The 288358-nt window shown below is 38.9% G+C and overlaps 3 protein-coding genes, 1 long non-coding RNA gene and 2 pseudogenes across 8 annotated transcripts; 3 read left to right on the top strand and 3 right to left on the bottom strand.

Moving 5' to 3' along the window:
* Positions 1-24476: 24476 nt before the first annotated feature.
* LOC113254937 (60S ribosomal protein L7-like) lies at positions 24477-25598 on the top strand (annotated as a pseudogene).
* Positions 25599-77566: 51968 nt separating this feature from the next.
* MIER3 (MIER family member 3) lies at positions 77567-107213 on the top strand. The gene is made up of 13 exons (XM_026498938.4): positions 77567-77638; positions 79085-79109; positions 82149-82294; positions 89618-89752; positions 90943-91063; positions 92026-92111; positions 92308-92380; positions 94572-94723; positions 97000-97081; positions 98699-98793; positions 102755-102882; positions 102964-103106; positions 103212-107213. Exons 1-13 carry the CDS (start codon positions 77630-77632, stop codon positions 103667-103669), a joined length of 1653 nt encoding a protein of 550 aa, XP_026354723.1. The 5' UTR covers positions 77567-77629; the 3' UTR covers positions 103670-107213.
* A 3268-nt stretch (positions 107214-110481) lies between these two features.
* Positions 110482-117820, bottom strand: SETD9 (SET domain containing 9). Of its 2 annotated transcripts, XM_026498940.4 has the most exons (6): positions 117723-117820; positions 115924-116291; positions 114590-114713; positions 114176-114291; positions 113183-113288; positions 110488-110978 (listed from the first exon to the last, which is right to left on the bottom strand). In XM_026498940.4, the coding sequence occupies exons 1-6, from the start codon at positions 117818-117820 to the stop codon at positions 110891-110893; spliced, it is 900 nt and encodes a 299-aa protein (XP_026354725.1). In that variant the 3' UTR covers positions 110488-110890. The 2 variants fall into 2 exon arrangements, with proteins under 2 accessions (XP_026354726.1, XP_026354725.1); XM_026498941.4 differs by lacking the exon at positions 113183-113288 and having other exon boundaries at positions 110482-110978.
* Positions 117821-117908: 88 nt separating this feature from the next.
* Positions 117909-183927, top strand: LOC113255321 (uncharacterized). 2 transcript variants are annotated; one of them, XR_003316248.4, is made up of 5 exons: positions 117909-118035; positions 153833-153931; positions 158695-158856; positions 181496-181587; positions 183565-183927. It is a non-coding gene; the product is annotated as an uncharacterized LOC113255321 (long non-coding RNA). The 2 variants fall into 2 exon arrangements; XR_008957457.1 differs by lacking the exon at positions 158695-158856.
* MAP3K1 (mitogen-activated protein kinase kinase kinase 1) lies at positions 155945-229174 on the bottom strand. Of its 3 annotated transcripts, none has more exons than XM_026498939.4 (20): positions 228670-229174; positions 188325-188475; positions 185306-185506; positions 181362-181562; positions 180854-180970; positions 180337-180485; positions 175032-175153; positions 174340-174421; positions 174051-174234; positions 171849-172127; positions 168358-168479; positions 166688-166779; positions 166178-166367; positions 164586-165867; positions 164071-164223; positions 163182-163344; positions 161793-161924; positions 160759-160901; positions 159904-160035; positions 155945-158594 (listed from the first exon to the last, which is right to left on the bottom strand). In XM_026498939.4, exons 1-20 carry the CDS (start codon positions 229149-229151, stop codon positions 158445-158447), a joined length of 4527 nt encoding a protein of 1508 aa, XP_026354724.1. In that variant the 5' UTR covers positions 229152-229174; the 3' UTR covers positions 155945-158444. The 3 variants fall into 3 exon arrangements, with proteins under 3 accessions (XP_026354724.1, XP_044240114.1, XP_044240115.1); XM_044384179.3 differs by lacking the exon at positions 228670-229174 and adding an exon at positions 228319-228612; XM_044384180.3 differs by lacking the exon at positions 228670-229174 and adding an exon at positions 227602-227957.
* Positions 229175-256075: 26901 nt separating this feature from the next.
* LOC113254901 (dual specificity protein phosphatase 5-like) lies at positions 256076-257029 on the bottom strand (annotated as a pseudogene).
* Between the last annotated feature and the right edge of the window lie 31329 nt (positions 257030-288358).

Genomic DNA, 288358 nt, shown 5'->3' with positions numbered 1-288358 from the left:
CAGCCTCTACTCTATCTGTTGCATTCTGGCACGTGTTCGCCTGTTCTCTGAGTATTTCCCACCCCACCTACAACCCCATACCCCACCCCACCCACAAAAAATCCTCCCCCCAGAGGCTTCTTGTCATTCTAAATTAGGAAAGAGCAATTGAAAGGTCCTGGACGTAAATCTCTCATTAATTCAGAAGAGAACAAAGTGAAAACGACAATAATTAATAAGGAAGATGAATAGTTTATCATAATGAGTCAAGAAATCAGGACATTTATTGCAGGTTTATTTTGTGCTTAGCTTGGAGTTTAAGTGTATCGGCTTTGCCACTCAGCAGTCCAAAGACCAAATCTGCCACTTCATAGCTGCATGAGCAGGGCGAATATTACTTTACCTCACGAAACTTGAGATTGTTGTCTTAAAATTAAGATAATACCTCCTACTGCATAGAGTTGCTGTGAAGATTAAATGAGACGTTTCTCGTAAAGTATAAAGTACTTAGAATAATCAGTGCTCCATTCCGGCTGGCTGTGATTACCATTCTTCTCCTTCCTCTGCCCTGAAGCATTGTTCTCACAGGCTCCTCTTTCCTCATTCGAGAATGAAGAGAAATCCATCCACATCTAGTGCTTGCCAAGGCATGTGATGGATCCACCTTATTCCAACTCAGGGTTGTGTGCTTCTCTTCCTAGCCTGTGGTTCAGTGATGTTGACGGCTGAGATGCAGTGTGAACACCATGGAAATTTGCACATACTTACAGAATGGGGGAGGGATGGTGGTGGTAGTGGTGGGGTAGTCAGAGTCTATTCACCGGCATACTACTGCCCTTGGGTTTCAGCGTGCGTGTTCCCTTCGCAGGTCCATAGCTGAACTGCCGGGCAGCTCCTAGCCCATTCCCAGCCTCTTGCGAGTTTTCATCTAGTGAGACTCCCCTGGCCTGAGAATGTGTCTTTTCCTGCCCCCAATCTCTATCACCCTCTGACTGGTGGGCTCTGTGAAAAATTATGATTGCCAGACCTTCTATTTTCATAGCTTTCCCTGTCTTGGTGTCTCTACTGTGTTTACACATGAGACGATGACACCTCCAGGATTGCCCCAGTTCCTGCTTAGTTTTTATCATGGAATTCGAATGTTTATTTTTATTTATTTTGGGGGGGGGGCGGCAAAAGCAAGGTTTATTGAGAGTACAAAGCTCCCAAAGGGGGGGGAGCCCAAGAGGGTTGCCCAGAATTTGAATGTTTTTAGAAACAGAAGGAAGGGAGGACAGGAGAGAAGGCTTCATCAAACCACGTGGCAGAAGACTGCCTGTGGTCTTTTATTTCTTCACTCAGGACAAGAGGAAGGGTTTTACTGCCTGAGTTCTGGCCCACGAGTGCTGCTATTTTCCGCAGTGGCATAGGAGAAGGGAGCAATTGATTAAACTTTTCCCGTTTCCATCTGACTTACACTTGGTGGAGTTTTCCCCTTGCTTCCGCCCATAGGTTAATTATCAGTTTTTTCTTTTGATCTTGGTATTCATTTTCTTTCTTCTTAAGTATTTCATTTGGAAGTTGAAAACGTTATGCCAGGATCTGCTAGTTAAATGCCATTTTGTATTGGAAATGATCCTAACAGAAACTCAGTTTTACTTACAAGCTTTATTTCTGTTCCTTTTTCATGCCCCACCCAAAAACTGTTATTAAATAGGATTATTTTATATTATATTTCCTTATAGAAAGTATAGACGGCAAGGACAGAATCCAATTTAACCTAGAGTTTCTAGAAAGTTATTGGAATGTACGATGTGCCCTAAATAAAAAGATTCCTCCGATATGCAAAAATTAATTAATAGAAATATGAACTCTGCCTGGAAGGAGAGCTGAGAGCTAGGGAATACTCAGATCTATTATAATTATGTTTTCAAAAATTACCTTTTTAATCAGAATAGATAAAATCTATTTCCAAATTGAAATGTAATACCCCCCAACCCCAAAAACTAATGGACTTAGGTCAGGCAAGAAATAAAATCAAGTATTTATTGGCTACCATCTACTAAAATAATTCCTGGCAGAGAAATATATTATCAAAAGCTATGCCATAAAGACCTGTATTTTAGGAACACCTTAGGAATGAATATTACACAAGTGATAGTGAACTTTTCCTCAGTAAGAACTGGTGATTAAATAGTGAACAGAGAAGGTAACCTTATTTAAGGGCTGGTCTTGTGTTATGAAGTTCTGGGAACTACGTACGGGTACTGGGAAACAATAGGAGTGAGATTCAACCCTTCTCCCTGAATTTCTCAGTGTTGGGCAGTCTAGGAAGTTCAGTTATGTCAGTTTGGTTTACTTTACTGTCATGCTGCCAGATTGTGATTAGCTGTCAAGAGTAAACTCCCTCCCCAGAGTGAGTCACCAAGTTGTACTGTGCCTGTAGGAGTAATACCTTCCCTGAGACAAGGGAAGAGCCAGGTGAGTGTGAATGCTGGGCTTTGTTAAACAAAACGGAATCCTTTTATATGGCAGTAGGCTCCAGCTTGGGTTCATCAGGAGCCTGGCATGCCAAAGTAAACTCATTTTCTTCCTTACAGGAGATTGGTAGAAGAGAGGGAAGCTATTGATAGTTATTTCTTGGTTTAATGAGACATGTGACAAAGACAATCACGATATTCATCTGGATGAGTCTAGGAAATGTGATGTGGAAAAATAATACAATGGATTATGTGGGTTCAATTCTTAGCTAATTATTAACCGTGGTCAAATATCTCTGATTAATCAACCCTTGTTGGCTTGAACAGGTTTGGGGTTTTTTTGGTAGTTTTATGAGGATTCATGAAATAGTCATATTTCTATTATCCACCTTCATGAAGACATAGAAGAGATGCTTACCAAATAGACGGATGACTAAAAGCTGGAGGAATGGATTACAGGTTGAATAGTAGAATCAAGACCTCCACAGACTACATGATAGAGTCTTACAAGATAGAATTTGTTCTGGATTAATAAATCTACTTAAATTGTAAAGGTCAGCAGGTTCTTTTCTATGCTAGGTCTCCTTTGACTTAGAACCTGCTTTAAAAAAGCGAAGGTTGGGGCGCCTGGGTGGCTCAGTCATTAAGCGTTTTCCTTTGGGTCAGGGCATGATCTTGGCGTTCTGGGATCGAGCCCCGCATTGGGCTCCCTGCTTGCTGGGAGCCTGCCTCTTCCTCTCCCACTCCCCCTGCTTGTGTTCTCTCTCTCGCTGGCTGTCTCTCTGTCTGTCAAATAAATAAATAAAATCTTAAAAAAAAAAAAAAAGTGAAGGTTTTTGTTCTTTTTTTTTAAAGATTTTATTTTTAAGTAATCTCCACACCCAGCATGGGGCTTGAACTCACAACCCCATGATCAAGAGTCACGTGCTTCACCAACTGAGCCAGCCAGGTGCCCCAAAGCAAAGGGTTTTGCTGATTTTAAGTTTGTGTTACTTAATAGTTTACCAATAGTAGAAAGTAAGTGCAAGATTAGGTTCTATTAATAAAAGAACAGCAAAAGAAGAGCCCAGTATTTTCTGTAATGATCAGACCACAATCATTCATGATTATTTATTACCATGGATCAGGACATCAATCTAGAAGTTACTGGAATTCAAAGATGGATCAGTCTGGGTTACTTGAGGATGTTTATTCAGAGGATAAGTCTTTACTTCATAAGCATAGCAGAAGGTAGGAATTGAGGTAGAGAAGCACAGGTAAAGTCATGTGTAAATTTGGAGGAGCCAGGGATTACTTCTTGGAGTAGGGATCAAGAAATGCTCCTTGAGCAGAGGGAATAGTTGGAACAAGGTCAAATCTCTTGTTTTGTGTGTGAGTTTTGTAGGGATCTTGGTGTCTGTGGCCAGCAGATATTTGACTCATGGCTGCAGAAGACCAACTTGAAGTGTCAGATGCAAAACAAACCTAATTTGAAATCCCAGGTACAGAAATGGTATAGAAAGTTAAGTCTGATGAATTTTGTCAAGAGTAAAATTGTGAAAGAAGATGGGAAAGGTAAATTGGAGCCAGGTAATTGTGCTTTATTAATATCAGTGGGAAAGGACTTAAGGTTTTCAAAGAGGTCCTTCTCTCTCAAACAAGGGTTACAGTTCCCAGCTTTGCCTCTGTTCTCTGACCATCACAGTCTTAACCCTGGATTATTCTTCTCCAACTCATGCCCCTGGGGATCTGATGTCTCCTGCTATACAGAGCTATGTACCACTCTGATTTCCCTTATCTCTGCTTTTTTTTTTCAAGATTTTATTTATTTTCTTGAGAGAGAGAGAGAGCAAGTGAGAGAGCACAAGCGGCAGGGGGAGGGAGGAGCAGAGCAAGAAGGAGAGAGACAAGCAGACTCCCTACTGAGCAGGGAACCCGATGACATGGGGCTCGATCCTAGGACCCCAGGATCATAACCTGAGTTGAAGGCACACACTGAACTGACTGAGCCACCCAGGCACCCCTCCCTTATCTCTGCTTTTGCATCACACCTATACTCTCTCAAAAACCCAATCCCAATCCATTTACTCTTGTTAATACTTGTAACAACTACACCTTATGCAGAAGGTCTCACATGCCAAGCAAAGGTGTTTGCATTTTACAGAATATACACAGAAATGGCACAACCACAGAAGTGATTTGAACAATGTATCAGCCACGAAGGGTAGATAGAGTGGAAAGAAGATTAAGGCAGAGAAAGAGGTAATGAAGGTCAGATTTAGGATTATACTTAGGGAAATATGGAGGAGAGAGAACTTGTATAAGATACACATAGTCCCATCTAAAGCTAGATATCACTGGGGAAACACTGTATACACTCTTGCTCTTCACAACAAATTAACTCTATGAGATTTTAACCTACATAAGCACTTGGTGGAAAACAATTAGAAGATTCAAAAGGGAAAAGGAAGAGGCACAATTGCCCTTCTTTCCAGATGTTATGATAGTCTACCTGAAAAAAAAAAACCCTCCAAAATTGAAAGTAAAGTGACACGGTTCAATCTAACTGTGTATCAGATTGGTGATAAAAAATATTTCAATTGTCTTTATAAGATAGGACTCTGCCTGTATAGTCTTAGAGCGATATAAGAGTTAAAAATAAAAAAAGGCAAATCCTGCCCTTTACCTAGTAGCAACTTTGGCATTGAGACCATAATTTTGAAACTATTTCATCTACATCATAGCATAAAAAAATAAATAATTATCTTCACATGATTAGGGACCAGTATTTTTGGCACAAGAGAAGGGATACAAATACAAGAATCAAAGAAATTGAAAGAAGCTTATGGTTATTCAAGGAAAACTAGGAAGGGAACTTCATCAATTTGGTAAGGAGCACACCCAAAACACCAATAATAACAACAGTTAATGTCACCTGAATGGTGAACTATTGAATGCTTCTCCACTAAGTTGGGAACAAGGCAATTGTATCTATTCTTATCACTTCTATTCACATTGTACTGAGGAACCTAGCCAGTGCAATAATACAATAAAAGGAAATAAAAGGCATACAATTGGAAAAGAAGAAATAAAACTCATTTTATTCATAAGTGATTTGATTTTATAGTTAGAAAATCCAGTTCAGTCTACAGTTAAGTTTCTAGAATAGTAAGTTGAACTTAGCAATGGTATGTAGATACAAGATCAATAGGAAATATATTTTACGTATTAGCAACAATCAACTAGAAAATAAAAATGTTAAAACTGCATTTATAAGAGCACAGAATGGCATCAGATTCTCCAGAATGAATTCAAAGATATGTAAGACTTCTACAATGAGAACTACAAAATATTGCCAAAAGAAGTGAAAGACTTAATTAAATGGAGAGATATATATCATTTCAGGAATTGGAAGACTTGATATTGCTAAGATGTTTAGTTTCCCCAAAATGATCTATAAATTTAATGTAATTTCATAAAAATCTTAGCAGATTTTTAAAAATTGAAACTCATGAGCTGATTTAAAAAAATTATGTGGAAAAAATTAAAAGGTCTGTGATAGTCAATCTTGAGGAAGAATGGATTTGAAGGACTTTTTTACCAGATGTCAAGAATTAATCTAAAGCAGTCTAAAAGAGTAATTAAGACACTTTGCTATTGGCATAAGGACAGACAAATAGATCAATGAGTCCAGAAATAGACCTATGCTTATATGGTTACTTCATGTACAACAAAGCCACCAATGCAATTCATTGGGAAAAGGATGACTTTTTTCAATGAATGGTATTGGAACAATTTAATATTGACATGAAATAAAAAGACCGTAGTAATATGCTTCATCTTATAACATGCACAAATAATAATTTGAGATTAAATCATAGATTTAAATGTCAAAGATTAAACTATTGTACTTACAGAAAAACACATAAGACAATATAATTATGGAATTAAGGTAGGTAAAAACATTCATAACTAGGACACAAATGTATTAACCATTTAAAAAGTTCACAAATCAGACTTCATCAAAATTAAAAACTTCTGTTTGTTCATCAAGAGAACCATTAAGAGAACAAAATAAAATCATTTATCTACAAAGAGAGTTGTACTACAATATTTATAGCAGTTTTACTCATAGTAGCCCAAAATAGAAAGGTCCCAAGTGTCCATCAACAGACCGAATGGATGAATAAACTGTGTGTGTATGGATGGTCTCTGGACAATCCTTTAAACTTTTCTATACTTTTGAGTTTTTTTCATAATAAGATTTTGGGCAGGAAAGTACAGGAAAGAAAGAAACACAGTGGAGTGCTAAACTTGCTGTTTAATTATCCCTGGGTATTTAGATTTGGAATGAATTTATGAACTTTCATTTCTGTTTTATGTTTTATATAGCATATATGGGTGTTTTTACATTTCACGTATGTATTTTAATAAATCATGAATCTTATTTTGTCAATATGGTGTAAAAGAAAAAAGAAGCATATGTACATTCTATTACTGCAGCTGCACCTATGATAGATCCTATGCCAACATGATGTTTTCAATGAGATTTTTAGAGGGATACGGAATTGTCTGACTTTTTCACAATTACTCTTTTAGTGCCAATCACCAAATAAGATAATTGTTTTAAAAACATGGAAAATACAGAAATAACTATAGTCAGCAGTTATATGGATATCCTTCTTCTCTATTTAAGTTGGAAAAATGTTTTAAATATTTTATTTATTTATTTATTTATTTATTTATTTATTTATTTGAGAGAGAGAGAGAGATAGCAAGAGAAAGCATGAGTAGGGTGTGGGGGGAGAGGGAGAAGCAGGCTCCCCGCTGAGCAGAGAGCCCAATGGGGAGCTTGATCCCAAGACCCTGGGATCATGTCGTGAGCTAAAGGCAGATGCTTAACAGACTGAGCCACCCAGGCGTCCCAAGATAGCACCAAGCTTTAAGCCTGAGTGAGCACATGTACATGGCATGGACCATTGCCCACAATGCTAACTTTACCCGCAGGTTCCTCTGAGGAGTTCCTTCCCTGAACCTTCACAGAGGGGAGCAGCCCCCCCCGGGGGGGGGGCAGTGCTCTTGATTCGGGTCTGCAATAAGTTGTCTCAGAGAGATTGCAGTGATTTCTGTGGACCAATCAGAATCTCTATTGTGGGGAATTTGGCAAGTTTCAAGAGGTAGCTGAGCAGTTGGAAAATTGTAGAAGCCAAACACACAGAAAGAAACAATATGCAGATGCCATGAGAGAGTGGAAGCTATGAGTAAGCCAAAGCCATCAGTGAGCAGAAAGAATGAGCACGAGAAAGGATAGCGGGTAGTTGGTTGACAGGAGAGGGAAGAAGCAGAAACGAATCTGAGCTCTGTTGATAATACTTATGTAATGCTTACTGCTTGCCCAGCGATGTCCTGTGTTTCACATACACGAACTCATCTAATCCTCAGTTTAAGGTAGATGGTTTTATTATCCTCAGTTTTACCGATGAGGAAACTGAGGCAGAAAAGCAGTAAGAGTCTTGACGGTGTGGTTCGAGGAGCTCTGCTTTTAGCCACGAGGCTGTGCTGCCCAACTACATGGCCCAGCAGGAGACGGCCCCTGCGCTGCACAGGCAAGTCCGTGCTGGGCGGCACAGGGGTCAGGCCCAGCTCAAAGGCTGGTCCTGTTTTTCCCCTTGATATCTTCTTATGCAACTTGTCCCGGGTTTTGTTTTGTTTTTAAAGATTTTATTTATTTGCTTGAGAGAGAGAGAGCACAGAAGGAGAGGGAGAAGCAGGCTCCCCGCTGAACAGGGAGCCCAATGCAGGGCTCAATTCCACAGGACCTGAGCCGAAGGCAGATGCTTAACTGACTGAGCCAACCAGGCGCCCCTGTTGGTGCTTTGTTTTGTTTTATTTTGTTTTGTTTTTAAATGAAGTCTGGCTCTATTCCTGACAAGGACAGAGGAGAAAGAATGGCCACCAGGAGACGAAGAGGAGTAGTGAGTTGAAACTTTACAAGTAAGCCTGGACCTCATCAGAAAGGGCCTTTAAGCCATGTTACAGTGTTAGAACTTTTCCCCAAAGCAAGGAGTATCATTGAGGTTGTTGTAAGCAGGGAAGGTGGAGCAGGGAAGGTGGGGGGAGGATTGTGATGAGATCCACATGTTTGTTTGTTTGTTTTTAAATAATCTCTCTGCCCAACGTGGGTCTCTAACTCAAAACCCCAAGATCAAGAATCACATGTTTTACTTACTGAGCCAGCCAGGCACCCACTTTTAGAATGATTATCCTGGCTGACATTGTGGAGGAGTGAGATAAGAGGCAGTGTGAGTGGTGGGAGGCCAAAGCAGTCTTGGGTGAGCAGTGATGATAGCCTGAGTTAGGGAGGTGGGCAGTGGGGATAAAGAGGTGTGGACAAGTCTGAGAGATATTTAAGTGGGAGATTTCAAGATGAGGGAAGGAAAAGTCAATAATGATAACCCATGGAACTGGGTCAATGTTGCCATTTACTGAAACAGACAACAGTAGGAAAGAGTCCATTAGGTAGGATCAGCTTCATAGGTGTGTAACCTGTGCTGTCACACAGAGCCCTGTGCTCAGAAGGGCCCCATGATTGCCTTGATGCTCAGCTAATGCTGCTCCTGATTATCTTTTTGAAGACTTTTTGTTTATTTTCGGGGTGTGTGTGTAAGCACAAGCAGGGGGAGGAGCAGAGAGAGAGAAGCAAACTCCCCACTGAACAGGAAGCCTGACTCAGAGCTCGATCCCAGGACTGGGAGATAATGACCTGAGCTGAAGGCAGATGCTTAAATGACTGAGCCACCCAGGCACCTCTGCTCCTACTAATTTTTTTTTTTTTAAGATTTTATTTATTTATTCGACAGAGATAGAGACAGCCAGCGAGAGGGAACACAAGCAGGGGGAGTGGGAGAGGAAGAAGCAGGCTCATAGCGGAGGAGCCTGATGTGGGGCTCGATCCCACAACGCTGGGTCACGCCCTGAGCCGAAGGCAGACGCTTAACCGCTGTGCCACCCAGGCGCCCCTGCTCCTACTAATTTTTGAACGAGGAACTCCACACTTTGGTTTTGTACTAGGCCGCACAAAATATGTAATTTGTTCAGCCATCAAACCTTTGGAAATGCAGCAATGGAGCTCAGAGAAATAAATGTTTGAGTAGTGCTCCCCAAAGTGTGTTTCCCAAGTGTGCTAATAGGTGTGCGTGTGGGAAAACATAGGGTCCATAAAATAGGGCTTCATGGCCAAGTAAATTGAGGAAATACCAGGTTAAACAAGTAAAATCATTTTTTTAAAGTACAGACTATCCCAGACTTATTAATATGCTAACTATGGTATAATACAGAATATCTGGTCTTCGTCCCCAGTCCTGGTGCAGAGCTTCATCAACCTTTGGAATTTCCTGACTTGTAGGAGTATCTTGGTTATGCTAATGACATAATGGGGGAGGGGGGGATGGTACCCAGCTGGCCTCAGGATGGGGGCGGAATGATCATCAGAAAGACCAAGCATGTTATTAGAGAGCTGGAAATTTCAGGCATCTGACCTCCGAGGAGGGGAGAGGGGGCTAGAGATTAAGTTCGATCACATGGCCACTGCTTTAAGCCATCACGCCTATGTAATGAAACCCCAGCAACAACTGGGAGGGTCAGTAGAGCCTCCTGGTCCGTGAACACACTAATGTACTGTAAGGAGAGGGCATGGAAGTGCCTCACCCACCCACCCTCTACCTTACCCTGTGTGTCTCTTCCGTTTGGCTCTTCCTGAGTTATATCTTTGATAATAAAATTATAATCATAAGCATAGCATGCTTAGTGAGTTCTGTGAGTTGTTCTAGCAAATTATTGAAACTGAAGGGATCGTGGGAACTCCTAAGTTTATAGTCAGTCAGAAGTGCATGTAGTCCCTGAGATTTGCCCCTGGTGTCTGAAGGGGAGACAGTCTTGAGGAGGACTTTAAATTGTGGGGTCTTTACTAACTCCAGCTCATTAGTATTGGATTGGATTCTAACTGTGGGACACTCAATTGGTGTCAGAATAGTTGAGCTGTAGTAGATACTTCATTATGCCACCCAGCCCAGGTTCCCCCTTTAGAACCAAAGTACTCATTCTCCCAGCTGAGGGATCAGAACAGCTGAGTGCTGATGGCTCACAGCTCTGTCCCTCCCTGAGAGATGTCCTGGCAGAAGAGAGATGAATTGGCCATGGTTATGCCCTTCATCCTTGGCACAGCCTGCATCCAATGACTAGAGAAGCCTGGCTCCTCTTGCCCCAATGCTTAACAACTCTGACCGGGTATCCCAGCTCCAAAACTCCCTGTGGCAGCAGCCATGGGCTCGATGGCCAGTCCATGGTAGTGAAACTTCTCCTTCTGCCCAGTTTTCCTTCCCTCAGTCCCTTATAGGTGGTGTTTCCAAAGGCAACCCAAGTACACTACCTGCACACAAATCTCCATTTCAATCTGTTTCCTAGGGAACTGGATCCAGGATAGAGCCACTGTGAACCTCTGAAAAGGAAATCGAGTATGTAGCCTTTTACCACATTTATTTGACAGTGGAATCCTTTTCCTAGAGCGTCACATGGAGTGGGAGTGCTCCTGACTGACTGGCTTTCAGACGTGTGGGGCTGGCACTGATTGATTGGCTTGCAGAAGTCCATTCTCTGAGGCAAGCTGTCCTTGATTGATTAAATATGTTGAAATCTGATAATGGTGGCTACACTTTCTATGGCTACAGAAAAATTGTTTCCCCCTGCCCCCAGGAGTGTGGAAACTAATTTTTATAATTTCAAGGAGATACTCTTTTTATTATCATTGAACAGAGTAAGAAACCTCAAAAGAGAAGATTAAGTAACCTGTCCAAGGTCAAAAGTAGCAGGGACAAGATTCACATTTACAGATTTTAAAACTTGCTACAAAGCTACAAGTAATCAAGACAGTATGGTACTAGCCAAGGATAAACATACAGGGCAGTGTAACAGAATGCAGAGTCCAGAAATATACCCTTTACATCTGTGATCAATTGATTTTTGACAGGGCGTCAAAACAATTCATTGGGGGAAAAGAATGGTCTTTCCAATAAATGGTGAAACAGCTGGATAGCCACATGCAAAAGAATGAACTTGCTGTCATACCATACAAAAAATTAACTCAAAATGGATCATAGACCCAAATGTAAAAGCTAAAACTATACGATTTTTAGAAGAAAACTTAGGGGGGCGCCTGGGTGGCACAGTTGGTTAAGCGTCTGACTCTTGGTTTTGGATCAGGTCATGACCTCAGGGTCCTGGGATTGAGCCCCACATCAGGCTCTGGGTTCAGTGTGGAGTCTGCTCGAGACTTTTTCTCCCTCTCCTTTGGCCCCTCCCACTTGTGCCATCCTCTCTCTCTCTCTCTCTCAAATAAATAAATAAGTCTTTTTAAAAACAAGAAGAAAACTTAGGGATCAATTTTCATGGATTTAGAATAGGCAAAGCCTTCTGAGATGTAACACCAAACACATGCAACAAAAGAAAAAAGATTCAGTTGGACTAAATTGGATTTCATCCAAATTAATAGCTTTTGTGCTGAGAATAATACCATCAAGAAAGTGAAAAGACAACCCACAGAATGGGGGAAAAATAGTTGTAAATCATATATTTGATAAGGAACTTGAATCCAGAATGTATAAAGAACTCTTACAATTCAAATATGAGAAGGCAAATGACCCCATTTTTTTTTTAAAGATTTTATTTTATTTATTTGACGGAGAGAGAGACAGCCAGCAAGAGAGGGAACACAGGAAGGGGGAGTGGGAGAGGAAGAAGCAGGCTCCCGGCAGAGGAGCCTGATGTGGGGCTCGATCCCAGGACTCTGGGATCACGCCCTGAGCCAAAGGCAGACGCTTAACGACTGAGCCACCCAGGCACCCTGGCAAATGACCCCATTAAAACATAGACAAAGGACTCAAATAGGCATGTCTCTAAAGAAGATGTACATGACTAGTGAGCACGTGGAAAGATGCTAAGCATCATTAGCCTTCAGGGGAGGATCCAATGAAAGCAGAGGCAAATCCACACGGGAGAGGTTACAATGGATGAGGCCAAGTTTTGACAGAAAGAAGGAATTCAAACCCAGGACACAGCTGGGGGATTTGTTTTTGGGAAATAGGCAGGATATTTCTTTAAAACAATAAGACAAAAGGCAATCCAGTATGCAAACACGTTTGCAGGTGATGAAAGAAAACCTGATGGACTCCTCTTCCCAGGGTTCCTGGCTTCAGAAAAAATCATGAAGCAAGGTGATCCAAAAGAAGTGAGAAGTTGAATACTTCATTTAGCTCTGAATAATGAAGATTTTAATGAGTTCAAAAGTTTTAGTGGAATATATAGAATTCTTTTTTTTAACCTTCTAATTAAAAAGTTATATAGTCCCTTTATAGAAAATTTTAAGGCAATTAAAGAAGAAAAAAATACTTGTGATCTTATGACCCTAATATAACCACCATTAGCATTTTGATGAATTTTCTTCTGGTCTTTTTAATGCATTAAAACAAAATTTCAACTGCTCAAAGTGTACAAGTGATTAGTATCTTGAGGTTTTGGTTTTTGGTTTTTGGTTTTTCTTTTCTTTTCTTTTCTTTTTTTAAAGATTTTATTTATTTGACAGAGAAACAGCCAGTGAGAGAGGGAACACAAGCAGGGGGAGTGGGAGAGGAAGAAGCAGGCTCCCAGCGGAGGAGCCTGATGTGGGGCTCGATCCCAGGACTCTGGGATCACGCCCTGAGCTGAAGGCAGACGCTTAACGACTGCGCTACCCAGGCGCCCCTTGGTTTTTCTTTTCTTATGAGTCTCCCCACCCCTTCCTCCTGCCCTGTGACCCCATGATGGTATCTAGCCTTAATATAGCAGCCATTTTTAGGGGCTGCATAAACTTGATAAATAAATTTATTATAATTAAATAGTAAGCTCTCACCAGTTGAACTTCATTACAATTTTCTAATATTACAGTAACTCCAGAAAAAAATATTTTTATACCTAGTCTGGATTATTTCTCTAGAATAAACTAACAAATAGAATTGCTTGGTCAGGAACTACACATAATTTTATACCGTATGATATACAGTGTTGATTCAAGCACACACTTGGGAAACTGTTTCACCTCAGCAATAATTAAAATGAAAACAAGGTATCATTTTTGGCCTACCATCAGTTTGGCCTGCCACATTAGCGCCCAAAATTAATAAATGAAAACATTTACATTAGTCAGTTGCTATGAAGTTTTTTATAAAGCAATTTGACAGAAAATATCAATGATCATAAACATTTTTACACCCTGGTTGTAACATATTTTAAGGACATTGCCAAATTAGAGCATTTTTGCAGAGGTATTAGAGATTTCCAATTTTGGGAAGAGGTGGTCTGCTCAAAATTTCAAAAATAAGGAGAATGAGCAGTTGGGTATGACCACCATAGATTTAGCAAACAGGACATTACATTACAAATTCTGTTTTAATTACTCATTAGAAACAATTAAATGAGCAAGAAACATATTCTTATCAAATATACAACTTGAATAAATAGATGCAATTTCTGCAACTCCAAATTTTGTAACAAATGGAGATTTTTATTATTGATTAAAAAACTGAAAATACAGTGGACTCCATTTGTACTCTTGCTCCAGTCTCTGCAGATGTCAGGGGTGGGCCTGTGAGGGCAGAGAGGGTGTATTGAAAGGAAAATGTTAGCCAACAGGTCAACATTTCAGTAGGGGCGGTCTGTTTTTTTAATTTTACTGAGCTCTACTTTTGTATTTTTCATTTCTAAATCAAATATAACAATATTCAAGGAACATAAAACTTAAATATATTTACAAAAATATAAATTAATATAAATTTTAAAATTAAAATGTATTTTTTATGTATTTTATACAAAATTACTATAAGCATAAAAATGATAGTTTATGTGTCAGCTTGGCTAGCCTATACTACTCAGTTACTCAATCACACTAATGCTGCTGTGGAGGTATTTTGTAGATGTAATTAACATCTATCATCAGTTGACTTTAAGTAAAGATTACCTTCCACAATGTGAGTGGGTCTCATCCAATTAGTTGAAAGGCCTTCAGAGCAAAAGCTAAGGTTTCCCCGACAAGAAAAAATTCTGCCTCAAGAACACAGCATCAGTTCTTGCCCACCAGCTTCCAGCCTTGCTGGTCTGTCCTATAGATTTCAGACTTGCCAGCCTCAATAAGCTCCCAATCCAATTCATTGAAATAAGTCTCTCTCTCTCTCTCTCTCTAATCCTAATACATTATGTTTTAAAGATAAGATATTTTTCCTTCTAAAATATTCAAGATTATTTATGAAAATTAAAATGGCCAACATACATCATAATTCATTAATATAAAAATTAAAACTCAAAGTATTTAAATAAAATTATACTTCAGTTTTTGAAAGTTTATTTAAATTCTAGCACTCAATGTCCATCCAATTGCCCTGTAAAGAATTGTTATGCTTCATTCAGATCTATTGTGTCGGTTCGGGCCAGTTAGGAAAAGAGAAATCACATCAGTTGATTTAACAGCAAATATTTAAGGAATTGGTCAAACCAGTATCAGAGGACAAAAACACTGAAAAGGGGTCAGAAAGGTAACCTTGAAGGTAGTATCAGTAGAAGATACCATGCCTAGGGGTGGGAGAATGAGGAAGAAACGAGAAGTTTGGAGAAAGGTGGAACTGGGGTGGAGACTTTTGGACAGGGAGAACTGCCTGGCTAAGTGGATGCTGTGATTGTGGTTGTGGGACCACCGCATAAAGGTGGACACAAACCAGGTATCACTGCCGAGCTGACGGGCTGGTGTGGAGGTGATGCTAACAGGGACATCAGCAAACAAGAAGGATGAGCAAGGGGCGCCTGGGTGGCACAGCGGTTAAGCGTCTGCCTTCGGCTCAGGGCGTGATCCCGGCGATCTGGGATCGAGCCCCACATCAGGCTCTTCTGCTATGAGCCTGCTTCTTCCTCTCCCACTCCCCCTGCTTGTGTTCCCTCTCTCGCTGGCTCTCTCTATCTCTGTCGAATAAATAAATAAAATCTTTAAAAAAAAAAAAAAAGAAGGATGAGCAAGCCGCCCCCCCCCCCCCCCGCCCAGTGTTCCCTGTTGGCAGAAAATAGAAGTGTAGTTTGCAGAGAACCAGTAACCGCCTCAGAACAAAATACAGAAGGTGGTTTAGTATCTGAGAGACAATACAAATTTAAGAGTACAACAACTTGTGTGATGTTGTAAATGTTCCTCTGCTACCATATGCAACTGTTGTGAATACAACATCAATTTGTCACTTCCTCCAGAGCCTTCAATTGGAACACAAAGAAAAACAAGAACGCTTGGCACTATAGGGAAATACTTCACTGTGAAAGAATCTGTTGCCTTCCTGCTTTCTGAGAAGAATTTGACAAGTTAACAAATTTGTCTTTTTCTAACCTAAGCACTTCTGCTTCTCAAATCTGCCCTGAACTCCAAAAGGGTGTTGGCCTCCAATATTGGCAATGGAACAACCCACAAATTTCCATGGCATTTTGACACAGTTGCCTTTTGTTCTGAGGATAATAGGGCAAGCCATGTGAAGAAGGGTTCCCCTGGGGTCTGAACAGGAGCAGATGTTTAGGGTTACAAGTTGTGCTGAGCCAGGGCTGATGGTAGGATCTCAAGTGGTAGACATGCTCTCTAATGTGTGTGTGTGTGTGTGTGTGTGTGTGTGTGTGTGTGTGTTACACAGAGTTTGTGGTATGCAGGGCAAGTCAAGAGCCTCAAGTCCAAGGCAGAAGTTCTCCTTTTCTGGATCTAAGAGTAGTACTGCTCAAGTGTAGCCTGGCAGTGTGGGGGAATTAAAGCCTCATAGGGAGAAATTTTGACCAATGAAAGATGGGAACCTATGGATAAATTCTTTCCTTTCTCCCCCTTCTTTTCCCAAGATGATGCTGAGATGTCATTGGTGTGGTTTCTCAGGGGCACAATCTCATGGTTTTGAGTTATCAATTATTGGTGGCCAGCTTGCTAGATCCTCTTCATGGTGGTTCTTTCTCTTTCCTGCCTCACTGTCTTTGAGTCTCACTCCTGCCTGGGGCTGAGTTCCCTGGTAAAACACCCACACATAAACCTGTGGCTTCAGGGTCTTTTTTTCTGGGAACCTTGGCTAGGACACTGTCAGGACTCCTAGCATGAGAGCCATAATTGGAGAGTATTTGTATTCTGGTAAAGAAGAATGAGATGAGTTCTCTCAAGGAGAGCCGGGTTTGGGGTGAGGCCTTGACTCCCAGGGTAGACTCGTGCAGGCTGGCCTCAACAAGAAGCGTCTCCTCTGTCCTCCAGAAGCTTCTCTTCCTCCCATTCATCTGGCCTTGCTGGTGGAGGTTAGAGCCTATCAATCTGTCACTCCTGCATTTGGAGTCCCAGTCAGTTGGATGTAGCTGTAAGAAACCAATACAGCAGAAGCTTTCATAGCAGCTGGGCAGGGTCCAGGAACTCCAAAATATAGAGGTTTGACTAAATTGTGTTGGAGTATGTGGACTTGCACTGTTACTGACATTTTTCTCAATGCTTTTGTATAAGTAGACAAACAAGTTCACCATTGTTTTCCAGCAAAAAATGATTTTCCTATCGTTAGATTTCAAATGCAGAGAACCAAGTTAATCATTCTCAGTGTGTGGCTCACTGTTACTGTTGGTTCCGGGATGTCTTTTAGACATGAATGCTTAGCCTTCTTTTAAATGTCGTTTTATTTTATTATTTTGTTCCTTTTCAAGTTTTTTATTTAAATTCTACTTAGTTAACATATAGTGTAATATTGGTTCCAGGAGTAGAATTTAGTGATTCATCACTTACATAATAATACCTAGTGCTCATCTCAAGGGCCCTCCCTAACCCCCATCACCCATTTAGCCCATCCCCTGCCCACCTTCCCTCTAGCAACCCTCAGTTCATTCTCTATAGTCAAGAGTCAAAACACTTTTTTATTTACCAGTTACTTTCTTTTAGGGGCACCTGGGTGGCTCAGTGGGTTAAGCGTTGGACTCATGATTTCTGCTCAGCTCATGATCTCATGGGTCATGAGATGGAGCCCCATGTGGGGCTCTGTGCTCAGTGGGGAGTCTGCTGGAGATTCTCTCCCTTCTGTCCCTCCCCCTGCTCACTCTCTCTCTCTCTAAAAAAAAAAAAAAAGGTAATTTCTTTTAAGAATAGAAAATTTAGGAATTTTAGTAAAATAGAAAAAAATCCAGGATGCCTGGGTGGGTCAGTTGGTTAAGCATCTGCCTTTGGCTCAGGTCACTATCCCAGGGTCCTGGGATAGAATCCCAATTCAGGCTCCTTGCTCACTGAGGAGCCTGCTTCTCCCTCTGCCTGCCTATCCCCCTGCTTGTGATCTCTCTCTCTCTCTTTGACAAATAAAATCTTAAAAAAAAAAAAAAGAAAAATATCCATAACCGTACACCTAAATGGTACCATTGTTAACATTTTAATAAATGTTCTCAACCTTTCTCTATGCATTTTATGTTTTAGGATATATTGTGAATGTACCTTTAAATTTTCTATCATGCTTTTTTACTCAAGGTTATACCATGATCATTTTGCAATGCCATTAAAAAGTTTTTGTAAAATGGTAAGATGGGAATAGCAACTTGATTTCAGTGACAAAAGTAATACATGCTTATTGCAAAAGATGTTGCTAGTATAGGAAAACATAAGGAGTAAAATAAAAATCACCTGTAATTACATGTCCTAAATATGTACCACTAATATGCTAGTACATCCTTGTGGTGGATTGTATGCAAAATTGCCACAATGATCCCTTTTCCTATATCCACATCGCTTTGCAATATGGCTTGGCAGCACCTTAAATCAAGAGGTAGAATCTTTTTTCCCTGCCCTTGAATATGAGGTGGTCCTATGATTTACTTTGGCCATAAAATGCAACAGCATTAATATGCCAGTTCTCAGCTCAGGATTCACTCTTGATTTCAGAACCCTGGGAGGCAATATGATCAACCCCAGGTTAGTTTCCTTGGAATGAGAGACCAGCAAGAGCAGAGATGAACTGTCACAGCGGAGACTGTGCTAAACCAGCTAGAACCAGCAAATAGGCTGCTGACCACAGATGCATGATGAAACTCAAGGCCAGAAGAGCTGCTCAAATGAACCCAGCCTAGATTTGTTGCCCTACAAAATAATGAACTAGAGAAATGGTTGTTTTAAGCCACTAAGTTTTAGAATGGTTTGTTATGCAGCAAAAGTTAATAATACGATCTTTCCAGACTTCTGTTCTATGCTTCACACACAGACTTTTTTTTAAAAATTGAACTCAGGTTTTAGTCTATGCATTATTTTGTAATCTGCTTGATTTTCAGCGTATATATTTTATATATATAGCATGATATATGATATATATAAACTATACAGGTACCCAAAGCTATGTTCATGTTAATATTATGATATATCAATACCATAATTTATTTCAGTAATTCCCTAGTGGTGAACACTCATTTTTCTACTGTAGAAAAGCCCTCGGCACCTGGATGACTCAGTAGGTAAAGTGTCTGCCTTCGGCTCAGGTCATGATCCAAGGGTCCTGGGATGGAGTCCCGCATAGGGCTCCCTGCTCAGCAGGGAGTCTGCTTTTCCCTTTCCCTCACACACTCTCTCTCAATCTTATTTCAAGTAAATAAAAAAAAATTTTTTTAAAGCCCTCAGTAACATCCTGTAGTTGTATTTTGCAAATTGGCACTACTATTTCCTTGGATTAAATTTTTTAGAAATACTATTCTTATTATTTTTAAAGATTTTATTTTTAAGCTATCTCTATACCCAATGTGGGGCTCAAACTCACAACCCTGAGTTCAAGAGTCGCGCTCTATATACAGAGCCAGCCAGGTACCTCTAGAAATATTGTGGGGTCAGAGGCCATGTGTCTATTTAAGGATGTTAACACAGGTTGCTACAGTGTCCTCTAGAAAGGTGATGCCATATTGCCGATTCTGTTCTTTATCGTCTTCATTATGGATTTCAGAGTCATTTCACCCCACTCCCTTTTCTTTTCATTCCATTGTCTTTCCATCTTAATCCATCCTATGCTTTTCTGAATCTGTTTCGAAGAGGTCAGTTATTTTGCATTCTTTTGAGGAGGTAAAACTTCCCAAACTTCTTGGTTTTCTTCTCTGATTCCTGTGGATTATCTTTATCAGAGGATGATGCCCCTTTCTCTTGTTTGGGTATTTTTCCATGGGCTTTATTTTATTATTTATTATGCTTGATATCCTCTGGGGAAATTAGATTAATCCAGAGATCTCACTTGGGTGTGTCCTTTGCCTTCGTGCTGCTCTCTCTTCACTTAGGGGATGGTAGGGTCCACAAGTCAGCTGCTTTGACCCAGTTCAAGGAGTCTTCCTCCAACGTCTCTGCTAGAAAGTGGCAGGATCTTCTATTTGTTGACCCTCTCACCCTCTGATTATATGTGGTTCTTCAAAGATTATCATCTCAAGCACACACTTCTCAAAGGCTCCTGCTTTCTCTCTGCCTTCACCTCTAGGATTCTCCTTGAGGGGCAGTCACATCACAGCTTAGTTGAGCTTTGTGTGTAATGGCTCTCTAGTTACTAATTAGATCATCATATAAAGACATTTGCATTGGATTGCCTGGGTGGCTCAGTCAGTTAAGCTGACTCTTGGTTCCAGCAAGGGTCATGATCTTAGGGTCATAGGATCCAGCCCCACATTGGGCTTTGTGCTGGGCATGGAGCCTGCTTGGGATTCTCTCTCTCCCTATCCCTGTGCCCCTGCCTACACCGCCCCCCCACCCCGCCCCGCCCCGCCCATACGCACACGGGCTCTCTCAAAATGAAGTAAAATAAAACAAAACAAAATAAAATAAAATAAATAAAATAAAATAAAATAAAATAAAATAAAATCATTTGCATTAAAAAGTGACTGAAATGATGCCCCTCTATCTAGGGTTCAGCGTCCGCTGGGACTTGGCACCCCATATGTGCTTGCCCTCCAGCATCACTCCCTGTTCTAAGCACTTGGCCAGCATTTCCTTCAGTCCTCCAAAAAAACTTCACAAGACAACTAGGAGTCAGATTTTCTTGCCCCTGAACTTCATAGGGAAACAGAGGCATGGAGGGACATGGTGATTCATCTGCCTAGCTGGTGGGCATCTATAGTTCCCTTGCTTCCCCTCCAGTGCTTTCTACCGTGGCATAAGCTGCCAGTTTGCCCGTCTCTTGAGGTTAGTTGGGTTGTTGTGGAAGGTCAATTTAGATGAGTCATTCAAATATTTGAAGTGCCCTGAACATAGGCTTCCCTGCTGAGTGTTTAAGGTGTGGTGCAGAATAAAACTGCACACACCTAGCCTGCCCCCGAAGCCCTGTGTCATGTGTTTATCATCCAGGCTCCATAAGTCTTAATCCACTTCATCCTCAATAACAGCTTAGTCAGTATGAAGTGCTTCTAATAATAGCAGCAGGTGAACATACACAATACCTGTGATCTTGAAGGTGCTTTAGAAAACTATGCGCTGCTGTTTTTGTGTCTGTCTGGTCAGAACTTTAACATTGCATCTGGAGCTTTATTCACATGGTGACGTAGATGGAAATATTTAGTAACTGGGAAATCATGGGGTTATACCTAAGAGGTCCAGTAGAGAGTTTAACTAGTCCCAGCTAACCACATTAGACACATCACCTGCCATGAACTTGCATTTCTAGGAGCATGGAAACCAGGCAGTACTAAGCATGTTTTAAAAATCTTTTGGTTTCCAGGGAATTTAGAACACTAATGGTCCAGCAGGTGCAGAGGGAAGCCAGCTGTGAAAGGGTTAATAGGTCAGGTGACCTAAGGGCTAATATTAGAAACTCAGGAAGTGATCAGTTGTTGCACTTACAGAAATGGGAGCTGGTAGGAAAAAGAAAGAAGGAAAGAGTGAGAGGCAGGGAGACGACAGAGAGAAAAAAATCTCATTGTTCGTGTTTCAGGAAAAAGGCCATTTAAAGTATTGATTGAAGAGATCCTGAGGCTGGTGCATTCCCAGGGGGTGAGGAGAGTAAGCCAGACAATTTGCTGGCAAAAGAAAATGTGGCTACACTGATGTGGGATCCAGGAGGACCGGGAGGCGCGTTAGCCCTTCTCCTCATTCTGCAGATGAGATGTGGTCCTTTGCCCAGAGCCATCTTTCAAGTATGAAAGGCTGAGACAGACGCAGTGGGGATTGGACAAGAAGGATGATGGCAGGGAGAGAAGAAGAGAGAATCTGATATGGATTAGTTTCTTCAAGTTCCTGCAACGGAAATATACATATCAAAAATATAAACATATACAACATTTAAACATCTGTGACCCTTCCAGGAGAAAATTCCGATTCCATGATTTCACTCCATGAATAAATCCACTTTGTCATTTATTTTGATAAATAAAATGTTATTCATGGACTCAAGTCTATTTAGAAACCTTTTACTATTTTACAATCTCATTGATTTGAAGACAACATAAAACCTGTTCTCTGCAGAAGCTTCTCATTTTGATCTCCACATTACAATTCAGTTACTAGTCAGTCATACAAAGAGGAAAAATCTTTTGAGAATGGGCCTAAAGGTAGAAAACCATCGTAACGTTTAATATACCAGTCATACTTCTGGAGGGGAATATACTCAGCATTGAAAGAATAGCAGTGGGTAGGGCAGTTTCGGGTTACACTTCCTTCTTCTTCAGCCATAATTTTTGAGGAGTGCCATGCTAAGTCATAAAATCAGAATTACACACTAAATTGTACTCACGGGCTTGGGTATGATTACAGAGGTTTCTGGAGTGACTAAATATTTTCATTAACTTTAAGTGGCTAAATTGTGTATTTCTTTTTTTTCCTTCGAATTTATATTATGAAAATTTTCAAACATCAGAAAAGTTGAAGGGATACTTCAATAAATGCACATATACTTCATTCTTAGATTCAGTAATAGTTAATATTTTGCTACATTTGCTTTTTCTTTCTCTGGACATTATACATATTTATAATATTTGAAATTAAGTTGTAGTTATCATGGTATTTTACTCTTAATACCTCACCAAGCTTGACACTTTGTCATGCTATTAGAAAGTGAGAATTTTTGAATGGGTAAAGCCAAGTTTTGTTTAGAAAAGGTGGGCAAGATGAATTGTCAGCATAACTTCTGGTAATGGAGGTTTCTAGCACTTAGCTAAATCTCACATTGATTTTCTGATACATGGTGCCATTTTATGAAGCATGCATAATAAACTCCATCTTGATAGTTCTGGTTTCAGTGATTTCAAAAGAGACAAAGCAAACCCATTTTAATTCTGTACTTTTGTGTTCATTTTCTTCATTGTTTCCTTCAATGAACACATCTTTGTTACAATGTTCTCTTGCATATACTAGAAGACAGAACTTGCTTTTTTTCCTTCCAGTGTAGGAAGTATGAGAGTTATTTTATAATACGTATTTGGGTGTGCTAAAGAGAGAGTCAAGGTCTCTTTAAGAGTTCTCTTTAACGGGGTTAAGATCTCCTTTAAGTTAAGATCTTTCCTTGTTTTGCCTGTGACTTGACTCCTCTTCCAAGGTGGAAGATGTTAAACATCACATGAACACTTGCTGGTGATTATGAGACATTACTGTATATGCTACATCACAATAACACTTACCTTCTGCAGAAAAATAATTGTATTCCTTTAATGTACTCATAACATCTCTGCAATTTTTAACTGCTGTTTTGTTCCCAGTCCATCTTGTACACGAATGCAGATCTTTGTACTGGTTAATCAGTGGCTAGATTCTAGAATATAGAAATTATTCATTAGAAAGCTATTGGTGTCCTGTTTTTGTTTTAGAACACACCAGAGAATTTAATTCAAAGTTCTAAAAAAGAGTTCTAAAAAATTTTTGACAGACAGCTGGGATATGAACGTAATGAACCTGACGTAAACGACACTCGAATATGTCAAAGTACTCTGGCACTTTTCCTTCTTTTTATCCACCTCCTCTCTGTCACAGCAGGTCAACGTGTGGCACCCATGACAAAGCCTCAACAATAGTGGTCTAAAATTGGACAAAAGCCATTGTAATTGGATCATAATGATCTATAAAACAGAGGGAGAGCCAGCTGTTTCAGGTAAAAAGTAGTTAAGCTGTGTATCAAGCCCCCAGGAACCCTGGCTCTGCATTGTGCATCTTGCTGCAATTCACACAGACATTCTAATCCAGTGGTTCTCAAAGTTCAGGGTTTCCGAGGATGACGGAGTGCCTGTAAACATGCTGATTCCCTGATCCTGCTCTTAGAGGCTCTGATTTGGCAGCTCAGGTGTGGAGCCCAGGAATCTACATTCTGTTCGGTTCCCCACATGGCTTATGATGCAGACCGTGATAGAACATGCTTTGACTTCTATTGTTACTAGCACCTAAGATGCCAAGAGAGTGGGTCACTGCTAAGCCCGATCCATTATACGTAAGCTAACTTAATACTTGTCTTTGCTGGTTGACCAGTGCTAATGGTCCTCATTGCATCCAGATCAGTCACTGCTCAGAAGGAACAAAGGACGGGTATGCTGTAAATAACAATCCTTGTGTGGGCTGACTCTGAAAAAGAGACTTTGTTCCCCTGTCAGCTCTGAAACAAACATATATGACAGGACACCTGTCCAGTAGTATTTAAACAATACTGTGTCTGTGTCTGTGCGTGCGTGCGTGCATGCGTGTGTGCGTGTGCGCGCACACATGCATGGGCATAGCTATTGGACCCAAGGTTAGTATTTCAAGGGTCTACCCCACACTTCTGATAAAGTTCTGCTGTAATGCGACATAGGTACTCGTAAAAATCACCATGCTATGCACAACAGTGCAAGAAAAACCACAGGGCTTGTGGGGAAAGATGGGATCAGAGAGACAACACTCCAAAACTTTATCAGTGACACATAAAGAAAAAGGTATAGGAACCTAATAAAAATGCCAGCACAGTTTCACACATGTTAAATGGTTAAGAAATTCGTAAGTAGCCTCATAACTCAAGAAATTCATAAGCAGTGAGAAAAAAGGGTCTAGAAGAGGAGAAAAAGAAGGTTCCCGCTGTGCCAGAAACCATTAAGACAAAGAAAAAGAATATTGCAGAGCTGAAGATCAAGCACCTGAGAAATTTGCCAAAAAGATGCCTCAAAAGGCAAGGAGGAAGCTTATCTATGAAAAAGCCATGCACCATATTAGGGAAAATTGGCAGATGTACAGAAGTAATATTTGAATTGTGAGGATGGCAAGAAAAGTGAGCAACTTCTTTTTTTTTTTTTTTTAAGGATTTTATTTATGGGGCACCTGGGTGGCTCAGTCAGTTAAGTGTCTGCCTTCGGCTCAGGTCATGATCTCAGGGTCCTGGGATCAAGTCCCACTGCTCAGCCTGCTTCTCCCTCTGCTCCTCCCCGTTTGTGCTTTCTCTCTAGCTCGCTTTCTCTCAAATAAATAAATAAAATCTTAAAATAAATAGAAGATTTTATTTATTTATTTGAGAAAGAGAGCATAAGCAGGGGGAGAGACAGAGGGAGAGGGAGAAGCAGACTCCCCGCTGAGCAGTGGGGCTCAATCTCAGGATTCTGGGATTATGACCAGAGCTGAAGGCAGACGCTTAACCAACTGAGCCACCCGGAGCCCTGAAAAGTGAGTAACTTCTATGTAACTGTGGAACCCAAATGGGCATTTGTTCTCAGGATCAGAGGTAACAATGGTGTGAGCCCAAAGTTCCAGAAGCTGTTGACAGTTCCTCACCTGTGTCAGTTATTCATGGCAGCCCTGTGAAGATCAGAAAGGCTTCCGTTAACATGTTGAGGATGGTGGAGCCCTACACTGCATGGGGTACCCAAGCCTGAAATCAGTAAATGAATTGATCTACCAGCGTGGTCATGGCAAAATCAACAAAAAAGTCAATTGTCCTGACAGACAACACTTTGATTGCTCCAACTCTTGGTAAATAGGGCATCATCTGCATGGAGGATCTTACTCATGTGATCTGAATTGCTGGAAAATGCTTCAGAGAGGGAAACAACTTCCTGTGGCCCTTCAAATTATCTTCTCCACGAGGGAGAATGAAGAAAAAGATCATGGATTTTGTAGAAGGTGGAGACGCTGGCAGCAGGGAAGACCAGATCAATAGTCTTGATAGAAGGTTGAACTAACGTGTCTGCCATGACTATAATCTGGTCAGTTAGTAAACAGTGACCACTTTCAAGTTGGAAAAAAAAAAAAAGGAAATTCACAACACAATAAACATGGCACTTTGCCTTAAAAAGACTTTAAATTTGAGGACATAGTGTTGAAAGGGTTGCAGCTTGTGATTCACTGCCAAGTGGTGGGAAGGTAGGTTATCTAAACTCAGAGGAAAGATTCTAACAGCAGATGTGGATGGGCACGACATAACACCTTCAGTGAACTGAGCTAGGTGGTGGGTATTTGAGGGGTGTGTGTGCACACACATGTGCATTTCAGGTATCCCAGGCCCCTGGGTTCAGCTGAGTGCTGTGTTCTGCTTTCATCCAGTTTCTCACTCATAAGAGCTCACCTCACACAGCAAAGGTAAATGTGTACCTATGTGTACTCATATTGTTTCCTAATATATCAATCACGTTGGACCAAATTTGTGTTTTTAAGACAAGTATTATTGAACTGACTCTGCCTGTAAGGAATTCACCTCAGAAGTAATAGTTTCAAGTTGCCTAGACTCTGAGGGTAGCCAGGAGGGCATTACTGACCTACAAGGAGTGATGTCTGTCTAAGAGGGTTTAGGGACTGAAAGTACGAAGGCAGAGGTTCTCATAGATATTATCTCATAGATATTATCTCAAAGATTCTCATAGATATTATCTCTGAGTCTGATAGGTGTTATCTTTTTCCATATTTTCTTAGACTAACCTAGATTAACAATTATCCAAGGGTTTAGGATATCTAGGTACAGAAAAACAACATTAGGCTTCAGAGGACTCGTATTTTATGCTTGGCTCTGCAAGCTATGTGACTTTATGCAAGGCCCTTTATTTCTCTTGGATTCATTTCCTCATCTGAAAAATACAAAAACTTAACTGCATGTTCTTTCTCTAAGATCCTTCCTGGCTCCAATATCTTTTGACTCTGAGGCCTTCTATGTTGATTAAATGTAGAGAAAATGAACACTTTTTCACCTCTTCAAAATTTTCCACAGGGCTCAGCAATATATTTTTTTTCCTCATCGCAGGTTGTCTTCCTTGGTCATTTCCCAAAGTGAAAATTCCAAATTGTTATGCCCCTCAATCTCTGCCTCCACCAACAGATGGAATTCACTGAGGCAGATCAAGTCTGAGCTTATAAAATTCCTTTATTTATTTTGTTAACAGCTTTATTGAAGTAAAATTGACATACAATAAACTGTATATATTTAAAGTATACAATTTGATAAGTTTTGACATAGGCATACACCCATGAAACCACCCCCACCAAGATAAGGAATATACCCAACACCCCCAAATGTTTGCTCATGCCCCTTTGTAATTAATTCCTTTCTCTCCTGTTCCCCCTCATTCTTTCTTTCCATGAGCAGGCAACCACTGATCTGCTCTCTGTCATTATAGACTAGTTTGTAATTTCTAGAATGGTATGTAAATGAAATCATACAGTATGTACTATTGTTTTGTCTGGCTTCTTTCACTCGGCGTAATTATTTTGAGATCTATCCATGTTCCTTTTGTTAATAAAAAGGAACAACGAAAGGAGGGAGGTAATAGTCTATCACATGGATACACCACAATTTGTTTATACATTTACTTGTTGAGGGACATTTGAGTTGTTTCCAGGGTTATAGCCATTACAAATAAAATTGCTATAAATATTTTTTTACAAGTCTTTGTATGGACATATGCTTTCATTTCTCTCATGTAAATACATAGACGTCAAAAGGCTGGATCATATATGGTAAATGAACATCTCACTTATTTAGAAACTACTCGACTGTTTTCTGAAGCAATTGTACCATTTACATTCCCATCAGCACTGTATGAATATTCCAAATTTTCCATATCCTTGCCAAAACTTAGTACGGTCAGTATATTAAATTTTTGTTATCTAATAGGTTCGTAGTGATCTCTCATTGTGGTTTTAATTTGCGTTTCCCCAATGACTAACAATGTTAAGTATCTTTTCATATGTTTATTTTCCATCTGTATATCTTCTTTGGGGAATGTGTGTTCAAACATTTTGCCCATTTTAAAAAATTGGGTGGTTCTCTGTTGATTGAGTTTGCTTTAAATTGTGATAAAATACATTTCATATAAAATTTACCATCTTAACTGCTTTTATGTGTAAAATTCAATGGCGTTATGTATTGTTGTGTTACTTTCACCACTGTCCTTTGCCAGAACTCTTTCATCTTGATACACTGGAACTCTGTATCTATTAAACAAAAACTGTTTATTTTCCCTCACCCCCAGCTGTGGCAACCACCATTCTACATTCTGTCCCTATGAATTTGACTGCTCTCAGGTATCTCATTATCAGTGGAATCATGTGGTCTTTGTTTGTGACTGGCTTATTTCATTTAGCATAATTTCCTCAAGATGCACCCAAACTGTCAGGATTTCTTTCCTTTTTAAGGCCAAATATTTCTTTGTGTGTACATAACACGTTTGTTTTTTTTTAATCCATTCCTCCATAAATGGACATGGGTTGCTTTCACCTTTCCGATTTTTGTGACTAATGCTGCAGTGAACAAGAGTGCATAAATATCTGAGTCCCTGCTTTTATTTTATTTTATTTATTTATCTTTGAGAGAAAGAGAGAGAGCACAAGCACAAGCAGGGGGAGGGGTAGAGGGAGAAGCAGACTCCCCACTGAGCAGGGAGCCCGACATAGGACTTGATCCCAGGACCCCAAGATCATGACCTGAGCTGAAGGCAGATGTTTTTTAACTGACCGAGCCACCCAGGTGTCCCTGAGTCCCTGCTTTTAAATCTCGTTACTGAGTTTTGAGAGTTCTTTATACATAGTCAACATAAGACATTTATCAGGAATATGGTTCACAAACATTTTCTCCCAGTCTGTGGCTTTTCTTTCTTTCTTTTTCTTTTATTACAAGATTTTAAGTAATCTCCACACCTAATGTGGGGGTTGAACTCACAACCCTGAGATCAAGAGTTGTACGCTCCCCCAAATGAGCCAGCCAGGTGCCCCATCTGGGGCTTTTCATCCTCGTTTTCTGAAAAATGTCTTTTGAAGACCAGAAATTTTTAATTTTGGTTAAATACAATTCATACTTTTTTTTTCTTCTTGGCTTTATATCTAAGAAATTTTGCTTCACCTGAAGTCACAACAATTTGGGAATTTCTCCTGTTTTGTTATTATGTAAGTTTCATAGTTTTAGGTTTTACAATTCTATCTATAATCCATTTTGAGTTAATTTTTTAACGACACAAGATATGCATCAGAATTCATTTTGGAGTATATGAATATCCATTTGCTCCAGCATTACTTGTGAAAAAAACTATCTTTTCTCCACTGCATTAGTTCTGCACCTCTGTCAAAAATCAGCTGTTCATATATGTGTAGGCTTCTTTGGGGACTTTCGAGTTTGATTCATTGATCTATTTGTCTCTCTTGATGCCACACTATCTTGGTTATTGTAGCTTTATAATAAGTCTTGACATAAGGTAGTGTTAGTCTTCCAATTTTGCTTTTCTTTTTTCTTTTTTTTTTTAATATTATTTATTTATTTATTTATTTGACAGAGATAGACAGCCAGCGAGAGAGGGAACATAAGCAGGGGGAGTGGGAGAGGAAGAAGCAGGCTCCCAGCGGAGGAGCCCGATGCGGGACTCGATCCCGAAACACCGGGATCACGCCCTGAGCCGAAGGCAGACGCCTAACGACTGCGCTACCTAGGCGTCCCAGCTTTTCTTTTTTCAAAGACATCATGACAATTTAAGTCCTTTGCACTGCCATATGAATTTTAGAATTCACTTATCTATTTCTACAAAAAGTCCTGCTGGGGTCTTTATTGGGATTGTGTTGAAGCTGTAGATGAGTTTGAGTGAATTGACCTCTTCACAACACTGAGTGTTCCATGAACACTACGTCTCTTCCATTTATTAAGGTCTTCCTTAACTTTTCTCAGCAATAGTTTGTAGTTTTCAGTGTGTGTATCTTGCATATCTGTTGTCAGATTTAACCCTACTATTTCATATATATTTTTTAAAGCTCTATTTATTTATTTTAGAGAAAGAGAGAGGGAGAAAGAGTGGGGGAGAGGCAGAGGGAGAAAGAGAGAATCCCAAGCAGACTCCAAACTGAGTATGGAGCCCAATGCAGAGCTCAATTCCACGACCCTGAGATCATGACCTGAGCCAAAAGCAAGAGTAGGACACTTAACTGACTGAACCACTGAGGCACCCCAGTATTTCATGTTCTTGATGCTATTTTAAACGTCATTTTAATTTCAATTTCCAATTGTTCATTGATAGTATATAGAAATACAGTTTTTATATATTGACCTTGAATCCTGCAACATTGCTAAACTCTTCTATTAATTCCAGTAGCTTTTAAGCACATTCCATCTCTTTTTCTGTATAGATAATCATATCTTCTATAAATGAAGACAGTTTTAGTTCTTTCTTCCTAATCTGGCTGCTATCTGTTTACATATTATTTTAGCCTTCTTGCACTTGTTAGGCCCACCAATATAATGTTGAATACAAATGGCAGAAGTGCATGTTCTCATCCTATTCCTGAATTTATGAGGAATGAACATTTAATTTCCACCATTAAATATGATGTTAGCCATAGGGGTTTGTTTGTTTGTTTGTTTGTTTGTTTGTTTGGGTTTTTTTGCAGATACACTTTATCAGACTAAGTAAGTTCCCTTCTATTCCCAGTTTTCTCAGAGTTTTGTTTGTTAGTTTATTAGGGAACAGGTTTTTTTCTGCATGTATTTACATGATTGCACAGGGTCGTTGTTGTTTTATTTTTTTAGCTAAAAAAAAAAGTTATGGTGAATGATGTTGATTGATATTTCAATAGTAGGCTTATCTTGTACTCTCTGTAGTCTTCACGTACCAGGTAATGTGGAATACGTGAGGATAAACCCCATGAAATCTCATAATGTTTTATCATTTTTATGTATTGTTGGGTACGATTTACACTTATGATTTTATTTGGAATACTTGCATGTGTGTTCATGATGAGTATTGGTCTGTGGTTTTCTTTTCTTTTCTGTCTGGTTTTGGTATGCTGTCCTCATAGAATGAATTGGAACGTATTCCATCTGCTTCAATTTACCAGAAGAGTTTGTACATAATTGGTATTATTTCTCCCTTAAATATTTGGAGGAACTTGGTAAAGCCACTGGCTCTGGAGTTTTCTTTGGAGGAGGGAGGTTAACTACAAATTCAATTTCTTTATTAGATATAAAGCTATTCAAGTTATCTATTTCTTCTTGAGTGAGCTTTCATAATTTGCAGAATCTGTCCCCTTTCTCATCTAAGTTGTTGAATTTATTAGCACAAAGTTATTCATAATACTCTCTTCTTCTTAACATTAGTTGTATTTGTAGGGATATCACTTCTCTTGTTCCTGATATTGGTAATTTGTGTCTTCTTTTTCTTTTTCTGATCAGTCTGGCTAAAGGTTTATCAGTTTTAATGATTTTAAAGAACCACTTTTAGTTTCATTATTTTTTGCTATTTTTCTATTTTCTATTTCATTGCTTTCTACTCAGATTTTTATCACTTGCTTTCTTCTGCCACTTCGAATTTGCTTCTTTTTTCCTAGTTTCATAAGGCAAAAGTTAGGCGTTTATTCCTCTAAATTTCCTTTAAGTTGTATTTTAAGGGTTGTGTTAGAGTCCTGTTGACTTTGTAACAAATTTCCCCAAACTTAATGGCTTAAAACATTACGAAATTGTCCTTTTACAATTTTGAAGGTGAAAGTGCAAATTCAGATTTATTGAGCTAAAGTCAAGGTGTTGACAGGGCTGGTTCCTTCTGGAATCTTTGAGGTGAGACCATGTGTCTTTGTCCTTTTCAGCTTTTTTTTTTTTTTTTAAAGAAATCTCTACACCCAGTGTGGGACTCAAACTCACAACTCTGAGGTCAAGAATTACATGCTCCACCGACTGAGCCAGCCAGGTTCCCCTTTTCCAGTTTGCCCTCTCCTCAGATTCTGACCCCTCCTCGGTTCTTGTGTAAGGATTACTGTGATTGCATTGGCCTACTCTGATAATTCAGGATAATCTCTCCATCTCAAGGTTCTTAATTTACCACATCTGCAAAGTCCCTTTGGTGTTATAAGGTAACATTCACAGGTTCTAGAGATTGGGATGTAGACATTTTGGAGGGCCATTTTTTTTCTACTACTCAGGCATCCCATACAGTTTGATACGTTGTGTTTTCATTTGTACCAAGTTTAAAATATTTTTTAATTTTAATTTTGATTATTTTTCTTTGTCCCCTTTGTTGTTTAAAAGTGTGCTAGTTTCCAATTACAGTTGACCCTTAACAACAGAAGTTTGAACTGAGCAGGTCACTTATACACAGATTTTTAAAAATAATTTCAGTACAGTACTCCAAGTGTATTTTCTCTTTCTTACAGTTTTCTTAATAACATTTTCTTTTCTCTAGCTTATTTTATTATAAGAATACAGTACATAATGCATATAATATGCAAAATATGTGTTAATTGACTGTTTATGCTATTGGTAAGGTTTCCAGTCAATGGTAGGCTATTAGAAATTAAGTTTTGGGGGAGTCAAAAGTTACATGTGGATTTTTGACTGCCTAGCGGGTCAATGTCGCTACCAAATTATCCAAGGACCAATTGTATATGGAGACTTCCCAAAGATCTTTCTGTTATTGGTTATTAATGAAAATAAATTAAATTAAAACTTTCACAGTGTTCAGAAAATATACTTTTTATTACTTAAATCATTTAAAATTTATCAAGACTTTTTTTATGATTCAAAATATGATGTATTTTGGTATATTTTGAGTATGCATTTGTGTATGCATTTCTGCTCTTTAGGGTTGGAGTGTTCGATAAACATTGAATAGATCATGTTGGTTGGACATAGTGTTCAAGTCTTCTCTATAGACTTATTGACTTTTTGTTTATGTGTTCTATTAATTATTGAGACAGGGTTATCGAAATCTCTGACTATAATTATGGATTTATCTACTGTTCCTTGCAATTCCGTCAGTTTTTGCTTTATGTTTATTTGAAGCTCTGTTACTGCATAAACATTGAAGACTGTTGTGTCTTTGTGGTAGGTTGACTTTTATCATTATGAATTGACTTTCTGTGTCTCTGGAAAGATTCTTTGCTTTGAAACCTATTGTGTCTGATATTAATACAGGCTCCCCAGCTTTATTTTGTTTAGTGTTAGTCTGGTATATCTTTTCCTGTCCTCTTTCTTTTAGCTTTCTGTGTCTTTGTAGTTAATGTGCATTTCTTAGAGGCACTATATAGAGAACCTTGCTTTTATAACCAGTTAGACAATTTCTGCCTTAAAAAAAAAAACTACTAGAATTTCTCTTTTGAGCTTTTTAAGTTTACAGAAAAATTGAGTGAAAACTATAGAGGGTTCCCATAGATCCCTTCACTCCTGCATCCCAGTTTCCCTATGATTAACATCTTGCATTAGTGTAGTATATTTGTTACAATTTTTCTTACTCTGCTGTGGCTTCCATAACAAAATGCTGTGGACTGGGTGGCTTAAACAACAGAAATTTATTTTTCACAGTTCTGAAAACTGAGAAGTCCAAGACCAAGGACCCAGTCTATTCAGTCTCTGATGAGGGCTCTCTCCCTGGCTTGCAGATGTTGCCTTCTTGCCTTTCTGGGTGCAGTCACACACATGGAGACAGACAGAGACAGGTATTACCTTCTCTTCCTCCCCTTATAAGGTCACAGTTCTATTGAATTACAGTTCCACCCATATGACCTCATTTAACCTTAATTAGCTCTTAAGACCCTATCTCCAGATACAGTCACTCTGGATTAGCACTTCAACAAAGGAATTAGGCGGGGGACAGAATCATTCCATAATACAACTGATGAGCCAAAATTGAAACATTATCATCTCTGTCTTTTAATTAAGGTGTTTAAACCATTTACAGTTGTGATTATTGTTATAGTTAGATTTAAATTTATCATCTTGCTCATCATTTTATATTTGTCCTGTATGTCTTTTGTTTCCTCTTTGCTCTTTTATCTGAATAAGGCTTTTTTTAAGCCTAAAAGAATTTCCTGGATTTTGCCCTGTTTTCAGTGACCGGACTTGGGGCTGGAATGTTACCCTCTATCTCCAGTCCATTCCTCATCTCAGTGACCCGCTCTTCTCCCTCCAGCTCACGAAGGTGATGGTTCAATATGCCTTCTATTGGCTCTAAAAGTGACAGAAATAGGACAAGAATAATGCAAACATTTTGGAAGTCAATTTAAGGATTTTTTTTAAGAACTTAGTTCTACCTACTTATCCACCTTAATTTCCCATAGCTTTCTTCAGATACTGTCCCTATTTTATCTTCAACCTTACATGCAATGGTGCTCATAGCCTAATTAGTTTATCTTCAGGTTCTGCTTCCTCCTACCATACATTGGATCATGCCTTTCCCTTTAAATACAATTCTTTTTCCTCTCTTCTTTGTATGATGAAATCTTATGGACCTTTAAGGACTCAGTTCACACTTTGTTAGTTCCTTGTGAGACCTGACCTGGACCCCTGCTCCCCTCAAGATGGAAAAGATACCCTCAACTGGGTTCTCAGAGACGTTTGTTGCTGTGTCTGTTACAGTACCTTCCACGTTATATATAGTCAGTTCTCTATGTATATGTTTCCCCCACCAGGTGCCAAAATCTTGAGGCTCTAGAGCCCATATATTATTTTAAAGTATCTTTCAGACTTGTTTTTTTTTTTTTGAAGATTTATTTATTTTAGAGAGCTCGAGAGGGAGTGGGGGAAGGGCAGAGGGAGAGAGAATCTCAAGCAGACTCCCTGCTGAGTGTGGAGCCCCACATGGGGCTTGATCCCATGATCCCGAGACCATGACCCAAGCTGAAACCAAGAGTCTGGTGCTCAACTGACTGAGCGACCCAGGCGCCCCTCTTTCAGACTGTTCTTATATACATCAGGGTTCTTAGTTGTAACCAACAGAAATGGATTCAGGTTTTGTTTGTTTGTTTTTTACTTTCCTTCCCTAACCCCCAGATTTATTGTGGTATAACTGACAAACAAAATTTTAATGTATTTGAAGTGTACAGCATGATGTTTTGATATATGTGATTCTCACAATCAAGTTACGTAACACATCTCTCCCATCACATAGTTAGCTTTTTGGTGTGTGATGAGAATATTTAAGGTCTCTTCATGGTTCTATACCTCATACTTAGATTTCAAGAGTGGTCCCACTATTCTTAGAACTGATCAGAGTAGCTGTCTCTGATTAAATTGTACAATTTGGTTTATGATGAACACTTTCCTTTTCCTTTCAAGAGTCTGGGATCTGCATATGAGATAGGCAGAGGATGCCTTCCTGACCAAGTGCCTAATTAACATCCCAGACTCTGAGTCTCTAATGAGCTTCCCTGGTAGACAACATTTCACATGTTGTAACAAATCCTTGCTGGGGGAATTAAATGTATCCTACGTGACTTCTCTGGGAGCAGACTCTTGGAGAATTGTAACTAGTTTTCTCTGAATTTTGCCCATGTGCTTTTTCTCTTTGCCAATTATACTTTGGATTTTTCAGTGTAATAAATCCTAGCCATGAATATGAGTACATGCTAAATCCTGTGTGTCCTCCTAGCAAATCACTGAATCTGGGCATGATGTTGGGGACTCTCAACATGGAAGAAATCTCTTCAAGACAGTTTTATGATGCCTCTTCGAGTGCCTTCTGGAAAAGTTTCTAGGTTGATCTTTTGGCTTGGTGTTCACACTTCCACAGAGTAGTCTGAATTTTTAGCCTCCCACACTCGTGACACATATTTGGGGTCCTGATTTCTGATCGAAGCCACTTTCTCTTAGTGGATAAATAGCTTCATTGACCCTTTCCTGGACAGCAGTTAACGTCCTTGCATTTCTTCATCATGAGCAGAGCAGCCTTTTGAGCCTGGTTTTTGTGGGAAACCCAAATCCTCACCTTTTATCTCAATGAAACCACTAATATCACAGTCCTTGGCCTCTGAAGCTAATATTGATTTATCATTATTTTCTCAAGAGGTTTGGCTCCAACTGCTGTTTCGGGCCCCTACACCTGGGAATTTCCTTTACTTACTTTCAAGTTTAGCTATGTATTAAAAATTTTTTGTTCAACTTTTTTTTTCTTTTTTTTCTTTTTTACCGGTGATATTATTGTTTGAGGGTGATCCTTTTTTTCAGCTCAATCCAACCTATTGCCTAGGAATTGGATCTACATTTTTCTCACCTGAGTCTTCTTTAGCGTGCAACCCAGAAAAGTATGCAGAAAAGGTGAACCAATCTTGCATGTCTGAATAAATGGGTTGTACAGAACTTTGTTAATTCCCTCATGCCCAGTTTGGCTTCTCCACAGATTAATGTCCACAATCATAACATCTTTGGTCATACCAGGTCTTCTTGTTCATGACCTAACAGGAAATGAGAAAAATGAATGTAAAAATCAAGAAATTTCCCAGTTCGTGGGCATTGTCTTAGCTGGTCAAGATTATAGATACTGATGAGTAAATATGCCTGAGAAGTAATAATGCTTCCAACCCCCAAGGGCACAGCAGAAACAAAATCTAGCTGTGAGCATTTCACATGAAGTATCATCTCACCGAGTCTATCCTGACTCTCCCATTGCCACTGAAGGAAGCAAAGAGGGCTCTTGAAGGGGTGGGCCATGGGTTACTGTCACTTAATGTGGGCCTCTCACACTACATTGTGTGGACAATGCAGATTCTGCTTTAGAATGACAGGAATCCAAAGAATCTTGTCTGGGATCATCCACGGTGATAATATTTCTGATTAGCTCTGTCCAGACTAGGCTACTATGCAGAAAATAACTGTTGGTTTTTCCAAATTCTAGATGCATAAAAGTGACACAAGTGTAATGATTGCCAGAACTCTGGAGAAGAAAGAGCTGGAATACATAAAACTGACATAATGAGTAAAAGGAAGAGTGAAGCAAGTTGGAGACAAACAGTAGAGGTATATACTAAAAGTCTGGAGGCCAAGAGGTGAGTTGGGATTGGGACCCCTGTTAGACAAATCTCAGACTACACTGTGTGCATCTCCTTTGTGGTAACTGTTTCCACCACAGCAGGGCAATCATCTGTACAACATTTGTTACTTATTTCCTTTACTGAACAATAAATTCTATGAGGAGACAGACTATATCTTACTTACCCCAAGACCTACAGTGCAAGACATGTAACTATTTGTTGAATAAATTAGTGAAGTGATCATCCTATGTGGAGGCTTTTTTCACAATCCTTTCCTGAATCTGAATTGAATTCTGGATGGAATCCCCAAACTCAATGATCACTTCACAGTTCCATCAATAAAACCCCTCCCCACACTTATTTCACCTCTATGTTTATGTAGCTCTGATTGGCTGCAAAGTCAAAGCAAAGGAGTTAAGCCCTCTGTTTTGTTTTTCTATTTTCATTTTGGCTTGGCTTGGTTTTGTAACTTCCAAACAAAAGGGACAGGAAACATTCAAGATACAGAGAAAAATGAAAGCAAACGCTACTGTATTTATAATTTCACAGCACTGGCTGTCTGACATGAGGTAACCATAGAAAAATTGAAAACTTAGTCCTTCCTCCTTTTTTTCTTTTTTTTTTTTTTGACTTTTTAAAAATTTAAATTCAATTAATTAACATATAATGTATTGTTTATTTCAGGGGTATGGTTCTGTGATTCTTCAGTCTTATACAATACACAGCGCTCACCACAACACATACCCTCCCCAATGTCCATCACCCAGCCACTCCATCCCCCCACCCCCTCTTCCCCCCAGCAACCCTCAGTTCTCTTATGGTTTGTCTCCCTCTCTGATTTTGTCTTGTTTTATTTTTCCTTCTCTTCACCTGTGATCCTCTGTTTTGTTTCTTAAATTCCACATATGAGTGAGATCATATGATAATTGTCTTTCTCTGATTGATTTATTTTGCTTAGCATAATACCCTCTAGTTCCACCGCATTGTTGCAAATGGTTAAGATTCCATTTTTTGATGGCTGCATACTATTCCTTTGTGTATGTGTACCACATTGTCTTTATCTATTCATCTGTCGGACATCTGGGGTGTTTCCATAGTTTGGCTATTGTGGACATTGCTGCTATAAACATTGGGGTGCAGGTGCCCCTTTGGATCACTACATTTGTATCTTTGGGATAAATACCTACTAGTGCAATTGCTGGGTCGAAGGGTATCTCTATTTCCAACTTTTTGAGGAATCTCCAAGCTGTTTTCCAGAGTGGCTGCACCAGCTTGCATTCCCACCTTTTTAACCACACAACATTGTACCAATCAATCACTCCAAGCCTTCAGACTTTGACCTGAGAGGTAAAGGAGCAACCTTTTCTTTGTGTTTAACCACTTAAATAATAGATACTTGGTTTTTGTAATTTTCTATCTAAAATTCACTGCCACATATTTACAATGAAGTATTTATCTCCTGGCTACCATCAACAGTAATTATCTTTAAGTAATATTGCTGTAAGTTAATAGACATTCTTAATTTTAACTTTTGAGGGCAGGGTGTGATCTATCTATGTAAAACATAGTTTCATTGGTATTCAATTCAGTGTTAGGGTAAGCAACATTTGTAGTTGAGGGGATTTAGTGTGGTCATCCATTCCTTTTAAAGAATCATGGTCTATAAATCTGAAAAACAGACTACTTTTTGGGATACCAGAATTTGTGGCAAGCTCTGCCTCTAATTGGAAGCATCATTCAGAATTAATGTACTTTATAAATCCAGCTAGAAAAATTTCCAAGATGGGTTTTGTTTATATATTTATTGAATATCTACTATGAATCAGGTACTATTCTCTATATAATAGGTGATGCAAAGATTGTTATCTATTACTATAAATACCATGTATGCCAAAAATCTATATCAGAGTCATAATATGATGTGTAAAAAGAGAAATGTGTCAGAGAAAGCTGAGAAGTAATTAAGGAAAACTTGGGATGGAGGTGACCTGAAAAATGAAGAGTATTTCGGCAGATAAAGATGGGAGCAGAGCCAAGAGGCATATCAGCAGAGCCGTGGAATGATCAAGGCAGTTCAGTGGGACTGCCATGTTGGGTACACAGAAGGGAGAGGAAGACATGTCTGGAAAAATGGGATAGGGCCAGAGAACTTGGGGAATTGAATGCTAGTCTAAGGAATCTGAACTTAATTTTCCATAGATAATAATTAGCCATTGAGTAATTTTGAACATGAAACAAACAGGAAAGCTTTGAGCAGAGCAATAACACAATTAATATTCCATATTTAAGTAATTGCTACCCAAATCAGGGGATCTTTAAAATCACCTTGGGGATTACATTTTAAAATACAAATTTATAGGCTACACTTCTGGAGATCCTGAATCATTAGGACCTTTCATTCTGATTCATCCTGTCCTCAGGAGGGACAGCTTCCCTAGTGATGTGGACAACAGTGACACCTCTCAGGATTCAATGTAGCTGAGCCATTGGCAGCATTCAGTTTATAGCAGTGGTAGCTGCAGCAGCAATAGCACCCAACCAGGCTGGCATGACCTTGGCAGTGGGCCTACCTGCGTGTCCCACCTTAGTTTACGTTCCTCTTCTGAGCTAGATTCTTCAAGTTTCCTGGTGATTTCCTATTATGCTTAATTACCCCAAATCTTCATTGTGTGAAACCAAGTCCTCTGGCCAGTACAAAAACCAAGTGGAGTTTTCAGGAATGTTCAGTCCCTGTTCATTCTTCACTACCTGCCTCTAACAGAGAGAAGAAAACATACAGTTTATCTCTTTGTTCCCTGGGAGAAAGTTTAATGGCTTGATAGAAGAATCTACACTTGGCCTTGAAATATGCTGGAAAAGGTCTTCAAGTGCTAGGATGTAAAGGTATATCCACTCCCCTTTTTCCAAAGCCATTGCTTCGCTCCCCTGACTTGACATAGATTTATTTGGCATGAATTACTTACCTAGTCAATCAGAATTCCTCTCAACTTTCTAATGCTTTGGTATTCTAAAGTCTTGATTCTTTAGTCCCCAACTTTCTCTCTGAATTTGATTCCTCAGATTTCAGAAGAGTTGCAGCTGTGATCCTGCCAAGACATTTTGGTAGGCAAGCAGCTGTCTAGTGCAGGTTTTAATTCTTTCTATCTGGTACCAGAGGTGACTTGTGTGTCTTTTTTAAATCCCTGTTTGCCTTAAATAGATTTTAGGAGGAAATGCTATCCCTTAGCTTGGCTGTGAACCTTTACCCCAAGACAAGAGTGTGTGATTACACGGAGTCCAAAGCTTTTGTTTTGACAGGGCACTTTCTTCTCATTCTTTTTTTTTTTTTTAAGATTTTATTTATTTATTTGACAGAGAGAGAGACAGCCAGCGAGAGAGGGAACACAGGCAGGGGGAGTGGGAGAGGAAGAAGCAGGCTCATAGCGGAAGAGCCTGATGTGGGGCTCGATACCCATAACGCCGGGATCACACCCTGAGCCGAAGGCAGACGCTTAACCGCTGTGCCACCCAGGCGCCCCACTTTCTTCTCATTCTTTACCATTCGCAGGACACAGAACTGTAACAGTAGGAGTTTTATTTTAAAATCAGAACATCTGTACTTTTCAAAAGACCTTCATTTTGTCCCTCAGACTCTCAACGCCATGTTTTTCCTCCATGTGAAACTGAATGGGTCACCAGGTACAGTCTGGAGAGGTGAGCAAAGATGAAGGTGTTAGGCACACAGGAAGCAGGAGGATGTGTGTTCCAAGAGGAAGGATGTCCTATGAAATAGCAGGAGCCAGACTTCCTGGGAAGATGTTTGCCTCGCAAAGCTCAAGGACTTTTCCATCCTACCACTGATACTGCATGGTCACTTAGAGGTGACCTTGGAATATTAATTTAGATTGATAGGGAAAGATGCCAAATTTCACCTAAAGAAGTGTTTTAGTGCATATCAGAATTATCTCATTGCTAGAAATATAGATTTCTAGGCACCACACTAGACCTGCAGAGTAGGAGTATTTAATATCTAGGTAAATGTGTGAACACGTAGGTGTGTATGTATGTGGGTTGAAGGTAGGGAGCTTGGTCATATTTTTAAATTAGTAAAATGACTTTAATAAGGGCATAACAGGTAAATCCAAAGTAACTAATGATCAATTTTGGTAAATTATGCCAATATTGAACAATTGCTGAATTTTAACTAACATTTTTCCATTATTAAATTAAACTTTTTATTTTGAGATAATTAGAGATTTATATGCAGTTGTAAGAAATAATGCAGAGATTCCATAATCCTTTCACCCACTAATCCCTACTGGTAATATTTTACAAAACTATAGAACAGTATCACAACCAGGATATGGACATTGATACAGTTGAGACAGAACAGAACATTTCTATAACCACAAAGATCTCTCATGTTGCTCTCTTGCAGCCAGACTGACCTCTTCCCGGCTACCCTGTTCCTTGACTCCTGCCTACCACTGTTCTCTGTTTCTCTAATTAGTCTTTCAACAATGTTAGTTAAACAGAAGTGTATATTCTGTAACCTTTTGGATTGTTTTATTCACTCAGCATAATTTCCTGGAAATTTATACAAGTTGTGTGCATCACTGGTTTTTTCCTTTTGTTGCTGAGTGGTATTTTAGGATATGGATGTACCACAGTTTGTTTAACGATTTACTCTTTGAAGGACATCTGAACTGTTTCCAGTTTGGGGCTATTATGAGTAAAACTACTGTAAACATTTGTGTACACATTTTATGTGAACATAATTTTTCATTTCTCTGGTGTACATACCCAGGAGTACAACTGCTGGGTAGCATGGTGGTTGCATGTTTCATTTTTATTTTATTTTTTTTTAAAAATTATTTATTTGTTTGTTTGTTTGTTTGTTTATTTATTTATTTTAGAGAAAGAGGGACAGAGAAAGACAGCCCACACATGCACGCATGAGCAGAGGTGGGGGCGTTGAGGGGGTGGAGGGAGGAGCAGAGGGAGAGGAACAAGCAGATTCCATGCTGAGGGAAGAACTGGGCGGGGGGGAGTAATCCCCCCACTCCAGGTTAGGACCCAAGCTAAACCAACAGTTGGTCACCCAACCGCTGAGCCACCCAGGTGCCCCATCATGTTTCATTTTTAAAGAAACTGCCAGACTCTTTACAGATTGGTTGTACCATTTCACATTTCCCACCAGTGTTGTATGGGTGATTGGGTTTCTTCACATCCTTGACAACATTTGGTATTGTTAGTGTTTCGGATTTTAGCTGTGTATAGTGATATTTCATTGTGGTTTTAATTTGCATTTCTCTAATGGCTAATGATGTTGAACATCTTTTCTTGTGCTTATTTTCCATCTGTGTATTTTCCTCAGGGAAATGTCTCTTCATGTCTTTTGCTCATTTTTTAATTGGATTGTTTGTTTTTCCCTGTTGAGTTTTGAGAGTTCCTTATATATTCTAGATATTATTCATTTGTCAGGTTTGCAAATATTTTCCCTTACTCCACAAAACCCGAAAACTGTGCAAATAGAATCAGTCTAGTGCTTTTCTAGTTACATTAGGATCAAAAACTTGTTCTCTGTAAAAGAGCCCATTCCTGTGATCTCTACCTGACCGCTTCGGTTCTGGTGACTAGAGAGACCTGAGTGCCCCTAGAGGCCATGCCTGGTAACATCAAGCAGCTCTCAGGCCTGGCAAAGGTTTAAGTTCAGGTGGCCCTGAGGAAGTTATATTGGTGAGAGCTTTGCAGGGTTGGAATCAGGGACAACAGCAGTGGTTGGCCCATTCCTACTTGGAGATGTGTTTCCCTTTCGGTCCTTGGAGATTTTAAGGAAAAAAAGGGGTATAGAAAGAGAAAGATAGGGGCACATGGCCAGCTCAGTTGGTAGAATATGTGACTCTTGATCTCAGGGATGTGAGTTCGAGCCCCACACTGGGCATGGAGCCTACTTAAAAATAAATAGGAGCACCTGGGTAGCTCAATCAATTGAGCATGATTCTTGATCTCAGCTCAGGTCTTGATCTCAGAGTTGTGGGTTCAAGCCCCGCATTAGTCCCCATGCTGGACATGGAGTCTTCTTAAAAAAATAAATTAAGTTCAATAGAATATTTTTTTAAAAAGAAAGAGAGAAAAATAGAGATATTTTTTCTCTTTGCTCCTCAGGGGCTGACACTTGGGATAGGGTTACAAACATCCAGTGAGTGTTAGGAATATCCAGGGATCCAAAGAATATCAGGCTTGGTGACTTCCTTGCCCAGGTACTTTCTTGGGCTGGGATCCTTTCCTCATGCCTGAGAAAGATTGTGGGATGAGGAGGGTGATTGGAAGAAGCTGTGGCTCACTGGGAACAGAATCAGGGAGTAAGGCCACCCTCACTCTCCTACCTCCCTCTAATGGCCTTCCAGAGCTTCTCAGTGGTCAAATAACAACTGAAAGCCAGTAAGCATGGGAGCCACAAAAAACAGCCACAGAAGTTAGCCTCTGCACAAAGAGCAGGGCAGAGGAGAGTATAAATAAGAGGGGCAAATGGAAGACAGGTGACACACCTGCTTACCTTTATCATCTCTCTCTATTGCCCTCCTATTTCTAACACACACTACAACCCAGCAACTCTAACAGTTTTCCACTGTGGATCATTGCCCACTGTGCTGTGGAGCTTTGTACATGCAGTTCCTGTCTAAAACATCCTTTCCTTTACCTACCATCATCCTTCCAATATCAGTTTAGACATTATTTCCTATAGGAAGCCCTTCTTGGTCCCCAAGGCTAGGCTGGATACCCCTCCTCTGTGTTCCACAATAATCACGGTTAACATATTTAAGTTTATATAGTGGCAGACACTGTTCTAAGTAAGACTTCACATGTGTTAACACATTTATTATTTGAGGTCTTTTCAGAAAAGTACTATCATTATACCCAATTTACAGACAAGAAAACTGAGGCACACCTCAGGTCACTGATCAAGGTCATCCAAGTAATGAGTGATGGGGCCTACATTTGAGTTCAGGCAGACAGGAGCTGCCCATGCTCTTAACTACTGTGCTAAACTGCTCTGAGTTCCAAACTGCATTTATCTCTAGACCATTTACAATGCCTTGTACATGGAAGGTACTCAGTAAATACTAGAGAATTTAATTAGTTAGTTACTTAGTCTGTGTAGGACAGGACTCCTAAGTCAATTTTTTTTAGAACATCCGGGTGAGAAGGATTTGTTACCTAGCTTTTGCTTTGTCCCTAGCAAAAGCTTACACAAAATTGTGTTTTAATGCCCGAGATCTGGATAAGAACTTCTGATATACCAGAATTTATTATCTTGGTTGCTCTTGGGGGAGTTCATGTGTCCATATGATGGAGGATCTTACAGTATGATTTCTGCAAAAACCATTAATGGTATCCACTTCAGCAATTATATTTATCATTTCCCACCTGGGGATTCAAGCCCTAGCCTTTGCTCACATGGATGTGCAGTAACTTATGGATCTGCTGCTGTGTCTGACGCCACAGTTTCTGCAAAAACCATTAGTGGTGTCTGCCTCAGCAATGAGGTACAGGAATTGGCTCATGGAAGAAATCAAAGAAAAGAGGAAGGTAGCTATGTGGATGAGTTGTGGGAAAATGGTCTAATATACAGGAAGGAAACAGCTCTAAGGGGGAAACAATGAAGATGGCATATCAGATTCAATTAGATGAAGTGTTAAGCAGAGATCTTGTAAAAGTGAAGAGAATTCGAAAAACTGGAATTGTAGGGTATACTTCCAGATGACAAGCACCATGTTTTAGATAATGATGCACTGATCATAGCAATGCAGAGGAATGTTTTTCAGTTTACAAATGAGAAAACTGGAGGTTAAGTACTTGCCCAAGGTTATCCAGAAATAGGCCATGGTAAAATTCAAAGCCTGTGCTCTTTCTACTGTTCATAGCCCGCAAGGTACTTAGCTGAGAACTCCAATGTGCGAAGTGCTGGGGATTTTCCAGTGAAGAAGGCACATTCATAGTCTGAAGGATCACATTAATCTCTGTGAAACATGCAATGGTAGGATGTGATGGGATTGCGATGGCATCTAACTCAGCTTGGTGGAAGTGGAAAGAGACGTTGACTTTAAGGAAGGTGTACAAAGGAAGTGAATTCAAATGGAGCCTTGAGAGACTGGGGGAGTTAACAAGGAAAGAAAGCAGGTAGTATATTCCAGGAAGAAGTCAGAGCTGATACAAACGCCTAGAGATCTCCCAGAACTGCATGTAGCTCAGCAGGAGGTAGGATGCTGACTAGAGTTAAGACAGGGGCTAATAAACAAGGATTCAAATGTGTATGGCCTTGTGTAATACATAATGGATTCTGGACTTTATTTTGTGAGCCATAAGGAGACAATAGAGTGATCGTGCCCAATGTGTGTTATGGAGGGATCACTTGGCTGTGGTGTAAAGAATGAATTGGAGGGGACAAGAATGGGGGCAAGAATGATAGCTTGAAATTACATAGTGACACTAGGGAAGAGAGAGATATTCGGGAAATATCAAGAGGGCAGAATCAACAGGACTTGGTGACTAAGAGGTGGTGAGGAGTAAGGGAAGGAGGAGTCAATCATGATGCCATGGCTTTTGGTTTGGACCATTGAAAGAGGAAAGTTATTGGCATTCACTGAAGTAGGGAATGCAGGAAAAGGAACAGGCTTGGGGCAGATTATATTGACTTTAATTTGGAACATCCAAATGGAAAGGCCCAGTAGGCTGTTGATTATATGGATCTGGACCTCAGGGTGAAAACCCAGACTGACTCGAGCAATTCAAGCCATCGACATGAAGATCTTTGTTTCCAAACTTGGCTAGGAATCAGAATTGCCTATGGAGCTTTTTGCAAAGAACATGTCTGATTTCATCTAAGACTAACTAAATCAAAATTCTCAGAAGGCAAGATCTAGATACATTTGTATTTAAAGAGCTCCATCAGGATTCTGGCAGGTGGCCCTGCCAAGGTTGAAATTTACTGACATGGATTATAGCCATGAAAGTGCACTGCTCAGACCTCCTTCAAGAGAACCTGCTGTGGAGAAGCACACTTCACTGACAGACCCAGTTGACCACCCTTCCCCCCCCCGCCTTTGAATCTTACACTGGGTTCACACCAAGGCCACACTTCCCAGCTAGCTACAGGACTACTTAATAGGCAACTTTGGTTCCAGGATTCCCCGTGGGCCTGAATGAAACTGTCTTAGAACTCCATGGCATTCTGAGACCCTTCTGACTGATCTTTTCTTCACCCACTTCTTTTGCAAGTGTCAAAATGGCATCATGATCTAACTGCTTTTCCCAACCTACTTCTGCTCCCTCCTCTTTGTCCTTCACAGATGTTTCCCCCAATAAATCTCTTGCACAGGTAATCACATCTTGATGGATGCTTCTTGGAAAACCCAAACTGTAGGCTTAGAATGATGACTGTAGGCTTAGAAATAGCAGAGATCATCCAGCAGAGAAGAGAAGAGGACCCAAACAGATTTCTGAGCATCACCTACATTCATAGGCTAGGCAGAGGAAAAGGTGCCTAGAGAAAGAGACTGATATGAAGTGGCCAAAGAAGCAGAATGGAAACCAAGAGACCATGGCTTCATAGAAGAGCAGGAAAAAGATCTTCAAAAGGATGACATGGTTAATATAGTCAAATGCTACAGACCTCTAATACAGACTTGCAAGTGTCCACTGGATTTGGCAATATGGATTGGACCTCTCAGTGAGAGTCACCTCATTGGATTGAAAAGCCAAGATTGCAGAAGCCAAGGAGTAAATGACAGGTGAGGAAGAGGAGATATTGAGCAGACACTTCTTTGAAGAAACTAATCTATGGAAGGGAGAGCCTGGGTGGATGTGGAGTTGAAAATGGGTTTATTTTTTTTTAAGATGGGAAATACTATGGCCTGTTTAAATGCTTTCAGAAAGAAGGTAGTGTGAGGGCAAGAATGAAGATACAATACTGAGAGGTGGTAGAACCAAATGAGATCAGATTAGAGGTAGAGAGAATAGATTTAGATAAAAGGCAGGCCATCTTTTCCAGTTTGGCAATGGGGAAATGAAGAAGGAGGAAGTACAGAAAAAAGTAAATTTGTGCTTTGAATAGAACAAAGTTGAGGGGGTTCCTAAATGATGAATTCCACTTTCCCTGCAGTGAAGTCTCCTACAGAGAGTGAGAAGTGATGGGCTATATGTTGACAAAAGGAGAGAAAAGTTTTAAAAGATTTCTGTAGAGAGTGGGAATAAAGAGCTACACAGACAACAGAAGGGTTGCCATACAACCCCTGAGGACCTGTTTGGAGTACATGAATTTGTAGTGGCCTGACTATATGAGTTTGTATAGTTGGGGTTTTCTTTTTTTCCCCCATCATGCCCAGCAGATAAGTGTGGGGCACAAAGGCAGGTGGTTGCATTTTCCAGTGATGGAGTTTTGCTGGGCATATGTGATGGAAGGATCAAAGAGGAAGGCAGTAGAGGAAACTGGATGGAGACCAGTAGAAGTGATGTGTTATGGGATCTGGATTAGATATAAAAGGAAATGCAGAGAGGATGAAGAAACAAGAGTCAAAAACAGACAGTGGGAATTTCAGAATGAGAAAGGAAGGACAAAATAATATGGGGAAAAGTCTAGGAGAGAAGAGATGACAAAAAAGTTTACATGGAAGTGAACCATGTTATACTAAAAGTCGGGTATCTGGAAGACTTAGTCCCCACAGTGGCTTTATGAATAGGAGGGACTTGGTTTTCTGTACAAAGTCAGGCGTGGTGCAGGTTGATTATAGTTTCAAGGGAATTCTTATTTAGAGGACCCCATGAGCAATAACAGTAACATAGTTTCATTTTAAGATGCTGTGAATCATGAGACCAAGCAATGAGTAACAGCTTTTAAGGGGGATATAAGGAAAGAATCTATTAATCACATATCCTGATTTCAGAAACATTATAGTCTAAAACATGCGTGCCTTAGAGTTGAGAAAATATGAAAGCTGGTTCTGTATAACTTTGTCACGTTCTTGGTTGGTAGAGATGGGAGACACAGGTTTCAATGGAACATACTTTGTTTCTTAAATTGAAGAAGGTGTTGAGAGATGACCATTCAAAGAAAATAAGAGGAAAAGAGATGAAAGTGAAGTCTGCATGATGTTAGCCAGAATTTCCTGTCACTGATCATTCTAGTTTGGGCTGCTTTTTATAATCACAATACCGTTTTTATACAAAAACTTGGTATCTCCTCCTAAGAGATTCTAAAACATGGAGGATTTTCAGTCCTTTGAAATGGGTTTTCTGGCTTAAGCCAAAATCTTGATAATCTCTTAAATTCTGTATCAAAGTTGACAGGTCCATCATATTTCTTCTTTAATTCTTGTTTTTCTCTTCATCCAGCCAGTTGGGGCCCAGGACAAAGTTTTTTTGTAAATAAGTCTTCATTTAGTGTTTCTCTGAAGCTTGCTTCTTTAAATCCTAAAGTAAGAAATTAACCTAAGAAATTTCCTGTTTTTCTCTGCTTTGCTATTTACATATCAAAATGAGCATAATGCTGGAGTGATTTGCATGCTCTAAGAGGCAAAACCAAACCCCTACTTGGTGTAATTTACTCAAATACCAGATTCTCCTGGGGAAACTGGGCTCTCTTTATAACTTGATTCAAATAACTACTCTGATTCTCAATAGCTTTTATGAAATTACCATGTAGAGCCTAAATTGGTGCAGCTGAATTAAATAAATATCAGAGCTTAACATTCTTAATCGCAAACCTTCAATTTAACCAACCGTTTATTATAATCAAAAAGCAATCAATATGTTGATTGTGGTGACATGCAAAATGGAGATAGAATTATTAGTAATTACCCTATATTTGTAGTTCAGTGTGATGGAGAAATAACTGGAAGGAAATTTTAAAGCACACTACAGTTAAAGGACTGGTTGCTATGTTTTGGAGCAGCATGCTATATTGATTGTAGTCTTTAAATAAATTGAATAACATAGGTTGCTGTCAAACATGTGAATTATTCATGAAACAGAGTTTGGGAACACTAAAGCAGATACAGTTTATGAATATTCAAATGTGTTAATGTATAAATGACTGACCCAGCATTCACCAATTTTGCATAAAGGAAAGGTCTCAAAAACAAACTAGAAATCTCTTAGGCAAACTCACTGTCTTGGGTCACTTACTTGAAACATAATCAGCCAGTGTGAGAGATGGGTAATGAAGCCTGAACCCCAGGTTGGAGAGGCATTGGGTCAAGGAGGGAGGCATTGGGGTCTTCTTTGATTGGGAACACTTGGTGACATTAAAATTTTTGCAGATTCCAGCAACCGTGGAGTTTCTATGATCACATTTCTGGTGTGACTCTTAGATCCCTTCCTATCAATACTTGGACCTATATAGTAACACATCTTTGGTTTGCTTTTTCAGTCCTATTTATGAGAAGATGCAAGAAAATTACAGAGCATTCCATTTCTGAGAAATCCTAAATGACTGTTTTCTTTCTCCTGAATAAGTCTCCACAGTTCCCCCATAAGTTTTATATTTTAATATTTATGAAATCTCATTAGGAACAAAATCCTTATTTCCTAAAAACTCTGGATGTCATTGAGTCTTGGGAAGATATATTTTAGTAAATGGTAAAATAGCGAGTTTGTCTGAGGTTATCAGACCATGCAGAGTCTCGTAGGGAAGCAGTGGTTTGTGACTAATTAGGGTAACCAACTGACACAGGTTGCCTGGGACTCAGGGGATTCCCAGGATGTGGGACCTTCAATTTTAAAACATGGTGCATTCTCAGGCAAACTGGGATGAGTTGGTCACTCTACCAACCATACCAATTTGACTGGAGGAATCTCCTGAGAGGTGGGACTTCCAGTGTTAATACCAGGAAAGCTTTTGGACAATTGGCCACCCTACCCAAACCCCAAAGTGAAATGGACAGATTTGGAGGCATCTACTAAGTTGATAAAGTTTATAAAAGACTAATTTATAAAATTGAAAGCTAACTTTCTAATTTACAAAAAGATTAGAAATTTTCCTGTGAGTAGAACTGTATGCATACCATTGAGGATATCCTGTCCCATCATTGACATGCCTAAATTTTTAAATAGAACATTTCAAATGTATGAATCAAAGCCAAAGGAGGGAAATTCTGGAATATGAATTCCAAAATGTTATTGCATATCAGAATCACCTTAGCAGCTTTGTAAGAATATGGGTCCTTGAACCCTACTCCTTAGAGGTGTTCTTTTAGGAAGGGTTAGAATGGGGTTTGGGAACTAGAGTTTTATAAGCTCACAGATAACACCAGCCAAGTTTAGGAACAACTGATTGGGCAACCAATCAGGGCAACATTTCATTCAGGCCAACGTGGGACTTGATGAATTATTCCTGCCCTGCCATAGGGCATCTCTTCAGAAACCATGATTTTCATGCCCTGTGTGATGCAGTGAGCTCTCTAACTCTCAGCTTCTGGTCACAGAAACCATTGGTCACTTTTTTTTTTTTTAATTTGGGGGGGGGGAATGAGCAGGGGAGAGGGGCAGAGGGAAAGGAAGAAGTAGACTCCCCACTAAGTAGGGAGCCTGACGTGGGCTCCATCCCAGAACCCTGAGATCATGACCTGAGCCGAAGGCAGACGCTTAACTGACTGAGCCATCCAGGCGCCCCAGTATTGGTCACTTCTGACTCTGACACTTAGAAACTGAAAACTTAAAACAGGTCATTTGCACTCCCGGACCATCTGTTTCCTCATTTGTTGGAAGGATATAACAACAGAAGCTGTTTCATAGAGTTGTTATGGGATTAAATGATACAATGTGCAGGAAATATTTAGAAGCATGAGAGCCACAGGGTTCAATGAATATGATTTAACATCTCTCCCTGAATGGTGATGCAGAAACCACCAAACTCTTCCTCTTTTCTAGTTCTCTCTTTTTCTGAATTCTCCGAAGATCATTTTCTATGAACACACTCTTTCTTCAGATAGAGTGCTTCACCTTGTTAGGTTTCAGGTTGAAATATTTGACTACATTAACATTTGATTGTACCACAATTTCAGATCTGTTGGTACGATCATGTTTCTGAAGGGTGGACCCAAGTAAACCCAACTTGTTCTGGGCGTTATCAGATCCTCAGTCACCTGCATCTAGCCAATCTATTATATCTCTGTCAGGGATTGCATGAAACATTCCATTCTGGCATCGTGATCATGAGTTGGTAGTTGAAAAGCATAAGTTCTGCAATAGAGGGCATTACTGTCCACCTCGTTTTCTCCTGTTCATTGCTTAGATGGGTGGGAATTTGATATATTTCATGAGTTTGGGTTGGCTTCAGCTAGGTTAATTTTCACTTCTTCATTTTCTACTTCTTGGAAGGATGCCTCACTCTAACCTTCATGTACCAAGTAGAGTTACCATGTGGAAGTCGTGCCCATCTTGGTGATGGTAGTGTGGCTGCAACTGGCTGGTTGATTACCAAATTATTTCCTTTTTTCTTCCAGTCATGTAACTAGATGTTTCTCAGTCTTCCTCACCGTTAGACAGTAATAGGACTGAGTTCTGGACAATGGAATTGGGTGGTATTATGTGTTATATCTGGAACTAGCTAGGAAAACCTCCTGAGCAGCCCTACAAATTCTTTCTTCCCTCCCTGCATTTATAAAAACTAACCTCTCATTGAATTTAGTCACTGAGATATAGGGCTTATCTGTTTCATCCTGTTAGCCCATCCTGATTTTCAAGTAGGAAGGAGGGCTTTCGGGAATGTATAATGACAAACATCTGGCAAATAGCATTTTTGGCCTCTGACATTGTTATTCTTTTCTGTAAGATGGGTTTTTAAAAATAAAGTTATGTAAGTCTTTGCATATTTATGCTAGAAAACTTAGAAAGAAGGAAGAAAGTGAACATAACCCATAATTATACCATATATTCTTCTGGACTATTTTCTCTGTATATAAATTTTTTTTTCTCAAAATAAGTTCATCTGTCCTTAGTATTTTACAACTGTTTCCATTATTCAATGTCTAACATAAACATTGTTACATTTCAATCATCTTTTTTATTAAAGATTTTATTTATTTATTTGAGACAGAGAGCATGAGCTGGGGGGGGGTGTAGGGAGTGGCAGAGGAGAGGGAAGAGCAGACTCCCTGCTGAGCAGAGAGCTGGACAATGGGCTGAATCTCAGGACCCCGAGATCATGACCTGAGCCAAAGGCAGATGTGTAACTGACTAAGCCACCCAGGTGCCCTTCAATCATCATTTTTAATGGCAGTATCATGGTCTATTTAGTGACATGTCGTTGAGCATTAAAATTGCTCTCAATTTTTTCCCTATAAGACAAATCCTGCCATGAATATCTTTGTATATTAATCTTTGCTCATATCTTTATTTTCTTAACATAAATTCATTAAAGTGGAATTGCTAATTCAACATTTCATTCTTACAACTAGAGCAGGGTTGCCTGATTTCATTGGCCTTGACCAAACCACAGCCATATTTTAATGTCATAGATTATAAGTGTGACCAAGGGAGGGTTTGCCAACTTTAACTGTTATATCATGAGCTATAGAAGAAAATGTCTCATTATTTAGAATTACAATCTCTCACCACAAAATATTTTTAGAGAGAGTTTATTACATTGGAAATTCCTTGGAAAATTAGATGTGAGCTGATCCTGGAGTAGGACAGGCATCTTGCCGTTCTTCCACATATTCCTATGTCAAGGTCTGCATGGAAGGATGCAGTAAAATACATATTAACCTAAGACATATGGGCTTATATTAACCTAAGTGTTGCATTTAACATCTGTGGAAACCATTCTGGTCAAGAAACTTTTTATTTTCAAATTTGCTTAAGTACTTATATGATTTTTTAAAAACTTCCTTAAAATTTGATTATTTTAACTACTAACACCAGAGTTAAATGAAAATATGAGGGATGATTTTATCTTAGGATGAACTCATAGAATGTATATATTGCAAGTCTTGCCATCTGAAGGTTTTTAAATCTTACGTGACTGGTGGATTGCAAGACCCATTCTCTCAGGGCAAACAAGGCAATAGAACACATTTTTTAATTTCAGAAAGGAGTCCATGGTGACTTCTCTGCTCTCAATGACACTGTGCAATGGTGCAGGCCACCCACAGTTGCAAAGACTATTATCTTGCATCTGCAGATGACTTTGTGTGGCATTGTCAAATGATCCTCTTTGGAGGGTAAGTGACCTCGCTCTTAATGCCCTTTAACAGCTGGCTTCAAAGATGAAGAACAGTGCAAGTGGTTGAAGGCACAGATAACACGAGTTGTGGGCTCAATTGTTGGCATATGCAAGAGATATTTTTGGAAGTATAGAGGCTCAGAGCATGCTGCCCTAAACATTTTTAATCAGGATCACACACATTTTTAAAATATTTTATATGGCAATACTTGATTTTGGTTTAAGCTGTTTGGATGGATGGATAATATCTGAAGACAAATGATGGAACTTCTTTATGGAGCCCATTTTCATAAAGTGCTCCTGCTACCAAAAGGACTGGGCCATTTGCTTGACACAGTTGCACTCCCTCCCCATCAGTGTTTCCTGCTGGCTGCCCAAACACCAAAGCACAGCCCAAGAGGATGATTGTGCCTCATCAGTACCTTCTCCAGGTGGTGTCCCAGTGGTCCCATGGACAATGTCATTCTTGGTGGTGGTGTTTTTGTTTAAAATAACATTCTGCTCTCTGGCAACTTAAAGCCAAGTAGATTTATGTATAGATCCTTGGAGTGCAAAGTATTGAAAAGAATTTCACCTGTAAGCAGGGGCTGTGGTCTTTATGTTGGCCTTTGCACAATGAAAAAGATGTAGCTGTTTCAGTGTTGAATGATTTCTTGGCTCTTCACAGTAGAAATACGTAGCCTTTCCTCTGAAATCAAGAGCCGTGTTCTTGACACTTTGCCGTTGCTTCAGGAAAAGACATTTCAATGGTGATGAGGGTTTTCATGATAGAGATCATATGTCTTGAAATGGAATCTCATCTAAGTCATTCCCAATTAATGAACATCTCTTTCAGACTCTTCTTTGAAGCACCGAATTGGCCTGTGACACTGGTTCCTTCTCTCTCGCTAAAGGACAGACTTCCCTGATAAACCATGCCCATCTGCTGTACTTTGTAGGCTTAGAGTTGTAGGACAAAGCTTAGTTGGCAGGGCGGCTTTGCAGACTGTGGGGGGAAAGAACCTGAAGATAGGACAGATCTATGACCCCCACATCCCACATTTGGTGTGTGATCCTAGTATGCCTTTTTTCCCTCTCAGTCAGACCATCTGACCAGTTTTCTCAAACCAATGCTTTGCCTTTTGCAGAAAACAGTTTGTTTGCTGATTAATTTACATTTTTATACTAACTACTTTGAATACTCTTGTAATTTTAGTAGCTGTGCTAAGTATTTAAATGTGTGATATTGGATAAGTCACTTCACCACTCTGGACCTTATTTCTGTCATTAAATAAGATGTTTGGCTGAACTTTAAGGTCTCTCCAAACTCCAAATTCTGTGGTTATAAAAACAGCTAAATTGGCTTATTCATCCATTTATTCAGGAACTACATATTGAGCTGAGACTAAGTGGTAGGCATTGTATTGGATGCAAACAACTTCAGATCTAGTTCCTTGCCCTCTATCCAGTAGCTGTTGTCTCAGGCAGGGAATAACAGAATCAGGGCTAGGACTCCTGGGGCGTGTGAAGTTTGACAAAGCTCCCCAGGTGATGCTGGTACTCACCCCCTCTATCAGTTGAGAATTCGATATTCACTCTGAAAAGGTCAGCCACAATAGGTCATTAGGACACATTATTCCCCTATGGATTGGCTAGATAAAATCTAGCTGGAGGTCACCTCACTCTGTATAGCCTCAATTTCACCATCCATCATGTAGCACATGTGTAGAATATCAGTGTAGCCAATGCAAGGTAGCTAGTCTTTCAGAGGCACAGGATTGTTTTTGCATTAAAGCGTTACTTATATGACTTGTGAGTCATTCTGTTTCTCTCATATTGTCAGGGAGTTAACATAAGGGACTGCTAGAGAAAGGACTGGGTGAGTGGTGAGTCCTTTAATTTGGGCCCCTCTGCTCCACACCCATGATTGGATGGGGGGAGGGGAGAGTTGAACATGACAGCTGCCAGCTATGAGGGTGCACCTGCCACACATGTCTGTCGCCATCCTAAGGGTGAGGGTTTCCGAGGCACTTTGGGCTTGTCAATCTCCTGTAGTTTATCACCAATCCCTCTGTAAAGGCCTGAGTAGCCCTCCGTGTACTGATTACACCCATCAACTCTTTGATCTTTTCCCTCTGCATACACACATCTGTGTAATGATGGTTGCTCATTGCCATTTTCCTATCATCATCATTCATTCATTTATCAGTCCATTGATTCTTTGATTCATTCACTGAGTTATTCATTTGGCCATTCCTTTATTCGTTTCTCTGTAGATCAGCATTGAAAAGATCTATACACAGGGTGACTCAATCCTACCACAAAGTGCTTCGGAGAACACCTGCATTCTCTATGCAACTTCCTTTTCGGTGTTCTTCCATCTCAGACCTCACTTAGAGCTGGTACCTTTCCCTCCCTCCTTCTGTTCATCTCATTCTCTCTCTATTTAGACATCTCTGATGGGTGTTTTCAAGGAGATTGCTCACATGTTTAGGAGGTCAGGGCTGGCTGTGTAGAAAGAGCTCCATGGGCTGGTGCAGGTGCAAGGTGGCACCAGGGAGTGAAAGAAGTCAACTATAACAATCAACTGCAAAAACTGCTGTAAATATTTAAAATCTGAACTAAGAGAGTTTTCCCAAGTTTTCCTTTCTCTCTTTAATAATAGCTCTGTGGCATGACCTGTGAGTCTACTCCAGAGCAGCCTATGGGAAGGGAATGTTCTGGAGCCCAGAGACTCCAGTGTGCCTGTTACTGTGCTCACAATGGGGCAACAGAAACCATCAGAGATCCCACAGCCTCCTGACAGTTGTTAACCCCACATCTCCTTTTGTCCAGTCTGCAGCCTGGTTTCTTCATGTCCCTCTCCCCACTGTGCAGCCTTTCTACTGCAGCTGAGCTACAGCCGACCCACATAGAGATCCCTCAGCAGCACCTACCTGGTTCCTGAATTCTCCATTTACTTTCACAGGCTCCATTTCTTGAATGTGGGCTTCTGGATATGAGCCCATTGTCAATAAGCTGGCTGATGTCCCATCTCGTAGGACAGGAGACTTCCTTGACCATGCCAGTCCAACTCCCAGGGATCAGAATCAAAGATAACCCCAGGGCTGACAGACTGCTGGCTTGGGGTCTTGAACTTTTAATGGTGATCCACTTTGAATGCTCCTTTCCTGTGCTTTACACACCTGCTGGGCTCCTGTTCTCTCTCAGCCGCCTGCTCAGGCTGTCTGCAGTTGTGCTTGCCTGCCCCGCGCAAAACTGGAATTCACTGCAGCTGCAGCTGCTTCGTTCCCTTTCCCTCCCTTGTATTTGACCCCTGGGGACCTACTGAGCTGCTTCCAAGGCTTGCTGCCTCTCCCCCTTCCATCCATCCGTGAGTATTGCCAGGCCTGGCTGAATCCCACGGATTGACACAGGCGACAGTCATGCGTGAACTAAAGGTTATGGCATTTGCTGTTGCATAGATCCATGCCACCAAAAGAAGAGCCAAAACTTGAATGAGCAGAGAATTTTCAGGACCATATGCAAAACTTCTCTCTGTGAAATGTCTCCAAGCAAAGAAAAGACAACTAGTTGTGTACTTTGATGATTTCCTAGTTTTGCATTCTGGAATGTGAGCATAAAAATGTCTTTAGGATATGTGCTGTGCAGCTCCCTTTTATGCCAACCCTGTTTATAATGTGATTATTTTATATTACTTTATCAAAATCATTTTCATGTGTCTTCAAAGAACCTTCTTAGTAGCAGGGTATCCTAGTAGAAAGAGTACTGGCCTGTGTTCTTTTTTTTTTTTTTTTAAAGATTTTATTTATTTATTTGACAGAGATAGAGACAGCCAGTGAGAGAGGGAACACAAGCAGGGGGAGTGGGAGAGGAAGAAGCAGGCTCCCAGCAGAGGAGCCCGATGTGGGGCTCGATCCCATAACGCCGGGATCACGCCCTGAGCCGAAGGCAGGCGCTTAACCGCTGTGCCACCCAGGCGCCCCTGGCCTGTGTTCTGGTCCAGTCTCTCTGGAACATACTAGCTATTTGTGTTTTGTTCCATTTTGTTTTTACTGAAGTGTAATTGAAATACAATATGCTATTAGTTTCAGATGTACATCATGGTGAGCCTATGTTTTTATACATTATAAAATGATCCCCGTAAGTCTAGTTACTATCTGTCACTATACAAATCATGACAGTATTATTGACCATATTCCCTATGCTGTACATAACATCCCCATGACTTAATTATTTCACAGCTGGAAGTTTGTACCTCTTAATCCTCTTCACCTATTTCACCCACTCAACCCCTCCTCCCTCTGGTAACCAACAGTTTGTTTCCTGTATCTATGAGTCTGTTTCTGTTTTGTTTTCTTTGTTCATCTGTTTTGTTTTTAGATTCCACATATGAGTGAAATCATATGGTATTTGTCTTTCTCTGACTGACTTATTTCACTTAGCATAATACCTTCTAAGTCCACCCATGTTGTTGCAAATGGCAAGATTTCGTTTTTTTAAAATGGCTGGAGACTATATATATATATATATATATATCTCACCTCTTCTTTATTCATCGTGGATGGACACTTAAGTTGTATAAGTGGTTTGAATTAATTTTCTGGGAAAGGGGTCTGTGCCCCCTTTGAAGTCTTGGAGCCCCACTGTAAGGGTGTGCCCTCATTCATCTCAAAAGGCTTTTACCCATTTGGTCAGTTTGCATGAATGTGCCAACACATACTTATTGAATACTTACTATGGACCGTGAGGTGTGTTGGGTGCTAGAGGCACAATCATGAATGAACACCTATGTGGTTCCTGTTCTCTTGAGGGGTCCTCCACCTAGGCGCTTTTGACATTTTGCTTTGATACTGTCCTGGGCACTGTAGCATGTTTATCAGCATATCTGGCCTCTACCCACTAGATACTAGTACCACCTCTCCAGTTGAGACATCCAAAAATGCCTCCAGCCATTGCCAAATGTTTTTTAGGGGAGAGGGGGATGAGGAAGGGGCAGATTATCCAGGGCTGAGAACCACTGGTCTAGAATTATTAATGATTAACAATTACTGAGCTCTTACTAGGTGCCAGGTGCAGTGTTCAACACAACTAGCCAAAAGGTAGATAACAGTGGAAATTTGTAAGCAGACCCTACTTAAACATCTATCACAAGGATATTTACTAAATGTAAGAACGCATGCATACATAACAGTAACAGTGTGGAAGCGTATACATCCAAACCAAAAGGTGTTCATCATGCCCATTAGAAAGGTTGCTTGGCTAGGTTATGGGAGGAAAAAGGAATAAACATAAAGGAACATACCAAAAAAGGCCTTACATGGAATCAATGAAGATAAGGTCTCAAACTATGAGTAACTCAGCTTCCTGACTATGAAGACCTAAATAAACAGATCAATGTAGTGCCCACCACGTGCCCTCTAAAAAAATCCTGAACACAGAAGCAGCCTCTTTGGAGTTCTTGAATAACAAGTATAGAAGCAGTCTTCTGTTTTAAAAACGGTAGGCACTGGGCCCCCCTGGTCCTTTAAATTCAGCTCAACCTATCTTTGCCCTTGTGTTGCTGCAAATATAGACCACCAGCAACAGCAACTCCCAGCACTAGCCTCGGAGCAGCCTCAGGCCACCCTCCTGCCTACTCTTTCTCTCAGCCTTCCCTTCTGGCCAGCTCCTGGGCTTTCCACCTCTGCCCTGGTCCCATGGTTCTTTTTTTCCCCCTCTTAAATAACTTTATTGAAATGTAATCCAACTGCCATACAATTCACCCATTCAAAATGTACAAATTCACTGGCTTTTAGTATATTCACAGAATTGGGCAGCCATCACCACAATCAATTTTAGAATATTTTTATCACCCCAAAAAGAAACATGGCAACCCCCAGTCTTTCTATGTGCCACCTACCTCTTCACCCCCTCCCCTGCTCCAGGCAACCACTATTCAACGTTCTGTATGGATAGATTTGCCTATCCTGGACATTTCATACAAATGGAATTATGCAATATGTGCTCTTCAATGACTGGCTTTTTCCACTTAGCATCATGTTTTCAAGATTCATCCACGTTATAGTGGGTTTCAGTGCTTCATTCCTTTCTATTGCAAAATTATATTCTGTCATGTGAATATACCGCATTTTATTTGTTTTTTTCTTCAGTTGATGAACACTGGGTTGTTTCCAGTTTGGGCAATTATGTATAATGCCGCTATGATGTTTGTGTATAAATTGTTGTATTGACAAACGTTTTCATTTCTCTTGGGTATACATCTAGGAGTGGAATTGCTGGGTCAGGTGGTAACTCTCTATTCAATGTGTTGAGGAACTGCCAGACTGGTTTTTTTCCGAAGCAGCTGCAACATTTTACATTCACAGCGGCAGTGTATGAGGGTTCCAGTTTTCCACATCTCTGTCAATACTTGCTATCATATCTGTCTTTTTTTAAAAGTTTTTAATTTATTTATTCAAGAGAGAGGGAGACACAGATAGCAACAGAGAGCACAAGCAGAGGGAGAGGGAGAAGCAGGCTCCCCACCAAGCAGCGAGCCTGACACAGGGCTCCATCCCAGGACCCTGGGATCATGACCTGAGCCGAAGGCAGATGCTTAATCAACTGAGCCACCCAGGCACCCTCATCTCTACCTTTTTGATTATGGTTCCCTCATTCTCACTATTGGCTCCTGGCTCCTGTTTGGCTCACTGACCTTCTGTGTCCTGCATTTCCTTGATCTCAGGGATTTTCTGGGTTTCCTGTGAAAGATGTTCTCCACCATACTGGCAGAGTTAGCCCTTGACTTCCACCACTAAGGAAAAAAGGCTTGCAGATGTTGAGGTTCTCAGATGCTACCCCCAAAATAAAAGAGTATAGAAAGAGAAAGTTTGAATGTGACTGACAGTATGCTTCTCTTTCTTTCGTACTCCAGTGACTGGGCTGACCAGCTGAGGGGCCAAGGAGGGGCTGACCTGGGGACAGCAATCATTTTGGAATTCCAGCCGGAGTGTGCCAAGGATAATGGCATGGCCAGCGCAATTAACAGTTTAGAGGTAATCTCTCATTTCCTTTGTTCTTTTTACCTTCTGCGAAGGGAAAGATAAGTGAGAGGAGTCTCTGCATTAGGTGTAGTAATACTACATAACTGCTTTTGCCGACAGTAACTTACAATTGATAATGTTGATCATTTCTCTTATCAGTGACTTCTCTTTCATGGCTGGTTTATTTAGAAACAACTGTTGGCATTTGTACCATTTCTATGTGTTCCAGGCTGAAGAGTCTTAGTTCAGGGTAAGACAGATTTCAGTATTATCACAGCTAAAGGAGAAGTGCTGTCTTCACAAAGAGAAAAGCCATCAGAAAAGTCATGGACTGTGTTGCTGTTTAACCCCTTTTTCTTAGGCCAGGATAACTTAACTAGAGTTTTCTGACTTGGAAAATTGACTTGGGTTTGGATTTGCCAAGCATACTTGAATTTTACCTTAGGAAACCAGACTCTGAGTACACTTATTTCAGTATCAATTCTATACACAGCAGAAGCGTTTACTTAACAACCATTTAGATTCAGGAGTAGATTAAATCCATTAACTGGGCCAGTGTTTTCTCCTTCACTGTGGTTATTAACCAAATTGCTAGCATTAGTTGTAACACAGATAACCATGTTTAAAGATAACCTAGACCTACTCTTTTAGCATTTTTATTTTAATAGGCATGATTAGGAAATACATTCTCAACCTTTATAGTTATACAGAATTCAAGTATAAACTTTTATTTTATTTTATCTGTTTAAGGGAGAAAGAGAGAGAATGTACGGTGGGGAGGGGCAGAGGCAGAGGGAGAGAGAGAATCTCAAGCAGGCTCTATGCTGAGTGCAGAGCCCATTGCGGGGCTCGATCTCACGACTCCGAGATCATGAACTGAGCTGAAATCAAGAGTCAGATGCTTAACTGACTGAGCCACCCTGGTGCCCCTCAAATATAAACTTTTAAACATCAACTCTCTTGAGATAATTCACTTACATCTAAGTTCACCCATTTTAAGGGTACTGATCAATGAGTTATACATTTTTGTAACCACTACCATGCACAAAATACAGAGCATCTCCATCACCCTTTCCTCCTGTCCTTTGCTGTCAATTCCCACCCACTTTCTGGCCCCAGGCAAACACTAATATACTTTCTGTCACTAGATTGTTTCTGCCATTTTGTGAATTTTATATAAATGGAACCAGAGTGTTTTTGAGATTCATCCATGCTGTTGCATGTATCAGTTGTTCATGCCTTTTTACCGATCAATATTTCTCAGTGTATGGAGGCACCAAAATGATAAATTAAAGTTTAACTTAGGAATGAAAGGTTGAAAAGACATTGGAAATCACCATATTACCAGAATATGATAATCTCAATATATGCAGAAAAGGTACTTGACAAAATTCGGTACCCATTCATGATGAATACTCTCAGCAGACTAGTAATAGAAGGGAAATAGCCTAACTTGATAAAGGACGTAAATAGGAAACATGATACTTAATGGCTTTATTAGTTATCTATTGCTGTGTAAAAAATTATCCCCAAACTTAGCAGCTTAAGCAATAAACACTTATCATCTTACTATTTCTGAGGGCTAGGGTTTTGAGAGCAAGTAGAGTGGTTCTCACTGAGGTTCTTTCATGAGGTTGCATTCAAGATATCAGCCGGGACTATAGTCATTTGAAGCCTTGATTAGGGCTGAAAGATTTGCTTCCAAGATAGCTCATTCACAAAATTGTTGGGACAAGGCTTCAGGTCGTTACTCATTATTTGATGGAAGCCTTAGGTCCTCACCGTATGGATCTCTTCCTAAGTCTTCTTGTGTGTTTCCATGGCTTGACAAATGGCTTCTCCCAGGGTAAGTATCCAAGAAAAACAGAAAGCAAGAAGGAAGCCACAATGCCATTTATGACCTGATCTTTTGGAAGTCACAGTCCTTTCCACCAGAATCTATTCATTAGAAGCAAGTCACTAACTACTGCTCCCATTCAGGGGGAGGGGGAAAGACTCCACTCTCTGAGGGGAGGAGTATAAAAGAAATTGTGACTATATTTCAAAACCACCGCAAATGTAAAAGATGAAATGCTTTGCCCCAGAAATATCAGGAAGAAGGAAGAATAAATACTGTCAACATTTTTATTCAACATTGTCCTGGAGGTCCTAGCCATCGCAATACAGCAAGTAAAAGAACGAGAAATATGGATCAGAAAGGCAGAAGTAAAACTATCTTTATTTGCAGACGACCTATTTGCAAACATAGAAAAATTTAAGGAATCTACACAAAAGCTACTAAAATATAAATAAATTTTGTGAAGTTGTATGATACAAGATCAATACACAAATATAATCAAATTTTTATATACTAGCAACAATCAATGGTAAAATGAAAAATTTAATGCCATTTAAAATAGTATCAAAAATACATAAAATATTTATGGGGCGCCTGGGTGGCACAGCGGTTGAGCGTCTGCCTTCGGCTCAGGGCGTGATCCTGGCATTGTGGGATCGAGCCCCACAGCAGGCTCCTCCGCTATGAACCTGCTTCTTCCTCTCCCACTCCCCCTACTTGTGTTCCCTCTCTCGCTGGCTGTCTCTATCTCTGTCGAATAAATAAATAAATAAATCTTTTAAAAAAATACATAAAATATTTAAAGGTAAGTTTAGTAAAAGGTGTGCAAGACCTGTGCATTGAAAACTATAAAACATTGCTAGGAGAAAGTAAATAAGACCTAAATAAATAGAGTGATATGTCAAGACCATGGTTTGGAAGACTTGCTGTTGCTCAGATGTCATTTCTCTCCAAATTGATCTATAGATTCAACACAATCTCAAGTAAAATATTAGCAGGCATTTTATAGAAATGAATGAACTGATTCTAAAATTCATATGGAAATAAGGAATATTGAATAGCCAAAATAATTTTGAAAAAGAACAAAGATGAAGGGTTACACTGTCTGATTTCAAGATTTATTAGAAATATTATAAGTCATCAAGAATTGTCTTCTGACAGACATATAGAATAATGAAACAAAACATGGAGCCTACTAATAGGCATTACATATATATAATTTTTCATATATATATGTGAATGAAAAAATAGATTTTTTGACATATATGTGAACCATCAAAAATCTGTCTATCTATATCTATATCTATATCCGGTTGATTTTTGACAAAGGTGCCAAGTTATTTCAATGGGGGAAAGCTTTTCAACAAATGGTGTTGGGACAACTGTGTATCTATATTGAAAAAAAAGAACCTTGACCCTTAGCTCACACCATATATAAAAATTAACTCAAAATCGGTCTTAGACCTAAATGTTAAAGTTAAGACCATAAAATATTTTGAAAAAAAAGATACTGGAGAAAATCTTGGAAAACTTTGAGAAGACAAAAATTACAGAGGCTACAACAAGTACCAACCATAAGAGAAAAAAAATGGATACATTGGACTTCATCAAAATTAAAATCTGTTCTTCTTTTTTTTTTAAAGATTGTATTTATTTATTTATTTGATAAAGAGAGGGAGCACAAGAAGGCAGAGTGGCAGGCAGAGGGAGAGGGAGAAACAGGCTCCCAGCTGAGCAGGGATGTGGGGCTCAATCCCAGGACCCTGGAGTTATGACCTGAGCTGAAGGCAGATGCTTAACTGACTCAGCCACCCAGGCGCCCCTCTTCTGTTCTTCAAGTATAAATGCAACCAAGAGAATGGCAGGGATCGGGGTGGAGAAGAAGGTATGCACATCAGATCCTCCGTTGGTGAAGGGCAGTGGCCAAGTAAATGACAGTGACCAGGAATGAAGACATTATAATGAATATTAGGATTCTCAGAGGTTGGAGCATCCTGGCTTCCTATCAGAGGATCAAGGACATGGACCTCACTTCCTGACCCTAAGTCTGTGCAGTCTGAAAAGGTGGTGTCCTGGGTGGGCAGGGCAGGGAGGATCAAGGAGCGGAGCAGACCTCAGTGAAGGCAGGCAGTGGAGAGAAATGCCCAGGGAAGTGGTTCAGGATGTAAGGGGTGCGTGGATACAGAGTAAGACTTCTGGGAATTTGGTGTAAGAGTTTGGGAGGATTAAAGAGGGCATGTGTTGGGATGAGCACTGGGTGTTATAGGCAACTAATGGATTGTTGAACACTACAACAAAAACTTATGATGTACTATATGCTGCCTAACTGAACATAATAAAAATTAATTAATTAGTTAATTAATTAATTTAAAAAAGGAGTTTGAGAGGAAAGTGAGACATGTTAGGAAGGAGAGGTTCTGAGGATAGATGACAGGAAAGACATGTTTTGGACCACGGCTTTAGGAAAATTGAGTCATCTCAGTCTCCTACAGCAGTGGTCTTCAAATGTTTTGCTTGAATAGTCTCACAAAAGAATTTTGAGGACCGCTTTTACTTTTCTTGTTGTTGTTTTTATTAAAATACAACTTTTCTAAGAGACACAAATCTTAAGTGTCCCGGCCTAGTTTACTTTTCCATATTTATACACACTCACATTATCACCACAAAGATGGAGATGTACAACATTTCCAGCACTTAGCAGGCTCCCTCCTACTTTCTTCTTAGTGGTACCTGCCCTCTCCCTCCTGAAGGTAACCACTATTCTGACTTATATCACCATCCTCTCACATTTTTAAGTTAATGTGAAATTTTTTCTATTATAAATCTAAGGAATTGCAAAGGATGTCATTTCTGGCATATTATATAGTGTAGCTTGGCCCGTAGACTAACCAGTTTCCTTTATGGAGATGTCTACTGTGTAATCTAAATGGCAAAGCCAGTCCTCATTGTTAAACCAATTAGCCAGATTGAATTTGCTGTCAGAGTTGGACTTCATTCATTAATTACGTGTCCTATCAAATTAATGTGTTCCTATGTCTTCCTGTCATGGATTTATCTTACTTTTGAATTCTAATTCTAAAACATATAGATGGGTGCATAAAACTCAGAGACGTGCCAGATGATTGTTACCTGCGTGAAACAAGGCACTGATGCTTTCATATTCTTATGAAGCTCTTTTGTTTTGCCCTCGGGGACTGCCTCACCACTTCTCCACAAAGGAGAGAGGCACGCATTTTCAAACTGTCCTTTCTTAGGTACCTCCTAAGTTTTTAGACGGGGGCATGCAGATTTGGGATTCGGGAGAAGAGTCACCAAGAAAGGGAGGTTGGAAAGGAGAACTGGCTGGCTGTTGCAGACCAAAGTTAGGAAAGTAGAGTACAAATGGAAATTGAAGATATATAACCAGCCCACCTCAAACAGTCCATGCCTGCTCACCGCAGGGAAGGCCACATGCACTGTTAGGGCGCGGTTTCTCCCTCGAAGCACTCTTGACATGTTGGATCATTTCATTCTTTGTTATGAGGGGCTGTCCTGTGCATTGTAGGATATTCAGCAACATCCTTAACCTCTACTCACCAAATCCTAGTAGCAATCCCCTCCCTTGCATTGTGACAACCGAAAAGGTTTTCAGACGTTGGCACATGTCCCCCTGGGGAGTAAAATACCCCTGGTTGAGAACCACTGTCTTAGGGTCCTCCTGTTTGAGGACTGCAGTCCTGGAAGATCGTAGCTTCACAGAATTCATCTGCAACCTGGAAACCAGAGTCATAGTGGGGACCCAGGTTTCCTTCTCTTTTTAGTCTGCAGAAGTAGAACTTGAATCTCCTTTCCACTAGGCTAGATGGTGCAGGAGCAGGGAGCCCAGGAGTATGAGTCAAGTGGTCCTTCTTGCAGGGAGGAGCAGAGGGAGTGGGCAATGGTTTTCAGCCTTGCTTCTAGCCATCAGCGCTGAGGAGAGGGTGAGAACCTTCTGTAAATGTAGTTTGATGACAGCATCAGAGATGTTCCTTAGAGACCCCAAGAAATAATTGAACAAGGCTTTAAAGGGCGAGGGATCTTTTAAGAACAGAAAAGGACAAATGTTAGAAAATTTCCTTTTGACTTTTACAACATATCAATCAACATACTGCTTCCTTCACTGAGAATATCTTACTGTGAAAAAATGTCAACTGAATTTAGTGCTTAATGACTTTAGTGTATAGTGACATCGTTTATTCACATTGTGGCTCCAGTTCTTTAACTTGTCAGGACAGAGTCCACACTTTGCATAGAGGGTTGGAAGCAAGTGTCTTTAGAGGGTCATGAAATCAATTCAAGACTTGCAAACTTTGTTTTAAAAAAATCTAATGAAATGGAAAAATATCAGAGCATATGCTATTTAGAATAAGTATAATTTTATGAATCTTTTGTTTCAGTTGTATATGTGTATATATACATGCACACATGTACTGAGTCACAATGTCAAAAGTATAACACAGGTATAGCATAGTGGACATTGGAATAAAACAGATCTGAGTTTAAAGGTTACTGGCATGTGTTATACTTTTTTCTCCCAAGGTACACTTCCCTACCCCATAAAGTTATTGACCTCTAACAATTTCTTCAAGTTAAACTACTTTGTTTTCTGGGCCAGTCCTGAGCCTGTGCCATTAATTCCCTTGAAGTCCTCCATATGGCAGGGGCAGCAATTCCTACAGGCTCCATTTCCCAGGCTCCTGTGTCAGCTGGCTTCCTCTTGGGTTCAGGTAACGGGAGGCACTAGCAGAAAATCACAGAGAGGAAGAGAGAAGCCAGGATACTTGTCCCTCTTTCTCTCTCTGGTTACATGCCCAGTACAGCTCTAGCTAGGCAAGCACACCATAGTTCCAGCCTCCCCCACTTCCTGGCCCCTGAGCTGTGGTAACATTGATTGTTCTCTGTCTTTCAGTTTAGGAGTGGTAGCACTTTCTGCTTTTGCAAATCTCCGGATAACTTGACAGTCCTCTGTTTGGAATCTCAGGACTCATTTCCTCTATTTTATTTTTTATTTTTATTTATTTATTTGAATTTCCTCTCTTTTAAATCTTAGAACAGTTTCTGTTTTTCTCTTTGGAATTGACTGATATACTTTCTAATCTTGTATTTCATTAAGACTGATAGTGAGTTTTCTGAACTCAACATATATAATGCAGGACCATGTTATTGGTTAACTGATACTGCACTCAGAATCAGCCTCAAGATTCCTTGTCAATGTTTGTCTCTAATTACCAGGATTTTTTTTGGGGGGGGGTGTCTCATTTTCCATTTGTCTAGTGTGCCAGTGCTCTAGCCCAGGTTCCCTAGAAAACAGAGCCTGAGGCAAGGATTAAATGATGATGTATTTGGGAATAATTGGATGATGCAAAGCTGTGTCAACAAGAGTGAAGAAGAAGGGAAGTTATGCAGGGAAGGACAGCAAGCAGTGTAAGGTGGTGCATAATTATGTTGGTCATTGTTTCATTGCAAAGTCACAGAAGGCCCAGCAGGTCAGTAAGCAGGTGCATCTAGTCAACCACACTGGACATCTCAGGACAGGTTGCTTGGAGAGCCAGTACCCCAGAGTCATCCATCCAAGGGAAGGAAGAGAGGAAATTAAACTGCCTGACACCCTTCAGTCTCCCGTGTCTACATTCATCAAAATTTGTTTCATATAGAGTCAAAACTTTCATGTTTCTGCCTTACATCATCCAGCCCCTCTAGTAGTTACTAAAGAAACCAGATTCCAGGCTCTGAAGCTGGTGTATTGTCTGAGTACAGAAATGGCAGAAGACAGATACCAGCATGCAGTTCCCTATACAGAGTTGATCATCCATGGCAGAAGCTGTGAGTCTGAGAGGCAGATTGGGTGGAAAGAATCTGAGGGGGGGGGGCACATGTTATGGCTTGAATTGTGTTGCCCCAATTCATATGTTGGAGTTCTAATTCTGCAGTATCTCACAATGTGACTGTATTTGAGATTGGGCCTTTAAAGATGTGATTAAGTTAAAATGAAGCCATTAGGGTAGGCCCTAATCCCATCTGATTGATGTCCTTATAAGAGGACTTTTGGATACACAAAGAGACACCAAGGATAAGTGCACACAGAGGAAAGGCCATGTGAGGACATAATAGGAAAGTGGCCATCTAAAAGCCAAGGAAAAAGGCTTCAAGAGAAACTAGACCTGCTGACACCTTGGTCTTGAACTTCCACTCTCCAGAACTGTGAGAAAATAAATTTCTGCTGGTGAGGTCACCCAGTCTTTGGTACTTTGTTATGACAGCCCTAGTAGACTCATACAGCAAATAAATGCTTCTGATATAACCAGTTCCAGAAAGTCTTTCTTTCTACGTCTAAAAGTTCTGCCAAAGAATAGACTTGTTCTTGGGGCGCCTGGGTGGCTCAGTCGGTTAAGCGTCCCAGTCTTGATTTTGGCTTAGGTTGTGATATCAGGGTCGTGAGATCGTGCCCCATGTCAGCTCAGCCTGTGTGCTTAGCGAGGAGTTTGCTTGACAATCTCTTTCTCCCTCTGCCCCCCCACCACGTGCTTGTGCACTCTCTTCTTCTCTCTCTCTAAAATAAACAAATAAATTAAATAATAATAAAAAAAAGAATAGACTTATCCTTGCACAACTTTGACATGGTCATTTTGGCTAGAAATCCACTCAGTGGAGGGGAGGACTCATTTGTGTGTAAAGGTAAGTGTTAGGGTATAAATATTTCAAAAGCTGAAATACAAGTTGGTGAGTGAGGAGAGCTGCTTTGCGTTGTAGTTTTGTAGTGAGTCCCCTTATAGATCCCAGCACAGTGAGCTCAACATGTCCTTTCCTCTCCCAGATGGAAGGCCAGGTAGAGCTGAGGTGGCTTGTGTGGATGAGGAAAACTTGCAGTTATGGGTGAGTGGAGGTTCCAGAGGGAACACAGAGGGTGAAAGCCAAAGAAGCATGTTCCAGTGAGTCATACAAGTAAGGGGGCCCTGAGGGACATTACTCTGTGCTGTGACATCATGGGGAGGTAGGTGTCTGAAGTGGGGGAGGGAGATGGACCACAACAAGTCAGAACAGGTGAGCACTAGGGCTGCCTGAATGCACAGTGAAGTCAGAGGGCCCACGGGACTTCCTGGTACGTGCATTGCATGGGTGGGCCAAATTCAACTGAAGGCCAGGCACGCAAGTGATTTGTAAATGGATTAATAAGTGAATGCTGCCTCTAAAACACCCTTCCAAATGATGCATTAGGACACATTGCCAGTTATCATCATATTGTATACCGTGGGTCGCTTGGAAGTTGAACTAGATCCTGATTCATTCATTTATTCAACACATATTTACTATGTGTGCACTGTGTGCCAAGCAGTGTGCTAGGCCAAGTGTATGCAAAGAGGGACTCAGTTGGACATGGTCTGTGCTCCCTCGGCTTACTATCTTTTAAGCACTATATATCTCAGATTATTTTACCTAACTGAATGATCACTACAATAAGTTGGTATGATACACATTTTTTCTTTTATCCAGTTTCATGGGTTAATCCCAAAGAGGTCCCTTAGTTTAGCATGTTTTTTCCTCCAAGAGAGTTTGCTTAGTCTCATCCATAATTACCAAGATTTCAACTCAATGCTTTTTTTTTTTTTTTTTAAATAGTAGTTCTTGGTTTCCTCATTGACATCTTGATATGAAGAAAAGAGCTCAGGCAGATTTGTGCCCAAATTTAACTCTGTCATTTGCAAGCTAGGTAAGTTTTCATTTCTGTTAGCTTCTTTATCTATAATATAGAGACAATACCCACCTCCAAGGTGGCTGAGAGGATTATATGAAATAATATGCACTTAAAAGGTACTCAATAAATGCTTATAATGTGGAATCACACTGCATTTACATTTAGTTTGTGCAAACTAAATGAAGAAAAAGGAAGATAAAAAGCTATTTAAATGGCATACTTTTTGATATTCCTGAAACACTTCATAATAATTTATTTATTTATTTATTTAAAGATTTTATTTATTTTGAATTAATCTCTACACCCAACATGGGGCTCAGACTCATAACCCAAGATCAAGAGTCGTGTGCTCCACTGACTGAGCCAGTCAGGCACCCACATAATAATGATTTTAAATTTTATTTATTTATTTACTTTTTTTTTTTTAAAGAGAGAATGAGCACAGCGGGGAGGGGAAAAGGGAGAGGGAGAGAATCTCAAGCAGACTCCCTGCTCAGCTTGGAGCCTGACAACTTGGGGCTTGATCTCACGACCCTGAGATCATGATCTGAGTGGAAACCAAGAGTTGGATGCTTAACTGACTGAGCCACCTGCCCCTATAATTTTTTTTTAAACTAAACTAAGAAAAGAAAGCATTAAGAAACTACCACATTGGTGGGTAGTAAGAAGGGCACGTATTGCATGGTGCACTGGGTGTTATACGCAACTAATGAATCATGGAACTTTACATCAAAAACCAGGGATGTACTGTATGGTGACTAACATAATATAATAAAAAAATTATTATAATAAAAAAAAGAAACTACCACATTGAAAGTAGACATAAAGCCTCTCAAAAAGGCCAACGGAGTCAATTTTCCTTCAGTATATGGTATCTCTTTAGTTGAACACCAGATGAAGGAGTTGGCTTATATTTATAGGCTATGCTGTACCCCCCCACCACCAAGTTGTACCTTTAAATACCAGAATTGTACTCAGTACAGCAAGATGCTCACATTGTGAGAAGCCAACCAAGAGTATAGAAGATGCAAGTCATTCATCTCAAGCTAACCCCAGAATATATTCATTGGGGGGGATGGAGAGCAAAGTCACTGGCATTCCTTAAATTGTGCATTCTTTCTTCAAAATAACTTATAAGTCTAGTTCTGCTAATACCCTGGGAGATGATAATGATCTTCCATCGAGAGAAGATCCTATTACTTAGTGTTGAAATTCTGAAATTGTCAAGTTAAGCTTTTTCAAAACTCTTTGTGGTTTCTATTCTAATACAGCACAACATAGAATTATGAAGCACTTGTCAGTACTTAAACAGTTGTTTTGTTCAACCTGTTTTCTGTTTTGGTCAATTCATCTAGAGAAGTGAATTTTTTTTCACAGTTAGAGTTACTAAGATATAAGAAGAAATCTTCACAGTGTATTTTTAGAAATACACATTAAAATGAAGGATATATAATAAGCTAATAGAACTTACTCGATGCATGTTAAATCTTTCTGTCTTACATATATTTTTAGGTTAAGCATGGTGTGAAGAATGGTATATTTTGGTCTTTGTTGGGATTTTTTGATATCAGACAGTATGTTGTGGAGTGTAGGTAGTGAGAGGCATTTTCATTTAATGACTTTCTTTCTTTTCTCTCCTGACCATTGTAAAAAAATGCACTGCTCTTGAAGGAGGGTTCTGGAAAGAGCAAAATAAAGAAGCCAGCATTGAAAGGCAATAGTAAACACTATTTAAACAAGTATTTTCAACTAGTTTCAGTACACATTGTAGGCCATGTCTCTGAGAGGAAACTGAAATTTTTTATTTCCACATTTCTATTAAACACTAGATAAAACTCACAAATAAAAATCCTTATGTAACTGCATCTTATGATATTTTCCCACTTCCTATTAAAAATAAAAAGAAAGCCTAACTCCTGGACTGATTATTTTTAGCAGCACATATTTTTCTCTATCATCAAATATTAAATTTGAACACAAATGAAATTACTGAAGTATTTCTGATGTTTTACTCATAATTCTTTTATTTCCAAAGCAAATACCAAAGTTCAATACATACATGTACACATTAGCCAAAGGATTACTGTGCCTTTTACCACATCCCTTGCAATATAAATAACTTATCAATTTTAGTTTCACATTACATTGAATGAAAATAAATGAAGTAATGAGGAACTACATATTGATTACTCTTGTTTTTATGACTTATGATACAATGAATAAATTCTATTAGATATTACATCATTTTAATCTTGAATTGCCTGCTTTTAGTAATCTATTTTATAGTAACATGTTTTGTGATTTATTTCCCAATGGTTTTTAATATGCCTCAAAATAAGATTTAACATGCTCATTAGAATTGGAAAATGAGGGGCGCCTGGGTGGCACAGCGGTTAAGCGTCTGTCTTCGGCTCAGGGCATGATCCCGGCGTTATGGGATCGAGCCCCACATCAGGCTCCTCCGCTAAGAGCCTGCTTCTTCCTCTCCCATCCCCCTGCTTGTGTTCCCTCTCTCGCTGGCTGTCTCTATCTCTGTCACATAAATAAATAAAATCTTAAAAAAAAAAAAAAGAATTGGAAAATGAAGTCAGACTTTTTCGGAAAGAAAGCAAATCTGACCCGGCAGTTTGGTTTGACTAGTCTTTGCTAGTTGGGTTGTCTGGCAAATATTTTCCACAAACTGAATGGGCTGACATGGTTTTGACAAAAAATTTATTTAAAATGTGTGACAAGATAAAAAGGATTTTATTTTAAAATATTATATTGACAAAAAAGTGTTGAAATTAAGAATGTTTCCATTTTCCCTCCCTTTCCTGAGTGTGTTGGCTTAAACATGTGCCTCTAAGAGAAAAAAAAAAAGTAACCAGTACAATCAATCATTTGCTAAGTCTTGGCAAAGTCCTTTTTGGTACATCAAGATCGAAGTGAATTATATTGAAGGACCGTAAGTACTGGGTAACAAATCCTTTTGCAACCAGGTAGCCTTTAATTCTTCACTTTCAGCAAAATTGAAGACAATCAAAATAACAGTATAAGATTATTAACAGTAATGTTTGATGGAAGATCACAACGTGATATATTACTAAGGGTTCAAAGAATTCAGTGATGGTTTAAAAACAAAACCTTTATTGTATGAATATGGTTTCTCAGAGTTTACTTCTATTTACATAAAGAATAAGAATGGAACCAATGTTAAACTCGTTCTCATTCTAGTATTCTGTAAAATTTATCCATAGGTACATGGACTAATTTTTTTAAGGTCCCATTCATCTTATTAAGAGATTGATTTCGGTGTAATTTTGATTTTTGTTCAATAAGCTTTAATCAAAATTTGTAAGACATGTATATTGTTTTGATCAATTGTGAATTAATAATAGACTAAAAATAATAATTGGACTGATAACAATCTTAATAATTGGACTGAAATAGAATGGGAATATGAATTCAGAGAGAAAAAGGAATTATAAAATTTCCAACTGTTAAAGTAGAAATATATTCTCTATAAAAAAAGAATGATGGGCATATCAAATTGCTATGGTATTTAGATTCCATTGCATACATGTTATTTTATTTTTTAAAAGATTTATTTATTTGAGGAAGGGAGGGGCAGAGGGAGAAAGAGAGAGAATCCCAAGCAGACTCTGCACCACTCCAGGCTTGATCCCATGACCCCGAGATCACGACCTGAGCTGAAACCAAGAGTCAGATGCTCAACCAATTACACCATCCAGGCGCCCCCCCCCCCCCACTGCATACATTTTGAAGTGTTAAATAAAGGCTTTATTTTTAAATGACCACCATTACAATACATTGGGAAGTATATCTTTGCAACTCTTTAAACTTATAATGGAAAAATTAGATGTTAACTTGGATATGTGCAAAGGAGTATAAATATTCACAATTCTTTTGAGAATATCCCTTAAACTTAAAGTCACTGAGTTGAAGATCTAATTGAATCACCTTCAAAGGTGTGTTAGCCTGATGCATCCATCATATTTTAGGGATGGCCTTGACTCATGAGTCAGATAGATTCTCATGTTTGTGGACCAGGTTCTTTTCTTCTTTATAATGAACTGAGGATTTACTCTCTTTTCATCTCTGTGAATACTCTTTTTTTTTTTTCTTCCTGAAGAGCATCTCCCTTCCATTAACAATCTTTGCTTAGTCAAAACATATTATAATGAATTGGCCTTTTCAGAGACTAGTCATTCATTCCAACAAAAAAATATTTGAGTATCTCACAGGAGAAGTGGACATATTTAGAAAAAATGGAAGTAGTTTGATCCAATGGAGAGCTAAATTGTTGGCATCACAGTCTTATCTGAAACCCTTTTGAGAAGTAATGTTAATTGGATATTCTAGGTTAGGGTCTGCAAACTAGAAACTCACAGCATGATTTACTTAATGTGACTTATTTGGCCTACACTGTGTTTAAAAATTTAATCAATTGCCAAGTTTTAAAAAACAGATTTCATAAAAATTCAGCTTTCTAGTTGTTTTTGGAAAATTGGAATGTCTGGAAGCAGTGGGCCCACATCCTTACAAGGCAAGAGCCAGTTTGAGACTAAGTTGGTGACTGCCCTATTTAGGCAGGATTCTTATCTATTGGTTTGCTATTGCCCCCATTTTTGCCTTCATATTAGCCTTCTTCACCCATTCATTATGCCTGCCTAACTACCATAGACATTAACATTGGATAGCCTAGTATTTTCCCTTGGGTTAGATGGAATCTGTAGAAAGCTAAATATTTGCCTCGCATTACTGTGGCCCTATTAAAACTGCTTTCAGTAGGTCATACAGCCATATAATACTCTCAATTTTCAGGGATGGCCACTAAAAGAAACAGTGTTGTAAAACCTGCTAATGCCTTTGAGGATCTGGTAGAGGGTATTTCCCTCTACATTACTGCGTTACTATGTAGCTCTGCAGGATATTTCTTTTAAAGTGTCCTGAAAACTTTTGTTGCCAATGAAGTATTTGTATATTTCTCTTCAAAGACAATGAGAATCAAACAACTAATTGCAATTATTTATTTATTTGCTTTTTCTTCAGAAAGCTGCAAGCCAAATTTATGGTTTAAATCTCATATTGTGTTACATCTCATTACCTGAATATTCTTGTTCTTTTTCTCTGGTGTTAACCTCTTGGTCCTCATTTTTTATATTTACATTTTCTTATTTTATTTTACCTATTTTTTGTAAAACGTCTCAAAGTACACATTTATAAACTTTTCTTATTTCTTTTAAAAAATTTTTTTTATGAATGAGAGAGTGCACAAATTGGGGGAGGACCCGAGGGTGAGGGAGAGGAGAATCTCAAGCAGACTCCCCACTGAGCAATCAAGGAGCCCCACCACGGGTTGGGGGTGGGGGAAAGGGAGGCGTGATCTCACAACCGTGAGATCATCACCTAAGCCGAAAGCAAGGTTGGATGCTCCCTGAGCAGGCTGATTTATTTCATTTCTAAAGATGGCTGGAGGATCTATTAACATTTTGGTTCTCCTTAAAGGATTACCATGGTTTCAGTTTTGAGTTTTCCTTCCTCTTGTTCCCATCCCCCACACACCAGAATACAGTTACACTATAAGCTTTTGAGAGACAAGGAATCTTATGGTGATACTATAGTGCCCAGTGTCCAGCATAGGACTTGTTCTCTGTATAATGCCGTGTGTTGTATAGTGACAGAATAATAAAAACAACAGTAAAAAGCAATTTTTTATGCCACTCCCTGGAGCAAGGAGACTTCTAGTCTGTAACAACTCTGGAAGTCTTGTCGTCAAAAAGAATGAAAGATCCATGTACATAGGTAGACTTTATACACTTTATCATAAAAGGAATGTATTATGTAAGACTGGGCAGTAAACTTTTTCTCTAGTGATTAGAAGATGAGAAAATAGCCCTGATTCCTTAAACTGAAAATTTATTTAGCTTCGCGATTTTTCTATGAATCCTTATTTAATACCCTGGACACAGACTATATAAACTACGAAAATATAAGCAGTCAAAATTACAAGTGCCTATATGGAATCTTTATAGTTTATTTAAAAAAAAAGAATCTGCAGGAAGTCTACTCAGTTCATGCAAGTGCATGAGTCTCTATACTTCTCGGACATGGCAAAATGGAATCTCAGACTACATTTATAGTTTGGATTAGCCAAGGGTTGCTATGAAGAAAACATTTTTCCTAGTGTTAAGTACAAGGCAGGCTGTTGGAGACACTTTCTTCATGATTCAGATCCGTGAGTTGATCTGTGGTGGCTCATGCTGTAGTCAAGCAGATCAGGGCACTGTTTAATGGCTCTGTCCACAGGGCATGCTCACTGCAACATTTCTAAAGTTAATCACTTGCACTTAATTTCAAGCTTTTTTTTTTTTTTTAATACTTTGAAAACTCTAAACGCCGCATTGAGGACAGTGCATACAACGGGTGCCAAGCCTCTGGTTTCAAAGTTCAGGTTTGGCTGGACGAAAGGTCGAAAGATATCTTTCACAGCAGGGAAAGTGTAATTTTCCATGTCTTTACGATGTTTTGAAATGGTTGAAGAGATTTTTCCCTAAAATTTCCATAAATAAATACCATTTACCAGTGGAGTAACTTTAATTTTTAAGATGCCTTGGCAAAAATGTTGAAAGTAACTCTTTCCCCTCCTATCCATAATCCAGTCCTCAGCCTCAGCCTCTGTATGTTCTCTTGGAGGAGAGAATCAAATGTGACCCCAGCATAAAAGCAGACGTGCTATGTGTGGACTAAAAGTGTGGCAAGTTTTAGCTTCTAGAAAGGTTCCCAACTTGTAAGCAAAAACCTCAACTCTATCATTTAATGTAATAGGTTTTAGCAACAATTGGGAGAAGAACTCTGATGTCTGAGATCACTCTCCTCTGCAAGTCTCTGTAGGGTCTGGCCATACTTTTCTGAGTATTTCCATCTGCCTTATCATCCATGGGCCTTACAGGAGACTTTTCTGTTCCACGTTTTTTAACTTTCTTTTCCGTACATATTATTTCCGGCTTCCTGCCTCAAGACAACCTATGCCCAGTCGACTACATAATGACTTGAACTTGCAGGACTTACTTCTGTAGGCTACCCATGACTTGTTAGTGTATTTCTGTGTATGCGTTGCTTAAAGTTGTTCAGCATGGATATGGATCTGCCAGGAGTTAGAGACCTCTCCCACTGAAGAGCAAATGGTCAGAAGGCACGTTTAACAGTAGGTTTATCTGTTAAGCCTTGTCCTCCCTTCTCCACCCATCCACTTGACCACAGCACTAGTTTTCTTTTTGCCTCTAAGCAAATGTTTGGCCTTTTGGGGCGGAGGTAGAGTTTTTGAGGCTCAATTCAGGGCCTCTGATATACTATTTTGCTCTTCCACAGGTCTATCAAGTGTGTACCCCCGGGCATCCTCCGGACTCTTTAGTAATTAACAACCCCTACGACTGTTCTAATTTTGGGGGTACATGCACAGTTTATATTTTACGAATGTCTTGTCTGAATTGTGCGAGTCTCTTCAAATTCTTTCCCTTGTTGATCTTTGGCCCGTTCTTCTGTACTGTCACTATCTTCCAAAGCCTGCGTGGCAAATGACCACTTCCACCGGCCACTCCAAGAGCCAGGATATGCCGGTCTGCACCCCACATTCCTCAGGTCTCTTGGGGAAACCGCAAAGTGCCTGGTCGCCGTCCTCTCATTCTGGACTGATCCTGCCGTCCATCCGTCGCTTCTATTTTCCGGGGATTTCTCTTGTCCATCAGTCTACTGCATCGATCCCCTCCGTTCTTTTCACTTGGGGAAGTCTGTCGAGTTGTCCCTCCACGTCTCCTGCCCGCCTCCCCCACGTCCTACCGGACTAGAGTGTCCGTCCGTCGATTCTCCGCTGCCCGGCCGGCTCTTCGGCCTCTACTGCCTGGACGTGGGTCCGTCCCATGCCCGAGTTTCCATTCATCCCCCACTTGCCTCCAATTCGGCAGAACTTTCCTCCAGCAGAGTGGGGAAGAGCGGGCGAGGGCCCGTGCGCATCGGGCCGTCCGCAGCGGGCGCGGGGCGCTGGGTGCTGCGTGGGGCTCCGGGCGGGGTGGGCGTGCGAGCGGGCCGGGGGCGTCGCGGGCCGCCCTGCCCTATAAGGGGCCGAGCCGCCTCCGCCGCCGGGCGGGTGCCGGGCGGACCGCGGCGGCGGCGGCGGCGGCGGCGGCTGCGATTGGCTCAGGCGCCCCATCCGGGGACTGGGCTCGGCGCTGCTCGTTCGCCCTAAAGGTACCAATATGGCGGAGGTGAGCAGAGAAACCGGGCAGGAGCGGCCGGGCTAAAGCGGGCGCCCGGCGGCCCCCCGCGCCCCCGGAGCCGGCCTGGGGAATCCGGGGCTCTTCCCGCTGCCCCACGGGGGGCGGCGCGGCGGGGCGGGGGCTGCGGGGCGGCAACTGGCCGTGGAGGGGCCGGCCGGGGGGCGGGAGCGGGCGCGGGAGCGGTCTCCCTCCGGGACTAGGCCGCGGCGGCTCCGGCCCCGAGCCGGCTGCGCGACGGGGCCGGACCGGAGGTGGCGACCGGCGGCAGCGAGCCCCGGCCTGGGGACGGCGCCGTGCCGTGTCTCCGGGCAGCTGACGCGGGCCGCCGGAGCCTCCGCGCCGCTTTCTAGGGCCAGGGTGGGTGGAAACCGGCCGAGCCCCCCCCATCCGCGGCCGGATTGCAAAGCGGGGAGCGGGCTGCGCCACTGTCCTGCGGGAAGAGTGCTCTGTGCCCCCGGCCCACTGGGTCCGGGCTGCGGCGCCAAGGAGCCTCACGCTCCACTTTGCTCCGGGCACCGAGGCAAGCGGGATGTGCGGCCGCCGGGCTTCGCGGGAGGCGAGCGGGACTCCTCGCCCCGCGCCTTGGAGGTTCGGGAGCCCCTGGGTGTGAAAGGAGGCAGTCCAAGACTCTCGACGTTATCTCTGGGGGCTCTCAGTAACCCCACTTTCTTCTGCCCTGAAGGAGGGAGGCAGGGCGAGCGAAGCTGCCCAGGTCGTGTCCCCCGGGACTGGTGAGCTGGGGGGGAGGGGGTGGCGCAGCAGGAGCCCCTTCGGCTGGAGCTCGCTGGGGCGAGGGGCTCGCTGGCGGGCCTAGGGAGGGACTGAACACCCTGGAAGGAACTAGCATCTCTGGGACTGAGGGGCTGCGTCTCCAGTTTCGGGAGAGAGAATGGGGGGTTTGCGCTTTGGCTTGGGGGCGGGTGTCCAGTTTCGAGCTGGCCTATGCTCAGGTCAGAGGACAGCCTCGGAATTGGGGCTCTTGGGCCCAGGGGTAGACTAGGTGCTCGGAGGACGATTCCCTTCCAGTACAGGGTATTGCTTTGGGAGGTGTTGTTTGGGTCCGTGGAGAGCAGGGTGGGATTTGGGGGACTCCCGTGATGCCGGGGACTGGGGACCGGTACCGTGAGGCGACTGCTCTGCGTTTTGCTTCTCCGCTTTGTAACTTGCCGAGCTCCAAGGGGCGGCTTGGAGTTGCTTGTTAGACTCTGGGCTTCGTCCCGGGTCTGCGAGTTTGCACACTGGGGACTCGGGGAGGAAGGCGAGGCAGCCAAGAGGGGCCCGAAAGGGGCTGGGAGCGATTGGAGCGAAGCTACGTCTTGTACTTTTGGCAGCTGCGGAGGAGCTCTGGGCTCCGCCTCCTCTGCGCCCTGTTGCCGGAGCTGCCTCTTCCCCCTGGCTGCGCGATCTAACCGCACGTTTTCTTCTTTCTCCTAGGCTTCTTTTGGAAGTTCGAGCCCAGGTTTGTCCTATTTTCTTACCTCTTCAGTGGGTCCCAAAGGGTAATGGGGGGCTCATAGATCTGTTACTAAAGATTTTCGCACAAAAATTTGCCCTGCGAGTTTTTTTCATTTGTTTTTAAGAGTTTCAGCGTACATTTTGGTAATTAAGTTTTTCGAGGAAGGAACAATTATACTTCTCTCTCTTTTTTCTTGCATGTTGAAAGAAATAACTTGTTACAAAGCTGCTAACAGACAAGTGTTCTTTTAAAGTAATATATCTTTAGTTATCACATATCGGTTTTTTCCCTCAAGGCCTGAAAAAGTTAATCCCAAATTAACTTTCCACTAACTTTCCCAGGTTAGTTTAGATTTTAATTTTTTTTCAAGAAATCAACTCTTTAATTTGTCGAAACTGGGATTACTTATATCGCTTATTAACTGACCATGACTCCCCATCTCTCCTTCTTTGTCTCCTAAATTTTTCATAATTGAGACATGACTATAGATTGTATTAAAATTGGAACTTGAGAGTTAGGTAAGCTACCTTAAAAGAAACATAGAATTGCAAGCTTGTCACAGAAAAGTGGTAAAACAGAATTTTTGAGGTGAGACAGCCTTAGATCATCTAGTAGTGTTTAACCTTTTTGAAATGGGAAACACTGTCAGGTTCTGATGAAAGCAAGGGACTGTCTCCTGAACTCTCCACATGTGCATAATTGCATACAGTTTGGGGTTTCTGGCTCCCCTGAATCCCATAATGGAGAGGACAGTTTTGTTTCAATTTCTCACCCTCTTTCCAGCCCTTTTTTGGCTTTTCCCTCTAATAGTCTCCAGGAAAAGTACGTCTGAACTACTCCAAGTCCCTTATTTTACACTTGAGAAGACTTTTAAATAACTCTACTGAGAGTCACCTAGTTAATAGAGCCTGGAAAATCTCCCAAATCTTCCCTTGCAACGTGTTGCCTTAGAGTGAACAGCCCGTTTCCTTGCATATTTATTACTTGTGTATTTAGTGAACTTTTAAGGTCTCACTTGATTAACCTTCAAGGTATTATAAAATAATTAGTCACAGAGTAGAAGAAAGTTTTGGTTATTTTTTAAATAGATGTCTACATCTTTACATTTAAAAATTGTTTTAGAAAGTTTTTCTAATTTTGAGACAAACATTTCTTTGTCATAACTGATTTCAGGAACAGAATATTTCTATACATGATGCCAAACATCTGGATGATAATGGAATTTTTCCATTTTGCATCACTGTCTGCTTTTAAGAAGTTGCAATCTAAAGAGCAAGACGACAGTGTAGTTTTGGTGTTTGAATAAACTTTTTTAACCTGTTTCTAATCACTTAGGCAATTTTAAAGAAAATTTTAGAGCTTAGAAGAGGTTCTTGAGGTCATCTAAGCCAATGCTATGCATTTTACAAATGAAAAACTGGACCTGGGCCCAGAAAGTTTAAATGACTTGCCTCAGGTCTCAGCAGGTCAGGGACAAAGCCAGGAGTAGACCCTTAGGCCCTTTGATTTCTGGCCCTTAACTGAATACCTTCCCGCTTTAAGAGGGAAGAGCACTGTGACCAGTGATGTGGGGATTACAAAAAAGGACAGAGCTCTGCCTTAAAGAGGTGGAAAAGTTACCATCTGTTTCATCCCTGACACTTTGTCTACCGCAGAGGTTTCCAGGAATTCCTCAAAATAGGAGATTGATAATGGTGGATGTTCTGCTTTTGAGCTCTTTAATAAATATTCATCTTTCTCCTAAAATTAGGTTAAACCGTCTGTATTTCAGCAGGTTTTAAAATGAACAGATAACATCTTTAAACGTTAAAAAAATAGCATCATAATGTAAGCTTCCTAAAGAATTGAGTTCCATAGAAATTGTGTTATTTTTAGGACTAATGATTAGAGTTCTCCAAACTCAGAATCAAAATCATTGAATTATGTCTGTGTTTTTTTTCGTAGTGAAAAATCTTTGGTGTAGGTCAGTGTTTTGGTAATGATCCCATAACTGTCCTTAAATGTTTGAAATTAAAAATATTAAATAGCTTTACTAAAAACATACCTAACTTTTTTTATGTTAAATGTACTTCTTTCCATTTCACCCTTCCTCTACCCCAAGGTACTTCTTTGCTTCCCTGCTCCGAGAGTTACTGGTCTAATTGAATTAGATACCAGAGTAAAACAGAAAATTCCGTTTTTCATAGATTCAATTTCATTCTCATGGGATTTTGAATCTAACTCATTTCTCAACTTAGTTTTCAGAGTATCCCGTTGACTTCACATTTACCATTAAAAAATATTACAGTTTTATAAACCGGTATGAATTGGCCAAAACAACTTGCAGCAGGATACATCTTTCAAAAACCTGTAGATAAAATTTTTCTGTATTTCCTTCACATAATCTTAAAAACTAATTACCTTATTTGTCATCTAGAGAAAAGCATACTCTTAAATTTAATGCCTCTGTGGAGAGCTTGAAATACAGTTATGGACATGAAAAGTGACATACTACTTTTAGAGACTGATTTGCTGTATGGTTGCTTCACAAAAACTTGTATTTTTTCTATGAACCAAATTTCTATTGTGTTTTGTACCTTTGAGGGTTGTAAGTTGGGTAACATATATATTCTCTTTGCCTGAAGTGTTGAGCCTTAGTGTATAACAGATTCTTGTGAAATCTTCCGTTTATAATCCTTCTGTCATTTTTCTGTTGCTTTTAGACAAATGCATTAAACTGACTGACAGACAAGTTTGACTTTTCTCTTAGAACATTTTTTTTTAGGACTCCTCGGTTTAAATCACTTTGCTGCCATAATAAGTTCTGTTCTCATGGACTGGACTTCTGATTAATGTGTTTTTAAGTTACTCTGCCTTGTTCTTTTGCTGATTTAGATGTCTTTTCAGAACGGTATGGTCTTTATAACCTGTTAAATATATAGTAAATGCATTTAATAAAGCTCACGTATAAACATTAAAAGGAACTGGCAGAGGAACACAAATTATTTTCTCTTGTAAGTAGCATTGTGAATGTGTAAAGTGATTCAGTTTGTTTCATTCCAGTTGGGTCTTTGTCTTCTGAGGATCATGATTTTGACCCCACTGCTGAGATGTTGGTCCATGACTATGATGATGAAAGAACTCTTGAAGAAGAGGAAATGATGGATGAGGGTAAAAACTTCAGTTCTGAAATTGAAGACTTAGAAAAGGTAAAGGATTTTATTTTCCTATTTTAATAGCAAACTTATAGTAAAGATTTTGAAATTCTATTATAAATTATTTTACAATCTATCTGAAATAAAAACAGGATCAGCATCTTTGTTTTTGACCTAACTTTTATGGACTGTCACAGATTTTCTCATTATTTTGAAGGAAAGCCTAATACGTAGATTTTCATTTAATTATTCTAAATTATTTTATACCTCTTAATCTAATTTTTAAGTATTTGAAGCACAGTGAAGTAGGTACATGTGGTCATCTTACAGGTGAGCATAATGGGATATAGAGAACCATGGGCCCTAAACTTGGTTCTCAATCGTGGCCCAGCCCAATGCTTTATACCATACTTTTCTACTGAGGGTCACACTTGAGTTTAATTAAACACTGCAATAGATACAGGGAGAGGTCTTTTCCTTTAAATAACTTGTAGCCTGGTAGAATACTAAAAGAATATTGAAAGAGAAAAAGTTTTACTCTATTTTTAATCGTAAAATAATGTCCCGTTTTCCACCCCTCAGTCATCTTTTAAAAAGTTGGCAGAAGTAAATGTAGTTTATAACTTCTTAAACCCAAAATCAATATAAATGGAAATCAACTGGATTTTAAACACATATTTATACCAGGACTACAGAGAGAGGTCTCCATAGGGGTCACTCGAAAAAATGTAGGATTATACTTATCTATAAATTAACCTTATTTGCGCATTTCTGATCAGCCCAGAATAACAAAAGCTTTCAGGAATAATATTGAATAATAATAATCCCTTGAGTTTTTATACCTCTTTTTCTTCAAAAAGCGAAGATGCTTAGATAATCTCTTCTGCTATCTTTGTGAGGCAGAGATGAATTCTTATTGCATTTCTCCTTTCATGTTAATATACAGGGAAACAGGGGCAGTCTTCAGGATCTAGACCCCAGGCTTACTCTGGTAGACCTGAAAATTTCTAAACATGTTCATTCACTTGACAAATTAATCCAACACAATTGCTGTTAGATTTAATCATTAAAAAAAAAAAAACCCAACTTATAGCCAAAGAGATTTGAGAGTATAGAGAGGAAATGGTTGGGAAATATTTAAGAAAAGCTTTGGGTATTGCTTCTTTCAGGGGTGATGATAAAATATTGCCTTTTGATAAGAAAAGATGTCCAAGAGTCTTGAATTCTGCCTTGGCTTTATTCGGCACTTCCTTTCTACCTCTTATGGGTAGCCTAGACTAACTGAGAATTGTAATCCAGCTAATATCATCTCTCTGTCAAATAAATACAAATCTTAAAAAAATAATAAACACTGGTAATTAATTTTTTGCTTTGTATTGATACCTATCACTGAATTTGAAGATTCAGAAAAATTGGAGGTCTTTAAGTATTTCAACTTCTCTGTACTTGGACAGTTTTGCTACTTGGTATTTTATGACATTCTTGGAAATTGGGACAGAAAACTACAGGTGATCTTTAAACAGATTCTAGTGAAGACCTAAGAACTTTGTCTCTACTCAGAAGCCTAATCTTTCTCTTGTTGGACAGTGAACAAGAGGAGCTATTTCTAAGAGTGACTGACTGCCCACTTCTCTAAACTGTAATTCTTATCTGTAGTAAAGCATTACTATGTAGATGTGGCCTCTATTCTTTGTTGATGTGTAATGAAACGTAAAATGGAATAAAGAACAGTAGATAGAGACACAGATATAAAGAGAGATCATTATAGAAGAAATTTAAAATTATTTCTATATGATTTAATGTACTCTGTTAATCTTTTATTATTGGAACATTGATTTAGGTATTCTTCCATGTTCACAGTCTTAGGGACTTGATGTTAATGTTTGTTTTTAGAAATGACAATAAGTTTTTATACTCATAGTAAACTTGGTAGTTTATAGACTATAAATATCGCCTGTATTTTAGTGCTTAACAAATTTTTAGTACAGTATGTATTACGAAAAATAAGAAATAGAAACAGTTTTTGTATAGTAGTACTTTGGTATAGAGAATACATTATGTGACTAGATTTATGTTATTAAGCATATAAAATAAGGTTTACATCGTGTCTTACTATAGTTTATTTGTGTTACTGTTTGGTGAGGTTTTAATTTAATGGTGTAGAGCTATAACTTTTAGAGAAGTTTTTTGCAATAATATGTAGATTTCTCCCTTGATATTCATTGTGAAATGAGAAAGTAAAAATCACATTTTCTACCACTTACACTTTGGTATAGATCCTTCCTATTTTGTGGGTTTTTTTTAAATTAAGTTTTAAAAACTATATGTATACTGTTTTGCAATACATATTTTAAGATATCAGACTGGCATTATACGAAACTTGTTCTACACTTCACTTAGTTTCTTTTGATCAATCCAGGAACAGCATCAGGTGTTTTGGATGAGTAGTATTAGCATTATTTCCTTGGTTAAGAGGCCTTGTTGATTGTGAAATGTACCATAGATTTAGAAATAACATAGATGGGGGCAGGGAGGAACAGTACTATGGGAAATCTGTACATTGGTAATGGGATGCATCCTAATTTCTAGTATGTGAGGTTGTGCATCATAGGATCAAAGAAATTATGATCCTTTTCTATTTACAGATGAAGAAATGTAGGTGAGAGGAGTTAGGTGATTTGCCCACAGTAATGGTTAGCAGTTAGTGAGTCCTCTGCCTCTAGATTTTATGTTCTTCCTGATATAAAACCTTTGAGGTAGAAAATAGTTCATTTATGATTAGACTCAAATATGCCCCTTAAAGTTTAAATAGAGTCAACAAAATACCCGAGAAAAAAAAGAGAAAAATCCTCTACCTGGGATAAGGTGCTGGATTAAACTTCTAAGCTGTTCTAGCCACCACAGATCTCAGAGGCAGATTTACTCATTCGATTTAAAAATAACCTTTTTTTTGTGCTTCAGAGGACTAAGTCCTTTATTAATAGGTCTAGTCGAAAGCTCATTTGTGAAGTGCTTCAGAGATTGGGTCCACCTTTTTTAGTTTTGTTATACAAGTTTTAGTACAAGTGATTTCTGTATTTTAGCATCAGCTCCCTTTAGGTAACTAGTGCCATTCCTTGAATGTGTTGATGAAGTTCCACTAAGAAAGTCACCTTCTTCCTCAACAGATGATTGTACTTTTGTTGTTAAAGAGAAAGTAGGGTTTTCATGAGTGACTATCTGGAATCTCCTGTGTGCCCCACACATACAAACTTAACTTTTATACTCATTCTTTCTTCTCTCCCTACTGTCCCAAGAGTATATTGCCACATCCTAGGCTAGCTCTTAATTCCATCCCTCCTGCCCCGAGTCCGTTCTTCCCACTTATTTTTTTATTTCAGCATGGAAAATCCTACTCATATGTTTCCTAAATGTGGGGGAAATTCTTTTAGCTCTGTGTTGCCGTTAGTGATTCTCTTTTTATAATGTATGTACTTTCTCCCCTCCATTGATTCAGCTTTGTTTCTCCCAGTAGGCTATAGGGTCACCAATAATTCCTACTTGACAGGTACAGAGAATTACTGTCTCTTTGTTTTTCTTGATTTCTCTTGGTCTAAGTGACTATCTCTGGTCTCTCCACACTTGCTTCTTCTTTAGCTTATGTAATTCTGCTTTCTCTTAGTTCTACTCTCTGGTATCTCCCTCTTTTGTATTTATGAGCCATTCTTTCTTTGCCCACATTTTAATTGATGGCAGTTCTCAGAGTTCTAGCTTATGTCTTCTCACTCTGTATGCCTTTTCTGGATGATCTCATTCAAGCCCATTGCTTCAGCTGTTGCCTTGAATTACCATTTACCACCCCACTGTCCACCTTCCAGTTTGTCTGATGTTTCTGTCTCATAACGGTGCTGTAGGTATTTAGCCTTCGCGGTCCAGGAACAGGCAATCCATTTAGACTCCTCTGTCACTTTCATTCAGTTTATCACGTAGGTCAAGAAATACATTCTTTCCTCTTAATTTCGCTCAAATAATTCCCTTCCTTAGTTGAGGCTGTCATTCTTCTACTTCCTCTAGAATGTTATTTTCAAAATGCATATTGTGCTTAGAATTTTCCAGACATATTCCATTGCCTGTAGGGTAATATATCTGGAAGTTCTTCTAATAAAGCATATATTCCTTTCTCTTTTCTGTCTATCCTCTCACCTTCTTTGACTTTAGATATCCTTTAGGTGCTAACGAATGCCGTATTTATATCTTTAGCCCAGCCTGATCCTCTGAACACAAGGCTGCTGGCCAACTTGACTCTTCTACTTAGATGTTTCATAGTCCTCTCAGACTTAACTTGCATCTTCCACAGAACTCTTTAATTGTTTCCTTCAGAAACCCTTCCTTCAGTCCTTTCTTTCTTTTTTTTTTTTTTTAAGATTTTATTTATTTATTTGACACAGAGAGAGAGAGAGCCCAAGCAGGGGAAGTAGCTGAGCAGGGAGCCTGATGTGGGACTCGATCCAAGGACCCTGGGATCATGACCTAAGCTGAAGGCAGATGCTTAACCGACTGAGCCACCCAGGTGCCCCTCCTTCAGTACTTTCTATCTCAGTAAAAGTTACCACTGTATAGGCAGTTGCTCAAATAGAAATCTGGAGAGACATCATTTTCTCTCCCTTTCACTCCCACATCCAGGAACCCATTTGATTCCACCTTAGAATATATATCATCTATTTACTTTTTTCCATGTTTATATCACTACCTTAATCCAGCATGAAACCCTTACGTGGTCTCCCTGCTTTTCTCTTATCTCTCCACCTCCTCAAACTTTTCTTTATGTAGCTGCCCAACATTCAAGAAGAAATAAAGTCATAGCACTCCCACCTGATCCCTCCCACACTTTTTTTTTTTAGTCTCTGTTCACTTCCCAGTACCCTGGGAGTAAAGGGCACTCTCTGTCTTCCCTTTGACCCTGTGAAAGTAGACTCTCTACATTATTCTGTATTTCAGGACCCTGTTTATTTCCTTTGCATTCATAATTGGCAGTTTTATATTTGTGTATAGCCCCCTCCCCGCCCCCCCCCAGCCAAGACTGTACGTTGTAGAAGGGCAAGACCTATTTTTCATACTGGCACTTGGCACAGTGGCCTACTGGCACCCAGTAACTGCATAGTCAGTGTTTCTTATGACACACCTCAAGTCCCTAGTACACAGCCCTCATCTGTTGAATGCCTCTTCATCTTTTAAGACTTAGCTCAGTCTTTGCACCCTGTGAGGCACCTCCCTAATCTCACACATACCATTATTCTTAGAGTGTAGTTCTTTCCTTCTCTGTACCTACCAATGTATACGACCATTTCTGGAATTGATTATTGCAGTCAACACATTCCATTATAATTGTTAACTAACCAGTTTCTTCCATCAAGACTGAATTCATTGAGATCAGGGATTTTCTATAAATTTCTTTTCTCTATCCACAGCTAGTAACCTCTGCATAGTACCTGGAACCCAGTAAATGCTGTATTGATGGAAAGGTGGACTATTAGTGTATGATGCATGAAAATTGACATCTCCCCAGCTCGTGGAGAGAATCTGAAACCAAGAGGTTTTGAAGAAATACTACAGACAGGTGGTTTGCAAAAGCTGCAGCCCAGTCTCCTCTTAGAACCAATATGAGCCAAAGGGAATGGGCTGCAGAGAATCTTCAAGGAGCAGGGCTAGAGAGACTCTGAATCTGGTTTGGGCACATTTGAGGGGTTCTGTTCTTTGATTTGGGAGAAGAAGAATTCACGAGGTTTCCCCATGGCATGGGTGAACTTCTGTCCATCCTGACCATCCAGCTCCATTTCTGCTGACTCCATGCTACCAAAGCAGCTTTTTAACTGATTTCAATCCCAAGCTGAAAGGATTTCGTGAGTGACATGATTGGTGTGGTCACTGGAAAGGCACATGTCTCCTACTGCAAATTTACAAAGTCACATTCTGTCATAAACCTTATTCTAAGTTCATTTAGCATGAATCTGTTTGTATCAGGCATAGTGAAAAATATAAGTTCTAGACGTGTAAAGGAGAGGGCCAGATTCTTGGGCATCTCCCCCCGAGCCTGACAGTGAGTGGGTTTCTAGAAATTATCACTGGCTTATTTCAGCTCACTTTGTGATCACTGAGGACATGTTTTACGTACTTGGCTTTAGCATATTCATGCTTTTGCTTCATGACTTAGGCCTTTTGTCTTAAAGGGAAAACTAAACCTATAAGCAAGCTTAATGAATTTCTTAATAGATGAGCATAAACATCTCTAAAATACTGAGCAAATTAACTAGTCCGTAGATACATTATTTTCTATTTATATATTTGAATAATTGTAAATAGCTGTATGCAGTTTACTAGTTGAATTAAGGTATTTTTAAAAAGGAAATACACTACCTATTTTCAGATGGATTAGTTCAGGGAAAAGGGTGCCAAAATGTGGCATAGCATAGGTATTCATAACACAGGAAGTACTGCAGCTGAAGTATGTACTTTTATCAAAGCAGTGTTTCCGTAAGTGAATTGGTACTGGGATTTGAACCCAGAACTAAGCCTGTTTTTGTCACCTGTAAGATGGTGGTAATGATGATAAAAACTTCAGTAGGTGGTTATGGAAGAGAAACCTAAAACAGTTGTACAAGAATACAGATATGATGGTAGTAATATAAAAATATAATTTTGAATAGTAATATATAAATACTATTGGTGTTAGTGATTGCTCAGCAGTGGTTGCCATTCAGCTATCATGTAACTAACATGAAGAATAAACCAAGTGGTCAACTGTTAAATCCAAGGAAACAAGCTGAATATTATATGAAGTTATTGATTGATTAATTGTAAGTTCTTTCAAGGTAAATCTTTATACTAATGTGAATGCTAAAAAAAAAATCACTAAAGCAAATATTTGAGGAATTTTTTAAAGAATGTAGTGATGCTGGAAATAAAAATGAAGATGTTAATCATTAGGTTTTTGTTAATATATTAATAATAGCTCTAAGTGTTTGAGCCTGTTTTCTAGCAGTAGTACAAAAAGAAAAATTAAAACTTGGCTTTGATTTGATACTGCTGTTTTGATAATGTGTTTTTGTTTTTTAAAGATTTTATTAATTTATTTGACAGAGATAGAGACAGCCAGCGAGAGAGGGAACACAAGCAGGGGGAGTGGGAGAGGAAGAAGCAGGCTCATAGTGGAGGAGCCTGATATGGGGCTCGATCCCACAACGCTGGGATCACGCCCTGAGCCGAAGGCAGACGCTTAACTGCTGTGCCACCCAGGCGCCCCTGATAATGTGTTTTTTGAGCATTAAGGGCATCACAGTTTATCTGTGCTTCTGTATTGTGACATCTACTGAGTTTATGTTTGTGCCCTGGCTTGAACAGGAAGGAAACATGCCTCTAGAAGATTTACTGGCATTCTATGGCTACGAACCTACAATTCCAGCAGTGGCAAATTCCAGTGCAAATAGCTCCCCAAGTGAACTTGCTGATGAACTACCAGACATGACACTAGACAAAGTGAGTATAAGCATTTAAAAGAAAAATTCCAGATCCATTACCATTGGCTGTTTTTATTAGTTTCCTTTATTGACCCATTGCTCTTTATCATTTTGGTAACCAATTTAAATATTGTTTGGCTTTGGTTATACTGCTTTAAAGGTACTAATAGCTTCCTAATACTTTGTATGTTTGAGTGTTCTCCCATAAAGTTTTTCTTCCCTATGTTGACATATTGTATCAAAACTTAGGTTTTGCCCTAACTTTTTTGGATCCTCTGAATATTTGAATGTATTGATTAATAAATCCCCCAGAAGCCTTCAAACCAAGCTGGCTTAGATGTGGAGTGGTTGGAGAGAAGTTCTGTTTTCTTGGGCTCTGTGAGTGACAGCCACAGCAGCCAAGGCCTTGGTGATATGTCTGTAACATTGTTGGTTGTGGGGAAGGCATAGTCCGTGCTGAGGAAAGTTCACACAAGCCACGGTCTCTGCTGATTTTCTGTGGTCTCTGGAAAGCTTTCCTTGCCTTTCAAATCTCAGACAGGGAGAGGAATCTACATCTTGGAACCTTTTCCTGTGGGTTTTATTGTTCTCCCTGTTTAGTCAAATGTATTAATGTACCACACTTTAATGACTGCAGTCATTCAGCAAATATTGAGTGCCTACTATGTACCAGGCACACAGATGACTATATACCTAGATAAAAGTTAATTCAAACCTGTTTCTTTTAAAATTATATCACTAGTCAGAGTTTTTCATTGGTTAGATTTTTTAAATTATTGAGAGAAGAGTTTGGAGAATTTTTTGGTTATATTTATGTTGGTAGAAAGTGAGTAATTGTCAATCACTTAGAAATAAGATTATTATTATTGTAAATTCACTAAAAATTAGCCTGCAAGTTTAGATAAACTTTCTGCTTATCTGTTAAGTTAGGCAGATTATTTGTTTAAATGTATAATAATATAGTTATTAAATATTGTATGTAATTAAGTATTAAGTGTTAATATTTATGAACATGAAATAAATTATAGGAGCACTTCAGATGTACTTCTCTCAAAACTAAGGGACCTTCAACAAGTTCTTAATTGTACCATAATACATAATATGTTTATGAATAATACGAAATTGTTGAAGTATAATTTCTTTTTTCAATTAAATTTTTTATGAGATATAGTTATTTCTAACTCTAGTGCTGCATTCTTATTCCTACAGGAGGAAATAGCAAAAGACCTGTTGTCGGGTGATGATGAGGAAACTCAGTCTTCTGCAGATGACCTGACACCGTCTGTGACTTCCCATGAAACTTCCGATTTCTTCCCTAGGCCTTTACGATGTAAGAAACTCAGTCATTACTGATTAGTAGTAGCACTGATGCTCTGGTTCAAGTACATTTTATGGCGTTCACTAGTTTGTCAGACATAAAACAAAAAAATAGTTCATCAGAATATTCTAAGTGTTTTACTTAATGGAGATACAATTCTGTTACAATCCAAATATGATTATAACTTTTTATTGGGATAGAGGTGAACTAACATGTTGTTTAAAACCTAAAACATTTGGTTAGTTTTGCAAGGCTGTCTGTTTTCTTTCCCAAGATTCATCTGTTGCTATGGTAACCAATCTTAGTTCTTCAACCATGAAATTTTATGGACATTTTTTGGACTTGTTTTAAAAGGCCCTTTACTCTCTTGGTTTTGAAAACCATCAGATGCTCAATAAGTATTTTTTACCTTTTTAGTGATTTATTTAAGTCTTTTTTTCTTTTTAGTTTGGTGTTATCCCTTGATGTATATCAGTAATATTTAAATGGTCTTTGAAGTGAAATAATTTCTTATCTGCAACCTTGCTTATTTTTTAGGTATTTTGATCATAGAAGAACTGTTCACTTAATAAATGCAAATACACATACAGGTGTATATGCAAAAACATTTTTGATGGACTTAATGTGCCCCTCTTTGATGGACAAAATGTGTCCCATTTTGGGTTAGCATAATAAGAACTCATAATAAGAACTCTAGTGCTTTCTGTTCTTTTTTAAGGTGACCATAGTGTTTTCCTTTTGTCTTCCCAAACTATTTGACAGTAGACCAAAAATTTTAAGGATCCTATACACTTTATTAGTATTTTCAGTGTCTTGTTTTGACTAGTGTTAAAGTGTGAGAATAGTACAAGAAGTAGAGTATATTTGTGCTGATCTCTTTCATTCAACAGATTTTTTATAAAATACCATGTGCCATGCACATGTGCTGCAAAAATAGGTAATAAAAACCTTTCTAAAATTTTTCTTTTTTTAAGCAAATACTACGTGTGATGGAGATAAGGAATCAGAAGTTGAAGATATTGAAACAGACAGTGGTAACTCACCTGAAGATTTGAGGAAAGTAAGTTGAGTTACCGTCATAACTTAGTAGACATTTTGGACTAAAGTAGCTTTTAAAAACATTTCTGAAGTAATTTAAGATAATTTTGCTGTTGTAAGATGAAATTTCTGTTGACTTGTAGTAACTCATTAATGAGTTGGAGCTTGTTTTTTAGTGTATTTTTATAAGTTGTTTTTACTTCTGAATTTTCTTGTAGGAAATAATGATTGGTTTACAATATCAGGCAGAGATTCCCCCTTACCTCGGAGAGTATGATGGTGATGAGAAAGGTAAATAAGACTTTTGGTTTTGATTTTGATAATATTTCGTAGGCGGAGGTTATCCCTTAATATGTTTGTTTAATTATTTGATTATATATCAGCCTTGGGCAGTATACATTAATTTTTTTTTTGAAAGAATATATTTATTTATTAGAGAAAGAGATAGCGTGCAAGCAGGGGGAGCTGCAGAGGGAGAGGGAGAAGCAGACTCCCCACTGAGCAGGGAGCCCGATGTGGGGCTCAATCCCAGGGCCTGAGCCGAGGGCAGATGCTTAACCAGCTGAACCACCCAGGTGCCCCTCAACCTTGGCAGTATAAAGATAGATTTGGAGTCAGCGAAAGTTTAGGCCTGACTTAGGAATAATCTATCAGAATTAACTCTGAGACTCAGAGAACCACTTCTGTCTCTGTACAGTGCTTCTTAGCCTTACAGGTAGGCTGAGGCAGCGGTGGAATGGCTCTGCAGGTGCATCTGCTTGACCTTCATCCCACTCTCCTAGAAGTGGGTAGAATCTTATGACCTGAGATAATGAGCACATTAGAGATAAAATCCTCTTGGAAAGAAAACTCTTGATGAATAAAGACTCTAGAAGAAATTCTCTTGTGCAAGCCCTGAAAGAGAAGGTGGTGGAACACAAGGATTCTGTTTCTTTTTTTGTACACCCCTACTTAAGTGTAATTAGTTTTTCTTCGCATTTTTGGTAGATCCCAGTTATAATTGGTTATGAAAGTGTGGTGGACAATAAAAATACAGGTACATTTCCCTAGCTAAACTTGGGAAGCCTATAGATTTGGCTGTGTGCATATGACCTTTTCCCTAAGGAGTCAATTTGTCCCTGTGACATCATCGGGCCAACACAGCACAGTGACACAACCCTTCCTGAGTTTTTCTTTTTTCCTTTGCTCTGTTAGGTTATCCTCCACTTAAAGGAAGGGAAGATTGGCTACCGTAGGGTTGTTAGCATTGGTGGCCCCTAACAACAACTTTTTCCTTAGCTGCTTTCAAAGTGATGTTGTCCCAGGGAAGCAAAACAGTAGCTGATCTTCAGATGACCCAGTCTCTCGATTCCCCCACCCAAATGACACATACCCTTGAAGTCAAGTACATGCTCAGCCACTGTCAGTTCTTAGGTTAAACATAATAGAGGTGATCATCTCTCAGTTGTACACATTCAGGAGGGAAGGTAAATCTTCTCTTTTCTTGGAGGGAGTAACCCCAAACTGTTTTACCTATTTCAATTTTGACAAAGAGGAAAGGAATTTACATCAAAAGTCAGTTTTAATGGCTCATAGGCACATTTTATTTTTAACTTTCCTACTCACCGGGAGTGATAATGCCTGCCTTACACAGTTGTGAATATAAAGTACTTATCCTGGTCCCTGGTACATAGTGAGCTTCAGTAAACTACATTATTAGCTATATTTAGTACTTATCATACACTTGAAGAACGCATTGCACTTGAAGCAATGGGATAAATATTTGGGCCATCTGTGTTACTTTATTGTGTGAAGTAGAAGCTTTAAGTATGGTGGCAATGTGTGCGTTAATAGAATATACACCTTGTTTTAATGACATTCTCCTTATTAATATATCAACCTCTTTAAGAGATTTAGAAAAGTTTACTTCTCTTACTGTTAATCATTCTTTTCCATTTTTGATTAACGTGCATCCTCCTTTAAGTAAAATTCACCCTTTGGGAGGAAATTAGTAAAGTAAAAATCTACCTTTCTTAGGCATTTCATTATTGGCAGATTTTTGGTTTTTATTTATTTTTGCTTGTTTGTTTTATTCGTTTGCAGTTTTTAACCTGTATACACATCATTGAGGCAGTTAGAGAGTTCAAGAGAAAACTCCAGTGAGGCTATTAAAGAATTTATACAGGTTATATTTACCTTCTCATTAGGAGAATATAAAACACCCTTCTGGGTGTTGGCATTAGATTGCACTAGGCATAGAAAGTCTTCTGATTGGTTAGTAAATCCAACCAGCGAGAAAGCTACTTGCTCTAGCCACTGGAACACTTGCCCTTAATTTTTTTATACCTTAACCAATGAGAGAGTCACCTTGCGAGACAATCGCTGCTTTCCTCAAAGTTAGTTGTCCCAGTGTATAGCATATCAAAGAAGAGGAAGAACAGTTTGTATACATCTAGGAGTATATTCACTATTTTTAATGTATTAATGGGATTTTCTTTATCAGTGTATGAAAATGAAGACCAGTTACTTTGGCGTCCTGATGTGGTTTTGGAGAGCAAAGTTAAGGAGTACCTTGTTGAGACCTCATTAAGAACTGGAAATGAAAAAATAATGGATAGGATATCTGCAGGAACACACACAAGGGACAACGAACAGGTATACTTCAACTTCTGTTGAAACAGCAGCTGACTAATCTCTTCCTGATTTTCTTTTCTTTTCTTTCTTTTTTTTTAGAAAGGGAGGGGGCATCGGGGTGGGGGTCGGAGAGAGAATCTTAAGCAGGCTCCACACCCAGCCCGGAGTGTGACACGGGGCTCCATCTTACAACCCTAAGATCGTGACCTGAGCCGAAATCAGGAGTCAGATGCTTGACTGACTAAGCCATCTAGGCACCCTTCTTGATTTTCTTACATATGATTCAAGTATTTCTTACATGTGAACTGGATATCTCTTTTTCTATAATTTTTTTAAAACTTGGAAAACACTGGTTAAAAAAAGTCCCATGACCTAGTGATAACCACTCCATATTGTTTCACATTTTCTCTTCTAGTCTTTTCTTCTGTGTGTATGCACATATCTTAATTTGAATCACTTCTTTTCCTTGCCATTGAGAATTCTTCAGTATCTCATTCCTGATGACTGTATATTCCATCCTGTAGCTATAATATCACTTATTTAAACATTCTTCATGGTTGGACTTTAGATTTTATAATAAAGGTATTTTTTTTTATTATTCTTGAACTCTATTCAGGAAGTGTTGAAAAGTATTACCTATTAAGATTATATAAATTTGCTTTAAGAGCATTTGTTAGGCACTGTGTGTACCTATAGTTGCAGGATACTCTTGATTGTATGTGGGATGGGGCTGGGAGTATTGCCTAGTAAGGGTTTTTTTTGGATGCTCCTGGTTTTACCTTCTGACATCATTTTGCCCGTCTTGGACACTTTTCACTCTGTATCGTTAGCCTCAATGATCCTAACTGAAATGAATATCCAGGGATAATTGGGCTCAGACTTGAATTCCCAGGTAACACAGAAGTTGTAGTAGCTGAATTTCAGAGTAGCTTTGCAACTGTCAAAAAGAAACCCCACTGAGTTTTTGTACTGTTAGTCTATTAAACTATAAATTAATTTTGGAAGAATTAGTACCTTTAAAACATTAAAACTTCCAGTTCAAGAACATGGTCTTACTCTATATTTATTTGACTTTTTTAATCACTCAAATATTTCTGTTTATTTGGATGTCACATGTATCTAATTAACTTAATTCGTCAGTATCTTAAATATTTTTGTGTATTTAATACTTTTGTTAATGGGATCTCTATTATAATTATCAGTATAGAGAAATCCCATTTTTTAAAAAAATTTATTTTTTCTCAAGCTGGTGAAACTAATAATTTTTCAGTTGTTTTTATCAGGCTTTTTAGTCTTAAAGTCATTATTGAATTATACCTTGGTTCCTTCCTTACCATTTATTATATCTCTTACTCCCGTTACTGTCTTACTGCATTAGCCATAACTCTCAGAGACTTTTGGTAGGGATAGTGATTTGAGGCCTGCTTTTGATGGAAGTTAATATATCTAAGGTTTTTACATTAAGAATAATACCAGTGCTTGGTTTGATATAGGCTGTCTTTATTATACTAAGGTAGTAACCATCTACTTACACTTATAATGGTTTTTGTCTTTTTAAAATTAGAAATGGATACTGATTTATCAGATGCTTTTTTTAGCAGCTAGATTGTTTTTTAATGATTATGTTCTGATTATTAACCTTTTGATGTATTAATAGATTTATGAATATTGAGCCATCTTTGCCTTTTCTGGAAATTACTTGGGAAGGTGGATTACTATTTAACTTTCAGTTAAGTTCTCTCCACTACTATTGAGAAGAAATTCTAATTTTAAGAAACTGACACCCTTCATAGTAGACCATGAGACTGTTATAAACCCTGGTCACTCAAGTACCCATCCCTCTATTCTGGGCCTGCTGCTGTTCCCTCTCATTAACACTAAAAGGCAGGGAGTAGGCGATACCAAAAAATAAGACCGTAGTTCTAATTTTTGCAAACTAGAAAAAAGATCTCTAAAGTAGGGAAATTGACCAGCTCAGATGGCCTGGCAATTTAAAAAATAAAAAATAAAGTCGAGAATGATACTGGTGGGTGACTTCTAAGGTGTAGAATGAAAATGAAAAAACTCCTGGGATACCAGAGTCCATCACCAGGATAGTTAAGTAGACTAAATGTTTGGGCAAACATACCCCTAAATGTCTTGCATTTAGAGAGCATTTCAGACAGTACTTGTCAGGACTCTTACTAGTCCTGTTGTTTGTTTGTTTGTTTGTTTTTGTCTATTTGTTTTAATGCTGTTAAGTGTGAACTTCTGGTAATTTTTATTGGATAGGTTTTTTTTTTTTCTTTCTCTCCTAGGCATTATATGAACTTCTCAAGTGTAACCATAATATAAAGGAAGCAATTGAAAGGTACTGCTGCAACGGAAAGGCATCTCAAGGTAAGGAACGCTTGGGCTCAAGAGAGAGAAATGACAGAGGATCCTTGTTTGGGGATTAGAATAAGCAAAGTATTGTAAAGGATGAGCAGTCCTATAACACTTTTGTAAGATACATGTTCATCTTCATAGACAATAATTTTTTCCTTTTCTTGCCCTCTATTTTTAGACGTACCAGAGATTGTTCAAATACAAATTAGTTACCCCCCTGTCAGCTCCACTTTCTTGAAGAAATAGTTACAGAACAAAGCAGACCCCAGAGATGACAATATATCCAAAGTAATTAAAAAGAATGATTTTATAATCTCATTGAAAAGAAAAGTTTGTGTTTTTTTTTTTTTTTAAAGATTTTATTTATTTATTCAACAGAGATAGAGACAGCCAGCGAGAGAGGGAACACAAGCAGGGGAGTGGGAGAGGAAGAAGCAGGCTCCTAGCGGAGGAGCCCGATGTGGGGCTCGATCCCAGAATGCCGGGATCACGCCCTGAGCCGAAGGCAGACGCTAAACTGCTGTGCCACCCAGGCGCCCCAGAAAAGTTGTTTTTTTTAAACCAAACAGGAAATGAAAAGGAGATTGAAGATAAAAAACATATAATATATTCCATTGAATTTATTACAAGGAAGGTGTTTTTAGTAATCATGTAATAAAATTTTTATAATACTTAGGCTTTGTTTTGTGTGTGTCAAGGAAAATGGTTAACTTTAACTTCAGTACTTTAGTCATTATATAAATAATTGTATGCCCCATAGCTTTCATTAAGTATATACAGAGTGAAATAATACTCAGTAATATTATATAAATGATTTGGGAAAATAGAAAAGCTTTGAAAACAGTACATTTAAACTTGTAGGTTGATACAGTCTGTTGAAATGTTTTCTTGTAAAAGTTGCTTTTTTGAGAAAATTGTTTTTAAGATCTGCTAGTCTCAAAAACTAAATATTGGTTTTTCCTTTAGTTCAAACTGTATTTTATCTTTATGGTGGACTACTCTTAATGGGGACTTGGTCCCCAGTGTCTTCAAGTGAAGAACTCCAAGTTTCCTCTGCCCCAGACAGATTTGAGGTCACTCACATTAGCATCTTCTGAGAAGTTGAAAGGGATTTAGTCTTTTGAGAGCATGGGCTTTTCTTATTCCCATTGGATTTCCAGAGTGTAGCACTCTGCAAACTGACTTTAAATAAATATGTATTGATTATTTGTGGTCTTTAATTCTAAGCACTATGGTTTTGATATAATACCAAAATAAGGCTTTTTTTTCTCCCCCATGAAGCAAATAACCTTCTTTTCTAATTTGAAAAAAATATATGCTCATTGTTTAAAAAAATCAGAAAAACAATGATCATAAATTATAGAAAAACATTACATTCTTATCCTCCCATATAGAGAAAAAAAAACAAAGCCCAGTGTTTGTATTTTGGCATTGTTGATTTTTAAATAAGATTTGTATTGTGCATCCTTTTGGTAATCCTAACTGAAATCTCTTGCATACAGAACTGTGTGTGTGTTGGGGGGGATAGTTAGTTAATGGCCTTTTATAAGGGAAACATACTGAAAGTAAGCTAGCATTTCATATAGGAGAGCTCTGAGGCCAATAAAATTTCTTTTTAAATTTCTTTAGAAGGAATGACTGCGTGGACGGAAGAAGAATGCCGGAGCTTTGAACATGCACTCATGCTTTTTGGAAAAGATTTTCATCTTATACAGAAGAATAAGGTTAGTTGAGCAAAATTTGTACAGATTGCTTAGTAATGACAATGAATAGAAGCACATAAATTTTAAGTCATTGGGTGAGGAAAAAAAAGGAGAATTTGTTAATGCATTCCTGACGTTAGCATTTCTTATATTGCTCTACACATGACTGGGATTGGCCCCCACCTGCTTACGGGACGGCTGATAGAGTACTCATCTATCTTTTGACATACGTAGTGGTTACACTCTACTCGTGGAGAATGGATTGACTATATTTTCTAGGTAGTCTTACTCTTCTTCCGTTTTCCTTGACTTTGATTTCTTTCTAAGCTATTCAGAGGTTTGTGGCCTCAAAAATGTTTCTGTTTAGCAGCCAGAACTGCAGTTGCTGAAAGAAGCAGCATTGGTTACTAAAACCAGGTATAAATGTTCTAATAACATCAAATGCTGGCGAGGTTGTGGAGCAACAGGAACTCTCATTCATTGCTGATGGGAATGCAAAATAGTGGCCCCTTTAAAAGACAGTTTGGTGGTTTCTTACAGAGGTAACCATACTCTTATCATATGATCCAGCAGTTGTACTCATTGGTATTTACACAAAGGAGTTGAAAATTTATATCCACACAAAATGTTAATAAGCACATTTATTCATAATTGCCAGAAGTTGGAGACAAGTAAGATGTCCTTTGAGGTGGATGGATAAATACATAGTGACACATCCAAACAATGGCATATTATTCAGAATGAGATGTCAAGCCACAAAAAGTCATGGGGGAACCTTTAAACGCATATTGTTAAGTCAAAGAAGCCAATCTGGAAAGGCTATATACTGTATGATTTCAACTATATGACATTCTGGAAAAGGCAAAACTATGGAGACAGTAAGTAGATCAATGGTTTCAAGATTTGTCATGGAGGGATGAATAGGCATAGTAGAGAGGATTTTTAGGGCAGTGGAATTATTTTGTATGATACTATAATGGTGGATATATGTCATTATATATTTGTCAATACATATATAATACCTGAGTGAACCCTGATGTAAATGATGGACTTTGGGTAAAAAAGACATGCCAGTGTAGATTCATCAATTGTAATGGCTAAATGCCAATGAGTGGGATTGCTGGATTCTATGTAGGAGTACATTTGGTTATGTAGAAAACCTTCAAAATGTCTGCTAAAGTGGCTTTACCATTTTGCATTCCCACCAACACTGAGAGAGTTCCTCTTGCTCCACACCTTCCAGCATTTGGTGTTGTCAGGGTTTTAGATTTTGGCTATTAGAATGAATGTGTAATGTATCATGTTGTTTTCGTTTGCATTTCTCTGAGGACATAAGTGGAGTATATTTTCCTGTGTCTCTTCTTTGTGAGGTGTCTGTTAAGGCCTTTACCCTATTTTATAATTGAGTTGTTGTTGCCTTACTGTGAAGTTTTAAGTGCTCTTTACATTTTTTGGATAATAGTCCTTTATCATGTGTGTTTTGCAACTCTTTTCTCCCTGTATATGGCTGTCTTTTCATTCTCCTAACAGTGTCTTTTGCAAAGTAGAAGGTTTTAATTTTAGTGAATTTCAACTAATCAACTTTTCTTTTACAGATCATGTTTTTAGTGTTACATCTAAAAAGTCCTGGTCATCCCCAAGGTCATCTAGCTTTTCTCCTATGTTATCTTCTAGGAGCTTCATAGTTTTGCATTTCACGTTTACGTCTGTATTCCATTTTTAGTTTATTTTTGTGAAAGTTGTTAAGATCTTTGGTTTCTTTCTTTTTTGTTTTGTTTTGTTTTTGCATGTGGATGTCCAGTTCTAACACCATTTGTTTAGAAAACTATCCTTGCATTGCCTTCACTCTTTGTTAAAGTTAGTTGACTGCATTTGTGTGGGTCTGTTTCTGGGCTGTCCATTCTCTTGTGTTAAATTGTGTCTGTTTTTTCATCAGTAGCGCACTGTCTTGACTACTGTAACTTTATAGTAAGTCTTGAAGTTGGGTAGTATCATTCCTCTAACTTTATTCTTCTCTTTCAATATTGTCGTGGCTACTCTGTTTTGTGTCTTTCCATATAAACTTTAGAATTAGTTTGTCAGTATTTACCAAGTAACTTGCAGAGATTTTGATTGGGATTGCCCTGAATCTATAGGTCAAGTTGGGAAGAACTGACATCTTAACAGTCATAAGTCTTCGTACCCATGAATGTGGAATTTCTCTCCATTTAATTAGATCTCTGATTTCTTTAATCATGGTTTTATAGTTTTCCTCACATACTTCTTACAAGTAGTTTGTTAGATTTGTACCTAAATATTTCATTTTTGGGGTGCTAATGTAAATGGTATTGTATTTTTTAATTTCACATATTGGTTGTTCATTGTTGGTATATAGGCAAGCAATTGACTTTTGCATATTAACCTTGTATCCTGCAACCTAGCTATAATCATTTATTAGTTCCATGAGTGTTTTGCTGATACTTTGGAATTTTCTATGTAAGACAATCATGTCATCTGTGAATCATGTCATCTTTATTTCTTCCTTCTCAACTTGTATACCTTCTATTTTTTCCTTGTCTTACTGCATTTGCTAGACCTTCCAGTGAGATATTGAATAGTTTATTACCTTTTTGTATGTATGAAAACCTAATGTTTTCTCAAAGATAAGATGAAGTATTTAATTTAGTGAGTAGATAAAACATTTTTTAAGAAGCCTGGGTTGTTTAAGTCAAAATAAAACATAAGTTTTGCAATGACTTATAAGATCTATCCACTCATTCCATAAATAATTTCTACCATTTACCAGACATTTTAAGTGCTAGAGGTACCTGAGTGAAAAAGACAGGAAAGGTCTGTGACCCCAAAAAGTCTATGTTCACCACAGAGACTTAAAGTGAATGATGTTTATTGAAATGTGTACTTTATTTCTTGGCTTAAAAAGCTTGTTCCCTATGTTATGAACTTATATTATGTCATGCTCACTAATCAGGATAGAGACTCTGAAACTTCTTTGTTGGATACTGATTAAATAGTAGGGAAAGTGTTTATTGGATAAGGATACAGAATTTTGTCTCTATGTCTGAATTCATACCTGTAGCTGTATATGGTTTGAGCAGCCCTAGTCTGGATATGGAGCCAAGTTGGCAAGGCTCAAATTTTGTTGTTGTTGTTTTTACCAAACTCCGCTGGAGCTGTGAACCAAACCCATGTTGAAGGAAAACAACCTGCCTTTAGCTAGCAAATCATCTTAAGTTGCAGATGCAGTTGAATGCTGCTCCCTTTTTTAAGGGTTCTGCATCTCTTTTGCATTGTGGAACCCTTTGATAATCTGATGAAGCTGTAGCCCTTCTCCCCAGAAAAGTATACCTGCATATAATTTTGGAATTTAGTAGATGCCAGTGAATCCCATTCATGGACCCCTCAGGGTTAAGAAGGACTGCTGCTGCAGTTAGAATCACAGTGAAAGTTCAGTGAGGAAAAGTAAAAGTTGCCATTGTCTCAAGAATTTCAGTAAAGATGTAAGATCATTTCTGGATACACATTTATTTTATAAATGAATATATTCTGATTTAAATAAACCTTGAACTTTTGAGGGTATTCTTATTATTAAATTGTGTAGATGTAATGACATTTTACTAGTAAAATGTTCAGAATTTATAATTGGGAGGATAGAAGATAAGACCCATGGATTGAAGCTATAGCGTTATAAAGAAAAAGAAAAAGAAAAAAAAAAAAAAAAGTGGGATACCTGTGTGGCTCAGTTGGTTAAGCGTCTGCCTTCAGCTTAGGTCAGGATCCCAGGGTCCTAGGATTGAGCCGAATTGGGGTCTGTGCTCAGTGGGAAGTCTGTTTCTCCCTCTACCTCTGCCAATCCCCCTGCTTGTGTGGGTGTGCTCACTCGCTCACTCTCTCTCAAAAAATAAAATCTTTAAAAAAAAGAAGTCACTGAAAAATGGGTTGGGTCTGTTGGTTTCTATTCAAAATTTTAACTTTTTTTTGTTAGGTGAGAACTAGAACAGTTGCTGAATGTGTGGCATTCTACTATATGTGGAAGAAATCTGAACGTTATGATTACTTTGCTCAACAGACAAGATTTGGAAAGAAACGATATAACCATCACCCTGGAGTTACGTAAGTACTATGGGGTTGATTCTAGAGAATTCTGTTTTTAACTGATAGGGAGTCTTGAAATTATTGGGGTATGTTTTTCAGGGACTATATGGATCGTTTGGTAGATGAAACAGAAGCCCTGGGTTCGACAGTAAATTCTCCAGCCTTAACTTCTAATCGACCTGAGCCTCTTCCTGATCAACAGCTGAACATTCTCAACTCTTTCACTGCCAGTGACTTGACAGGTAAAATGAGCATCTTTTTGTGCTTGTTAGCTTACAGCAAAATTGTGTCGTCTTTGTTTCATGACATGGGACCACTTACTTAAATCATTTTCCATTTCTTTTTAGCTCTGACCAACAGCGTGGCAACCGTCTGCAACCCCACGGATGTGAATTGTTTGGATGATAGCTTTCCTCCACTGGGCAACACACCCCGTGGACAAGTCAATCATGTGCCTGTCGTAACGGAGGAGTTACTCACCCTGCCGAACAATGGGGAAAGTGATTGTTTTAATTTATTTGAGACTGGATTTTATCACTCAGAGCTAAACCCCATGAACATGTGCAGTGAAGAGTCAGAAAGACCAGCAAAGAGATTGAAAATGGGCATTGCTGTTCCTGAGTCCTTTATGAATGAGGTTTCTGTAAATAATTTGGGTGTGGACTTTGAAAATCACACACATCACATCACCAGTGCCAAAATGGCCGTCTCCGTGGCTGACTTTGGCAGTCTGTCTGCCAGTGAGACCAATGGTTTCATCAGTGCCCATGCTCTGCATCAGCACGCCGCCCTCCACTCCGAGTGACAGGAGCCAGGGGCCCAGAAACAGTGCGTGTGCAGTACCAGTAAACTTGAGGAAAGGATCAGGTTTGCTTAGTCTTTCACTGGAAGTTTGAACCTTTTTCACTATGACATCAGTGATGTCAGTATGTATAGAACTATATCTTGATTTATCAAGAGTATTTTCATTTTTCAATCCATAAATGTGGAAATGAACTATGATCAGCAGAGTTGGGAACTAAGATTGAACTCTGTGGTGCAGCTTTAAGCTCTGCTTATCTCTTCCTCATCCCCCAGTACCTCTTCTCCACTCCCTTCTTTTTCTATTCTTTTCTGTTCCCCACTGCCCTCACTCCCAGTTTTAAAACCTGTAGACAGAGGCCACCAGCTCAAAACCAGCACAGATGTTCTGAACTGAATGGAGTGGCTTCTTTTCGTGTAAATTCCTTTTGCCGTAATGGATGCAGTGGAATAACAATGTTTACAGGTACCGATCCCAATCCCTGCTCAATGTAGCATTTTTTGGTTTTATTTTCTTAATTAAATAAAAGCAGGGGTAGGTTTCTTTAAACTGCACAAACATGCAAGGATTTTTTTAAAATGGAAACTTCTCTCATGTTATTCAACTAGAGCACTTCAGTTTACAAAACAGCAAGTCCATCTTTATGGAAGCCAGCACGAGGAACTGCGTGCAGATTATGAAGACGCTTGCTTGGATCCTGTTTTGAAATTCTAGACCAGGGCTACCTTACACAGAATCAGTCATTTTACTGTGGGAAGAGTTCTGTGTACCTTCATTTATTGGCTAAAAATTTGGCATTTGAAGATGTGGTATTCAGATGGGGTTTTGTCCACCATTGTCAAGATTATAATTGTGAAAATCATACTGGTTGTTGATAATTTAGTTTATCCTGAGGCAACTGACTTGCAGGACACAGTCTACAAAGCCTAGGATGTTGCCACTCAATGGTTTACATTTTGAGACACTTCTTAAGTTGTTTGTAGCACTGCAGTTCAAAGTGTTAATATTTTGGAGGGACTTCTAGATTTTACACTTAATGCAGTAGAACCTTGAAGTATATTTAAACTTTTTTGTTTAGCTTGAACAGTTGGCAAGGAAAATGTGAGTTTCTATCTGAAATAGAATGGTACTTTACCACTTTAAGTTTTAAAAAGTGATAAACGTTCAGATGCATCTCAAACTCAGTTTTATTTTTATTCCAGACATTGTGAATGAGAAGCCATTGTCCTAAACTTTGGCCATTTTTGCTCTACAGATATGCATCTTAAGTTAAAAGGTGAATTCAAACAATATGTAATACAGTATTAGGGTGTAATAAGCTTTGCTTTTATAGTTCAGTTAAGACAGAATTTTGCCTTTTTTTTTTTTTTTTTGCACCGTCTTAATTCCCAATTTCTACTAGTTGTCTTGCTTTGCAAAAAACTTAAATGTTTGGCTGCATTGCTCATATTTGTAAGAATAAGTCGCTTCAAGGTTATGCTGACAAGTAGATAGGTTGTAGTGACCTTAGTAGTGATGGAAAGGGAGGGTATTTATTATACAAACTGTGAACTGCAATGACATCCTTAGTTTTGGATGATGTGTATTCTTATTTTTCTTTGCAGCATTTTAATGAAGATTGCTTTGAAGTGTTTACGCAGTAGCATATTTACTATAAAATTTAGTTTAGCACAGTGGACAAAAGTAGTTAAATTAATAACTTAAAATCAGTCTCTAATTTATACATCTAAAGTCTAGCATTCCTGTATGCACACAGTAAATAATGGGTAGCCTGGGCTCTGTGTTGCTTTCAGATATTTTTATCCAAGTTATAAGCTTCTTATTGCTGTGGTGTTGTGCTAAACTTTGAACCTTATTTCTTCTGTTAAAAATCAGTATACCTTTTATAATTTAGTAAGATACTGGCCATAATCTTCCATTGTTATAACTTTGATTTTCACTCTGGGTTTACAGTGGCTGGTTTGTATGAAGTAATTTACACAAAGATGACTGAATGCTAATACCAGTTGCACTTAAATGAACATGCCCATTCTCCGTAGCTGATGCAGTAACATATTCAGTTTATCTATGCATTGCTGGGATCTTGATATAAGATGGAAACAGTGTTTCTTATCTAAAGTTTTGATTATCAGCAAGTTGAATGGACACTTTAGTTATTTAAATAAAGATTTTTGACCAAAATCCAGAAAATGATATGAGAGAAAAATAAATTCCAGCTAGTTTATTAGATTTTTAAATGTCAATCTGATTTTAGCCTCTTAGAGAGCGCTAACTAGCTGGTAACGTTTACTTTTAATTCCTTGTTAAAATGAGGCAATAATTTGCAAGATTTTTGTATATATATGTAAATTCTTCATATCTTTTTAGATCTAATTCAATATTTTCTGACTGCTTCCGCCATGTATAATACCATTTTTGTGCATGCTTGATGTGACATTCATAAATTGTACCACTATGACTTTATCCATGTAAAATAGCTATTTATTGAATTTTCTTTTGAACGCTGGGTTTACTGGGTTGTTTTTTTTTCCTCCAGTTAAGCATCTTAACAGAGAATTTGTTACTGTTTATTAGAAGAATTGCGTTTGAAAGCATGAAAATTACTGATTTGCAATTTTATGAAGAAACAATAATGCCTTTGTTATCAAGTGTTAAGCACAATTCTTATAACAAACTGTGATAAATTCTTTTTTTCTTTTGCCGCATTATTTTCTTATGAACAAACCAAAAATCCATGGTGAGCTGTTGCATTGTTGGCTGATGTATCTTTTATGTACAGGGAATTTGAAGAGGACAGCGGATTCATTTAGAAGTGTAACTGGTGCTGTGATCATAGCAATACTTTACTTTTGTTAGTCGTACTTCATCTTTTCCATACTAGCTTTTTAAATGTTTAGTTTTCCTCTTGTCATGGTCAACTGCTGAATTTACTTGAAGGATGTAGAATACTGTTTAAACAATACTAAAGTGTGTACAATTAGGTCAAAGAATTGTGCAATTGTTTCCTTTTTAATTTTTAAAATTGAGGGTCATAAATATTTGAGAACGTCAGATCTAATACAGCATAGTGATACTATTTAATTTAACCAAAGTCTCTAGTGAATATTTCAACTTTGAATGTAAACTAATGAATAAACCTGACCACCAAGGAGATTGTTTGCCCAGAGTTTCAAAGCACATTGTCTACAAATGGAAATTGAAATAATTTATAAAAATATTGACATTACTATGTTTTTTAAAAAGTTCTTAATTTTTTCACTAAAAGGAGGAAACTATTAGTTTTATTGTTAAATATGGTAGATATTAAAATTCCTCTTAGATGACCAGTGATTCCAATTGTCCCAGTTTGAAATAAGTACCCTGTGAGTATGAGATTAATTAGTGACAATCACAACAAGTTTTAGTATCAGATGTTCAAGAGGAAGTTGCTATTGTTGCATTGATTTTAATATTTGTACATAAACACTGATTTTTTTGAGCATTATTTTGTATTTGTTGTACTTTAATACCTGGTGTACAGTTCCAGAAATAAAAATCTGGAAATCTTTTTTTTTTCTTGGTTCGTGTGAGTATTTGCTGCAATTAGATATTTATTTAATAAATCTTAAGCTATAACACATGGGTAGATACTTAACCACTTTTCAATTGGATTTTGCTGTTGTAAGTAAGAGAGGTAAGTGACAAAGCTGGTTGATAAAATAAGTTTTCTTTAAATATTCTGTAGCAGATTTTCATCTATACTAAAGCAGCCATCCCAAAGTGAGGCTTGTTACCCTTATAGTTTAATTCAGGAAATATTTATTGAATGTCTGTTATGTTTCAAACACTCTTCTAGGTAACTTTGTCTTTTAGGAAGACATATCTGAAATTTGGTCAGATGTTATTATTTGACAGAATATGGTAAATTAGTCTTTCTTATTCATAGTAGACCCTAGGAATACCTTTAAACCTTCATCTTTTTAAGCTGATGATCTCGTCTTAGCCTAATTTCACAAGTTTGTCACCATATTTCATTTGCTCTGAGCAGAGCTTTATGTAGTGCTTTTTTTTTTTTTTAAGATTTATTTATTTGAGAGAGTGGGGGGAAGGGCAGAGGAAGAAGGGGAGAGAATCTAGTCCATTCTTAATATGCAGTGATCAGATTGCACATAAGGTCCAGATTTTGTACAAGGGCATGAGGAGGATAAAAATGAAAGCAAATACTCTGACTCCTCTGCTTTGGTTACTTGTCTAAAACCACATTCCTTCATGCACAGACCCTTAACGTGCAGGCCTCCGTGGTGGACACACACAAGTGCCTTCAGGTGGGGACAAGCACCGGTGTTTTGAATCCAGCCAAGAGAGCAGCCATGTACCATGTGAGAGCGACAAAAAGCTTCCGGCTTTTAGGAGAAGGAGGAGAGCCTTGTGGGAGCAGAATTTCTCGTAACTTCTAGACCTTATCCTAGTTGGCCATAATTTTCATCAGTGATAGGCTTTGAGCTTGCTGCTTCTCTGACTTCTCAAAGAATCTGTAAGTAGAATATTTCATTATATACACTTTGTCCTTGTCCCAACATAGCCCTATATACCATTTCCCATCCAGGTAGGTGTTCTCTGATCCCCTTCCTCTCTGTGTCTGTGGGGATTCTCTGACAAAGCTGGGCACAGGGGCACTGAATTTGTGGTTCTAGACCAGGAGTGCTCATGTGTTCCTAGGTTTAATACACTAGTTGATACTCACTTTAGAGAGACACACAGGCTGTTGTGTAGCTCAGTTTTTGTTTTTGTTCTTTTTATTTATTAATTTATTTATTTGACAGGCAGCGAGAGAGAGGGAACACAAGCAGGGGGAGAGGGAGAGGGAGCAGCAGGCTTCCCGCCAAGCAGGGAGCCCATTGTGGGACTCCATCCCAGGACCCTGGGATCACTACCTGAGCTGAAGGCAGACGCTTAATGGCTGAGCCACCCAGGTGCCCCATGTAGCTCGGTTTTGATGAGACGCTTATACAGGGGTAAAGCCTGTACTTCCACGAAGCTGTTTTCTGGTATAAAACTCATAAAAGCATTTCAGAAGTATGTCAGAAATGAAACCAGCCATTTTTAAATCTAAACAAATATTTTAGTAGGAAAGATAGATGGTTCTGTTTTAAAATATCTGTTACATTAAAATTTTTTTTTTTCACCCCTCCAGTGCAGTCCAAATCATGATACTAGCCAAGCTTTATACTCCACCATGAGCATTTTGTGAACAGGGACCATATTTTATTCTTTGACTCAGGACCCTTCACATTCTGGGTATTCCCTAAGCCTCACGACCTAAATCACCCTTCAGCTAATGGTGACTTTGCCCCTAGCTTTAAAAGAAAAACAAAATTTTTAAGACAAAAGTTAACCGAATAAAGAAAAATCCAGATTGAACAATGGACATTTTATCCTATTTGATTTTTTCTATGTAACATACATTTTTTTCCCCCTGAACTAGTTTTAAATTTATTGACATTCCAAGAGTTCACTCCTAAGTACTTCAGCCCACCAAATACATCCACGGGAGTTAGTATTTCTGTATTTTATGTAAGGTTCTGGGTAACAGGGTCTTCTCAGTGAAGTGGTCAAGTAGATTGGCTTTTTTTTTTTTTTTTAATAAGCTTAGTCTCCCTGTTTTCCCAAGATCTTGGTGACACAAATACAAGACAAGTGAGGTTGAGAAAAGGAATCAGATGCTGTCACGAATGTACATTTACTATCCATCCATGATAAATCTGATAGAGAAAAAGAAGGAAAGTGTAATGGGAGTTTTCCGGGCTGGCAGTTGGGGATTGTCAATTTCAGTAGGATGGCTGGGCAAGGTGACAGAGGGAGGGAATGAACTATGTGACTTTCTGGGGGAAGACCTTTGCAGGCACAGAAAACTAGTACAGAAGCCTGAAGTGCGAGGGTGCCCAGCAGGTTCCAGGAGTGGTGAAGAGGTACATGCACCCGGGGTAGAAGGAGCAGGAGATGAGAAAAGAGGTAGTGAGTGGCTGTATCATGTATGTGAAGCACTTGGGCATTCTTCCTCTATGAGGAGTAATCAGAGGGTTTTGAGCAGAGGCGGGTCAAGATCAGAGTTACATTTACAAGAACCTTTCTTAGTGATTCATTCTAAAGGCAGCAGGAGTGGAAACAGGGAAGGCAATTAGAAGACTATTGAAATTGCAATAAATGAAGTGAGAAAAGCTGTTGATGTAGCAGTTCAGGTGGTTAGAATCTGGTTATTCAGGTTCCATGTTAGGATTCGAGTGGTCCAATAAGGAACACCCTCCTCTCCATCCAAGTTTGGAACTGAGAGTTAGATGCAGGAGTCAGGTCGATGGAGATCAAAGTAAGTATTATGAACGAAATTCACGGGAGAAGGTGGCTTTGGAGCTGTGGCCAGGCCAGCTCACTAATACTCTACCTCTGAATAGACTTGCTCTGTCCCTGGCTGGGCAGAGACCCCACAGAGAAGGAGCTAGAGGGGTCGGGGCCATGGGCGCCTAGTTTTTCTCCAGAGAGAATCTCGTAAAATCACTCTTCCTCCAACAGATGGAGAGAGAGGCCAGGAGCATCACTAATGTCAGCGCTCTGCACTGAAATAAGAGAATGGGAATACGTGTCCCTCCCACCACCACTATCTTTTAACTGTATTTCCATGCTAAAACCATCTCTCTCACTCTTTTAAACTTTGTATATGTGTGTGAATGTTCAAATAAGAGTAAATTCCAATTCCAAATACCCCTTACCTAGCTCAAAGAATCCTTAAATCACACACACACACACACACACACACACACACAATTCATGACAACACATGTATTTTTTGCTTTAGTTTATTATGTAAAAATACAGTTTTTACAGAAGTTTGTACACATCAACAGTGTAAGAAATGATGATGGCTTGGCTGGAATTTTATAAACCACTACAGGGATATACAAAAAAAAAAAAAAAGTGAAATTTTAAGTTCAGGCAGTAGGTTTTAATTTAATAAACTACTGTATATTTAGGGGAAAGCCAATTAAAATTGGAATTGCATTACAAATTTGAAATTGTAATGAAGCAAATAGCTTTTACCATAAAAACATTAATATCAATAAAACAAAAAATTCCCACTCCAATTAGGCCTCAAAATATTTGTTCTCTAGGTAGAACTCGGAGATTCGATGAACAAAAAACATGTAGAATGAACTCAATACCTGAGTAGAAAACGTAATTTCTAGTTCATAGTTAGCTAACAATTGTATAGTAGTTTGAAAAAAGCTCTTCTCCTTGTTTGATGTCCCTGAGTGCTACAAGAATGACACATCGAAGTGGGCTGAAAACAGAAAGAAAAATATATAAAAGTTCTACGTATTAACAAATCCAAGCTCGTATTTTTAATATAACAATATAGATTTTATAGACATAATTTTACTCAAATTTCTTACTATTGTCTTAGTTATTTGACTTCCATGAGGAAATAGCTCTTATCCCTGATGGAGTTATTTTATTATTTATTTATTTAAAAACTCATTTTAAAATTAATTAATTTATTTATTTTCCCTGATGGAGTTAAAGTACATTATGTCTATTCCATATCATTTAAAAAGACCACCAATCAGTTAACTTTATACAACTGACTACTTCTTCTGAATGCTGTTTTTATGTTCAGGCTCCCAAAGCTGGTATCACAAAAAGCATTTTATTTTTTTATTATTTTTTAAATATTTTCTTTATTTATTTGACAGAGAGAGACAGCCAGAGAGAGAGGGAACACAAGCAGGGGGAGTGGGAGAGGAAGAAGCAGGCTCCCAGTGGAGGAGCCTGATGTGGGGCTCGATCCCATAACGCCGGGATCATGCCCTGAGCCGAAGGCAGACGCTTAATGACTGAGCCACCCAGGCGCCCCACAAAAAGCATTTTAAAATGACATTTATTATAGTTTAGCACTTTAAAATTAATTTGTATATGTGTATTCTGCAAAGCTGGAAACACTACTCAAAGTTAATTGGCATTCTGGGGCACCTGAGTGGCTCAGTTGGTTAAGCATCTCTTGATTGCTGTTCAGGTCTTCATCTCTGGGTTTGAGCCCCGTGTTGGGCTCTGCTCTGGGCATGGAGCCTGCTTAAGATTCTCTCTCTCCCTCTCCCCCTCCTCTCTCTCTCCCTCTCAAAAAAAAAAAAAATTGGAACTTAAAAAAATACTTCTATGGACACAACAAGACATACATAACCTTCAATGTTCCTACTCAGTTAATGTTTCCCACACTTGTTGTACAGTAATGACATCATACTCCAGAGTATATGGCTAAAAAACCCCAACTGTTAGCTATACAAACACACATGAATAGAGACAGAGAAGTTATCAAGTTTTAAGTAAAGAAAAACAGTCTTAAGTTTTAAATCTCATTCATCTTAAAAGGACAATTTAATGGGGCCCATACAAAATAAAGTTTGCTAGTAAAATGGCAGCTCACTGTCATAATGTAATGATTCTATCTTCCTATAGCATTGCTGATAAAGAACTCTACAGAATTACTTATATGTAGAAATTATTACTTGAATACTTTCAGTAGACTTTCCACTTAATGAATAGAAAGTACACCTTACATTACAAATGTGCATCTTCTTTTTTTTTTTTTTTTAAATATTTTATTTATTTATTCGACAGAGAGAGAGACAGCCAGCGAGAGAGGGAACACAAGCAGGGGGAGTGGGAGAGGAAGAAGCAGGCTCATAGAGGAAGAGCCTGACATGGGGCTCGATCCCACAACTCCGGGATCACGCCCTGAGCCGAAGGCAGACGCTTAACTGCTGTGCCACCCAGGCGCCCCAAATGTGCATCTTCTGAATATTTATCTTTTTTTCATTGTTAAGTTTCCAAACCTAATAGAGAAATGGGCAAAAGAAGTAGTAATGTAATTTGGCTTTTTTCTTCAACTGGGTACTCTCAAGTGAGATGAAGAACATGATCCTTAAAAAGATTAAAGTAAAAATGTATTTAAAGATTTTGTAAGTAGAAAAGTAACAGAGTCACTTGAAAAAAATTTTAAGGTTGATACTTTTAAAGTACCACACAGAATAAAAATGGATAAATAGGAAGCAGAATGAGCTAGGTTAATGGAAAATTCTAAATTTCAAATATGCCTACATTAACACATTCAGGTATGATGAAAATGAAAATTTAAGTAATAATTTTTCACTAAAAAAATTACCCCAAGCTCTATATAGCTTTTTCTTGGGGAAAAAAAAAATTTTTTTTAAAGGTTTATTTATTTATTTATTTGAGAGAGAGAGAGAGAGGCATGTGAGCTGGGGGAGGAGCAGTGGGGGCTGGAGAGGGACAAGCAGACTCCTTGCTGAGCAGCTGAGTGTGGAGCCCCATGCAGGGCTCAATCCCAGGACCCTGAGATCATGACCTGAGCCCAAACCAAGAGTGGGTAATCGGTAACCGACTGAGCCACCTAGGCGCCCTAGAAAATATATGTTTTTAAGTACAGCGTAAGACAGGAGAGAGGAAAAAAAAAACAAACTAACTAACCTTTGTTTGTCACAGCTGTAGGCAATGTTTGGAAGATATTGCTTCAGCTCTATAGGAAAAACTGCAGGCACATCAAATTCCTGATAGCAGACATTAGCTGCTCTGTCTAGAAACGAGTATATAATTTTTAGCAACAGCCATTTTATAAGGTCGTGGAAAACAGTACTGAATTATGACACTTGATGTGTGGTTTTCTAAATTATAAGAACATGTTCAAATAATCACTATTATGTTCCAGGTATTACTAGATTTTATATATATATATATATATATAATTTTATTATTTACTTTTTGAAAAATTTATTTTAGAGAGTGCACACATGTGAGTGGGGGGAGGGGCAGAGGCAGAGAATCTCAAGCCGACTGTCTGCCTAGCTCAGAGCCCAACTCAGGGCTCAACTTGGGGCTTGGTATCATAACCCTGAGATCATGACCTGAGCTGAAATCACTCAACAGACTGAGCCACCCACACACCCCTATTATTTACAGAGGCTCAGATAGGTTAAAGGCTAAGTAGAAGAGTCTGGTTTTAAGTTCACATCTCCCTAGCACCAAAACCTATGCTAAAGGTAGCCAGATCAAACTTAAACCTTTGGGAAAGTCAAGTCCTACGGGAAGGTAAGTGACTTGCACGCAGCAACAGAAAGGGGATACCAGTCTAGTTTAACCTACAAGGCTCTACTGAGACAGTGACAGAATAACCTCTAAGTTAACTATTAAAAAAATGCTAAAATAATGATCCAAAGAGCAGTTATCAATTGCCTATGTTTATTGCAAAACCAGAAGAAAAACAGTAAATTATTCAATTAATGTATATAATTACTTCTCCAGATTCTTTGATATCTGCCCCCACAATGTTATGGTTTACTTATGGGCTCTGAATAGCTAAGATGTTAAATTTAACTGCCTCTGGCACTCAGTCATAGGGCAAAGGAGGAAAATTACCACTGATGTATTTATATCTTGTCTCACAGACCCATGATGCCAACTTACCATTTGAACAATTGTTGACATACTGTCCTACAGCCAGTGGATTACAAATTTCTGATGTTAGCCATGTACTATCACTCATTTTGAAAGGGCCAAGTCGATCCCTCCCACTGCAAGATCTGAAACAGGTGAAAGAATTAGCTAAGAGATTGTTCTTTTACATCTTACAATAAAATCCAGAAGTACAAAATTAACCCTAGAACTGAACAAGTCCAGTTTCTCTTAAAAAAGTTTCTTTTCTTCTTCTTCTTCTTCTTCTTCTTTTTCTTACTTAAAAAAGTTTTATCTAGTCAATAGGGCAACTGAGTGGCCACTTAACAGCTGCTTAAGCAGATTTTTATTTAAAGTAAAAAGGCTAGTGGTCATAATCATTTTGCTCTGGTCCTATATTGATTTTGAACATGGGCACTAACTTACCTGTATACAACTTTTGATATTCCTTTGTCATTTCCATCAATGAGTACCCCATCCAGGCATCTAAAAATAAATGGATTTCCAATGGATTGGAAAAAGATTGGCTCATACTTCTGATATACTGTACCTATTATACAATAAGAAAAAAAACATAACAATATGTAAAAATAATAAACATCAGAAGGACCTGTCTCTGGAACATAAATTTAACATGAAAGAAATTGTTTTAATTTCTCTACCTTTTTTCTAATATTTCACCTCCAGTCTAGATTATCACATTCTCTTTGGCTACTTTCCTCCTTTGAAGAGTGCTGAATAGTAAATGGAGCAGAGGACCAACTTGTTCACACAGCCAAATAAAATGTGACTATTTTGGTTATTTAAAATGTAAACACCACATTTGAGGTTCAGTTTAACAAAGCTGTGGGGGTTTTTTGTTTTGTCTTGTTTTTGCTTTTTAAAGTAGGCTCTGATTTGACATCTATTAAAAAGTCTTTTAAGAAATGTATTTTGTTAATAACCCATTAAATAATGCAGACCAAACGGAAATAAATGAGTCTGACATTCAGGTTGTTTCTCTTCTCACTGGCAATGGAGGAAAGGACAAAATAAATATTTACTGGGCCTGTCCTATGACCAGGCATGCTATTTTATTAACTTTGTTTTAGTATTCATTTGTTGCTGGCTTGTTCTATTCAGTCTTTACGGAGTTAGGTTAGTTATGTAGGAGGAATCCAACTTTCTTGCTAAAGCATGTAAAATCGGACAATAGTAGAATGACTTTTTGAAAACATAGGTCTAACTTAAACACTGATACATATTTTGTACTACACCAAATAATATCATCTTAGTTTAACAAATAACATACTCTCCTGAGCATTCTAGTCAATGGTCTTTTTGCAAAGAAGCTGCTTTACTTTCAAAGTGTAGAAATGGCAGGAAGGTCTTTATTTAAAGATTTATGGGTTTAAATTCTATCTTTCCTGTTTTAACCCATACTATTTTAACCTTTAGTTACCAATTATGTAAGCCTACTGACTTATTCTCTCTAATGCTTTGTAAGTAATTCACCTTATCAAAGTAGGCCATACTATATTGCACATTTAAACATTAATTACAAAAATTTCCTTAAAAGTACATTTAGTCCAACAAATACTCACAAATGCTAACACATAAAATAATTCACGGTTATTTCCAAATCAGGATTTAAAAATCTGTGGAAATCTGAGTCTCCAATTCAACCCCTTACTCAAAGGATTATAGGATTATATATTTACTTGAACTTATATTAATCGATAAATAGGAAACTCTTGGCAAAGCACTAATTGTGCCATTACCAGGATACATAGATACAACCGCGCCTTTTGGTACCGATCCTCTGGTAACGAAGACACCTTTTCCAGCAGAAATCAATGAGCTAGTTGCTCGGGCAACACTGAAACCCAATGTCTTATAAAGAATTTCTTCTGGTTTAAAGGTACTTTGCTGTTGATGTCTGTATTCAAGCAGTTTCACCCTTGGATGTTGAACTGAGAGTAGGTCGTGATATTTTGATTTAACAGTTTCTGGAAGCATAGTCAAGATATCTGATTGCTTATTGAAATCATTTATGAATAGAGCCTGGAAAACTTTCAGTAATGTTCCTAGGACATCTTCATCTGAGATAACTTTGTCTTTGGATTCCTCTGGAACATATCGGAGGGTCCTGAAAATGGGAAAAGTTTCTGTTCACTACCCTTCAACTGACAAAAGCTAGGCTTCATGCCTTCATGCCTTCTGAGTCACAGGCCTTAATGATGATTATTCTCACTTGTCTGAACAGGATAAAACTAAGACGTTCAGAAAAGAGTTGTTGGAGGGTAGTTCTAGTGACCGAATTCCGGACAATACCTACCCAAGTTAACAACAGCAAATATTTGTGAAGGCTCTAACTGTACCAAATGCTGTTGGGTCCCTACATTCACTATCTCCTTTTTGCAGACAGGGAAACTGAGGCTTGGAGATGTTGGGGAGCTTGCCCAACATCCTAAAACTGTTAAGTGGGGGAGCCAGAAGCCGAAACAGAGCTCGTTCTTTTTTCCACTACATACATAGCCATTACGTGAACATCACGTAAGAATCCTCATATTGCAATGGCTTTTTTTATAGGCGTGTCATTTCAAAGACAAATTTAACATTATACACTTTATCACGTTCTCTCCAGAGAGTACTTACTTCTTTAATGGCTGCATCATTTTTATCTGCATAATGGTATTATTTTTACTTCTTAAAAAAAAGCAATACCCGCTTCACAATTCTATAGTAAAGATGGCCCTGAATTCATGCTTCCGCCGAATGCAACTTTGGAAAAGCTCTTTGGTTAGTAACTGGCTTTCAGTAGAGCTAAGGTGCCCATTTAAGCGAGCATTACGTGAACTCCGAATCACTACCAAGCCACTTACTAGAGCCGGGAATGACACTGACTCCACGGCCACCCACTCAACTAGGTCCCTGTCTTCAAGCATGGACTCTTCTATACCCAACACTCTGATGTGCTTTTAGTGGCATTTTGCTCGTTTTAATGCGTCAGTCCAAGCTGCTATCCTCACAGCCAAGCGGGGCTGCTTTCACCAGATAAACTATGGAGCTGTGAAAATAAACCTCGGTTTGGCTTTTCTAAGGAATTTCGAGCTCCTAACTATGCCTTGGCGGAGAGAAGACCACGCACTCCCACGCTGTAAGAGCTTTGTTTTTCTCCAAAAGTCTCTGTTTTGCCGGGACACAAGCCCGGCTGAGCACAGACCTCTAAAGGAGAACACGCGCCTCCGCGGGTGGGCAACGCCCGCCTCGCAGACCTGGCAGCGCGGGGTACCATGGGAGATTAGGCCACAGGCCCCACCCTCCTAAGGCTCCCCGCCCCGGTCCGTATCCCAGCTCTCCTCAGACTCCACGAGCCTCTGCCTCGCCCACTTCGGGCCCCGCCCTCTTCGGGTTCCACCCACGACCGGCCCGCCCGCCTCGGGCCCAGGGGCCGCCTGAAGCTCCGCCCGCCGGAGGCTCCACCCACTTAGGGCCCGCTTGCCTCCGGTCGAGCGGCCCGGGTGGCGTCGTGGGGCAGAAGGAAGGTGCCCCTGGTCTACCGGTCTCGCCCTCTCACCTCGGGTTGTGATTTAGGTTCAGCGCGATCCAAGGAACGAAGCGGTACTTGTAACGGCGCCATCGCTGCCACAGGACCCGCATCAGGCGGGCCGGCATGGCAGTCCCGCGGCGCTGTGACGAGCACAGCGCGGGAGAGGTGGGTCGCGGCCTCGGGCCCGCCTCGGCCCGGGGAGGAGCGGAGGCCACGCCGTCCCGCCCCTCCTCGGTCTCCGCCTTCAGTGCTGTGCTCCGTGGCCCTGGTACTCCGCTGGATCCTGTTGCCGGTGGCGTCTGTGCCTCACCTTTACTGATCCCAGCTGACTGAAATAGAGGTGCGTAGAGCTGAGGGAACCCTCTATCCCCCCTTTACTTACTCCATTCGCTCGTGTATTTACACACACACGCACGCACACACACACCCACTTAGGACAAGTTTAGACCACGCTTAATTCCAGTGGATGCAAACTACAAGAATCTCGCAACTATCTTCAAATCACTAAGTGTTTATTCAGAATTAAATGTGTTGGTGCCGTTTCCTCAGGCCGGAAACTGCTTTCTTCTTTGCCTGAGAGTGAAGGTGAAATACTAACCAAAAGTCTAAATAGAACAGGTGAGACCTAGTGAAAATTCAGGTAAAGGCAGGTGGCTTTAGGACTAATTTGTTCAATTCCAAAAAGGAATACAAAGAGAGAAAGAATATCTGCCAAGGTCTCTATTTCACTCTAATATAATGTAGGATGTTGGCAAACTGTAGAGGCTCTGCAGTCAGGTGTTGTGTTTGGTAAATTGGCATCCTGCAGATTTACCTGATTTGCTAAATGGGTTCGATTCAGTTCCAGGTTGTATTAATAAATGGCATTCAAAGAAAGTGATTTTTATGTTCTCTAAACTTAAAAGGAACTGAAAAGAACTAGAATATTTACCTATAGTAATACACTTTTAAAAAAAGTTTTTGTATATATTTCCAGTGTTTTTAAAATTTTTATCATGTAGTGTAATCATCTTTGTTGTTCATCCAGTACAGGGGACCATTTTGCATAGACCCTATTTATTATTGATTGATTGATGTATAATGACTTATAAACTATATTAGTTTTACGTGTGCAACATAATGATTCTGTATTTGTATATATTGCAAAATGATCACCACAATAAATCTTTTTAACATTGGTCACCATACATAGTTAACAATCTTTTTTCTTGTGATGAGGACTTTTAAGATTTACTCTCAGCAACTTTCAAATATACAGTATTGTTACCTGTAGTCACCACACTGTACATTATTACATCACCAGATCTTACTTATAACCACCACCTACCCTCCAGTTCCTGGGCATCCTCTGGCAACCATCAATCTGTTCCCTATGAGCTTATTTTATTTTGTTTTGTTTTTTAGATTCCACATATGAATGAAATCATATATTATTTGTCTTTCTCTGTCTTCTTTCACTTAGCATGTTACCCTCAGGGTTCATCTTTGTTGTTCCAAATGGCAAGATTTCCTTTTTAATGGCTGAATAATATTCCATTGTATGTATGCACCACGATTTCTTTATCCATTCATCCATTGATGGATACTTCAATGGTTTCCGTGTCGTGGCTGTTGTAAATGATGTTGCAGTGAACATAGGGGTGCATATATCTTTTCTAATAAGTGTTTTCATTTTCTTTGGATAAATAATACCCAGCTGTAGAATAGCTGGATCATGTGGTAGTTCTGTTTTTAATTTTTTTTTTTTAGAGATTTTGTCAGATACAGAGAGAGAGCTCATGAGCAAGGGAAGTGGCTGGCAGAGGGAGAAGCAGGAAGCTCACTGGGAGACTTAGTCCCGGGACCCTGGATCATGACCTCAGCAGAAGACAAACATTTAACTGACTGAGCCATCCAGGCGTGCCTATTTTTAATCTTTTGAGGAACCTCCATACTGTTTTTCACAATAGTTGTGCTAATTTACATTCCCACCAACAGTGCATGAGGATTTCCTTTTCTCTACAGCCTAGCCAGCACTTGTTATTTCTTATCTATTTCAGAATAGCCATTCTAACAGGTGAGAGGTGATATTCCATTGTGGCTTTGATTTTAATTTCCCTGAAGATTAGTGACTTTGAGCATCTTTTCATGTGTTTGTTGGCCATATGTATATCTTCTTTGGAAAAAATGTCTACTTGGGTCTTCTGCCATTTTTTAACTTTTTAATTTTTATTTTTTTAGTTATTTATTTTCTTAATAATAATTTTTTATTATGTTAGTCACCATACAGTACATCCCATACAGTTTTTGAGGTAAAGTTCCATGATTCATTACTTGCATATAACACCCAGTGCACCATGCGATACATGCCCTCCTTAATACCCATCACCGGCCTGTCCCAGTCCCCCACCCCCCTCCCCTCTGAAGCCCTCAGCTTGTTTCCCAGAGTCCATAGTCTCTCATGGTTCATTCCCCCTTCACCCCCACTTCCTTCTTCCCTTTCTTCTACCGATCTTCCTACTTCTTATGTTCCATAAATGAGTGAAACCATATGATAATTGTCTTCCTCTGCTTGACTTATTTCGCTTAGCATTATCTCCTCCAGTCCCTTCCGTGTTGCTGCAAATGTTGTGAAATCATTCTTTTTGATGGCTGAGTAGTATTCCATTGTATATATAATCCAGTCATCTGTTTAAGGGCATCTCGGCTCCTTCCACAATTTAGCTATTGTAGACAATGCTGCTATGGACATGGGGGTGCATATGGCCCTTCTCTTCACTACATCTGTATCTTTGGGGTAAATACCCAGTAGTGCAATGGCTGGGTCATAGGGTAGCTCAATTTTAAACTTTTTAAGGGACCTCCACACTATTTTCCAAAGTGGCTGTACCAACTTGCATTCCCACCAACAATGTAAGAGGGATCCCCTTTCTCCACATCCTCTCCAACAATTGTTGTTTCTTGCCTTGTCTATTTTTGCCATTCTAACTGGCGTAAAGTGGTATCTCAATGTGGTTTTGATTTGAATTTCCCTGATGGCTAATGATTTTGAACATTTTTTCATGTGTCTGTTAGCCATTTGTATATCTTCATTGCAAAAGTGTCTGTTCATATCATCTGCCCATTTTTTAATTTGATTATTTGTTTCTCATGTATTGAGTTTGAGAAGTTCTTTGTAGATCTTGGATACCAGTCTTTTATCCGTAATGTCATTTGCAAAAATCTTCTCCCATTCCGTGGGCTGCCTCTTAGTTTTTTTTTTTTTTGACTGTTTCCTTGGCTGTGCAGAAGTTTTTATCTTGATGAAGTCCCACAAGTTCATTTTATCTTTTGTTTCTCTTGCCTTTGGAGATGTGTCATGAAAAAAGTTGCTGTGGCCGATGTCAAAGAGGTTGCAGCCTATGTTCTCCTCTAGGATTTTGATGGATTCCTGTCTCACATCGAGGTCTTTCATCCATTTGGAGTTTATCTTTGTGTATGGTGTAAGAGAGTGGTCAAGTTTCATTCTTTTGCGTGTAGCTGTCCAATTTTCCCAGCACCATTTATTGAAGAGACTTTTTTCCACCAGATGTTTTTTCCTGCTTTGTCAAAGATGAGTTGCCCAAAGAGCCGAGGGTCCATTTCTGGGTTTTCTATTCTGTTCCATTGGTCTATGTGTCTGTTTTTGTGCCAGTACCATGCTGTCTTTGTGATCACACCTTTTAGTACAGCTCGAAATCCGGCATTGTGATGCCCCCAGCTTTGTTTTTCCTTTTCAACAGTTCCTTGGCGATTCGGGTCCTTTTCTGGTTCCATACAAATTTAAGGACTATTTGTTCCAGTTCTTTGAAAAATGTCATTGGTATTTTGATCGGGATAGCATTGAAAGTGTAGATTGGTCTGGGTAGCGTGGACATTTTAACTATGTTAATTCTTCCAATCCATGAGCATGGAATATTTTTCCATCTTTTTGTGTCTTCTTCAATGTCTTTCAAGAGTGATTTATAGTTTCTAGAATATAGACCCTTTACGTCTCTGGTTAAGTTAATTCCAAGGTAACGTATGGTTTTTGGTGCTATTGTAAATGGGATGGATTCCCTAATTTCTCTTTCTTCAGTCTCATTTTTTGTGTATAGAAATGCAACAGATTTCTGAGCATTGATTTTGTATCCCGCCACGTTACTGAATTGCTCTATAACTTCTAATAGTTTGGGAGTGGATTCTTTTGGGTTTTCTATATAGAGTATCATGTCATCTGCGAAGAGAGACATTTTGACTTCTTCTTTGCCGATTTGGATACCTTTTATCCCTTTTTGTTGTCTTATTGCTGTTGCAAGGACTTCTAGTACTATGTTGAATAATAGTGGCGAGAGTGGGCATCCTTGTCGAGTTCCTGATCTTAAGGGAAAGGCTTCCAGCTTTTCCCCATTGAGAATGATATTTGCTGTAGGCTTTTCATAGATGGTTTTTATGAGATTGAGGAATGTACCCTCTATCCCTACACTCTGAAGGGTTTTAATCAGGAAAGGATGCTGTATTTTGTCAAATGCTTTTTCTGCATCTATTGAGAGAATCATATGATTTTTGAATTTTTCTTTCTGGATAAAATCTATGACACTGATTGATTTGCGAATGTTGGACCACCCTTGCATCCCAGGGATGAATCCCGCTTGGTCATGATGGATAATCCTTGTAATATACTGTTGGATTCTATTAGCCAGGATCTTGTTGAGGATTTTGGCGTCCATATTCATTAGGGAAATCGGTCTGTAATTCTCCTTTTTGATGGGGTCTTTGCCTGGTTTGGGGATCAAGGTAATATTGGCCTCATAGAATGAGTTTGGTAGCTTTCCTTCTGTTCCTTTTTTTTTTTTTTTAAAGATTTTATTTATTTATTTGACAGTGTTAGAGACAGCCAGTGAGAGAGGGAGCACAAGCAGGGGGAGTGGGAGAGGAAGAAGCAGGCTCATAGCGGAGGAGCCTGATGTGGGGCTCGATCCCATAACGCCGGGATCACGCCCTGAGCCAAAGGCAGATGCTTAACCGCTGTGCCACCCAGGCGCCCCATTCTGTTCCTATTTTTTGAAATAGCTTTAGGAGAATAGGTATTATTTCTTCTTTGAATGTTTGGTAGAATTCCCCAGTAAAACCATCCGGGCCTGGAGTTTTGTTTTTTGGAAGGTTGTTTATCACTGTTTCAATTTCTTCATAATTATTGGGCCTGTTTAAAAAATCAATTTCTTCCTGTTTCAGTCTTGGTAGTTTATAGGTTTCCAGGAAGTCCTCCATCTCTTCCAGATTGCTTAATTTATTGGCATAAATCTGTTGATAAAAGTTTCTAATAATCCTTCCAAACCATTGGTGTTGGTTGTGACCTCTCCTTTTTCATTCATAATTTTATTAATTTGGGTCCTTTCTCTATTTTTTTGGATAAGTCTTGCCAGTGATTTGTCAATTTTATTGATTCTCTCAAAGAACCAGCTTCTAGTTCTGTTGATCTGCTCTACTGTACTCCTGGTTTCTAATTCATTGATTTCTGCTCTAATCTTGGTCAGCTGCTTCCTCGTGCGTGGATTAGGCCTGTCCCTCTATTGCTGTTCAAGCTTCTTGAGGTGAGAATATAAAAACTGCATTTTAGATTTTCCTATTCTTTTGAGTGAGGCTTGGATGGCTATGTATTTCCCCCTTAGGACTGCCTTTGCAGTATCCCATAGGTTTTGGACCATTGTGTTTTCATTCTCGTTGGTCTCCATAAATTGTTTAAATTGATTTTTGATATCCTGGTTTATCAATTAATTCCAGAGTAGGATGGTTCTTAGTCTCCAAGTGTTTGTGTTTCTTCCAAATTTTTCCTTGCGGTTGAGTTCCAATTTCAAAGCGTTGTGGTCTGAGAATATGCAGGGAATAATTTCAGTCTTTTGGTATCGGTTGAGACCTGTTTTGTGTCCCAGAACATGGTCTATTCTTGAGAATGTTCCATGGGCATTAGAATAGAATGAGTATTCTTTGGTTCTGGGGTGTAGTGTTCTATATATATCCATGAGGTCCAACTCATTGAGTATGGCATTCAAAGCTCTTGTTTCTTTGCTGATTTCTTGCTTAGGTGATCTGTCTGTTGCTGATAGTGGAGTGTTGAGGTCCCCTACTATTAGCGTATTTTTATCTATATGTCTCTTTATTGTGGTTAAGAATTGGCTTGTGTATCTTGCTGCTATTGGGGGCATATATATTTATATTTATATTTATAATTGTCATATCCACTTGTTGGATACATCCTTTAAGAATAATATAGTGCCCTTCTGTGTCTCTAACTGTAGTCTTTAGTTTAAAATCCAATCTGTCTGATATGAGAATTGCTACCCCAGCTTTCTTTTGAGGTCCATTGATGTGAAAGATGGTATTCCATCCCTTTACTTTCAGTCTGAATGTATCTTTAGGTTCAAAACGAGTCTCTTGTAGACAGCAAATGGATGGGTCATGTCTTTTTATCCAATCTGCAACCCTGTGGCGTTTATGGGAGCGTTTAGGCCATTCACATTGAGAGTGATTATTGAGAGATATGATTTTAATGACGCCATGTTGCCAGTAAAGTCTTTGTTTCTATAGATTGTGACTTTCTGTTCTGTGTCACTCTTGGGGCCTTTTTACTTTTATAGAACCCCCCGTAATATCTCTGTTCTGAGACAGAGGCTGAGTCTGTTTCGTGGTTACGAAATTGGTCAATGACTGGCGATTCTGAAATGTCTTTATTTCTCCATCAATTCTGAATGACAGCCTTGCTGGATAAAGGATCCTTGGCTGCATGTTTTTCTCTGAAAGAGCTTTAAAAATGCCCCCCCAAGCCTTTCTCTCATTCCAGGTCTGTGTAGACAGGTCTGACGTAATTCTGATACCTTTGCCTTGGTATGTGAGTAATTTCTTTTCCCTGGCCGCTTTCAATACTGTATCCTTGGATCTAATATTTGCGAAATGCACTATGACGTGACATGGCATAGGTTTGTCGTGGTTGAGCTTGGGACGGGTCCTCTCTGCCTCTTGGACACGAATGTTTGTTTGCTTTGCTAGACTAGGGAAGTTTTCAGCTACAATTTGTTCAAATATCTCTTCTAGACCTCTGTTTTTCTCCACCCCCTCAGGGATGCCGATGATTCTGACATTGGAACGTTTCATTGAGTCAGTAATCTCCCGTAACCTACGGGAGATTTATTTTTTTAAGTCCAGATTCTGTTTTAGCTTTCTCTTCTAACCCATCCTCCAATTAGCTGATACGTTCTTCTGCCTCATTCACCCTGACCGTTAGAGCCTCTAGTTTTGACTGCATTTGGCTCATAGAATTTTTAATTTCTGCCAGATTTGCTGTCATTTCCGCCCTTAGAGATTCTATATTCTCATTAACATTTTCGTTAATACTTTTTTCAAGTCTACACATCATCTTGACCATTGTTACTCTGAATTCCGTTTCTGGTAATTTCGTTATATCCATATCCATTAATTCTGTGGCAGAGGCCACAGACTCATTGTCTTTTCTTTGCTGGGGCGTTTTTCTCCTTCTTGTCATTCTGATGAGGAGAGGATGCGGGGTTGTCCAGATCCCAAATTATTGATCGGGACCCAGGCAGTGCGCTCTTGTTTTATAGGGACCTTAGGGATGTGGGCTTCTTGATTTTTCTGCCTGCCTTCTGGGGGAAGGGCCTGCCGCGCCGGTACTCAGGCAACCCTGTTTGGGTAGAGTCTCCGTGTCCCCTGCAAGGTGGGACGGGCAAGGGCACACTGTGAGCCGGTATTTCCAGGCTTTTGTTCTCTGGCGGCTTTCCCTGGCGGTTTGCTATGCCTCTTAGAGTCAGAGCAGCAGTAGCTGAATCTCAGCCTCTGTCTCAGAACAGAGGGATGGCGGACCGTTCTCCACTGATTTTCTGGCCACTTTAACTCTGTTTCTGTTGGTGCTGCTCAACCCTGCAGCGTCCCGGGATGTGCGCCCCACACCCGGCGTCCCAGCCCTCACTTCCAGGGCCAGTGCATCTCTGTCCTTTGTGTTTCTAGCACCGCCAGCCGCCCCCACGTGTTCCAGAGCTCCCGGTCTCAGTCTGGTTCCAGTGAGCGCACCGGAGCTCCGTGAGAAGTCTGGTGGCAAGCGTTTCCCCAGCTTACGGTCTCAGTCTGCTCTCTCGCAGGTGCCCTCGGCGAGTCTGCCCACTCCCCCGTGCAGGTGGCTACCGCTTCCCGGCGCCCGAACGCGGCGGCTCTCTCCCCCTTCCATTTATCTTCCGATATCTGTGCGTGGTTTCACGGCTCCCCGCTTCGTACCTCAATACTCAGTGCTGGAGATGTTCATTTGTAGAGATCCAGATGTATCTTCCTGCGTCTCATGCTGATTCTGTGGATGTTCAGGACGGTCTGGTACCTATCCAGCTCGACTCAGGGGACTGGCTGAAAAAGGGGTCCCCTACTCCTCCGCCATCTTAATCTCCAGCCCTGGTGTTTTTTCTAGTTTTTTTTTCCCCCTTTTTTCTTTTCTAGCATGTGATTTCTAGTTTCATCCTGTGTGGTCAGAAAAGATGCTTGATGTGATTTCAGTCTTCTTAAATTCATTGAGACTTGTTTTGTGGCCTAATATGTGATCTATCTGGAGACTATTTCACATACACATGAAAGAATGTATAGTCTGCTGTTTTGGGATGGCATGCTCTGTATATCTTTTAAGTCCATCTGGTATAACATCTCATTTAAAACCACTGTTTCCTTGTTTATTTTGTGTCTGAATGATCTATCCATCCATGTAGGTGGGGTGTTAAAGTCCCCTCCTGTTATTTTATTACTGTCAATTTTTGCCTTTGTGTCTGTTAATATTTGCTTTATGTGTTAGGTGCCCCTGTTTTGGGTGCATAGATGTTTAAAGTGCTGTGTCCCTTTTATCTTTTGTAATGCCATTCTTTGTCTTTAGTTACAGGAAGTGTCTTACAGTGTGTTTGTGTGATATAAGTATTACTCCAGCTTTCTTTTTGCTTCTATTTGTATGGAATATCTTTTTCTCTCTTTTCACTTTTAGTCTGTGTGTCTTTTGATCTGAAGTGAGTCTCTTGTAGGCACTCTATAAATGGGTCTTGTTTTTTTCTTTTTATCCATTCTCTCACCTTAAGATTTTATTTATTTATTTGAGAGAGAGAGAATGAGTGGTGGGGAGGGGTAGAGGGAGAGAGAGAGAGAGAGAGAGAGACAAAAGCAGACTCCCTGCTGAGCAGGAAGCCCGATGTGGGGCTTGATCCCAGGATCTGGAGATCATGACTTGAGCTGAAGGCAGACACTTAACCAGCTTAGCCACCCATGCACCCCCACCTTATGTCTTTTGATTGGAGCATTTTGTTCATTTACATTTATTATTGATAGATTTGTACTTATTGCTGTTTTGACAATTGTTTTCTGATTGTTATTGCTGTTCTGTGTTCCTTTCTTCTCTTGCTGTCTTCCTTTGTGAATTGGTGACTTTCCTCAGTATTATTTTTGCATTCCTTTTTGTTTATTTTTTGTGTATCTGTTATTTATACTATTTAGTTTTGTGGTTCATATATAACAAGAGATGCATATGTAACATCCTATGTTATAGCAGTCTGTTTTAAGTTGATGGTCATTTAAGTTCAAGCTCATTTAAGTTCAAGTTAAAAACTCTACGGTTACCTCCCCAACATTTTATGTTTTTGATGTTATATTTTACATATTATTATTTTGTGTATCCTTTAATTATTATAGGTCTAGATGATTTTCCTACTTTTGGCTTTTAACCTTGGTAAGTAGCTGTTGAGTTGGTTGATCCATTATCTTTATTGTATTTTTACCTTTACCAGTGACATTTTTTTCTTTCACATTTTCTTATTTCTTGTTATGGCCTTTTCTTTTTCATTTAAAAAAGTTCTCTTAATGTTTCTTGTAAGACTGGTTTGAGGTTGATGGACTCCATTAACTTTTGCTTATCTGGGAAGATCCTTATCTCTTCTTCAATTCTGAGTGATAACTTTGTCAGGTAGAGTATTCTTTTTATAAGTGTTTTCCTTTCAACACTTCCAACATATTGTGCAGCGTCCTTCTGGCCTGTGAAATCTGAAAAATCACCTGATAGTCTTTTGGGGGGGGGGGTCCCCTTATATATAACTAGTTGCTTTTCTATTGCTGCTTTTAAAATTTTGTCTTTAAGTATTGACACTAATTATAATATATCTTGGTGTGGGTCTCTTTGGGTTCATCTTGTTTGGGTCTCTGTGCTTCGTGGAATGGGTTGTCTCTTTCCTTTACCACATTAGGGAAATATTCTGTCATTATTTCTTCAAATAGGTTTTCTACCCCCTTATGTCTCTCTTCCTCTGGGACCCACTATGCAAATGCTCCTATGCTTCCCAGCATGTTGTTGCTGGGAATGTTGTCCCACAGGTCCCTTAAACTGTCCTCATTGTTTTTTTTTTTTTTAATATTTTTTCCTTTTGCTGTTCCAATTGGGTGATTTCCACTACCTTGTCTTCCAGGTTTCTGATCCATTCTTGTGGATCATCTCATCTGCTGTTGTTTTATTTTAGTGTGTTTTTCACTTCAGTTATTCTTGGGCTCTGATTGATTCTTCTTGTATTTTGTATGTGTTTGTTGAAGTTCTCAGTGTGTTCATCCATTCTTCTCCTGAGTTTGGTGAGCATCTTATGAACATTACTTTGAACCTTTATCAGGTTTATTGCTTATCTCTCTTTTCTTTAGTTCTTTTTCTGAGATTTTGTCTTGTTCTTTTGTTGGAACTTACTCCTCTGTCTCCTCCTTTCGCCTAATTCTCTGTGTTTGTTTCTTTGTATTGGGTAGATCAGTAATATCTTTGAGTTTTGAAGGAGTGGCTTTATACAGAAGGTATCCTGTCAGGCTTAGCTGTGCACCCCCACTCCCAACCCCTCATTACTTGAGCCAGGTGCCCTAGTGGTCTCCCCTGTTTGGGCTGCAGGTACCCTCCTGTTGTATCTTGGTGTGGACTCAACTGGTGTGCAGGGCTGTTTCCCCGTGAAGCTTTCTGTGAGACCTATCCACATCGGCTATGGATGTGCCTGTGAGTGGGTCTGGTCCCCAGCCTGTCTGACTGAGAATCCAGGCCGTAACTACTGTGAGCATGCTTGTGTGCACGGTTGGCGCCTCGTGCAGTTGGCTGTGAAGTCCTGGAGCCACAGCTGTGGGCATGTGTGTGAATGGCATAGGCCTCCACTGTGGTTAGCCGTGAGGTCCAGCCATGGCTGTTGCAGATCCTCTAGCGTTTGGCTCTTTCCCCTGGGATAGAGGTTGCTTGATAGGGATGGGGTAATGAGGAGGCTGGGGCTCTGATACAGCTGCCTCCATCTCTAGGTGTGGCCAGGTGGGAACTGCTTTGGGGGGTGCCAGGTGGGGGCAGGCAAGTTGGGCTGGTGAAGTCTGCAGAGGAAGGCTGGAGCCAGGTGATTCGTACTAGCACAGTAGGTAGAGTGTCAGAAATGGCTGCTGCCAGGCTGGACCAGCTAGGTAGAAGGGAAATGAATAAAAAAGTACCTGTTAACACTCTACTCTTTGGAGAATGTTCTAACAGATCCCTGCCCCTCTGGCACATGTCCTAAAATTGGTGAATGGAACTCCTTTCCATGTAACCCAGGTGCTTTCCCAACTGCTGCCTCTGCTCTGGAACTTGGAGTGAGTGAGATTATGCACTTGCCCTTTAAGTTTCCTACTGCCTTCTGGGTCTCCCATACATAAGCACCACTGGTTTTCAAAGCCAGGTGTTATGGGGACTCATTTTCCCAACACATGTTTCTTGACCGGGGATCCAGATGTGGATCCCAGATGTGGATGTTCCTCTTTGAGGGCCTGTATATTTGTGGTATCCCTCCTGCAGGGTCTGTGGGTCCTGACTAGATCACATCTCTGCCTCTCCCACCCATCTTGATGTGGCTTTTTCTTTCTATCTGTAGTTGTAGAAGATCTGTTCTGGTAGTCTTCAGTTTGTCTTCAGAGGGAGTTATTTTGTATGTAGTTGTAGTTGTTGGTATATCCATGGGAGGAAATAAGCTCAGGATCTTCCTACTTTGCCATCCTGATACCCCCCTCCTGAATTCAATTTCTCTGAAAGATATAGTGCTATCGAAAATTTCTGTTTCATCTTCTTTCAAGTTTGATAAGATATTTTTCATGGAATTTGTTCATTTAATCTGGCAAGTTGCTTGGCATAAAGGTTTCACAAATATAGTCATATTGTCCCTTTAATGTCTATATGATCTATAGTGAGAAACCCATTTTCATTTCTGATTTTGGTGGTTTGTGTTTCCTTTCTCATTGTAACTGGAGTAATCTTTTTTTTTTTTTTCAAAGAAAGAGTTTTTGGCTTTATTTATTTATTTTTTTAAAAAAGATTTTATTTATTTATTTGACAGAGATAGAGACAGCCAGCGAGAGAGGGAACACAAGCAGGGGGAGTGGGAGAGGAAGAAGCAGGCTCATAGTGGAGGAGCCTGATGTGGGGCTCGATCCCATAACGCTGGGATCACGCCCTGAGCCGAAGGCAGACGCTTAACCGCTGTGCCACCCAGGCGCACCGAGTTTTTGGCTTTATTAATTTCCTCTTCTGTTTGTCTATTTTCTGTTTTGTTAATTTCTGTTCTGTATTTTATACATTCTACTTTCTTTGGTTTTACTCTTTTTTGAGCTTCATAATTAGAACCTTACGTCACTGATTTTAGACCTTTCTTTCTTTCTTTTTCTTTTTCTTTTTGTTTGTTTCATGCTTTTATTTAAATTCCAGTTAGTTAACATATAGTGGAATGTTATTTTCAGGAGTAGAATGTAGTGATTCATCACTTACGTAAAACATCCAGTGCTCATCACAACACATGTTCTTCTTAATAACTGTCACCTGTTTAGCCCATCCCCCTGCCCATCTCCCCTCCACTAACCCTCAGTTTGTTCTCTGTAGGTAAGAGTCTGGTTTTTTGTTTTTGTTTTAAGATTTTATTTATTTATTTATCCTAGAAATAGAGAAAAAGAGAGAATGAGGGGAGAGATGCAGGGGGGAGGGAGAGAGAGGGGGAAAAGAATCTTAAGCAGGCTCTGTGCTGAGCACAGATTCCAACGTGGGGCTCAATCTCACGACCCTGAGCTGAAACCAAGAATCCAGTGCTTAACTGACTGAGCCATGCCCCAAGAGTCTGTTTTATGGTTTGCCTCTCTTTTTTTCTCCCTATGTTCATCTGTTCTGTTTACAAAACACATGGATGAAATCATATGACGGATTTCTTTCTCTGACTAACTGTTTCACTTACCATAATACACTCTACCTCCACCCACATTGATGCAAATGGCAAGATTTCATTCTTTTTTATGGCTGAGTAATATTCGTGTGTGTGTGTGTGTGTGTGTGTGTGTATGTGTATACATACATACAACTTCTTTATCCATTCATCCATCAATGGGCATTTGGGCTTTTCCCATAATTTGGCTATTGTTGATAATGCTGCTATAAACATTGGGATGCATGTGTCCCTTCAAATCAGTATTTTTGTATCTTTTGGGTAAATATCTAGTGGTCCAATTGCTGGATTGTAGGGTAGTTCTATTTTTAACTTTTTGATGGACCTGCATACTGTTTTCCAGAGTGCACCAGTTTGCATTCCCACCAATAGTGTAAGAGGGTTCCCCTTTCTCTGCATCTTTGACAACATCTGTTGTTTCCTGTGTTTTTCATTTTAGACATTCCTATAGGTGTGAGGTGATATCTCATTGTAGTTTTGATTTGTTTTTCCCTAATCATGAGTGATGTTGAGCATCTTTTCATGTGTCTTTTAGCCATCTGTATGTCTTTGGAGAAATGTCGGTTCATGTCTTCTGCCCAATTCTTTACTGAATTATGTGGTTTTTTGGGTGTTGAGTTTGGTAAGCTCTTTATAGGTTTTGGATACTAACACTTTTTTTTTTAAATTTCATTGATTGTTTCCTTCACTGTGCAGAAGCTTTTTATCTTCATGAAGTCCTGGTAATTCATTTTTGCTTCTGTTTCCCTTGCCTCTGGAGACATAGCTAGTAAGAAGTTGCTGTGGCCGAGGTCAAAGTGGTTGCTGCCTTTGTTCTCCTCTAGGATTTTTTTTTTTAAGATTTTATTTATTTATTTGACAGAGATAGAGACAGCCAGCGAGAGAGGGAACACAAGCAGGGGGAGTGGGAGAGGAAGAAGCAGGCTCCTAGCGGAGGAGCCTGATGTGGGGCTCGATCCCAGAATGCTGGGATCACGCCCTGAGCCGAAGGCAGACGCTTAACGACTATGCCACCCAGGCACCCCCCTCTCTAGGATTTTGATGGTTTCCTGTCTCACATTTAGGTCTTGAATCCTTTTTTTTTTTTTTTTTTTTGGTATGGTGTAATAAAGTGGTCCAGTTTCATTCTGCATGTGGCTGTCCAAATTTCCCAACACTATTTGTTGAAGAGACTGTCTTTTTTCCATTGGATATTCTTTCTTGCTTTGTTGAAGATCAGTTGACCATAATTGTGGGTCCATTTCTTGATTTTCTGTTCTGTTGTGTTGATCTCTGTGTCTTTTTTTGTACCAGTACCATACTGTCTTGATATTACAGCTTTGTAATACAGCTTAAAGTCTGGAATTGTGATGCTCCCAGCTTTGCTTTTCTTTTTCAACATTCCTTTGGCTCTTTGGGGTCTTTTTTGATTCTATACAAATTTTAGAATTGTGTGTGTGTATATATATATATATATATACACACACACATACATACATACATACATACATACATACATACATACATACCACAGCTGCTTTATTCATTCGTCTGTCGATGGACATCAGGCTCTTTCCATAGTTTGGCTGTTGTGGGCATTGCTGCTATAAATATTGGGGTGCAGGTGCCCCTTTGGATCACTACATTTGTATCTTTGGGGTAAATACCTAGTAGTGCAATTGCTGGGTTGTAGGGTAATGCTATTTTCGACTTTTTGAGGAACTTCCATACTGTTTTCCAGAGTGGCTGTACCAGTTTGCATTCCCACCAACAGTGTTAGAGTGTTCCCCTTTCTCTGCATGCTTGCCAACATCTGTTGTTTCCTGACTTGTTAATTTTAGCCATGCTCACCAGTGTGAGGTATATCTCATTGTGGTTTTGATTTGTATTTCCCTGATGCCAAATGATGTTGAGCATTGTTCCATGTATCTGTTGGCCATTTGTATGTCTCTTTGGAGAAATGTCTGTTCTTGTCTTCTGCCCATTTCTTGATTGGATTATTTGTTCTTTGGGTATTGAGTTTGATAAGTTCTTTATAGATTTTGGATACTAGCCTTTTATCTGATAAGATATTTGTAAATATCTTCTCCCATTCTGTCGGTTGTCTTTTGGTTTTGTCGACTGTTTCCTTTGCAAATGCTTTTTATCTTGATGAAGCCCCAGTAGTTCATTTTTACCTTTGTTTCCCTTGCCTTTGGAGATGTGTCTAGCAAGAAGTTGCTGTGGTTGAGGCCTGTGTTCTCCTCTAGGATTTTGATGGATTCCTGTCTCATATTTAGGTCTTTCATCCAATTTGAGTCTATTTTCGTGTATGGTGTAAGGAAATGTCCAGTTTCATTCTTCTGCATGTGACTGTCCAATTTTCCCAACCATTTTTTGAAGAGACTGTCTTTTCCATTGGATATTTTTTACTGCTTTGTTGAAGATCAGTTAACCATAAAGTTGAGGATCCATTCTGGGTTCTCTATTCTGTTCCATGGATCTATGTGTCTGTTTTTGTGCCAGTACCATACTGTTCTGATGGTTACAGCTTTGTAATAGAGCTTGAAGCCTGGGATTGTGATGCCACCAGCTTTGATTTTGTTTTTCAACATTCCTTTGACTATTTGGGATCTTTTTGGTTCCATACAAATTTTAGGATTATTTGTTCTAGCATTGTGAAAAAAGTTGATGGTGTTTTGATAGGGATTGCACTGAATGTGTGGATTGCTTTGGGTAGCATAGACATTTTAACAATATTTGTTCTTCCAATCCATGAGTATGGAATGTTTTTCCATTTCTTTGTGTCTTCCTCAATTTCTTTCATGGGCGTTCTGTAGTTTTCTGAGTACAGATCCTTTGCCTCTTTCACTAGGTTTATTCCTAAGTAGCTTATGGTTTTGGGTACAATTGTAAATGGGATCGACTCCTTAATTTCTCTTTCTTCTGTCTCATTGTTAGTGTATAGAAATGCAGCTGATTTCTGTGCAGTGATTTTATATCCTGCCACTTTGCTGAATTCCTGTATGAGTTCTGGCAACTTAGAGGTGGAGTCTTTTGGGTTTTCCACATAGAGTATCATGTCATCTGCAAAGAGTGAGCATTTGACTTCTTCTTTGCTGATTCTGATGCCTTTTGTTTCTTTGTATTGTCTGATTGCTGAGGCTAGGACTTCTAGTACTCTGTTGAACAACTGTGCTGATAGTGGATATCCCTGCCATGTTCCTGACCTTAGGGGAAAAGCTCTCAGTTTTTCCCCATTGAGAATGATATTCACTGTGGGCTTTTCGTATATGCAGTTTATGATATTGAGGTATGTTTCCTCTGTCCCTACACTATGAAGAGTTTTAATCAAGAACGGATGTGGTACGTTGTCCAATGCTTTTTCTGCATCTACTGAGAGGATCATATGGTTCTTGTCCTTTCTCATAGTAATGTGTACCGCACTGACTGATTTTGTGGATGTTGAACTATGCTTGCATCCCAGGAATGAACCCCACCTGGTCATGGTGAATAATCTTTTCAGTGTGCTGTTGGATCGTATTGGCTTGGATCTTAGTGAGTATTTGGCATCCATGTTCATCAAGGATATTGGTCTGTAGGGGCGCCTGGGTAGCGCAGTCATTAAAGCGGCTGCCTTTGGCTCAGGGCGTGATCCCGGCGTACCGGGATCGAGTCCCACATCGGGCTACTCCGCTATGAGCCTGCTTCTTCCTCTCCCACTCCCCCTGCTGTGTTCCCTTTCTCACTGGCTGTCTCTCTGTCACATAAATAAATAAAATCTTTAAAAAAAAAAAAAAAAAGGATATTGGTCTGTAATTCTCCTTTTTGGTGGGGTCTTTGTCTGGTTTTGGGATCAAGGTAATTCTGGCCTCATAAAAAGAGTTTGGAAGTGTTCCTTCCATTTCTGTTTTTTTGAAACAGCTTCAGAATAGGTATTAATTCTTCTTTAAATGTTTGGTAGAATTCCTCTGAGAAGCCACCTGGCTCAGGTCTCTCGTTTGTTGGGAGAGTTTTGATTACTGCTTCAATTTCCTTGCTGGTTATCAGTCTGTTCAGGTTTACTATTTCTTTCTATTTCAGTTTTGGTAGTTTATAAGTTTCCAGGAATACATCCGTTTTTTCCAGATTGCCCAATTTGTTGGCATATAGTTACTCATAATATGTTCTTATAATTGTTTGTATTTCTTCGGTGTTGGTTGTGATCTCTCCTTTTACATTCATGATTTTATTTATTTGAGTTGTTTCTCTTTTCTCTTTGCTAAGTCTGCCCAGGGGTTTATTTGTCTTACTAATTCTTACAAAGAACCAGCTCCTAGTTTTGTTGATCTGTTCTACTGTTCTTTTGGTTTCTATTTCATTGATTTCTGCACTAATCTTTATTATTTCTCTTCTCCTGTTGGGTGTTCTTTTTCTAACTCCTTTAGGTATAAGGTTAGGTTGTGTATTTGAGACCTTTCTTCTTTCTTGAGAAAGGCTTGTATTGTTATATTGTTCCCTCTTATGACCTCCTTTTGTACATCCCAAAGGTTTTGAACAGTTGTGTGTTCATTTTCATTTGTTTCCATGAATTTTTAAAATTCTTTTTTAATTTCCTGGTTGACCCATTCATTCTTTAGTAGGATGTTCTTTAGCCTCCATGTATTTGAGTTTTCTCCAAATTTACTCTTGTGATTGAGTTCCGGTTTCAAAGCTTTGTGGTCTGCATCAGTGCTGGCAATTTTTTGGTAGAGTCTTCCAGGTTTTCTTCATAGAATATCATGTTGTCTGCAAATAATGAAGGTTTGACTTCTTCCTTGTCAATTCAGATGCCTTATATTTCTTCTTGCTGTCCGATTGCTGAGGCCAGGACTTCCAGTACTGTGTTAAATAACAGTGGTGAAAGTGAACATCCCTGTCTTTTTCCTGACTGTAGAGGAAAAGCTCTGTTTTTCCCCATTGAGAATGATATTAGTTCTGGGTTTTTCATGTATGGTTTTTATGATGTTGAGATATGTTCCCTATATCTCTACTTTTTTGAGGGTTTTTATCAAGAATGGTTGCTGTACTTTGTCAAATGCTTTTTCTGCATCTATATGGTTCTTATCCTTTCTTTTATTTATGTGGTTTATCATGTTGGTTGATTTGCAAATATTGAACCACCTTGCAGCTGAGGAATAAATCCCACTTGACTGTGGTGAATGATTCTTTTCATGTACTGTCGGGATTCTATTTGTTAGTATTTTGTTGAGAATTTTTGCATCCATTTTCATCAGTGATATTGGTCTGTAATTCTCTTATTTAGTGGGGTCTTTGGTCTTAGAATCAAGGCAATGCTTGACTTATAGAATGAGTTTGGAAGTTTTCCTTTCATTTATAGTTTTGGAACATTTTGGAAAAATAGGTATTAACTCTTCTTTAAACGTCTGGTAGAATTCCCCTGGGAAGCCATCTTCTTCTGGAATTTTGTTTGTTGGGAGACTTTTGCTTATTGATTCAATTTTTTTGCTGGTTATACATCTGTTCAAGTTTTCTGTTTTTTCCAGTATTACTTTTGGTATTTAATATGTTTCTAGGAATTTATGCATTTCTTCCAGGCTGCCTAATTTATTGGCATATAATTTTTCATGATATTCTCTGGTAATTGTATTTCTGTGGTGTTGGTTGTTATCTCTCCCCTTTCATTTATGGTTTTAACTATGTGGCACCTTTCTCTTCTCTTTGGTAAGTCTGGCTATCGTATTGATTCGTTTGAAGAACCGGCTCCTGGTTTTATTGATATGTTCTATTCGTTTTTGTTTGTTTGTTTCTGTATCTTCTAATCTTTATTATTTCCCTTCTTCTCCTGGCTTTAGGATTCATTTGTTCTTTTTCTAGCTCCTGTAGGTATAAGGTTAGGTTGTGTATTTGAGATTTTTCTTGCTTCTTGAGGTAGGCCTGGATTGCTATATACTTACCTCTTATGACTGCTTTTGCTGCATCCCAAAAGTTTTGGACTCTCCTTTTTTCATTACTCTTTGTTCCATCTATTTTTAAAATTTCTTTAATTTCCTGGTTGACCCATTCATTCTTAAAGAATACAGGATGTTCTTTAACCTCCGTGTATTTGTGTTCTTTCCACATTTTTTTCTTGTCATTGACCTCAAGTTTGATAGCATTGTGGTCAGAAAATATGCACAGTATAATCTCAGTTTTTTTGTACTTGTTGAGGTCTGATTTGTGGCCCAGTATGTAATATTCTGGAGAATGCCTCTATGTGCACTCAAGAAGAATGTGTATTTCCTGCTTTAGGATGAGATATTCTGAATATGTCTGTTAAATCCATCTGGTCCAGAGTGTCATTCAAAGCCATTATTTCCCTGTTGATTTTCTGCTTAGATGATCTATCCATTGCTGTAAATGGGGTGTTAAAGTCCCCTACTATTATTGTATTACTATCAATGAGTTCCTTTGTTTGTTATTAACTGTTTTATGTATTTGGATGCTGCCAAGTTGGGCACATAAATATTTACAATGGTTAGATCTTCTTGTTGGATAGATCCCTTTATTATGGTATAGTGCTGTTCTTTATCTCTTGTTACAGTCTTTGGTTTAAAGTCTAGTTTGTCTGACATAAGTATGGCTACTCTGGCTTTCTATTGATGTGCATTAGCATGATAAATGCTTCTCCATCCCCTCACTTTCAATCTGCAGGTGTCTTTAGGTTTAAAATGAATCTCTTATAGGCATCATATAGATGGGTCTTGTTTCTTATCCATTCTGACACCCTGTGTCTTCTGATTGGAGCACTTAGTCCATTTACATGTAGAATGATTATTGATAGATATGAATTCAGTGCCATTGCATTACTTGTTAAGTCGTTGTTTCTGAAGATTTTCTCTGTTCCGTTCTAGTCTTTGTTGCTTTTGGTCTTCCTTTCCCACTCAGAGTCCCCTTTACTATTTCTTGCAGGGCTGGGTTAGTGGTTACCAACTTCTTTAGTTTTGTTTGTGTGGGAAACTCTTTTTCTCTCCTTCTATTCTGAATGACAGCCTTGCTGCCTAGAGTATTTTGGGGGGCATATTTTTTCCATTCAGTACGTTGAATATATCCTGCCACTCTCTTCTGGCTTGCTAAGTTTCTGTGGAGAGATCTGTTGCTAACCTTACTTGTTTTCCCTTGTAAGTAGGGATTTCTTTCCCCTTGTTGCATTTAGGATTTTTTTTCCTTATCTCTGTATTTTGCAAATTTTACTACTATAATGTCTTGGTGTTGGCCTGCTTTTGTTGATTTTGATGGTAGTTCTCTGTGCCTCCTGGATTTGGATATGTGTGTCCTTCCCCAGATTAGGGAAGTTTTCAGCTGTAATTTCCTCAAGTAAACCTTTTGCCCCCTTTTCCCTCTTTTCTTCTTCTGGGACTCCTATGATATGAATGTTATTACACTTTATGGAGTCACTGATTTCCTTAAGTCTACGTTTGTGAGCCAATATTTTTCTTTCCCTCTTCTTTTCATCTTCATTATTTTCAATAATTTTATTTTCTACATTACTTATTCATTCTTCTGCTTTTTCCATTCTTGTGATCATTACATTCAGTTGGTTTTTGCATCTCAGTTACAGCATTTTAAAAAATTTTATTTATTTATTTATTTATTTATTTATCTGCCTAACTAGTTTTTAGGTCTTTTATTTCTATGGTAAGGGACTCCCTAGTGTCCTCTGTGCTTCTCTTAAGTCCAACTAGTATCCTTATGATTGTTGTTTTAAATTCTGGATCATGCATACTATTTATTACTTATTTCAGTTAGATCCCTGGCCATGACCTTTCTTTCTTTGGGATGAATTCCTCCATCTTATCATTTTTGTATAGGTCTTTGTCTTTTTGTGTATGTTAGGAAAGCCTGTTATGTTTCCTGCTCCTGAGAGTAATGGCTTTATTAAGAAAAGGTCATGGGGCGCCTGGGTAGCGCAGTCATTAAAGCGTCTGCCTGAGGCTCAGGGCGTGATCTCGGCGTTCCGGGATCGAGTCCCACATCAGGCTCCTCTGCTGGGAGCCTGCTTCTTCCTCTCTCACTCGCCTGCTGTGTTCCCTCTCTTGCTGGCTGTCTCTCTGTCACATAAATAAATAAAATATTTAAAAAAGAAAAGAAATGAAAAGAAAAGGTCATAAACTGTCTAGGGCCTGGCAATTCAGGAGGTGTGTCTGGTATATGCTGTGTGCATTCTGCTACTGTGTTTTGGCTGCCCCTTCCCTTTGGTCAGTCCTCTGCAGAACTTCTCCTTGCCTGCAGTGGGGAGTGATTGTACCTTGGTCAGAGTGTGGTCACTTTTAAGTAGGCATGCTCTGGTCTGCTTGTTAAAAGAGATCTGATTCTATTTTCATTAGAGGTGAAGCTTTGCAGCACTCTATGGTAGTAGACTTGGTGAGTGAGGGGGGTTTGTGCTGGTCTTCTGGGGGAGGGGCATGCTGCTCTGGTTCTCATGTACACTTGCCCTAGTAAGGAAGCACATGCAGAGTGCAGGAGGTAGGGCTTGGTGTAAGCGGTTTATGCCTCCACTGTTGGTGCTGTGCTGCTTACTGATGTTAGTTTATACTGAGGGACTGGGGAGGGAAATGACGCCAGCCCTCTCTCCCTTATCCACGAAGAGGGGAGTTTATGCCCACCAGTGTCCAGGAAGCCCTCACAGAAGAGTGAACAATCTCCCCTCATTGTCCCAGGCTTCCCTCAGATCCCTGCCTTCACCCTGTGTCTGGGCTGTCTGCCTCCCCTGCAGCACAGTGCGCCCATGTTCTATCCCAGGGAGGCCAGCTGAGTTTTAAAACTCCCAACTTTAGGGAGTATGTGGCAAACCTGAACTGGAGCTCTGGGGAGGGTCTCACTCTTCTGGGGCTGGTGCAGGTTTGTCCCAGAAGGGCAGTCATATCAAAGCCCAGGAGCTTAGAGTTTGGAGTAGAGTGCAGCAAAAAGCCAGTGTCCAGGTTAGCCACCCAGGTTAGCAGGTGTCTCTGCACCTATGCTGAGAATCAGGGGAGGGTAATGGTGTCTGTGGGCTCTTTTGTCCTTGGTGAGGCAATGCCACCTCTTCCAGATGTGCTCCAAGGAGGGGGAACCATCTCTTCCAGTGTGTTCCAGGAGATCCTCAGATCGTGCTGTCCACTACTGGGCTCTCTGCCCTCCTTCACAGGAGCCTTCAGGGCCCACTGGGCTCCACATCAGCCATGGTGTGGACCTCTAAAACTCCAGTCTTTGAGTTCCGTTGGTTGTCAAAACTCAGATAATCAGCCCTTCTCATTACCCAGTGAATGGCTTGGGGAAATTTTTCCTTGTGTGACCCCTGTGCACTCCTCTCTTTCTCTCTCTTGCCTCTCTCGATGATCAGCATTGCCTCTCCTCTGCAACACCCACAATCCTTTTCTGTCCAAAATCTCGTCTCTGCACCTCCTACCTTCCACCTTCCGCAGTATGGCCTCCTTTGCCTACTTGTGTAGTTTGTTCTGTCAGTCCTCAGATCAATTTCTTAGGTTTTCAGAATGATTCATTAGTTATCTAGCCATGTTTGAATGATGAGGCAAGCCTAGGATTTTTTTTTTCAAAATCAATTTTATTGCAGCCAAAACAGTGGAATTAACTGTACACACACACACACACACACACACACACACATTTTAAGTTATAGGGAATAAAGTTTATTTTGGCAGATAGTAACATAACTCAACATCGTTAATTTGATGTAAGTGTGACACATTTTCTTGTTTTCCTGTGTTCTAAAGCACCATAACCTAAACTGATTTATAAAACTGATATGTTGAAATTTAACTTTACTGTTTTTGCTTATGCTCTGATTCCAAACAAAGCTTTTCATAAGCTGCTTCTATATCTGTGTCCATCTCATCATCAATATCATCCAAGTATGGATCCTCCCTATGTTTTAGGTGTATGCTGTAAGGTATATTTTATATCCTTTTATTTTGTGAGTTCCTTGATTGATACTTGATAGAAATATTAATTTTTACTACTTTTGTGTTTCCTACTTCTGTACTATCATTTGTGGTCTTTCCTTTCCATTCAGAGTCCCCTTTAGTACTTCTTGCAGGGCTGGTTTAGTGGTCATGAATTCCTTTAGTTTTTGTTTGTTTGGGGAAACTCTCTCTCTTCTTCTATTTTGAATGATAGCTTTGCTGGAGTAAGCTTTGCTTACTGATGTTAGTTTATACTGAGGGTCTGGGGAGGGAAATGGATAGATTATTCCAAGATGCAGGTTTTTACCAGTCAGCACTTTGCTTTTTTGTGTGTGTGTGTGTGTGTAATTTCTGCACCCAATGTGGGGCTCAGACTCATGACCCTGAGATCAAGAGCTGCATGCTCTACCTACTGAGCCAGCCAGATGCCCGTCCCATTCAGCACTTTGAATATATCATGCCACTCCTTTCTGGCTTGGAAAGTTTCTGCTGAAAAATCTGCCAGTAGCCATACAGGGTTTCCTTGTAGGTAACTATCTTCTTTTGTCTCATCGCTTTATTTATTCATTTAAAGATTTTATTTATTTATTAGAGAGGGAGAACATGAGCAGTGGGGAGAGGCAGAAGGAGGCTCCTGCTGAGCAGGGAGCCCGATGTGGGACTTGATTCCAGGACCTTGGGATTGTGACGTGCACTGAAGGCAGATGCTTAACCAGCTGAGCCACCCGGGGGCATCCCACTGCTATTTCTTTTTAAAGACTTATTTATTCATTTCAGAGAGAGAGAAAGAGAAAGGGCATGTGTGTGCACATGTGGGGCAGGGCAGAGGGAGAGGGAGAGGCAGAGAAGCAGACTCCTTGCTGAGTGTGTGAGCCTGATGCGGGGCTTGATCCCAGGACCCTGATATTATGACCTGAGCCAAAATCAAGAGTCAGATGCTTAACCGACTGAGCCACCCAGGTGCCCCATGTCTTGCTGCTTTTAATATTTTTTCATTATCACTATATTTTGCCATTTTCATTACAACCTGTCTTGATGTAGATCTGCTTTTGTTGATTTTGTTGGTGGTTCTCTGTGACTCCTGCATCTAGATATCTATTTCCTTTCCCATGTTAGGTAAGTTTTCAGCTTTTATTCTTTAAAATAAATTCTCTGCCCCATTTTCTCTTTCTTCTTCGAGGACTCTTGTAATACGAATGTGCGATGTTTGATGGAGTCACTGAGTTCCTTAAGTCTGTTTTCATTTTGGTTAATTCTTTTGTCTCTCTTTTGTTCAGCTTGATTACTTTTATTACTCTTTCTTCCAGGTCACTAATTCATTCCTCTGCTTCTTCCAGCCTGCTGTTTATTCTATCAAGCGTGTTTCTTATTTTGTTTATTGAGCCCTTTATCTCTTCTTTGTTATTCCTTATCTCTGTGTTAATAGTCTCACTAATGTACTCCACTCTTTTCTCAAGCCCAGGGAGTATCCTTATGATCATTGCTTTAAATTCTCCATGAGGCATTGTTACTTATCTCTTTTTCACTTAGATCCCTGGTGTGGCCTTGTTCTGTTCTTTCATTTGGGACAAATTCCTCTGTCTTCTCATTTTGTCTAAGTCTCTGTGCCTGTTTCTTTGTGTTGGGAAAGTCAGCTACATCTCCTGTTTTTGAGAGTAATGGCTTTATGAAGAAGAGGTCCCTGCAGTGTAATGTCACCTGTTCCCTAGGGCCTGGTGCTACTGAGAATAATCCTTTGTGTGCTGCGTGCACTCTGCTTTTGTGTCCTGGCTGCTTTATCCTTCAGGTCAGTCGTCTGCAGAGGCTCTGTTTGCCTCTTGTGGGTAGCCTTTGGTACGTGGCCTGAACTACTTGGCCATCTTCCCCTGTCTCAAGTAGGTGTGCTCTGGTCTGCTTGTGAAATGAGACCTGTTGGTGCTGTACCACTGCCACCAGAACTGAGGGTCCCCAAAACTCCCACATTAAGAGAGGAGGTGTGAGCATGGGTTTGGGCCAGTCTTCTGGGGGAAGGGCCCGCTGCGTTGGGACTGAGGAGGGGCGGCTCCACCAGGTGTGACTGGGAGGGGCGGCTCCACCAGAGTGTGAGAGTGCAGGGCTTGGTGTAAGTTAGGTAGCAGGTGTCTGTGCTGGTTACTGCAGGTGGCCCTGTGCTTATGCTGAGGGGCAGGACAGGAAACGGTGCCTGTGAATTCTTTTCTTCCAGGAATCTCACCATGAACGCTGACTCTCTGTGATATGCTCTGAGATGAGCAACTAACCTCACCATGTGTGCCCCAGGGGCTCTCAGATCATTGTTTCCATGCTATAAGTGTGCAGGGTGTTTGACCTGCCTTTTCTCTTAGAGCAGCCCCAATGTCCTCCTGAGCTCTCCTAGAGCCAAGCATGCTGACCTTTAGAACTCCAGGCTTTAAGCCTGGCTGGTTCGAAGAGCTCAAGAAATCAGGCTCTCCTGTTTTCTAAGCCAGTTGCTATGGAGATTCATTTTCCCCTTGCCCTCCCCTGTGTGTTAGCTTGTCTCTAGTCCTTCTCTGCAGCCATGGCTCCCTCCCCACTGCAGTGGCCACAATCTGTTTCTCTCCCAAACTGCGTCTCTGCACTTCCTACCTTCTTCACTGTGGCCTCTGCCTTTAGTTGTGGAGTTTGTTTTGCCAGCCTAAAGGTCGATTTCTAGCATATTTAGGATGACTTGATAGTTACCTAGTTGGATTCATGGGGCGAGGTGAACCTAGTGTCCTCCTATTCTGCCATCTTCCCCTGTCTCAAGAATCCAGTTCTTGGGGCACCTGGGTGGCTCAGTCAGTTAAATGTCTGCCTTTGGCTCAGGTCATGATCCTGGGGTCCTCGGATTGAACCCTGCCTTGGGGTCATGCTCGGCGGGGAACCTGCCTCTCCCTCTGCTTCTCCCCCTGCTTGTGTGCACTCTGTCTCTCACCCACATTCTTTCTCTCTCTTGCTCTTTTTCTCTGTCAAGTAAATAAATAAAATTAAAAAAAAAAAGAATCCAGTTCTTTTATTAAGCTGGAAATAAAATTCTTGTGCAAAAATATAAAAAATGCCGTTCTTCTCACTACCTGGGAGGAGGGTGGGAATTAGCTGTTTTTCTTAAAGGTATGTCATCTGTATTAAGATGTAATAGATTCTGAGTTTTTATTTTTAATGAATTAATAGGTAAATACCTTAAAGCATTAGTTTTCATATGATATAGGAAATATCAGTAGATATATCCCATATAAACAAAAGCTCCTTGGGACTCTTGATAATCTTCAAAGGTGTAATGGAGTCTGAAGACAAAAATGTTTTAGAATCGAGTGTTAGAACCGCATATTGTGGTGCAAAATTTTGAGTAGGAAAGTATGTGGTAAGGCATTTCATTGGATATTGAGTTCTTTGAATTACAGCGGTATATTGCATATTGAAAAAATTAGTCACAAAGTACTTGGAAGTTATTTTGTGCTGTGGGACCTAAAATATTGCATAAAAGGGAGAAGAAAAAAAATGATCTCTGTTAGTCTTTAAATTAGCAAAAGTCACCACTTCCTCCAGACACTTTACTGCCATCTAGTGGAAAGTAATAAATACACAGACCTATTAGGACAATACTGTGAATGATGCCCCATAGAACTCTGTAGTACACGGTTGCAGCAGCTTTGAATATCAACTAGAAGATTCAGTGCAGTTGGTTCTCAGCTGCCTCTTAGACCAAATTATGAGACCAAGAAGTTTGAGAACCACGGGCATGAGCAAAGGTACAGAGATGGTATTGAACACAACGGGTTCACAGAACAAAAATATCTGAGTAAAGCAAAAATCTACATTAGGAGTAGTAGGAAATAAAGTTTTCAGGCAGAGTAGAATCATACCATTGGAAATCATTGAAGGTTCCAGAGCACTAGCATGTAGAAATAGTTTAGGAAGCTTAAAGGATTAGTGGTTGCCAAGACAGATGGGGGGTAGGTGGGTGGGTAGATGAATAGTGGATGGATGAGTGGGAGCGTCAATGGCTAGCTAGGAGTGTGGATGGCCAGCTAGGAGCAGGGTGATTTTCAGAACAGTAGACCAGAGAAAAAGTTATCACGTGTCTTGATACAGCCTCTCCTTGGTTATAACTGTCAGAGGGGATGGGACAATAGGAATGTCCTATCAGATGATAAACATTGAGTCTAGATTTTAGATAGGAAAAATAGAAGTTTCAGTGATTGCCTTTTGAGTTTTTCAATTTTCTAAGAGGAACGCTGACACAGCTGCTTTATTCACGAGAGAGAGGTGAGGTAAAGTCTGATTTTCAGATAATTGGCAGATTTTAGCACACCGAGATCATCCTTTAATTAAAGAAAAGTTTTACTCTGCTGCCCTCTTCTGGATATTATGTAATTGCCTAAATAATTCTTAAACTGGTGGTCAATTAGTGTGGGCAGAATTGTCACCGAAATGCAGGAACTTAGCTGCAAAAGAAAGAATCAAGGTAAAATGTGAAAGGAGAAATGATGGCAAACCAAAACCGTAGAAACTTAAGAAATATTTTACCAACTTTTATTTGAAAATTTCTGACATATGGAAAAGTACAATGAACAACCATCTATCTTAGTTTCACCAATTGTTAATATTTTACAAGGTGGCCTCCCTTTGTCTCTCTTTTTTTTTCCCCTTTCCATTTGAATGGCTTTACAAGAATAACATTTTTCTATGTAATCCCAATGTCATATGCAATATCGTGAATATATAGTCCATATTTAAATTTCTCATCTCAAAAATGACTTGTTTTTTAAATTAGATCAGAGTTCACGCATTGCATTTTGTCTATTTTAATGTGCTCTAATTTAGTCTACCCCTGCTTTTATTTGTTTTTCATTACATAAAACATTTATTTATTTATTTAGTTAGTTAGTTAGTAGGCTCCACGCCCAGTGTGGAGCCTATCATGGGGCCTGAATTCATGACCCTGAGATCAAGACCTGAGCTGATCTCAAGAGTTGGACACTTAGCCGATTGAGCCACCCATGCGCCCCAAGACATAAAACATATATGAAGAGATCAGACCTGGTGTCTTGCATAAATATTTTATGTTCACCGTTTTTCTGATTGTTTCTCATAATTCAACTTGGACACTTCTGGAAAAAGGTAGACTTTTAATTTTGATGGTATAGATCCTTATGATATATATTATATATAATGTGTGCTTACTGCATCACATCAGCAGTCCCATCATTTCAGTCTGTCCTAACATGATGCTACCTGTAAGCACTTTTTATAAGTGACGACAGACCTCCACTGGAAGATAAAGATTTCCCATTGTATTTTGAAGTAATCTCTAGAGTGATGTTCTGTGGCCATGAGGGGATCCTTTTCCCCAACCTTTCAGTGGTTTCGGCATCAGTGAGGATTTTTGCCTGAGTACATTACTACACTAGAGTTCATGAAATGACGCGTTTCTAATTTGATTCCCCTTTCTACATTTATAAGTTTATTAGCTGGAACTCTTTTGTGAAGAATTGTTTTCTTTTTCTCATTCTCTGCCCTCTTGTAATCACTGTTGGCTCTTGGGCCTTTTTTTATTCAGCATATTAACATCATTATTCCATTTGATGATCAAATTGCCCCAAATTTGTTCTGTAGGAGCCCCGTTAAGCTGTATCCTTTTGACTTGCCCCATTAGGCTTATGTTCTAGGCTCGCTTTCTATTTTATTGTTGTAGATCTGGAACTAGTTACTTATACAAGGAGCCCTGTTTCTTTTCATTTAAGGTGTCATCCTCAGAAGCCAAGATTGAAGAGCTAGGTGTGCTCATTGTTACTAAAAACTATATTTTAAAGACCATGAGTTCATGCCCAGTTGAGATTTAATAACATTTGATTTTCCCTACCTCCCATTCATATTTACATCTTCCTACTCCTACAGTGAGAATCCTGTTTCTCAGTGGCATCAATATATTTATTTATTCACTCTGTCCTACAATATGCAAAATGCTTTGAGAATTACGACACTGCTACTGAAGCCAAATATTTATTTGCTTTCTTTTGTTGTTGAATATATCCCACTAAGAAATATAGTCAGAAAACTGTTTTCATCAGTCACTTAAGCTGTAAATATTTTAATTAAGTTAGAAATCAACTGTATTTTTTTAGTCAATAATTTCTCCTTCCCCTTTAGTTCAGCAAACCAAGGTTGAGTCTGTTTCAGCCCCTGCACTAGTCAGTGAGGACACAGAAAAAAATAAGGTATTCTTCGTACAACTGCAAAGCTCATAGTCTCTTATGGAAGAAAGGTAATTAAAAGATTATAGTCCAGTGAGGGAAGGAAGAAAAAGTTTAGTTATGGTTGCCAGAGTATTACAGGAGAGAATCATCTGACTCAGCATGGCTAGGGGTAACTTCCTAGAGGAACTAAGAGCAAGTCTTGAAGAATAAGTTGGAGTGAAGCAAGTGAAGAAAGGGACAGAATGTCCTCATAGAAGAGTGTGATGATAGAAGGGACCATTCCCCATGCTGGGAAATAGCAGTGGCTGGGAAGGTATCTTGGTCTTGAGAAGGTGATGGTCCAGGAGATGAGAGAGTTGAGCAGCAGTCAGACTGTGAAAAGAACCTTCAAGCCATCTAGACTACTTCCCTTCACTTCTACATAAGTTTTTTAAAATGACATATAGCAGTGTATTAGTTTTATAAGTACAACATAACGATTTGATATATGTATACCCTGCAAAATGACCACCACAATAAGTTTAGTTAACATCTGTCATCACACATAGTTTTTTTCTTGTGATGAGAACTTTTAAGATCTACTCTCTTAGCAACCTTCAAATATATAATATAGTATTGTTAGCTATAGGCATCATGTTGTACTCAAGACTGTACATCCCCAGAACTTAGAGCTGGAAGTTTGTACCTTTTAACCACATTTACCCATTTTGCTCACCTACAGCCCCCAACCCCTGAACCACCAATCTGTTCTGTGTATCTCTGAGTTTGTTTGTTTTAAGATGCTACATATTAGCGGATCATACCATCCTCGTTTCACTCTTATTTCACTTAACGTAATGCCCTCGAGGTTCATTGATGTTGTTGCAAATGATAGGATCTCTTTCTTTTTCACAGCTGAATAATACACACACACACACACACACACACACACACACACACCCCACATCTTTATCCATTCATCCAATTTATGGACACTTGGGTGGTTTTTATGTGTTGGCTATTGAAAATAATGCTGCAGTGAACATGGGAATGCAAATACCTTTTTGAGATAGTAATTTCATTTCCTTTGGATAAATACCCAGTGGTGGAATTACTGGATCATGTGGAAGTTCTATTTTTAATTTTTTGAGGGAACTTCATACTCTTTTCCACAGCTGCACCAATTTACATTCCCTGAGGTGATATCAATCTCCTTGTGGTTTTGATTTGCGTTTCCCTGATGATCATTGATGTTGAGCACCTGTTCATGTATCTCTTGGCCATTTGTATGTCTTCTTTGGAACAAACTATTCAGATCCTCTGTGCATCTTTTAATTAGATTGGCTTTTGCTATTGAGTTGTGAGTTCTTAACGTATTTTGAATATTAACCCCTTATGAGATATATGATTTGCAAAGATTTTCTCCCATTTAGTAGGTTGCCTTTTCATTTTGTTGTTTCTTTTGCTGTATAGAAGTTTTTAGTTTCAGTTCCTTACTAACTTTTGCTTTTGTTGCTTCCACTTTGGTATCTATCCTATCCAAAACATTGTTGCCAAGACCATCATCAAGAGTTTTTATCCCTGTGGTTTTTTTCTAGGAGTTTTACATTTCCAGGTCTTATATTTAAGTCTTTAATCCATTTTGAGGTAATTTTTATGAGTTATGTAAAATCAGTGTTTGATTTCATTATCCTGAAAATTGTTACCCAGGTTTTTCTAGCACCATTTTGAAAAGATTTTTTTTCCTTACCGAATATTCTTGACTCCCTTGTCAAATATTAGCTGACTGTATATATGAGGGTGTATACCTAGGCTCTTAATTTAGTTCCATTGGTCATCATATCTATTTTTATGCCAGTACCATGCCATTTTGATTACTATAGCTTTGTAGTAGAGTTTGAAATCAGGAAGTGGGATGTCTGCAGCTTAGTCTTCTTTCTCAGGATTGCTTTGGCTGTTAGGTGTCTTTAGAGGTTCCATGGAAATTTTGGAATTGCTTTCTCTATTTCTGTGAAAATTGTCACTGGAATTTTGATAGAGATTTTGTTGACTCTATGGGTGGCTTTGAGTAGTATGGACATTCTAACAACATTAATTCTTTCAGTCCATGAACACAGATTATCTTTTCATGCATTTATTTCTCCTTAAGTTTCTTTGATCATAGTTTTTTAGTTTTCAATGTCTGGATATTACACCTCCATGGTTACATTTATTCCTTTGTCTTTTATTGATCTTGATGCACTTGTAAAGGAGAATGTTTTTTCTTTTTTAGATATTTGATTTTTAGTATATAGAAACTACTGATTTGTGTATGTTGATTTCCTATCCTGCAACTGAAAACAAATTTTTAATTGAATATAGTTGACATGTAATATTGTATTAGTTTGAGGTGTACAACATAGTGATTCAATATTTATATATATTTTGAAATGCTCACCATGATAGTTACCATTTTTCATCAAACAGTTATTCTAGTATTATTGACTCTATTCCCTATGCTGTACTTTCTGATCCCCCATTACTTCTCTTAATCCAGAGGAGAGAGAACCAAAAAATATTGCTAAGACTGAGGTCCAAGAGTTTACTGCTTATGTTTTCTTTTAAGCTTTTTATGGTGTTAGCTCCTGTGTTTAGGTCTTTAATCCACTTTGAGTTTACTTTTGTATATGGTATAAGAGAGTGATTGTTTTATTTTTCTAATTGTAGTCCAGTTTTTCTAACACCATTTATTGGGGAGACTGTCTTTTCCCCATTGTGTATTATTGCCTCCTTTGTCATAGATTAATTGACCATATAAGTGTGGCTCTATTTCTGGGCTCTCTGTTCTCTTCAATTGAGCTATGTTTCTGTTTTTGTGCCAGTACCATACTATTTTGATTACTGCAGCTTTGTAGTATAGTTTAAAATCTGGAATTGTGATAACTCCAGCTTTGTTACTCTTTTTCAGGATTGTTTTGGCTACTCAAGGGTCTTTTGTAGTTTCAGACAAATGTTAGGATTCTTTGTTCTTGTTCTGTGAAAAATGCTATTGGTTTTTTGTTTTTTTTTAAGATTATTTGGGAAAGAGAACAAGAGAGTGCACATGTGTAGGGGGAGGGACAGAGGGAGAGAATCTCAAGCAGACTCCCCACTGAGTGGGGAGCCAAACACGGGGCTCTATCTCACAACCCATGAGACCATAACCTGAGTCGGACGCGTAACCAACTGAGCCACCCAGATGCCCCTATTGATATTTTGACAGGGACTGCACTGAATCTATAGACTGCTTTGGATGGTATGGCCATCTTAACAATATTAATTCTTCCAGAGCAGGAGCATGGTATATTGGTATATATTTTCATTTGTGTCATCTTCAATTTCTTTCATCAGTGTTTTATAGTTTTCAGAGTACAGGTCTTTCACCTCCTTGGTTAAATTTACTCCTAGGTATTTTATTCTTTTTGATGCAATTGTAAATGGGATTGTTTTCCTAATTTCTCTTTCTGCTCGTTATTATCACTGTATAGAAAAGCAACATATTTCTCTACGCCAATTTTATATCTCTCAACTTTACTGAATTCATTTATTATTAGTTCTAACAGTTTTTTGGAGTTTTAGGATTTTATATATATAAGATTATATCATCTGCAGACAAAGACAATTTTACTTCTTCCTTTCTGATTTGGATGCTTTTTTTTTTTTTTTCTTTTTGTTCTGGCCAGGAAATTCCAGTACTATACTAAGTAAGACTGGTGAGAGTACGCACCCCTGATTGTTCCTGATCTTAGAGGAAAAGCTTTCAACTTTTCATCTAAGTTATGTACAGCCCTCATCCTGGCAGCATATTTACGTAAAGGTTGAGAAATCTCCCTAGGTACATTGACTTTAAGGGAAAATAACAAGTATATGAAAGCTTAGTTGATTATGATGTTAGTTGTGTACTTGTCATGTATGGCCTTTATTATGTTGAAGCATGTTTCTTTTATACCCAAATTGTTGAGCGTTTTTTTTTTTAATCATAAGAGGATATTGCCCTTCTGTCAAAAGTTTTCTGCCGTCTATGTGGCATATCACATTTTTTGATTTGTATATGTTGAACCATGCTTGTATCCCAGGAATAAATTCCTTTTGTTCATGGTGTACGATCCCTTTGATGTGCTGCTGAGTTCAGTTTGATAATGTTTTGTTGTGATTTTTTGCATCTCTATTTATTAGGGATTTTGGCCTGTAGTTTTCTTTCCCAGTAGAGTCCTTGTATGGCTTTGGTATCAGGCCAATGTTGTCCTCATGAATTGAGTTTGGGAGTGTTCCCTTTTCAGTTCTTTGGCAAAGTTTGAGAGGGATATTTCTTAAAACGTCTGATAGAATTCACCTGTGAAACAATCTCGTCCTGGGCTTTTTTTTTTTTTTGGATGAAGGGTAGTTTTTTGATTATGGATTTGGTCCCCTTGTTATCAGTCTGTTCACATTTTCTGTTTGTTCATGATTCAGTTTTGGTAGGGACCTATTATGCTGCCATGAGGCTGTCACTCTCCCTTCATAATGTTTTTTTTTCTAAATAGGCTCCAAGCTTTGCTTGGAGCCCAATGTGGGACTTGAACTCCCCACGCAGAGATCAAGACCTGAGCTGAGATCAAGAGTCAGATGCTTAACCGGCTGAGCCACCCAGGCACCCCTTTTCATAATTTCTTATCTGGACACTGCATTTATCTTCTGAGTTTGTCTCTGCTTCTTGTACCACTGTGTTTCTTTCTTCAAGACGCTAGAATGATCTTCACAAAATACAATCATGCCACTTCCTGCCAAGGATTTCTCAGTATCTCCCATCCCATGTTATTTCTCCTCCTCTCCCTTTCAACCTAGTTACACCCTTATTTTCTCAGTATGTCTTTTTTAAAAAGATTTTATTTATTTGACAGCGCGTGCAAGCAAACACAAGCAGGGGGAACGGCAGGCAGAGGGAGAGGGAGAAGCAGGCTCCCTACTGAGCAGGGAGCCCGACGTGGGGCTGGATCCTAGGACCCTGGGATCATGACCTGAGCCAAAGGCAGACCCTTAACCAACTGAGCCACCCAGGTGCCCCTCAGTATGTCTTTATACATGTTGAGAAATCTCCTTCAGCAAATTGACTCTAAAGGAAAATAGCATTTAATTATCTCTAAACTCTAATAGGAATTTCAGCATTGTTGGAAAAGCTACTTTGGGGTGTGATGACTTTGCCTCTTGCATCATCATGTTAGCTTGGTTTTAGCCCTCTGTGGAGGGCTCTGAGGGCCTCATGCATGGGCCAGAGTGATTCCAGGTTGACTACAAAGTGATGAGGCTGGCTTCAGTCATGGATGGAGTTCTTCAGTCACATAATACAGACAGAATAGAATATCTGTTATCAAATAAAATTCACAAAGTTAACTGTATCACAGTGATGCATATTTGAATGCTACATATGCATAATTTGCTACATGATAATTTGGCTTTAGTGGTAAACATTTCACATTAGTGCATGTAATTAGACATTAATTTTCTCCTCAGAGGTTTGTTCTCTAGCATCTATAATCAGCATCTCCACTTTCCCCTCTTCTCATAGCTCTTAGATGACAAAAGTCCTGAATCCACTTTTCCAAAGTGGAGATTCTCCTCCAATATTCTATCTTCTTTTGGTTTATAAGCCTGGGCTAAAGTCAGAGACCAAAAAGTGGCTGGCCACAGGTCAGATCTAGCATATGAGTTTTGTTTAGCCTACAGTTCCTAATCCAAATTTTTAATTAGTTTCCCCTGTTTAAACACCAGGAAATTGCAGGTAAATTCCAGATTTCCAGCTTCTTTTAAAAATTTAGAGGCTTTGGCAACACTGTTATTTCTTTCTTCCCATTCCAGTATGGCAGGCATGGACCCCCTTCTTGAACATAAATCTGGCATGAACTCTCAGGTTGGCCACAGGCCCTGCTAAGGACACTTCTAGCCTCATAGGTATTTGAGTCTGTAATCTTTGGATCACTCACTTATTAAAACAAACATATATTGTGCATCCAAAGTGCCTGGCAATGTTCTAGGCCATTTACATAGCTTCTTTTACTTCACACAACAGTCATTTTCATTATAGAGGCAGAAGGTCAAATGGCAAGCGGCAGAGCCAGATTTGACCCAGGGTTATGTTTCATACACCATGGTTTCCATGTCCATCCTTATGACCTACTACTGTTTCCTAGAAACCTAAAAATTGTCATGATGTAGAAAGACGACAGTTCGCAAAAGTTTGTTAGTCACTGTTTTCCCCAGTGGCATCAGTATTTCATGCATTTTATTTTATAACAAGTGAATTACTATATTAGTAGTGATTACTATATTAGTTCTCTGGCATTTCTGGGTAAGCATGATATCCCAACATTTTTCTAGATTGTATCTAACCTGCAGATATGGTCCGTTTACACAATTATTAATGCCATTTAAATAGAATCAAAGAAAAATAGAATTTAATTCCTCTAAGGCAAAAACCTATTCTCAAAGGTAGTATTTTCTGGAAATGACAGAAGTGTACCCTTTAACAGTAATATCTAAAGCCTGTTTAAAAGATGCACATTTTTGGAGGCGCCTGGGTGACTCGGTTAAGGGTCTGATTCTTGATTTCACCTCGGGTTGTGAGATTGAGCCCACACGTCGGGGTCCACGCTGGGCATGGAGCCTGTTTAAGATTCTGTCTCTCCTCCCTGTGCCTCATCCCTGCCCCCCTCGCTTGCTCTCTTAAAAAAAAAAAAGATGCATAGATGCATATTTTCCTATTATACAGAACCTTTACAATGAACGTAGAGACAGAAAATGCTGTCTGAACCCACACTTACTCTGTGACATTACCTATTTTGCAGGGTTAATTCATCTTGTTTCTGATTAAGTTTGATCCTGTGAGAAATGACTACTGGCAGAAAAACGAAGGACAGAAGTGGAAATGAGCACACAACCACAAGGTACAATCTAAGACTAAAACTGTGGGGCTGGTGGTTCACTGGTGTAGCTTGAATTGCAGAATGATTGAAATTGGCTGGCTTCCGCATTTGTAAAATGGAGTGTTATCACTGTTCCAAGGTATGCCTGACAAATACTTGCTGGTGAGTGAATCTTCATTCCCCTTCTCAACAGTTTAACATAAGAGGATAGTTTTTATTGTTTCTTTAATTCCACACAATATAAAAAGAGTTATGTGAACAGAATCAATTAAGTTTAACCTGTGCTGCCTACGAGTAGCAGTACTATTTATGTGGAAGTATATAACATGTCAAGCCACATAAGGCAGATTGTTAAAAGAGTTATAATTTTCAGTTAAATTTTTTGGAAGAGCTTTCCTTCTTGTTGTCAAAAAGTCCTTAGATGTTGATAGTCGAGAAGGCTGTGAGTCAATGGGGCCAGAAGGCATATGGGTTATCTCTGAATCTTCTGCTCAATTTTGCTGTGAACCTAAAAGTGCTCTAAAAAAATAAAGTATATTGTATATATAATATATATACTATAATATGTATAATACAACTTTTATATATACATGTAAGATGGCTTTAAAAAATATCTGCAGAACATACATATATATACTAAAGCCCACAGGTAAGTGGAACAAAGGCAGTCCAGCAGGGCTTGGGCTTCATGCAGGGAGGGTAGCCTTTTGGGGATCAGAATGGTTACACAGGGCATTGGGGTGGGGGAGGACTTGAACAAATAAGTCAATATATTGAGGTACATGGGAGTCAGGTTTTTCACTGTCCAGGAAAGCGTTAAAAATACGGAAAGAGGGGAGGCTTGAATGAACCTGGTGGTTGTAAATTGAAATTACATTAGTATGAACTCATGGTTTGTATGTGTAGGTATGTATGTATATTTCTCATTTGTGCACACAAAATCTATGTATAGTATATATATAGTTTTGTGTACAGGAGGGCCTGGGAGCAAGTGACAAAGTGACACCCAAAAGCAATGAGTATTTTTAGCACCCTGTTTTTAAATACCAATCTCCATCAAAGGAATCTATGGAAAATGGCTGATCCCAGGGCTGAAGCAGAGAACACACAAGATGGGTCTTTAAGTATGCAAGTGTTCAAAGAATACTGGTGGCTTGCCAGTGGACAGAGAAGCTGGCTTTCAGAGGCACCCAATGGCTGAGTATGACCATTTGAGCAAACACATGATGACAGTAATCGATTTTCTCTCACTAAATAGGAATCCACAAATCCATTTTGATATAAATGAATAATAAGTGGGAGAAGGGAAAGCTCTTTTATAGCAAAATGTCCATTAATAAAATAAAGAATGCAAGAACTAGAAAATCACCATTTGGCAACTATCAGAGTAATAATTCAGAATTCAAGAAAGCTCAGAGCAGAGAGTTAAAGTTGAATGAAGAACAAACTATGTAGTCTCAAAGTATCACCTCTGCAAAATACTTAACATAAAGCTAGATATTAATTACAAAGGGAAACAGTAACTTTATAATGGTGAAGCCTACTCAGATGATGACAGTATCACCAGCACTGGGACAAATTGGCTTTGTAGTGCCTCCCGATAAGACACACCAAGCCAGCTGGGCATGGGGCTCCCTGCTCAGCAGGGAGTCTCCCTCTCCCTCTGCCCCTCCCCCTCTGCTCATGCTCTTGCTCGCTCTCAAATAAATAAATAAAATCTTTAAAAAAAACAAAAAAAACATACCAAGAAGAGCACAGCAGCAGCTCTTTGATGCTCCTGTCACAAATGCATACTCTGAATCCAGTCATGAGGAAGCACCAGACAAACTTCAACAGAGGACCTCTATAAAACAATAAACTGAAATCTTAAAAAATATTAAGGTCACGAAGGTCAAGAAAAAACTGAGGAATGATTCTGGATTGAATGAAACTGAAAAAACTTGACAACTATGAGGAACCCGTGATCTTGGTCTGGATCCTTTAGCTATAAAGGACATAACTGGGCAGCTGGCAAAATAAATAAAATCACCAACCTTTGTTCAAAAACTTTTATTTACTATAAAGACAAACACCAAAATAGGTACAAATACTATAAAATTGGTTCAATGGGGTAAAAATTTTAATTAAAATATCTCGATATATTTAAAATAACAAAGGATACATTTAAGCCAAATTTTCTTAACCCAGAGATTTTTTTTGTAACATTTGCTTACACAGTAAGGTGCTAATAGAAGTTAGCCCTTAAGCCCTGGAAGTCTTAGGAATCATAGTCACACAGCAAATATAATTTCATTGTGAAAGTGAACTTTGGTAGAAGAAAAATCTATAGGACACCTGAGGTAGTAGAACCTGGAATAAACAGCAGTAGACATTATTTACAACTTTTGAGTACCAAATAACATTAAGAACACAAAAATAATTACACAATACAATTTTCAGTCCAGCTTTGATCCAAAGAAAATAAGAATATTATATCACATTTGCATTGAAAACAAAACGAAAAAACAAAACACCACAATTACCAGCAAGCTGAGGGAACTGCAAACAAACTCAAACACTGGATTTGGACGTCTAGAGGCAGTTTGAGTTTGAAATGTGGTGGGCGTGGTGATCTACAAAGTAATACTGATTAGCTGAGGTTCCTCAGTTTATACAGTTTACATTTCTGTCAGACACAGTATTAATCTGACCAGTGATGATCTTCCAGTACATAAAATGGCAAGAGTGCATCCGTTAAAGCTTGCACATGAGAAACTCGGAAACAATCGTATTAGGGTTGTGAAAATTCTAAGTAGTCACACACATAAAAAAGATAGAAAATAAAAAAGGAAGTCAAGTACAACACATTTAGAGCTACCAAACTTCACATTTCAGTACTATTTTTAACTCTTCAAATATTGCCAATCTTCCAAAGCAAAGGAATGTAAAATTTCACTAAAAGACACATTCACATAAAAAAACAAAAAACAAAACAAAAAAAAACCCCCCCAAAAACTGCCTTTTAAAAATTATATGCAATATATCCCTGTAAACTTATCTTGTAACTTATTTTACTTCCAATTTGTGATGTACATTTAAAATGTACTCTGTATAGCTTATTTAGTTTATCCTGAGTCTTTGAGAATAACCAATTCTGTTTCACTCTGCAATAATTCAACTGGCTTCTGAAGAGTTAAAACTTAACATCTCAAAAAGTTGTATTAAATATTTAATCACTACTTGATTTAAAAGACTCACAAAAAAAGGATAAAAGAGCTGCCATTTTCCTTCAGGACTCCATGCATCTGAATTCAACTCAGATGAAAACCATTAGATAATTGTGCAAAATCCAAGAATTAGTGTGTAAGTCAAATTCAATTTCACTTTTCCTTCTGAACCGTTTTCGGAGTTCCAAGCAAATTTATTTTGTAAAAACACTATCACTCCTTGGTAGGTGAGTTATTAGTTAATTTTTCTTTAATTATCAGCCAGGCCTACTGTAAAGAGACAATGCATGGTAGAAGGAAAATAGCAGTTTAATGTCACTATTAGTGGTGATGGATGATGAATGATGGATTGTTACATACAAAGTAAGACTTCAATGGTGTGAAGTTTCCTACAAAAGAAACCAATACATTAAAAAAAATCAAATTTCAAGGTAATCTTGATCTTGGTTTTGAGCTGCATCACAGAGAACAGTTGATTTTCACTTAATTTATATTTAACCTGCATGAAAAGAGCAGTGACTGACTCAGTGAAGGTAGTATTTTATGATTTTCCAATTTTAAAAACAAAATTAAATGTGTATTAAAAAAAAAAAACCTCTTGCAAGAGCAAGGTATTTAATAAACTCTAGTTCACACCTAGTTCTATTTTTTTTTTTTTCTGGTTTGAAAAGATCACCTTTCCCTGAATATAAAAAGTGAAGGTGAAATGAAAATATAGAACCATAATTTCCAAAAACGAAATGAATGGGCCAACAGTAAAATGCACAGTGAACCACAACTGCCCAGGCATTTAAAAAATAAAGGTCAACTGTGGTTCATAAAGAAGTTACCAACTTTTAAAAATATATTTACTGCTACTTACAGCATATTCCGACCTAAAAGAGGCAGATACTGATTTAGAGCCAGTGACAAAAAAAATGAACGGAATTGCAGAACCCCCTGCTTGTGATCACGATATGAAATGGAAGAATAATTGAAACATTAAAATAGATCCTGAGCCCCTCAGCTGCTAATATTGCTGAAAAAGTGCTCCAAAAAACCCCAAAATACGCTTCTGTTAATTAGTCATGCAAACTTCGTTGCTTTCCTGTTTACCTATGGCCAGTTCTTTGAAAGGCACAGTTTACAGTTTCTGCACAAATTGTGGACTTTTGCATACTAAGCTTAGGTACAGATCATGATTTGTCAATCACATACTTAGGTCAAGGGTTCCCACTGGTCTTGTTCATAGCTGTTCGATGGCATGAAGGCCAGCAGATTATCAGTGTGGTTCCCCACAAAAGTTTTGCCTTGTTGAGCATCCTGTCTCCATTATAGTTTATAATTGGCTACCACGTAGTACGGAAGACTGGATGCTTCAGTAGCTCTCTTGATGGAGGTCTGTCCTGAGGTTGAAGTTCTAAACACCGAAGAGCTACATCTCGTAAACCAGGAGACAAATGTGAAGGGATCGATGGAGCAGTAGTCGCACTTGCAATCTGTAAGAGAAACCACCAGTGTGTTGACCCTTTGCACAGCTGGAACTGCTGTAGTACACATGCATCTTGTACCTGAAGTGCGTGGACTTTCTTCCGACAGGATCTATGGAAAAACTCACCCGCTGGATGGGAGGCTTCCTCCAAGAAGTTTCAAATTTTAGGATTTTTAGAATTTGACCAACTACATCCTGAGCAGATGGATCTATGGGTTTCCCTTATTGTCTCAAATGAACACGACTAAGTGCATCAAAATGGTAGACAGGTAGGTAAAGTATTCACTTTATACTATATGCTCTCCTACACTTTCTATTCAAAGTGAGAGAGACCACACCTGTGCATTTAGTACATCAGACACAACTGCACCGAATGCGGAAGTTCTGTAAGTGTGGGAAGGACCGGAGGCAGTTATGGCAGGTGGGAGGTGCTGGGTGCCGGTGCAGTGGACTTTGCTTTACTCAGGCCCAGAGATAATTTTGTGTATCCTCATAATAATCCCGTGAAGTAGGTGCTGTCGTTATACCCATTTTATAACCAAGAAAACAGAGGGGAGACCAAGTAAGTCATTTCCCTAGTCACAGGGCTATTAAAGGCTGGACGCACAGTTTGAAACCATGTCTGTATCACTCCAGAGCCCGAGCTTTTTTTTTAAATTTAAATTCAATTAATTAACATATAATGTATGGTTTGTTTCAGAGGGTACAGGTCTGTGATTCATCAGTCTTATATAATATCCAGTGCTCACGACAATACATACCCTTCTCAATGTCCATCACCCAGTCACCCCATCCCCCATCAGAGCCCGAGCTTTTAACTAGCACATGTGTAGATCAAAAGCTAAAAATCTCAACTATTATACTCTCCTCTGCTGAAAATGGACAGAATGGATTTGAGAGTTGTCAGAAAGATAGAACAGACGGGATTTGGTACCTGGTTCGGGTGTAAATTTTTTAAATACAGAAGATAGTAAATCAGATCTTAAAAACTGGCAGATTGTGTACCTAAGAGCTCTATGTTTTTACATTTGAAAGTTGGATATATCTACTTACATATTTCACCTAGGAACATGATTCATCATTTGCTAACTCATTGTTTGCAGTGACTTTAGAGAGCCTGACTACTGTAAAAATTGAGCACCGACTGTATATGCTGCCAGTATTCACCACACCATGTATATTCCTGGAGACGTATACATGCATGTTTATTTCAAGGAGGATATACTTTCATCTGAGATTGACAGTTAAGGAGAACCCATGAAAATCTGCCTCCTGACAGTTTTAGCAGAAAGAAGTAATTTTTATATCACAGTTACCTTAAATATCAAAGCAAGATGATTGGAGTGTTTTTCTGCGTTCCAAGGTGGTTTAGCACAAGCCATTTCTATAATGGCACAGCCAACACTCCATACATCACAGCTCCTACCATACTGCTGACCTCTTAGTACCTAAAATGGAGAGTTAATTTGGAAATATGACTCATTAAAAAAAAGAGAAAAACAGTTATGGATTCTAGTTTTTTTTCAGATCGAAACAGTGGTATAGACAGCAACTCCATGAACTACCCTGATGTCTCATTAATTTCCTATGTGGCACAAAAGTATTTTGGAGAATTTTGAGATTCTGAAAAAGAGTCGCATCATAGAATTTCCAAGCATCCCCAGTGCGCTTAATTTAAACTATGAGGCCAGCGGACAACCAATTATCACTACGTGTAAACATGAGGAGTTTGGAACACAACAGAAGAAGCCGGATTCAGAATAGCAAGCTTAAATGTCTTCCACTACTACTAAGACCGGCTTCTCTGTGCTCACCTCCCTTTGGAATAGGGAGAGAACAATTGTTGAGATGCCTAATTATGTGTTCTTTGTGTGTACTACAAAACAAGTAGTACAAATTACCCCCAAATTCTTTGTTAGAAATAGCCTCAGAAGCAAAACTATTAAAACCTGTCTTTTAAAATTTTGTCAAGACAAAGATGGAAAGGCAGGGATTAAGGGTCTAAAATCAAGGATATCATTAAAACCTTATTTTTAGAATAAGTTATTTTTAGAGCCATGAACTGCTAATTGGTAAGCATATACTGAATAACACTGCAAACTAATTTGCTGTAGTTCTGTCCCACAGAACTACAGATATTTTGTTTCATCACATTCAAAGCTGCTTCTCACCTCAGGTGCCATAAATGCAATTGTCCCCAATAACTGTCCCTGAAACTCTCCAGCACCAGTTCCTTTTGATGCCAACCTCGCTGCAGCTCCAAAATCTGCAATTCTCAGTCTCTGACCTGTGCTGTCAATTAGCAAATTGGCACCTGTCAACAGAGCAAAGGACCTTGTATGTTAAAAACAAAAGAACAGATTAAAACCTCAGTAAAATACTACTAACAAAACAGGACAATAACAAAGAAAGTGGACATGGAAGGATTCAGAGAAATCTCCCCTCTGAATTCACTTCATTCTTGCTAAAGGCACACAGGTATCAACAGTGCAAAATAAATAAAATCCAGAACCTCAAGAGGGAAAATCAAAGTAACATGGCAGAAGGACATAAAGGCAGACATTTAAAGAAATGTTACTAAGTGCGGAAAACCTTTAATATGATGATTCCCAACAAAAATCTTCCCTCAGAGTTAAAATTTTAGTGTAGTTTCCATTTTAAGGCAAAGTCCTATCGAAACATACTCACCTAGACCAATTCAAAATATATACAGTAATTTTGCAATTATAACTTATAAAAAATTAATGCTATAAAATTACTTGAATACTTTGTCAAATACTAGCCACAGACATTCATGTCAGAAAACCAAGGTTGTTGTTAATAAGATGAACTGCAAAAGATCTGAAAGGATTTTTCTCAAAAGAAGTACATGATATCCCAATTATTCTTAATAAAACCAGGAACAGGAACTTTTGGGGAGGCAGCAGATCATGACACCAGGACAGGAAATCAGAGACCTGATTTTTATACCTGGTTTGCCATCAATTAGCAGTGAGACTGAAAAAGTCACAGTCTCTCCGAGAAAGGCAGATTACATGATTCCAAAGCTTCCTTTCACTTCTAATAATTCTAGTGATTTGAGTAACTCAGGAAAAACAATCCCATAGTTGATCTCAAGTTAGAAACTATCAACAAAGGTCCATGTTGTAAAACTACATTTGTTTTCTATTTATTGCTAGTAGGTAGTAATTAAAAGAACTCCTACCTTTGACATCTCTATGAATGATCTGGTTTTCATGGAGATACGAAAGGCCACGAAGTAATTGTTCAGTATAGTTAATAACTACTGATTCCTTGAAGGCTCCATATTTACTGAGCAAATGAGCCACAGATCCCCCTATAAGACAAACATATAATTATCATAAACTCAAGCCAAAATTAAAACTGTTTATTATACTTTGGTTACATAAGCTTGTGCCACAAGAGCTCACATTCACATTTGAAATGTTAAATTTATACTCTGCATCAGAAGTGAAATGGAGTTAAAAACTAACACATTCCCGGAATCTCAAAACCTATCAATTAGACGTTTTCATCAAACTTCCATGAACTATTTTTTTGGAAGGTCAAGATTTCAGAAAGCTTTAAAACAACATTTTGCATGTAACTATTTCTGCAATGTACCATTCACCTCTCTTTTTGACCAAGATATACAAAATACCTCCTTAATAAGACTTAAGTAAACAGTGCTAGTATGTTATTTGGCAGAAGGTAGACAGAAGCCAGACAAGAGAGGAGCCGGAAGATCAGCATTAGGCTTCATATGCTATTGTTTACTAGATCTGTCCTGGGACAGGTCGCAAACTCAATAAACATCGCTGGTAAGTACTGATAATAGTCAACCTAAAAACAACAGTCAACGCAGCTACAACCAACATCAGAGGATGTACTAAAGAACGGATATGTAAATAGAAATCCATTCCTTCAGACGCAGAAAATCTAAGAGGTTAAACCAAGCACTTATTCATTCATTACATCCCAAGTTACTTGTTTTACTGTATGTATGGTCTGATACCACACGAAATTCAGTTCTTATTTGTTCAAGTAGATGATAAGGTTCAACTTCATGCTTCAGTGCTAGTTTACCTACAGTTTTTCCAAGTTATATCTTACTTTCATTTTTATATTGTCACGTTAAAATATCTCAAATCTGTCCAATTGATGATGGCCACCTGGAAAAATATGGGTCTTAAACGTAGCAGGTCTTAAAAAAATTATTCCTATAAAACAGTGCTACACAATCATTTAAAAAGAAACACTGAAAAAGTTTGGTAGAGATAATGAATATCTTATTTATATTTAAATGTAAGACAAAATGGGCAACCCAACCCTCTTGGCTCCCCTCCCTCTTTGGGAGCTTTGTTCTATTGCTCAGTAAACTTTGCTTCGCTGCCCATCAATCAATCAATCCATCAATCAGTGTAAGACAAAACGAAGTATTTCCAGTTCATATTATGTTAGGGGTGATTTGCTTTTAGAAATTCAAGCTACTTATTAAAAATAAGTGTTCATTAAACTGTTTTTTCCTAAATTTAGTATCAGCCAGAAGGTTAAATTCCTGTACTGTTACTGGCGATTTAAAACAGGAACATACCTGCCATCCATTCGATGAAGAGATTGTAATTGCTCTTCTCACATGTGGCTCCCAACATCCTAATGATGTTGGGATGATTCAAATGGCTCATCATTCTGATCTCTTCTCTTAATGCTTCCACTACTTCTTCTTGCTCAGAAGATGTATTTCTGACATATGTCACCTGTTTCAATAACCACGTTTACAAAGTTTTGAATTCTGATAAATTTCTATTTACAATTTTCACTAACAATCTGATCTAAAATGGACAAATTCCAATCAGTTTATAGATTGACAGGAGTTGGCATTTATGCTCATGGATGCCATTTAGATACTTTATAAAAAACCAAGTCAAACTCTTAGAAAAGAGAGTCTAGCTTAAGAAGCAGTGAAGTGTCGGGAAAAGGGAAAAAACTGGGATGTAGCCAATCCTCCAACACTGTCTAAAGATAGAATGAGAAAAGCCTATTCAGAGAAGAACCAACATAATTTAAAAATGAAAGCTTTATTCTTTTCTTATCTTGATAAGCATGCTCATTATAAAAAGTAAACTACAGTTCCCAAGATGATGCTACACTGGTAACACTGCTAAAAGGAGTATGGAACCGTAACTCTTGTTTATAAAAAGCACAAACAAAATCCAAAAACCTCTATAAGGCCCATCGTGATGTTGCATCTTAAAATAATCATGCTTCAACACTATACTTTCAAGGGTCATTTCTACAGCTCATTAAAATAATCATGCTTCAGCTTTTCATTAGAATTCGTGATGCTTTGGCAGTATTTACTCTGAAATTTAGGTTTCTGAGAACTAAAGCATATACACACAGGGACATATCCTTTATTTTTCTTATTTACTCATGCTTCATTTTTATAATTTAAGTCTTTTATGTGCTCACTAGATATTTACCTGTTTAACAGCCATTAAAGTTCCAGTTCCCACATCTTGAGCCTGGTAACAGGAAGAAAATGCTCCAAGGCCTATCTGCTGACCTTTCAGCCATTCAGTGTCTTCTCTGTAAGGCTGTTTTGCTTTGGTATGTCCTGGTAGAGTTTCTGGTGTCTACGTATTAAATGAAAGCAATCTTTTTACTGTTAAGTTAAAAGCGCAAGAGTCTGTAAAATTAGCCTGGCAAAATATTATTCTTGTTCAGTCTGGCTTCCCAGACCACCTATAAAGTTGACCTCTGAAGGCACAGTGTTGATGACCAATGTCAAACGCAGAAGTGATCACCCATTACAGAAGCAACCAGAAATGCCTTTGAAATAGGCAAGTAGTGTTTGTGGTCAAAGCAATGATACAAAACTGCTAATTCTATGTGAAAAACTGCTTCTCATGATTAACTCATGTGAAAAGCATCATTTCTGAGTTAGATTTCTTTTAGCTTGGTCCAAGGAAACTAATCTCTTCAAGACTATACTTACATCCTGTTGAATGATGATGATATCTTCTCCATTTTCAACTTGTAGTTGAGGAACTATGGGAAGGGCATCCTGAGACGCTGACATTGCCATGGCAATTGCTAAAGCTGCTTCTTCTTCAGCTTCCATCTTTTCTTTGCATTTCTGATTATGATTCACATCATCTTTGTAGGTATCATCATTTTCATCCTTTTCAGGAGAGAGTACAGCAACTTCTGACTTAAAAGTTACTGTTGTGTCACTTGAAGGCATAGATGCTTCAAGAAGGTCCTCAATACTGGAGTTGAGCTCTGTATTGACATCTAATCTGCATTTCTCTTCTACTGGGGTGAACACTGTCTCATCACTGGGTATGACAGCATTACTGCTGTTGCTGCTGCTGCCAAAGCTGTCATCACATTGGGCAGTACTGTTCAGATCAAGTGTCATGCTGTTCTTTGAGGCATCTCCCTGTTTACTTGTATTACCTGGGATAGGTCGAGATGGCTTTGGCCTGTGTATATTACTAGAGGGCAGGGGTCTTGACTGAGTAAAGATGGGGGAAAGTTTATCTGAGTCTCTGTTTTCAGAACAGTTTCTCTGGAACTGTAGAGAAAACTTGCGCTGTGTTTGAGGAGATGGCGAAGGTATTTTGCAGGGAATGAATCCCTGAGGTCTATGCTTAGAGACATCTGTTCCAGTGCCAGTTGGTGCAGAGGGGGCAGATGAAGAAGGAGTTGACAAGTGTGGAAACATTAATGGGGAATGATGAGATAAAGGAGAGGTGTTCAAACACTGACTGTGGGGTCTGCCTTTTGTTTGAACCATTGGCTTTGGTTGCTCTATTGTTGTTGAACTGGGAAGTCCTACTGAAATGCTGCCCAGTCTGTCAGTAATGTCCTCCAAATTGGCACTAAGTTTTGTAGCACACAGTCCTTTTCCAGTTTTCTCTAAATGGTCTGTGCGCTCAAGGGAGCTGTTCTCTGTGGTTTCTGGATAGCTGGTAGGGACAGATGCCTGCAAAAAGCTGTCATGTCGACCATCCAAAGTGTCTCCTACGCCCAGCTGGATGGCCTCAGCAATTTCCACCTCATCTGCAATAGCCATCAGACGACGACGCATCCTGGTAAAATGAGTGGAACTGGAAACATTCAGCATTTCTAATAGTTTTGAAAATACGTGGGGTACTGCAGTAACCATTCTTGCAGAACTCAAATATATCCTCCGGGAGAGTTTACCAACCATTGAGTGGGAATTATCAATGGACTGCAAAGCAAAGGTTAAAAGGGACAGCAGCTTTTTATACCTGAAAGAAAAACAAACACATTCAATTACTAGACAAGTCAAAATTACTGCAAAATATATGCAAATAAAAAGGTACTAATTTACAGCTTATACATTTAAAAAAAGTCATTTCAGAACAAAGGATCTATAAATTTTTAATTACATGGCCTAGACTTGAGGTTTTTATGTCAATCAAAGATTAAGGTATTAGTAACCTATATATGCTCTGTAACTTCTGAGTCTTTCATGAATCTAAAATGTGTCTTTCTTAGAGGGGTGGGGATGGAGTAGAAAGGAAGAACAAAGTAATATATTTGCAGAAGAAAAATTACCTGACTTCAACAGGCTCAGCTTGTGAAACATCAGTACTGACAATATGAGGGTAAAATTCAGCAGGAAATTCCAACAGCAGTCTGTCTATAAGACAGAGGCGACCCAGAAGTTCTTGCCAGTTGTTTGATTCTGTTTGGTTTCCAAGAATACAACTTAAGACATAATCAATACCACCAATACCAATGGATCCTATGAAAAGGAAAGCAAAAATAATTGAAAAACAATGATATTAAAATCTAATAAAGCAAAACATCAAGATAGCGTAATGCCAAGATGAATTTCTTAGGGGTTGTTTGGGTGGCTCAGTCAGTTAAATGGCCAACTCTTGATTTTGGCTGTCTGGCTCTGTGCTCAGCAAGGAGTCTCTTCCCTCTCCCTCTGCCCCCTCCTCTGTGCCAAAGGGACAAAACCCTGTATACAACTGCCCTATCAGAGATTACAGGATTAGACAGTCGGCGAGGGAAAATGGTTAAGACCTGCTATATTATTATTAAGTAAAAAGTTATTACCAGCTTTAAGTATTTCTCTGCCAACTGCCAACTCTCCTGCTTGGCCTTTGCATAATTCCAACAGTGTTGATATAGACAGCTGACTTGTACGACTAAAAATGAAAGAAGAAATGTCAGACTTGGATCTTAGATAAAATACACATTAAAAGGACAATAGTAATGTAATGCTATGTGAAAAGATGGGTAAAAGTTTCCATAAGTGTTTGCTTTTCCACCACTAAAATCACATTAACAATGTCCCTACAAATAATAATATTCATTATTTAAGGTCTAATTTCATAAATTTTACCTCATTTGTGTTAAGCACAGAATTGTTACTAGTGGCTCTGAGAGAGCAAATACTAATTTAAATAGCAAACCAGATAAAAGGCATATTTTGATTATTTCATTAAAATTAAAAAGAAGACTCGTTTTGATTTCTGAATTTTCAGTAAGAATCTCTTGCATTAAAAACAAAATCTTCCCATCCAAAACTTTATATTTTTTTATATAGACTGAGTGGGTTGCAAATACCTTAAAATCTCTACTGTATTTTTTTATAATGTTCTGTCATTGAAGGCACCAGGTAAACAAACCTAATTTTAGTATTTGGGAAAGCACACAATACAACAAATGCCACAAAAGCAATGAAGTGCTCAGAAAAATATGTGCTCTAATCCTGAAAAACTACATAATTTTTCTATACATTTTACAAATTTTACTTGTTAATTTGCCTAATGTTGTTCAGGTATTATAGTATTCTCTCTAAGCAACAAGACAACTCTAATACTTTCAATCCAGAGGCTTGTGTAGAGAAAACAATGGAGGCGGAGGACAGTCTTCATGAAATGAGAAGCAAGTCAAATCTAAGCACCTAGTTTTTGAGACCGGCTACAGACCTATAAACTACATCATGTGACTTAGGAAGGAAGACAAAAGTTGGGCGGAGCAAGCTCCAAATGGGCACAACAAGGGAGACTCAGTGCTTCCTCCCCTGAGATGGGCAGGACATGAAGTGGCAAGAATGCCGTCCAACCTCTGGCGATAGCTGTGCCCACGAAAGCAGTGGGTGGAGCACTGGTCTCCTAAAAGCACAGTTTGAGCTTTTTTTTTTTTTTTTTTTTTACTACAGTCATGCCTCACTTCTCTACCTGACTATCCCTACCCCTCCAATTAGCATTATTCTTGTTCTTGTCAGTTTTTAAGGATACTGCAGGGCTATATGGGATTTGTTGCTGTTTTTTTGTTTGTTTTTAAGTATAAACTGTCATAGAGTACAATTCCATTACACAGCAAATATGGAATGGTTTTTTTTTTAAGCAGGTGCAATGATGTTATTGGTTCCTATCTTGCATAACTCAGTCTCTAAAATGAGATTATGTATATAACACCTACTGCTCTTTCAACTGGATTTGAGATTAATAATATTACTTTAAGATAAAAGAAAGTCAATCACAACACAGTAATACAGTTACCCATGCAGTTTGTTAGCCTGGTTTTTACTTGTCATTAGTCCTTCTCCCTAGTGTTCAACAGCTTTAAGTGTTACATTTTAATTTCAAATCTCATATTAGAAAACAATATTCAAAGCCTCATTTAATAAACATGAATCAAATACTCACCAGGTGTGAGGCTTGTTGCTAGGCTTTTAATATAAGAGGGTTTGAAGCAGTTCATCAATAGGGCCTTACCTATTGGCATCTGCACACTTCACTAGGATGGTGTCTACAACAGGCCGGAGAAGTCTCTGCAGTTTGATTCTTTCTGCCAAACTATGGCAAGGAGTATATACTAGCATGGCTCTCAACGTTTTCTGGGAGGAAAAAACTGAAGGTCAGTTTAACTGTATTTGAAAAGCATCAGAGACCCTGGCATCTGAAAAGCATCTGAGACCATTTAATAAAATAAATAATGATAGAAAAGGATTATAACCCATAAATAAAATAATCCATGAATCCATACTGATACTAATAAATGAATGAATAAATAGATGGGGTACAGAGAAACTCTCTGAACTATTTCTGCAATTTTTGAAGTATGAATTTCAAAATGAGAAGTTAAAAAAGAGCTGCTAATGGCCAAAGCTGGAGTAACAAAAGCAACAAATTAAATGATGATAGTACTGGATTATAATGCACAGATGAAAATAAATACCCATCATCCTATATTGGTATAAATTTTAAAAACTGAATAAATACATAAATGGGAGAAGAGACAGTTCCTTTTGATAGAAGAATTCCAATTAATTAATATAGAAGGAATGAGGGAAATAGAAAATCACCATTAAAACACCATAATAATAACTGCTGTAGGCAAGATCCACTGACAAATGCTTAAATCAGTGGGCAAAATTCTTAACAGAAACAGAGGATATTCACTTAGCCTCAAAGTATCTCCCCCAACACATTTATTAATAGTAATTTTATAGCAAGAAACCTGACAGACATCACCTTAACCAAATGATGAAAGACAGCATCACCAGTAAGAAGACACATCACGTACCCCTTGATACAGTGCACTAAGAATGGCACATTGCCTCTCGTATTCTTATGAAAAATAAACTCAAGCAAATCATGAGAAAATATCAGATAAACCCAAATTGAGGGACATTCTTCAAACTAAGGGGCCACTTTCAAAGTGTCAAGATGTATCCAAGACAAGGAAAGACTGAGGAACCATCACAGATGGGAAGAGATGAAGGTAGCATGGTAACTAAATGCAATGTGAATTTCTGGACTGGATCCTAAAACAGAAAAAAGACATCAATGGAAAAACTAGTGAAAACTGAGTAAAGTCTGTGGCTTAGATGTAAAGGACGCTGCTGCAACAATTGGAGATATCTGAATATGGACTTCATAAGTACACAATATTGTTATTAACACTAAAGTTCCTGAGTCTGCTGATTGCATTGTGGTTATACAGAAGAATGTATCCCTTCTTAAAAGACATACACCAAAATATTTGAGCTGAAATGTCAGGTCGTGATGCCTGCAAATAACTCTCAAATGGTTCAGCAAAGAATTATATATGGTGGTGGGGGGGTGGGGACAGGAAGGACAAAAAGAAAGGGAGAAAGAGAATGGAGAGCTTTAAGGGAAGGAGCCATTTCTGCCTCCACTGTGCATGGCACGCTAAGTAATTATAGAGGAATCAGAATATAGTATGATTCTCAGAGTCCCTTCACAGCTCACAAACTAGACGGGAAACCATCTGAAATTAAGAAGAAACAACCAGACAGTAAGGTAGTACATTGAACAACCAAGTATGCCTGAAGGTTCGTGTTGGAAAATAGTAAGAGAAAGAGGTTAAAAGTTGGGCTAAGTACATTGATCTTTATAGTACCGTGGTCCCTGGATATTCTACATGAAAATACAGACCATGGTAAGATAGATTTGGGAAATAATGCATTGTACTTCTTGCTCTTATAAATTCCTAAAGTACATTAGCTTACTGAAGGTTAAGGTTCCCTTGCAGTGAACAGACCCAGTTAACTCATGTAATTCATTGTTCATCAATTTTAACCAAACACAGAACTCTTTCTTCAGGGGAAGTTTTCATAATCCTGCCAAACTGCCATGGAATATGCTTTTGGAAATGCTGCTAAAGCAACAGAATCCTCTAAGGGTTTTTTTTTTTTTTTTTTTTTTTTAAAGATTTTGTTTATTTATTTGACAGAGAGAGAAAGCCAGCGAGAGAGGGAACACAAGCGGGGGGAGTGGCAGAGGAAGAAGCAGGCTCCCAGCCGAGGAGCCTGATGTGGGGCTCGATCCCAGAACGCCGGGATCACGCCCTGAGCCGAAGGCAGACACTTAACGACTGAGCCACCCAGGCGCCCCCTCTAAGGGTTTCTAACCTAGGGAATAATCAAAGTGGTCTTCAAGGAATACTGATGGCTACTATATAGTCAGTGTTCTTAAAATGTCACAGACATTACGGCTAGAGGTTTTATACAATCTCACTTCAAACCTAAGAGGTAATATTTTCATTATTTTATATGTGAGAAAGCTGAAATTTAATGAGTCCTAAAGTCACACTGCTAGCAAATGGAAGAACGAGAATTTGAATCAAGGTCTCTATAATCTTGACCTTATGTTCAGCCTGCCTGGGCTAGTCCCAGTTAACTAGCAGATTATTCAAGTATCCTAGCTAAGATGATAAATTATGACATCACTCAGTTCTGACTCCAAATTCATATTCATACCCATCAGTCTATACTACCTCTCAAAAAGAAGATTCATTGGGCATAGTTGTTACAGGATGGATTGGAAAAAGACCAAGAGTGGAAGCAGAGAGATTAATGAGTTTTAGAAAACGAATTAGGTAAGAATTATTCTAAAGCAGTGGTTGTGAACTGGGGCAATTCTGACCCTGAGGGGACACTCAGCAATGCCTGGAGACATTCTTGGTTGTCATGAAGGAGGTGGGAAGGGGAGGGGGGGTTTGCTACTAGTATCTAGTGGGTAGAGGCCAGGGATGCTGCTGGACATCCTGCAGCGCACAAGCCCGCACCCTTGCGCCCAACAAATAATTATCTGGCTCAATGTCAACAGTGTTGAGGTTGAGAAACCCTGTTCTAAAGATATGTATACTCAGAATGGAGAAAGTAGCCTCCAAAATTACAAATTAAATAACAACCTCATCATTTCATCCCGCTCATGAAAGACAACTTCTAATAGTTTCAATTAGAAAAACAACTCAGTCATCTATGTCATGGAACCCTCCTCTGTGAAGAGGATCCTGAATTTCCATACAACAATGTTTATTAATAATCAGTTCTCCTTAATGCCTAATATCAAATTTTTAAAAAATCAAAGTAACTATGATCACTTGCTATCCCATTAAGCATTTTTAATTTGATCATGTGTAAGATGTAAGGAAAATTTAAAGATATGAATAGCAAGACATGGCTATTTTAGGGGAGAAAAGTAAACAGTATATAAGAAAACCTGAATAGATTAAAACAAGTAAAATCCAAATGAAGAGATTAAATGGAAAATTGAAATTTCTTGGGATTATGGAATAAAAATTTGGATTTTCCAAAATTAAATCAGGTAAAGTAGTTTCACTGGATCTTAGGAGTGACATCTATAAGTTCTAAAAAAAAAAAAAAACAAAAAAACCCAAAACAAACAAAACAAAAAACCCACCCATAATGCTTTGGTTATGTAATAAAGCTACTTACTAAAGCAGCAACGTACACTTTGTAGACAGGGTCACCACAGACCATGGACAAAACGTTGCAGCATGCCTCTACCACGTCTCCTGAGATACTGGTCTGGGAAGACCCACTGCTGGCTCCAGCACTCGGGCTGCTTCTACCGTTGCTCCCAGAATTTCCAGTGCTCTCCCCATTTGCCAATAGCAGAGCCCCACTAACATCGTGGGAAAGACGCCTGAGAGCCATCTCTCTTACATTCCAGTTTCTAGAAAATAAGCAGCCAACGAGTTCCATTCCAAATACCTATAGTCAAACAAACACAATGAATTCAATATGGAGAAAAACTGATGAACCTCAAGTATTTGAAAATAAGCATGATTTTTGATTACTAAAGGAAAGTTGTGGACATTTCTTAAATCTCACCAATCCACATAATTTGAAATTATGTCCAGCCACTTAAAAATCAGAAGGAGGAATTTTATATTTAAGTTGAATTGGTAATTATCCAAACTCCTTAACATTTATTAGCTCAAATAAAATTAAGAGTGAACTCCATTAAGTAATTAGATGGATATGTATATGTTTCTGTACTCTTATGCTTATGACAAAAAAATCTGTAAAGAACCCCAACTTTGTATTTGTATTAAGGTAGTTACAGAGAAAAAACTGAAGCAAGATAAAGCCAAATCAAAAAAGGCACTGGAGTGTCCAAGAGATACAGAGTATTTTTCTTACAAATGACAGTGGTAAGTTAAAAACTTTTAAAGTGATTTTGTCTTGCAGAAAAAGGTTAAAGAAAAAAAAAAAAACCCTCAACAAAATAGTTGGAACTATAACAAAGGGGTGAAAAATTCTAAAGGAAAAAGAAAAAAACTCGTGTTCAAATCAGCAAATCACGAAGCCTGTAAAGACCAAGAGTCACTAAATAAAGGAAAGGGTACATGGTCTTGACATTATGGGCCAATTAGCTAAAAGTAAACTTAAAACCTAAGGTAACTTACCATATGAAAAATTTCTGAATTTTAGAGATGAATAAACACAATTTTAGGGCAAATAAATGATGACTTACTTAAGTGTGTTCTGTTACAAGGTGACAGTAAAGGAGAATAAATCAACTAGAATATGGTCATCTTATATGCCCGGCATGCAGTGTTAAATAGCATACCATGACCTAAGTCTTAATTGTTTTATATCATATCCTTAATAAAATACTAGGAGTAGATAGCGTACTCCAGCCTAAAGCTTAAGCACAACTCACTACACCACTGCCTTGAAAGAATGGCATCCAGTAGCTCCTAAGTATCAACTCTGAGAGTTCTTTTGACGGCTCGTGAGGGGGCAGGTGAGGGCCTATGTGCAGTACCATTAATGAATCAGATAAAAGAAATAAGGTATGTTTATTAATTTTGCAAATTTTATTAGATTCAGGATAGGTTACTTACATGCTGAGAAAAGAGAATTCAAAAGCTGCAGGACTATAATAGTCATAAAAAGAAAAAGGAAATCCTAATGACATGAGCTGAATGAGTTTGTTTACAAATTTAATAGTATTAAACAGAATTTAACAGATTATTGAAAACATTTTACTTCACTACTGTCTACTGGAGACATTGTTTAGTTTGGGATGCTACATTCTTAAAAAATAATAGTAAGCAGGCAACAACAAAGAAAATTACTAGAATCCAACCAACCAATAGAAATTCCGATTTACTGAGGAAGAAAACACATTTCATCAGAAGAGAAAGTAAAAACAGAAACTGTCCTTACAATTACAAATAAAAATGGCTAATATAAGTAAAAAAACCTACATTTTTTCCCCTTATTCATCCACTCAGCAATTATTAAGCACCTACTATATGCCATGAGGATACAGAAAAGAGAAGTTGAGTTTAAATGGTAATAAAGAAGAAAAATGACAGAAATTCTTAGAAGTGGGATGAAACATTTGAACAAGTTAGCACTGAAGAAGTCTAGTGTCTATCCCTAGATAATCCTGATGTCTGATGGTTCAGAAAGCGATTTTTCTAGCGATGGGAGGTGAGACTCCAAGAATTTTCAAAGTTTAAACTCTATAATAAGAGTGTTAACACCAGAGGTAGAATTTTCAATCCAATTATCAGTCATGAGGGAGGCAAGCGAAAGTACTTTAAGTTATCAACAACTGGGAGATAGCTACATTAATTGGTCTATAAAGGCTTATTTGAGAAATGAAGACTAAGAACTTACCTGAATCCATGGCTCAGCTAAATCTTTGTAAGCAGGAGGAATCTGCTGAGCTCCATAATGAGTAAGGTTAAAATTGCTCTCCTGACTCCTTCGTTGTGATCCAGCCAAAGGCTGCTGCTGTATGGTTTGCTGCTGTGCAGCTCTCAGGGAAGAAGGGGAATCCACGGGGCTTGACAACTCGTGGCTAAATGAAAAATTAACCAAATCTTGTTAGAAGATTTAAAGAACACTTTGAGAACATTTTTATTTTTTATTAAACATATCCAAATCATTAATTCAAAATCGTTACCTATAGAAATCATGAGATCTCCACTTAGACCTACAAAGGGGACATATTAAAGGTTCTCTATTTCTTCTACATTCTTCTGCCCCTGAAAAATTAAAGGAAAAAAACTTAAAAAATATATAAATGCTTAACATTAAATAACTATATATAATAATTGCTGCTAATGGCTAGTATAGGTTTATATCGAAGGAACCTCAAAAAATAATTTGATGTATTTACCTAGAAGCAGGCAAACAGAGGATGTAAAATTATTCTGATGTGCGTACCTTTTGCAAATGCTATTTTTTTTAAGTTACAACATGTATTTTGCAAACTATTTTTTAAACATTCTGCCCACTTGATTACCTGATAATGTCATTCCAAAACGTGCTTTCATGTTATCCTGTCATGCCTGCCCAGGTCTTCTTCTACCTCCTCACCTCCACTAATGCCTTCCAGACCAGAATTATGTTTTTAATTCTGTGCATGCCTTCCATTACTACATGTATCACACTGTGTTACATTTCTTCGCTCACAAAGCTCATCTCCTAACAGATCCTAAACTCCAATTCGTTGAAAACTTTACTTAAGGGCCTAGATATACTTCTTTTCTTCTCTCCCCAGGCTCCCCAAAGTCATGTTAAAATCCTAGATAATACAGTTGACTCCTAGAGTAACTGTGCTGAGGAAGCACAGGGAGAAGAAGAGCCACATACAGATTGACATGCAGTGGTGATGTAGCTTGTTCCTGCAGCCGTCTTCGCACACGGTGAGACTCTCTTCATCAAGCATGCCCAGCAAGCAAATAGGACACATCTGTTCCTCCTCATCTTTTATACTATGAGGAAAGGGAAAGAAAAGCATTAAATGCTAAAGAATATAATACAGAATTAACACCATAGCTAAAACAATTTTGGATTCTTTACAATATGAAAAAACTAATTAGAAATTCTTGTTAGGAGCATCTTCTGTAGAACTATTTGAGAAATATTTTTTTCTCCTACTACTATACAGTAATTTTAAATAAGATTCGTACCACTAGTATTTATAGATTGTGGGTATGAGTTAACCTTTCCTTGCTATAGATACAATTCAGTATAGGAAGTACAATCTTAGAGACCTCTGTAGCTCCACAATTCTGCTGTTGTACTTTTTAAACAAACTGTTTTAAGGTTTGACTACAAAGATGCGACATGCCAATAGTTTCAAGATTTCAATTATTGGAAAGGACCTTAGAGCTCATCTATTCCATGTAAGTTTGAAGGCCCATCACAGGTACTTTTTGGGGGTCCATAAACTGGTCCAACTTTCCTAGAAACTAAGCTAGAAACATATGTCACACTGTTAATAAGCAAACCCTTTCAACTAGACTTCTAGGAATATATCATAAGGAAATAAAGAGACAAAATAATAAGCATACACACACACACAGACACACACAAAAGAATGTTCACTGCAGTATTTAGCATAAAGAAAAAAAACAACCAAATGAACATCAAAAGGTTAAAAAAAAAGTACACCCACACACTGTAAAGCTTTTACAAAGGATCTAAGACATTCATAAATAATGACAGACATCCACAATATACTATATAGTGAAAAAAAAAAGACAGCATGACAGAATTCTAATTCTTACAGAATGATTCCAATTTATGGCAAAATTGCAACTTTATTGTGTATATTTGAAGTATACTGTATATACCTGAATATTCTTAATACACAAAGTGCTTTTAAAAAATCAGTAAGAAAAATACTAATAATTCAATAGTAAAATGGGCAACAAAGATAAAGAGGAAATTGAAATGAAAAATACAAATAGCCAATTATGAAAAACGAAGTACAAAATGCATATTAATGAAACTGTATCTTTTTTTTTTAATAACCTGATTGACAAAATTTAGGTTGGTAACATCTGGCCTTGATATTGGCACAGGAAAACAAGTTCTCATATATACTACTGGTAGGAGTAAAAACTGAAATTTTTGGAAAGGAATGTGCTAGTATTTCTTAAATTATTTAATGTACATATGCATGACCTAAAAAACCTATTTTCTAGGATGCCATCCTACGGAGTTATTTGGAATATATAAACAAAGAAAATTTACTGCATTAATAGGGAAAAAATTAGGTGTACTAGATGTCTTAATTATGGCAATGGCAAAATAAATTGTGGTATATCTACATAATCTTATACAGCCATGAAAAGAAAGTAGTGGATATTTTTGTACTGACTCAGGAAAATGGTCCTGGTATCTAAAGTTTAAAAAAAATCAAGTTTCAGATCAAAATATAAAGCATGACTTTTATATTTGTTTAAAAAACAAAAATGAGAGAATTATTGAGGAGGGTGTGTGTGTGTATAAAAAAACAATGTGAGGAAGAGTTTTATTTCCTTTATTTAATTTTTGAAAGTTGTATTAAACTGTTAACGGGTTATTTTGTACGCAGCCCAGACTGGCGAGAGAAGTTTTGTTTTATATTTTATAAATTTTGGTTGAACCTTCACAATGTCATGAGTGGCTTTTAAAAATCAGTAACAATATTTCCATTACAATATACAGACTAGGTTCTGAGATGTTAAATAAGTTGCCAAAGACCATAAAAATCAGTGTGCGGTAGGCTTTGAGAAGAATATTTCATAATCTACCTACCCCAACAAATTCGAGTCTACTAAGTTCACGCTTTTCTTTGGACCTAATATTACACTTCTACGACCTTAAGCTATAATTCCTGAAAAACAGGTCTGAATGAAAGCAAGGTAACAGTTTTCTTTAAAAACTTTCATAAAAGCTGAACAAACAGGTCCAAAAAGTCATTATGCATGATTCCTGAGGTGAAGGTGGACATACTAGTCTCTTTCCCTCCTGATTATCTGCCCCTTTGCTTTATCTCTTTTCATAATTATGGAGCTATGTGGAATGGGGAAGTGCTGTCAAAATATGCATGCGGTAATGACAAAAATGAACAGAAACATGGCAGAAATGATTTGTACAACAATCTGTGATAAGAAATATTAATGGCAGAGATGATCCCAGGTCAAGTAACTTTCAAATTACACCAAAAATAGCTTATTCAAATGACTTAGAAGAAAAAAATAAAATTCCAAAATGTAGTCCAACTGCACATACAGCTTATTACTCAAACGCTTTTCTGACTTTGGCATCCATTTATTGTTGGACATGAATTGTTTCTGTACTTTCACATTTTAAGAAACCGGTAGAAACATTTTTGTGCCCACCTCTTCTTTGTTTCACATTTCCTTTATAACAATTTTTTCAGAAGTCACTTGAGAGCAGGGGTTAGCATACTACAAGGGGATCAAATTAGCCTGTTCCAGCTTTTGTAAATAAAGTTTTATTGGAACACAGCCACACCCATTCATTCACTTATCCTCTATGGCTATTTCAACTACAAGGGCAGAGAGAGGTGAGTAGTTGTGACAGAGACCTGATAAACCTTAAAGCCCAGACCTGATAAACCTTAAAGCCCAAAGTATTTAAAGTATAAAAAAGTCACCCATAATAATGCCACCTATTAATAACCATTAAAATTCTTACTCATTATGTATGTACTCACAATACCTTTATATATAAAGATTGGGTTCAGACATAACATGCAGTATTATAACCTGGATTTTGTTTCATGCCATTCAGTATTCTTCAGAAGCATAAAGATTTACTTATTTATTTGAGAGAAAAAGCACAAGACAGCAAGCGCCAACAGGGGAAGGGGCAGTAAAAACTGGAAAGAATCTGCAGCAGACTCCCTGATGAGCTCAGAGCCTGAGAGAGGGCTCAATCTCACAATACTGAGATCATGACCTGAGCTGAATTCAAGAGTCGGATGCTTAACCAACTGAGCCACCCAGGCGCCCCAGAAGCGTAATTTTAATAGCTGCATGAACTGTTCCTAATATGGGTATACTTTAGCCATTCCCTTGCTGGATATTTAAGCTGTTCTCAATTTTTTCCATAATACTATGACAGAGGGTCATATATATAAATCTTGTGCATTTCTCAGATTAAAATTTTTTGTCAAGGAAAGTACATTTACTGCATCAACAAATATAAACATTTAAAAAACCACATTATTTTTTTCCAGAAAGACTACAGAACTTGACAAACAGTGAAGCAAATCCTTGTACAAGAACTGAATTGTCTCATGACAAAGTCTCTACTAATTATCTAAATATATTTGGTATCTTTTTTTTTTCATGACCATTTCCTTGGTTATTATGTTAACTAAACCATTTTCATGTTTGTTAGCCTTTTGAAATTCTTTTGTGAATATTCTCTTCATGCCCTTTGCCCATTTATGTACTAGGGCCTTAGGTTCCTGTTTATAGCTTTTTTTTTTTTTTGGGGGGGGGTAAAGTTTTTAAAGTATATTCAATTTGTCCCAATTCTGGCTTTTGTTGTTTCATATATAAATTAATATTAACACAATGCAATCAGGTCTCCAGACAAATTTTCTGTATTTTTTTTAATTATAGTCTTTAAATATAAAAATTTGTGATTACATGAAACATTAACCTACTTACCTACACAGTATAAGCTCAGTTTATCAAGATGACAGCTTCAGTGGTTCCCCCCACGGATACATTAATCCAAATGAATTAATAAAACCTCCATATTATGGCCAGCCCATATTTGGACAGTATCCTCGTTTTTTAGAGAGAAACTTTCAACTATGGCTACCCAGTTTTAAACATTTCTTGTGAATCACAAGGAGAATGGCTCCAGAGTAAGTTTGGGTCAGGAAGCTCAAGAAATGAAGCTCATTATTTCATCTATTTAGAAGAGATAAGGAGTAAGGTTCTGGTTCTGCCTTTGCTCAACTGAGCTGCATGACCTCTTTTGGCTTCAGAGTTATCACTGAACCATGTATACTAGAAATCTCTAATTCCCAAATCATTTAATCAAAAATAAGAAAATTTAAACATTTATTTTTCCCTTAGGTGTCTCCTTTCTTTTCTTCACAGATCCCTTGACCTGATTACTTTCTTTTCTTCATGAATTGTGAAGTAGTAATAATACTTAAAAAAATTGCTGGGATGAAGATGGGACTCAATCACTTAGACTAGTGCTTCTTGAACAGGTGCCTCAGGAACATATAGGAGGTGCCCTTTTCAGAGAAGCAGCATTCCTTTCTGGAGTAATTTAAGAAACTCATTTTTACATTAAAACCAATGAAGAAACCCAATAAAGAACTTGGTAAAGAAAGAAGATTCACATGAGAATTTTTTTCACACCTGTCATTTTGGGCTATATCTCAGATCCTTCAGCATTACGTGTTCATTCTTATTAACAACCAGCTAGGCAATGGAAGAGTTTGAGAAGCGCTGCAGATTTTAAATAACTGATTAATGGCTACTGTATCTCTTAATTACAAATGATTAGTCTGTTTAGAAGAGCATCCTTGTGTTCTCACAAGTAGAACAGCCAGTAATGAGGATTCTATGAAGATATCTATGAAAGAAGTAGTGATGTCATTCATACAATTTAAAGAGCCTACATTGGAAAGTGATTTTGGAATACCACTTTGGCTTGTATATAATCTGTTTATAAAAGAACTAAAGACATATTTTTTACACAGTGCCTCAGCTTCATTGTCTGCAAAAGAGTGATAAAACCTACGTAATGAGGTTGGTATATGAACAGAATGAGACACCATATTAGGTGCTTGGCAAAAAGTAATGATTGATAAACAGTAGCCCCTTATATTTTATACTTGCCACCTGATTCTTATGGAATGACAATTATATTCTGATTTTTAAGGTGCCATTTTTCAACAGTGTAGTTTTTCAGGATGTAAAGTCCATATGTATGTATGCATATATGTGTGTATACACACACATACCCAGAAGACCTTTGATATTGTTTACCCCTGATTTTAACTTCAAAGCCAAGATTCAGTATGTAAATTATTTTAGAAGAACTTAACAAGTAGATATAAAAAATTACCTCTAAAATTAAAAAGTAACAGTGGATTAATGCTTTTAATTCCTTAAAAAGTACTAACCTGTTTTCTGAACTAGATGTAGAAGTACTAGATGATGACAATGTATGAGAATTTGACATGCGTGAAACAAACTTCTGGATGGTGTTACGAGATGGAGCTTTGATCCTTGAGCTACGCCTACTGTGATATTTCTGGAACAAACTTTCAACCTAACATTGAAAAAAGATAGTAACAATGATATTTGTGCCATAATATACATATAAAGAGTTCTAGAGGTTGAACTTTTTTTTCATAAATTTTTCACAAGCTAATTTAGGAGCTTCAAAAATAAGAATATATATAGCTTACTAAGGACAATATTTTTTACTGCAGGTCAGTGTTTACTTTCTTTTCGATCTGGAAGAAAAAACTAATTAGTCAAAGGATTATAAAAGATAAGCCTCAAATAATTCTTAAATATCTTCACACCTTCAAAGTGACCACTGTCTATTTAAATTTAGAGCTCATGGAAAATTGTCAGGAATGAGCCATAAAAATGTGTTAGCAATTTTACTCTAAAGCATTTATTAAAAATTACCTCAAAATTCTTTAAAGTTTTTCTCCATAACATCGGGTCTGAAGGTTCTAGTTGAAACACCCGAAGCATAACAAACAACAGATGAATACAAAATGTTCCACGCCCACAGCTGCAGTTCTAAAGAGTTAAAAGAGAACCTAGGGTAATAAATCTGTGGTTCTATTAGAATTCCTAAGATCACTTTTTTTTATATTTCCAAGTTTAACAAAGTTTCTATTAATTTGCTTCATTACTCTTAGATATATAAGGATATGTAGGAAAAGTCTACACCGTGACTTAATCTCTCATTTTTGGTGAATTTATTAAATTTGTATTCTAAAGTATATTGAGTCATATTAGAGACTGTTAAAAATACATTAAATAAAAATGTTTATTAGCCCAAAATATATTTTAAATTCAGTTTAGTTAACTAAAGAGAATTAACTGATCTAAATTTAAGAATGTTGTAGTACCTACATTTGAGTTAATACCAGATACTTATAAGATGTAAAATGGTGAAAAACCCTACCTGAGGCCCGATAAACACCCGGTATTTATTATCTGGGCTGTCTCCTCCAATCAGGAAAGAGTTGGGTCCTATTTGTTGCAGTAAGTACAGCCTGGCCCGCATAACTTTGTTTACACGGCGGTTTGTCTCCTCAGGGCTGTATGGTGAGAAGCCATCCGGTGAAGGGGCTCTTCGAGGTGGTGTGATTCGCCCACTCTGAAACTTCACAGCATTGTTTCTGTATTAGGTAAATTGCTTACTTCTTGATAAGAAACAATTACCTAAAAAGGGTTATACCAGAAGGCCATGTGGCATTTTATATTCTGAAAAAATGCCCCAAAATATAATGGGACAAAATGCGTTTTGCAAATGCTTTTTATCTAACATATGCATCCCAAGTAAACTTCTAAAATCTCAGTCAACCTTATAACTAATGATAAATATTTGGCTGAGTAAGACAACCATGTGGTAATTTTACAAAATGTAAATATTTGAGTTCTTTGAAAAGAATTATGTAAACGAAGATTAAAAGCATAAAAATTCATCCATAAGCAAGCAAAATGACTTGTTTCTAGTGACAAAAATCAAACATCCGATTTCCTGGCTTCCACTTAAGGTGTTACTAAATGCTTTTTTGCAACTGGTAGTGCATAAACACCACCGTGGAATTCCGCCCGTGGTACGCTGTAGAGAACTAATGGCAAGTGACGTTCCCCAGATTAAGATGTTTTACTGAAGGCTAAATCTCGTGTGGTGAAGGTGATATAGATCACTCATTTCACGCCATTGATTCCCCTAGAACTTGGTCTTTCTATCAACACGCAGTGGAAATTCTAGTTCTTTCTGATGCCTAGTTTAATTGTTAAAGATAATAAATGTTGGTGAGAACATGAAGGATTAGAACCTTCATACAGTTCTGGTGGGAAAATAAAATGGTACAGCTGGTTTGGAAAACATGAGCCAGCAATTCCACTTCCAGGTATAAGCCCAAGAGAAGTGAAAAGATATGTACACAGATTCATACTAAATGTTCTCAACAGCATTACTCATAATAACCAAAGAGTGGAAACAACTCAGACGTCCATCAACTAACGAATGGATAAATCAAATGTGTATATCCATACAAAAGAATGTTATTCTATAATTAAAAATGGAGTACTTCCAAACAGAATTACAGAGAATTGGGTCAATCAGAAATTAATTTTGAATGTTAAACAAACAAAACAAGAATGATACGGCATAGCTAATATTTTTGTGTTAATATATGTATGTGCATGGGAAAAAGCAATGCACACACTGATAAACACATTTTGTGGGGAAAAGATCCCCAGAAAAAACAAAGAAAAACAAATGGGGTACTGATACAAGTTATACCATGAATGAACCTTGAAAACATGATGGTAGGTGAGAGAAACCAGTAACAAAACACCACATATAGTACATGATTCCATTTACTGTTTATGAAATAATCAGAATAGGCAAATTACGCATAGACTAAGAAAGTAGATTAATGGTTGCCTAGGGCTGGACAGAGACTGCTAATGGTCTGGGGCTTCTTTTTGGGGTGATGAAAATGTTTTGAAGTTGACTGTAGTGATGGCCACAACTCTGAATAGACCAAAAGCGAATGAACAGTACAATTTAAACAGGTGAATTGTACAGTATAGGAATTGTATCTCAATCCAGCCATTATTTAATAGGCAGTTATTAAAAAGTAAAAGAAAAAACAAGTACACACGTACATGCTATATGACCTAAGTATTCAGACCATGGATATGCTCACAGATGTGTAAAATGATGGGTGCATGAAAAGTATTTTTGCAGGACTGTTTTTTAGTAATGAAAAGAAGGAATATACATGTCCATTAGTGTATGCAGTTCATTAAATAAACTGATTTATCCAGATAATGAAATGCTGACTTGGTGTTAAAAAGAATGAGGGGTAACTTTCACTAACATATATCCTAAAGTGGGGGAGGGAAGGGGAAATGCAATTCTGTATATACTTGTGGTAGACTTTTATATTTTGATAGCCCCTATAAACCACACCTCCCAGTGTTTTATACCCTTGTGTAGTTCCCCCCCCCCCCCACTGATTCTGGATTTGCAACTAGCATGTAACTACTTTTGGGCAATAAGTCATTAGGAAATGAGGCAGCTTTTTTTTTCTTTTCTTTTCTTTTTTTTTTTTTTTTTTTTGGCTTAAGAGAAATTTGTTTTGTAGTTCCAGAGGCTAGAAGTTCAAGAGCAGGTGTCAGCAGGATTCCCTCTAAGGACAGAGAAAGAGAATCTGTTCCATGCTCTCTCCTAGCCTGCAAAACTTGGGTGTTGCAGCCCAACTTCCATGCTATGAGGAAGAGATGCCAACAGCCTCCAATGGTTGTGCCATATCAGTTGAAGCACCAGACACGTGAGTGAGGAAGAAGCAACTTGGATATCCCAGCTTCAGCAGATACCATGGGGAACAGACAGAAGTCATTCCTGCTAAGCCCCACCTAATTTGCAGATTCATGAGCAATAACAAGATTGTTGTTGTTTTAAGTTTAAAAAAAAAAATAGGGGCGCCTGGGTGGCACAGTGGTTAAGCGTCTGCCTTCGGCTCAGGGCGTGATCCCGGCGTTATGGGATCGAGCCCCACATCAGGCTCTTCAGCTATGAGCCTGCTTCTTCCTCTCCCGCTCCCCTTGCTTGTGTTCCCTCTCTCGCTGGCTGTCTCTATCTCTGTCAAATAAATAAATAAAATGTTTAAAAAAAAATAAAAATAAAAAAATAAAAAATAAAAAAAAAAATAGCTCATTTAAATGTGTCAACATAGAGCCAATAGATACTGTTGGGTATCTTGGACTTTAATGTAGAAAAATTTACTTCAAATTTTCTTCTGGAAGGATTTATATACTGATGAGAGGAAAACAAAATCTCCTCCTTCTGGTCATGATCTTAATCATTCTACCACCCACTCATTTGCTCTTTGCTCTTCAAGTTTAGAAAGTAAATTTTAACTTGCAATTCTGCCACTAGAAGTCTCTCTCTCTCTCTCTGTCTCTCAGAAAGTTAGCACATATCATTTTACAAATCTCTCTGATGTCTGATTTAATACAGAAGACAACTGGATTCTCATCTGTGCTTCTGCATTGAGTCTGCTGTAATAATGATGTTTTTGGTTAAAGTACATGAAAATGTGGCTTCACAAATATATGCAGCTGGAAAAGGTATTTTAGAAGACTCTTCCAATAATTATGAACACTCTTCTTTGATACTAGTCCCAAGAAGAGTGTGATATGGAATCTGAAACCACATCAACAAACTTCCTACTGTTACACATGGAAATCCAGATGGTCTGTCTTACACAATTTAAATAGATCATTTATCTAAGGATGACTTTGTTACATCAATGCACTGGTCATTGGGAAAATACTGGTTCACCAAATTATGCAGACTTCCCAAATGTTTTACACATTTCACTGTGCGAGACAGTTAAAAAAAAAAATCACATTTGATAACATCACTGATCTTGTTAGAAAATTCAAGTATTGGGAAACTGTCAAGTTTACAGTGGTGGATATGAGTTTCCCAAAATTCTAATCTCACTAGTGAAAAAACATTTCAGTTGTCTTTCTTGAAGTTCCTTCCTTCACTTAACTCGTCTTAAGGAAAATGTCTGCCCAAAATACCCCAATTTCTGTTGTCATAGGTTTAATTTAGATGAATGCATCGGCTTTACTGACCACTGTAAATGTTAATGCAGTGAAAGAGGCAAATAACATTTCAGTTTTATTACAAAATTTGTTTTGATCTAATGGATCCACAGCAAGGGTCTCAGGACCTGCTCTCGTCCCCCAACCAAGGGTCTGTGGACCACACTTCGAGAAATGCTGCTCTAACAGATGGCTAGCCAGTCTTTTCTGTGTTATAAGTGTATCCAAAAATTGTAGAAACTGAACATACTTGTTGAAACGTTAACTTACAGGCACTGGGGAAACTCTTTTTCTCCGAACTCCCGGAGATTCCGACTTCACTGTGCGACCTGATGGGGAGCTGCTAGGAGAAGGACTGCGTCGGCCTTTGGGAGCGGGTGACGTGGTGCTCGCCGGGCCCTCTCCTTGAGACTCAGTTGCCAAGTTGTGAATTTCAGAACCATCTCCTTTAATAGGGATTGGTTTTACCACCTAAATTAAAATTCCAACATTCCGATTACTTAAAAATATAAAAAATAAGTAAATCTGAACACAGCAGACCAAGAAATGAACTCAAGTTTCATTAGACAATGTTATTCAACTATACAGATAATTTATCAAGTTTTATTTAGTATTACTTCAAATGATAAATGTTAAGACTATTTTACCCACAGATTTCATTCATTTAGGCTTTATCACTAGTTGAAATGTTATACATAATTTTAGAATTTAGTATTATCTGTTATTATGTGCCCTAAATCATTTAACATTCAAAATCAATAATCACAGGTTAGTAAACAAATGTGAAAAATAAGCACTTTTACCTTCTACAGTTAGTTTATTCAACTACATTCAACGAGATGTTTTCTTTTTCATTTCTATTGAGAAAATGCAGGATGTTGAAAACAATAATGGGCATAAATGCCCAAATAGTCTGATTAATATAAAACCATTTTTCTCTCTTTTTACAGTGTTATAGTAGTTTAGACACGCATTTCAGAATCATCAAAAGAAGCTACACATTTAAAGAGCGGTCTCTCAAGCAGAAAGGCCGGTTGCAAGACCTTTTGTTTCTCAACAGACCTAATCTAGCTCTGACCAAAAGGCCAAACTCTGTAGCCTTAGCCAACCTTCTCTGCCTTTCTCCCACTCCCCTTACACTGTTCTACTAGCCGGCTGCTGGGCCTACCACAAATGACTGACCTGTCGTCTTCTTGGGCTTTCACTCCCACTCTCCCACCTACCCCACATCTGCAGCCTGCGGCACACCAAGCAGCACACCTTCACCTGATGAAAACCCCCATCTTCTAAGGCTCGGTTAAAATCCTACCTTTTACAAATGCACACTTAACTCTATCAGCCGGACATTTTTCTTCTAAGTTGTTACTACTCTCTGCCCACTCCACACATTTGGCATACTGTCACATGCTGCTCTGTGATATTTCAGCCTTTATTTTTAAGTTGCATTTTCATAATTGGAGATATTTATACCTCATGTTTCAAGAAGGTCCTGATTTAATTTACATAAAACATAATACAAACAAAAGCAGACTTTCCAAGTAGACTATAAAATTCTTAAGGGTAATATGAAATCTGTGAACTACGAGATGTAGGGTAGCATAGCTGAACTTAAGGACTACATGTTTTTTGTCTTATTCCACACCTCTCTTTCCTCTTTACCTCTGTCCCATATACAGGTAATACACTTGAGAAAAAAAAGAATTTGGCCTTAAATAACTGAATGTCTTTAGTTTATATGTAATAAAGGACTGGCTTTATTGCCTTTTTCTCAACAAATTGTGATTTCTGCTTTATGGTATTCTCAAAAGATTTGGACTCTCCACCAGCACAAGGAGCTCCAGAAAGCAGCATGTTCAAACTTCAGACGGTTTAAACTGCTCAAAGGTTCTTTATATCAATTGGGCAGAAATTTACCCCCTTCTATAAGGTGTTTCAACAGAACTATCTCTTTTCTAAGATGAATTCCTGATTTCTTCATCTGCATCCTCTGACATGATTACTAAAACAGTGAGGCGTTCTCACCATATTATTTCATGTGAAAAACAAATGAAAGAAATGCGGAAGCTTAGCTGGGAAGGAAAGGACTCATAGGTAATGTGGTAGCTTAGCTTAAAAAGCTGGGATATAAAGGAACAATTAAATATATTCTATATTAGCTCCATGGTTTAGCACCGTTGGGTAGAATGTGTAAGACAGAACGCAGGTCAATGATGAGGGAAGTCTATGTGGCTACTGAGCATTGGAAACATGGCTAATGTGGCTGAGGAATGAAATTTTTACTTATTTACATTTAATTAATTTATATTTAAATTTAAACTTTAATAGGCAAGTGGGGGACACCTGGGTGGCTCAGTTGGTTAAGCATCCGACTCTTGATTTCAGCTCAGGTATGATCTCAGGGTTGTGAGATTGAGCCCCATGTCGGGCTCTGCACTGGGCATGAAGCCTGTTTAAGATTCTCTCTCCCTCTCCCTCCGCCTCCCTCTCTTAAAAAAAAGAAAAAAGGCAAGTGGGATGAATGTAGGGCTAGATGATCATACAGCTGAAGGGTTTCAACTGTCAAATGAGTAGCTTGCCCAATAACTTTTATGATTATACCCACCATCCCTTTGCCCTCCCCCAAACCTAATAAATCTTAACTTGTCATAAAGAACAAACAAAAAGCAAATAAAAACTTGCTGATACAAACTGATACTGGGAAACCTAACAATCAAGATCTACTTCCTTTACAAGAAAGACAAGCACATTTCATAGTATTTGTATACTTTAAAAGAAAATAACCATGGCAAACGATAGAGTATGCCTTTCTTTCCTAATCCTAGAGATCTAGGTTTTCTTTCCCCAAACCCTGGGCATCTTTTAAATTTACCTCAAACCCCATGAGTCTATTCAACCTTTTTGCTTTCCTGGATGATTTCTGGAACTCAGATCTTTGGATCCTACCTTAGAGAAAGAATATCAAAATAAAATGAGAAAAAACGCTTTTCTTTTTTGAAGTACAATATAAATCTTTACTAAAAGGATTTTAGATACTGACAGTAGGGGGCAGTGTTGCTTTAAGCATTACCTCCCCAACCCAACCAGTTTAGCTTCTATAATAGTTTAAGGTGCTTAGTGAGCATAGTTTTAGCTGTATTTTGTTCCAAGTGGCTAGAATATCAAGCAAATGAAACAACTGCATTTAAAATCAAGAAGAAAAAAAGAAAAGCTTACAAGGATCTATTTATGCTTAATTTTGCATTTCCTCCTATGCTTTCATCCTTACATCAGGTAACCCACAGCTACTTACCACAGGGCCTCTCCTATTTCTCCTTTCCAGCCACTCATGCTTCCAGGCTGGCATACAGGTTGCCTTCAGTTTCTCCCTGATCATTCGTTCTTCTGGGCGATCATCCATCTTGTGCAACCCCTTGAGAGTTTCTTTATTCTCCATCTCACGACTAAAATGGAGGGAGAAACAAGAATGAGGTTAATATATAAAAAATAATTTCCAAGAACAAATAGTATTTTATACTTTCATTGGACATGTAACTAAAAAGGTAACTGCTAAAAACGGCCAAATGATTTAAGCCAAGTATGAAAGTATCACTGTGAATCATATATACTCTATCGTTCAATGTCACATGATAATGTGGGTTTAATAATGCCTTTAAAAAGAAAGGTCCTGTTTAGAAGGTACAGACTTACTAAACTAATGCAGACCTTTGTTCCCAGGTAGTTAACAAAATGGATCCCAAGGCGTTAAGTATGGCATTAATGAACACATTTGTGAATGTTCCGTTGTTTCCAGTTGCACCACTCTCACATCCTTAAGTATTTAACAAACAGATATTTAGAAGAGTACTTTACTACTCTAGGATTTCCAAAAATTTAAGGATTTCCAATAATTTATTCCAGCATTTCCAGTAATTTGCGTCAATATAGATTGAATCTGGTGGATATACTCATTTTCTGAAAAAAGCTAAATAAATACTTAATAAGCTAAGGGTAACCTAACCCACCTTCTATGATCCCACAATATTTGTTCAAAGCCTAAATGATTAAATTTGTATTCTCCCAACAATTCCACATCAAAGCACTGGGGATACTCTGTATATAAAAAGTAAAACTGGTACAAACACTTGACCTTTACTCCATAATATAGTGTGGAGTTACCAGAATAAAAGAATCTGGAAGCTAGTAACTTTTGAGAATTCTACAAAGCCTAAATAGTAAGGCATCCGCTAATTTCAAATACACTTATATCAACATGTGGATATACACAACAAATACAGAACACATATGCATGGATTTTAAAACCTGATTCATAAGGAAATAGTAAAAACATTTGGGAGAAGTAACAATTTTAAAAATACTAAGCTAACTTCAGTAACTATTTTGGACATTCTGTAAAGCTACAGAACAGTTTTGTTCTTTTTTTTACACAGACAGGAAAAGGAAATACTCAAGGAAATACCAGAGACGATAACCGCAAGCTGACTAAAAAAGTCAAATGCAAACTCCTCTAGGAATTTTCCAGCTAATTACAACCATAGAGCATCAGTATCTTCAGAGAACCAGCAAAAAAACTACTTAAAACTAAATATGCACTAGAAAGGAAATGGTTCATTGGTTTTCCTGAAGCATCAGCTCTGTGAGGGCAGTGGAAATCAAGTTAAATATCCCTGTGCAGAGAGACTGGTCTAGATAGTTTTAGGAATGCAAAAGAGCACAAAACATCTGAAACTTGCAAATGGTAATATTTCCGCTACACAGGCATAAGAAAACTGTCGAAAAGAGTAAGCCTATATGAAAAGAAAAAAGGTGAAGGTAGGAAGGGAGGAAGGAAGGAAGGAAGGAAGGAAGGAAGGAAGGAAGGAAGGGAGATTCTTTTATTAGAAGTGCCTGGCTCTTCTTCCTGCCCTGATAATAGTATAAAATATAACTTTTTGGGTGTCTAAGAGGAAGAGTAGAGAGGGAGGGAGGAGTGGGAAAGGAAGAGAGGAAGGGGAAAGAAAAAGGGAAAGAAGAGAATGAAAGAGAAGGAGTTTGGGGGAGGGAAAAGGGAAGGATAAGAAGGGGGGCAGGAAGAGAAATGTTTTCCCAAAATTTCATCCTGTTCAGTTACTACTTACCCAGGGAAACTCGGATTTACAGGCAACCCAATTTATGGGCTGGACTGCATACCAAAAATTCACTTACAACTCTCTGGTTGAAAAGCAAACACTTTCCCCTCCAGTAACAGTGTTGCAAGGCGTGGCTAGGTTCCCGGGCTAGTTCTCAAAAAATAAGTCACATTGCAGAACTACAGTGCATTTTCACCCCAGAAGCTCCTGCACTCCTGGACAAAGGAGCTTATCTTCCCTTTGGTCCTAAATGTCTCTCCTCCCCCAGATTTGTTTTATGAGTATCTCTTCCCCATTCTGTATTTTCAGTGTCTCTCTCTCTGGCACTCACCCAAACACGAAGAAGACTGACCCTGTCTAAACAAATCTTCCTCAATGATGTGGCCTTCTTAAAGTCGGTATGATTTGCCTCTTTCCCTTTCCACTTGTTTGAAAATAGTGTAATCACTTGAACCAATTTCTTAATAAATAATAGATGAGCATATTAGTAGCTCAACTTTTATATACATCTAAGATTATTTCTTCAGAACAAATGCCGTGAAATGGAATTGCTGGGTCAAATTGTACACAAATTAAGATTTTTGGTGATACTGGCAAATTGTCTTCAAGAAAATTTATTTTCTACACCCCCCCCCCCCCGCCCTCCCAGGTCAAGTTGCCAACTTAGCTGGTCTGTACAAACAACAGGCTCCTGAGGAGGCTTCTTCACTTAGAATCTGACTCCAATGCAGGCTTCGCAGAGCAGCCAGGGTTACTTCCTCTATGAAAACCCTCCAGTGGTGTCCCCCTGGGTCGGACTAAAATTCAGAGTGTTTAACAGGTCCCATGTGGCCAAGCACCATCTGGTCTTACCTCAACTGAAGTCACCTAGACCCCCACCCCCTTCCTTGTGTTTCCTTAACCGCCTCAAAAACTCCAACATCTCTCCCACTGAAGACTTTTGCACACTGTTTCTTGTCTACTTTTCACCTCATTTCTACTCACTTTCTTCTACACCTCATTTCTACTCACTTTCTTCTACTCCTCAGAGATGGTTCCAGTCTCAGTTAGGAATCCCTAGTTCCATTCCTTCGTAGCACTGTACTTTAAAGTGTTCACTGCAATTTGCAAACCTGTTTCCCCACCATGAACTATAAATTCCATGAAGGCAGGGACTATTGTTTTATCCATCATTAAATATCCAACATCTAACAATGTCTGGATTATGATAGGTTTCAAAGCATATATTAAATGAATGATCATTTATTAACATATTTGACAGCCCAAAGGACCCTCCTAGTTTAAAAATTAACTCATGTTAATCTTTTTATAGTTCTGTATTTAATTAAGACTACATTTGTAATTTAGATTTTATTCAGTAGAGCAATTTTTGCTGTTCCTAAATTAACCTGCAAATATAAACCAAAAAGTTATTTCTAATGTTTTCTTAACTGATCATATATCATTAATTCTAAAATGTATATTTTTTTGCATTTTAGTATCTGTGAAATCTGAATGCTTCTTACAATCAAATGTTGTAATTTATGGTAGGATTTATATAAGATAATGGTTTAATTTATAACCAATGGAATCTTAGATTCAACGAAATATACAGTAAATCCTACTCTACTTGCTAGGAAAAAAATCATGTGTGTATGTATATAGCAGTCATGTATCTTCTTATCCAATTAATATTATAGCTATAACAGGAGACATCTTTTTTTTTTTAACACAAACTAATCTAAACAGATAGTTGCTAAATCACCAGATTAGAGGGCTTCTAATTCATTTTGGTTAAACATGAGTGTTTTGGAGAGTTATTTTTGCATTAGTACCTACAACCAATGCCTGTTATTTTAGCTAAAGTAATAGCTTGTACATTTCTGACTCTTTGACAAAACAAACATACATATTTTGGGAAACTACTCTGAAAACTTTAAAAATACATGAAATTTTAGCCAAATATGAGAAATTTAAACATTATTACAAACTAAGCTTTATCTTACTTTTCTGTTTATTTAGAAAACATGTCTCTGGCTTTTTTTTTTTTTTTTGGTTCTAAACCTTCCTCAGAATGAATCTGTGATCAGCCTAGAGCTTCAAAGAACCTTTCTCCTCTGAGGTTAGATGACTTGTTCTGGTTCCTTTCTAGACCTACAGAATTTACCTGCTAACAAATGAGATGGTTCAATGGTCCCTTCTTAAAATGAAGCCCCTGGGTCCTCTGACTGCCTATGGTAACAACTATTGTTGACTCGACTGTCACTCTTAGAGTTCTCCTCTCCCTGAACTTCTAGGAGGTGATTTTTTCCCCAGTTCTGCTTCTAACTCTCTGACCGACCTCATTGGTATCATATACCAGACCCTCTTCCCGGAGCCCCTTAAACACTAGCCATCACTTCTTGAAGCACTAAAATACCCTTCTTAAGCACACCAAGATATTTCATACCTCTCTGCTATTGCAGATGATTTTTTTTCCCCTGACAGAACTACCCTGTCATCTTACATGCCTTCAGTAAAGAATTTCCTACTGCCAATCAATAGCAGTTGCCATTCCCTCCCCACTGAGTTAATATTAATTATAATACAGCATAAAGTTGAGTATTAGTTTTAAGTGTCTGCTTCCCTCACCACACTGGGAGCTTTTCTGGGACAGGTTACAACATCTTACTCACTTTTCTATCATCAGTAGCAAATGTCCTCAACAGGCCACAAAAGGCACCAGAACTGAAGCCAGAGGGCCTATCCAGCCAGAGCCACCTCTCCTTCCAAGGGTGGTGCCTGATGCTTGGGAGCACTGTGCTTTATACATTGGAACCCATCCTGCAGTCCACAGCTGGCCAGTGCAACAATGTGCCCTGGTCCAAAGACCCTCTATACCGGATGGTACTGTACATTTTAACCACATCTGCCCACTATGGGTGTTTGACTGCAGGATACAGAGATAGTGTCACTGCAGGAAGAATGGCATCGAAATAGAGAAAAAGAGCAAAGTAGTAAGTAGGAACAATAAGACAGAAATAAGGGAGAAGAAAAAGAAATTAGAAGGAATGTGTGGTTAGCAATGGAAGGAAGGGAAAAAGCAATGCAAATAAACTTAAGAGTGGTACCTCGGTCCCATGATAGGCTGTTACACGATTAGAGCTACTAAAACTTCCCTGGGTGGTGAATAACCAAGTTCTCCAGAGGCCACGTACATGCGCTGCAATGCAGTAAACTTCATGGGTCCATTTTACTTTGCACTGAAATAAACCCTAATGTATCTCTCCTCCCTGCATCTCCAAAGAGCCTGACTATAGCACTAGTACAGCACACTGCTCTGGCACACAGAAGATATTAGAAAAACACTCAAAAATAGAATTCTACCAAGTTCATTATGATTTTTAAAAGGTATTTCTTAAATGGTTCATATTTAGCATGGAAATATGTATGTTAGTCAACAACTAGTGATACGGAGAAATAACTGCCAGACTTACGTCATAATAGAAAAAATTAATGTTACATGCCAGGCAAGGTGTTAAGTACTTTATAGGTATTTACATGTACTTCCCTCCCAATAACCCTACCCTATGAGGTTATTATCATCTGAGGCTTGGAGAAGCTGACTTACATGCCTGGGGTCACACAGTGTATAAGGAGCAGGAGTAGGATTCAAACCCTGGTCAGTCTGACTCTTGACTGCTATGGCAGGTCACTGTCAACTCTGATTTTGTTTTTACAGTGACTCAACATCAGATATCTGTACTGTTTATCTGATGAGAATATAAAGTTTAAACAAGTTTTTACAATGGTGATTACTGTAAGAATTAAAGAAGCACATTAATTCTCTTCATTAATAGAGCACTTCACTGTAATAAGAGTATGTAATGATCATATGAAACCTTTCTGGAAACCAATGGAGTTTAACTTTAGTATATATAAACATTTCCAGAATATTTCACATTATGGATAACTTTATGTAGAAACTCAATTCTTTCAGTATCCAAGGAATCTCAAGGAACCCTGGAAAATACACTGAATTGTTTGGGATAGGCACAATTCAAAGCCACCCAACTGAGGTCCACTTGGGAAGTTCTCCTTAAGAGAGGAATTCATATATTAAAACCCACAAGCTTTGTGACCAAGGGGAGAGGGGAGCAAGGGAGGAACTATCTTCCAAAACAAAACAAGTCTGTTGTGGGACCCTTAAAATTTGAGTTTTCAGGTAAAAGTCAAGAGAAGGAATGACTTAGGTAAGAATGGGGAGAGTGTGTGGTGAAGCATAAGACTAACAACAGAGGCTAACAATCCCTTACCATGGACAGGGCACTGTGCTAACAGCTCCACATGGGTCACCTCAGCCAATTCTCATGACTTGGGACTTTTACTATCCCATTGGCAGATAAGAAAAAACAAACAAGGAGGTTAAGTTATGTGTCCAAGGTGATAAAGTCTGTATGTGAAAAATACAGGATTTAAACCCAGATAGGAATGATTCTATGGTCTTTTATATCCTACAGATCAAAAGGAAAATTGAGTACTTACAAGTGCTTAAAATTTGTTGACCAAGATCTGAGGCCAAAATATCTGTAAAACCTCTATTTTCCCATAAGATAATTTCTTGAGAGATATGAGCTACTACTAGTGTTTTCCCTCTTCTGAGCAGGAAGAATTAAATAAAATCAATGGTTAGTCCAACTTCCCATCTTTAAGTAATACAGCAATTACAATATATCTAATATAAAATGGCTCACATGTATATGATAATTAGTCCCCAAAAGATTTTATTCCAATTTATACTCAGTAATATTTGACCCTGAGAACTAACGATGGCACAACTCCTATTTATTTACAACGAGAAACAGGCAATTGCTTTTTTTCCCCCATAAAGAGTAACCGTCTTCTCTTTGGCACAACAAAGGACTACTGATTTCTTAATATGGATATGGCCATGATATAATCAGTTTTATAATATGTGGAATCTCTATCAGAAGTTTTTATGGAGGAGCAGCTATTTCTAGTATTGTACAAATCTTCCTATTTAGTCCTTTGAAGGATACAGGCACAGAATTTCACCCTTAAAAAGCCCATGTTCTAGTTAACAACATCAAAGGTTAAATAATATAGAGGCCAAACAACAAAGACAATAATATAACTTATTGTCAACAATGATTATAAGTAGTTTAATACCACCTTAGTGACTCTGATAGATTCATATTTATAGATTATTCCAAATTATCTGTACATACTAAGATTCAGTTTATCTGACCTCATGGATTAGTTTCTGTTAAAATGGCACGTCATCTGAGTTTTAAGATTAAAATTATTCAGCAAAAATTACAAGATTTTGAAAAGTTGAACATGGTATAGAAACATGAGGAGTATATATATGAAATTAACCAAAATTAAACTATAGAATATACTAATGGGTAATCATATTGCAATTGCTTGTTCACTAGCTGACTTAGGCCAACCTAGACAAGGGAAGTGCAAGTGCTTTGAGGGCAGGGCCTTCCCCTGGCATGTCCCGCAGCTACCAACAGAGCACCCGGAGCAACAGATGCCATGGGCTCCATAAATAATTGCCGATTCAGAGTCTGAAGTAGCTGGTTATCATTTCTCCTGAATAAATATCTGGGAAGTAATACTGTGCAGATGTAGTACCCAGCAGACACACACAGCTTATTTAATCTGTAACTTCTACCACAAATTAGTGTCTCTGGGACATAAAAACAATTTCAAAGAGAACAAGAAGAATACTCAAAAGGTTTTCTGACTTCTAAATGAGTAATTTGTAAAATATTAGCTTAACAATCATTATGAAAATATAGTAACAGGGAGTTTACAAAAAGCAGAGAGCTACTAGACAGTATCAAAGCATCAAAGTATTTAAAAAAAAAGATTTATTTATTTTGGGGGGGGCAGAAGGAGAGGGAGAGGGAGTCTTAAGCAGACTCCACTGAGCGCAGTGTCCGACGCAGGGCTTGATCTCACAACCCTGAGATCACGATGTGAGCCAAAACCAAAAGTTGGACACTTAACCGGCTGTGCCACCGAGATGCCCCAGTATCAAAGCATTCGTAAAGGTAGCAACTCCACATGGCATTTTTTTGGCAGTCAATTACCAACCTAGTCTATGGAGTAACCTACATGCCTCAACAGCTCCTTTTAGTGAATTCAAGAGACTCAAAAAGGAAAATGTATTTTGGGACACCTGGCTGGCTTAGTGGAACATGGGACTCTTGATCTTAGGGTTGTAAATTTGAGCCCCATGATGGGTGTAGAAATTACTTAAAAATAAAATCTTAAAAAAAAGAAAAAGAAAGAAAGAAAAGTGTATTTTAACTACATGGTTTTACATTATATGTTCTTATATATGTGATAAATATGTATGGATATATTTAAAGAAATTGATACTCAAGAGAATACTGAAGTAAGTGAATTATTACTGGTAATTATAACTGTTTTAAATTCAAACACCATTAATATTTTTTAAATGTACTTAACATATTGATAATTACCAACTAAGACATTATCACGATGAATGGACGATATATTATTAAGTGAAGAAAGAAAAGATTCTAGGTTGTTTTCTTTTATGAACTGCATTTTTGTTTAATTCTACTTAAAACTGTTTTATGATTAAAAGGCACCTTTCTTGATCACAAATATCCATAGCAATATTCAAATATGAGTTTGATAAAACTGCTTTGCAGGAAAAGTAAATCTTGTGTAATTAACACACAAGCCTTTTGGATGGACTTCAGCAGCTTCCAAAGTTACATACTGAAGGTAAAACAGCAAGGTTAGACTTTCAGGTAGACATGTTTATATATGAGTAAATATCATCAAACTAAAGGGGCTGTGTTTCCTGTGCCTAAGAACCACATAAACCAAGAACAAGATACTGTTATAAAAATAATGTTCAAAATCACTCTTAACACTTGCCTAGTCCCTGGAAGAATATAAAGCAGCAATGCAAAAACTTGATTAAGAAGTTTCCCTGGTACATTCCTATCTCTCAGAAATGTAATGGCAGATTCCATTAAAAACTACCATATTCAAGTTAATTAATTAACCACAAACAGATCAGTCTAATATGCATTACTGATGACATCACATGGTAATGGAACTGTGATATTCTATCCAAATCTGGGGAAAAAATTACTCTTCCTTCTAAATGTGCTAATAGATGAATCTGAAAATCAATAAATTTATATCAAATGAAAATAATTGTATATACTTCATCAAGCCAGAGGATATATAAGATAATAATCACATGTACTGGCAAGTGTGTAATTGACTGGTCAAGAGAATGTCTACAACAGAAGTTAAAACCTTCCAGGAGGCAGTAAGAATTTAAAGAAAAGTAAAGGAAAGAAGACAAGTCAAGTTAGTAATCAAGTCAAGTTAGTAATCAAGTTAGTAAGGAAATAAAAATCTTACAAGATTAGCAAAGCACTCCAAGAGAAAAAGCAGAGACAGTGAGGGCAGACATCTTTCCAAGTTAACACCCCTTATGTACTGGCATAAAAAAACAAATCAGACTCCAGTGAAACACATGCTTTCAGTTCTACGATGACTTGACTCAAGTTCAGTGAAATTCACTGACTTGTCACAAATTATGAACTAAAATGAAAGAGTAATATTTATAGCAGACAAGTGAAAATTGTAAAAATGGTCAGAACTGAACAGAAACGAGTTTTATGATTTTCTAAGATTCATCAACTCACAACATACATGAAAACCTTAGTGACAGAAAAAAATGAATGCTGTTTTTCTAACAATGACAGACAAAACAAATGGACCGAAAAGTTAACTAGCTGCCAGTAGCATGTTTATTACTTATTTTTCAAAAATACTTTTTTTACTCATCAAAGTAATGACCTTTGTAACAATATTTCTAAATACTTCTCTCCTGCCCCCCATCTTTCCAGGGAGAAAGATGCAGGCTATTCTTTTCTTTGCACCCACAAACTTGGGAGATCTACCAGGCTTAATGTAAACTAGTTTTTGAGAGCCAGTGTTTACGAAGGGAATGTAAGACCAATATGGTCCCATTTCTCATTTGTTCCTTTCCAACAAAAACCCATGAAAGCTTCAAAAACTTTTAATCCTGTAGGTTTGTATTCTTTGATATTCACTGCTAAAAATTCCACTGTTTATTCCTTCCTTTATGTGTCCTTGATACTGGACGAAGAACCTTTAGAAACCTTTGAAAAAAATGGGACGTATGAGCATCCTCTTCCTTAACTGTTGAACATAGATCAGTAAGCAAGGAAAAGGATGCTAATATTTTATAGTATTTGGCTAAATGTGTATTTCCTTTCAAGAATTCCCCCTTTGTGCTACATAACAAATCTAGGATTGGGAATGTCTAAATGACAAATGATGCGTTAGTGAGCTTTTACAATACATTAGAGAAGTAGATTGGAACTCCCTACACCACTACTGTGGGACAGTTCCCAGCAAAGCACTATGTGTCCTGTCCTTCATCTAGTACATAGTTCATGGTTCAAAGCAGGTAAGGGGATGGGGGGTTGTTGGAAGGGATGGCTGTTCCTTCACCATTTTGCTTTTCATCAAAAAGATCCCAAATCAATGTTATAAGGAAGCTCTGCTGTATGCTTTTCTTTGGAACCTTCTTCAGTGGGTATGCAACTACATTTTTACTAAGTCAATTATTTTTCAAAAAACATGGCAGCTTAGTTTGAGTATTCTTTTAAGAGATCAAATGAATAAGGCTAATAATTGGAAAATTGGTCTGTTACTGTACATATTCCCTGCTTTCAAGAAAAGTTGGTTAACAGTTGAATATAACATTTTGAGTGAATACCATCCATGTTAATAAAAAACCCTTGGGCTGTTTTTAATGTTCCCAGATTAATGGAGAAGAGAGTATAGCACTGGATGATTACAGCACAAAGCCCTCTTACAGCCTTTGCTAGGAGAATGATTTCTTTCAAATGCCGCAGAACAGCTGATAGTATTTCTATAGTACTTCCTTCTAGCTGGTGGAAAGGCATGTTAACTGGGATGCTCAGAATGAGGAAGAATGACTTCCTCACAAATGCTGCCTTTCTTCTTTACGCTTTTAATACTAGAAAACCACTCTGTTCAATGAATGTTGGCACGTCTACTACATGGAAGCTCTGGGCTAGGCAAGAGACACAGAAATACAAAGTGGGATAAAGAAACAAAAGATAAATAAGATAGGACCTCTATCCCTCCAGGTGCTTAGTCTAGCCCAAGAGAGAAAATATGAGGCCATCTCTGCTATAATGAAGTATTTTAATATATCATAAATAGTTGCAAGGATGGAGTGGATAGCCATCCTTAATTTTATCTAGGGGAGTCCTGGAAAGATCCACAGAGGAGGTCATACCTGAATAATTTTAAAGGAAAGAACAGGACTGGCAGGAAGGGAGCTGATGAAGGCTGAAAGATTTTCTAGACAAAAGATACAACTTTGGTGAAAACAATGTTCTATAAAATACTAAATAGTTTATTATTCTGCTGTTAGGAAACACGAGATAAAGTGAAGTTAAACAGGCTTACTGTATTAATATAAGACTTCTCAAGCTATCACAAAATTCAGTATGTTTTTAGTGCGACTAAGGCTCTAAGAATTCAAAATATGGGGGGAAAGATTACTTGACAGCCAGCTTCAGAGATGAGTAAATCACCTGATTCGAACCCATCCTAAGAGAAGTCGGTGTCAAACACTCAAACTTCGCCTGGTCTATTAGCAGAGGCCAGAGTTTGTCACTAAGATCTGCCCCTGTCTACTCACTCTTTGCTAAGGACTTAGGTCTTGGGTGAAGATGAGACATCAGCCAAAGGAAAAAAACAAAAAACAAACCTGACAAGCCATTTTCTCTCATCTCCACATGCCTCGAGTAAAGCCCCAGAATATGAAATAAAATAGGGACCTGGGGGCACAGTCTTCACTTCATTGCAAACTCCCAGAGCTCTGGCACAGTGAGTGCACTCTTGTGTCTTTGGCATTGATAGCCGTGTTCCTGGCAGTGACTGGTGGGAAGGCAGTCAGAGCAGAAAGAGCATCAGTACTCAGCAGAAGCAGTGAGACCAATGTGGCTGGAGGAAGCAAAGGCAATGGACAAGGAGGCAGCGCTGTCCAGAGACAGCTACAGGGCAAGAGACCAAATGCATTCATGAGCCATGTCAGACCCGCACTGGGGAGTTTAAAAAGTATTGCAGGGGGGTGGCTGAGTGGGGTGTCTTAGGGGTACTGATGGGGGCAATAGCCACTCAGACCAGTAAAATCTGGGTTGTATGCACAACAAAACCAAAAAGACTTCTTATTCACCAGAGATGACATAATTTGAAGGATATGTTTCTAGGATAGGATAGAAACAGAAGTCATACCACACACATAATCAAAAAGTGTGGCACAGTGATAAGGGGAATGAACTCTGGAACCAGACTGCCTGGGTTCAAATCCAAGGTCTGACACTATTAGCTATAGCTTTGGCCCAAGGTGTTTAACTTCTCTGTACCTCAACTTCCTCACTATAAAATGGGGATAATAATACCTACTATATAAAGTGACTAGCAGAATTAAATCAGTTAATATATATGTAGAGTGCCTAGAAGGAAGTTAACCTCCCTAATTTCCTCCTATTAATTTCTTCTGCAAAACATATAGGTAATATTTAATGATGTACTTTCCTATGTGCCTTTCACTGTTTTAAGCCCTTTGCATTATAGTTATCATCTCACAGAGTTTTAAAGTAAATGAACATGAAGGAAGCACTTAAAAAGTGCCAATTACATGTAGGCGCCCAAAACATGTAACTACTAAAACTACCACTATTATTATTCATGATGATGATGTTGATTAAAGCTACTCTTTAGGGAGCACCTCCTCTGTACTAGGTATTATGCTAGAGGTTGTCGATAGAGTGGCTCTAATTCTCACCACGGCTGCAAGGTGAAACACACCATCTTCGTGATGGGGACAAAGAAACTCTTGCAGAAAGATCAAGTAACTTGATTAAAATTCATAGAAGGTGGGAATTCTGAGTTTTAAAACTGGGTTTCTTTGGCCTCAAAGTTCCATCCTCCTCCTTGCATACTATGTTGGTTCATGTTTTCTCTTAACAAACCGTTAGTTGAAAAACAGATGAAAATAGCAAAATACAACTGTGTTTTTCTACTTTCAGGAGGTAACTGCTGTACAAGTCTACAAGGTGGTCTGCTATCTGTGGGGTGCCAGGAGGGAGGCAGGGGGACAAGGAGACCTCCCACTGTTTGTTTAATATTCACTCCTGTAAAGTACACACATTCACGTACCCAATTGCAGCAAAAATGATAAAAATATTAATATTTATTAAATATAGGCAAAAGTTTTATGGCTGTTCATTACACTATTCCCTAATATTTTCCCTCTGTATTTTTCTATATGGCCGAAATCTTTAAAAATAAGCACATGCTACGTAACTACTACTCTCTACATTGTGGGAGTCTTCAAGAACCAAAGAATAAAAGGATTGGGGAGTTTGGAAATTCACAGTCAAGTCCTAACTGCCATTAACTAGCTACATGATCGTCAGTAATTCACAACCTTTCTGGAATTCCAGAATTTACCAAATCAGATCAGGCTACAAGGCAATACTTCAGGGCCATCCAATGTAAACATTGATTCATTTATTAATGCCACTATATACATGCAGTAGTCCTGGCAAGGCAAATATAATATCAAAAAATATAAAGCTCAACGTGACTCATAAGCTCCCTTATTTGTTAAATCGGAAGAGCACCCCCTAATAGTTTATTTGTGTAAAATATTCTTTGCCATTCCTATGATCCAGTGGCTCCCAGTATTTTAAAATTTCTTATCACCAGCACCATCAGCAAGGTACATATGTGGATCTGCAGACCCTGTAAAAACTTGGGCTAGGAAATACTGAACTTTCAGATTCTGTGTACTTGATAGTCACTATCATAAAAGCAATAAACCTAATTATGAAAAGCAGTGAGTATTATATTTAAAAGACTCTATCGAAGCTCTCAGAAATGTCAAAATGTCAGGACAAACATTCAAGAAAGAAGAGACCACAAGACATGGATTTTTAGGTTGTTTTACATTAAAACTCTTCTAGTTTGTTTTTTTTTAAAGAATTAACCACAAATTTCTCCTTCTTAAAAGACACAGCTATTTTTGTATATTTAAGTGCTATAAGCCAAAAAGATGTGAAGCAGTAGCCAGAAATGAGAAAAAGCATGGATGTTTTCTGACCAAGTCTCAGTGGAACTTGCGACAATGGCCCAATCTGAATTCTAACTCCCATGGTTCCAGGGTTCTCTGCAACCACACCGCCTGGTTTTTTTTTTTCATAATCTGGTGTCATAATTTCAGAAATGCTTGATCTAGGTCACAAAAGTGATGGTTTGCTTTTTTAAAATGAAGAAAAGCTGGAATGTTAATATTTCATGTGTCATTTTGAGTGCCAACCTGAAAACCCAATTACTGCTAAAATATTTTTATTTTGTATTATTAAAAATAATGTTTTTTGAGGAGTGCCTGGGTGGCTCAGTCCGTTGAGTGTCCGATTCTTGATTTCTGCTCAGGGCATGATCTCAGGGTCATGGGATAGAGCCCCCTGTCAGGCTTTGTGCTCAGCAGGGAGTTTGCTTGAGATTTTTCTCCCTCTCTTCCCTCTGTCCCTCCCCCACCAGCTCCTGAGCTCTCTCTCTCAAATTAAAAAAAAAAAGTTTGTTTTCTGAGAATGCGTGTCATTCATTCAGCCAATTATTACTCCTTACTTATGTAATAAGAGTAGACATCACTACAATTTACTTTTTTTTTTTTTTTTAAGATTTACTCTTAGATACCATTTATTCTTTAAACTGAAAACGTGACTAACCTTTAGTTAATTACATCTGGTATTTAGGACACAAGCTTGACACGTTTGGATTACAACATAAGCATTTTATATGGAATAAATTCTAATGCCCTATGCTGTATATTTTTTTGTTTTTCAGTTCAGGATTTTAATATGAAGTATCATTCCTCAGTGGGCTGTACAATTAATCTGTCTACAACAGCAAGTATAAATCAATGTCATACAGTCTAGCGCCTCTTCAAAAAAAAAATCACTCTCTACTTCCATAGTCCAATAAACAAGTGGAAAAAGCTGCAAACGTTTGATGCCTAGCAATAAATTAAGCCAAAACACCACAAATGTGCCAATAAACTATAAATAATGGCCATGTAAAATTCTCAAATAAAATCTTTTAATTCTGTTACTGGTGTGTTTGCTAATGTTCATGTTCTCAACCTTTCACTGATGAGATAACATCTTGTTCATAACTACCAAAAGTACCGTATGGATTACTGTGAAAGAGGTATTTGGATCTCCAACTTGACTTCAGGAATCTCCCCAGATGACCTACTGCCAAGTTGTGATCAAATATCTCTGTACTAATACTATTTTCTAGGTGACTGAGGTCTCCCCACCAGATGTTGAGACCAATGTCATATGTTCCTTACTCTCCTTCAGTTATTCCTCGGAATAATTTCTTCCCAGCCATTTGCTCACCTATTCCCACTCAGTGAGTGTACACATACCTGTCTTAAAACAAAACAAACAAAAAACCTTTGGGCCAATCAATACATTAAAATCATGGGAAGGTTTTGAAACTTGCAAAGTGCTAAATCATGTTTATGTTTAGGTTCTGTTTTCTACAACTGGTTTTGGAGGCACAAACTTCCTCTAAGAATACTCGCCATCGTATTTAATCCATTGGATGATGAGACCAGGAGTGAAACTAACTTCTTTGTTCACTGGCTTGCATAAGCTACCTATCTGTAGTTGAAAAAAAACTAAGAATTCAAAGTGAAACAGAACATTCCAGAATAGAATGACAGGGAAGAAAAAAAAATCCTCATTCAGTAGGTGGCACTCTTTCCTTAAAAATGTAACTTAGGCGACTATTAATGTCAAAGATATCATCTGCCCCACTAATCACTTTAAAGAGAAGACACATTAATTCTGATATCCTGTTCCAAATATAGTCTGAATTACTACTTTATGTCTACCTAAATAATGTCTTCCTCAATTCAACAGAATTCTGGAGGTGTTCATAAATATGCCAATTTTTTCCCATTGTAGTAAAAGCTACAATTTAGAAGAACCAAATAATTGCATTTATTTTAAAATGGCAGGTTCTGACTTATGACTTAGCCTAGTATATGCTTCAAAACACAGGCATTATAACCAATTCTAATTTTAATGAATTCAGTTATAAAAAGAATAATCTGAATGGAAATGGGGCAAAAGACTGTACTTACATTATTGTGTTTATTGCTGTTTAAAAACGTGGCAGGATCTCTTTTTCATAAGCATGCATGTGAATATTCTCTTTACTTGGAGTAACTGTGACTCAATTCATTACCATTCTGGCTGATACTCAACCTCAAAACTTTTAAGTTGAAAAATGAAAACAAAGCTGACAATAAAATGTAATTTATCTATTATACAGAAGAAGGAAAAAATAAAGATAAAATTTGTCTAGTTTTTCTTAGGCATATCTCTTAGTCTCAATGCCTTGTAGTTGCCACCTTATCACTCAAGCTCTAGGGTCATCTCTACCTTAGAGAAACTGTCCCAGATGCTGCCTTTAGCCTTCCCCACTAGTCATAGGCCCTCTAACTCAGTCTGAGATTGGGGTGAGGGGTGGATTCCTCTATCCCCACTGAGTAAATAGCACTATTATAATGGTCAATTACTTATCTGTCTCCAACACTTGACTGTAAGGGCAAGAAATGATCCTTGAGGGCAGAAATGGGTCTCAACGCGTTCCTGCCCCCCCCAACCCCAGCAGAAAGCTTGGCATATGGGAGGTACTTAATAAATAAGTGCTCAATACAGGAACAGACTAATCTTTCCCCTCGTGCTGTATTTTTCTTGAGGGTAAGGCCCATGTCTTACTCATCTTCCATTCTAATCTTATGGACCTCCTAACGCTTGGCACCTGTACACGGCAGGCTGGGAAGAAGCAATGCCTTTTCAATATGAGCCTCTAGACCAGAAAGATCTCTAGGATGTAAATAAGCTTCACTGAGACCTTTGATTAAACCAAGTATCCACCATTAGTTCTAGGAGCTGCAGAAAGAGAGAAGAGCTGGGACCACCCCTTGTGGAGTGAAAGATTTCATCCCCTGTAAAAGAAGTCAAGAACCATGAGCCTAGACATCTGTATTTCTGTGAAAAAACTTTCCCATAACTTTCGAGTTTATCCATGACTCTAATTTTGTTAATGCCTGTTGATTTCCCTACAGTTAAGAAGAATAAAAAGTCTCTAAGGAAACCCCAACAGGTTTTATCTGGGAGGGGAGAGGCAGAAGCCATGAGACTACATTTTACTACAAAGCAAATGCGGAGGGAACTAGCTAAGGGGGCCAATGAATGGGGTGTGTCCAAGGAAGGGGCAGTGTTGGAACCCCAAATCCAGACTCCTCAAACCTGGGTTCTCCTAGTTTAGGGGGATACAGCAGGCAGGATGCATTTGAAACCACAGAATAAGCAAGAAAAACAGACCATCTATTTCTAGAATGCCAATTTTATTCTAAGATTTGGGAGAGGGGTACAGTGAAAATTTTGTGTTAAAAATACAAAGATGATTAAAACATAAAATTCAAAAGAATTAGTTAATGTAAACCATGAGACTAGAGACTTGAGAATCAATTTTGTTCATTATTCCAAGTAAGCATTCTCAGGATGGCAGACTGCATGGGACACTCCTGGGTCCTTCAACAGAACTGAATGGATGGCCAAAGTGTTCACCAATGAGCTAAAGCAGCTGTTCTCAACTACATACCAATCACAATATGATGTTCACATAAACAAGATACGACAAAACTTAAAAAAACTGTTTAGAGAGCGCAATTTGTCAATGGCACAGCAACTAGTCATATGGAAGCAGTAAGTCACCCTCTACCTGAGGCAGAGATAAGATAAACTGCATACCTGCTAAGTGTAAGCCATCTCTCTACCACTTTCCATCCAAGGAAGCCTACCAGTTATGCAACATAAGTAATATTTATAGGGATATTTCTAAATATGTCCTAAATGATTTTTCTAAAAATACGTAAAAACTTTGATACTTTATGATTACCAAGAAAGTACTCTTGGATCACCTCCCCAGGTGTGTCACCACACCACTCCTTCAACGTCAAAATCTGATTGGCTACGAGTCAGGTATGCGTGCTGACCAAGTTAAAAATGGGACGAGGACACTATTTCAATGAGGTAACTACAAATGACAATTAGGAAGAGGTAGAGAAATGTAAGGAGCCACCAAGAGGGCTTGGAAAGAAAGCAATCCTCTGAACACTTGGGGCAGGGAAAGTCACTTAAAAAAAAAAAATGTTCCTTGTCATCTGCAGGCAAGTCCATAAAACATGAACAAACTGTGCATATAGAAACCATGAAATAGGTTCCAAGCACACTTAAACCATGTTTTGTTAGACCATAATCTCTTTAAGAGCAGGGGTTTTTTGTCTGTTCCATCACTGGTGTATTCCTAGTACCTGGCACACAGCCAGTTCTTAATAAATTTGTTGAGTGAGTGAATGTTTTGCTACGTCATCAACTACAATAATTTAAACACAGAGAAAATGCCCATCTACATATTTCATAACCATGGCAAACTTTTAATCACAGACTGGCTTCCTATTCACCATTCAGTCAAGTGCCCTCCAAGCCTCCTCCTCAAGAAATGTCAGTGTTTCAGAAAAGCAAGCTCGCTACTTGAACAACAAAACCTCCTCTCTTTGCTTCATCTCTTCTGCCTGTAAGTATTCTTCCCTCTCCTAGCCTTCTATAAAAACCGACCAAATCAGTTCTAAAATGCTTCTTTGCCTTTGCCAACCGTTAGGCTTTCCCCTCTCCACCAGGTTCTCGAGAGGAGCCTGTGCTTCCTCACTGCTCTGTCACTCCCTACCGAAGCCCCGTGGCTCTGATACCCACCGCTCCGCCAGAACTGCTGGTCAGGAGGCATGCACTGCCACCCTTGCATTCCTTGCCCAGTAGCACTGCTACCACTGACCATTTTCTACTTGGACAAAGTCCTCTCCCCTGCCTTTTGGGTGTCATTCGTTCTGTGACATCTCAGGCTCCTTTGCAGGTTCTCCTCTGCTCTCTTTCCAAGAAATCCTGGCACTCCTCAGAAGAAGGAATCTGAGCTAGGATTTCCCTACTACTGTTTCAGAGGTCCAGCTATGAGCCAGGGCCTATCGTAAGGGAATTAAAATTGCCCACAGTGACTCCCCATCCATTCCTCAATCCTCAGCAATTGTGAAAGATTCTGAGCAACCCAGGGTTCAGTGAGCAAAGGTATCTTTAGAAACACTCAGGAGAAGCCATGAAACTTCAATCCCAAAGCCGGAATTATTATAACTGTAATAAGATATAAGATTAAGCATATCTTACTTTCCACAAGTTATTTTCTTAAAAGATGTATATAAATAAAATATACATAATAAAATAATTTTCAGGAGTTAGATGCCGCATCATTCTTGATATTTTTCTTGGGGTGTGTTTGTCTAGTGCCAACTTACATTTTTATTAAGAGGGCTTTCTTCAGGAACCAGGGATGTACTGTATGGTGACTAACATAATATAATAAAAACATTAAAATAAAAAAAAAAAGAGGGCTTTCTTAAGGCATTAACAGTATTTCTTTCTTCATCTTTTTTCTTCACTGCCTACATCATTTGACCGTAAAAGGATAATCAACAGGCAGCATTTATGAAGCTGTCCTCATATCCATTATATACACGAATACTGCCAAATCCAGGTAGAAAGGACAACCACTCCGTTTTTCTCCAAGAGTTTTTCCTGAAACTAGCTTCCAGGAGTCCATACTAGTTAGAGAACACAAGAGTTGAATCATCTTCTTACCTCCCCAACTGAGTTCCTAGCACAGTAGTATGTACACAGTATGCCAGTAAACATGGACTGAGTTGAAATGATAGTGTAATTTCTATAAGCAGCACATATGTAAGATTTATAGGACGGCAAACACATTACCATTATTTTTAAGAAAACAAAATAAGGGCGTAACACACAGTGAAGGGCAAAGATATTTATCTTGCCCTGAAGGAGATTTCATTTTTACCTGAGTGGCCTTTCTATAGTTAAACTCAAAGATAATCTCCTTTGTTTGTGGGGGAGGCGTAGGGTCAGGGAGATTACTGAATTCTCTCAAAGCCACTAAGCTCTTTTAATTATCGAGGAAGATGCCTGCAGCACACAAACTAAAGATTCCCCACTTGGTAGGCAGGCATTTGTTAACTTATGTTACTAGGCGAAAACAAACATCAATAAGAGAATAAATGAACTAAAATTCATTTAGGCACACCTCTATATTGGATGGTAGCCTTGGATGTTGACATCTTTACTTAAGTAGGTAAACAGGAATAACCAACAATTAAAATACACCAACTAAAAGAACGCTAAAGTCTGAATTGAGCTTTAATTTAAAACCACTGGACATGAAAACTAGTTAATCTTTTCAGGACTCACTTATAAAGAGTTCTAATAACTACATTTAGGTATAAAGAAATAAATTTCAAAATGTCTGAAACACCCACGGCAGCTACCTCAGGGCGCGCAGCAGGTCACTCAAGTGTAAGCTGAGGAGAGGCAGCATAGGGGGGAGTGCATGTGTATGAAGAACAGGGTCAGACTTTTCACTCTGCTTCTTACTACTTCACTTCCCTGGGGAGGCTAACTGTTCTGAGGTATTCCCACCATCTGTAAAATGGGAGCGATGACCTGTGTCACAAGTTGCGGGGGAGACAAAGTCTGTGTGTGCACTCTCTGAAGGGTGAAGGTTCCACAGTGTTAACAATGACCACTTCTAACGCACACGCACTCCAAGCACATCTCCCATTCTGTGGGCAAAGTTCTGTGCATTAAAGAATTCAATCATATTTGCAGCCTGGAGCCTACTCTCTTCTCTAGCACAGTGAACACTGTGAGGTCTAAATTTATTTGTGTTTACAACTGGCCTTATTTTATAAGAACTTCATATCACAATGTAAACTGTTAACATGGTTCACTAATGCTTCCTGTGTATTTTGGAAGACCTAAACATAATTTAGAAAGTCATCACCAGATATGATTTTTACTTCAATAAAAGCCAAAACAAGGAAATAAATTATAGATAATAAACTGTGTATGCTATTGGAACTCAAACCTATCTCCTGATTTTAAAATATAGGTATTTTATATACATATATATATAAAATACATATTGTACACACACACACGCATAAATCTTGTGTGTGTGTGTGCGTGTGTGTGTGAACACAAAAGATTACTTAAAAGTTAAGAGCACAGTCTTAAAGGCAAACTATGAGGGTTCACAGCCAGGCTTCATTGCCTGGCTAGCTGCTAAGTTACCTCTCCTCTTAGAGTATCTGCTTTCTCACTTGTAAAATGGGACTAAAACTCCACAAGGACAGTGCAAGGCTTAAGTGAGAGCAACTATATAATGTACCCACTGGACTAGGCATGGAGGAAGTGAATTATTACTGCTCTTTCCAGTAAGACCAGCAAACAGGAGTACACTGCTGAACTAGAGTGAGCTGAGGGAACTCAGTACTGGCCAGCCACCCCCGCCCCGCACTCCACGGCTCTGCTCAACCCCGTTGGTGACTAAACATCTCTAATGCCACTGTGATATTTAGAGAGGCAGGTGCTTGCACTCTGGAATTCTAAAGTGCTGGGACCATAAATCCTAGTGTTTTATTTTCACCCTTTGAAAGCACCTTCATATACAACATCTCATCTGATCTTCTCTAATTCTGGAAGTAGGAAAGGTATTATTTCCAATTCACAGATGAGGACAAACTCAAAGAGGTTAAAGTATTTGACTCAATCTCCTGCAGAGTTGAGAAGACAGTACTGGGGACAGGCCAGCTGGTGTGAGCCAATGCTAAAACTTAGTCTACCACAAGCAGCTCCTGGACAGCAGGTTAAATACCTTTCAACTAAAGACACATAAAAATTCCCTATACAAGAGCTAAAAGGGGAAAGAAGGAATCAGATAGATGTGTCCATAAGGAACTCTTGAATTTGAACTGCAATTTCATTAGGCCTTTAATTTTAACTGAAACAGGAAAGAAAGTCGAAGTTTTATATCAGAATAATTTTGGTTTTCAAAGTATTTTCCACATTTTCTCACCTTTAAGTTGGGCTATTTGACTCTTGAGAGATCAAAAAAATTCCCATGGAATTCATTTGTTCTTAATTTTTTTCATTAGTCCAACATAAGCTATAGTAAATATCTTGAAAAAGACTAGAATATTCAAAGTTTTTTTTTAATGTTCAAAGTTCTAAGAGAAAGAAACGGTTAATGAATCCAATTACCATTTAATAAGCGGAGAAGTGAACACACTACCAATTTTTTAAAAGGGCAGTCTAAAGGCCCACTGGTAGTCAGTCTGATTAAACTTGAATTACAAAATGAACAATTAGGAAAACATTGTTACAAATCAGGGGTTAACAAAATATTAAGGCCTGGGTCTTCTGTGGTCCATCTCCCTCTGTCAGAGTCTAACTACCCTGTAACAAAAAAGCTTCATTAAGTTTTGTAATTCGCTGGTTGTAAAGATTGATTCTAGCTGATGCTGCCACCACTGCCACCAGCACTGGTCCCTTCTCTTCTCCATCCCACCCATTCCTGATCCAGTCTCCTCAAAAAGTCCCACTAGTGGCTTCTATGCTCCAGCAGGGCAGAACAGGTCAATATCCTGAGCGAGTGTTATCCAAAAGCAGTTCTGTGGTATCTGAACTGAACTGGGCCAGGGAGTCCACCCCAGCCTCAGCTGCAGCATAGCAGAGCACCCCTCTTTGCCCAGAATCCAGGGTGAGACCCAGTGATGTTTCACTTCCCAGACTTATAGGAGAGACCCCAAAATAACTACTGGGCTGCAAGGCAGAAAATTAAAGCCACAAAGGTTAGCTAAGAGTGCTGACTTCAGGGGGCGCCTGGGTGGCTCAGTTGTTAAGCGTCTGCCTTCAGCTCAGGGCGTGATCCCCGTGTTCTAGGATCGAGCCCCACATCGGGCTCCTTCGCTGGAAGCCTGCTTCTTCCTCTCCTGCTCCCCCTGCTTGTGTTCTCTCTCTCACTGGCTGTCTCTCTCTCTGTCAAATAAATAAATAAATAAATCTTAAAAAAAAAAAAAAAGAGTGCTGACTTCACCATTTCCTCCATAACACATAATCTTGGAGCAAAGGTGGTGATGGATGTCAGGTCTCACAGTGTCCAAACCCCAAATTCTTAGACATCATCCTAAAAACCCAAGATTTTATTCCATTTTCATAGGTAAGAGTTGTAGAAGAGCAAGCTGGAATGGTGAAATTATAAAATTTCCAAGGATATTTTAATGGTTTGTGCAAAGAAGATAGAATATTGTATTTAAAAAGATTTGACTCATGTGCCTAACTAAGCATATGGAAAAAATTGAACATTTAAAATATATCCCTTAAGCAGAAACTTTTTACAAAATTTAAGTGTTATTATCAATGTTTTTAATGCAGGCAATCTCCCTTAGAACACTTTTAAAAATCAATCCTAGATTAGGTATTTTTAAAAATCAATAATTGATTGCACATATTTTTCTAGGTCTTTGGACTAAATTCTGTGACAGAGCTAAAAACAATCCGGCTTCAGCCAATATAAAATGTAGCTCCTGTGCTCTGTATTCCCATGAAGTAATATACTGGGGCAGAAGTAACTCAATAGCATGAGGACAGAAAATCAGCCTAGGAGTAAAAGTATGGTATAGGTAACTCAAAGTGTAGAGAAGATTGATCACAAAGGCAAACCCTATCAATGCTCAATAAATGATTTATAAAGATTTAGTTTTAATAAAGAACTGAGAAATACATGAAAATGTGTGAGTGCAATGGCATTATAGGAACCTTGCTATAGGAAAGAATTCAGTATAGGTGGCTTACTAATGTCGCAGAACAACTTGTCAGCACGAGTGAAAAGGCAAGACCTACATGTGTGTTGGGGGGGGGGTAGGTAGGGGATGTGTGCGTGTTGCAGGCAGGGGGAATATGAAACAGAGACAAAACTCAGAAAAAATAATTTCATCTTGGCTCAGTGTGTGGCCATGGCTCAGTGTATGGCCAACCATACTGTCTACTCAGATAAGAAATTTCTACTAATTTGTTTTTAGTAATTAAAATCTGTAACATTCAGTATTTTGGGGAACCTTCGACAAGAATAAAGCATTATATTACACAATGTAATTCTGAGCACATTTCTTAACCAAGTTGCTGTATAAGAGATAAGCTCACTTCAGACACTAATGGTTTTATATCTTATCACCAAAACTTGGCCCAGGAAGTAAGAGGGAGAAGAGAAAGCAAGAAGTTCTTGAGCATAAACCTTTTCTCTTTGGTGCCAAAACTGCCTTTATGGATCTAAGCCCCAAGAGGGAAGGTTTTGTTCTCATGCATCTTTGGCACTACTTAAAACTCCTAGCAAATCCTCCTGCAGCAGAGGAAATGTTCCACCATGCACTTATAAAACTGAAGGATGATTTCAGTTTGCATTGTGCAAATGACAGTCTTACCTGACTTATGAGTGGTAACAACAACTACTGCTAGCTGTCACAATCAGTCACAAGAAGCTAGAAGAATGATGCTAATGCAACCGAGACTCAAGAAAGCTTGCTCTGTTTCTCACCACAGCGGGGTCTGTGAATAAATCAGGTGCCTACAGCATGTAGTAAGTGCTCCCAAATATGTGAGTAACTGATCCCAACAGTCAGAACTAAGTGTATGGGTTGTGATGGAAGCAGGAAGGGTCAAGTACTCCTCAACTATCAGGAATCTAAGACAAACAGTAAATAATGTTGGTTATGCTCAGCAATGAATTAGAAGCAGCTTCAGTTCTGTGTTTGAAGAATAGCAATGGGCAAGAGTTTTCTGTGGATATGCTTCAAGTTGGTACAATCACAATGATTAAGTCAGTTAAAAAGTCCTATTCCAAATCTACTTGAAAGTCAGATTTTTCTAGAACTTGAGCCCCAAATTATTAGGTTAAAAAAAATCATAGTGAAATTCATACTTACTAGGAATGGCCAACTCTATCCAAATTATGTGAAAAGAACCCCGCCCATTACAATTAAATTTGAATTTTCACAATCAGGAAACAATACAACTAAGTGTCACGAAACAACGCATTTTAAAGTTTTAGGTAAAAAGAAAAGTATGTACACATATGGGCATTTATGGAAAGAACTTTATAAACACAGGGAAAAAATCCAAAGAGGGCTTTGTTTATTAGAGGTTATCCGTGGGGATATCCATTCCTTTTACAGTTAAAGCTGAAGAAAGATCATTTTTAACAGTATAACCATACTGTTTCTCACCAAAATTTGAATTGGATTGAATTTGGATTGAATCACCAAAATTTGAATTGCCAAAAATAAATCTATTATTTTTTTTAAAGATTTTATTTATTTATTTGACAGAAAGTGAGAGAAAGCACAAGCAGGGGAAGCAGCAGGGGGAGAGGGAGCCCCCACCAACCAGGGAGCCAGATACGGGGCTGGATCCCAGGATCCTGGGATCATGACCTGAGCCGAAGGCAGCTGCTTAGTCGACGAGCCACCCAGATACCCCCCCCAAATTAGATTTAAAGTTATTTTCAAAATTCCTCTCTAACAGAATCTGTTAAACACAAACATGCTAACTACTCAGTCCTAATTTCTCTCCACTTTGCAAAATGCTGTTCTCCCAGTATAGTTATAGGCTTTAAAAAAGTAAATATTTTCTCATCATTTAATGTCAGTTAACAAATATAATTACTTTTTTCTGAGCGTTCATTAATTCTTTGTATTTCTCCTTGGAGCTGATATCCACTTTTAAAATTGTAAGAGTTTTAAGTTCAAAAAACTAATTGTTGTTTCAGTAATTACAACTAAATATATCCGCAAGAGGTAATTTTCGAATTAAATTAGTGGAAAGCTGCTAGAGGTTTAAGGGAACCAAGAGATTATATAAGTCAACCTCTTCTTTTCAAAGATGAGAAAACCAAACCCAGGAGACCAGCCTTATGTTCTCACAAAGTGATGAGATCCCTGGTCTATGTACTACCAATGATTTGCTTTATCCCATATCACATAGTTCTGAAGGCTGTGTTTTCCATTATTCTAGTAATTCAAAATAATGAAGAAAAATAAATTGCTCTCAAGATGATATATAATCTATACATACTACCTTTGCTAAACTAATGGCAACTAGGAAGATAACTTTGAGTCTCTTAACCTCTTCTCACGTGTACAAAGTATTAATTAGTGAGTCTTCATAGTTACTTGCAATAATATTATTGACAGTTAATGTTTACTGAATAGTTTTCTGGGTCAAGAATCATGCTTCATTATCTCATCTAATCACTCCACTCACAACATTTTTGAGGTAGGACATTTTAAGTTCAGAGAAGTTAAGTGACTTCCCCAGAGTCCAACAGTATTAAGTGGCTAACAGGTCAGACTCTTAGGACACAGGTTCCTAATCACTACACTGTGCCGTCTCTAAAATATAAATGTGCAGTTCCAAAACCACATTCAGGATCAAAGTAGATGGAGTTTGTTTTACAGGAGAATACCTCCCAATCTGTGAACCTCTGCACCTGTGGGAGTTGTTGGCAGTGCAAAGAACCACAGTTTCCAGACCAGTGGCTGCGGACTATCTTGCACCAGCTCTGCTGTAACTCCTTTGGGCCTCCTGACCCACTTCCTAGCACACTGCGATTACCTGTCAAACTACAAAAGCTTTTTAATTTGTCCTAAGCACAAAGATCTAAAGACTGGCCAGTGGGAGCAGTAAGGAAGCTGAGAGCTCTGCATGACTCTCTGGACAGAGACAGAAATCTTGTCCCCAGCTTTGTTCCTGAGCCCCATCTACACCCTGCTCTACACCCAGACAGAGCTATCTCAATTATACTTGCAGTTCTCCATATCAGCGGAGGGCCTGCCCTCCCAACCCCCTGCCACCTGGGTCATGAAACATCCCTGCAAGCCCCTTTCACCTGTTTAACAACTCTGCATTCTTTGGGACTTGGCACAGACCTCCCATTTCCCAGAATACCCTGCCTATACCTGCCTCGCTCCCAGCTGACTAAGGCCTGCACACCCCTTGTCATCAGTAGACTGTTACCTTGTTAAACTCCTTCATAGGCATCATCCCTGCCAGGTTCCCAGCACCTTGGTGCCTGGCTCACAGCAGTCACTCAGAGTGCTCCTGAAGGCACGGTCAGTGGCAACGTCAGGGGGGATAAGAGCACTGGCAAATGGCATTCGCCCTGGCATGTTTACTACTATGCCCTTAGGTTTCTCTAGAGACAGCACCCACAGACCAGGCAAAAAGAGAGTTCAAAGGACTCCATGTCTGACATGCCTGTCTTCCTATAGCCCATCAGTTCCCTGGGACCTTGCCTGAGGAGGCCAGGCAGCCGATAGAAACCTTGTGATGATGTGCCCAGGACACAGTCAAGCCCTGCACTTGCAGCGTTTGAGTATGTTTGTTCTCTGACTGGAGATGGTCTTGGATTATTCTCAAAGACAGCAATACATTGTGTGGCACCAAAATATTTTCCTGACACTGCACCTTCGAAATTTTAATACAAATGGAAAAATCTGACTCACTTTACAATAATGTACACCTTACAAACAACTCTTTGTAAACACTCTTGTCCAGTAAGACATGACCGTATATGCAGTGACAGAGGAAAAACTGAGGAGGTTTAAAAGTGGCAAATCCAATTCAAATACTGAAGAATGCTAAACCAAAGAGTTAAGGAGAATTCACAGTACTGACTTCTGCAAATAGCCACATTTATATTTAGTAGAACACCAATAATTCTTTATTGCAAAGGGAATAAAAACACATTTAAAAACATCTCACAGTGAAGATGAAATGAGTATTCCAGATAGAGGAAAACAGCACACTCAAAAAAAGAGGGGCATGCTGGGAAAACAAAAATATGAACATGGATGAACATGGATGTCTGGAGCAGGGTGTCCTGGAAGGGGGAGTGAAGGAGAGGGCGGAACAGTGCTGGTCACCAGAGGCTTCTGAGCTACAATAAGGAGTCTGGACTTCATTCTGAGGATGAAGTTTCGTGGACAGAAGTGTCAAGGTCAGACCTGCATTGTAGAAGCCTCACTCTAACTGCAGTATAGGGAAAAGACAGGGAGACATGTCTAAAAGCAAGAGACTAGTTACGAAGGAGGCTTTGCAAGAATTGGGATGAGGTGACAGTGGCATGACCCTGGGTTAGCAACTGTGGTATAGATTCCAAAGCTAAGGAGAGAACTGGGAACACTAGAACTGGAGAGCACTTGGATGCTAAGCATGAGAAAGCCAGTAGAATAAGAGCACAGTAATTAGGGGGACAGTAGCAGGAATTACCAACAGGCATCCAAAACAACCAGATCTGAGGGAGAGGATGGGAAGGCTGGGGAGGACAGGGATTCAGTTTGGCAGCTGCAGTGCCTGCCAGAGCTGTATCTTCTAGAGAAACAATCCCAGAGACAGTTGGATGCAGGGTTCTGTCACTGAAACTAAGACATTTCAGGAACCAAAATGTTAATCATAATGAGTCAGCAAAGATATAGTTAATAATCTCCTGATACATCCTTTCTCTTTAGTCAATGACTTTCTTTCAATCTTCGTACAAAACTTGAAATGTGGTTATTTAGGAGTTTACACCCCCAGTGTAAGAAAAAGATCTGGAATAAAGAAATATATTTGGGAACTTTCAAATGCTTGAAAATTTAGTATATGATAAAAAGGATATTTTTTGTCAATAAGCAGTGCTGGAACACCTAGTTAATCATTTGGAAAAAAATAAAGTTAGAGCCCTCTGTCACCCCTTAAACTTCAGCTGGCTCAGAGGTTCAAGTATTTTTTTAAATACATAAAACTAGGGTACTTGGGTGGCTCAGTTGGTTAAGCGTCTGACTCTTGGTTTGGGCTCAGGTTATGATCTCTGGGTTGTGTGAGATTGAGCCCTGCATCAGGCTCCGTGCTCAGTGTGGAGTCGGCTTGAGATTCTCTCTTCCTCTCCCTCCACCTCTCCCACTCGTGCTCGTGTGCACTCTCTTTCTCAAATAAATATACATATATATTTTTAAAAATACATAAAAATATTAGAAAGCACTGGTGAACTGTGATAATTCTCCAATAGGGAATAATAATAGTTATTACTTATACAGTGTTTACCATGCACCAAGCACTGTTTGAAGAACTAACAAACATGCAATCTTCACAACTATGAAGTAGTATCTTCATGTCACAGTTAAGAAAACTGAAGTGCAAAGAAGATAAGTAACTACCCGGTTACCCTATTTGGTAGTGGCGAAACGTTCATGCATCTATACTCTTAAGTACTACATAGCACTGCATCTCTAGGCCATTCTATAAGACCTAACAGAAAGAATGGAAAGAAAGAACTGAAATTTGAAAAAATAATTAAAGCTTCTTTATGGAAAAATACTATAACTGAAGCTCAGAACTCACAACACAGAAGTGGAGGAAAACAATTGCAATACATGTTAGAGCTAAAATTCTAATATACAAAGGGTGATTACAAACAAATAAGAAAAAATGAACAATTCTTTAAAAAAATTTTTTTAAAGATTTTTATGTATTTATCTGACAGAGACAGCGAGAGAGGGAGAGAGCACAAGAGGGAGAACAGGAGGCAGAGGAAGAGGGAGAAGCAGACTCCCCACTGAGCATGGAGCCCAATGCAGGGCTTGAATGACCTGAGCCAAAGGCAGACGCTCAACTCACTGAGCCATCCAGACGCCCCTGAAAAAATGAACAGTTCTTACCCATGTGTGAAAGGAAATATAACAAAGAAATATGAAGCTGTTAATAAATAGGACAAGTTGTACAATGATGCTAAAAAGCTAAGAAATGTAAATTAGAATAAGAAACTATCTTTTATCCACCAGACTGGCAAAAAAATGAAAGACCAATGATATGCAATGTTGGCCAAAATGTGGGGCCATAGGCACTCTCACATACTGTGAAGTAAATATAAACTGGTACAATGTTCGACAGGCACTTCAGCTATAGAATCAAATTTTAAATAAGAGTGTCCTTGGACTCAGCAATTCCACCTCTGAATATTTGTTTTATAGAACTAAATGCACAAATATATGAAATTGTATATACAATGGTAGTCACTGAAGCTTAATTTAACAATCCAAAAACAAACAATGTCTAAAAACAGGAAACTGGCTAATGTGACATTCATAAGATGGAATACTATTCAGTCATTAAAAAACAGCTCTATGTTTATCAAGATTAACTAACAAAATATTGTCCCCCCAAAAGCAAATTGTATAGTAGTCTACAATGTACAGTCCTTTTTGTTAAATGATAAAGATAAGTTTTAAAAAATAAACGGTTCAATTGCTTTTAAAAGGACTGTCCAATAGTTTTATTAATGAAGTTTGATTCTATAAATTCTGAATCCCAGAAACATTAGGACCTCATACAACAACCTGGAGATTTCAGTGTAGCACAGTAACTGAAACATATTTTCAAAATTCAAAATAAATTCAGATTAAAACACTAAAATTTTTTCAGGAATATTAATACCTACATTAATTTGTCACATCTTTTATAAAATCTAAGTTTCGATGAAAATAATCTTACTTATTACCCAAGCAGAATTTAAGAATACTAACAGAAATCCAGAAAATAAGTAAGAGATGTAGCCAACTCATTATCTTGAAGGAGAAAGAGAAATGTGAAATGTCTGTTTCAAAACACTTATCTTAGAGCATGCAGACATGAAGAATGTTTTTGCAAGTAATTAAACCCAAAACCTCGCAGTCATCAAGTAACTTGATCAATGTTACAAAGTTGGAGCTTACTGCCTGACTCTTCACAGTCTCACTAGGAGAAAGGTCAGTGTAGACCAGTGGTGGTGGTGATTAATAAGTATCTTAAAGAAACTGCAGAGTATAAAATGACTCAGGCCAACAAATGAAGCAAAAAAGATTTTCCCACACAGACAATCCACATGACATTTCTAATGAATACCCTCCAATTTCATGCAATTCTAAAGAACACTTCATTTAGTCAGTATCATCAAGGCCATAGGACTACCTCTTCTAGGTAACTTAGAAGCTTACCACTTCAAGGATCAAAATACTAAAATACCTTGAATGAAAATCTTACTTAAAATATAATAAGCCTTCCAATTTAGTTTACTGAGTAGACAAAAACACCATATCATTTATTGATGAACCACACTTGACATTAAAAAAAATAAACAATCCTGATCACACTCATTCTACATATAAGGAAACTGGTACCCAAAAAATAATGAGGAAAGTTCAGTCATTTAATAAATTTATAATCTGAGAAGCTATCCAGATATGTGGAAATGAGTGTTCCTACACCAGGTGTCCCCCGACAGCAATGTCCTCTTCTCCCTGACAGTGATGTCCTCTTCTCCCTTCCTCTCTCCTCTCTTGCTGTCAAGTCTCTCTCTGTCTATACTGCTGCCATTAGGGAACCTGTCTCTTCCTCATACTGCTAGTCTAATTGGCTGCTTTTGATTGCTGCATGTTGCGGACACCAAATGGAAAAGACTATAAGAATAATATCTTAAATAAGTGTCAGTGAATCCTGAGCCAATGCCCTTGAAACTCTTGTTAAGCATAAAATCAAAGAACTTCAAAGGACAGATTTTGTTACAGGCCTTTTGGCGGCTGAGAGCCTTTTTCCCTTACTTCTTAGTGCTAAACCATGTTCTAGATAAGGGAGGCTGCAGGATTTAGTTACTACCAGTAAACTTTAAAATGTTTTCTGTTACGTGGGGCTCTTGGTTCCTAAAATTTCATACAGTATTTGCCTAGCAAATCTTTTCTTCAATGCAAACGTGAACTTCTATTTACTCCAAGATGAATTATTATTAACAAATTAATAAATTTTGCATGGAAGTAGGGTTATTGGGACAAGAAGCCCAGAAGTGGTATTTTAAGTTTACATTACATTATGAGTACTTGAAAAAATGAATCACTGCATTAATGCATAACACCTTTTTGAGCATATTTATACTCAAAATATAAATATACTCAAAAAATAAATACTCGGGACAAGAACCCTAAAATGGCATCTTAAGCTTACATAACATTCTGAGAATTTGAAAAAATGAATCGTTGCATTAATGCATAACACCTTTATGTGTATATTTATGTATATATGAATATGAACATGAGTATAGATATCATATATACATAAATATACATACACACCCATTTTCACCTCCCTAGTAAGTATAAAAGAATTACATACAGATAGTAAACTCTTCAAACCTATACCAGATTATCACGCAGTACAGCAGTCTCCCCTTATCCACGAAGGACACACTGCAAGACCCCAGGTGATGCCTGAAACCACAGATAGTACTGAACCCTACATATACAATGTTTTTTCCTATACATACATACCTATGATAAAGTTTAATTTATAATTTAGGCATAGTAAGAGAGAACAGTAACTGATAAAACAGAACAATTATTGCAATATACTTTAATAAAAGTTATGTGAACATGGTCACTCTCCCTCAAAATCTTACTGTATTGTACTCATGCTTCTTGTGATGATATAACATGATAAAATGGCTACATAATGACACAAAGTGAGGTAAATGACGTAGGCATTGTGATGCAGTGTTAAGCTACTAGTGACCTTCTGATGACAGTGTCAGAAGGAGGATCACCTGCTTTCAGAGCGTGACTGATTGCAGGTAACCAAAGCCTCGGAAAGTGAAACCATGCAAAGGGGAGGCAGGCACTACTATACAGCTATCTCCTCCATGCCACATTAAGCTGTCCTAACCTCACTCAAGGCACTTGGTGTGTCTTTTAGTCCAGATACTCCCAATGAATCTATCACACTGAGAATTAGGACACACCAACATCTAGGGTTTTGCTGTTTAATCCTGTCTCAGCTAGGTCCTAGACTATGTCTGACCAAAGGTGAAGGACAAATGATCTACGAGGTTGAATGTGTCATGTATTATCCTTACTCATTTATTCCACAAATATTTACCAAGGGGCTACTCTAGGCCAGGCATTTTGCTAGGTGCTGGGTCCCTATCCAGCCACAGGCACTGCCCACTCAGGTCTTAATGTCTTTTGGAGAAGGCAGCCGATTATCAGATGAAATAACAAATGTAAAATCACAACACTGAGGGTAAGGACACTGTGCTATGAAGCCAGTATGGGAGATCAGGGAAGAAAAGCTTCCCTGAGGAATCAGTGAGCTAAGATTTGAACAATGAAGTGCTGACTTGGGACTGGGGAAAGTGTTCCCGGCAGAGGGAGCATGCAGTGCATGCCAAAGCCCTATGGCAGGAGGTGGTGTGCTGAGTTTGAGGAAATGAAAGAAGGCAATCCTGCCGAGAACAAGGGCAAGTGTGATCGAGATGGGCCTGGAGAAGCACACAGGGGCCTGGACAGGGCAGGGAATGGGTAGGGCATGTTAAGGATTCTCTGGTCTTTAACCAAACGGCAAGATTTTGAAAGTTTTTATACTTAATCTTATTTACTTTTCTAGAGGAACATTGTTATAATCAGATTAACATTTTAAAATGATCACTCTGGCCATATAATACAGAGAACAGATTGGAAAGCAGAAAGTAGGATACAGGGAGCAAGTCAAGAGGCTACTATATCAGTCCAAATAAGAGATCATGCAAGCCTGGCCTAGGGATGTGATAACAGGTCAAATCCCCAGGCTCTGATGGTGGACTAAATACAAGGAGTGGTCAAGGGTAACTCCTAGGTTCTGGTTCTGCCATTTCATGAGCAGAGAATATATTAGTAGGGCAAGGTATAGGGAAAACCCTGAATTTGGTTTTAGATATCTGAGTATGGCTATGTCACACAGACAGTTAGGTGTAGGTCTGGAGTTGAGGAGAGGTCATGGCTAGGAAAATAAATTCTGCAATCACTTGTGAATGGGCATTAATGGTGGGAATGGAGAAGACAAAATGACAGAAGCCCTAGGATCACCCTAAGGATCTTTTAATATTTACATTCAAGAGGGTGATGATGGGTCACCAAGGTAGAACTGCCAAGATTAAGAAGAAAATCAGGAGGGTTACCCATAAGCCCAAATAACTAGTCACTTCAAATACCAGAAACTCAATTTTCTCAGTATTTGACAGTTTGAGCATGGCTCTTAATTACTTTGTAAGTACACTCAGCTATTAAACTAATTACTTTAAGTTATATGTTATATAAAATCAGTCAATATTATCAACCACTGATTGCTAAATACCAACTACTGCTACTATATATCAATATAAGAAACAGTTCTTGCCTTCAAAACTTGCCTTAAACTGATGATGATTAAAATCACATCAAAGTAAATTATTGTAATCGTCAGATACAGTAATTTAAAAATAACCACTTCAGGAAAATTAATTCATGCTAACATTTAGGGGCACCTAATATTCATGGGTGACAGACACTAGTCTAGGTACTGGGCAGTGGTATAAACAGGCAGAGTTCCTCATTTGTTAACAACTGATATTTAGTATCAGAATGCTGTTAAGACCAGTTTGAAGATTATATGATAATATATCAGCTAAATGACTATTTAGGCAACAACAAAAGGTAATGATCACGTCTATTTGTCAAGAGTAAAGTCTCTACCCAGTATCTATACTCTCTCCTTGCTCCATATACACTCATCATCACTATACTTTCATGTGATAAACTTAGTTAATGCACTAACTATAGCATCATGTAAGCTCCAGGGACTTCCTCCAGTCTTCCAGAGGTCCGATGGCCTCATTAGTTAATTCCTGGGTGTCAGACTGTACTCTCAGAAATATATGTTTGGTGGGTATTAATAACTTAAAAGTTCTTGGCACTCTATGACATCTCAATCTATTAAACCAAACTAACCAGAATGGTGTTCCAAAGGACTCAAGCACTAACAATACAGAACCCCCTTCCATACCTAAACATACCTAAACCATAGGATATTTTTTTTTTATTATCTTACACTCCAGAGCATATTTGACATTTCTTAACTTTTTTTTTTTTTAAGATTTTATTTATTTATTTGTCAAAGAGAGCACACACAAGCAGGGGGAGCAGCAGGCAGAGGGAGAAGCAGGCTCCTTGCTAAGTGGGGAGCAAGGAGCCCGATGCAGGACTGGATCCCAGGACTCTGGGATCATGAGGTAGATGGCTAACTGACCAAGCCACTCAGGCATCCCCTAACATTGTATTCTTAATTAGCAGAGTTGCTGTTACTAATAATAAAGACTAAATTTTAAAACCACCATTGGCATATATTGAGTTTCTTGCTCTCCATACCCCCTTTTCAAGGCCTCTTTCAAGAAAGAAAAAAAAAATCACATCTGAACTTGCAGTTCCATATATATTCCTCTTAAGAGTGTAGGCAGAAATAGTTTGAAATTATATCTAGATTCCTTTTTCCATTACTCTGGAAATGGAAAAGCCACAGTGTATACCTGTCCTAAGACAGGGTAAAGAGACCAAAGGAAAGGAGCAAAAACTAGCAGACCAAATATACAAGCAGAAAGTGGAACAAGGCCTGCATACTTAACTACTAACCTGGGAGGCAAATTAATTCCTCAGGAAGTTAGGGAAGCACCACTGTATTCACTACAGGAAAACGGTGTGGAAGGTTGTGGATGAGACTCAGAACACTAGTTTTTAACCTAGGAGTCTCTCTGTATTCCCATCTCTCTTAAAGCACTTAACATGATACTGTTAAACACGTTTATACTAAAACCTACCAAGAGAAACAGAGGCCATACATTAATGATCTTTTTCCCTACCACTCAGACCATCATCTTGTACAGATTTGTAAACCTTGGATGAATGAAATAAAAAATAACAAAGGAGGAGGGTATAGCTATACTGGAACAGTCTCTCTCCATGTGTGATGATTAAGATTCATGAGTGATGTTAATTTCACCTTCTTTATTTTCTTCCACTTATAATACAGCACAAATAAAAAAAATCTAACACTCAACATGAATTAATTATACTCCTTGTCTAACAAAATAAGGTGATCTAAATACAGTCTACTTGTATTACATATACAAGGCCAGGTTACAGAAAACTATGCAGTATATACATATAAAGAAACAAACATTTTGGCAATGGCACTGGGTAGAGACCTATTACATTTACTATGACTCCTACAGAACAAATTCCTCCTTAACAATTATCAATTAATTTAATTATTAATTTGGAAAAATAAAAGCATAGATGGTGGAAAGAAATGAACTGTGGAGTCAGACTGACCTAGCTCTGTCTTCTAGTTATGTGATCACAGGGCTTTAGCATCACACATGAGTTTCCATCTCTTGAAACAGAAATTACAATGCCTTGGAGGGCTGTAGTGATAATGAAATGAGATACTATATATAACTGGCCTGACCTGCAGAAGGCAAGAAAGGTGACTACATGAAAGGAATCCAAACATATCTGCATACTCAATGAACATGTTTTTGCCACGGCTAAAATCCTCTTATAATCTTGCTATAAGAAGAGTACCTGATTAATCTCACTGTTTTGCAATGAACCACTTAATTCTGTTCCTGATTACTTCTTTCATGTTTAAAAATGTTCTTAAATTATTTGTTAAAGACAACTTGGGTCTGTTACTAAAACTGCACATTTCCTCTACTAATCTTCTACCCATTTATATTTTTAAGTAGCTCTAACTTTTGACTTAGGATATAAAAAGAGGCAAGGACTGAGGAAAATCACCAAATCTGAGGAATATACTTGGTGTATCTGATATAAGCAAAGTATTCTCAAGGTTAAACGTGCAATATAGTGTAGTCCTTAAGCAGCGTCCGGAGACCATTACTTTTCCATGCCACGTTTTTCTATCGCCTTCTTTACAGAGAAACACCTCTCAACCCAAGAAAATGGGTTACAAATGCAAAAGTTGTGCTTTCTAACTCAGAGCACTTCTGAATGCCCCATATTTTCCCTCAGGGGAATCCATTCACCATTAACTGCCTTGCCACCCCATTATTTCTTCTGGAATGCTCACAGCCAGTGTCAAGGACTGATGAGCAGACAGCCTAGGCAAGCTGTAGCTGGTTATTTTGCTCTCGTTGAAAACAAAGAACACTCCTTTCTTTCCATGTTTTGAAATCTTCAAGTCAGTAAGTCAATGATCATTTCTAAGACATGCAACATATGCTTGAGGTGCTATAGAAGACGTGAAAGAGTATCAATGAACAGGGCTACTTCCTGCTTTTTGTATCTAACAAAATGGAGTTATTATAGTGTATTGGAAATCATACATTAAGGAATGTTGGTTAACCAGTCACCCTTGCCAAAATCAGATATGAAAAGAAAACAAAAGCTGGCAACAACTATAGCTCTGATATTTCTCTTTCAGAATTACATTTAATAAGGTTAAATATAATGAAGAATGCATTAATGTTCTTTCTTGACTTAAAATAGAATTTGGAGATAATTCATAACTACAAAACTTACAAATTCACGTAAGTTACCTTATGTAACTACTTCTATTGTTTCATAAAATCACCAACTTAATTTCTTACAACTTATTTTGAGGTAATAATGTTCCTGTATCTCCTCTAGTAAAGAGTCACTAAATTATATTTTTAACCTAGCAGCTTCTAAAAGGAAGTGAAAGCTGAGGGCTATATGAGGATATAAAAGCAGCCTATGAAATGGCTTTAGTTTTAAACAAAAACTAACATTAACAAGTACAGCATATCTTGTTCTTTCATGGGGCCAGCAAATTGATAGTTAGGGTTTTTTTAAGTTACAAAAATAGGATAGAGTAATTATATCTACCAAACTCACAACAGCCTGTTCAATGGAAAATAACACTGTAATTTTTCTTCAAAAACAATAAATAGGAAGAAAAAGTTCCTAATTCTGTAATATAAGTTAAAATTCCAAACCCTTGGGCGCCACTTACAGGCATAAAACTTTCTTGGATTTCAATTATTACCCTAAAGGAGAGGGACAAACATAAAATCTTTTATTTTTAATATGAGTATAACTTACATAATTTATGCTTTACAAATGTATTTTACACATTTTTAGTTTCTATACCCAAAGATCAAAAAAACTGAAGGAAATTCTGAAATTGAAATCATAGAATTCTCTTTAAAAAAATGCAAAAGGTCTTTAGACAGGAGGGAACTCCAGACCCATACTACTACTGAAACAAAAAATACTTCAAAATCTCAGTTGTATATTTTCCTCCAGAAAGTACACATGAAACTGCTACCAAAAAAGTAAAATGTAAAGTTCCTGAACTCTTTATAATCAAAGTGTTTATATCAAGAGAGGCAAATGAATTTCAACTATACAGACAAGGAGCTGGAAGGAAAAATCACTGTATTTTCAAGTTTAGGGAATCAACATTTTATTATAAATGAAGTTGGCGTGAACAAACAGCATTCTGGCTAGTGAAATTCATTTTTAAAAGATGATTATGCTGATTGGCTCATTATTTCACACACTGTGCATTACAATCCACTCCTTAAAGAGGGGGAAAAACACCTATGTTATAACATACAAAAATTAAACATGGGTTACTCAGTTCCTGAATTCTTTCTGCCTCCACGTTAGTCCTCTTTATTTTGTGTGGAGGCATCTCTAAACAACTTCTATACATTTTTACAGTGGTCGGTCTTCTACTATATTCATAGTTCATTAAGAGGACTAGAATGCTGACACTAAATTATTTACTGTATTCAAAAAGTTGCTCTCATGAGAACAGAAAATTAACTTCTAAAATTTAAGGTTTAATATTTTTGTCTGGAGCACATCTGTAGTATCAACTGCCTTCAAAGAATTATTCTAGTGAGGTTTTAACCCAATCTTCACAGAAGCAGGAAAGTGTAGAGAAACTTAGCTCTTGTTAGACTAAGTTACATTTACAAGTGCACACAGAAAACTATCACAGCCACAAATATCCTTTCCTCTCAAGATTGCCATGGCACAGTGTTGACCATGATTTTTAGGGTGTTTTGTGTGGGGGGTGCAACTTCCTGGTAATAAAATGAACTGTGGTTTAAAATAAATAAAAAATCAAGCTCAAGAAAGTGCCAAAGCAGTTTAGATAATTAACCCAAACTAAGGAGTCCTACTGTCAAATTCATCTCACAAGGGAAACAAATATAAGACACAGTCTTTAAAATACCCAGAATGAAGGTCAGGAAACTCTACAGGGCAACGGTTAACTATCACAAAAACATTTCCAGCAACTCAAAATACTCATCAAGACTACGCTGTGCAAACACTAGTCAGATTTCCTAAAAACAAGGATTACGACTGTCACGCTTTAAAGAATTTCCTTTAACATAAAGATTTCCAATTGCCAATAAAGGGTCAGGCCAAGAACGGCTGGTCTGTTACCTTGCACGTACCGTAATGCATAGGCACTTAGGACTATCTGAGACGATGCCCACCGCACTGTGGTCCCTGGAAACCCGCAGCGGGCGAGTAGCCCGCGCAGCTGCACGGAGCAGGAAGCACCGCACCCCAGCCACGGTCCCCAGCTACCCCGGGAGGCTGCGGGGAGCAGTCACCACTGCTTTGAAACTGAATGGCTGACACATCCGGTCCTGGCTCTTACACCACTCCGCCAAATGCAAACTTCAAAGGCCAAATTCAAACTCCAAACAGAAGTCACTCAAGCCTTAGTGGCGCTGTGGGCATTCTCAAGAACATGTGGAGCCCCTTGAGGGACGCAATGAGAAAACCCAAGCCCTAAAATATTCCAAGTCCCCGAGTTTGCAGCCCGCCCGCCCACCCCTCTTTGACAGGCGTTACAATGCCTTCCACCCGGAGCGCCCTGCGGCCGTGCTGCCTTCGACGCGGCCAGGCCCGGCCCGGGTACCTGATGTGGGGCTCTGCCTGTCAAGGTGCGGTGTACTTCACGGCGTTCTCCACCGCCCCAGGCCCCCGACCCGGCCTAGGGCTGGGCTCCGCACCCACCCCACCCCTTTTTTGACCACCGCCTGCCTGCAGGCTCGGGCCTCACCCCCAGCGATCCCGGGACTCTCTTCTGAGGGCGCCGCCGGGCTACTGCCCGCCCCCCAGCCCAGCCCCGAGGGCAGCTCCAGGGTCCCGGGTCGAGTCACCTCGGAGAGTCCCGATTCCGGGAGCCTCACAAAGCCAGCCCGGGGCCCCACACCTTATCTCAACGGGTCCCTGCAGCGCGGCTTGCACGCCTGTCACATGTCCGCAAACAATAACAAACTCTCCAACACGTCCCCGCCCCGGGTCCCCGTTCCGTCCCCCAGGCCAGGTCCCGGCCGCCGCCCGACGCCGGAGGGGTCAAAGGGGGTGCCCGAGGGCTCGGAACCCGGCGAGCGGCGCGTAGCCAGGCTGCGCGGAGCCCCGGGACTCAGGGCGCGGTGCCCTCGGTTCATTCATTGCCCTCGCCCGCCCGCCCCCCAAGTCCTCGCCGCGTCCCCGGCCGCGCTGCTCACCCTGCGGGGACCGCTGCAGGAGGCGGCTCGGCGGCGGGCGTCCGCTTCTCCCCAGGCTCGGCCCCCGCGGGGCTCGGGGCGCCGCTGTCCTGCGCGGCCGCGGGCTCCAGAGGGTGGGCGCCGCCACGGTTCGCGGCTCCGTGAGGCTGCGGCACCGCCACAGGCTGGAAACCGCTCCCGCCCGCCGCCACGTCCGATGGCTCCGGCGACGGGGAAGTGGAAGAGGACGACGGCGAGGCGGCGAGGAAGAGCGGCGGCTCCGGCAGCTGGTCCAGCTCCACACTCCGCACTTTGCGCAGCTGCCGCCGCCGCCAGTCAGCCCGCTCACGGCCCCCGCTGCCCGCCTCCCGCAGCAGCCCCGCGGCTGCCGCGGGCGCGCTGCTCGCTTTGAGAGCCCCTCCGCCGCCGCCCGCCTCGGGGCTCGCCGCCCCGGCGCCCGGGAATCCCGACGACGAGGCGCGATTCCCCGCCGCCGCCGCCATTTTCTCTCGCGGGCTACATTCGCTCAGCCCTTGCGAGGGAGGGAGGGGGCGGGGAGAGTGCAGGGGGAGGGCGGACCGGAGGGCGCAGCGCCGCTAGCGTAGGGCCGCCTGCGCCAACTGCGTGAGCAGGGCCCGCCGGGTGCTTGGCCTGGACGGTCGGGCAGGCGCACCGGGCTCGGCCGGGGCGGGGGGGATGGCGGGGAGCAGGTGAAAGGAGTGGGCTGTGCGCCCGGCGTCGCGCGCGGGCCGGCGCAGTGGGCTGGGACGTAACCGCCGCAAAGGCGCCCTGGGCTTTGCGTGTTGCACTCGCTGGGCCGCCAGGTAGTCCCGGGCTGCACCGGCGAAAGGAGGAGCTTCGGCGGCGGCAATGCGCCGCTTCCTCTCCGCCGCAATCTCGGCCCGGCTCGTCAGGAGGTCGCCTAGCGAGGGTTGCCATTCGAACTTAGGTGTGTAGTGCGTTGAAGGGGATGCAGGCGAGAGGGTTTGCGGTCTGTCATTCTCACTGCCCTTTGCAGTGGGCGTCGGGAAACCCGGGCGAGGACCAACCCTCCTCCCCCACTCCGCGCGGGACGGGCAGGTAGCGCCCAGGGTTGTCGCCTGATGCAAAGCGAAAGAAACCCAATGTTTAGCAGACGTGCAGCCGCGGACCAAAAAAAAAAAAAAAGTTTTTCTTTAAAAAACCTTTCCTCATCTTTTGTCCTCCTCTCCCCTAACACGAGCTACAAATAAAACTTCAAAGCTTCCCGGAATATCTTGTTCACAACCTGAAGTCACCCATTTGGGACATCCCTCTCACCTCCTCCGCCCCCGCTAGAGAGAGACATGGAAGGGCGGAAGTTCCTGTACATCTTTATTTTTTCCTCCTCTGTTTTTGGGAAAGGCAGTAGTATACAGGACCGCACCGAGCCTGTTAGGGGAAGGAACCAAGGCTGTGCCGGAAAGTGCTCGATAATGTCATCCTTGGGCAGGTTTTGGCCCTCCCCGAATCCGATGCCTCTGGCGGTATGTCCTTCTTCCCGGCAGGGTCGGCCACCGTCGGGGTTCCCTCCGCCCCTACCCCTGCAGTCCCCGAGTTGCCAAACGTGGAGTTCGGAACCCTTCCAGTTCTGGGGCAGTCTCGGAGATAAGGAGCCTTGGAACGGAAAAAGCACCATTTACATGTTAATGATTTTCGACTTTTCTTCTGGCAAGTAGAGCTTCTGTGTGGCATTTATTTCTCCCCTCCCTTCTTTTCCTCGAGCTGATTTGTCTGTGAGGGGAAACCTCCCACAACCAGGGACATGCATCCCTAGATTTATTTTGTGAAAAGTTAATTAAGACATGGGGGCGGATGGGAGGGGGAGGGTTCCTCACGAACAGAAAGAGCGCTATCTTGTCAGTGTTCAGATTAGACGTTAAGTCTGCGCTGTCCACAAAACATTTGACTTCTTGGAACTAGATAAAATGAAAGTCTCCTTCCCCGCTATAAATGTTAACTGAAGAGGGTGGTGATGATCGAGGGATTTTTTTAAATGGTATTGATTTTATATTCGCTCAATGTTTTGAATACTGCTGCATCTAACATAAGATAGTTTTAGATACTTATATTCAACGGTACAAATTTTGAAAGTTTAGATAAATCTGTTAAAATTTAAAGCCTACATTTAGGCTATAATTATACACTCTTTTAATGGTAGCCAAGTGTATCATCCAAACTAAACACTAGTTATTTCCTAGGTTCTCCAGATTGCCACACCCACCAAATCCAAAATTAAAAAGGATAAACTTTCCTCTTTCCTATTTAGATCGAAAAACTTTTAAATGGCACACACATACTCAGGTACCTGTAAATGACAAAAGCAAGTGGCCTCCCTTAGCCTTTCAAAATTGTTCCAATTTTAAAGTTTGGCCATAGTAGGACAGTAGAACAGGATTCCAGCAAAACTGTGTATTTGTACCAAACACAACACTGTCAACTAGCCCTAGTTCTCCACACCACCATGGAGAAACCCCAGTACTGGTCTTTTGCCTAGTTCTTGATGCTTTAAGTCATTTTGCCCTTGATCTTTTATGTAAATATTTGGGTTGTCATTGTGCATCTATACACAGGCAAACTGATTTTTTTTTTTTTTTTTTTTTTTGAGAGGGAGAGAGGGAGAGAGAAATAATCAAAGGACATGCTTGACTGCAAAGGATGTTCTTCCTCTGCCATGTGTTAATACAAAGTCACCTTTGAGGAGAATTTAACCCATGGGATTGCTACTGTAGTTTCTCTGTCTTAAGCATGGTTAGGACTCTAGCTCTGGTTTTGGTGCTGTTGGATCCTGCTTTACGTTACTGTTCAAATGCATATCTTGAAGTGCCTTATTTTGATTTCTTTAATGACATAAAGGAGACTTGGATCTTTTCAAAGGTTGCTTATGCACTGAAAATTCCAGTTACTATTCCTAAACTTTTTAGTTCTGTCGTCTCTTAGATACAAGCATTGTAACGATTACGTTTATGCCATGACAACCTTGCTAACCTTTATGCCAGTGCTTTACACTGCTTCTACGCAGTGTTTCTAGGAATTGTCACACTTCGGTTCCTACACAAATTCATTTGGAGCATCTAATTTAATACTAGTGCATTTCTTGGTTGTGCTTAAATATCACTGACGTTAGAATGAGCAAATTTAGGGTACATTGCCAGAAATATTTCAGACTGTACATCATTCATCATAGATTTATTAAGCACCTTGGACCTACCATGCACATGCAAGGATTTTTCCTCTTCTCTGGGGATATTGTTTGTTGTTTTTCTTATTTACAAAATTCAATAAAACATTCCTATCTGCAAATATTTTATTAGATATTTATCAGGCTGACTCTTAGAGGATTCCAGATCCCTGTGTGTGTTTTCATGCTTGTTTGTAAGCTATGTCTTAGATTGACATAAAGAGTACAATGTAACCTGGACAATGCTTGTGTATTACCAGGCTTATATATATTAATATATTTAATACAGAATACTTGCAGGAGAGTTGGTCTAAAATTTGGTTTCTCCACACTTTCCAGACACCATACTTCCAGGTGTTTTTACATGTCCTAAGTCAGGAAGTCTTGTCATTTATGGGGTAACTGGCCCCCTACAAGGACACTGTAGGTGATACTGTAGTAGAAAATTTCTTAAGCAGCCTCCACTTAGCTGACTCATCCAGCAATATTTCCAGTGTGGTACACAGCATGCAGAGGGATGCCAAAGCGCAAGGAATGCTCATGGCACCTGTACATTTCTCCCTCCAGGTGAATTGTGGGCCCCAAGAAAATCTGTCTTACTTGTTCCCAAACCTGATTATACCTATTATAACCGTCCTTATGAAATTAAATTAAACACTATTAAATTATTAAATTAATAAAACATGGCTATGTGAATGCAAAAAGAACATTGTTCCAAAGAAAACTAAGTTAAATGTTTTGGAAAATGAAGGTGAGACACTAAAAAAAGATCTCTATTGGGGCACCTGGGTGGCTCAGTCAGTTAAGCCTCCAGCTCTTGATTTTGGCTCAGGTCATGATCTCAGTGTCAGGAAATCGAGCCCCCGTGGGTTGGGCTCCATGCTCAGCCGGAACTTAGCTTGAGATTCCTTCTCTCCCTTCTCCCCTCCCCCCTCTCTTTCTCAAATAATAAATAAATCCTTAGAAAAATCTCTATCAAATTAGTTGTGAATGGGATAACCGTAAAAGATTGGGAAAGCAAGTATCTATCAGTTCTCACTTTGTTTTAAAAAACTAAAAGTGAAAATTGTAGACAGTGAGGTATGTGACACAAATATATGAAACTCTAAATAGCGAACTCACGCTTAACAGACCAAAGCCCTACAGCCAAATACTGGTTAAAAGAACCCAAACCATACAAAACAAAATCCTGCTATTTATGTTTTAAGCTAAAATAAGATATTTAAGATATATGTATCTATCTTATAAACATGTACATATTTATGATTCCTTTTTATTAAGCAGCCATCTAAATATTTTGCATGTATTTGCATGTACTTAAAATCAGAAACTAAATTTTGTAGTAAATAATGAAAAGCAAATGAATTGAGTTTTTCTACTAAAACTACAGCTTATGAAATTGATCTCTCTCACAGCAAAATTCTGCTACCTTTACAACTCTGCACTGATTCTTTGAATTCTTTCAATGAGTCATGTTGGTTAATGTTTTTGATGTATGGCGAGGTGTTCTTTTTCCATTTGACTTTTGTGGTTTATTTGTGACTATTATTTTTGCAAAAAGTATCTGAAGACTTCGTACATTATCCCAAGGTCCTCCTGTAATATTCAGTTACTTTCTTTGAATTGATGTCCTTGTTGGTTTTCTCTTCCTTTGTGGTCTGGTGGTTCAACTCTGTTGAATCCTACATCGAAAAGGCTTTACATGTGAGCTGAGTTCAGTACCACTTCCAGTGGCTTAATTAATTTCTGCATCTTTTGCAACATTTGCACCTTCACTTTGCAATTGATTTGCATTGTTTTGGGGTGAAAACTACTAAACAGGTATACAAAATTGGCATCTACTAGAGCAGTGCCAATAAAATATAGTGCAAGCCACAAATGCAAGTCACATATGTAATTTAAAATTTTTAGTAGACACATTAAAAAAAATAAAAAGAAAGGAGTGAAATTAATTACAATATTGTGTTATTTTATATAATACATCCAAAATATTACTATTTCAATATGTAATCAATATATAAAGTATTATTAATGATAACTTTTACCATTTATTTTTGTATTAGATCTTTGAAATCTGGTGTGTATTTTATACTTCAGAACATCTTGAATATCATTTTGGACTAGCCACATTTCAGGTGCTCAAAAGACACATGTAGCTATTGGCTATGCATCAGGCAGCTCAGTCCTAGAGCCGTTGTACCTGGCACTTGTGAGTTTGATGTACTCTTAACTGCCTGGTTAGGCCAGATTGGGGTATAATTAAAAATATCCATGTTTATGTGTTCAGGAAATAAAAAAATCACAACAAATAGAAATTGGTAACATATAATAAGTAAATTACTTTCTACCTCAAGGAGTTAACCTTTCAAATAAATTTTAGATACTATTATTGTCAGTTATTTTTCTAATCTACAGTTCTGATTCTGTCCCTTCTCCTCAAACTCTTTAATGGTTCCACATTATATAGAGAATAGAATCCAAATTCCTTCTTTCATTCATTCAACCAATATTAAGTGCATTAACTCCTGTGTGCTAGTCACCATGCAAGGCCCAAGAATACCATAGGATTGAAGTAGTAAACATGCTTTCTACCCTTCTGAACCTCCCTCTCAATCTATCTCCTCCTTCTACTTTCCACCATTAATTGTTCTGCTCTCACCATTCACCCTGTCTTGAGGCCCAGACTCCAGCCACAAGTATCTGTTCCTTGGGTCACCCATACAGTTGTAACTGGGAAGCAGCTGCCGGGTCAGGGACTGTTTCCCAGACATCCCTGCAGTTAGATATGGCCATGTGACTGGTTCTCACCAACAGAATGTGAACCATGGCTTTAAAGAAATGGCATTGGCTGGATACAGATGACTATAATGCTCCATGGAATAATAGAGTCACAGAATGAAAGGGTCCCTGAAGGACTAGCTGGAAGACAGCCCCTCTAGATAACCTGAATTCATTCCAGGGAATAAAATTCTATTGTCTTGTACCATTACTAATTTAGATCTATTTGTTATAACAATTTTATCTACCATAAATAACACAATATAATTTTCTTTGTTCACTAATGCATTGTGATACTGCTTTCAATAGGAGAAGCAGCAATACACAGACACAAGAAGACTTCAGTATCAGCCAGGTTGGTGTTTGAATCTCAGTTCTTCCATTATCAGCTACATGACTTTTCGCAAGTTGTACACACTTTAGTCATCAGAAACATGGGGATTTTCTGTTGGAGCCTCCCCCTTCTCCTCTCACTGTTATCGCTACTTCGGTGGTTAGACACTGACCAACATACCAGAATTTCTTACCCTTGGGGTGGGATAATTCAGCTATGTGCTCCACAGTGATTTCCCAGCAGGATTGATCTCCAGTTATCCATAGTGATTACCAGCTTGGAAATACAACCTTTATTAGCTGCCTTTCCTTTCTCAGTTCTCCACTCCCCTGCCCTCCCCTCTTAACTATTTGCATTAAAATCCTGTCTCAAGGTCTGCTCATAGGGGAACTCAAACTAGGACAGGGGCTAGCAGTAAATAAAGTTGCAGTTATGTAACATGCATAGCACTTAGCAGGTGCTTCACGAATATTAGCAGTTCCCTGTACTGAAATAATATATGGCTAAAACCAACTGAGCAGAATTATTATCGGTTAATTAACCATAATAAGAATTGGAAATATGCATTTAAAACTCAGTTGGCCTAAATATATAAATCACCTCCAATGACTATTGATTTATTGGTGGGCAGCAAAGCAAGGTTTATTGAGCGATAGTAAAGTGGTAGTATAAAGCTCCCGAGGAGAGAGGGCCCCGAAGGGGTTGCCCCCAATGACTTTTTAAAACTTTCATTATTTTAAATGGTTTTATCGTACAAAAAGAAACTTTTTGTTTGTGAAAACTTAAGGTAAATCTCTAACATATCCGAAGAGACAAAGATAATTCAGGAATGTAGTCATCTCCAGGCTCCCTTTACGTGCTGGTAGCTATAGGCTTCTAATAAATTTAAAGTCTCTGACCCCCTTTATTCATTGATCTTGATTTTTCGCTAGCAACTGTCAGTTTTGTCTTATTTTGTTTTTTATTTTAGATTTTTTTTTTTTAAGATTTTATTTATTTATTTAACAGAGATAGAGACAGCCAGTGAGAGAAGGAACACAAGCAGGGGGAGTGGGAGAGGAAGAAGCAGGCTCATAGCTGAGGAGCCTGATGTGGGGCTCGATCCCATAACGCGGGATCACACCCTGAGCTGAAGGCAGACGCTTAACGACTGCGCCACCCAGGCGCCCCTTATTTTAGATTCTTATCTTGACCTCGTATTTTATGTCACCTTTGAACAGTGATGTGTGCCAGGATCCCAGTATTCTAGTATTTACAATTGTAATTTTGGAGCCATTAGAAAGCTCTTTCAAGAGGTCACCATTATGAAGCTATAACTTCTCTAAAAATACAGGTATCCCCCATTTTTCAAAAGTTCTGCTTACAATTCTTTGCTTTTGTGAAAGATCTACGTTAGTACCTGTTTTCACCAACCAAAAGAAATATGAACTCAGAATCCACGCTCAGCATTTTAGCATCAAGCTGCCATAGCTTTGAACTGTGTATGTGAGCATCTGTGCCTTATCTCTATTTGTTTTGGCATCTGTTAGCAAGATGTGTCATAAGGTATCAGAAAAGCCTGAGAGGTTGTTATTATTATTATTATTATTTTTACATCTGGGAATGCTCAAAAACTTTTCCATATAAATTAATGGTAGTTACTTCTTTGCTTTTTGCCATTTGGGCCTATAAAATGTTTCATAGGAAAGCTCTACTTCTGTGTAGCAGGGGAAACCTGTACTCCTTTGTGATGTCTCTATAGTGATATTATGAATAACATTTCTTAACTTATTATGTTTCAATAGTAAATGGGCTCTTATCAGACACAAGGACTGAGGATGTTTTGGAAAAGCCAAATGATCTGTTTCTGAAGTAAGGAGAGCATATTTAGTAAGAAAAACATCAAACCCAGAGTCAGGAGTCCCAGATTGTCGCTCCCTCTGTCTGTGTCATATTGGGTGAGTCATTCAGTCATTTCCCTTCCTGGATTTTAGTGTCCCCATTTTCAGAGTAAGTACCCTGAACAAGATGGTATTTAATGTCTATTTCAGCTCTAACATTTTATGAAAGTCTAACATTTTATCAGATACTAGCACATACGGACAAAGACCCCAATTCAAATTGTGTACCCATCATTTGCTAGTCCTGTCTTAATATGTCAAGGGCTGTAAGACAGTAGAAAAAGACTTCTGCTCATGTTATATACTTGCTATTGTCTTTGTTGTGTCAATTACTGTGTGAAAATCAGAAATACTACCTTCATCTGGGGAAAATAGGGGCAACGAGGTGTTTTTCTTTTAATGTTTAATGGTTTTAATGTTAGAAGAAATGATGGATTCTTGATTATGGTTTACTTGCTGATGTTTTAAAGTGGTTTTTATATGTGACTTACTATTATTCAGACTTGCAAATTAAAACAGTGAGATCTATTTTTTTCCCTATAAGATTGACAACATTTAAAAAGGTGGACAGTGCCTGATGTGACTGAGGATAGGAAGAAACAGTCACCGTTGGTAAGATTTGATCTGTATCTGTGTTAACTGAGGTCCCCCCAAAAGCAGAGCCTGAGACAGGGGAACAGGAGTGGGGAAGTGAAAAGAGAAGGGTAAAGACAGTCCAGGGAAGCCTTTTCTAGCTGGTCACCACCCTTGTAGGCAGTCTGGACTGGATCCCTCAGGGACCTTCTGAGGAGCTATGTGGATTATGCCTCACAATTGCCCACCTGGAGAATGGGAAAGAGGAGAGGAGAATTTACCCACCAGCTCCTGTCCTCATTGGATAAGAGTTGCACCAAAAAGTGTTATGTTAGCCTTTCACATTTCAAGGGGTGCAAATGTACAAAAGCTGATCAATGTCCCCAGGCATTGGTCACACAGCCTTAAGAGAACCTGGGGAGGAATGAGAGATAATGAGGTCAGGCTGAAATGAGATGCTGTCACGCTGCAGACAGCTGCAGCAATAATGAAAATAAAAGGTGGGCAAGATGTGAGGTGGGCACAGGAGGCATCCAATACAGAACCATAGAGGGTAATGTGAAATAGCTTTCAAAATTTTAAATAAAATGTGCTTTGAAGCAGCGTAGTTTTCCTATGCTGTAAGAACCATTTCTAATCTACGGAAAACTGAAAATGTGCTTTAGAGCGGTGCTTATATTCATGACAGAGTAACAGTGCACCAGACGTCAATTAGTAGTGATTAGATTTTTAAAAATTATGCTACCTAAGTGAATATTCACTCATAGAGAAGAGTGAAATAACTTGTACCTGTTTATTGTATTGACAAAGAAAGATGTCTAAAATATAGTGCAGTGCAAAAGCAAGTAGCAGAATAGAATAAAATTCCATTTTTGTAAAGCCTATACTTATTATATATTTAATATATAATGTTAATGTAATTTGACAAATTTTTATATATTTCAAATACAAATAAGATGGTTAATAGCAACTCTTGGGAGTTGGATGAAGGAACTTTCACTTTTTACTTCTGTGTTGTTTGTCCATCTTAAAACAGACGTGGATCTTTTTTTAATAATAAATTTAAATAATACATACAAATATGAAATAATAAATCTTTCAAAAAAGTATCCCTTATTATCAGTGATTTTGTTTTGCCTGAGTTTTAGTTAGAGTCCTATAACTTGCCTAACTTTTGAAAATAAAAGTGTTTCCATAACAAGTCCATTACATACATTAGGAAGTATACATTTTGGGGAGAGGAATAGGGTGACATTAAATGCTAGAATGTCAGGTTTCCTTTTGGAAACATAAAACTTTACTGACTTATTTTCCCCAAACTCTAGTGGTGAAACTTTGAGTTGGTTATGAAGCCTTTGCTCTTCAGTCTGAGATTACAACACTGAAGGCCAGTCCTTGTAATATATTCATTGTATGCTATGGACACAGCATGTTTTTCAGCATAGTAAGTAACTAAATAAAGTGTTTTTTGCTAACTTAAAAAAAAACTGGAAAAGAAATACAACTCATGAGATGGGGGAAACAATCTTCTTTTTTGGACTTAGTTTAGTGCTTCTCTGCATTTCCTTAGAGGACACCTATCACTAGCTTCCATCTCTAATTAAATTACAAAGAAAAATAATTTCTGAGATGAAAAAGTGTCATTGAATCAACAGCTCTAAAACACAGGCCATCTCTCTGGAGAGCCCTCCCCTTCACACATTTTATTGGCAATTCCAGGATACATCTGTTGCTTCAGATGATTCTTGGCAGAGAATCTGCTGGGCCAAGCTGCTGGAGAACATGGCAAGATGAAGAAGCTAAGCAGAAACATTTACTCTCCTCGGTTTGTAGATGACAAAGCAAATCGGGTCATATCCCATCTGAGAGAGAGGCAAAGGTAAACTAACAATGGGTTTTCTTTGAGAAGCACTCCAAATGGTGGCAAAATCACAGAACTATCTTCTTTATTGCTAAAGAGATCAGTGTAAAGTGGGTGGGCATTACTGTTCCAGCTTATTAGTATATATGAAAACATTGGAATGCCAACATATTTTAAGGCAAGAAAACACTGGACCAGGCAGTGTAAGACCGTGGAAACAAACTTTTCATCTTATTTTAAAGCACTTTTCATATTGCAGAGGGTCTCAAAGTTACGTTTTAAAGATTCATCTTCTTTAGAAATAAGACATTGATAAAGTGAAGTGAACTAATTTGAAGAGTTAGGTTTTTAAAATTTTTCAAATATTTAAGTGATCAGGGATGAAAATTATATAGAAATACCAGTGGAGATCAAAAGCTTCTGAAATGTAAGAACATTTCTAAGCTGATTTTTAAATTGCCAGATTTTCCTCAAAGCAATTCTTTATCTTCCTGAAACAGCTGACCATATGTTGGGACTTAGATTGTGTAGTGAAGGTTGAGGAGACCCAGGACATTTGCATTTTTCTATTCTCCAACTGCTTTGCTGCTTGTTGGCTGGGACCAGTGTTCCTCACTGCACTTTCCGGGCCAGGCCCAGCTCTGCCTATTCATGTGACAGTTACTGATCATCGGATCTGGCAGAAGAGAAAGGGGAGCTCCCAAACAGTCTGGCCTGTCTCATACTAGAGCTGTCAGCCTCCTTAGAAGCTGAGCATATATTCAGAGTGTCCCCTTCTAACTCAGGCCCCTTCTGACTCAGGTCCCTTCTTCACTTGTATCTTTTCCCTTTTCCTTGGATTCTATTTTCATTTTATTTCAAGGGAAGTATCACAGCATCCGTCATAACTTTTCATATTAATCTAGTCAACAATAATAATGTCATTTTAGGTAACTGCTAGGAGGCCATCATTGATGAGAGGATGGCCTAAAATCATCATCAGCTGAGCTCTCTGTGAAATGCTGCAGCTGTCCTTAACTGAGGAAGTTACTATTGAATTCACTGCCTCCTTTACCAATGTACACACTGTGAGCTTGCTAATACCTAAAAGTCAGTCTTAATCTACATAATCCAGAGAACAAAATAAATAGATTAAAATTATTGGTGGAAAGCCTAAAATAAAGGGCAAACTCTTTCATGACAATGAAAAACGGTAGGATTTGATTCAACCAACATTTGCTTGGGGCCTCTGTTTGTCAGGTGTTCTTGCATACTGTTGCCTACTTAATTCTTCCACAGGTCTTTTTGGAGACAGACATAGTTCTCCCTGTTTTACAGACTTGGGAATGGAATCATAGGGAGATTTTTTTTTTTTTTTTTAATCCTGCTGCAAATCACTTACCTGGAAAATTGGCAGGATAGGATGCTAACTCTAAATTTGGTCTTCTAACCATAATACATCACTGTTTCCAGGAAGAAAAAGTGTACTCTTTGTGTAACAATCAGGCATCTCTAATCAGTCAACAAATGTTTTTCAAGTGCCTATCAGGTACCAGGCACTTGAAGGTTTTCTGTGTAACGATAGTGTAATCACTCATGGTCCTCAACCAGTTCTGTTTTGAGCAGTAGCACAAAATTTCCTAGCTGGTCACTGGGGTTAAAAGTTTAGTGGGTGGTAAATGTAACAAAATTTCTCTTAACGATGTTGAATAACTCAAACAAGGGCCATGACCGCCATTTCAGCTCATTAGCATTATGTTCTAACTCACTGAGTTATCAGGCTCTCCAAGGTGGACCTGGAATCCCATAACAGATTCATAGGTATTTCAGTAGAATGATCCAACACACACAGTAGGTGTTCAGGATACTCAAATATATATATATATATTTTAGTATTTTTTTCAGTTTTGCAAATTGAGTACTTCACATTTACTTTCTTTTTTTTTCCCTAAAGATTTTATTTATTTATTTGACAGAGACAGCCAGCGAGAGAGGGAACACAAGCAGGGGGAGTGGGAGAGGAAGAAGCAGGCTCCCAGCGGAGGAGCCTGATGTGGGGCTTGATCCCATAATGCCGGGATCACACCCTGAGCCGAAGGCAGACGCTTAACGACTGTGCCACCCAGGCGCCCCCACATTTACCTTCTTAATAAGTCTATTTCAAAATTCAGCTTTTTCATCTTCTTCTAAAGATGTTCACATGGATAAGGAAGAAAAAACACCTACCAAAGATGCCAAGAAAACACTTTGCTTTATAAAGGCCTCATAACTGAAGGAATGCTAATCACATGCTCTCCCTAAATTGAGTTTTGGGCTGACTTCAATATGGAAAGCTCTAGTGAGAAAGGATGAGTCCCAGAAATTTGCAAATACTTGATAACAGATAGGATTTTATTTATTCTTTGTCTTTGATTCAGATAGCATCCAGTAGGGCTGACACGAGTCCACTTGGGATGGATCCATGGAGATGGTTAAAAACAAAAACAAATAAACAAAAACATTAGCTGGTCATCAGTGAACAATAGCAGATAAAAATATCATTGTTCTTCAACTCTTAATTTTACAAAAGCCTTTGGGTGAAATGTTACCTTTATTTCCTGAAGTGCTTTCCTTTACCAAGTAATTAAAAATTTAATTGAACTCAAAAGGGCAGAAGAGGCCCTCAGCATTTTACACTTGAAGTATAATCAGCATCTAATTTGTTTAAATGCATGGCCAAATGATGAGACATTATACAATAGCATATGGCGTACGTTTTTATCATTTTCCCCTCTCATATTTCTATGTCACTGAATTAGAAACAATAACATAAAATAGTGGTTTTAGGCAGATGACCTGAAATCCCAGTCAGAACAACCCAAGTCTGGCTTTTCTTAAAATGATGATAAATTAATGCTGCTGCACTTAAAAAACTCAGAAGTATCTTATGTGCAATTCTGTCTTTTCCTACCCAGCACAAGGGAAAAAGAAAAGGTATCTTTTCTACCTCATTTCTACATTCTTATTGCCAGCACGGGACCCCTCTAGGGTTGCTGACAGGACAAAAGAGGAAGTGAAAGCTTAAGATGGTGTTTGGTTTACTAGTTGAACAAGGGAGAGAACAATTCTTATGGGCAGCAGAGAGCCAGTTCTGGCAGCAGAAAGTTAGACCGGTAGGTTTGGTAGAGGAAAAGAAAGGGCTCCATTAGCGAGGCATCTCTGACCAAGGCATCTTCCTCCTCCCAGCCTTTTAACTATCTCCTCAATGACCCATCAGGCCAGGGCCACCATACCAGCAATTTGGAGCTGCAAGATCTCCCTATAGTCCCACAACAGGATGTACGGTAGACAGAACATTCCCTTGCAGTGGGTAATTGTATCCTGCAACACTGAGTTGCAACGGGAACACTTTCCAAGGCACCAGCCCCTCTCTGGGGGTCGAACCCATTCCAGGGCACCCTGTCTTGCATGAAGAAAAGAGAGCTCTCCCCGGGGTTCCTGCTGGCTTCTCCAGTATCTGAGTTGAAATTATATCCATTATTTTCTCCCAAACAGTATTAAACATGTTAGTTTGGTGCTGTAGGTCTATTAATCTTGTACTATATATTGGAAGTTACAACAGGTTTTCTGTTCCAAGATTTTCTAAACTGCAGGTCAAAACCAATTAAATGATTAGGAAATCACGTTATTGGGTTGTGACCATTATTAAAAAAAAATCAAATAGGATAGAAAATACCAGAGTGAATTGCCTGGAGTAAGGGCAACATGAATCTTTTATGTGTGTGTGTGTGTGTGTGTGTGTGTGTGTGTGTGTGTTCATGTAGTTACACTATAAAGTGTATTCCTTACCATGGGTTGCAGTAAAGTAGGATTCAAGATCATTGTGGTCGGTACTGTAGGACCTAATCTACATTTGTACATTTCAGTTCTATGTGTTGAATCAGGCCCATGTAGCAAAAGTCAATTCATTAACGATGAGTGAAATTGCCACAGGCCAGTTCACTGAAAATCCATTCCACCAATGGTTTATTCACGGACTCATTACTTCATTGCCTTACTGGCGACTTTTCCTATATTCTAGTTTCCTTAAAGCTTTGCTATGGCCCTGTAGCTAGAGATTTGTTAGACTTGTCAAAGCGTCAATTTTGGTTACCCATCTCACAGTTTAAATACCTCTGTCCCTTCTGCCCCTGGCCATGTGGATGGCTTGTCTGGTAACATAGCTGCGATGAATTTTCTGATAAATTTCAGCAAATTTGTCATTTGGCAAATTAATTATTTGGTATATTGACTTACAAACTGACCTATGACCCTTTCATATCGTTTCTCCTTAGGAAATTCTTTTCCATTCATTTTTTGAATGGTTGCTTGAACATTCTCTCTCTGAATCGTACTGTACATTATGATATGCTGTGCTGTTCTCTTTTTATCCCACATCACAGTGTCATACCATATTGCTAAGAACATTTGACATACATATGTGAATGTAAACTGGAGCAAGACCACCTGGGTTTGAACCTGATTCTGCAACGTAGTAGCTGTGTAACTGTGAATAAATTACTTAATCTCCATGTGCACTGGTTTCCTCCTCTATAAAATGGGCAGAATACTGGTACCTACCTTATGGGGTCAGTGAGAGCAGTGAATGAGTTAAAACATATAAAGCACTTAAAATAGTGTCTGGACCACAGAAAGTACTACATAAGTGTTAGCTGTTCTACTTCTATATAAAATAAAATATATAAAGTACTTATAAGTAAAGTAACTTTAGAATCATAGATTTGGGGTTTCTTTTCACTTACCTGATTCCAACATTTAAAAACCTGTCTTTTCTACCTTATATCATCAATTAACCATGGATTGTTCATAGAGAATCTATAATTTCCCTAGCCATGTGAAACCAAGAAAGCATTTGAGGGTAATATAAAGCAAAAGAGTTTATAGTGTTGTTAAAAAATGATGATATGAACATGAAGCTGTTCACGAGAATGACAGTCCTGTACAAACAGGTGATAATTCTACGGTTACATAATTAGAAAACAGCATAGTGTATAATGATGCAGATCCTAAGAGGTGGAAAATATGTGCAAAATAATACAGTTTATTTTCCTCTATGTACACACTGTTCTCCCAATAAACTGAGATTTCGGCCATCTCAGTGTCTCTCCTCCACATTCAAGCACTAATTCCTAAGAATTTTCCCAAGAAGGGGTGCCTGGGTGGCACAGTCGGTTGAATGTCTGACTCTTGATTTCAGCTTGGGTCATGATCTCAGGGCTGTGAGATCGATGCCCCATGCTGGGCTCTGTGCTCAGCACTGAGTCTGCTTGAGATTCTCTCTCTCCTCTAGCTCTGCTCATCCTCCCTGCTTGTGCTCTATAAGTTAATTAATTAATTAATTAATTAATAAAAAGAGTTTTCCTTAGATATTTCTTTCAATTCTTTCCCACTTTCCCCCCATTTCCATCCTTTCTAAAAGAATTCAGTTCCTGGATTATTGCCGTTGTTTACTGATTTATTTCCCAAACTCCTCTCCTTTCCTCCTCCTCTTTTTTTTTTTTTTTTAAAGATTTTATTTATTTATTTGACAGAGATAGAGACAGCCAGCGAGAGAGGGAACACAAGCAGGGGGAGTGGGAGAGGAAGAAGCAGGCCCATAGCGGAAGAGCCTGATGCGGGGCTCGATTCCACAACGCCGGGATCACGCCCTGAGCCAAAGGCAGACGCTTAACCGCTGTGCCACCCAGGCGCCCCCCTCCTCCTCTTTTTTAAAAAAAATTTTATCAATAAAAATTATTGAAGGACTCAAATAGTTCCATGAGTTTTATTATAAAAACAGTGGTTCTCTGCCTCCCTTTACACGACTCCCCCCTCCTCAGAGGCAACCACATCGATGGTGTCAGGCAATGGCTGGCCCTGGTCCCAGGGTTGGTGGCACAGCTGGTGTGGTGACACCAGGGAACCTGTACTCCTCAAGACACAAAGAAACAGAGAGCCTAATGCCTGGTGAGGGAGGGTCTGTTTGTTTTTAAATTAAAATTTATACTCTGGTGAGGGAGTGAAACCAAGTTTATATTTGTCAATTACGAAAGTTGTATATAGAAATGGGAAAAAAGTATGATAAATCTCTATCTCTATATATGTACATCTATCACAATATCATTTGCAAAAGTTAAAAATAAATGCACACTCCAATATCTTTATGACTCATGCTTGTCTCTGTGTGCATGTTTAGTGTACACATGCTTTAAAAAATATATCCCCAAAAGCCTATTATTAAGATATTTGCTCAGTTTCAATTTGAGCGGTTCAGATGGAATCATCAGAGGTAGAGCACTTGTTCAAAAAGTCTCGAGAGTTTTAAAGAACAATGCAAAGAGATGAGACCTGGTCTGAGAAACTTTGAGGGAGAAGGAAGAATTGCCAACCTCACAGATGGGCTTTGTTTGGAAACATTGCCTTAGTAAGTTTCAGCAAGAGGAGCCTTGACGTTTAGTCGACCCAGAGAAGAGAAGGGCAGGACACCTCCATAAAGAGAAATAGGCAGTTTACATGGAATTATCACTAGGACTTCATTTCAAAATTGATTATAAAAAGGATATGTGGGTAAAAATGAGGTAAATTTTAAAATATATGCACCAAAACAATCTTGAAAAAGAATAAAATTGAAATACTCATACTTCCTGATTTCAAAACTTACTATAAAGCAACAATAATAAAGATATTACAGTACTGGCATATGGAACAGACATACAGATCAGTGGAATGAACAGATACTCCAGAAATAGTCCCTCATATTTATGGTAAATTGATTTTTGACACAAGTGGTAAGACAATTAGATGGAAGAAAGAATAGTGTTTTTGACAGGTGGTTCTGGGACAACCAGATAGCCACATGCAAGAGAATAAAGTTGGATCCATATCTCACAGCATATCTAAAAATCTACTCAAAATGGATCAAAGGCCAAGTGTAAGATGTCGAATTGTAAAACTCTCGGAAGATAACATAGGAGTAAATCTTTGTGACCTTGTATTTCATAATCGTTTTCTTAGATATGACACTGAAAGCACGAGCAACAAAAGAAGAAATTAGACGTCATCAAAATGTGTAACTTTTTAATTTCACAGGATACTATACAAAAATTGAAGGGACAATCCTGATAAGGAACTTGTATCTAGAATATATAAAGAATTCTTACAGCACAATAATAGAAAGACAAATAACCCAAGTTAGAAGCAGCCTAAGGATTGAAATAGACACTTCTCCAAAGAAGATATACAAGTGGTCAGTGAGCAGATGAAAAGATGCCCAACAGTAACTATGGGGCAAATGCAAATCGAAAGCACAAGAAGAGGATGCCTGGCTGGTTTGGTTGGTAGAGCCTGCGACTCTTGATCTCAGGACTGTGAGTTTAAGCCCCATGTTGGGTGCAGAGATAACTTAAAAATAAAATCTTTAAAAAAAAAGCACAATGAAATACTACTTTATACCCACTGATGGTTATAATAAAAAAGACAGAAAATAACAAGTATCAGTAAGATTGTGGAAAAATTGCTGTGGCAATGTAAAATAGTGCAGCCACTTTGAAAAAGTTTGCTAAACATAGAGTTACCATATAACCCTGCAATTCCACTCCCAGGTACATATCCAAGAGAATTGAAAACATAGTCTACACAAAAACCTGTAGGTGAGTGTTCGTAGCGGCATTATTCATAATAGCCCAAATGTTCATCAACTGACAAATAGATAAAACAAATTATGTCCATAGGATGAAATATTAGCTAGCCATGAAAAGGAATAGAGTACTGATTCATGCTACAACATGGATAAACCTTGAAAACATTACACTTAGTAAAAGAAGTCAGACATAAAAGGCCACACATTTTATGATCCCATTTACAGGAAATGTCTAGAAGTGGCAAGTCTATAGAGAAAGGAAGCTGACTAATTTAGTGGTTGCCAGGGACTGGGCAGAGGGGGATGAGGAGTAACTCCTTAATGGGTGCAGTTTCTTTTGGGGATGATAAAGATATTGTAAAATTGACTAGTGATGGTTGCACAACTCTGTGAGTATACTAAAAACCATTTATTTGTACACTTTAAATGGGTGAATTGTATGGTATGTGAAGTATGTCTTGATAAAGCTGTTAAAAATTACATGCAGACAAAAAATCATATCCATTTTTTTAAGAACACATGCAAATGTAACCATACATGTTAAATAGATCAAATATGTCAGAATGGCTAGCTATGAGGGAAGAGGGAAAAGGCAGTGAAACATGGGGATAAAAGGGAATAAGTAAATAAACTAAAATAAAATAAGCAAGGGGCATTGCGTGGTCCATGATAGTGTGCCTGGACCAAGGTGTATGACTAAATCAGCCATCTGCACCTATGTTTAAAAAAGAGAAAAAAGAATTTTAAAAATTGAGTTTAATGGCACCATATTTTCAATATTTCAAGTGGTAGATGTTTTTGATCTTCCTAAGATTACTCACTGGCCCTACCTTTAATCTGCAAATAGTTTTGACTCGAGGATTTGGTTTTAACATTGGAGCAAGGGAACCCTCTTGCCTAACTGGTCTGTGACTTGCCTGTCCTTCAGTGTTTCTTAGTTAAATAATGAGATTTTCATGTACAAAATTTTGTTGTGTAATGATTTCTTCCATTTATGAAAGCATTACTTTTACTCTGAGTTTGTATCGCTGACTGGACCACTGGTCATAAACTGCTTTCTGTCTGCTTTTGTGTAGTTTTCATATATTGAATGCATGTTTTTTTTTTTTAAGATTTTATTTATTTATTTGAGAGAGAGAGAGAGAGCAAATATGACAGAGAGGCAGACAGAGAAGCAGACTCTTTGCTGAGCAGGGAGTCTGATGTGGGGCTTGATCCCAGGACCTGGGGATCATGACCTGAGCTGAAGGCAGACGCTTAGCCAACTGAGCCACCCAGGTACCCCAGAATTTGTGCATTTTTAATTTCACTAGATATATGCTAAAATTTACTAGCAAATTTTATAGAGTACACTGAGGGTGCTTGCTTCCCCCACATACTCCTTAATTGTTTACATTATTAGACTTCTAATTTTTTGCTAATCTTTTGTGTATGAAATATTTTCCTGTTTGCTGATGAGAGATTTTTTTCTTATACTTATTGATCATTCTTGTGTGAATTATCTGTTCCTATCCTTTGCCCATTTGAAAAATAGCCTTTTTTAAGTTGATTTGTATGATTCTGAGAAATTTACTCTAGGGATATTGGATTTTAAGTACGTTGCATGTGTTTTCTCTTAGTATGTGATTTGTTGTTTAATTTGTGTGTGTGTGGTATCCCTTGTTGCCTATGCACCTAATTTTATTTTTTTATTTATCATTTTTAAAAAGATTTTATTTATTTGAGAGACAGAGAGAGAGAGAGAGAGAGAGAGAGAGAACGAGCAGTGGGGACGGGCAGAGGGAGAGAGAGAGAGACAAACAGACTACACACTAAGCAGGAAGCCTGATGTGGGGCTCGATCCTGGGACCCGGGCGTCATTACCTGAGCCGAAGACAGACACTTAACCCACTGAGCCACCCAGGAGCCCCATGAACACCTAATTTTAATGTGGTCAAAATTTTTTTTGAAGTTGTGAAAGTTTTATTTTTCATTCTTATACATTTAATCACCATTGATTTAAATATATGATGTTGTGAGATGAGGCCTGATTTGTTGTTCCTCATTTATTGAGGCCTAATTTACTGTTCCATATGGAGAACTAATTGGGATACTACACCCTTTCTTCCACAGATTTGTGAAGCTTTCTCTGCCATACATAAAGTTCTTATCGGCACTGGACTTGTTAATCTACTCCCTTTATCTATTTATCTGGCACACTGATTTATCTTAAGTTTAATGTCTGAGAGGATCATCTTTCTCTCTTTTATCTTCTTCAAAAATTTAGATACTCTTGCTTTTTATTCTTGTTTCTCCTCTTCTGTATGTATTTTAGGATCCACTATGAGTTCAGTGAAAATATGTATGGGGATTTCGCCTGGAGTTTGCATTGAATTTATAGGTTAGTTTGGGGAAGAATTGACCTCTTTATTTTTTGGGGTCTATATATTCATGAAATGATGTATCCTTTCATTTACTTAGTGTCCTTGCTCCCTTCATATTCAAAAGGAAGACTAGTAATAGTACTTACCTCAAAGTTTTTGGGGGGATTGAGGGTGTTAATTCACAAAGTGTAACTTAGGATAGTGTGTAGCACATGGTAAGCATTCAATATTATTATGTGGTCCTGGGATTTTAGGAGATCACTAAATAATTCTTTTTTTGTTCCCAAATTGCTCTATTGGAGATACATAAATGGTGAGTAAAATATCACCTTTACTATTGGCAAAAGTGGCTAGGGAATGTTGCTTTAGATTGAAGACATTTTTTTTTAATAATAATTTTTTATTATGTTATGTTAGTCACCATACAGTACATCCCTAGTTTTTGATGTAAAGTTCCATGGTTCATTACTTGTGTATAACACATTTTAAAGATGCTATTAGGTGATGTTGGGGCTGCTCTGCTGGTCCCCTAAGCCACACTTAAGTAGGACTCTACTTGCTCTCTACTCATTAAAACAAATAATATCTTTGACAGATGCTACCTTTGCTAAGTAGTTTAATAGTGATCCAATTCAGCAAGATTTAGTAACACTATTGTGAACATTGGCCCGGAGAAGGAAAAATAAAGACAAGATAGGCACAGCTCTTGGAGTGAAATAACAAGTTTGATAGGTAATGTTACAGAATAGTGGTAATTGTATCTGATTGCTGTAAGAAGCACCAAAGAACAACACTAATAAGCTTAAATAAAACAAATATATTATACCTAATGTAATTATATATAATATGTATATATAGTTATATTACATATGTAATTATAACAAAGAAAGTCCAGAATTCAACTTCTATAAAATCATCTTTTATTTGAAAGAATATAAAGCATATAAAGCAATATATAGCAAGAATATATAACATATAAAGAATATAAAGCAATGAAAAAAAGACAAAATTATATAGTATGTAGATGGAACCCATTACATTACATTAAGTACATCATTAGATTTGTTAAGGCAATTCAACAGTCATTTTTTTGGTCAGAGGCTTTTGTACCTTAAGCTATACACAGAAGTAACTGGGGTGAAAAAAACACACATTTATTAGAGTGTGTGTTTGAGTCCGAGCACCTTGAAGTTTTTCCAGCTTCCAATATAGGAAGGAGAATTTCGAGATTTGGCTAACATCCTGGTGCTGGTTTGCATCACTCAAAGTGAAGAAAAGGAAGTATATGAAATGTCATGATTTGGGAATATCAGTCTTGCAGTCCGGGTGACTTGTGTTGTAATGAATCGTATTGCCAACGGAAGTGTAACCACATATGCCTGATTAAGACTGGATTGAGACCTGGATAACTGGATTCCACATCATAGGGGTCAAGTCCATCATCATCAAGTCCATTCACCCCCCCTTTTTTTCCCCTGCACGTATCCAGGCTAAGTTTGTAATAATACAGGTTTCCTGTTGACTCAAGCATGAGGGCAGATTCTTTCTGTTTTGTTTTGAGAAAATATGAATAAGGCTCCCAAGAGACATTATTTGTATAAACAACATTCCTATCTTTCTACTTTCACCTTTTTGGTTTCTCCTAGCATCAAAGGATTGGAAGGCCCATGGGTAGGACAGGGCTTGGATAACATCAAGCTTGTTTTTTCTATATCTTGGTTTCGCAATGGAATAATATCCCATTAAGAAGAAAGTCTGAGAATATCTTTGTTGACAGGATACCCTCCTATCCCTATCTTAAGGACATACACATTTCAGTAGATATAAAGTAATTTTGGGTAAATTCATCCATCTGCCTTTTTTTTTTAAGATTTTATTTATTTACTTGACAGAGATAGACAGCCAGCGAGAGAGGGAACACAAACAGGGGGAGTGGGAGAGGAAGAAGCAGGCTCATAGCGGAGGAGCCTGATGTGGGGCTCGATCCCATAACGCCAGGATAACGCCCTGAGCCAAAGGCAGACGCTTAACGACTGCGCCACCCAGGCACCCCCCCCATCTGCCCATTTTTAAAATCCTTTTTCCTTTCATCTAGCCATTTATTCAACAGCAGCTTTCCAGATACCAGGCACGGTGATCAAAATATAAAAGTGCTTTAGTCCTTGAGCCCAGGGAGTTTTCATTCTAGTGGGAGAGACAAACCTTCAAAGCAACAGTTATAATATGGTAAGATACATGCCATTATGAAGGTATTATGGAAACTACTGCATAGAAGACCCTTTACCTATAGGTTAGTACGATAATAATGTGCCAGCCATTCAGAGTTTCCGATTAGCTAAAGTGTAGGTCTAGATTGCCTGGATTTAAATCCCATCCCTTCTCCTTTGTAATTGTGTGGCTACAGACAAGTTAGGTGACTAGTGTGTGCCTTGATTTCATCATTTGTGAAGTGGAGATAATAATTATACTTCTTGCATAAGGCTGATACCAAGATAAAACAAGTTAATATATGTAAAGCACTAGAATTAGTAATATTTAACAGTATTTAAACTATACAAATGTTAATTATAATTATCACCCCTTATTTTCAAAATAGACTTAACATTCCATTAGAACAGTAGTCTCCAAAGAGGGAGCAGGAAGAAAATACTAGAAATTCTTTCCTATTTATTTATTTATAGATTATTTATTTATTTATTTATTTGACAGAGAGAGAGAAAGAGGGAGAAAGAGAGCACAAGCGGAGTGAATGGCAGAGGGAGAGGGAGAAGCAGGTTCCCCACCAAGTAGGAAGCCTGACGCAGGGCTCAATCCCAGAACCCCGGGATCATGACTTGAGCTAAAGGCAGACACTTAATCACCTGAGCCACCCAGGTACCCCATCTTTCCTATTCATTTTTATTATCCCTTTTCAATTTCTATTTTCGTGTGTCATATAATATGTATAATATATTAGTAGAGAAGTATGCATATATAGTTTATTAATCAATGAATAAACATGTATATAGATATTACGGTAAATGTTAATTTCTTTTAACTGGTACTCACTCAGAAGGTTAGAGATGATCATATTACTGAAGTATATGACACTTCTGTCTACAGAAGGGACTTGGAATTTATAATTCACAAAGCACCTTTGCATACATCACCTCCAGTGCCAAGAATATACTGAGCATATTAGTAACTATGTGCTTTTCATCAGCTTCTGATTCTTGCCACATCCAAGTGGACAAAAGTGAGTAGTGCAGATACTGACATACCGGAGTAAATGACTTCAGGTCAGTCCTTACACCCTTGATGAGGCATTAGCTAGGCTTTGCAGGGGCTCAGAGAAGTTGTCTCGTATTTTGCTAGCCTATGTGCTCATCATCACACTCAGCTATTGCATGGAAATACACAAGAAATACAAAAATCCACTGGAGTATAAGTTGCACATATCATTGGTTAACATCTTCTCGAGTGTGATGGTTAATGAATGATCTTTTTTTGGTGTTTACTTTCTTGAGACTTTAAAAGTTCCATGAAGCAAGCATACAAAAACATTTACTATGTAAAGCAATCTGGTCTTCCTGTCTACATGACTCATTTTAAGATTTTTTTGCATAAAAGAAACTGAAGATGCCACCAAAACAACAGCTGCTTAGCTATAAATTACAAAAACAAGCCTCTCTTGCAAAATTATTATTGAAGGGCTTTATTTAAAGCAATTTACAAATTCATAAAGGATTTCACTTAATACACTCACACTTGATATAGCTTTTGAGGGCATTTAGGGAAGGTCTGGGGATTACACGGGAGCAACCCCCTTTTCCTTCACTGATAATTTGAAGATTAATTTATGTAAACCAAAAGGAAAGCCATGTTTGCAAAAATTCCGTAAGCTCACTACTTATTTAATTGAAGTTCCATAAGATCCTGTTCATTAAAAAGGAAAGCTTCTCGAGTCAAAACAGAGTTATCATCAACTTCTCACCTACTAGAACGATAACACAGAAGAGATGGTGGTAATTAGTGGGAAACTTTGGGGCATACAAATTACTAGCTTTGGAAATTCTGTTCTCAGTTAAAAAAACAAAACAAAACAAAACCTATTCCCTTTACCAAAGCTCATTTTCCTAAATTGAGTTATTTTCTCCTTTGGTTTTGTTTTTTATTTCTTGAGTTTTAAGAGACAAAAGTCCACAGAATTTGCCTTAACCTAGAGTCTACTCTGCATTTGATGGTGACTCAGGCCTGCCTTGGGCAAGTTATTACCTCCTCCTTCCTCAGTTTCTCCATCTGCAAAACAAGGATAATAATGCCTACGTCACAAGCTTGCTGCGTTGAGTTCATTGGCTAATGTTGGTGAAGCATTTCTAAAGATGGAATGTACTGATTATCATTAGTTTTGCTATACTTATTTATATAATTTGGGATATACACTCTGAATTTTTTAATGAGAGTAAATAAACCTCAAGTTTCTCTTCTTTTGATTGTATATGTGTGTCAATGTGATTTGGTCTTTTAAGATAAACAAATATTGTAAACGTCTGGTTAATTTGTTAATGGAGTATGACTTATGTTGAATGTTTAATTGACAGACTATTCCCTATGATATTCATAATAATCTCTAAGTGTTGGGAAGCACAAAGAGGACTGTACTGTCTTCTTATATCTGCTGTTTTTTAATTTTCGAAGATCCAAATGTTTCTTCTTCTTGTACAAAACAAAAGAATGTTGGAAGTATGAATTTCAAATGCTACTTTCTTTACATGGGTACTTCCTTTGATAATTTCCAGATTTAGTAAATTTCTTCCTTTTTACCTGATGGGTTTCTTTTTTAAAGAATTCGAAAGCTGCAAAACTCACCAGGCATAGCCTATTATCAATGAATCGATATACACTTAGTGAACATTTTCTTTCTACTAGTCCTGGTATAGGTAATGTGGGTTAGTTGATCTCAAAGTATAGTCTCAGGACCAACATCACCTGGGAACATGTTAGATAGGTAAATTTTGGACCTCGCCAAAGATCTCTGAATCAGGAACTCTGGGGAGGGAGTTTAGCAACCTGTGTTTTTTAAAAAAAAAAAAATTTTTTTTTAAAGATTTTATTTGTCAGCGAGAGAGAGCATGCACAAGCAGGGAGAGCAGCAGGCAGAGGGAGAAGCTGGCTCCTGCTGAGCAAGGAGCCTGATGTGGGACTGGATCCCAGGAACCCCTGGGATCATGATCTGAGCCGAAGGCAGACGCTTAACTGACTGAGCCACCCAGGCATCCCAGTGATCTGTGTTTTAACAAATCCTCTTGGTGATTCTGATATTTGCTGAAGTCCAAGAAGTACTCCTCTGGAGGATACAAAGTTGGTTAGATTGTTTGTAACTTATAAACTGTCCACATCTGTGTTTGTTGCCAGCATTTGGATTGATACAGATGCCAGTGCACAGCTTCCAAATAAGTGCATCTATTTACTATTATATACTTGCACTTTTGGGTTTAGTTTAAGGAAGCACTCTGTATTATTACTTCCTGCATCTCTACTCTATAAGCAGGAGTAGGTGTTGCTGTCACCCTGGGAATGTAAGATTCTACTACCTGAATTCAATTCTTCTAGGATTCATGATCAGTCCTACACTATAGAGTTTAGACAAAGGCCCACATCTGTGCAGAAGGGTATTTAAAGGCTTTGATGAAGGCAGCCCAGCATTGGAGAGCAAGCCTGAAGTGGAATGGTGGCAATAGGAGGGGGTAGCCCTTGGTTTGTTCTTGTGCTTCTGGCTGGGTTTCTTTCTTTTTTTTTTTTTTTTTTTACTATTTTTATTTTGTACTATAAACAACAAAAACCAGTAACATACTGCTTTTCTTCACATTCATATGGATTTTACTGCTTTTACCTTTGAAGAAATAACCTGCAGAAAAATACTAGTAGTACCACGTTGCAAAATCTGTAAATCCCAGAAGTCAACAGCTTGAAGATAACCTTTAGGGGCAGGGAAGGAAACACTTGTGAGAGAGGAGACAAGCACATACAAGGACAACTAGTTGGGGGAGACGACTGTTTCAATGCCACCTAAGACAGTAGGTACTTTTGTTCTTCTTCCACCCACTGCTACCACCTCAAAGGCCTGATTTGGTTTAAGGTCTGCAGAACTTTTTTCAAATGAGAGAAGAGATGGTTTGAGGAGAGGTACAACAGGAAAGGCTCAAGTATGAATAAGAATCATGCAAAGTCCAAAGTCAGGGAAGAATCCACAGGGGACAGGACACCCAGAAAGGTCAATGTCACCCTACTTCAACAAATGCCTCCATTGGACTCATGAAGGAGTCTCAAAAACATTTGAGGTTTCAAATCAACGTACAGACTGTGTCCCTACAAACCCTGTTGGGTTATTTTCCTGACTGGATGATGATAAGCTTATGCCTTGAAGCAACGGAGACAGATTCTGAGATTGCCAAAGTTAAAGTAAGGTAGAAATTGTGCTTCCTTTGAAATGAATTGGCTTCATAACTGTTTTTTCTCTTAATCTAGCAACTGCTTTTTTCCATTTTACTACAGGTTATCTATTGCCTTAAGCTCGAAATGAAAAGGTGAACTAGTTGGTGTACGGAGAAGTGAAGTCCTGAGAAGGCACCAGGTCTGGAAGTAGTCAGCACATGCTGTGCTCTCATAATAGCTTGACCTTCCTTCAGTCCCAAAAACCCATCCCTCAGGTTGGTCTGAAGTTCGTTTGCAGGCCTTGTGACTACTCACTATCACTCATAGTGGGAAAGAGTGAGATTTTCAATATTGCACAGGAATGAAATGTCTGAGTTAAAAAAAAAAAATCACAGTTGTTGGGTTGGGCTAATTCCCCTAGCCCAGTTTTTGCAGGATGTGGCTGTGGCCGTGGGGCTCCTGCTGAGCTCTGAGACCGTTGAATGGGGAGACACCGGAACCAGCACTGAGGTAGGAAATATGCAGTAGAAACCCTGGATATTAGGGCTCAGTGTCTGCAAATGGGCCATGAATGAAGAGCTGGCTGCCTCTCCTTGGCAGGAGGGAGCCTGGGGGGTTGGTGTGGAAGGCAGGATCTCAGACACGTACCGCAGGAGCTGCTGGTCCACGAAGCCAAAGTTGGGGAAGCCCACGTTCCCCCTCTGCTTGATGTAATCGAAGGCATCCTTCAGGCAGAACTGCTTGCTCTTCATTAGGTAAGCCATGCAGATGGTGTGTGAATGGGAGAGCCCAGCCTCACAGTGGACCAGGATCTTGCTTCCCCTTTCCCTGACATAGTCCGTGAAGCCTATTGGTTATTGAAAGTAGGAGCTAATGTCAGCCATGTGATTGTCTTACACGGGTTACATTTGTACTGCAGGTGGGTCATGCAGGATTCCAAGTTCTGCTGTGAGACATTCAGCAGGGCTGTGATGTAGCGGTTGGCCAAGAACTCGCATTTGGATGCACAGTGGTCTCTTCCAAGGTGGAGCAACTGAAGGACTTCAACAGGGCCGCCCTGGTCATAAGCTGGCCTGTAGGTGATGTCGAGCACTGGTTTCCCACACTGGCTCACGAAAGCTTTCTTCGTTTCAACCTTCTCTTGTGAAATCGGTTTTCCATCCATGCAACACTCAGGATATTCTGAATAGAAAGCCTCCTACCTCCTTTCCTACCTCTCTTTGAGGAAGTAGACCCGCGAGCGCAGAAGCGCAAGCGAGAAGCGAGGAGCGCCGGACGCCCACGTCGCTCTCTCCGCGCAGCCCCAGGTCCCACACAGGCTTTTGACTGCACCAGCTGCGCATGCGCACGCCGCCTCTTCCGGCAGCACGCAGTGTCGCTACGGTGCTGCCGTGTGTGACGCAGCTCCACCTAATCGAGGTTGCAGTGGATTATTGGGCTCTGGGTTTTTGGTCAGGCATTTTTGCTGGTTAGAGCCCTTGGATTATCTCAGCTGGATTCTGCCTTCTCGTGTGAATGAGATCTTTTTTGCTAGATGACGTGGCTTTACCCTCAGGCCCACAAGTAAGTAGCTGCTATTCCGGTCCCTGTCAGAGAAGGACCGTTCCAGAAGCTTTCTGGTAGCATTTCATCGGGCTGGTGGGGGTGTGGGATGTAAATGTCCACCTCGTCTACCGATGCCTCTAAGTATGGGCTGTAACTATGACAGTGTCCACCCTCCTGTCCTATGTTCCTTCAGGGGCCGCTCGTACCTGCTCCTGGCTCCTCCAGGTCGGTCTGTCGTCCCTGAAGTCAGACATTTCTCTTTGATGGTCTAGGATGACAAACACAAGATGTGTGTGTAGCACCAAACACATCCCTGACAGAAAAATGTGCCTGCTTTGGAGATACTCTGGAGACTCCCACCGGCCCCGCAGCCGCTCAAGTCTCAGGACTCCAGTGAGCAGCTGAGATTAGTCCTTACAGCGATGAGAGCTCTTGGGAGCGAGGGTGAAATTTAGTTTCTGTTTCTCAAAGATGGATGAATTTATGGGAGTAACGCCTCTTTGGACGCTTGTCTTTGATATGGTGAAGGCCCCTCTAGCGCCGATCTCATCATCCCCCTCACTGGGGGGAGCTGGGCCTGTTCTGTCTGAATGTCTGAATATTGCTCTGCCCTAGACTGTGTCTTGACCAGGATTAGTGCCACGTTCAAGGTCACTTAGGCGGGGAAAGAGGAGCTGGAATGGGTTTGTGTTTGCCCTTGGGGTGAGGGTAAAACTTGTATTGTTGTTGAACAGGTCTCTGGTTGGGATACAACCTATTCCCCTCTACTTGGCCTTCTTTGTATCATAGGCCTGGGGCTGGCCCAAAGCTGACCTGGACCTTGGGATATCAGTTCCTCACCATCTAGCATTCTCAGCCTCTTTGGAGTACTCTGTCATGGGCTAGCTTGGATGCAGGACACTAAGGTGTTAGCTACTAGTCATCGTCCGTTGAGAGCCTGGGAATCTCTGGGTATGGAGGATGTTGCTGGACACTGACCCTTGGTTGAGGGTTGGGCCTTTGGTCTCATAGATCTTGTCATTTAAGGAGCTTTCTGACCAATGACTGCTTAATTTAATTATAGTAGCTTTTAAATTATCATTAATAACATTCTTTAATCATGGTACCAGAGTTGTGGTCTCTTATGTTGGATTTGTATTTCTTAGGCAACACTAACATAAATAATATATTATTCCACTTATATGAGGTACCTAAAGTAGTCAAATTCATAGACATAGAAAATATAATGGTGGTTGACAAGGCCTGGACAGAGCCGGGAGAGACTGTTTAATTGGTACAGAGTTTCAGTTTAGGATGATGAAGAGTTCTGCAGGTGGAAGCTGATAATGGTACATAACAATGTGAACATACTTAATGTCACAGAGCTGTACACTTAAAAATGGTTAAGATGGTAAATTTTATTTTGTCTATTTACCACAATGAAAAATATATATCTTAAAAAAAGCAAAACTGATATTGTTAGGATAACAGTTGCTGTTAGCTGACAGGTGGGGCAATAGTGGCTATAGGGAGCATGAAGGGAGCTCTCTAGGTATGGGGAATGTTCTTAATCTGGGTGTTGGTCCCATGGGTATGTTCAGTTCACGAAAATTCATCAAGCTGTAAACTGACATGCACTTGTGTCTGAATATTAAAGCGCAAAGTTACCATGGGAAAAAAAGAAAGCAGTGGCAAGTTTTAAAGCACATTATTTTTTGGTGTATTGCACTACTGAGTGCCATGTGCAGGGCACTCTCCCACCTACTTAAATCTATTACAACACTCTGAGGGAGGTGCTGCTTTATTAAAGGAAATTGAGGAATGGCGGTTTCTAAGGAAAGAGTAATTATTTACAAGTTTGTAGTATGAGATATCAAATATCTCAAATTTTCCAGGTATACATCTCTATGGATGCATTCTCTTGCCTATTCAGTTTAAAGTTTTTCAATCTTTAAAATAGAACTTGTAATTCTTAAATAGGACCTGGTGTTAAATTACATATGTTTCAACCAGAAGGAAAAAAAATATTCAGTTTAAACTAAGCATAAACTTTTTCACCCATGTAAATTTCAGGGTATGCTGGGATCATAGGATGGGTGCTAGCTCTGGATAATTCAAAAGCAGTCATGGTAGTCTTATTTTTTTATCTAAGTGATATTTAAAAATGTATGATCCCTTTAAAGTTTTTTAGACAGTGGAGCTCAAACTAGGAATTCATTTGGAAAAATGTACATTTAAAAATGTACACAGTGTACTATTTTGTATTAAAATATCCTTTTCTTTCTCATCCCTATTTATTTTACAGGAAGGAGAAACATTCTGTTAAGTCTTTCCTTCTAGATTCTGCTTTCCTGTGTCTGTCTGCTGTCCCTACCTTTCTATTTCCATATTTCTCTGAGGCATGTTTGTCCTTCACTGCTTGGTTTTATCGAACTTCCAACAGTACCACATTTACCTTCAGCCTCAGCCACATCCCCTTATCTCCGGCTGGCTGATCAGAACTCAGAGCAGCCGTGGGTGGGATCCTGCTGCAGTACAGAGAGGCATGTGCCCTGGCTGGCTCCTCTGGGCCTTGTTCTCTGTCATAGCCCATCAGATTTTTGAGACTGCATCTTGCCTCAGGGATTGGGCCTGGTTAAAATAAACTGTTCAGAGCCCTTTCACAGTTGTTATCTGGGGAGATTGGGAAAAAAGGCAAAGAAGGACAGTCATTTTGGAAAAGATAAAGAAAAGCAGTACAGGAAATGGGAAGAGATAGGGGTAGAATTTAGTTCTTACCACAACCAAACTGGTGCATCTTGCTATGTATCTTCTGAAATATCTCCTTTGACCAGCACTTTATAGGATGTCTGCTGGTAATTCCTACTTATTTCACAATCCCGAATTCAAGGGTGCCCATCGGAGAAGAATACAGTCTCTATTGAAAGACTCCCACATGAAGGCATTGTGCTATCCCCTAATTTTAGCTTTAATTCAGGCATGCTAACATATTTTAAATAGGGGATCTGTGTGCACCCTCACTGCATACAAGCCATTCTCCTGCTATGTGGAAACCTCCCATTTCTCTTCCCTACTGTGTCTTTGGTCAGCAGTTATAAACTCTTTCTCAGACAGCTGGTTGTATATTAAAGTCTATTTATAACAGTCAACGGACAACTGCTTGTTTATGGGGAATCATGGCAATTTTTGCTTAGGAAGGACAATTGGGGCATTTCTTCTGTTGTGGAGCGGGTTCAGCCGCTGGACTCCACAAACATTGCCTCACTTGTCTTCTTACATTCTGTGGACTGAGGTTACCCTGGGTGCTAATGATGAATTCAAACCCGGCACAGACTGCTGGTTCTTCAGTCAAGGTTTTTGGGGGCTGGACAATGGAAAACATGAAACAATTATACTTTGTGAGGAACAAGGAAATATAAAAGTACCCATAGTTGTGAGGAACAGCATACTGTACTCAAAATCTGAGTACAGTTCATGAAAATGTAGATCCCTCCCCAACCCATACCCCCCTCCCATGGCTCTACTTAAAATAAGACCATATAATAACTTGTTAGTGTTGGTACAAAACAAAATAAAATAAAAACTGTCTGTTCTGGTAGGTCTTGAGGTGTTTTTTTGTCAGAATTTTTTTTTTTTTTTACTGGAATATAATACAAAACTGAAATCTGGATGTGAATGGGTAGTGAAATAAATATGTGAATGGGAAAAAATCTGGATTCATAGAGGATGTCTTAAATTATGATTTTTTTAAATGAGTGCTAACTTTAATAGGATGACTTTACCCACTTCCCCAGTTTTTTTGATAATAGAGTGGGTAATGATATTTAATTTTAAAATATCATGTATTCAGTTTTTAACATAAGAAAACAGAAAAAAATTAAAATGGGCTATATCTTGTTCTATAAAAAAGAAACTGTCACTAGTATATAGTTAGAAGGCTCAGTTGGACAGCTTTAAACTAAACATGAAATGAAAACTAAACATAACTGTTTGTGATTATCACCAGAAAAAAATTACCAGAAAAAAATTGTGTATGTGTATCTTACACACATGCAGATATATCTGTATCCATGGAGAAGTTTTTATTTTTTTTTTAAGATTTTATTTATATGAGAGAGTATGGTAAAGTCTGAGGTGGAGGGGAGCAGAAGGGGCAGGGGGAGAGGGAGAAGCAGACTCCCAGCTGAGCAGGGAGCCCTCCATTACAGAACCCTGAGATCATGACCTTAGCTGAAGGCAGATGCTTAACCGGCTGAGCCATCCAGGAGCCCCTCCATGGAGAAGTTTTAAACAAGTCTATTTAAATATTAAAATGGACCTTGTCCATCTCCTTGTTAACTAAGTCTGATTTCAGTTTACTCCACATCATCTATAAAACTGAGTATATCTTATTCATTTTATTGTGTCTTTTCTAAAAGGTGATAATAATTACAATGAACATGATTTTGAGTGACTCTTTATAGTTAATAAGTTATATAATTTATAAATTAGGATTTCAAAATTCTGAGTCACTTTATTTTTCAAAGCAGTAAGTTATCCCTAAGTAACTACTTATCCCAGATTAGATGCTTTTGTTTAATGTAGTGACCTTTTTAAAAAAGATTTTATATATTTATTTATCAGATTGAGAGAGAAGGAGAGAGAGAGAGCACGCACAAGCAGGGGGAGTGGCGGGCAAAGGGAGAAGCAGGCTCCCTGCTGAGCAAGGAGCCTGATGCGGGACTCCATCCCAGGATCCTGGGATCCTGACCTGAGCTGAGGCAGACGCTAAACTGACTGAGCCATCCAGGCGCCCAGTTTAGTAACTTTTTGAACCATTGTTAGACTCTTGTTTTCCTGTGTGTCTGTACGTGTGTGTGTTTGAAGGCCAGTTTGGACAAGAAGCAGGCTTGTGTTGCTGAAACGGTTCTTAATTCTGTATCTTCTGGAACTCCTTTCCGGAAACACCATGGTAAACCCTATCCTTTATTTTCAGTATGGCCTCTTTGAGATTTGGTCTTTGTGCATTTTTCTTTCCATCTCTGCAGCAAAAGGTAAATTAATAATGAGGTGCATATGAATCAAGGCAAAGTCCTTTCAAGAGGAGACTGTATAGTAATATCAGGGTTTCAGTTCTTACATTCTTCTGGGATGCAAAACCGTAAAAGCCTTCTCTAGGGTTGGAATCGGTTTCAGGTTGTTCAGACAAGGTCATCATTCTCATTCCTGATTTTCACTAGAAGCAGAGGTGAAGGCTGAGCTACTTAAAGATTTTTCTTGTGACCCATAGATGTTAAACTGTCATAGAGAGAGAAAACAGTCACTTCACCTCAAGAGTCCTTTTTTGTGGAATTGTCAGTGGAAAGTCATGAAAGTTTTACATTGACTTATGCCTCTGTGAGCTATTTGAGGTAGAGATAAATAAGTAAAATGGAAAGATAAAGATTTAAATAGGTTAAAAGAAGTATTTTCAGAATTATGTTCCATCTGTGCATATAGAATAAGAATAAGGGAGTAGTGAGTAGAAATAATAATTGTATATCATTTTAAGCAAAAACCTGGATATGCTAGTTTTGGGCCATGTGTTAATATGTTTTTACTGGTGAACCAGTCAGTGTGGTTTTCCATTTAGCAGTTAGAAAGTCTGAGATTTTTAAAAAACTGAACACTCTTTGAGCAATAAGAACCATGTAATAAATGTCTTCCACAGACTGTGTTATGTAACTTGTAGAAAAGAGAAGCTACTTCTCAAGGTCACTCAGTCCCCAAGATACAGGATGACCCTGTATCCAGGAGAATGCCTAAGAAACCAGCAAAATTCCTGTCAGGCAGTTTTGGAACAGGGGAGGTCTGACAAGTTTTCCTTTCTTTATTCTTAAAAATCACTTATAGGATAGGTGCCCAGGAACAATGAATGGTGATTTTGAGCCTCCTTTTCCTCTTTTCTTTTCTTTTTCCCTTTTTTGTGTTGAAACCACAGAAAGAGTGGTTTCCCAAACTCACGGGAGCAAAAGAATAGAACATGTTTTCACCAAAGCTTTCTAGGAAACTTTGGAAGGGTGAAAGGGAAGGTGGATCACTCAGGGAAGTCACTTAAGGTCATTGGTGACAGAGCAGAGAATGAATGAGAGAGACAGGGAGAAGAGCAAACCTAGGACAAGAGCTGTAGGTGCTGCTAGATGGAGTAGGAATCCTGGGGAGCTCAGGGGATGGGGAAACCACTTGAGAATCTGTTCAGAAGCTGTGGGTGCCCCTAGTACCATTTAGTGCAGTTCTTCTCCATGCTGGCTTAGTTGGGCTAAGTTGGGCTTGGGGTCACCCAGACACAGTACATTAGAATCTGTAGAGAGGTTTGCTGTATTTAAAATCCTGTCTAGGGGTACCTGGGTGGCTCGGTTAGGTAAGCGTCTGACTCTTGATCTCAGCTCGGGTCATGATTTCAGGGTCTTGAGATCAAGCCCCCTGTTGGGCTCCGGGGTGAGTGTGGAGCCTGCTTGGGATTCTCTCTCTCTTTCTCCCTGTGCCCCTCCTCCCTGCTCTCTTTCTCTCAAACACACACACACACACACACACACACACACACACACACACAAAATCCTGTCCACTGTAATATTAAAGTACAGCTGTGAAATCAGCTTCTGATCAGGGAACTAACATGTAGGTTTTGAGGGAATGACTGTTCCAGAAAAGATATTGTAAATTCCAGCGTGGAAAGATTCTTAGGCATTAACCTTGGTTAACACTCCAGCTAATGCCTACTTCGTGGAGATGTTGGGAAGAGTATCCTTGTGGTTGAGCTCAGAGGTTTGGAATTAAATACACTGGGTTCAAATCCAATTACCAGTTGTGTGTTCTTAGGCAGGTTGTTTTATTTCCTAAAGCCTCAGTTTCCTCATTTGTAAAATGGGGGCAGAAATACTTGTAAGGAGCATTTAGTTCTTTACCTGCCCTGAATATGCTACTTGACATATGGAAAGCATGCAAAAATTGTACCTGCTCTCTTCCTCCCCTTCTCCTCTTGTTACTATTATGATATCTAATGCCTAACAAAATATGTAAAAGCCTAAATGTTAACCTCTTTCCATTTCTTTTTTAAAAACAGATTTTATTTATTATTTTAGAGAGCACGTGCGCAGGTGCGCCTGTGCGTGCACGTGTGCACACACGTGTGTGTGTGTGTGTGTGGAGGGGCAGAGAGAGGAGAGAAAGAATCTCAAGTGGACTCCATGCTGAGCTGGGAGGCCAGCATGGGGCTCTATCTCACGACCCTGAGATCATGACCTGAGCCCAAATCAAGAGTTGGATGCTTAACTGACTGAGCCACCCAGGCGCCCCTGTGGCACATTATTTTATTATGATATGTATACTTTATAATGTGTAATGTCTTCTGCCTTTTGATTTTTTTTTCTTAATTTTGGTGGTATAGTGAAAGGACTAAATGCTGTTTGTCTTGGTGGGGTTTAAGCCGGATCAAATGTGACAACCCTTTCAGGGAAGAAAGATTAATGACATCACCACCACCTAGATAATAACTGACTATGCTAAGCACCTCACATGGACTGCCCAATTCAAGCTTTATAGCATCCCTTTGAGGTCATTAATAGAGTTGCCTGGTTTTTTTGATAAGGAAATGAAGGTTTATAGAAGTCAAGTCATTTGTCCAAGGTCAGAGAGCTAACTTGAGGTGGAGGAGGAAGAATTCTAACTCAGGCAGGCTGGCTGGGTCTGTAACCTCTTTGCTAAACAGGCCTGGCTTGCTGTAGGTCAGTGTCAGGTTCAAGGTCCTCCAAGGCAACTCCAAGGGAAAAGGGAGCACCAAGAAGCCTTTTTCTCTGTGTTGCTAAATATCAGTTTTCCTCATGTATAAATTACTGCTTACTAGCACAGTTTTCACACTGCCGATTTTGGGCATGGTATGTTATGTTCCCGTAGTTACATTATTTATGTATATCTGCATATCTCTGAAAACTGGTATGTAAGAAGAGTGATAAAAAGGCAATGAGAAGTCCTGAGAAAAATAATACTGATTTTATGTTTTAAGATTTATTTTCTTGTATAAAACAGGTACAAAAATCAGAATATAAGGCAGCATGTACAGTATTGTTGCCTGTTTTAAAATGCATTTACACATGGAAATGTACAGAGGAAATCCTAAATGTTAATGACAAAATGTTGACAGTGGTTATCTTCTACAAGGTGGGCTTGGGTTGACTATCACTTTATTTTTATGACCTTTTGAATTTTTTTTACTTAAAATAGGCATGTGTTGCTTTTATGATCAGAAAAAAAAAATGACCACTGTAGAAAATTTGGAAAATCCAGAGAAGTATAAAGAAGACAAATAGCAATTATCCCATACCTACCACTCAGTTAAAAATGCTAACATTTTAGCCAATTTACTTTCGTCATCTCTCTATATTTGTCGATTAAGTGATCATAGAGTGTTTATAATTTAGGGAACTCAGTTTCTTTTCTTTCTTTCCTTTTTTTTGATACATATGTTTTAAGCTTCTTATGATATTAAAAGCTCTTTTTAGGCATTAAATGGCTACATAATAAAGTATATATACAGTTTACTTGACTATTGTACTATGTTTCTACTTTTTGATAGCGATCATCAATGATACACTAAATATCTTTGTTCATGAATCTTGGTCCATATTTCAGAATTTTTTCTAGATTCTCAGAATTACTGCATTAAAATGAATGATCATAATTTAGTTATCTGTTGCTATGGAACAGACTGATCCAAAACTGAGAGACTTAAACAATTTATTGACATTTATGATTCTGCGAGTTAAATGAGCTGAACTTGGCAGTTATAGTTTCTGATCTCATTCAGTCAAGTGGAGGCAGGGGCTAGAATTATGTAAAGGCTTCAGTGGATTGGACATTTAACAGGGCTTCTTCACACATGTCTGGTGTCTCTTTGCCTCTTCCACATGGCCTCTCCCCAGTGAAGTAGTCTAGATTTCTTCCATGGCACTCAGGGCTCCAAGAGTAGGAAGGAAAGCTATCAGTACCTTCAAGGTCAGGGCCCAGAGCTGGCACAATGTCACTTCTACCATATCCTGTTACTGAAAGCAGTAACAACCAGGCTAGATTACACTTCCTGATGGAAGAAGAGTGGTATGTACCTGCAGGGAGGGTAGGAATTGATGGCAGTCACTTTGGAGTTGAGCTACCACAAATGACTTTTGAAAATGTATTCAAATATAGTTTGGTACAGTTTTAAGCAAACTTTTAAAGTGGTTGAATACTTAAAATTACACAAAATGAAATTTTTTGTCGGAAAGTAATCTTAGTAATGCCCCTTAAAGGAGGATGAGGAAGAGAAGCAGGCCTATCAAGACTGGCTCTACTTAACAGACCTAAATATACAGTAAGGGCACAGCTGGGATGGAGTACTAACCAGTATGAGATTCTGTTGAATGACTTGTCATGCCTCAGGCAAACACGGGACTTTCTCATTATCTGAAGTTCAGTTCAGGCTGTTCCTGGCCAGCGTAGACCTCCAGGGCCAAACCACAACTTGAGCAGAGGTGCCAGGAGAGAGGGTCAGGGATGCTGGCAGAGCATTGTCCTGGGGCAGCCCTGGAGGGACAAGGACAAGCTGTTACTGGGAAGAGATTTGAGATAGGGCTGTGAGGGGAAGGAAGAGGGAGGTATAGGACAAGGTGACTGAGACAGAATATTCAACTCTGGCCTAAAGATACACTTTATCTATAGTGCTTATCTTACAGTGGGCACAAGTCCACCGTGACTATCTTTCTGGAAATGGTTGTCATTTTGCTTGTTGTGAACCCTCCACCCAAGGATCAGAAATCTAGCATTCTGCCCTGGTGGAAACGCACCCACAGGCTATTGGGAGGCTCTGAAATACTCTAGGAACAAGAAAAATGGGGACTCCTTCATCTGCCTCAAATGCTCCTCTGCCCTGCTTATACCACTCTAGAGCTCCCCCTTTTCCTTCACCCCTGCCCTTCACTGAAGCAATCCCACCATCCTTAGCTGTCCCAAATCTTCATGAAATCAGGGAACAGTAGTGATGAGGACCTTCTGGGGCTCACTGCTCAGAATCAAAGTCTACCTCTACCACTTAATGGCTGTGTTTTGGTAACTTACATAGTTTTTCTGCACCTTGGCTCTCTCATCTGTAAAAAGGGGATTTAAAGGATAGTCTCATCTATTTGGTTGTAGTGAGGATTGAATGAGTTAATTCATATAGCTTCTTAGAACTATGTGTGGCACACAATAAACACAATTACTTTAACTTCGTATCAGTTTTTCAAACTTAAATTTTTTTTGAGTTTTAAATTGATTTTATTGTTCTATTTTATTTTTTAAATTTTTTTAAAGGATTTTATTTATTTATTTGACAGAGATAGAGACAGCCAGAGAGAGGGAACACAAGCAGGGGAAGTGGGAGAGGAAGAAGCAGGCTCATAGCAGAGGAGCGTGCTGTGGGGCTCGATCCCATAACGCCGGGATCACGCCCTGAGCCGAAGGCAGACGCTTAACTGCTGTGCTACCCAGGTGCCCCTGATTTTATTGTTTTAGAGCAGTTTTAGGTTTCCAACAAAATTGAGCAGATGGTACACAGATTTCCACATTATTCCCTGCCCCCCAAACATGCATGGCTTCCCTCACTATCAACATCCCTCACCAGAATGGCACATTTGTTACAATTCTTGAATCTACGATTGACACATCCTTATCACCCAGCGTTCATAGTTTACATTAGGGTTCATGCTTGGTATTGTACATTCTGAAGGTTTTGACAAATGTCTATTATAGTATCATGCAGCCTAGTTTTAGTGCCTTAAAACCCTTTGTGCTCCATTTGTATCACTTTTAGTAACAGCTTGCCTAAAATTGTAGATAATAGACATTTCTTGGGCGTGCTTTGTTTCCTCTTCTAGACCAAAGCTGAGTTAGTTTATGTGACTTGTACAGTTGCTCCACAGAGCCAGACACAGCACAATGCAAAAAGTATACTGACTGAAATAATTGGTAGGCCACATGAGCAGGTCAATGAACAAGATCTGTGGATGGATATAAAAGACTCAAACTGACATGAGATTTTAATTTTTTTATACTTTATATTTTCCACATTTTTTACTTGTGAGCATATTATTTTTATAATCAGTAAATAAACAACACTGAAGGTGACTTTTGTGGGTTCTTTTTAAAAGGTCTTAAACTTGTTCTTTGTTCCTTAGCTTCTTCCTCACTCATGAATTCTTAGCCCTGGCTCATCTTTTGGCAATGAGTACCATATTATCTGTGGCAGGAGGTACTGGGTTTTTCAGTTAGTGTTCATTTGTATAGTAGTTAAGGGCACAGACCAGAGCCAAATGCTTGGGTCCGAATCTCAGTTCTTCCCATCCTAGCTGTGTGAACTTGCATAAGTAATTTACTTTTCTGGGCCTGCTTTGTCTCATCTGTAAAATGCAGAAAATGATGGTAGTAACATACTGGGATTTGTGAGGATTATTTGAGTTAGTACATGTAAAGAACTTAGTGACCAGCACATAATATCTACTTGTAAGTGGTACCTCTACAGCTCGTTAGGGTATTCGGGATCAGCCCAGAGAAATTCTGTTCCAGTTAAGCACTGTTGACTGTTTGTCCCTGCCCTAGGCACTGCCACACCCATACAGTGGCCTGAAGAAGTACGATTCTGACAAAAGAAGCTGCATTTCCCAGTTTTTATACTTATTTAACTGTAGGCTTCTGTTACCTTTTGAACTAAAGCTGTTTTGTAATATATTAAACACATCAAGAACATAATTAGACTTAGAGATTAGATTGCAAGGCAGATTATAAAGGGGGAATCTGTTTGCTCCTTTGATCCCCCTTTTACCCTTTAATGGCAACAGCAAGATGTAACAAGACCACAATGTGAGTTGAGCCACTGCTGAAACTGTCTAGTAGGAGATGGTCCAGGCAGGTCTTATCACTCTATAGCCCAGCTCATCTTGGCAAGGGTATGAGAATTTGTATGGTTGGAGGTTATCACCGTCCCAGCCAAAGTGCCAGTCACTAGATCCTTCATTGTTAGAGAAATGTTCAATTTTGTGACTTCTGCCAGCCGCAGTCAAACCTGAAGTTAAGTCCAAATCCAAACCTTTTTGGTTATTATTATGCTTCTGTTAGCCTGAGGTTTCCCTGAAGTTCCTATACCGATTTGGTCAGTATAAAAAAATCTCCAAATAAAGTGGTCCTGTTTGCAAGTAATGGCTGGTGTGTTCCTTTACAAAAATGACCTCATGCAACAAATAGTTTTGAGTAGCTACCGGCTCCAGGCACTGAGGTGGGCACAAGGGTACAGTGATGAATAGGCCGGTGAAGATTTCTTTCTTCATGGAGCTTGCAGTCTGGCCAGGAGTCAAAGACTGGCTTGTGAATCAGTGGTATTCAGTGCCTCAACACAGAGATAAAATAAAATCCCCATGTCCTACAGGGTTTTTTTGTAGAGTTCCAGAGTTGTTTCCTGTGATTCCAGGTCAAATCTCAAATAGGAGGGTATAACCAACTCTCTCTTTTCCCTCCCCTTCTCTTTACCAACCCCTCTTTCTGGATCCTTCTTTGCCACACTGACTTCCTGTTCAGAATCTGGGGATGGCACTTTTGATTGGTGGATGTATTAGTCTGGATTTTCCAGAGAAACAGAACCAGTAGGATATATATGACTTATTGTAAGGAATTAGGTAATAGGGAATGAGATTTATTATAAAGAATGTGTCTGTAGTTTAGAGGGTGAGAAGTCTCAAGATCTGCTGTTGGCAAGTCTGGAGACCCAAGAATTCTGGTGGTATAGTCTCATCCCAACTCAGAGTCCTGAGAACCAGGAAAGCCAGTGGTATAAGATCCAGTCTGAGCCTGAAGGTGGGAGAAGACAGATTTCTCAGCTTGAGGGAGGTCAGGCAGAAAGAACAAATTTTTTCTACTCTTCGATTTTGTTTTATTCAGGCCTTCTGTGGATTGGACAAGACCCACCCACATTGCGGAAGGCAATCTGCTTTATTAAATTCATGGATTGAAATGCTAATCTCATCTAGAAACACCCTCACAGGCACACTACATACCCAGAATATTGTTTAACCAAATATTTGGCAGCCTGTGGTCCAGTAAGTTGACACATCCAATAAGTCATCACAGTGGAGCCATCATGTGCTCAAATTCTAGCTGCAAGGGAGGGTGGGATAATAAATATCTGGCCTTTGAAGCTTATATAATGAGAGATGGGTTCTGTGTCTTAAGATGAGAGATTCCTTAAACCTCTAAAGGGAGGGTTAGGTCTTGGGTCACTAAAAAGAACGGCAAATGTTTCCTGAAGTCTAGAATCCAGTTTTCTTTATTCTAAGTCTTGTGCTCCTTCTTTCTTTCTTTTCTTTCTTTCTTTCTTTCTTTCTTTCTTTCTTTCTTTCTTTCCTTCTTTCCTTCTTTCCTTCTCTACATCTTAGTTGTCACTTTTTCCACCTTTATTATCAGAAAATAGCCTGGTGGGGTGAGAGAGCATGGAGAATTCCATTCTTGAGTGTGTATTTAATTATTTCTACACTGGAGCAAATGCCATGGATTGATTTTTTTTTTTTTCATGGGAATTCAAGCCCCACTGTCTTTGGCAGAAAGTTCTAACTATTTTTGGAAGTTGGAAAACAATTCAGAGAATCTGGTTCACTTTTGGTCATGTACAGTAATGTTATTTTTATGTATCTAGGACAGTGACATGGTCAATGCTTATTTTTAATTGGCTTTCTGGGGACATAAGGGTGGGCTGTGAGGTCAGGAACAAGACAGGGAAGTCGCTCACCATTGGCTGGAATCCTGTCCCTTTGGTCTGTACTCTCTATCACAAACCCTTTTCTCCCTGAGTGCCTGAGATTGCTTCCTTTCAGAGCCTACCAGGCCTCTCTCCTTGGTCTTCCTATTTCCTTTTGATTCCAACTAGAATGTTCTCCAAGGGTGGAGAGAAAGTGCTCTAGTCCAAGAATCAGGACACCAGCATTTGAACTGTAGCTCTTTCACTTAATTGCTGTTAGTGTTGAGCAAATTACTTACTCACTTGGAATCTCAGTTTCTTTTATCTGTGAAATGAAGTTACTGGATTAGATAATGCCTAAACAGAGGACTTTTGTCTGAAAATCATAATATTCAAGTAAAAATGACTTTAAAAATAAGGGACATATAATGTCAAAATCAAAATTCTGGACTTAAGATTATTTCATGGGTTGGTTCAACAGCTCAGTGTTATAATCAAGGACACAGACTGTCTTGTCTCTTCGTGCCATCATCTTTAGTTTGATGTCTCTCCTGATGGTTGCAGATGGCTGCTGTGGTTTCGAGCATCAAGAGTGTACTTCCTTGCGAAGTTTTTTTTGTTTTGTTTTGTTTTTGTGTGTGTGGGGGTTGTTGTTGTTTTTAAAGCAGGGAGGAAACCTTTCATAGAAGACCTCAGCAGACTTCTTCTTAGGTTCCATGCCATAGTTGCAAAAGAAGGTAGGAAAATGACTATTAGACATTTGTAACCTCCATAGTATGATGTCAGGCTTTACCAGTGAGAATAAAGACCCACAAAATCCTTTCATTTTCCAACATTCTTTGATGTTCTTCTTCAGTGAATACAAGGATCAGGCTTTGGCACTGCTATTTGAGCGCTGGGTCTTGTGTGACTTTAGAAGCACAGTGGCCTCCTATGAAAGGTACATGGAGTGAATCTTGGCAGTACTCTTCAGAAAGTTTTTCAAAGGGGAAGTAATGAATTGCCTGTTTGGGGGTGTAATTTTGCTTTTTTAAAATACAGAAACATAGAGATACACTCAGTATATGCTTCTCATGAAGTTTTTATTTTTTTCATATTTCTTTCTGTAATGCATCCTTATCACATGGCAAGGTTGTAAGTATCCCATTTACCCTCATGATAGATTGGGTTCTCTGGAAAAAGACCCTGAGACAGGGACTAAAACCTGTAGTTCTCTGTAGTATAATTCTTCCACGGAGACTTTCCATCAATTCCATATGGCATCTTTTCCTATTACTGATAGTTCCAACACCATAGTGTATACAGACCATATGGACTTAGTGGCAGTGCTACTTTTACCATAGCCTGGACCTGCTATAGAGCTCTTTTCCATTTAGGCTACCCAGAAAGCTGGCAGCCTCTTGTATCAACCAGTATATGGGCTGGCAAAGTATCCTTGCATGTAGGTATGTTGTCTCCAGAACCTCAAGAGGTTTACCAGGTTTGTGCTTCTTGTTAATGGTGTAGCATGGTCCTTTCTCCTATGGACTTGTCCGCATCTTCAGTCTGTGGGTTTATTATTTTTTTTAAAGATTTTATTTATATATTTGAGAGAGAGGTAGTGACAGAGAGCATGAGCAGGGAGGAGAGGGAGAAGCAGGCTCCCCGCTGAGCAGGGAGCCCGATGCGGGACTTGATCCCAGGACCCTGGGATCATGACCTGAGCCGTAGGTAGACACTTAACCGACTGAGCCACCCAGGTACCCCAGTCTGTGGGTTTATTAGATCTGAAAACTGGCTCAGGTCCAGAAACTGGGCAAGGAGTGTGACATTTTATTGGGATAGTGCCCATCAACTCCCAGTTATCTGTCCTTAACTTTCTGCTGGTACAAGTGGAATAGTATTTTTGTCTGCCATTTATTATTTTGCTCCTTTGGATGCAGTGCTCTAAGTTAGACACCCTAGACTGCCACCTCAGTTTTGCTGATTCCTGCAATGCCTGTAAACTGCTGGGTTCTGGCAGTTTGGGACTAGATGTTTTGGAGCCCTATTATTTCCTTTGCTGTCAGTCAGCCCAGTTCTATAATAGTATCTCTTACCCTGGTAAGCCCTGGCCTATGAAGAGGAGGCAAAACGGTTTTTTTTTTTTTTTTTTAACTCTTTTCACTTGTGTATACCATATGGCCTTATAAATGGTGTGTCCTTTGGGCTTTCCTGTGGAACATAATATTCTGATGGGTCTTCTGGCCATAAACAGTATGTCCATTCCAGCATAGCCAGTTTCCTGAGCCTCTTAATCCCTTTGTCTACCATGAACCATGGTAATTCTGGCATTTCAACTTCATTCAGCATGTCCATCCTTTTTTCCAAACTTCTGGGAGCTGTCATAGTAGTGAGTTTACCATTTCCCAGGGTCTTCTCCAAGGTGTTAGACCCTACATCTCAGAAAAAGAATCCCAAGTCCACATACTATTCACTACCCAATTTTATGTTCCAGCCCCCTTGATGAAGTACCTCAGCATCCAGTCCTACATGTCCTTCCCTGGACCTGCCAGTACACACAGGTAGTTCTTGGCAGTCCTTTGTGGAATAGTCTGTATAGTCCCTCTCATTCCTTTTCAGTTTGGCACCAAGGAATATTTGGGTGACACAGCTCCTTGTTTCCCACAGTCCCTAACCCATTGTTTGTTATCCTAAATATCAAACACAGTGATATCCCTGGGGGAGAAAAAGCTGTTGATATATATTAAAAGTCCTGGAGCTTTTACTAAGGGGCCATATCAGTCAGGATAGATTAAAGCAACATTTTGATAATAAAACTCACAAATCTCATTGGCTTGATGGAACACAGATTTATTTCTTGCTCACATAAAAGTCTAACTCAGGTCAGTTAGTTTTTCTTAGCAGCTTGCATTGGGACTATAACTCAAGGATCTAGTAGGACTTTCCTCATTTGACTATGTTATCTATACAAATGGTTTCCCAGGTAACCACAAAGTAGAAAGGGAATGCTAGACTATTGAGGGAGATGTTTTTGATGACCAGTGTAATAAGTGGCTTCAGTACTTTCATCTCTGTTCCACCAGTTCCCATCCTATCTGCAGAGAAAACTGGGCAATACATTCTGTGTGCTCACAAAAAATGGTGTAGTGAACATACAGTATTGTCTTTGTAACAGAAATCAAACACCAAATTCCCTAGTTAAAAAAAAAAAACACACAACTTTTTCAATTCCACATTTGCATTTGCTTGTTTTTGATTCAAGCTCCAGACATGACCCTTTGAATGCTCTTAGTAATAACTGAGAGATTTAGGGGACCAGCTTCAATCTGTGAGTGTGTATGTGAGTGAGCATCTCTGAGGAGGTCCCAAAACTAAGTGTAGATTAGTGGAGTTATTTGTGTGTCCTTTAAACTTCCTTGTGATAGACAGTTGAGACTCTATTTATTTCCTCCATTGTATCTAGGCTAAGATTCTGGTTCTAAAAGGTCTAGTACTCTTCATGTTCCATAAAGCCTTAGGTAGGTTGCCTCCTAAGGACCGTAGCTGAAAGAGTGGTTTGTGAGCACATATAAGACTGCAGTTCCTTTGTGGTTTTCCACAAATAACTGGGGAGGGATGTACATTTCAGACGCAGCCAATTACTCTATGGGTGCAGGTGGAGCAAAAACAGGATTTGTACCCTTTTCTTTTTTTTTCTTTTCTTTATCAATGGACTGGCAAAGTGTAGGAACATTTCAACTATATTAAATTGGTTTTTTGGGCATCTTGTTTTACCATTTTGAGTCTTTGTACTTTGTAGCAGTGTAGTTAAGTGTTAAGATTTTGATGTCAAAGAGGCATGGGTTGAATCATAGCTCAGGCAGTTAATATCTTTTGGTAAATCACTCTTCCTCAGCCTCAGTTTCTTTGTTAGTAATATGGGGGTAATAATACCTACCTAAATGATTGGGGAGAAAATAAGGTAATACACATACAGTGCCTAGAACATTATCTTCAACATACAGTTTAATAATGACATACACATTATAATTATCTTCCCACCTGTCTTCTAGGCTATAATAAGGTAGGGGCCAGGCGTTATTCATTTTTTTTAAATCACTTACCATGGCTAGCATAATGTTATGAACATTATAAACACTGAGTATTTAAGATACTTTAAAGTAACTTCAGTGCTTAAGTTTCCATTAGTTGAAATGCCTTGTACAAATTCAAGACATAATAAGAATTACGTACTAATTTTAGATCATGCTTTTGATTCCCGGTAATAGAATAAACATTTTGGAAGTTATTTGACAGCAGTGTTGGTTTTTATCGAGGCAACTCTTGATTGCTTGCTAAGTCCCCTTTGTGAACTTGGTGGAAAGCATGATGGAAGATAGTGAGCTGAGATTGGGGCACATGGAGTGAAACCAATCACAGCCACAGACACACAGCTGCAATTTGGCTTCATTAGCACAACACCCTAATTAAGTGCCAAGTAGTTATTATCCATAATTCAAGTATCCATAATGAGCTGATTGCCTGAGCAAGAAATGGAGGGACCAATGGCAAAGGTAGTAGAAACTGCCACTGTTCTAATAAAATGGTTCACCCAATATGAATGCTCTCTGCACTGCAGGAACCTTCTTAATTTCATTTCTACCTATAATTGAATGAAGCCTTAATAACATTGAAGTTTGGGCTATGCTTCTGTCAGAGTATATTTAGTTCTATAAATCAGGATCCAACAGAAGCTCTTCTTATATAACAAAGACAGGGAAAACAAGGCAACTGGGGTCACAGATCAATTCAAAGTAGCACATTTTAAAAAATAAGTATTAAATTATAAAGCACTTTCTATAATACAAATATAGACCTAACAATCAAATTGAAAGAAGTTAAGAGTTCTGTTTCAAGTCATTAATTATAGGTGATATCAGCATACTGCTGGGTAGGGTAAAATGGGCAAGTGAATCAGTATTCAAAATTTATTTTTAAAAAATGACCAAGCACATGTTTAGAATATATATTTTTAACTAAAAGCCGCCATGGAAAAGCTTTTCTAGTAAACTTTTCTTTCTTTCTTGTTGCTGATATTTACTCAGTATTCACTGTCATTACCACTCTTCTCATTAACTTCCCAGATATTATCAACAATATGGATAAAAAAAATGGCCTTTTTTTTTTTTTTTTGTTGGGGGTATGGTGCAAGGTTGGTGGTGGATAGAGAGATGGGATATGAACCTGGATGCTGAAATCCCCCAGAACCACTGGCCTAGAATAAAACACATCAGGTTGAGAGTATTCGCATCTCAAATTTGTCCACTGATTTAACTAAGTTAGCTAAACCTTGACTGCCTCATTTTCTCCATCTATAAAGTGGAATTACTTACAGATATTACTAATACCACAAGAATTGCTGATAGATTAATCATGTAAGGTATGTGGGGAAACTTTGTTATAGTGCCTCTTAAGTATTTTCTGTACACAACACAAAAGACTTTGTATACTCCTTACCCCAGCTGTTCCTTCTTATTACCCAGACTAGCACCAACAAAAATCTCATCAGAATCAATAGAATGAGAGATGCCACTTCTGAGTAATAAGGATGAGGGTTTTAAAAATACAACATAACAAAAGAAATTCACATCAAAAATGAAAAGTGCAGAGTTATACTATAAACATACATTCTTTGGTCCATACGATGAGATGTTTAGTCAAGATCTGGGGACCCAGTTTTGGAATGTGGGGAGGTAAGGAGCTACTTAGCTCCTCTCTTGAAACTTCATTGTAAATATAGGACTGGAGCATGGCTGTATGTGCTGAAAGAGATCTAAAAATATGTTAACAAGGAAGTCTTGCTAACTAAGCCACAGGGACAGGGAAGGGACCCCCAGTGGTATGTGGCGTAACAGTTGGAAATACCTAACTCATAGATGCTAGCAGTATCTGCCTGAGTTTCTTTTTGCCTGAGGCTATCTGGAATGCCAGATACCAGGCCTCTCTTCCCTACTTGGGGCTCCTGGCATTTCAGTGTGGTAATTGGGTGTTTGGGTGATTGGGCACTGGCTTCAAATCAACTAGGTCACATCTGTCATTGAGATTTCTGGGTTCTTCCCGTCTCATCTTACTAACCTTCTTTGGCAAATACCCCTCTCCACAGTTATGGTTACTATCATTTGCCATATGATGACATACAAAGAGAGTAACACAATTTTTTAAATGAAAGTGACATTTCAACTCATAACATTTGGTCCTCAGTCAAGAGTCTCCATTCTGGTAGGCCTTCTCAGCAACCGCACTCCAGAATTGCATAGTTATTGTCTCCTAAAGAACGCAATTCACACATGATGCATTTTTATATGAGCTGTAGTCTATGCCACCGGTTTTCAAAGTGTGACCCACAGACCAGTGGGGTCTCTGAGACTTCTTCAGGGGGTCAGCAAGTTCAAAACAACATCTATAATAGTAAGAGCTTACTTTTTATCTGTGTTGACATTTGCACAGATGGCACAAAAGCAATAGTGGGTAAAGCTACGAGTCACTCAACAGAAATAAAGGCAGCAGCACCAAATAGGACTAGTTGTAATTATATTTATTATTCATCTCCACACAGTTGGCACAATTTTTTAATATTCTTTGTGTAAAAATGGAGTCTGCTTCATGAAGCACTTCTGTTGTAAATTGAAGTATATTATCTTGAAAAAAGGAAATTATACAATTTTTTGAATTTGGAACACCATCTTTGCTTGAAGGAATGGCAAACCATGGATATTTAAATTTGGGTATTGGCAGACATTTTCTTTAAAATGAACAAAGGAAGACTGTTACTTTCAGAAAAACAACTGGCAGTATTTTCGCCAGTGTTAAAACCTGAGATTTCCAACAAAAAAGGAAATTTAAAAAAACTTGTGTATGTCACTGTGAGCTTGATAGCTTCCCAACATTAAAAGATTTTTTTATGAGATCAGTGTTACATTAATGAATATTATGTGCTAGCATGATTATAATAAACAAATGTCAACTTTTGCTATTGTGTAAAGAAATGTGTCAACATTTGGAAGATATTTATAACTCTTGTGAACTAACACTTTCCAAATGAAAGTGTGTAGTTTTACATTATAACGGGTAAAAGACCCATTAAAATGCCTAAGACCAATGGATTTTAGTGTAACCGTGTGAAAAAATATTTTTTAAAGGTTTATTTATTTGAGAGAGAAGGAAAGAGTGTGCGCTTGTTGGGGTGGAGGGGCAGGGGAGAGGGAGAAAGAGTCCCAGGCAGACTCTGCGCTAAGCATGGAGCCCAGTGTAGGGCTCGATTTCATGACCCCAAGATCACAACCTGAGCCAAAACCAAGAGTCAGATGCTTAACTGACTGCACCATCCATGCACCCCAACAGTATGAACAATTTGTTGATAGGGTTTTGTTTTAGATTCCATATTGCAACTAATTTTTGTTTATTTATTTATTTTTATTTATTTTTTGAGGATTTTATTTATTCATTTGTCAGAGAAAGAGAGAAGGAGCACAAGCAGGGGGAGAGGCAGGCAGAGGGAAAGCAGGCTCCCGGCTGAGCAAGGAGCCGATCATGAACTGAGCCCAAGGCAGGCGATTAACTGATTCAGCCACCCAGGTGTCCCAACTTTACAACTAATATTTAAAAAACTATTTATTGTGTTTTGGTACAGTATCAGAAAAGAATATTCACAATTATCTGCAGAGGTTATTGAAGTGCTCCTCTCTTTCCCAGCTGCATATGTGTCTGAGGGTCTATCTTTTTGATATACTTTAACAAAACAACGTATCAGAACAGATTGAATGTAAAAGGAGGACTCAGTTGTCTATTAAGCCAGACAGTAAAAAGATTGACAGACTTTTAAATAGTGCCACTCTTTTCACTAATTTTTGTTTGTCTTGGAAAATACACTGTTTGTTAAAATACGTTTACGCGTATAATGGGTTTTTTAATGAATAAATATTTTAAAAATTTCTCATGTTTTTAGTGTCCAATACAGTAAATATTGATAGATATAACCTACAGAAAAACAAGTTATTTGAGGTCTTCATCTTCATTAGTTTTTAGCAGTGTGGAAATCTCCCAAGACTGAACTATTTCACAAGCACTAGTCTGTTAAATAGAATAATTGGTTGAATTCTATGTGGCAGTCCTTAAGTTTGGAAATATGGCAAGTATCTATAATAGATAATTTTTGTATTATATTGTGATATATGATGTTGTTTCTCTCTTTGTGTTGTTTCTCTTCAGCAACACATAGTCCAGTGCTCTGTGCAAAACGGCAATGAACATGTGCATTAACCAGATATTTATGTAAATCTCTGCCCATGCACCTCAGATCAGTGGCCTCAAATGATATGTGACTCTGCTTTTTACTAAGTAAACATGTGCCTTTAGCATAACCGAAAAGAAGTAATCGAGGGGGTTTAATCTATCTATCTATCTATCTATCTATCTATATGTAAAGTACGTTTCATACTTATTGGCCATCCTGTAGTTCTGACCTCACTCATGATGCAGTCTTTAGCTTTATCATTTTCTCCCTATGTTTGTGGGGTGAAAGAAGATAAATAAGAGAAATGTACTTTAAGTCCTTTATAATTAATCACTTTGATTAATGACATCATTGCTTTTCTTTTTGATTCTTAACTAGTGTTTAATTTGCAATTGCTAATTTTAAAAGAACCATCACTTGTTCTTCTGTATCTTTAGGAAGCCTCGTGGTCTCTTGGTTTCCTCTCTCAAGTTAAATATATCTTCATTGCCTTCAGGTCCTGAGGAAAATGTGCTATGCCAGTCCGGAAGAATAAGATAGCCATTTGGCCTCTGGCAAGAAATTGCCCCTGAATTACATTTTATTGAGAAATGTCTTTTTGAAATAGTGACTTGTCAGTAAAAGTTGTGATTTAAGACTGCAAATGGGATTGAAATAGATTGGGCTTTCTGTTTTCTGACTTGATAGTGTCAATATCCTTTGGCCCTTTCTTCCTCTGACTCACCCAGAGTGTGGGCTCTCTGACAGTGGCACAGTAAATAGATGGTTCTTGAATCAATGTGACCTCTTTTGGGGCTATTAATATTTTGTATGTATATAGAACTACTCTCTACTTGCTGATGAAATATCAAGCCCAGAATGTAAGAGCCTAGTTTTGTGGAGAGAAATAAGTCATTTGGGAGGAAATTCAAATTGCTTTAGAAATGAAAATGTGCTGATATTTTCCCAAAACCCAGCCTTTTATTTTTGGGCTTGCATTACAACTAGCCATCCTTCAAAAAGAAACCCCAACACACCGCTAGATTTTACTTCTGCTGCTCACTACTCTTAAGTGGGCACACTGAACTGAGTGATTCAATAGAGGCATTAGTGATCTTCCATTTAGATATTGCAGCCTTTCTGCCAAATACAATGATTTTTTTCTTGGCAATATTAGCCGTAGACCCATACGTTTCTAATGACTACTCCAAATGAGATTGAATAAAGACGTAGAGGAGGATACTTGTTATAAGAAAGGGACATGCTTCCAATTTATTGTAGTTCTACCCAGCAGTTTGGAGCAGCCTTATTTGATACCATTCATGATTGGGAGTAGCAGTAACAATTAAAGTTAGCAAGTGAGCATCATGTTGAAAAACAGTATTTCCGAGTCAGAAAGTGCCACTTACTTTGTGACTTTGGACCTGTTACTTAATTTTCTGAGTCTGCTTTCTTAACTGTGAGTTGGATATTATAATAGTGTTTCACAGGGTTGTTACAAAGATTCAAGTAGATAATTCATGTAAACAAAGCATGTAGAACAGGCCTTGGCACAAAGTTAGGACACCATAAAAGTTAGTGGGATCTCTCTCTATATTATTATTACAACTATTACTTTGTAAGCAGATTCCAAAGAACCATTGACCTAGAAAATGTGTCAGAATTTCCAGTTTGGACTAAAGACAATGCATGCCTCTGAAATGATAGGCTGATGAAAGATAGTGAATGCCGCAAATACTATATAGTCTTACGTTATTTAAAACAAACTCAATAGCGGAATCATTATGCCTGAAGGTTGCTTATTCTTAATCAACTATACTTATTTAGAGAACCATACTATTTGATTTCAAGGAGGAATTTGATGGTCTCTTGGTTAACTGGGGGATATAGAGGATTTCTTCCTTTTTGGCAATGGGGTGGATCACATTTGTGCCAATTCTGGGAGTACTATATCTCCTGAAGTTTTAATTCAGTTAACTAGATTGGCACCTTGGGGTCCACCAGACAGACCAGACTCTAAACCATTCTGGCAAGAAATATTGTCCTAGAGACTTTTTAAATTTTAGGCAATTAATCAGTCGTTTCATAGTAGGTGAAATTATTAGCTCCCAACCTAGGATTATCCTGGAATTTACAAAGTAAAAAGAGACTATTTAAGGGCTGTATAATTAAGTGAAGTAACTTGCCATCAGTGGAAATTTGTGTTATAGAAATTCCTATTTCACAACTTGTTTGGAGAACAGGGATTAATATGTCCTAAACTATGCATTTATTATGTATTTTGATAGCTGAGTCATAGTTTCTAATGTAGGATTTTTTTTTCAATATATAAGCAATCACATTTTATTTTGTCAGAGAGAGAGAGAGAGCACGAGCAGGGGGAGCAGCAGGCAGAGGGAGAAACAGGCTCTCCGCTGAGCAAGGAGCCCAATGTGGGACTTGATCCCAGCGCCCTGGGATCATGACCTGAGCCGAAGGCAGACACTTATCTGACTGAGCCACCCAGGCATCCCTAATTTAGGATTTTTAAAAGAGATGTCTTTCTGAAATATGTTCAATGATGCTTAAGGTTTAATTGTTATTTTGCTTTATGGTAGTCTTTATCAAACAAATTATAAGATGATGAATTTTTCATTTAAGAGTACTCAAGACTATCTTCAGCCCTTAATCATCTAGAAGTCCATAATTAAGAAAATTTCAGATGAAAGATAATATATGTAGACTGCTATCATTCATTAGATCCTTGTTAGTCAAAGTGTGTCTATGGACCAACAGCATGGGCATCACCTGGGAACCTGTTAGCAAGGGAGACTCTCAGGCCTTTCTAGACCAGTTGAATCAGAATCTGCATTTTATTAGGATCGCTAGGTAATTTGTATGCACTTTATATTTGAGAAGCACTATTCTACAGCACAGGGAACTAATCAAATAATTTGAGAGGTGGCCTTCATCCTTCAGTACCGTATCCGAGAGTCTCGTTAATCTACTTGACAGTGAGGGTCAGAATAATTTTATGAAAACTTTTCTTCAAAACCTACAATAAATTAACAAAAATTAAGCTGACATATGTTGGGTACACAAAAAGTACAGATACTAATAGATTATCTGTAAACCTACCACTGGGTTTAAAGAAGTAGTAAACTTGGCATTTTGCCATATTTGATTCACCTCCTTCTCCCCTCTGAAGAAATATTTTTATTGAAATGAAAGAAATATAACATAAAAATTACCATTTTAACCTTTTTTGAGTGTACAATTTAGTGACATTAACTACATTCACATTATTGTGCAAAAGCACCAGAGGAGTCCAAGATGGCGGAGGAGCAGGAGCCTTAAATTTCGTCTGGTCACAGGAATTCAGCTAGATAGCTATCAGACCATTCTGAACACCTACAAACTCAACTGGAGAATGAAGAAAAGAATAGCAGCAACTCTATGAACAGAAAATCGACCACTTTCTTCAAGGACTCCAGTTTAGAACAGGAGTTGAGCTCCAGCTCGGCGTTCCAAGATGGCAGAGGAGCAGGAGACCTAAAGCTCGTCTGGCCCCAGGAATTCAGCAAGAGAGCTACCAAACCATTCTGAATACCTATGAACACAACTGGAGAATGAAGAAAAGAGTAGCAGAAACTCTATGAACAGAAAAGTGACCACTTTCTGCAAGGAGGAGAAAAGATGGTGGAGGAGTAGGAGACCCTTTCTCAGCTGGTCCTGAGTCGAGCTGGGTATCTACCAGACCATCCTGAAAACCCACGGAATCAGCCTGAGACGCAGGAAGATACACCTGGATCTCGACAAACGAACATCTCCAGCGCTGAGTATTGAGGTACAAAATGGGGAGCTGTGAATCCGTGCACAGATTAGGAAAATAAACGGAAGGGGGAGGGAGCCTCCGCCCTCGGGCGCTGGGGAGCAGGCTGACTCACGGACCGGCACTGGTGAGAGAGCAGATTGAGCCCAGGAGTGCGCATGACCAGACTGAAAACTGGAGCCCCGGAGCGCTCACTGGAACCAGATTAAATCCGGGAGCTCGGGAGCACGCGCGTGTCCAAACTGAAAACTGGAGTTCTGGAGCGTACACTCGAACTAGACTGAAACCGAAAGCTCGGGAGTGCGCATGACCAGACTGAAAACCGGTACTCCAGAGTGCACGTGAACCATACAGAAATAGGGAGCTTGGGAGCTCGGGAGCGTGCGTGGGAACTGGGGGCAGCTGGTGGTGTTAGAATCACAAAGGACAGAGACGCGCCGGCCCTGGAAGTGAGGGCTGGGACACAGGCTGTGGGGCGCACATCCCGGGTCACTGCAGGGTTTTTAGCAGCACCGATAGAAACAGAGTTAAAGTGGCCAAGAGAGCTCAGTGGAGAGCGGACTGTGGTCTCTTTGTTCTGAGATAGAGGCTAGGATAAGGCCACTGCTGCTCTGACTCTCAGAAGTGGCACAGAAAACCTCCAGGGAAAGCTGCCAGAGAACAAAAGCCCAGAAATACCGGCTCACAGTGTGCTCAGCCCCTTACCCCCTTGCAGGGGACGGGCACCTCTACCCAAACAGGGTTTCCTGAATATCAGTGCAGCAGGCCCCTCACCCAGAAGGCAGGCTGAAAAATCAGGAAGCTGATATCCCTAAGGTCCCTATAAAACAAGTGCACACTGCCTGTGTCCTGGTCAATAACTTGGGCTCTGGGCATCCCCACAACCTCTCCTCATCAGAATGATGAGAAGGAGAAATCCCCCCCAGCAAAGAAAAGATAATGAGTCTGTGGCCTCTGCCACAGAACTGATGGATATGGATATAACCAAATTGTCAGAAATGGAGTTCAGAGTAACAATGGTCAAGATGACATGTAGGCTTGAAAAAACTATTAATGAAAATATTAATGAGAATATAGAATCTCTAAGGGCAGAAATGAGAGCGAGTCTGGAAGAAATTAAAAATGCTATGAATCAAATGCAGTCTAAACTAGACGTTCTGACAGCCAGGATAAATGAGGCAGAAGAACGAATTAGTGAACTGGAGGATGGGATGGTAGAAGAGAAAGTTAAAACAGAAACTTGGCTCAAAAGAAATCCAATCTCAAGAATGTAGATTACGGGAGATTACTGACTCAATGAAACGTTCCAATGTCAGAATCATCGGCATTCCCGAGGAGGTGGAGAAAGAGAGGGGTCTAGAAGAGATATTTGAACAAATTGTAGCTGAGAACTTCCCTAATCTGGCAAAGGAAACAAGCATTCATGTCCAAGCAGAGAGGATCCTTCCCAAGGTCAATGAGAACAGACTTACACCATGTCATGTCACAGTGCAATTCGCAAATATTAGATCCAAGGATGCAATATTGAAAGCGGCCAGGAGGAAGAAAATCCTTACGTACAGAGGGAAAATAGAAGAATAACGTCAGACCTGTCTACAGAGACCTGGCAGGCTAGGAAGGGTTGGCAGGGTATATTCAAAGCTCTATCTGAGAAGAACATGCAGCCAAGGATCCTTTATCCAGCAAGGCTGTCATTCAGAATCGATGGAGAGATAAGGACCTTCCAGGATCGGCAGAAACTAAAGGAATTTGTAACCACCAAACCAGCCCTATAGGAGATATTAAGGGGGGTTCTATAAAAGTAAAAAGGCCCCAAGAGTGATACAGAACAGAAAGTCACAATCTATAGAAACAAAGACTTCACAGGCAACATGACATCATTAAAATCATATCTCTCAATAATCACTCTTAATGTGAATGGCCTAAATGCTCCCATAAAACACCACAGGGTTGCAGATTGGATAAAAAGACATAACCCATCCATTTGCCGTCTGCAAGAGACTCATTTTGAACCTAAAGATACATCCAGACTGAAAGTGAAGAGATGGAAAACCATTTTTCATGCCAATGGACCTCAAAAGAAAGCGGGGGTAGCAATTCTCATATCAGACAGATTAGATTTTAAACTAAAGACCGTAGTGAGAGATACAGAAGGACACTATATTATTCTTAAAGGATGTATCCAACAAGTGGATGTGACAGTTATAAATATCTATGCCCCCAATAGGGGAGCAGCTAGATACATATACCAACTCTTAACCAGAATAAAGAGACATATAGATAATAATACATTAATAGTAGGGGACCTCAACAGTCCACTATCAGCAATAGACAGATCACCTAAGCAGAAAATCAACAAAGAAACAAGAGCTTTGAATGACATACTGGAACAGATGGACCTCATAGATATATATAGAACACTACACCCCAGAACAACAGAATACTCATTCTTTTCGAATGCACATGGAACTTTCTCCAGAATAGACCATATACTGGGTCACAAAACAGGTCTTAACCGATACCAAAAGACTGAGATTATTCCCTGCATATTCTCAGACCACAATGCTTTGAAACTGGAACTCAATCACAAGGAAAATTTGGAAGAAACTCAAACACTTGGAAAGTAAGAACCATCCTGCTCAAAAATGATTGGGAAATTAAAACCAGGAAATTAAAAATCAGTTTAAACAATTTCTGGAGACCAATGAGAATGAAAACACATCAGTCCAAAACCTGTGGGACACTGCAAAGACGGTCCTAAGGGGAAAATACATAGCCATCCAAGCCTCACTCAATAGAAAAATCTAAAATGCAGTTTTTGTACTCTTACCTCAAGAAGCTGGAGCTAGAATAGAAAAATAGACCTAACACACACACGAGAAGGCAGGTGATCAAGATTAGAGCAGAGATCAATGAATTAGAAACCAGGAGCACAGTAGAGCAGATTAACAGAACTAGAAGCTGGTTCTTTGAAAGAATAAATAAGATCGATAAGCCACTGGCCATGCTTATTCAAAAGAATAGAGAAAGGACCCAAATTAATAAAATTATGAATGAAAGGGGATCACAACCAATACCAATGAAATAGGAAGGATCATTAGAAACTTTTATCAACAGCTTTATGCCAATAAATTAAACAACCTGGAAGAAATGGAGGCCTTCCTGGAAACCTATAAACTACCAAGACTGAAACAGGAAGTAATTGATTATTTAAACAGACCTATTAATTATGAAGAGATTGAAGCAGTGATCAAAAACCTCCCCAAAAACAAGAGTTCAGGGCCTGATGGATTCCTCGGGGAATTCTACCAAACATTCAAAGAAGAAATAATACCTATTCTCCTGAAGCTGTTTCAAAAAATAGAAACAGAAGCAAAACTACCAAACTCATTCTATGAGGCCAGTATTACCTTGATCCCCAAACCAGGCAAAGACCAATCAAAAAGGAGAATTACAGACTGATTTTCCTGATGAATATGGATATGCCAAAATTCTCAACAAGATCCTAGCTAATAGGATCCAACAGTACATTAAAAGGATTATCCATCAAGACCAAGTGGGATTCATCCCTGGGATGCAAGGGTGGTTCAACATTCACAAATTGATCAGTGTGATAGATCATATCAACAAGAAAAGAGTCAAGAACCATATCCTCTCAATTGATGCAGAAAAAGCATTTGACAAAATACAGCATCCTTTCCTGATTAAAACCCTTCAGAGTGTGTGGATAGAGGGTACATTCCTCAATTTCATAAAAACCATCTAGGAAAAGCCTACAGCGAATATTATTCTCAAGGGGGCAAGGCTGAAAGCCTTTCCCTTAAGTTCAGGAACTCGACAAGGATGCCCACTCTAGCCATTATTATTCAACATAGTACTAGAAGTCCTTGCAACAGCAATCAGAGAACAAAAAGGGATAAAAGGTATCCAAATCAGCAAAGAAGAAGTCAAACTGTCTCTCTTCGCAGATGACATGATACTCTATATAGAAAACCCAAAAGACTCCACCCCCAAACTACTAGAACTTATAGAACAATTCAGTAATGTGGCGGGATGCAAAATCAATGTTCAGAAATCAGTTGCATTTTTATACACGAACAATGAGACTGAAGAAAGAGAAATTAGGGAATCCATTCCATTTACAATAGCACCAAAAATCATACGTTATCTCGGTTTTAACTTAAGCAGAGATGTAAAGGATCTATATTCTAGAAACTACGAATCACTCCTGAAAGACATTGAGGAAGACACAAAAAGATGGAAAAATATTCCATGCTCATGGATCGGAAGAATTAACATAGTTAAAAGTATATGCTACCCAGAGCAATCTACAGTTTCAATGCCATCCTGATCAAAATACCAATGACATTTTTCAAAGAACTGAAACAAACAGCCCTTAAATTTGTGTGGAACCAGAAAAGACCCCGAATCTGCAAGGAATTGTTGAAAAGGAAAAACAAAGCTGGGGGCATCACGTTGCTGGACTTCAAGCTATACTACAAAGCTGTGATCACAAAGACAGCATGGTACTGGCACAAAAACAGACACATAGACCAATGGAACAGAATAGAGAACCCAGAAATGGACCCTCGGCTCTTTGGGCAACTCATCTTTGACAAAGCAGGAAAAAACATCCAGTGGAAAAAAGACAGTCTGTTCAGTAAATGGTGCTGGGAAAATTGGACAGCTATATGCAAAAGAATGAACCTTGACCACTCTCTCACACCATACACAAAGATAAACTCCAAATGGATGAAAGACCTCGATGTGAGACAGGAATCCATCAGAATCCTAGAGGAGAACATAGGCTGCAACATCTTTGACATCAGCCACAGCAACTTTTTTCATGACACATCTCCAAAGGCAAGAGAAACAAAAGAAAAAATGAACGTGTGGGGCTTCGTCAATATAAAAAGCTTCTGCACAGCCAAGGAAACAGTCAAAAAAACTAAGAGGCAGCCCACGGAATGGGAGAATATATTTGCAAATGACACTACAGATAAAAGACTTGTATCCAAGATCTACAAAGAACTTCTGAAACTCAATACACGTGAAACAAATAATCAAATCAAAAAATGGGCAGAAGATATGAATAGACACTTTTCCGATGAAGACATACAAATGGCTAACAGATACATGAAAAAATGTTCAACATCATTAGCCATCAGGGAAATTCAAATCAAAACCACCTTGAGATACCATTTTACACCAGTTAGAATGGCAAAAATGGACAAGGCAGGAAACAACAAATGTTGGAGAGGATGTGGAGAAAGGGGATCCCTCTTACAGTGTTGGTGGGAATGCAAGTTGGTACAGCCACTCTGGAAAACAGTGTGGAGGTCCCTTAAAACGTTAAA

This window comes from Ursus arctos, unplaced genomic scaffold (genome assembly GCF_023065955.2).
Source record: "Ursus arctos isolate Adak ecotype North America unplaced genomic scaffold, UrsArc2.0 scaffold_5, whole genome shotgun sequence".
Taxonomy (NCBI): Eukaryota; Metazoa; Chordata; class Mammalia; order Carnivora; family Ursidae; genus Ursus; species Ursus arctos.
This window is presented reverse-complemented; position numbering and strand designations above follow the sequence as displayed.

Bases quoted from the DNA above. Each gene is read 5' to 3' on its own strand.
- MIER3 (XM_026498938.4), top strand. The intron at 82,295-89,617 runs GTAAAGGATTTT...TGGCTTGAACAG, and splicing joins AAATTGAAGACTTAGAAAAG to GAAGGAAACATGCCTCTAGA. The intron at 102,883-102,963 runs GTAAGTACTATG...TATGTTTTTCAG, and splicing joins AACCATCACCCTGGAGTTAC to GGACTATATGGATCGTTTGG.
- SETD9 (XM_026498940.4), bottom strand. From the start codon at position 117,820: ATGCCGGCCCGCCTGATGCGGGTCCTGTGGCAGCGATGGCGCCGTTAC. The intron at 114,292-114,589 runs GTAAGTTAGTGC...CACCTGTTTCAG, and splicing joins ATATCAAAAGTTGTATACAG to ATCTTGCAGTGGGAGGGATC. The intron at 113,289-114,175 runs GTAAGTTGGCAT...ACTCGTTTCTAG, and splicing joins TGTCAACAATTGTTCAAATG to ACAGAGCAGCTAATGTCTGC.
- MAP3K1 (XM_026498939.4), bottom strand. From the start codon at position 229,151: ATGGCGGCGGCGGCGGGGAATCGCGCCTCGTCGTCGGGATTCCCGGGC. The intron at 166,780-168,357 runs GTAAGGCCCTAT...TTTCATTTTTAG, and splicing joins AAGTGTGCAGATGCCAATAG to TCGTACAAGTCAGCTGTCTA. The intron at 161,925-163,181 runs GTATGTTCCTGT...TTTGTCTTATAG, and splicing joins CTTCATCGAATGGATGGCAG to GGGGATCTGTGGCTCATTTG.